Source organism: Bombina bombina, chromosome 5 (genome assembly GCF_027579735.1).
Source record: "Bombina bombina isolate aBomBom1 chromosome 5, aBomBom1.pri, whole genome shotgun sequence".
Lineage (NCBI taxonomy): Eukaryota > Metazoa > Chordata > Amphibia > Anura > Bombinatoridae > Bombina > Bombina bombina.
In genome coordinates, this window is record NC_069503.1 from 968,267,646 (window position 1) to 968,556,003 (window position 288,358).

General features: G+C 39.0%; 2 protein-coding genes and 1 long non-coding RNA gene across 4 annotated transcripts in view; 2 read left to right on the forward strand and 1 right to left on the reverse strand.

Annotated features, from left to right (window-relative positions):
* Window positions 1-25,616: 25,616 nt before the first annotated feature.
* Window positions 25,617-177,222, reverse strand: RMDN1 (regulator of microtubule dynamics 1). 2 transcript variants are annotated; one of them, XM_053715175.1, is made up of 10 exons: window positions 177,033-177,215; window positions 141,333-141,450; window positions 126,811-126,898; window positions 125,111-125,270; window positions 98,759-98,848; window positions 81,897-81,952; window positions 63,324-63,411; window positions 60,605-60,635; window positions 26,232-26,365; window positions 25,617-26,037 (listed from the first exon to the last, which is right to left on the reverse strand). In XM_053715175.1, exons 1-10 carry the CDS (start codon window positions 177,138-177,140, stop codon window positions 25,987-25,989), a joined length of 924 nt encoding a protein of 307 aa, XP_053571150.1. In that variant the 5' UTR covers window positions 177,141-177,215; the 3' UTR covers window positions 25,617-25,986. The 2 variants fall into 2 exon arrangements, with proteins under 2 accessions (XP_053571150.1, XP_053571151.1); XM_053715176.1 differs by lacking the exons at window positions 25,617-26,037; window positions 26,232-26,365 and adding an exon at window positions 26,958-27,601 and having other exon boundaries at window positions 177,033-177,222.
* Window positions 177,223-177,913: 691 nt separating this feature from the next.
* Window positions 177,914-180,886, forward strand: LOC128659584 (uncharacterized). Its single transcript, XR_008402433.1, has 2 exons — window positions 177,914-178,126; window positions 180,542-180,886. It is a non-coding gene; the product is annotated as an uncharacterized LOC128659584 (long non-coding RNA).
* A 65,618-nt stretch (window positions 180,887-246,504) lies between these two features.
* Window positions 246,505-288,358, forward strand: part of CPNE3 (copine 3) — a 258,436-nt gene continuing 216,582 nt past the window's right edge. The window contains exons 1-3 of the mRNA XM_053715177.1: window positions 246,505-246,588; window positions 273,807-273,946; window positions 275,186-275,365. Coding sequence (XP_053571152.1) covers window positions 273,815-273,946; window positions 275,186-275,365 — 312 coding nt within the window. The 5' untranslated portion in view covers window positions 246,505-246,588; window positions 273,807-273,814. The remainder of the gene's footprint in view (window positions 246,589-273,806; window positions 273,947-275,185; window positions 275,366-288,358) is intronic.

A 288,358-nucleotide genomic window follows, 5' to 3' on the forward strand; every position in this document is an offset into this window, starting at 1 on the left:
TTCTACATTTAAAATTTATGCTTGAGATCCTCCACTGGTTGCTCAGGGAGGTTTTAGCTGCTCTGAATGACTGTGTTACAATCACAGTGCCAGAGAAATTGTGTAGACTGAATAAATACTATGCAGTGCCGGTGTGTACTGATGTTTTTCCAATACATAAAGAGATTTACAGAAATTATTAATAAGGAATGGGATAGACCAGGTGTGCCGTTCTCTTCCCCTCCTTTTTCTTTCATGTAATTAGCAAGAGTCCATGAGCTAGTGACGTATGGGATATACATTCCTACCAGGAGGGGCAAAGTTTCCCAAACCTCAAAATGCCTATAAATACACCCCTCACCACACCCACAATTCAGTTTTACAAACTTTGCCTCCGATGGAGGTGGTGAAGTAAGTTTGTGCTAGATTCTACGTTGATATGCGCTCCGCAGCAAGTTGGGGCCCGGTTTTCCTCTCAGCGTGCAGTGAATGTCAGAGGGATGTGAGGAGAGTATTGCCTGTTTGAATTCAATGATCTCCTTCTACGGGGTCTATTTCATAGGTTCTCTGTTATCGGTCGTAGAGATTCATCTCTTACCTCCCTTTTCAGATCGACGATATACTCTTATATATACCATTACCTCTACTGATTCTCGTTTCAGTACTGGTTTGGCTATCTACTATATGTAGATGAGTGTCCTGGGGTAAGTAAGTCTTATTTTTTGTGACACTCCTAGCTATGGTTGGGCACTTTGTTTATAAAGTTCTAAATATATGTATTCAAACATTTATTTGCCTTGACTCAGAATGTTCAACTTTCCTTATTTTTCAGACAGTCAGTTTCATATTTGGGATAATGCATTTTAATTTAACATTTTTTCTTACCTTAAAATTTGACTTTTTCCCTGTGGGCTGTTAGGCTCGCGGGGGCTGAAAATGCTTCATTTTATTGCGTCATTCTTGGCGCGGACTTTTTTGGCGCAAAAATTCTATTTCCGTTTCCGGCGTCATACGTGTCGCCGGAAGTTGCGTCACTTTTTGACGTTATTTTGCGCCAAAAATGTCGGCGTTCCGGATGTGGCGTCATTTTTGGCGCCAAAAAGCATTTAGGCGCCAAATAATGTGGGCGTCTTATTTGGCGCGAAAAAATATGGGCGTCACTCTTGTCTCCACATTATTTAAGTCTCATTTTTTATTGCTTCTGGTTGCTAGAAGCTTGTTCTTTGGCATTTTTTCCCATTCCTGAAACTGTCATTTAAGGAATTTGATCAATTTTGCTTTATATATATGTTGTTTTTTCTCTTACATATTGCAAGATGTCTCACGTTGCATCTGAGTCAGAAGATACTACAGGAAAATCGCTGTCAAGTGCTGAATCTACCAAAGCTAAGTGTATCTGCTGTAAACTTTTGGTAGCTATTCCTCCAGCTGTTGTTTGTATTGATTGTCATGACAAACTTGTTAAAGCAGATAATATTTCCTTTAGTAAAGTACCATTGCCTGTTGCAGTTCCTTCAACATCTAAGGTGCAGAATGTTCCTGATAATATAAGAGATTTTGTTTCTGAATCCATAAAGAAGGCTATGTCTGTTATTTCTCCTTCTAGTAAACATAAAAAATCTTTTAAAACTTCTCTCCCTACAGATGAATTTTTAACTGAACATCATCATTCTGATGATTCCTCTGGTTCAGAGGATTCTGTCTCGGAGGTTGATGCTGATAAATCTTCATATTTATTTAAAATGGAATTTATTCGTTCTTTACTTAAAGAAGTCCTAATTGCTTTAGAAATAGAGGATTCTGGTCCTCTTGATACTAAATCTAAACGTTTAAATAAGGTTTTTAAAACTCCTGTAGTTATTCCAGAAGTTTTTCCTGTCCCTGATGCTATTTCTGCAGTAATTTCCAAAGAATGGGATAATTTGGGTAATTCATTTACTCCTTCTAAACGTTTTAAGCAATTATATCCTGTGCCGCCTGACAGATTAGAATTTTGGGACAAGATCCCTAAAGTTGATGGGGCTATTTCTACCCTTGCTAAACGTACTACTATTCCTACGTCAGATGGTACTTCGTTTAAGGATCCTCTAGATAGGAAAATGGAGTCCTTTCTAAGAAAAGCTTATCTGTGTTCAGGTAATCTTCTTAGACCTGCTGTATCTTTGGCTGATGTTGCTGCAGCTTCAACTTTTTGGTTGGAAACTTTAGCGCAACAAGTAACACATCGTGATTCTCATGATATTATTATTCTTCTTCAACATGCTAATAATTTTATCTGTGATGCCATTTTTGATATTATCAGAGTTGATGTCAGGTTTATGTCTCTAGCTATTTTAGCTAGAAGAGCTTTATGGCTTAAAACTTGGAATGCTGATATGGCTTCTAAATCAACTTTACTTTCCATTTCTTTCCAGGGTAACAATTATTTGGTTCTCAGTTGGATTCCATTATTTCAACTGTTACTGGTGGGAAAGGAACTTTTTTACCACAGGATAAAAAATCTAAAGGTAAAAACAGGGCTAATAATCGTTTTCGTTCCTTTCGTTTCAACAAAGAACAAAAGCCTGATCCTTCATCCTCAGGAGCAGTTTCAGTTTGGAGACCATCTCCAGTCTGGAATAAATCCAAGCCAGCTAGAAAGGCAAAGCCTGCTTCTAAGTCCACATGAAGGTGCGGCCCTCATTCCAGCTCAGCTGGTAGGGGGCAGGTTACGTTTTTTCAAAGAAATTTGGGTCAATTCTGTTCACAATCTTTGGATTCAGAGCATTGTTTCAGAAGGGTACAGAATTTGTTTCAAGTTGAGACCTCCTGCAAAGAGATTTTTTCTTTCCCGTGTCCCAGTAAATCCAGTAAAAGCTCAAGCATTTCTGAAATGTGTTTCAGATCTAGAGTTGACTGGAGTAATTATGCCAGTTCCAGTTTCGGAACAGGGGATGGGGTTTTATTCAAATCTCTTCATTGTACCAAAGAAGGAGAATTCCTTCAGACCAGTTCTGGATCTAAAAATATTGAATCGTTATGTAAGGATACCAACATTCAAGATGGTAACTGTAAGGACTATCTTACCTTTTGTTCAGCAAGGGAATTATATGTCCACAATAGATTTACAGGATGCATATCTGCATATTCCGATTCATCCAGATCACTATCAGTTTCTGAGATTCTCTTTCCTAGACAAGCATTACCAGTTTGTGGCTCTGCCGTTTGGCCTAGCTACAGCTCCAAGAATTTTTACAAAGGTTCTCGGTGCCCTGCTGTCTGTAATCAGAGAACAGGGTATTGTGGTATTTCCTTATTTGGACGATATCTTGGTACTTGCTCAGTCTTTACATTTAGCAGAATCTCATACGAATCGACTTGTGTTGTTTCTTCAAGATCATGGTTGGAGGATCAATTTACCAAAAAGTTCTTTGATTCCTCAGACAAAGGTAACCTTTCTGGGTTTCCAGATGGATTCAGTGTCCATGACTCTGTCTTTAACAGACAAGAGACGTTTAAAATTGATTATAGCTTGTCGAAACCTTCAGTCACAATCATTCCCTTCGGTAGCCTTATGCATGGAAATTCTAGGTCTTATGACTGCTGCATCGGACGCGATCCCCTTTGCTCGTTTTCACATGCGACCTCTTCAGCTCTGTATGCTGAAGCAATGGTGCAAGGATTACACGAAGATATCTCAATTAATATCTTTAAAACCGATTGTTCGACACTCTCTAACATGGTGGACAGATCACCATCGTTTAATTCAGGGGGCTTCTTTTGTTCTTCCGACCTGGACTGTAATTTCAACAGATGCAAGTCTCACAGGTTGGGGAGCTGTGTGGGGATCTCTGACGGCACAAGGAGTTTGGGAATCTCAGGAGGTGAGATTACCGATCAATATTTTGGAACTCCGGGCAATTTTCAGAGCTCTTCAGTTTTGGCCTCTTCTGAAGAGAGAATCGTTCATTTGTTTTCAGACAGACAATGTCACAACTGTGGCATACATCAATCATCAAGGAGGGACTCACAGTCCTCTGGCTATGAAAGAAGTATCTCGAATTTTGGTTTGGGCGGAATCCAGCTCCTGTCTAATCTCTGCGGTTCATATTCCAGGTGTAGACAATTGGGAAGCGGATTATCTCAGTCGCCAAAGGTTGCATCCGGGCGAATGGTCTCTTCACCCAGAGGTATTTCTTCAGATTGTTCAAATGTGGGAACTTCCAGAAATAGATCTGATGGCGTCCCATCTAAACAAGAAACTTCCCAGGTATCTGTCCAGATCCCGGGATCCTCAGGCGGAGGCAGTGGATGCATTATCACTTCCCTGGAAGTATCATCCTGCCTATATCTTTCCGCCTCTAGTTCTTCTTCCAAGAGTAATCTCCAAGATTCTGAAGGAATGCTCGTTTGTTCTCCTGGTAGCTCCGGCATGGCCTCACAGGTTTTGGTATGCGGATCTTGTCCGGATGGCCTCTTGCCAACCGTGGACTCTTCCGTTAAGACCAGACCTTCTGTCACAAGGTCCTTTTTTCCATCAGGATCTGAAATCCTTAAATTTAAAGGTATGGAGATTGAACGCTTGATTCTTGGTCAAAGAGGTTTCTCTGACTCTGTGATTAATACTATGTTACAGGCTCGTAAATCTGTATCTAGAGAGATATATTATAGAGTCTGGAAGACTTATATTTCTTGGTGTCTTTCTCATCATTTTTCCTGGCATTCTTTTAGAATACCGAGAATTTTACAGTTCCTTCAGGATGGTTTAGATAAGGGTTTGTCCGCAAGTTCTTTGAAAGGACAAATCTCTGCTCTTTCTGTTCTTTTTCACAGAAAGATTGCCATTCTTCCTGATATTCATTGTTTTGTACAAGCTTTGGTTCGTATAAAACCTGTCATTAAGTCAATTTCTCCTCCTTGGAGTTTGAATTTGGTTCTGGGAGCTCTTCAAGCTCCTCCGTTTGAACCTATGCATTCATTGGACATTAAATTACTTTCTTGGAAAGTTTTGTTCCTTTTGGCCATCTCTTCTGCCAGAAGAGTTTCTGAATTATCTGCTCTTTCTTGTGAGTCTCCTTTTCTGATTTTTCATCAGGATAAGGCGGTGTTGCGAACTTCTTTTGAATTTTTACCTAAAGTTGTGAATTCCAACAACATTAGTAGAGAAATTGTGGTTCCTTCATTATGTCCTAATCCTAAGAATTCTAAGGAGAAATCGTTGCATTCTTTAGATGTTGTTAGAGCTTTGAAATATTATGTTGAAGCTTCGAAATCTTTTCGTAAGACTTCTAGTCTATTTGTTATCTTTTCCGGTTCTAGAAAAGGCCAGAAAGCTTCTGCCATTTCTTTGGCATCTTGGTTGAAATCTTTAATTCATCTTGCTTATGTTGAGTCGGGTAAGACTCCGCCTCAGAGAATTACAGCTCATTCTACTAGGTCAGTTTCTACTTCCTGGGCGTTTAGGAATGAAGCTTCGGTTGACCAGATCTGCAAAGCAGCTACTTGGTCCTCTTTGCATACTTTTACTAAATTCTACCATTTTGATGTATTTTCTTCTTCTGAAGCAGTCTTTGGTAGAAAAGTACTCCAGGCAGCGGTTTCAGTTTGAATCTTCTGCTTATGTTTTTCGTTAAACTTTATTTTGGGTGTGGATTTTTCAGCAGGAATTGGCTGTCTTTATTTTATCCCTCCCTCTCTAGTGACTCTTGTGTGGAAAGATCCACTTCTTGGGTAGTCATTATCCCATACGTCACTAGCTCATGGACTCTTGCTAATTACATGAAAGAAAACATAATTTATGTAAGAACTTACCTGATAAATTCATTTCTTTCATATTAGCAAGAGTCCATGAGGCCCGCCCTTATTTGGTGGTGGTTATGATTTTGTATAAAGCACAATTATTCCAATTCCTTATTTTATATGCTTTCGCACTTTTTTTCTTATCACCCCACTTCTTGGCTATTCGTTAAACTGAATTGTGGGTGTGGTGAGGGGTGTATTTATAGGCATTTTGAGGTTTGGGAAACTTTGCCCCTCCTGGTAGGAATGTATATCCCATACGTCACTAGCTCATGGACTCTTGCTAATATGAAAGAAATGAATTTATCAGGTAAGTTCTTACATAAATTATGTTTTTTAGAAAAATGTTTCTAACAGATGCCACCACACGGGACTTATGGCAGACAGTCCCTAAGGTGGAAAGAAGAGTTTCTACTCTAGCTAAGCGTACCACTACCTCTGACAAGGACAGTCGTGCTTTTTTAGATCCAATGGATAAAAAATTAGAGGGTTACCTTAGGAAAATGTTTATTCAACAAGGTTTATCCTGCAGCCCCTTGCATGCATTGCTCCTGTCACTGAGATCGCATGGGTGGAAAGTGAACAAGGAAAGAGTTCTCTATCCCCAATCTCAAGGGTTTCCTTCCTAGGGACTCTGATAGATTCTGTAGAAATGAAAAATTTACCTGACGGAGTCCAGGTTGTCAAAGTCTCTAAATTACTGCTGTGTTCTTCATTCCATCCGCGCCCTTCGGTGGCTCGGTACATGAGTGTAATCGGCTCAATGGTAGCGGCAAGGGACATAGTACTGTTTGCACGCCTACATTTCAGACCGCTGCAACTATGCATGCTCAGTCAATGGAACGGGGATTACACAGATTTGTCCCCCTCTTAAATCTGGACCAAGAGGCCAGAGATTCTCTTCTCTGGTGGCTATCTCGGGTCCATCTGTCCAAGGGTATGACCTTCCAGGTCAGATGGGACAGTTGTTACAACAAATGCCAGCCTTTTAGGTTGGGATACAGTCTGGAACTCCCTGAAGACTCAGGGATAGTGGACTCAGGAGGAGACCCTCCTTCTAATAAATATTCTGGAACTGGGAGCGATATTCCATGCTCTTCAGGCTTGGCCTCAGTTAGCAACTCTGAGGTACATCAGATTTCAGTCGGACAATATCACGACTGTGGCTTACATCAGCCATCAAGGGGGAACAGAAGTTCCCTAGCGATGTTAGAAGTCTTAAAATAATTCACTGGACAGAGACTCTCTCTTGTCTATCAGCTATCCATTTCCCAGGTGTTGAGAACTGGGAGGCGGATTTTCTAAGTCGTCAGACTTTTTCATCCGGGGAAGGGGGAGTTCCCTCCGGAGGACTTTGTACAAGATCAAGCAGGAGAGTGCTTTGGTGTTTTTAACAGCGCCTGTGTGGCCACGCAGGACCTGGTATGCAGTTCTGGTGGACATATCATCCTTTCCATCATGGTCTCTGCTTATGAGACAGGACCCTCTACCTCAGGGTCCTTTCAACCATCTAAATTAAACTTCTCTGAGATGGACTGCCTGGAGACTGAACGCTTGATGTTATCACAGCATGGCTTCTCCGAGTCAGTCATTGATACCTTAATACAGGCATGAAAGCCTGTCACTAGGAAAATTTAACATAGTTATGGCATAAATATCTTATTGGTATGAATCCAAGGGTTACTCATGGAGTAAAGTCAGGATTCCCAGGATATTATCTTTTCTCTAAGAGGATTTTGAGAAAAGGGTTGTCAGCTAGTTCCTTAAAAGGACAGATTCTACTCTGTCTATTCTTTTGCACAAGCGTCTGGCAGATACTCCAGACGTTCAGGCATTTTGTCAGGCTTTGGTTAGAACCAAGCCTGTGTTTAAACCTGTTGCTCCGCCATGGAGCTTAAACCTGATTATTAACAACCTTCAAGGAGTTCCGGTTGAACCTCTTCATTCCATAGATATCAAACTTTTTATCTTGGAGAGTTCCTTTTTGGTAGCTATTTCCTCGGCTCATAGAGTCTCCGAGTTATCGGCTTTACAATGTGATTCTCCTTATCTGGTCCTCCGTACGGATAAGGTAGTCCTGCGTATTAAACCTGTTTTTTTTTACCTAAGGTGGTATCTAACAAGAATATCACTCAAGAGAGTGTTGTTCCATTCTTGTATCCTAATCCTTCTTCAAAGAAGGAACGTCTATTACACAATTTGGACGTGGTTCGTGCTTTAAAGTTTTACTTACAAGCTACTTCAGATTTTCATCAAACATTTACTTTGTTTGTTGTCTACTCTGGACAGAGGAGAGGTCAAAAGACTTCAGCAACCTCTCTTTCTTTTTGGTTAAAAAGCATAAGTCGTTTAGCTTATGAGACTGCTGGACAGCAGCCTCCTGAAGGGTTTACAGCTCATTCTACTAGAGCTGTGGCTTTCACTTGGGCCTTTTTAAAATGAGGCTTCTGTTGAACAGATTTACAAGACGGCGTCTTTGTCTGCGCTTCATATTTTGCTTCTTCAGAGGTTATTTTTGGGAGAAAGGGTTTTTTTCAGGCAGTAGTACCTTCTGTTTAAGTGCCTGCCTTGTCCCTCCCTTCATCCGTGTACTTTAGCTTTGGTATTGGTATCCCATAAGTAATGGATGATCCGTGGACTGGATACACTTAACAAGAGAAAACATAATTTATGCTTACTTGATAAATTTATTTCTCTTGTAGTGTATCCAGTCCACGGCCCGCCCTGTCATTTTAAGGCAGGTCATTTTTTCATTTAAACTACAGTCACCACTGCACCCTATGGTTTTTCCTTTCTCTGCATGTTTTCGGTCGAATTACTGGATATGGCAGTTAGGGGAGGAGCTATATAGCAGCTTTGCTGTGGGTGGACTCTTGCAACTTCCTGTTGGGAAGGAGAATATCCCATAAGTAATGGATGATCCGTGGACTGGATACACTACAAGAGAAATAAATTTATCAGGTAAGCATAAATTATGTTTTTTTTATATCATTAGAATTGATGTCAGGTATATGTCTTTAGCTATTTTAGCTAGAAGAGCTTTATGGCTTAAATCTTGGAATGCAGATATGACTTCTAAGTCAACGTTGTTATCTCTTTCTTTCCAAGGTAATAAATTATTTGGTTCTCAGTTAGATTCTATAATTTCAACTGTCACTGGGGGGAAGGGAGCTTTTTTGCCTCAGGATAAAAAATATAAGGGCAAATTTAGGGCTGCTAACCGTTTTCGTTCCTTTTGTCAGAATAAGGAACAGAAGCCTGACCCTTCCCCTAAAGGAACGGCTTCCAATTGGAAGCCTTCTCCAGTCTGGAATAAATCCAAGCCTTTTAGAAAATCAAAACTAGCCCCCAAGTCCGCATGAAGGTGCGGCCCTCATTCCAGCACAGCTGGTAGGGGGCAGATTATGATTTTTCAAAGATGTTTGGATCAATTCAATTCAAAATCATTGGATTCAGAACATTGTTTCTCAAGGGTACAGAATAGGTTTCAAGGTAAGACAAGACCGCCTGTGAGAAGGTTCTTTCTCTCACGCATTCCAGTGAACCCAGTAAGGATGCTGGGGTTATTAAAACTACCCTATACCGTAAGCCCATTGCTACCAATGCTATTCTACATGGAAGGAGCAATCATCCAAGACATATGGGATTTGGAGTTGCTAAGGGCCAGTTTATTCGCATTAAGTGTAACTGTACGGATATTGAGGATTTTGAGAGAGAGAGCCAGACCATGACGAAGAATTTATTGGATAGAGGCTATCACAAGAAAACTGTGAGCAGAGCGCTTTTGGAGGTCAATCGGTTGGATAGAAAGCAATTACTTATTGATCATGGTACACAGCATGACAATAAGAATAAATTTGATGCTTCCAAGCCACTTTTTGTGACCTCTTATAGTGCACAATTTAATGCCATATGTAACATAGTGATAAAGCACCTTCCAATTCTTGCGGCTGAAGACAGTTTCAGAAACATTACTTCAGAAGGCTGCAACTTTGTTTCAAGGAGGGGATGTACACTGGGTAATACCCTATCCCCTAGTCTATTACGTCAACCATCCTTACAGAGAAGCAGTTGGTTGGATGTTAAGGGGCATTACAGATGTCATTTTAGCAACTGTGGTCATACAAGATCTACAAATAACTTCCAGTCAGCAGTGACTCAAAGGGTCTATGATCTTAATTCATATACCAACTGCCGCTCGACCTATGTCATTTACATGGTGGATTGTACCCAATGTAATAAACAATACATAGGATGTACTTCTAGGGAGGCAAGAAGCAGGATTAGGGAACACTTAAATAACATTGAGAACGGCTCTGAATGCTCAGACCTGGCCAGACATTTTATCCTTTTCCATGGCAAGGTTGTCACGACATTCAAATGGCAAGTTATAGATCATATTCGTCCCTCCATAAGAGGGGGAGATCGCTCAGCCAAACTACTCTACAAGGAGGCCTTCTGGATTTTCAAATTGAATACCAGAAGACCCAATGGATTTAATATTGATGGTGACATCATTAATTTCTGGTGCCACCACAAATAACTAGTATGAGATATACTCTATTGTACTATAAGTTATGGGATTCTTTCTTTATATGTATATATGAATAGATGAGTTAGCCCACCTACACACACACAAAAGGTTTTTTGAGGGCAAGAGGGGAATTTGGCTGTTAAGATTATGTTAGTGTATTAAATATACTTAATCACTATAGGCAGGTTTTTTTGTATGATTGCAGTATACAAACATTATTACTATCTAACTTTGATATTTCAAATATTGATCAGGAATGAGTCATATATGAATTCTGTTTGATTTTGACATGCAAGAATCGCTCATAGTGGAGATATGCGATTAACTTATTCCCTAATTATATTTGTGATTAGATTATTTTACTGTGAAGGGTTTTCTTATACTTGCACATTTTATTATTTGCTGCCTCTGTTCCGATAGTTTATAACAATATTACTATCTAGCCAATATCCATTCCCCCTACTCCCTAATTATAATATGTGGATAATATACAATATAATGTTTATGAGTTCTGTTTTCCCTTTCATTCATTCTGTTCCCATTGTCAGTATTGCCCCTATCCATTACGCCACTTTGATATTCCTGTTTCATTGGCCAATCCAGGTACACTACACCTGTGCACTCAGGTGTATTTAAAGGGTGATTTTTACACTTAGCATTAGTGTCCATGACTAAGGCAATGTATTGCCGAAACGCGTAGGACTTGTGTTTTTCTCTGTCCTGGATTGTTATTCGTTCTTTTACTATTTTTTAATTTACTCCATATATCGTTTTCAATAAAGCTATATACGCTTAGAAGGCTTGTGGGACTTTGTTCTATTTTGCTGTCTAATCGTTTTCCCACTAAGCCTCAGCATATCCTGGACCGGAGGAGAAAATTTACCCTGTTTACGTCACTACCCGGAAGTGCTTAGCCGGTAGCGTGGATGTGAGGTGCCGCTACACAACGCTCACCCTGAAGAGGTCGGTGGCCAAAGTGGTTGAGAGGAGGTGGCTGACGCGGGGACCCAGGCTGTTTTGAGGACGGACAGTACCCTGGTGAACGATCCGCTGCCACAGGATTGCCCCAACCACAGGAATGACCAGCAGCGGGTGAGTGCTATATAAGGCTATATTTACAGCTTTAGTGACTTGGGAAATTTACCGTTACCTTGAGCTATTGTGAGGGACTTTTGTATATATTGAACCCAGTAAAGGCTCAGGCTTTCCTGAAATGTGTTTCAGACCTGGAGTCATCTGGGGTAATTGTGCCAGTTCCATATCGGGAACGGGGTCTGGGGTTTTATTCAAATCTGTTCATTGTACCAAAGAAAGAGAATTCTTTCAGACCAGTTCTGGATCTAAAAATTTTGAATCGTTATGTAAGAATACCAACATTCAAAATGGTGACTATAAGGACTATTTTGCCTTTTGTTCTGCAAGGGCATTATATGTCCACAATAGACTTACAGGATGCTTATCTTCATATTCCAATTTATCCAGATCACTATCAGTTCCTGAGATTCTCTTTTCTAGACAAGCATTACCAATTTGTTGCTCTTCCTTTTGGCCTTGCAACAGCTCCAAGGATCTTCTCAAAGGTTCTCGGTGCCCTTCTCTCTGTAATCAGAGAGCGGGGTATTGCGGTGTTTCCTTATTTGGACGATATCTTGGTACTTGCTCAGTCTTTACATTCTGCAGAATCTCACACGAATCAACTTGTGTTGTTTCTTCAAAAACATGGTTGGAGGATCAATTTACTAAAAAGTTCCTTGATTCCTCAGACAAGGGTAGCCTTTTTGGGATTCCAAATAGATTCAGTATCCATGACTTTGTCTCTAACAGACAAAAGACGTCTGAAATTGGTTTCAGCTTGTCGGAAACTTCAGTCTCAATCATTCCCTTCAGTGTGCATGGAAGTTTTAGGTCTCATGACTGCAGCATCGGACGCGATCCCCTTCACTCGTTTTCACATGAGATCTCTTCAGCTTTGTATGCTGAACCTTTGGTGCAGGGATTATACAAAGATATCACAATTGATATCCTTAAATCCCAATACTCGACTATTTCTGACTTGGTGGTTAAATCACCACCGTTTAGTTCAAGGGGCCTCTTTTCTTTGGCCAACCTGTACTGTGATTTCAACAGATGCGAGTCTTTCAGGTTGGGGAGCTGTCTGGGGATCTCTGACAGCGCAGGGGGTTTGGAAATCTCAAGAGGCGAGATTACCAATCAATATTTTGGAACTCTGTGCGATTTTCAGAGCTCTTCAGTTCTGGCCTCTTCTGAAGAGAGAATAGTTTATTTGTTCTCAGACAGACAATGTCACAACCGTGGCGTATGTCAATCATCAAGGTGGGACTCATAGTCCTCAGGCTATGAAAGAAGTATCTCGGATACTTGCATGGGCGGAATCCAGCTCCTGTCTAATCTCTGCGGTTCATATCCCAGGTATAGAAATTGGGAAGCGGATTATCTCAGTCGCCAGACTTTACATCCGGGAGAATGATCTCTTCACCCAGATGGGTTTCTTCAGATTGTTCAGATGTGGGGGCTTCCAGAAATAGATCTGATGGCTTCTCATCTAAACAGGAAACTTCCCAGGTATCTGTCCAGATCCAGGGATCCTCAGGCGGAAGCAGTGGATGCGTTGTCACTTCCTTGGAATTATGAACCTGCTTATATCTTTCCGCCTCTAGTTCTTCTTCCAAGAGTGATTTCCAAAATCATAATGGAACGTTCGTTTGTACTGCTGGTGGCTCCAGCATGGCCACACAGGTTTTGGTATGCGGATCTTGTTCAGATGTCCAGTTGCCAACCTTGGCCACTTCCATTAAGGTCAGACCTTCTATCTCAAGGTCCGCTTTTCCATCAGGATCTCAAATCATTAAATTTGAAGGTATAGAGATTGAACGCTTAGTCATAGAGGTTTCTCTGACTCAGTGATCAATACTATGTTGCAGGCTCGTAAATCTGCGTCTATAAAGATTTATTACCGGGTTTGGAAGACTTACATTTCATGGTGTTCCTCTCATAAGTTCTCTTGGCATTCTTTTAGAATTCCTAGAATTTTACAGTTTCTTCAGGATGGTTTGGATAAGGGTTTGTCTGCAAGTTCCTTGAAAGGACAAATCTCTGCTCTTTCTGTTCTGTTTCACAGAAAAATTGCTAATCTTCCTGATATTCATTGTTTTGTACAGGCTTTGGTTCGTATCAAGCCTGTCATTAAGTCAATCTCTCCTCCTTGGAGTCTTAATTTGGTTTTGAGAGCTTTACAGGCTCCTCCGTTTGAGCCTATGCATCCTTTGGATATTAAGTTACTTTCTTGGAAAGTATTGTTTCTTTTGGCTATCTCTTCTGCTAGAAGAGTTTCTGAATTATCTGCTCTTTCTTGTGAGTCTCCTTTTCTTATTTTTCATCAGGATAAGGCGGTTTTGCGGACTTCATTTACATTTTTACCTAAGGTTGTGAATTCCAACAACATTAGTAGAGAAATTGTTGTCCCTTCTTTGTGTCTTAATCCTAAGAATTCTTTGGAAAAATCTTTGCATTCTTTGGATGTGGTAAGAGCTTTGAAATATTATGTTGAAGCTACTAAAGATTTCAGGAAGACTTCTAGTCTATTTGTTATGTTTTCTGGTCCTAAGAAAGGTCAGAAAGCTTCTGCTATTTCTTTGGCTTCTTGGTTAAAACTTTTGATTCATCATGCTTATGTAGAGTCGGGTAAATCCCTGCCTCAGAGGATTACGTCTCATTCTACTAGGTCAGTTTCTACTTCCTTTTAAGAATGAAGCTTCTGTTGATCAGATTTGCAAAGCAGCAACTTGGTCTTCTTTGCATACTTTTACTAAATTCTACCATTTTGTTGTTTTTTCTTCTTCAGAAGCAGTTTTTGGTAGAAAAGTTCTTCAGGCAGCTGTTTCAGTTTGATTCTTCTGCTTATAATTTCAGTTTTTTCATTATAAGATTAAAACTTTTTGATTTGGTTTGTGGATTCTTTTTTTCAGCGGAATTGGCTTTATTTTTATCCCTCCCTCTCTAGTAACTCTTGCGTGGAGTAACTCTTGCTTGGGTATTTGCTATCCCATACATCACTAGCTCATGGACTCTTGCCAATTACATGAAAGAAAACATAATTTATGTAAGAACTTACCTGATAAATTAATTTCTTTCATATTAGCAAGAGTCCATGAGGCCCACCCTTTTTGTGGTGTTTATGATTTTTTTGTATAAAGCACAATTATTCCAATTCCTTGTTGATGCTTTCGCTCCTTTCTTATCACCCCACTTCTTGGCTATTCGTTAAACTGAATTGTGGGTTTGGTGGGGGGTGTATTTATAGGCATTTTGAGGTTTGGGAAACTTTGCCCCTCCTGGTAGGAATGTATATCCCATACGTCACTAGCTCATGGACTCTTGCCAATATGAAAGAAATGAATTTATCAGGTAAGTTCTTACATAAATTATTTTTTTTTACCTGAGGATAAGAGATCTAAGGGTAAATCTAAAGCTTCTAATCGTTTTCGTTCTTTTTGACGGAATAAGGAACAGAAAGCCAATCCTTCCCCCAAAGAATCTAGTTTCAATTAGAAACCTTCAAGTTGGAATAAATCCAAGCCATTTAAGAAACCAAAGCCAGCCCCCAAGTCTGCATGAAGGTGCGGCTTTCATTCCAGCTCAGCTGGTGGGGGGCAGATTAAAATTTTTCCAAGCCATTTGGGCAGATTCTGTCCAAAATCAATGGATTCAGAGTATTGTCTCTCAAGGGTATCAAATATGATTCAGAGTAATACCTCCTGTGAAGATTTTTTTTTTTATCACATGTCCCAGCAAATCCAGTGAAGGCTCAGACTTTTCTGGAGTGTGTTTCAGATCTAGAGCTTTCAAGGGTAATCATACCAGTTCCGTTTCAGGAACAGGGTCTGGGTTTTTATTCAAATCTGTTCATTGTCCCAAAGAGAGAAAATTTATTCAGGCTAGTTCTGGATCTGAAAATTTTGAATCGTTTTGTAAGAGTGCCAACTTACAAGATGGTGACTATAAGGACTATTCTGCCTTTTGTTCAGCAAGGTCATGTGTATATATATATATATATATCCACGATAGACTTACAGGATGCATATCTTCATATTCATCCAGACCACTATCCGTTTCTGAGATTCTCTTTTCTAGACAAGCATTACCACTTTGTCGCTCTTCCATTTGGCTTAGCGACAGCTCCAAGGATTTTTTCAAAGGTTCTTGGTGCCCTAATCTCTGTAATCAGAGAACAGGGTATTGCGGTGTTTCCTTATTTGGACAATATCTTGGTACTAGCTCAGTCTTTAAATTCTGCTGAATCTCACATGAATCAACTAGTGTTGTTTCTTGAAAGACATGGTTGGAGGATCAATTTATCAAAGAGTTCCTTAATTCCTCAGACAAGGGTCACCTTTTTAGGTTTCCACATAGATTCAGTGTCCATGACTCTGTCTCTAACAGACAAGAGACAAATAAAACTGGTTTCAGCTTGTCGGAACCTTCAGTCTCAATCATTCCCTTCAGTAGCTATGTGAATGGATGTTTTAGGTCTCATGACTGCAGCATCGGACGCAATCCCCTTTGCTCATTTTCATATGAGACCTCTCCAGCTTTGTATGCTGAATCAATGATACAAAGATATCACAATTTATATCATTAAATCACAATGTTCGATTTTCTCTGACTTGGTGGTTAGATCACCATTGTATAGTTCAAGGGGCCTCTTTTGTCCGTTCAACCTGGACTGTGATCACAACAGATGCAAGTCTGTCATGTTGGGGAGCTGTCTGTGGATCTCTGACAGCACAAGGGGTTTGGAAATCTCAAGAGGCGAGGTTACCAATCAATATTTTAGAACTCTGCGCTATTTTCAGGGCTCTTCAGGTTTGGCCTCTGTTGAAGAGAGAACCGTTCATTTGTTTTCAGACAGACAATATCACAACTGTGGTAATGTCAATCATCAGGGTGGGACTCTCAGTCCCCTAGCTATGAAGAAGTATCTTGGATACTTTCTTGGGCAGAATCCAGCTCTTGTCTAATTTCTGCGGTACATATCCCAGGTGTAGACAATTGGGAAGCGGATTATCTCAGCCGTCAGACTTTACATCCAGGGGAGTGGTTGCTCCATCCAGATGTGTTTTTTCAGATGTGGGGTCTTCCAGAAATAGATCTGATGGCTTCACATCTAAACAAGAAACTTCCCAGGTACCTGTCCAGGTCCAGGGATCCTCAGGCGGAGTTGGTGGATGCGTTAGCAGTTCCTTGGTTTTACCAACCTGCTTATATCTTCCCGCCTCTAGTTCTTCTTCAAATAGTGATCTCCAAGATCATCATGGAACGATTGTTTGTGTTTCTGGTAGCACCAGCATGGCCTCACAGGTTCTGGTATGCGGATCTTGTCCGGATGTCCAGTAGCCAACCTTGGCCACTTCCTTTAAGACCAGACCTTCTGTCTCAAGGGCCGTTTTTCCATCAGGATCTCAAATCATTAAATTTGAAGGTATGGAAATTGAACGCTTAGTGCTTCGTCATAGAGGTTTCTCTGACTCATTAATTAATACTATGTTACAGGCTCGTAAATCTGTCTCTAGGAAGATTTATTATCGAGTTTGGAAGACTTGTATTTCATGGTGTTCTTCTCATAAATTCTCCTGGCATTCTTTTAGAATTCCTAGAATTTTACAGTTTCTTCAGGATGGTTTGGATAAAGGTTTGTCTGCAAGTTCCTTGAAGGGACAAATCTCTGCTCTTTCTGTTTTATTTCACAGAAAGATTGCTAAGCTTCCTGATATTCACTGTTTTGTACAGGCTTTGGTTCGTATCAAGCCTGTCATTAAATCAATCTCTCCTCCTTGGAGTCTTAATTTGGTTTTGAAGACATTATAGGCTCCTCCTTTTGAGCCTATGCTTTCTTTGGACATTAAACTACTTTCTTGGAAAGTGTTGTGCTTTTTGGCTATCTCTTCTGCTAGAAGAGTTTCTGAACTTTCTGCTCTTTCTTGTGAGTCTCCTTTTCTGATTTTCCATCAGGATAAGGCAGTTTTGCAGACGTCATTTAAATTTCTACCTAAGGTTGTGAATTCTAACAACATTAATAGGGAAATTGTTGTCCCCTCTTTGTGTCCTAATCCTAAGAATTCTTTGGATAGATCCTTATATTCTCTGGATGTTGTAAGAGCTCTGAAATATTATGTGGAAGCTACTAAAGATTTCAGGAAGACTTCTAGTCTATTTGTTGTCTTTTCTGGTTCTAGGAAAGGTCAGAAAGCTTCTGCCATTTCCTTGGCATCTTGGTTAAAACTTTTGATTCATCAGGCTTATTTGGAGTCAGGTCAGGCCCCGCCTCAGAGAATCACAGCTCATTCTACTAGATCAGTCTCTACTTCATGGGCTTTTAAGAATGATGCTTCAGTTGATCAGATTTGCAAAGCAGCAACTTCGTCTTCTTTGCATACATTTACTAAATTCTACCATTTTGATGTGTTTGCCTCTTCGGAAGCAGTTTTTGGTAGAAAAAATCTTCAGGCAGCTGTTTCAGTTTGATTCCTCTGCTTATGTTTTAAGTTTTTTCTTTGCATTTATGAGAAAAACTTATTCTGTTGGGTGTGGATTTAATTTTTTCAGCGGAAAATTATTTTTATCCCTCTCTTTCTAGTGACTCTTCTGTGGAGTTCCACATCTTGGGTATTACTATCCCATACATCACTAGCTCATGGACTCTTGCCAATTACATGAAAGAAAACATAATTTATGTAAGAACTTACCTGATAAATTAATTTCTTTCATATTGGCAAGAGTCCGTGAGACCCACCCTTTAATGGTGGTTAGGATTTTTTGTATAAAGCACAATTATTTCCATTTCCTTTTTTGATGCTTTTTACTCCTTTTCTATCACCCCACTACTTGGCTATTCATTAAACTGAATTGTGGGTGTGGTGAGGAGTGTATTTATAGGCATTTTGAGGTTTGGGAAACTTTGCCCCCTCCTGGTAGGATTGTATATCCCATACGTCACTAGCTCATACCATACGTCACTAGCTCATGGACTCTTGCCAATATGAAAGAAATGAATTTATCAGGTAAATTCCTACATAAATTATGTTTTTTTTTTAGGTTTTTCCTATTCCAGATGCTGTCTATAAGAGAGTTTCTAGGGAATGGTCTAAGCCAGGTAATTATTTTAATCCTTCTGCTATGTTTAAGAAGTTATATCCTTTATCTGCCTTTAATATTGAACTGTGTGAAACTGCCCCAAAGGTAGACTCTGGCTTAAGCATAATACTATCCTTTTGGAAGACAGCACTTCTTTTAAGGACCCTTTAGATAGAAAGTTATAATCCTTTCTTAGAAGGGCTTTTCTGCAAGCAGGTTATTTGTTTACACCTGCTATCTCTATTGCTGATGTAGCTGCTGCTTCTTCTTATTGGTCATCTAGTCTTTCAGAGCAGTGTTCTAATTATCCTGCTGGTAAAGATCTTGTGGGTTTATTTAAGAGTGCAAATTCCTATATTTGTGATGCTTTATTTGATACTATTAAAATTAATGTCAAAAACATGTCCTTGGCATTCCTTTCTAGAAGAGATTTATGGCTTAAATTCTGGTCTGCTAATATGGTCTCTAAAGCCAGACTTTTGTCTTTCTTTTCAAGGAAAGTAATTGATTGGTTCTGATATGGATTATATAATGTATATTATTACTGTGGAGATAAAAGGGGAGTTTCTTTCTCAAGACAAGACATCTAAGGGGCAATCTAAAGCTTCCAATCATTTTCGTTCCTTTTGTCAGATCAAGGAACAGAAACGTAATTCCTTTTAGAAATGAAGCACATTTTGCCCAGTCTAGAGGCCTAGTGCAAATTTGAACAGGTCTAAGCAAGCCAAAAAAAATCCACTCCTATATCCAAGTCTGAATAAAGGTGCGGCCTCTGATCCAGTGGCTCTGGTAGGGGGGGGCAGGTTACGCATTTTTCAGGAGCTTGGTTTCAGTCTGTTCCAGATCGCTGGATTTTGAATATAGTTTTCCAAGGTTTTTGAATGTTTCAGTACAGTCCCTCCCAGGACCTCTGCAATACCCTTGCTGCCCACTTCCACCACAAGATCCTCGACATCTATGACAGTTACACACCTTATATCTCAACCTCCCCTACACCCCTCCCAAATTTGCCCCCCCACCACACACGGAATATCTGGTGCTCCCTCACCACAGAGGACACCCTCAGAATCATGAAATCCATCCACTCCGGCGCACCCTCGGACCCATGCCCTCATCACATATTCAACAAGCAAAAAAAGCAAGCAACACCATCGCCCCTGAACTCTGCCACACCATCAACTGCTCCATCAAAACCGGCACCTTCCCAGATGTCTGGAAGCACGCAGAACTGAAACCCCTGCTGAAGAAACCCTCGGCAGACTCCACATACCCGAATAACTACCGCCCCACCTCTCTCCTCCCCTTCCCGGCCAAAGTAATAGAGAAGTCCATCAACTCGCAACTAATTGACCACACTGAGGTCAACCACACCCTGGACCACCCCCAATCCGGCTTCAGAAGCAACCACAGCACCGAGACCGCCCTCCTTGCCGCCACAGATGACATCTGCGCCATGGTCGACCGAGGAGAAACTGCCGCCCTGATTCTCCTAGACCTCTCAGCAGCCTTTGACACTGTCGACCACAACACCCTCCACACCCGCCTACACGACGCCAGCAAAGCCCTGGAATGGATCACCTCCTTCCTCACGGGCAGGACCCAGAAAGTCAGACTCCCTCCCTTTTTCCTCCAAACCCACACCAGTCAACTGTGGTGTACCGCAAGGCTCTTCACTGAACCCCACCCTCTTCAACATCTACATGGTCCCTCTCGCAGACATCGTCCGACGCCACAACCTCAACATAGTCTCCTACGCAGACGACACCCAGTTAATCATCTCACTTACCCGAGATCTCACCACAACCAAAAAGAACGTCCACAAAGGCCTGACAGCAGCCGCCGCCGCCGCCACCGCCTGGATGAATGACAACCGGCTCAAACTGAACACAGACAAAACCGAAGTCCTCCTCCTCAGACCCAATAAATCCGCATGGGATGACTCCTGGTGGCCTACATACCTCGGTCACCCTCCAACCCCAACTGACCAAGCACGAAATCTAGGCTTCATCCTGGACTCATCACTCTCCATGAACCAACAAATCAATGCCATCGCCTCAACATGCTTCCACATCCTCCACCTGTTACGAAAAATCTTCAAGTGGATCCTTACAGAAACCAGGAAAACAGTCACCCACGCCCTTGTCAGCAGCCAATGAACTACGGCAACGCACTCTATGCCGGCTCCACCATCAAACTCCAAAAGAGACTCCACCGTATCCAGAACGCCTCAGCCAGTCTTCCTCGACATTCCTCTCCAATGCCACATCACTGAACACCTAAGGAACCTTCACTGGCTCCCCATTAACAAGAGAATCACCTTCAAGCTTCTTACCCACGTGTTCAAGGCCCTTCACAACATCGGACCCGAATACATAAACCACCGCATAAATTTCTACACCCCCGCCAGACAACTACGATCGGCCGACCAAGCACTCGCAGTCATCCCCCCATCAGCAAATCCACAGTGGGTGGAAGATCCTTCTCCCACATAGCAGCAAAGACATGGAACACCCTCCCGCTGCACCTCAGACAATCCACCTCCTTTACAAAGTTCAGAAAGGACCTCAAAACCTGGCTCTTTGACTGAATGCCCATCCTCCTATCTGCTTTCCCTTAACGCCTTGAGACTCTCACGGGTGATTAGTTTGCGCTCGATAAGTACCCAATAGATAGATACAAGGCCTTTCAGAGAGAGGTTTTTTCTGACCATTATTCCAAGGAATCCCTTAAAGGTCCAAGCCTTTTCTTTCATGTAGGTGGCAAGAGTCCATGAGCTATTGATGTATGGGATATACATTCCTACCAGGAGGGGGCAAAGTTTCCCAAACCTCAAAATGCCTATAACTACACCTCCCACCACACACATACCTCAGTTTTACAAACTTTGCCTCCTATGGGGGTGGTGAAGTTAGTTGTGCTTGATTTCTTCTGAGATAGGCGCTTCTAAGCATTCTGAAGCCCAATTGCTCTGAGTACAGAGTTTGTCAGAGGGATGTGAAGGGAGTATTGCCTGTTTATTTAGTGGTTTCACCCATGGGAAATCCTTTGAAAGGCTCTCTGTAATCGGTCGCAGGGATTCATCCCCTGCCTCCCTTTTCAGATTGATGTTATACTCCTATACCATTACACCTGCTGATATTTTTCAGTACTGGTTTGGCTGTCTGCTATATGTGGATGGGTGTCTTCTAGTAAGTATGTATCATTTTTTTAAGACACTCTCAGCTATGTTTGGCGCTTTATGTTATAAAGTTTTAAATATATGTATTTGCAGAAAAGGGAAATATACATAGACCTGACTCTTGGCAAATATAAGCAGACTATAAGTTTCAGTATGGAATTTATGTTTGGGAAGATTTTTTTTTTTTTTTTTTTAATTCTTACCAGGGGTTCCAGTTCTTTCAATTTGACTTTGTTTTCCAAAAATTTTCGCAGGCAAACTAGGCTTGCAAGGACACAGCATGCCGTTTTTTATGGCGTCATTCTTGGCGCGGAAGTTGCCATGAGAGAGGGGACAACTTACCAATGTTAAGTCTGTAATTTAGAGTCACACTGCGTTATTAGACAGGGGATTTAGTAAGCTGGAGGCATGGGAGTCCCAGCGTCTACCAGTATTAAATATTCCAATACTTGATTGAGATTTACATTGTTATATCATCCCAGGCTTTCAAAAAGCCGAATCGATATTTGAAAACTTAAATTTCTTCTACAGAGTACCTCTTTCTGCCAACTCCATGACACGAGGCAAAAAACTACTGAGCCTTTAGGGGAAGTGGGAGAGATATTTAAGCTTTGCTGGGGTGTCTTTGCCTTCTCCTAGTGGCCAGGAAAGGTAATTCCATAGGTTATGAATGTTCTTGTGGACTCACTACCAATAGAAGGAAACATAATTTATGCTTACCTGATAAATGAATTTATTTCATGGTGGCGATAGTCCACGACACCCCACCCTTTTCTTGGGGGTGATTTGTTTTAAGCACATCTTTTTTTCCCCTGCTCCTTGGCTATGCGTTAGACTAAGGTATGTGTGAGGTGGAAGGAGTTTTATATGGCTCTTGGGGTTTGGGAGACTTTGCCTCCTCCTAGTGGTAGGAATGTAATCCCCATATGTAAAGAATTATGAAATAAATTAATTTATCAGGTAAGTATAAATTGTTGGGGGGGTTTTTTTTTTGGGGGGGGGTCTGCATAGGGGCTTGGTGAGAAGGAATTTTTTTGTTCTGCAGCTGTTTTGGGGTTTCATCAATTCTTTGAATGCCAGATATGATTTCATAGTGACTTAAAGGGCCATTATACACTCATTTTTTCTTTGCATAAATGTTTTGTAGATGATCTATTTATAAAGCACATAAAGATTTTTTTTTAAATGTATAATTTTGCTTATATTTAAAGAACATTGCTCTGATTTTCAGACTTTTAACCAAGCCCCAAAGTTTAATTTGAATACCGTCAGCTACCTTCTCCAGCTTGCTCCTGTTTGTGTAAAGGGTCTTTTCATATGCAAAAGAAGGAGGAGGGGGGGGGGGGGGGGGAGGAGTGTCTTATTTCCCACTTGCAGTGGGCTTTCCAACTACCTTTTCAACAGAGCTAAACTGAAAGCTTCTAAGTACGTTTTTAAACCAGTTTATGGATTTTTATATCAGTATCTGTGCATCTTATTCTTTATAGTAGTGTCTATTACAAGCAGTTATATGAAAATGAGTGTATACTGTCCCTTTAATGTTTTACAAAATATATTCAGCCATTGGGGTCTCAACTTGTTTTTTTTTTATGCCATTTGACCTTTTTTGAAAGCATATGAAAGTCTGAGGTTTTATCGTACACGAGGTCCAGAGAGCCCTTTAAAAACAGTGAAGAGCCTTTCAAGTTCAAAAGCGTTCTTATAGTGTCAACAATTTGAAGAAGAATCAGTTGTGGTTTATAAATACACACTACCTCACTCATAAAAACATTAGCCCTCAAAATATATTGGGGGGCTGTTACATCTGCTGTAAAGGATCACAGGACCAAATGCACTGATCTCCCCATATCCCCTTCAAGTTAATTACATGAAATATTATGTGTGTCTGGTTTACTATAACCAACATGTTGGGAGTGGTAATGTCTTTTAAATGAACATTATACTCAATACATTTGTACTGTATATGAGTGTGTATGTGTGTATATATATATATGTGTATATATATATATATATATGTGCATGCCTCTAGTCTGTACTGTGGGGAAGATGCTCATTTGCTAAATAGGAAGATTACCACATATTTAAAAGGGATATTCCAGCCAAAATTGGAAACCCCATGGGTGCATTTCGGTATTGAACAGAAGCATTTTTGTAATATACATGCATTAGCAAAAATGCTTCTAATAAAAGCTATAGCTGTTTCAAAGGAGTATTTAAGTATGCACCGTGCACCATCATTTTAAACACAGCCCTTGCTCAGAGAGCCTAAGGTGCTTGTACCATCTGGTAATTACTTAATTTGTTAATTGCTGACATGATACAAGCCCCAGTGATGATCTGAGCAGCTGCAGTATTTAAAATGTGGGTGCAGTGACAATATCTAGTTATGCTTCACGTGAATAGAAAAATGTTAACACTAAACCAGTGATAACTTTTACTAGAAGCATTTTTGCTAATACATGTGAAACTCGAATAATTAGAATATTGTGCAAAAGTTAATTTGTTTCACTAATGCAACTTAAAAGGTGAAACTAATATATGAGATAGACACATTACATGCATAGCAAGATAGTTCAAGCCGTGATTTGTCATAATTATGATGATTATGGCTTACAGCTCATGAAAACCCCAAATCCACAATCTCAGAAAATTAGAATATTGTGAAAAGGTGCAATATTCTAGGCTCAAAGTGTCCCACTCTAATCAGCTAATTAAGCCATAACACCTGCAAAGGGTTCCTGAGCCTTTAAATGGTCTCTCAGTCTGGTTCAGTAGGAATCACAATCATGGGAAAGACTGCTGACCTGACAGTTGTGCAGAAAACCATCATTGACTCCCTCCATAAGGAGGGAAAGCCTCAAAAGGTAATTGCAAAAGAAGTTGGATGTTCCCAAAGTGCTGTATCAAAGCACATTAATAGAAAGTTATGTGGAAGGGAAAAGTGTGGAAGAAAAATGTGCACAAGCAGCAGGGATGACCGCAGCCTGGAGAAAAGGCCATTCAAAAGTGTTAGGGACTTTCACAAGAGCCACCACACACAGATGGATCCTGGACATGGGCTTCAAATGTCGTATTCCTCTTGTCAAGCCACTCCTGAACAACAAACAACGTCAGAAGCGACTTACCTGGGCTAAAGAAAAACAGACCTGGTCTGTTGCTCAGTGGTCCAAAGTCCTCTTTTCTGATGAGAGCAAATTTTGCATCTCATTTGGAAACCAAGGACCCAGAGTATGGAGGAAGAATTGAGAGGCACACACTGCAAGATGCTTGAAGTCCAGTGTGAAGTTTCCACAGTCTGTGTTGATTTGGGGAGCCATGTCATCTGCTGGTGTTGGTCCACTGTGCTTCATTAAGTCCAGGGTCAACGCAGCCGCCTACCAGGAGATTTTGGAGCACTTCATGCTTCCTTCCGCAGTCTAGCTCTATGGGAATGCTGACTTCATTTTCCAGCATGACTTGGCACAGCAACGTTCCGATGTAGACTAATTGAAATCACGCGATCATGTACACGATTGCGAGATTTCAATTATTAGATCGGGTGTGGGGGCGTCCCTATGATGCTAGGAACGCCCTCCAGACCGCGATCCAATCCAGGAAGCGCGGTTAGCTTCAGGACTGCCGTTGGCTATAACGTTGTATTCCATCATAACAGCGCTAAAGCCCAGCGCCGTTTTGACAGAATACAACGGCATGACAGCGGCAAAAGGTTAAAAGACAATGTTTACAAATATTAGAGCTTTGCATTTTGAATAATGGATGTTCCTGTGCTGAATAAACTATTTTTTTTGTAGGAATTGTCCCTGTCAGCCAGTGAGCAGTAGAGTCCTGGGACTTGATTGCACATAATCATGCACTGTTAGTTTCACTTTAAATTCAAACTGATATTATTTTGTCCCTTTTTATGCATACATTATACATTAGGGAGCAAGTCTGATAGGGTCATGCTTGACTAAAGCTGGAAATTACTTTTTAAGAACTTAATCAGGTAGAGTAAACTTACAGATTTAAAAATTACTTTTATTCATTTAGACATTTCATTGGCTGGTTTTTAACAGAAAGGCTAATTAGCCAACTCACTAGCTTGTTCCTATACATCTCTGTGCCACATTTATAAGATCTGATACAAATCATTACCTCATTTTACAATGATCTCTGCTATTAACACATCATTATTTAAGTGAACCACAATCATTTCATTGCCTAGTTTCAGTACAAAGCAATACTAAGCCATCCTTCTGGCACTTTAAATATTTCTGGCACCCAAATATTTCAGAAACTATGAACCATTATTTAAAAATTACAAAAAGAGTTTCAGTAATTTGCCAAGGCTGAGTTAACAAATATTATGGACTACATTCTCCAGGGCTCAACTTTTATCACCCAGGGACTTCAACATGGATACAGCTTCTTTGTGAACCTGAAACAAACAAATAAAATAAATGGTAACTTGGCATTTGCTAAGCAAATTTTAAGCTTAATTTTATATGTAATTCAACATTTTACAATATGACATCATATTAAAACATAAAAAATGTGTTTTCTATCTTAATAATAGAATGGATGAAGCATTTCTATTAAATTGTTTACCATAAAAATTTGCAGCAAATTTACCTCTTGATCTTCCTCTGATCGTGTGGGGTAATTCTTTGCTTTGGATAACCAGACTAAGGCAACTTCCTTGTTTTTCAACTTCAAATATGTCTTTCCCAAATAGAGAAGATTTTTGCTATAAAAATGTGGGTCTACTATAGTAAGTGAAACAAAACAAGAATTAGGAATTAATCGGGTTTATAACGTTCTCTTAAAACAATACATTTATTTTCATTTATCCAACATTATTCTATAGTATTAAGCAATTAGTTATATCTACCACATTTTATTTATTTATGTTGTCTCTGTGACAAGACAATTAAAGGGAGATTATACACTTTTCTTTGCATGAATGTTTTGTAGATGATCCATTTATATAGCCTATACATGTTGTTTTTTTTTAAATGTATAATTTTGCTTATTTTTAAAATAACATTGCGCTGATTTTCAGATTCCTAATCAAGTCTAAAGTTTTAGGAGAATACTGATGTATACCTACTCCAGTTTGCTCCTGTTTGTGTAAAGAGTTTTCATATGCAGAAAAAACTCTTTACACATACAGATATATAACCACTTGCAGTGGATGTTCCAGCTAACCCTTTCAACAGAGCTAAACTGGGAGTTTCTAAGTAAGTTTTTAAACGGTTTTATACTGGATTTTTATATCAGTTCCTGTGCATATTATTCTTTATAGTTAGTGTCTATTATATGCAATTATATAACAATTGGTGTATACTGTCCCTTTAAAAGCCTTGCCCTTACTTCTGAAAGAAGACAACTACAATTATATTTGTAATGTACCAGCGGGCTCTGCAGTGCTATATAGGGGGTGCAATACATAAGGACAAGACAGGAAAGGCAGACTGGGACAAAAGGGTACGGCTCCCTAGAGAGCTCACCTCTCGATTCACACAAACCTATTTAAGCCTATCTACAAGTGTGACTCTGGTCCTTAGGGAACAATTTATCTACTCTGTGAAACTAGTGCACAAACTGTGTTTAGTGATACCTGGTCTCAATATTACCAAAAGTGCTATGGTTTCACACCACATTTTTGTTCTCCTGAGGGATACTCCAGGCTAACCACTACTCCCTAACCATCCTATTGCGTATGGATGACTTCTTTAATGTATTAATATGAGTTATTTTATCAAACCGACTTCCTAGGATAAAGTGGCCTAATGTTTAAAGCACATTATTTAAGTCGCAGAACGTGGTGCTGCATCCATGTAATGCTCAGACAGGTATTAGCTAGGGCACTATTAAAAAAACGATGTTAACTGTAAAAGTTCCTGTCTCGCAATTTCAGATGTGGTTTTTCTCGCCGACCCGCACAGAGACTTCCCCGGAGGAATTATTGCAAAAAAGTGGCAGTCCCTGCAAGATGTCTCCTATTGAAAGTAATGGAGCAAAGTTAGCAGTGAGCACACTTTAAAAAGTAAATCCTGCAGCCAATATAAATCACATGACACTGCTTTCTGTGTATAGCGTCTAACCCTCGCCTATATTTCCGTATGCCTGTGTTTGTCTATTAGGGCTATAAGTATTTTCAGTGCTTTGAGAAAACCTTTTAGCTTGTGAGAAAAAAAACTGTGCGATCTGCAGGGTAAAATCTTTATAGTATTATGCAGGGATTGGAGAGACAGTTTCACATATGCCCATTGAACACCCATGTTCAGCCCATTTCATGTAAAAACAACAATTACGCTTTGTATTTTGTGTGAATTTCTAAGCGTTTTTTGCACATCCAGTGTACTTAAACTATGATTTATGCTGTGCATATTTAATACAATTTATTTCTGAGTAATTTACATACAAACTTTACATTTTCGATTAATATACGATTTTTAGTGAAGAATGGTTACAATTTTTGATACATCTTAACAAAACAATTTTTTTCAGTGTATTTTTGTGTGAATGGTTCAATTATTCATTTTGTATTATTTTTATGCGCTGCATAGCAACAGACCTGGCAGATGCACTGCATAGCAACAGACCTGGCGGATGCACTGCATAGACCTCCGAACTGTCCCTATTTGAGAGGGACAGTCCCTGATATTGTCCCTAATTGTACAATTTTTCTCAGCCCTACCCATGGAACACCTAGACACGACCATAAACTGCCCAGACATAAAATATTATGCATAACTACAAATATTTGCAATGCATTGTTATTTATTAGTTTCTGCTTTTTATGTACTTTAATTATGAAAATTGTAATGTTTTCCCCTCACCCAGCGACGCTGGAGTGCTTTTTGTGGAATGCAGAACCTGGCACATGTTGTACTGATAGTTTGGTATGTGCAGCAGCTTATTTATATCTTGCCAATGCTCTCCTGTGTCCCAGAGATACTATCCTGGCCTAAGATACAGCCCTGCATTAACATATACATTTAGTTATGCATATTGGGCATATGGGGTGTAATGTGTAAGATTTTTCTCTCCATGTACCTTTTAGGCTAACAGTTCCTGTTTTACTTTATCCTTTGCAATACTTTAAGCAGCTTTATTATGGAGAACATTACAATATGTAAGCAATCCTGCTTTACAGTAGACTAAGGGGTTTGCAAATGTGCTGTATTTTCATACTACAGAAGTGTGGTATTTGGCTTTGCTGCCTAAGGGAATTTGAATTTCATATCTACATTAAAATTACAACTGATCAATTAAACTCCATCTAAAATGTCACTAACATTCCAGATCTGTTTTTATAAAGGGGAGAATTCATCATCACTTTAACCTTCAGGTGCTTGGGACACCAAAGTGATTGTTGTTTAAGGATATTTCGGATATATCTTTTGATAGACTGAACACTGTAATCATTCTCCATAGACTTATCGACAGATTGTCTATATTACATAGAACTCAGCGCAGTAATAACTGATTCGGTGGACCAAACCGCTAAATGCAAAATGAATCAATCTCTCTTTCAATTAGAGCCTGATTATCAAAATCTTGCCGGCATAAAGAGAAATCACAGAAAACCTTTGGGATTTTTGTAGACCTTAGATTGTAATGTTAGAAATCTCTCCTTTGCATAAATAACACTACATAGCAACATAAACATGTTTCAAGATAAAATGTATGTTTAAATTTTTTTTTTTGAGGGGCCTCGTCATATTGATTATACGTCTCAGATCATTTCGTTTGAGCAGAGAGCTTTAGATCATCAGGTCCTTAACAATTGCATAAAAAAGTTATAAGGGCTCAAAGATATTAGGTCTCAGGTATTAGAAAAAAAAGTGACTGCAAAGGGCATCTGACTTCTCTCTGGTTTCCAGCCTTTCACAGCTCCGGGTATACTCAGTGTCACCAACCTGTCTCTCCTGTATCCTGCCTCAGTACCTATCCCTGCAGAGGGTGCCTCCCAAGCACTGGTAGACTGCTTCAGAACTCTAGCCCTGCAGAGGGCATCTGCCAAGCACCAGTATTCTGCTCCAGTATCTAAGTCCTGCAGAGGGAATCTACCAAGCACCTGTATCCAGCTCCAGTACCCAAACCCTGCAGAAGGAATCTACCAAGCACCTGTATCCAGCTCCAGTACCCAAACCCTGCAGAAGGAATCTACCAAGCACCTGTATCCAGCTCCAGTACCCAAACTCTGCAGGAGGGAATCTACCAAGCACCTGTATCCAGCTCCAGTACCCAAACCCTGCAGAAGGAATCTACCAAGCACCTGTATCCAGCTCCAGTACCCAAACTCTGCAGGAGGGAATCTACCAAGTACCTGTATCCAGCTCCAGTACCCAAACCCTGCAGAAGGAATCTACCAAGCACCTGTATCCAGCTCCAGTACCCAAACCCTGCAGAGGGCATCTGCCTAGCATCAGTAGCCAGTTCTAGTCCTTGGCCCTCAAGTGGGCACTTCAGCCCTCGGCCCTCAAGGTGGCACTTCAGCCTTTAAGTGGGAACTACTTCTGACTCTAGCTCTAGTGTGGGCTTTACTGCTGTCTAATACTGTTTCGAGTTTCCTGTACAATAAAACCTGCAATATCTGTGTGTTGTCTCAACCATGCCTAAAAAGGGTAATACCGTAAAGAAGCCCATACCACTTTCTCCTTTGAGTGCTCATGATGGGAAGAGGTCTGTCACCTCAACACATAAGCCTCAAACTCCTGAACCCGCAGCAATTAGCGTGACACCAGGATCCTTTTAGCAGGTACACCACCCGGCTAAAGTTATAATCTATAGTAAGGTAGAATTAGCTAATATTAAAAATGTTCTAATTTTATTGAACAAATTATCATTAAATAAATTTTATGTTAAATTATGCAATTTATTTCTGCTTTGCATAGCAGAAAATAATATAATATATATATTAGAAAATATTATACTGCCCCCACCCAGCTACTTCTATGGAGAACACTGTACATTTTACCCCAAAACCATTATATATATATAAATTTATAAATAAATAGAACATAATCTTCTATGTGAAGAGCATTGGAATTTGAAATATTAATATTTCATGTTGAGTTAGCGCACTTGGAAAACGTGATCGGGTTTGCATGTGTTTTTTTCCCACTTTTCACACTCCACTAAGTCTCTAGGGATCTCACGGTGCTGGAGGATCATTTTAGATCATCTCACCTGAGGCCCTTAATCACCGACCTTCTACAGATGCACTTCCCTTTTAAAGGGACAGTCTACACCAGAATATTTATTGTTTAAAAAGATAGATAATCCCTTTATTACCCATTCCCTAGTTTTGCATAACCAACACAGTTATATTAATACTAGGGCTGTGCGGTTTTGAAAAAAAATAAAATTGCTGTTTTCGACCCAAAAAACTGTGGTTTGCATTTCAACTCGCGATTTTGTTAAAAATGACTAAAACCTTGGAGGCAGATACTCCAACTTAAACATAAATAACTGGCATATCCTGATGCTGCAGTACACCACTTGTGAAACATGGGACACATATTTCTTGTGGATCTGTTTGCCTCTTGTCCAGAGATTTAATTCATTCTCCAAATTCTAGCATTACCTTACCCAGGAATTGGAATAAATCACCATACAGTGGCTTTGGCTGCAAAGAATAGGAATCATTGGAGAGACTATTTGTTTCTTGTTTTCAACACTTGGCAGATATCTGGTGAGAGACTCATATGCCAACCCAGTATCTGCATCAGAAACTTTTATCACAAACATAGCCTTGAATAGTTCTATATTTAAACATGGAAAAGTAGGGGTTGGTTGAAAAATTTCTTGTTTATCATGCTTTATACCGAGCACTTATTAGCGCTATTACAAAAATTATAGCCTAGCAGATTCTATTATCGTTAAAGACATATCTGCATATTATTTTTATGTTTTAATTAACCTGTTTTCTCAGCTTGCAACTTTAAATTTAAGATAGAGGCAATAGGATAAACGTGAATCTTTTTTCCATAAGTTTAACTGTCCACAACTTAAAAAAGGCAATTTTGAAAGTTTATCATTTGTTTCCTGATTCCCACAGTTCTATTATTGACAAAGATTGCTTATATATCTAGTTTTTTGCTTTCTCACAGACAGTGGCGATTTAAAATATTATATTTAATGTGTAAAGCACCATCTTATGCATAAATGAAAAATTGGGAGAGGGGGTAAAATGCCTTTTTATTTATAGATATTTTCTAGAAAAGTTGTCTTCTCTTGAATACTAATTTTTAGTTATGTATAAGCTTATATTACAGTAAGATGTTAATTTCTTTTTCTGGCCACTAGATGGCCATATTGTCAAACCAGAATGTATAATCATATAACTGAAAAAGTGTAGACAATTTTACTATTTGTCTTTCTTCACTTCAGTTGATATAAAAATATCACCCTTCCTTTTATAAGAAGGTTTTCACTGTAACATGCTTTTTATATTTCCCAATACTAGCTGTTTGTTCAGTCCTGGCCTTTAACCTATATTCTTCTTATATCTCTCAGATTATATAGCATTATTCTTGTTTTATTATGCAATTCTGACTACATAGGGTCCTTAAAGGACACTACCCTTATATAATCTGTTTACTTTTTTATTTTTATTTTAATATATTACAATTAACGACCAAGAGTGGTCTAGACTGCTGTTAATAGGGACAAAAAATGAGGACAATTTTCTTGTTTGTACTACTATGATTATTAAGCAATGTCTGTACTCTTTTCACAAGTAAATTTCTCTTTTCTTTTGTTTTATGCTTCAATTGTCAATTAAATAACTAATGTACTATTCTAAATTGATCTAAATTACACTTTTCTCCCTAGAAAATGTTGCAAGCCGTGTTGGGAGGGTATAATACATTTGTACACAGCTTCTGTAATTATTTTAATACAACAATTTTTACAGCGTTATAAAGAGCAGTGTGGAGATGTAGAAATTTCCATAAGGATTGACAAGTTTGTTTGTTTAGAGCTGCAGGACTAGCTAAAGTACACAAAGGTACCGTCCATTAGTTTGGAGTGGGGAGAGTTTGTTTAGTCCCGAGTGGCCCGCCGTCCCTCACGAGGAAAGGATTAAGGCACGGTATGTGATCTTCTTATTTGCCATATCTATTTATCTTGCCCTCACATTGAAGCCGTTTTATAATATAATTTGGAAGCAATAATCTGCTGCTCTTATACAAGCTGACTTGCAACACTGCAAACGTTGTTGGATTTCCTGTCTAAGCAGTGATGCATGTGGATACACAAGGCTAATGCATATATGATATTTTAGTTTCTGGTACCTGCCGCTTTTGAATTGATAAATTATTTGTTACATCCATGGATACAATTTCAGATACAGAAGAATTTTATACACTAAGAGTTACTGAGGTGGATGGTTTAGATCTTTTAGAACTTGAGGGTGTTGAGAAAAGTGGATTTATCTAAGTATCTACCCTTAAAATGATACCAAGAGGATTAAGGGGCATATCTATCAAGTTCTGTATGGAGCTTGAAGACCCGTGTTCGCCAGAAACACCAGTTATGAAGCAGCAGTCTAAAGACCGATGCTCCATAACCTGTCCGCCTGCTAATACGATCGGGTTGATTGACACCCCCCTGCTAGTGGCCGATTGGCCGCAAATTTGCAGGGGGCGGCGTTGCACCAGCAGTTCACAAGAGCTGCTGGTGCAATGCTGAATGCGGAGAGCCTTTCATAAATAGGCCACTAAGACTGAACACATTTCCATTTTATGATATTAAGGATCAGGACTTTATTGATCGCTGGAACCAAGCTTTAACTGAGTGTTCTTTAAAATGTATTTCATTATTGATTGAATATAATGATACCCTATTAAGGGAAATAAAAAATGAAAATCTCTGAATTACAAGCAGAGATAAACAAGCTTAAACAATATGATGAATATGCTCAATTTTGGTATTCTTAAAAAAAAAATTAATTCAGGTTAAACATTCTAAGGCCTAGATTTGGAGTTCGGCGGTAAAAGGTCTGTTAACGCTCCGCTGGCTTTTTTCTGGCCGCACCATAAAATTAACTCTGGTATCGAGAGTTCAAACAAATGCTGCGTTAGGCTCCAAAAAAGGAGCGTAGAGCATTTTTACCGCAAATGCAACTCTCGATACCAGAGTTGCTTACGGACGCGGCCAGCCTCAAAAACGTGCTCGTGCACGATTCTCCCATAGGAAACAATGGGGCTGTTTGAGCTGTAAAAAAACCTAACACCTGCAAAAAAGCAGCGTTCAGCTCCTAACGCAGCCCCATTGTTTCCTATGGGGAAACACTTCCTACGTCTGCACCTAACACTCTAACATGTACCCCGAGTCTAAACACCCCTAACCTTACACTTATTAACCCCTAATCTGCCGCCCCCGCTATCGCTGACCCCTGCATATTTTTTTTAACCCCTAATCTGCCGATCCGTAAACCGCCGCCACCTACGTTATCCCTATGTACCCCTAATCTGCTACCCCTAACACCGCCGACCCCTATATTATATTTATTAACCCCTAACCTGCCCCCCACAACGTCGCCGACACCTGCCTACACTTATTAACCCATAATCTGCCGAGCGGACCTGAGCGCTACTATAATAAAGTTATTAACCCCTAATCCGCCTCACTAACCCTATCATAAATAGTATTAACCCCTAATCTGCCCTCCCTAACATCGCCGACACCTAACTTCAATTATTAACCCCTAATCTTCCGATCGGAGCTCACCGCTATTCTAATAAATGGATTAACCCCTAAAGCTAAGTCTAACCCTAACACTAACACCCCCCTAAGTTAAATATAATATTTATCTAACGAAATAAATGAACTCTTATTAAATAACTTATTCCTATTTAAAGCTAAATACTTACCTGTAAAATAAATCCTAATATAGCTACAATATAAATTATAATTATATTATAGCTATTTTAGGATTAATATTTATTTTACAGGCAACTTTGTAATTATTTTAACCAGGTACAATAGCTATTAAATAGTTAAGAACCATTTAATAGTTACCTAGTTAAAATAATAACAAATTTACCTGTAAAATAAATCCTAACCTAAGTTATAATTAAACCTAACACTACCCTATCAATAAAATAATTAAATAAACTACCTACAATTACCTACAATTAACCTAACACTACACTATCAATAAATTAATTAAACACAATTCCTACAAATAAATACAATTAAATAAACTAGCTAAAGTACAAAAAATAAAAAAGAACTAAGTTACAGAAAATAAAAAAATATTTACAAACATAAGAAAAATATTACAACAATTTTAAACTAATTACACCTACACTAAGCCCCCTAATAAAATAACAAAGCCCCCCAAAATAAAAAATTCCCTACCCTATTCTAAATTAAAAAAGTTACAAGCTCTTTTACCTTACCAGCCCTGAACAGGGCCCTTTGCGGGGCATGCCCCAAGAATTTCAGCTCTTTTGTCTGTAAAAAAAAACATACAATACCCCCCCCCAACATTACAACCCACCACCCACATACCCCTAATCTAACCCAAACCCCCCTTAAATAAACCTAACACTAATCCCCTGAAGATCTTCCTACCTTGTCTTCACCATCCAGGTATCACCGATCCGTCCTGGCTCCAAGATCTTCATCCAACCCAAGCGGGGGTTGGCGATCCATAATCCGGTCCAGAAGAGGCTCCAAAAAGTCTTCCTCCTATCCGGCAAGAAGAGGACATCCGGACCGGCAAACATCTTCTCCAAGCGGCATCTTCGATCTTCTTCCATCCGGAGCGAAGCGGCAGGATCCTGAAGACCTCCAGCGCGGAACATCCATCCGGACCGACGACTGAACGACGAATGACTGTTCCTTTAAGGGACGTCATCCAAGATGGCGTCCCTCGAATTCCGATTGGCTGATAGGATTCTATCAGCCAATCGGAATTAAGGTAGGAATTTTCTGATTGGCTGATGGAATCAGCCAATCAGAATCAAGTTCAATCCGATTGGCTGATCCAATCAGCCAATCAGATTGAGCTCGCATTCTATTGGCTGTTCCGATCAGCCAATAGAATGCGAGCTCAATCTGATTGGCTGATTGGATCGGCCAATAGGATTGAACTTGATTCTGATTGGCTGATTCCATCAGCCAATCAGAAAATTCCTACCTTAATTCCGATTGGCTGATAGAATCCTATCAGCCAATCGGAATTCGAGGGACGCCATCTTGGATGACGTCCCTTAAAGGAACAGTCATTCGTCGTTCAGTCGTCGGTCCGGATGGATGTTCCGCGCTGGAGGTCTTCAGGATCCTGCCGCTTCGCTCCGGATGGAAGAAGATCGAAGATGCCGCTTGAAGAAGATGTTTGCCGGTCCGGATGTCCTCTTCTTGCCGGATAGGAGGAAGACTTTGGAGCCTCTTCTGGACCGGATTATGGATCGCCAACCCCCGCTTGGGTTGGATGAAGATCTTGGAGCCAGGACGGATCGGTGATACCTGGATGGTGAAGACAAGGTAGGAAGATCTTCAGGGGATTAGTGTTAGGTTTATTTAAGGGGGGTTTGGGTTAGATTAGGGGTATGTGGGTGGTGGGTTGTAATGTTGGGGGGGGGGGGTATTGTATGTTTTTTTTTACAGGCAAAAGAGCTGAAATTCTTGGGGCATGCCCCGCAAAGGGCCCTGTTCAGGGCTGGTAAGGTAAAAGAGCTTGTAACTTTTTTAATTTAGAATAGGGTAGGGAATTTTTTATTTTGGGGGGCTTTGTTATTTTATTAGGGGGCTTAGAGTAGGTGTAATTAGTTTAAAATTGTTGTAATATTTTTCTTATGTTTGTAAATATTTTTTTATTTTCTGTAACTTAGTTCTTTTTTATTTTTTGTACTTTAGCTAGTTTATTTAATTGTATTTATTTGTAGGAATTGTGTTTAATTAATTTATTGATAGTGTAGTGTTAGGTTAATTGTAGGTAATTGTAGGTAGTTTATTTAATTATTTTATTGATAGGGTAGTGTTAGGTTTAATTATAACTTAGGTTAGGATTTATTTTACAGGTAAATTTGTTATTATTTTAACTAGGTAACTATTAAATGGTTCTTAACTATTTAATAGCTATTGTACCTGGTTAAAATAATTACAAAGTTGCCTGTAAAATAAATATTAATCCTAAAATAGCTATAATATAATTATAATTTATATTGTAGCTATATTAGGATTTATTTTACAGGTAAGTATTTAGCTTTAAATAGGAATAATTTATTTAATAAGAGTTAATTTATTTCGTTAGATGTAAATTATATTTAATTTAGGGGGGTGTTAGTGTTAGGGTTAGACTTAGCTTTAGGGGTTAATCCATTTATTAGAATAGCGGTGAGCTCCGGTCGGCAGATTAGGGGTTAATAATTGAAGTTAGGTGTCGGCGATGTGAGGGAGGGCAGATTAGGGGTTAATACTATTTATGATAGGGTTAGTGAGGCGGGTTAGGGGTTAATAACTTTATTATAGTAGCGCTCAGGTCCGCTCGGCAGATTAGGAGTTAATAAGTGTAGGCAGGTGTCGGCGACGTAGTGGGGGGCAGATTAGGGGTTAATAAATATAATATAGGGGTCGGCGGTGTTAGGGGTAGCAGATTAGGGGTACATAGGGATAACGTAGGTGGCGGCGCTTTGCGGTCGGAAGATTAGGGGTTAATTATTTTAAGTAGCTGGCGGCGACGTTGTGGGGGGCAGGTTAGGGGTTAATAAATATAATACAGGGGTCGGCGGGGTTAGGGGCAGCAGATTAGGGGTACATAAATATAACGTAGGTGGCGGTCGGCAGATTAGGGGTTAAAAATTTTAATCGAGTGTCGGCGATGTGGGGGGGGCCTCGGTTTAGGGGTACATAGGTAGTTTATGGGTGTTAGTGTACTTTAGGGTACAGTAGTTAAGAGCTTTATGAACCGGCGTTAGCCAGAAAGCTCTTAACTCCTGCTATTTTCAGGCGGCTGGAATTTTGTCGTTAGAGCTCTAACACTCACTTCAGAAACGACTCTAAATACCAGCGTTAGAAAGATCCCATTGAAAAGATAGGCTACGCAAATGGCGTAGGGGGATCTGCGGTATGGAAAAGTCGCGGCTGAAAAGTGAGCGTTAGACCCTTTAATCACTGACTCCAAATACCAGCGGGCGGCCAAAACCAGCGTTAGGAGCCTCTAACGCTGGTTTTGACGGCTACCGCCGAACTCCAAATTTAGGCCTAAGTTTCTAGGTGACCAGAAAGATTACAATAGAGAATATGTGTATATATAGTGGCGGTGCCAACATACCAGGTCCTGGAATAAAAAAGGGTCTATTGGCAAAACAAAAGAGTTTATTACACAGAGAAACCCTAGAAAGCAGGGGTCATGTAGGAACAGACAGAATCAGTCTGAAATTTCTAAAAAGGTTACTTTTTTTGGAGACCGAACTTAATAACACTGAGGAGAGGTTTGCCTCCAGTTTTGAGGAGACCTTGGCCAATGAGTTCTCAAGTTTTGAGAATAATGATACATTTGTAGATTCAACATATACTGAAGGGACTGAGGGTGCAGCAAGTGATATTATAAAAACTTTAGTCGGCACATATAAAATTTATTTTGAAAGATCGTGGTGGATCGGGTGCTAGACCAAAAACTAAGCAAGGTGGTATATTACAATACATTGAAGCATCTTATTCTAATTCTTCAGGTAAACCCCCTAGTAGTTATCATTGAGTGCAACATATGGGCTTTAGACTGAGCAAATTCCCAAAGAACACTAATCATGGTTTTCATAGATAAAAATCCAAAGGGGAGGGGGTAAGTGATAATGAAGACCATAAATACATCAGAAGTAGAGGCATGACCCCCCCCCCCCCAGTATGTCCTGAAGGAGAACAAGAACAGAGTGAGAAACAAATATCATTATCAATATCTCCTCCTACCCCATCTCCGATATAGAACAGAGGGTTCTTAATTATGGCCTGGGTTTTATACCCTTTAGGAATTTTGATTTGTTCCAACCAATCGTAGATGTAAATAAACGTGTTAGGGATTTGACCTTGAAAAAGTTCTTTAGTCATGATGTGAATGTATATGATCAGAGGGATTGCATAGAATGTCAGTTGAGTTTTTCTGATGCCTGTGCCCTGACTGCATTAAAGGATCTGGTGAGGTTCAACTTATGTTCCAATGTCTACTAGTCCAAGTCTACATTTTTCCCGATTAAAAAAAAAAAAAAAAGAGGAAAATATCTTGAGCTATTTCATCAGACAGTTGTAGAATATCTTACTGATCTCTCTATGTCCAGTATCCATGGCAGGTCTAACTTGTACAGGTGTGAAAGAGAAGTCATTATTAGCTTACAGCAGAATACCAATATTGTCATAAAACTAATCTGACAAGGGGAGCAGCGTTGTGGTTCTGGACAGGGAGGGCTATGTAAATTAAGCTTTGAGAGAGCTGGGTGATTTGGACACTTATCTACCTCTGAATTGGGGACCCACCAAATAAATATCGAATGGAATTGAAAGGAATTTGGATGAGGGTGTGGAGATGGGATTTTTTGATAAAGATACATCTGATCTCCTGTTGGTGAAGAATCCTGTTTGTCCCATCTCTCACAATCTACCAAAAGTCCACAAATGCCTAAGCAATGTTAAAGGGAGGCCTATTGTGGCAGACATAGGTTCTATTTTGTAACCTTTATCAAAATTGGTTAACTATTATCTACAACCCCTCGTGAATGGCCACATTTGCTTGAAGTTATAGATGAGGTTGTGTGGAGGTACAGTTGGTTGGTAGCCATTAAATACTTGTTGGATTATTATACCACCTTGACTGATCATTTTAAGATGTATTTGATCAGAGTTGTAAAGTTTCTATTAAAGCATAACTTTTTGCCCCCTAATTTGCAAACCTATTTATGGGCCTATGGGAACGTACTCCCGTCTCTGGTGGTGATAATCTGTTTACATCTCGTGATTAAGTATGTTGGGTATATTGATGACCTGTTATTTGTCTGGGATTCTGATTATAATACAGCAAGTCTTTAAAAATAGTTTAACTTTAGGAAACCTTTTGTCCCCAAGTTATCTGAGAGATACAAAATCAGATAGTTCTTGGTTATACTTTAAAGAACCTTTAAAAGTGTCAAGAAAACATGTAGGTTATGTGATCATGTCCAAGTTAGGGACACATTCAGGTCAACAATTACTAATGAGTCCTTTGAAACGAGAGGTTGCATTAATTGCACAACATCATTTGTGATTTATGTTATTGAAAGTACTTAGTGCCACTGTCAGTATGCTGGTATAACACATGACGTGGGCCCACACATCAAAGAACTTTTGTCATACATTTCAGGGGATAGCAAATGCTCAGTTTTGTCAAGACATTTTATTGAAGTCCATCAACAGAATGTTAATTCTTTAAAGTGGCAAGCTACAGAAGTAATTTCCAAACCCCTGATAGGTGGTGACAGATTTAGATTGCTTTGTCTGGGTTTTCAAACTAGACAGACACTCTAGTCCCCAAAGGTTTAAACTCAGAATATGATAGCATCAACTATTGGGAACAGATCATTGTTTTGACTTAGGTATTGCTATCAATCTTAACATTTATTTAGTGGGATGTAGATGTATAAATCTTAAATATTATACAAGTTACTTTCCCAAATGATTGAGTACTCTGCCTCATGGTTGCCAGTGTAATCCATTAAACTTATTCTGTACTCTTTAACATTTGTATATATATTCTTTGAGTGTTCACATATGCAATATTATTCCTTCCAGAATAGTTGACAGATTGTACAAGAAGTCAAAATTATATTAAAGAAGAATCTTTATCTTAGTATTTCGAATCTCTAACATGTTTCCGTTTTCTGGTTCTAACCCCCCTCATAGTTTTGCCCACAATGGCATAGCTTATGATATAGATTAGACCCTATTAAATATATTGCAAATGTTTTATATATATATATATATATATATATATATATATATACACACACACACACACATACTGTCATGCAAACAAGAGATACACTCACGGGGCTTTTTCAAAAACCAAAATATAATGTAACGTTTTCGGGGTTCACAACCCCTTCATCTGCTGATGAAGGGGTTGTGAACCCCGAAAACGTTACATTAAATTTGGTTTTTGAAAAAGCCCTGTGAGTGCATCTCTTGTTTGCATATATATATATATATATATATATATATATATACATACACACACACACAGTATCTCACAAAAATGAGTACACCCCTCACATTTTTGTAAATATCTTTATTATATCTTTTCATGTGGCAACACTGAAGAAATAACACTTTGCTACAATGTAAAGTAGTGAGTTTACAGCCTGTATTGACAGTGTAAATTTGCTGTCCCCTCAACATAACTCAACACACAGCCATTAAGATCTAAACCGTTGGCAACAAAAGTGAGTATACACCCCTAAGTGGAAATGTCCGAATTGGACCCAAAGTGTCAATATTTTGTGTGGCCACCATTATTTTCCAGCACTGTCTTAACCCTCTTGGGCATGGAGTTCACCAGAGATTCACAGGCTGCCACTGGAGTCCTCTTCCACTCCTCCATGACAACATCACAGAGCTGGTGGATATTAGAGACCTTGCGCTCCCCCACCTTCCAGGATGCCCCACAGATGCTCAATAGGGTTTAGGTCTGGAGACATGCTTGGGCAGTCCATCACCTTTACCCTCAGCTTCTTTAGTGAGGCAGTGATCATCTTGGAGGTGTGTTTGGGGATGTTATCATGTTGGAATACTGCCCTGCGGCCCAGTCTCCGAAGTGAGGGGATCATGCTCTGCTTCAGTATGTCACAGTACATGTTGGCATTCATGGTTCCCTCAATGAACTGTATCTCCCCAGTGCCGGCAGCACTTATGCAGGCCCAGACCATGACACTCCCACCACCATGCTTGACTGTAGGCAAGGCACACTTGTCTTTGTACTCACCTGGTTGCCGCCACACACACTTGACACCATCTGAACCAAATAAGTTTATCTTGGTCTCATCGGACCACTGGACATGGTTCCAGTAATCCATGTCCTTAGTCTGCTTGTCTTCAGCAAACTGTTTGCAGGCTTTATTGTGCATCATCTTTAGAAGAGACTTCCTTCTGGGACGACAGCCATGCAGACCAATTTGATGCAGTGTGCGGTGTATGGTCTGAGCACTGACAGGCTGAACCCCCACCCCTTCAACCTCTGCAGCAATGCTGACAGCACTCATATGTCTATTTCCCAAAGACAACCTCTGTATATGACGCTGAGCATGTGCACTCAACTTCTTTGGTCGACCATGGCGAGGCCTGTTCTGAGTGGAACCTGTCCTGTGAAACCACTGTATGGTCTTTCCCACCATGCTGCAGCTCAGTTTCAGGGTCTTGGCAATCTTCTTATAGCCTAGGCCATCTTTATGTAGAGCAACAATTCTTTTTTTCAGATCCTCACAGAGTGCTTTGCCATGAGGTGCCATGCTGAACTTCCAGTGACCAGTATGAGAGAGTGTGAGAGCGATAACAACAAATGTAACACACCTGCTCCCCATTCACACTGAGACCTTGTAACACTAACGAGTCACATGACACCGGGGAGGGAAAATGGCTAATTGGGCCCAATTTAGACATTTCCACTTAGGGGTGTGCTCACCTTTGTTGCTAATGGTTTAGACATTAATGGCTGTGTGTTGAGTTATTTTGAGGGGACAGAAAATCTACACTGTTATACAGGCTGTACACTCACTACTTTACATTGTAGCAAAGTGTCATTTCTTCAGTGTTGTCACATGAAAAGACATAAAAACAGAATTTATGCTTACCTGATAAATTACTTTCTCCAACGGTGTGTCCGGTCCACGGCGTCATCCTTACTTGTGGGATATCTCTTCCCCAACAGGAAATGGCAAAGAGTCCCAGCAAAGCTGGCCATATAGTCCCTCCTAGGCTCCGCCCACCCAAGTCATTCGACCGACGGACAGGAGGAAATATATATAGGAGAAACCATATGGTACCGTGGTGAAAGTAGTTAGAGAAAATAATTCATCAGACCTGATTAAAAAACCAGGGCGGGCCGTGGACCGGACACACCATTGGAGAAAGTAATTTATCAGGTAAGCATAAATTCTGTTTTCTCCAACATTGGTGTGTCCGGTCCACGGTGTCATCCTTACTTGTGGGAACCAATACCAAAGCTTTAGGACACGGATGAAGGGAGGGAGCAAATCAGGTTACCTAAACGGAAGGCACCACAGCATGCAAAACCTTTCTCCCAAAAATAGCCTCAGAAGAAGCAAAAGTATCAAATTTGTAAAATTTGGCAAAAGTGTGCAGTGAAGACCAAGTCGCTGCCTTACATATCTGGTCAACAGAAGCCTCGTTCTTGAAGGCCCATGTGGAAGCCACAGCCCTAGTGGAGTGAGCTGTGATTCTTTCAGGAGGCTGCCGTCCGGCAGTCTCATAAGCCAATCGGATGATGCTTTTAAGCCAAAAGGAAAGAGAGGTAGAAGTTGCTTTTTGACCTCTCCTTTTACCAGAATAAACAACAAACAAGGAAGATGTTTGTCTGAAATCTTTTGTAGCCTCTAAATAGAATTTTAGAGCACGGACTACGTCCAAATTGTGTAACAAACGTTCCTTCTTTGAAACTGGATTCGGACATAAAGAAGGTACAACTATCTCCTGGTTAATATTTTTGTTAGAAACAACCTTAGGAAGAAAACCAGGCTTAGTACGCAAAACCACCTTATCTGCATGGAACACCAGATAGGGCGGAGAACACTGCAGAGCAGATAACTCTGAAACTCTTCTAGCAGAAGAAATTGCAACCAAAAACAAAACTTTCCAAGATAGTAACTTAATATCTATGGAATGTAAAGGTTCAAACGGAACCCCTTGAAGAACTGAAAAAACTAGATTTAGACTCCAGGGAGGAGTCAAAGGTCTGTAAACAGGCTTGATCCTAACCAGAGCCTGAACAAATGCTTGAACATCTGGCACAGCTGCCAGTCTTTTGTGTAGTAAGACAGATAAAGCAGAGATCTGTCCCTTTAGAGAACTTGCAGATAATCCTTTCTCCAAACCTTCTTGTAGAAAGGAGAGAATCTTAGGAATTTTTATCTTATTCCATGGGAATCCTTTGGATTCACACCAACAGATATATCTTTTCCATATTTTATGGTAAATCTTTCTAGTTACCGGTTTTCTGGCCTGAACCAGAGTATCTATCACAGAATCTGAAAACCCACGCTTCGATAGAATCAAGCGTTCAATCTCCAAGCCGTCAGCTGGAGGGAGACCAGATTTGGATGTTCGAATGGACCCTGAACAAGAAGGTCCTGTCTCAAAGGTAGCTTCCATGGTGGAGCCGATGACATATTCACCAGGTCTGCATACCAAGTCCTGCGTGGCCACGCAGGAGCTATCAAGATCACCGAGGCCCTCTCCTGATTGATCCTGGCTACCAGCCTGGGAATGAGAGGAAACGGTGGAAATACATAAGCTAGGTTGAAGGTCCAAGGTGCTACTAGAGCATCTACTAGAGTCGCCTTGGGATCCCTGGATCTGGACCCGTAGCAAGGAACCTTGAAGTTCTGACGAGACGCCATCAGATCCATGTCTGGAATGCCCCATAATTGAGTTATTTGGGCAAAGATCTCCGGATGGAGTTCCCACTCCCCCGGATGGAATGTCTGACGACTCAGAAAATCCGCCTCCCAGTTTTCCACACCTGGGATGTGGATCGCAGACAGGTGGCAGGAGTGATCCTCCGCCCATTGAATTATTTTGGTCACTTCTTTCATGGCCAGGGAACTCCTTGTTCCCCCCTGATGATTGATATACGCAACGGTCGTCATGTTGTCTGATTGTAACCTTATGAATCTGGCCTTTGCTAGTTGAGGCCAAGCCCTGAGAGCATTGAATATCGCTCTCAGTTCCAGAATGTTTATCGGGAGAAGAGACTCTTCCTGAGACCATAGACCCTGAGCTTTCAGGGATTCCCAGACCGCGCCCCAGCCCACTAGACTGGCTTCGGTCGTGACAATGACCCACTCTGGTCTGCGAAAGCTCATTCCCTGGGACAGATGGTCCAGGGTCAGCCACCAACGGAGTGAATCTCTGGTCTTCTGATCTACTTGAATCATTGGAGACAAGTCTGTATAGTCCCCATTCCACTGTTTGAGCATGCACAGTTGTAATGGTCTTAGATGAATTCGTGCAAAAGGAACTATGTCCATTGCTGCAACCATCAACCCTACTACTTCCATGCACTGCGCTATGGAAGGACGAGGAACAGAATGAAGAACTTGACAAGAGCTTAGAAGTTTTGATTTTCTGACCTCTGTCAGAAAAATCCTCATTTCTAAGGAATCTATTATTGTTCCCAAGAAGGGAACTCTTGTCGACGGAGACAGAGAACTTTTTTCTATGTTCACCTTCCATCCGTGTGATCTGAGAAAGGCCAGAACGATGTCTGTATGAGCCTTTGCTTTTGACAGGGACGACGCTTGTATTAGAATGTCGTCCAAGTAAGGTACTACTGCAATGCCCCTCGGTCTTAGAACCGCTAGAAGGGACCCTAGTACCTTTGTGAAAATCCTTGGAGCAGTGGCTAACCCGAATGGGAGGGCCACAAACTGGTAATGCTTTTCCAGAAAAGCGAACCTTAGGAACTGATGATGTTCTTTGTGGATAGGAATATGTAGGTACGCATCCTTTAGATCCACGGTAGTCATAAATTGACTTTCCTGGATAGTGGGTAGAATCGTTCGAATGGTTTCCATCTTGAACGATGGTACCCTGAGAAATTTGTTTAGGATCTTCAAATCCAAAATTGGTCTGAAAGTTCCCTCTTTTTTGGGAACTACGAACAGATTGGAATAAAATCCCATTCCTTGTTCCTTTATTGGAACTGGGTGTATCACTCCCATCTTTAACAGGTCTTCTACACAATGTAAGAACGCCTGTCTCTTTATTTGGTTTGAGGATAAGTGAGACATGTGGAACCTTCCCCTTGGGGGTAGTTCCCTGAATTCCAGGAGATAACCTTGAGAAACTATTTCTAGCGCCCAGGGATCCTGAACATCTCTTGCCCAAGCCTGAGCAAAGAGAGAGAGTCTGCCCCCTACTAGATCCGGTCCCGGATCGGGGGCTACTCCGTCATGCTGTTTTGTTAGCAGCGGCAGGCTTCTTGGCCTGCTTACCCTTGTTCCAGCCTTGCATCGGTTTCCAGGCTGGTTTGGGTTGTGAGGTATTACCCTCTTGCTTAGAGGATGCAGAATTAGAGGCCGGTCCGTTCCTGAAATTGCGAAAGGAACGAAAATTAGACTTATTTTTGGCCTTGAAAGGCCTATCTTGTGGAAGGGCGTGGCCCTTTCCCCCAGTGATGTCTGAAATAATCTCTTTCAATTCTGGTCCAAATAGAGTTTTACCTTTGAAAGGGATGTTAAGCAATTTTGTCTTGGATGACACATCCGCTGACCAAGACTTTAGCCAAAGCGCTCTGCGCGCCACGATAGCAAACTCTGAATTTTTCGCCGCTAATCTAGCTAATTGCAAAGCGGCATCTAAAATAAAAGAGTTAGCCAACTTAAGTGCGTGAACTCTGTCCATAACCTCCTCATATGGAGTCTCTCTACTGAGCGACTTTTCTAGTTCCTCGAACCAGAACCACGCTGCTGTAGTGACAGGAACAATGCACGAAATGGGTTGTAGAAGGTAACCTTGCTGTACAAAATTCTTTTTAAGCAAACCTTCCAATTTTTTATCCATAGGATCTTTGAAAGCACAACTATCTTCGATAGGAATAGTAGTGCGTTTGTTTAGAGTAGAAACTGCCCCCTCGACCTTAGGGACTGTCTGCCATAAATCCTTTCTGGGGTCGACCATAGGAAATAATATCTTAAATATAGGGGGGGGAACAAAAGGTATGCCGGGCTTTTCCCACTCCTTATTTACTATGTCCGCCACCCGCTTGGGTATAGGAAAAGCGTCGGGGTGCACCGGAACCTCTAGGAACTTGTCCATCTTGCATAATTTCTCTGGAATGACCAAGTTGTCACAATCATCCAGAGTAGATAACACCTCCTTAAGCAGTGCGCGGAGATGTTCTAATTTAAATTTAAATGTCACAACATCAGGTTCAGCTTGTTGAGAAATTTTTCCTGAATCTGAAATTTCTCCATCTGACAAAACCTCCCTCATGGCCCCTTCAGATTGGTGTGAGGGTATGACAGAACAATTATCATCAGCGCCCTCCTGCTCTTCAGTGTTTAAAACAGAGCAATCGCGCTTTCTCTGATAAGTAGGCATTTTGGATAAAATATTTGCTATGGAGTTATCCATTACAGCCGTTAATTGTTGCATGGTAATAAGCATTGGCGCACTAGATGTACTAGGGGCCTCCTGTGTGGGCAAAACTGGTGTAGACACAGTAGGAGATGATGTAGTATCATGTTTACTCCCCTCATCTGAGGAATCATCTTGGGCAATTTCATTATCTGTGGCAGTACTGTCCTTACTTTGTTTGGACGCTATGGCACAATTATCACATAAATTTAAATGGGGAGACACATTGGCTTTCATACATATAGAACATAGCTTATCTGAAGGCACAGACATGTTAAACAGGCTTAAACTTGTCAACAAAGCACAAAAAACGTTTTAAAACAAAACCGTTACTGTCTCTTTAAATTTTAAACAGAAAACACTTTATTACTGAATATGTGAAAAAGTATGAAGGAATTGTTCAAAAATTACCAAAATTTCACCACAGTGTCTTAAAGCATTAAGAGTATTGCACACCAAATTTCAGAGCTTTAACCCTTACAATAACGGAACCGGAGCCGTTTACAAATTTAACCCCTATACAGTCCCAGCTATAGCCTTTGCTGAGACCCAACCAAGCCCAGAGGGGAATACGATACCAATTGACGCCTTCTAGAAGCTTTTCCAGCAAATTTCAGATCCTCACACATGCATCTGCATGCCCTGCTCTCAAAAAACAACTGCGCAGTAATGGCGCGAAAATGAGGCTCAGTCTACAACTAGGAAGGCCCCCTGACTGGAAAAGGTGTCTAACATAGTGCCTGCCGTTTAATAAACGTTAAAAGTTTATAAATGCGAATTGTCAGCATAAATATGAATAAAATGCCCAAATAAAGCAATCGATTTAGCCCATAAAAATGTCTACCAGTTTTTTAGCCCATATCAAGCCCTTTATTCTGTTTGTTTGACTAAGAAAATCGCTTACCGGTCCACATGAGGGGAAATGACAGCCTTCCAGCATTACATGGTCTTGTTAGAAATATGGCTAGTCATACCTTAAGCAGAAAAGTCTGCTAACTGTTTCCCCCAACTGAAGTTACTTCATCTCAACAGTCCTATGTGGAAACAGCAATCGATTTTAGTTACTGTCTGCTAAAATCATCTTCCTCTCACAAACAGAAATCTTCATCCTTTTCTGTTTCAGAGTAAATAGTACATACCAGCACTATTTTAAAATAACAAACACTTGATAGAAGAATAAAAACTACATTTAAACACCAAAAAACTCTTAACCATCTCCGTGGAGATGTTGCCTGTGCAACGGCAAAGAGAATGACTGGGGTGGGCGGAGCCTAGGAGGGACTATATGGCCAGCTTTGCTGGGACTCTTTGCCATTTCCTGTTGGGGAAGAGATATCCCACAAGTAAGGATGACGCCGTGGACCGGACACACCAATGTTGGAGAAATATTTACAAAAATGTGAGGGTGTGGTCCTTACTTTTGTGAGATACTGTACATACATACAGCGGTTTCACAGGACAGGTTCCACTCAGAACAGGCCTCGCCATGGTCGACCAAAGAAGTTGAGTGCACATGCTTAGCGTCATATCCAGAGGTTGTCTTTGGGAAAAAGACGTATGAGTGCTGCCAGCATTGCTGAGGAGGTTGAAGGGGTGGGGGGTCAGCCAGTCAGTGCTAAGACCATAGGTAAAAAGTTCCAAAGATCCAGCACCTGGGATTCACACAGTGTGCAAACTAAGGGTGCACTGCACAATACCCCCAGCAAAGGTAACAGAAGAATGATAGTCCCACCACAAAGTTACCAAAATTAAGTACTTTTATTAAGCCAAATTCCAAAAAATCAGCAACGTTTCGGACAAATGTCCTTAATCATGCATAGTTAAACAGACAATGATTCCATTCTTAAATACCTAAACAAGTCCCACCTTCCAAATTAATTAAATCACCTGTATGCAACATGTACAACACCTTTACATAATACTACCACCTAGTGGTCATATAAAAAATTACAAGCATATATAATCTAAATAAACAAAGAATTTACACATAGTCAAAATATATGTGTATGTAGTACAAACATATATAGAATACATGATATATCTATAGGTCAATACTCCATTATATAATGTACATCACATATTTAAATATCAAAACATGTATTACCAATATTGTCAAAAAGTATTTACAGAAAAACTGACCAGTCTAGTTCTTTGTTCATGCCCCCTGGAAAAACGTACCTAGTTCATAAATCCAAAACGCTTCACTTTTTTTTAATAATTTGACATGATCACCCCCCCTCCTAGGATGTTTAACCTGCTCTAATATTTGGAACCTTAGTTGACTAAGGTTATGGCCTGCTGACAAGAAATGATGGGCTACTGGGGCATCACTTTTCTTAGACCTAATACTACTTTTGTGTTGGACAATGCGTTCACGTACAGAACGTGAGGTCTCCCCCACGTACCCCAGCCCACATGGGCATTTAATTAAATAGACAACGAAGTCAGTATTACAAGTGTAGTACCCTTTGATGAAATATTTTTTGCTTGTGCTTGGATGACTAAAAGTTGGCCCTATTACAGTTTGAACACCCTAAACAGGGAAAACTACCCAAATTCCTCTTACCAATATATGTTTGAGCAGGACCCTTAGACGGACCAATATCCGCCCTTACTAGAACATCTTTTACATTTTTGCCCCTTTTGAAAGCAGGCATAGGGGGAATTTTAAATTCCTGGACACCTGGATTACAAAGGGGATATCCCCTTTGATATCCTGCAAAGGGGATATCCTCGTGAGCTTATTGAAACTGAAATTGGGAATGCATTGAGTACCCCTAGACAAATTGTATTAGAAAAGAAAAAACTTTCAAACCAGAAGCCTTCTAGATTAGTATTTGTGAGTCAATATGCACCTTGGAACCAACAGGTTCTGAGAATCCTTCATAGACATTGGCACATTTTGAGCACCTGTAATCCAAACTGTAATAGTTTAATTAAAGGGCCAACTTTTATTCATCCAAGCACAGGCAAAAAATATTTCATCAAAGGGTACTACACTTGTAATACTGACTTCGTTGTCTAATTAAATGCCCATGTGGGCTGAGGTACGTGGGGGAGACCTCACGTTCTGTACGTGAACGCATTGTCCAAAACAAAAGTAGTATTAGGACTAAGAAAAGTGATGCCCCAGTAGCCCATCATTTCTTGTCAGCAGGCCATAACCTTAGTCAACTAAGGTTCCAAATATTAGAGCAGGTTAAACATCCTAGGAGGCGGGGGGTGATCGTGTCCAATTATTAAAAAAACGTGAAGCGTTTTGGATTTATGAACTAGGTACGTTGTTTCCAGGGGGCATGAACAAAGAACTAGACTGGTCAGTTTTTCTGTAAATACTTTTTGACAATATTGGTAATACATGTTTTGATATTTAAATATGTGATGTAAATTATATAATGGAGTATTGACCTATAGATATATCATGTATTCTATATATGTTTGTACTACATACACATATATTTTGACTATGTGTAAATTATTTGTTTATTTAGATTATATATGCTTGTAATTTTTTGTATGACCACTAGGTGGTAGTATTATATAAAAGAGTTGTACATGTTGCATACAGGTGATTTAATTAATTTGGAAGGTGGGACTTGTTTAGGTATTTAAGAATGGAATCATTGTCTGTTTAACTATGCATGATTAAGGACATTTGTCCGAAACGTTGCTGATTTTTTGGAATTTGGCTTAATAAAAGAACTTAATTTTGGTAACTTGGTGGTGAGACTATCATTCTTCCGTTACCAGTGCTCAGACCATAGGCTGCACACTGCATCAAATTGGTCTGCATGGCTGTCATCCCAGAAGGAAGCCTCTTCTAAAGATGATGCACAAGAAAGCCTGCAAACAGTTTGCCGAAGACAAGCAGACTAAGGACATGGATTACTGGAACAATGTCCTGTGGTCCGATGAGCCCAAGATAAACTTATTTGGTTCAGATGGTGTCAAGCGTGTGTGGCGGCAACCAGACGAGTGTTTAATGCCTACAGTCAGGCATGGTGGTGGGAGTGTCATGGTCTAGGCCTGCATGATTGCTGTTGGCACTGGGGAGCTACAGTTCAATGAGGGAACCATGAATTCCAACATGTACTGTGACATATTGAAGCAGAGCATGATCCCCTCCATTCGGAAACTAGGCCACAGGGCAGTATTCCAACATGATAACGACCCCAAATACACCTCCAAGACGACCACAGCCTTGCTAAAGAAGCTAAGGGTAAAGATGAAGGACTGACCAAGCATGTCTCTAGACCAAAACCCTATTGAGCATCTGTGGGGCATCCTCAAACAGAAGGTGGGGGAGCGCAAGGTCTCTAACATCCACCAGCTCTGTGATGTTATCATGGAGGAGTGGAAGAGGACTCCAGTGGCAACCTGTGGAGCTCTGGTGAACTCTATGCCCAAGAGAGTTAAGGCAGTGCTGGAAAATAATGGTGGCCACACAAAATATTGACACTTTGGGCCCAATTTGGACATTTCCACTTAGGGGTGTACTCACTTTTGTTGCCAACGGTTTAGACATTAATGTCTGTGTTTCAAGTTATTTTGAGGGGACAGCAAATTTACACTGTTATACAGGCTGTACACTCTACTTTACATTGTAGCAAAGTGTAATTTCTTCAGTGTTGTCGCATGAAAAGATATAATAAAATATTTACAAAAATGAGAGGAGTGTACTCAATTTTGTTAAATACTGCATATATATTTGCCATCCCATCATTTCTTTACCTATGTTTCAGTGTTAAACATGTTACAATTTCTACTGACACATCTGTAGTTACTTTTTCTTGTCGGTCAGCTATTTGTGTGTTACCATACTGGAGGATAAAATACTTGCTAGCGTACTGGGCTTTTTTATACAAATTTACAATTCATAAATTTAACACCGGATCTCCACCTAATTGTTTCTTTTAGATGTATTCTGGTTAGGGATGCACCGAAATTTCGGCCGCAGAAAGTTTCAGACGAAAATCGCATTTTTGGCTATTTCGGTTTTCGTTTTTTTGCCTGTTATTTTCGGTAAAATTATTGTGTAGCATGTTTCAAATTTGATGCTAGCCTAGAGCTGCTGTTTAAGTTTATTACTTGACTTACTGTTCTGCATATAATGAGTTTTCTAGGACTATACTTTATTTGGATAATTGGTAAAAAAAACAAAAAAACCTGTTAAATATGATTCTGTTACATAGAACTAAATTAAGAATAATACAGTATATTGATATTTATAATTGTTTTAAGTAGGGATGCACCAAATTTTTTGGTCGCAGAAACATTTTGGCATTTTTTGCCTGTTTTTTTTTTTTTTTTCTCGGTAAAATTATTGTGTAGCATATTATTGTTTTAAGATTTTTGTCCAATTTTAGTGTGTTACTTTCAATAAAAGTGTGGGCTTTTTTATTGGCTCTAATTATGCAAAAGAAAACTAAAAAAAATAATTTGAAACAATACATTTTCGGTATCAGTTTCGGTTTTCGGGCCAAGTGCATCCCGGATTTTCGGATTCGGTTTCGGTCCAGAATTTCCATTTCGGTGCATCACTAATTCTGGTCTGTATAACTATTGTCTGCTCCGTAAATTCTCTTTTGTTTTTTATTTTATGTTTCTTTTCAGTTTCAATAGCGAAATTTATTTTTTCTTAAAGGGACATTATACATTAGATTTTTCTCTGCATAACTGTTTTGTAAATTATACATTTATATAGCCCATACAGTTTTGTTTTGTTTGAAAATCAGAGCAATGTTATTTAAAAAATAAGCAAAACTATTTAAAGACTCCTAAACAAGCCCCAAAGTTATAGGCAAATACCGACGTATACCTACTCCAGCTTGCTTCTGTTTGTGTAAAGGGAATGTTCATATGCAAAGAAAGGGGGAGGGGCTGTGTCTGATATTTCCCACTTGCAGTGGGTGTTCCAGCTACCTTTTTAACAGAACTAAACTGGGAGCTTCTAAGTAATTTTTTAAACTGTTTTATACTGAATTTTTAAATCAGTATCTGTGCATATTATTATTTATAGTAGTGTCTATTACATGCAGTTATTTGAAAATTGGTGTATACTGTCCCTTTAAGTGTAACAGTTATAACCCCTATTTTCTAGACAGTTCCTTAGTTCAATAAATTGTTATAAAATGTCATCATTTTTGTATTCTTTAGGAATTGTCTCTATGGCCACCATGTACTAAATGGCGTGCGGACACTCTTCTTATATTCAAAACAGGATCAGCCGCCCGTATGTATCACTACACACTCAAGCCGGTGTGTAATGCCAGCCCCTTCTCTCACGCAACCAATCAAGCAAGAGAAGGGCCTGTCAATAACCCTGAGCAAGTTTGTGGTGATTTCTCAGCCACCTCTAATGACCCGCAAGGGCTCCGGAGGAGCATACGCTGCTTAGTACATGGAACCCTTTAAGTCAGTTGGAATTTTCTTGGATTGGACACTTCTGGGTAAGAACAGTGCTGGAAACACCAGATTACAAGTGAAATCTAATCATCCTAAACACTTAATAACAGCTATTCCAGAGACAATTTCTAATACAAGAATAAATGTCTCTTAATTATGTATTAACCCTTTGAGTGCTAAGCACTTTCCCACCTGGGTGCTAAGCTATTTTAACGCCTGGGGTCCATGAGTGGCCACTAATGTTTTAATGGGGTACGTGTTCCTTATATTCTAGGGGGGTATTCACTATAGTATTTGAAGTTATAAGACGTGGGCACACAAGGTGTCATGATTCCCTCCGTTCATCGCCGTCTCGCCGCGGCTCCCGGATCTCTTCTGTGTTCTTACGTCACGTTGCCTAGCAACGTGACGCATTCTCAAACACTCCCTCTGACGTAACGGCCCTCTCTCAGCCTTTAAATCTCGGCGGGAGATTTACTCGGGGCCCGTTTGTTCTCTTTTGCTGGACCTTGTCAAAGTGAGTACTTATTTTCTGTTCCTGACCCTAACTTTCCTGACTTAGCTTTGTCTGAACCTCAATGCCGTTTTGGATATACTTGTCCCTTGCCTGTCTGAAGTCCTGCAATATCTGTTACTTAAAGTTTAACCTCTTGCCTACCAGACTTTGTTTGCTTTAATCCTGCTAAAGAGAAACATTATCATTTGTTTGCTGACAACCTGCTTAAAGGGGCATTATCTTTGTTTGCTTTAATCCTGCTAAAAAAAGGACATTATCATTTGTTTGCTGACAACCTGCTTAAAGGGACATTATCTTTGTTTGCTTTAATCCTGCTAAAGAGAAACATTATCATTTGTTTGCTGACAACCTGCTTAAAGGGACATTATCTTTGTTTACTTTAATCCTGCTAAAAAAGGACATTATCATTTGTTTGCTGACAACCTGCTTAAAGGGACATTATCTTTGTTTGCTTTAATCCTGCTAAAGAGGAACATTATCATTTGTTTGCTGGCAACCTGCTTAAAGGGACATTATCTTTGTTTGCTTTAGTCCTGCTAAAAAAAGGACATTATTATTTGTTTGCTGACAACCTGCTTAAAGGGACATTATCTTTGTTTGCTTTAATCCTGCTAAAAAGAGGACATTATCATTTGTTTGCTGACAACCTGCTTAAAGGGACATTATCTTTGTTTGCTTTAATTCTGCTAAAGAGAAAGATTATCATTTGTTTGCTGACAACCTGCTTAAAGGGACATTATCTTTGTTTGCTTTAATCCTGCTAAAAAAGGAACATTATATTTTGTTTATTGACAACCTGCTTAAAGGGACTTATTCTTTGTTTGCTGACAACCTGCTTAAAGGGACATTATCTTTGTTTATTGCAAACCTGCAAAAAAGGAACATTATCATTTGTTTGCTGATAACCTGCTTATTTTGTTTCCTTAGTGGGTCACGTCCTGGATATTTCTCAGTGTGCCAGCGTGTGTTTTAATTTTCACGCTAGCAGTTGGGTTAAATCCTGGACTGACTAAATACGGCTGACATTACAAACGGGCCATAAATGGACTCCACTGAATTATCCATGGCCGTGACCCACCAGGGACAATTACTGGGATCTCATGCTACCCACTTGCAATCCTTGGATTCTAAGCTGGATCAAATCACTACATTATTACAGGGCTTGGTTGCTCCTATCCCTCCCAATCCTAATCCTATTGAGGCATCTCCTCCTCCGATCCCCAACAACCAATCACAAGGACATTTGAGTCCTAGGATTCCTCTTCCAGACAAATATGACGGGAATCCTGAAGACTGTAGGGGCTTTCTGAATCAATGTCGACTTCACTTTCGTAACAGTCCTACCCTTTTTGCTACTCCCTCTTCTCGGATTACATTGCTTATTTCCTTAATGAAAGGAAGAGCTTTGGCCTGGGTATCACCTCTGTTAGAAAAAAATTATCTTATACTTCAAGATGTGGATGCTTTTCTTTCTGTTTTTTCTAACGTGTTTGACAAACCTGGAAGGTCTTCCGCTGCTGAAGCTTCTCTTTTAGACCTACGTCAGGGTGGTCAACCAGTGTCTCAATATGCCATTGAGTTCCGCACTCTTGCATCTGAAACTACTTGGAATCAGGGAGCTCTTAGAGCAGCTTTTCGCAAAGGACTTTCAGAACGTCTCAAAGATGAATTGGTGTATCGGGAACTTCCAGAATCCCTAGAAGCCTTAATAAATCTTTGCATCAGTCTTGATTCTAGATATCGTGAACGCCAACAAGAAAGAGAAAGAAATCAGAGGTCCTCAACTCGAACTCCTTTTCGTCTGGCTCCTCGTTTTTCTAACCCAGTAACGACTGCCTCTCCTTCTCCTGATCAGGCTGAACCTATGGAAGTAGGAACCATAAAATTAACAGAAACAGAGCGTTTGAGAAGACGTTCTCTTGGCCTGTGTCTATACTGTGGCCTTAAAGGGCATTTATTAAGGGATTGTCCTACCAGGCCAGTAAAAGCCAGGGCTTAACTTCTGTCCAGGGAACTGAGTTAAGCCAAAAAAGAATTCATTCCCTCTATAATAAACTCTTTGTTCCTGTAACTCTTCAATTGGGTGATAGCAAGATTCATACCCAAGCTCTTATTGATTCTGGTGCTGGAGGAGTGTTCATTGACTCCAGTTTTGTGTCTTCTCACACTAGTCCCTTACTAAGAAAGAAGTTTTCAGTTTCTGTCTCTACTGTTAGTGGAGATCCTTTGGGTTCCGGATTCATCCAGTTTACTACTATACCCATACTTTTTTCTGTCGGGGTACTTCATTGTGAGAGGATATGTTTTGATGTTATTACTACTCCTCAATTTCCCATAATCTTGGGTCTTCCTTGGCTTCAGTTGCATAATCCTACCTTTTCTTGGACCCATGGTGAACTCACCTCCTGGGGATTATCTTGCCATACTAACTGTCTTCAAGAACTTACTAAAATACCACTCACTATTGCTCTTACTACCGACACTTCTGGTCCTCTACCTATGCCTTATCAAGATTTTGTCGATGTCTTTTCTAAAAAAGAAGCAGAACGCCTTCCTCCTCACCGTTCATTTGATTGCCCTATTGATCTTCTTCCTGGGGCTCCTTATCCTTGAGGCAAGACTTACCCACTTTCAAGGCCTGAAAATGTAGCCTTGGAAGAATATATCAAAGATAATTTGGCCAGAGGATTCATTCGACCCTCCTCTTCTCCTGTAGGGTCTGGATTCTTCTTTGTGGGAAAAAAGGATGGCGGACTGCGACCTTGTATCGATTACAGAGGGTTAAATCAAATTACCATCAAGAACAGTTATCCTTTACCCCTAATTCCTGAATTATTCACATATCTTCAAGGTTCCACCATTTTTACCAAACTAGATCTTCGTGGAGCATACAACCTCATCCGTATGCGCAAGGGTGATGAATGGAAGACGGCCTTTAACACTCGATTTGGGCATTATGAGTATCTGGTCATGCCTTTTGGGCTGTGTAATGCCCCTGCTGTTTTTCAACACTTTGTGAATGAGATTTTTCGGGATTATTTGAACATTTTTGTCATCATTTACCTTAACGATATATTAATTTTTTCTCAAAACTACCAAGATCATATACATCACGTCAGGAAAGTACTTCAACGTTTAAGAGTTAACCATCTATTTGCTAAACTGGAAAAATTTTCTTTTCATCAAAGGTCCATACCCTTCTTGGGATATGTAATCTCCGAATCAGGATTTGAAATGGATCCAACTAAACTCTCTGCCATTTTGGATTGGCCTAGACCTGATTCTCTTAAAGCTCTGCAATGTTTTCTGGGTTTTGCCAGTTATTACCGGAAATTCATCAAAGGTTTTGCTACAATTACGTCACCTCTTTCGTCTCTCACCAGAAAAGGGCAAAACTGTAAAGAGTGGCCTCCTGAGGCTGTTGAAGCTTTTGACTCTCTCAAAGAAGCTTTCTCTTCTGCACCTATCCTGCGTCACCCAAATCCGGATTTTCAATTTATTCTTGAAGTGGATGCTTCTTCTGTTGCTGCTGGGGCTGTTCTTTCCCAACGTATACCTGACACAGGAAAGATTCACCCTGTGGGATTCTTCTCCAAGAAATTTTCTCCTTCTGAATTAAATTATGATGTAGGCAATAAAGAGTTGCTTGCTATTAAAATGGCCCTGGACGAATGGAGGCATTGGTTGGAAGGTACTTCTTTACCATTTACTATACTCACAGATCATAAAAACCTTCTCTATCTACAAACGGCCAAACGACTGAACTCCAGACAAGCACGTTGGTCTTTGTTCTTCTCACGTTTTCATTACAATCTGTCTTATATACCCGGTTCTAAGAACATCAAGGCTGACGCCCTTTCCAGACAATTTCAAGATACCTCAACTCCTGAGTCTGGTACCATTCTTCAACCTCATAAAGTCTTAGCCCAGTTATCAACTTCTTGGTTACATGACTTACAATCTGCTCAGAAGGATCTTCCTTTGTCTTGCAAACCTCCTGATGGCCTACTCTTTGTTCCTAAACGTCTTCGTTCCAAGATTCTATATTGGGCTCATGACAGTCCTCTCTCTGGACATCCTGGCATCAGTAACACCGCTCGGAATCTCAAGCAACATGTCTGGTGGCCTACTCTGTCTCAAGATGTTACAGATTATGTCTCAGTATGTACACAGTGTGCCAGCAATAAGACTCCTCGTCAACTTCCTTCCGGTTTGCTCCAACCGTTACCCATTCCTCATCAGCCTTGGACCCATTTATCCATGGATTTTATTACCGATCTTCCTCTTTCAGCTGGAAACAACACTATTTGGGTGGTTGTTGATAGGTTCACTAAGACAGCACACTTCATTCCTTTACCTGGTTTACCATCTGCCAAAAGACTTTCTGAACTATTTCTCTTACACATTGTGAGATTACATGGCTTCCCTCTGAATATCGTTTCGGATAGAGGGGTACAATTCGTTTCCCGGTTTTGGAGATCACTCTGCAAACACTTTGGAACAACGATCTCTTTATCTACTTCACATCATCCAGAGTCTAATGGCCAAACCGAAAGGGTTAACCAGTGCCTTGAAACGTATTTAAGGCATTATGTGGATCATAACGCACGTTACAACTCCTCTCTTCAAACCTCTCCTTTTCATGCGGCCTATGGATTTCAACCCAGAACGTTTCCTCTACACACTTCTTCCACAGAAAATCCTGCTTCTGATCTATCTGCCAGGAGGTTAACTCGTCATTGGAGGAGGATACGTCTTCTTCTTTCTAAGGCTTCTGAACGTTATAAGTTCTATTCTGATCTTCATCGAAGGAGGGCTCCCAAATATCGGCCTGGCGATAAGGTTTGGATTTCTTCACGTCATCTTCGCCTCAAGCAGCCTTCCACCAAATTGGGACCACGATATGTGGGTCCTTTCCGGATACTGGGTCAAGTATGTCCTACTGCTTACCGAATTGCTCTGCCCAAGACTCTCAAAGCCCATCCTGTATTCCACGTATCTCTTCTAAAACCTATGTTATCTAATAGGTATTCTAAACCTATGCTCAAACCTCCACCTCTTTTGATTCATGGACGACCTGAATTTGAGGTCAGTCACATTCTGGATTCCAAACTTCGTGGCAAGAGACTGTATTATCTCATTCATTGGAAAGGTTATCCTGTTATGGAACGATCCTGGGAACCTGCCCGGCAGGTAAATGCCCCTGCCTTAGTTAAGGCCTTTCACAAGTTTCACCCTACTAAGCCTGGTCCTGTCCCCCGGAGGGGTCCTTGAGGGGGGATGCTGTCATGATTCCCTCCGTTCATCGCCGTCTCGCCGAGGCTCCCGGATCTCTTCTGTGTTCTTACTTCACGTTGCCTAGCAACGTGACGCATTCTCAAACACTCCCTCTGACGTAACAGCCCTCTCTCAGCCTTTAAATCTCGGCGGGAGATTTACTCAGGGCCCGTTTGTTCTCTTTTGCCGGACCTTGTCAAAGTGAGTACTTATTTTCTGTTCCTGACCCTAACTTTCCTGACAGCTTTGTCTGAACCTCAATGCCGTTTTGGATATACTTGTCCCTTGCCTGTCTGAAGTCCTGCAATATCTGTTACTTAAAGTTTAACCTCTTGCCTACCAGACTTTGTTTGCTTTAATCCTGCTAAAGAGAAACATTATCATTTGTTTGCTGACAACCTGCTTAAAGGGACATTATCTTTGTTTGCTTTAATCCTGCTAAAAAAAGGACATTATCATTTGTTTGCTGACAACCTGCTTAAAGGGACATTATCATTGCTTGCTTTAATCCTGCTAAAGAGAAACATTATCATTTGTTTGCTGACAACCTGCTTAAAGGGACATTATCTTTGTTTGCTTTAATCCTGCTAAAAAAAGGACATTATAATTTGTTTGCTGACAACCTGCTTAAAGGGACATTATCTTTGTTTGCTTTAATCCTGCTAAAGAGGAACATTATCATTTGTTTGCTGACAACCTGCTTAAAGGGACATTATCTTTGTTTGCTTTAGTCCTGCTAAAAAAAGGACATTATCATTTGTTTGCTGACAACCTGCTTAAAGGGACACTATCTTTGTTTGCTTTAATCCTGCTAAAAAGAGGACATTATCATTTGTTTGCTGACAACCTGCTTAAAGGGACATTATCTTTGTTTGCTTTAATCCTGCTAAAAAAGGAACATTATATTTTGTTTATTGACAACCTGCTTAAAGGGACATTATCTTTGTTTATTGCAAACCTGCAAAAAAGGAACATTATCATTTGTTTGCTGATAACCTGCTTATTTTGTTTCCTGAGTGGGTCACATCCTGGATATTTCTCAGTGTGCCAGCGTGTGTTTTAATTTTCACGCTAGCAGTTGGGTTAAATCCTGGACTGACTAAATATGGCTGACACAAGGACCTACCTTTTCCTGCTCAGAGTCCTTCTACGAAAACTAGGTCTCAGAATTCACATTTATTAAGATATTTTTGATTTGTCCAAGTTAACATGTTTATACATAAAATGAGGCACCACTCATGGCTTTGTACATATTCCTCCAATGAGGATTTATTGTTGTTTAAGGTTTCTCAGACATGCCTATGTATTAGATGTATGAGTCTGGCTGTATGTCTATAGGCGTCTTGCCATGATTATTATCTGATTTTGTATGTTCTTACTACCTCAATAAAAATCATTTTAAAAAAAATAAAAAAAACGAACGTGTGTTATTTGTATTAATTACCTTCTTCAGCCATCTCGAAGTATATTAGAGCCTAAAAAGAAAAACATAAGTGGTTATTGAAAGTGGTTTTTTTTTAAATAGCAAGAGAGATCCTGATATATCCATATCCCCATATTTCACTGGTTTTCAAACCTGTCCTCAGACCTCCCTAACAGGCCACATTTTGTGGATTTCTGAATTGGAGCACAGGTGAAACAATCAGCTGATTAGTAAACATGGTTATTTTACCTGCTCTCCTCCAAGGTAATCCTGAAAACCTGGCCTGTTGGGGAGGCCTGAGGACAGGCTTGAAAACCAGTCTCATATTTGTATACACACACACACATTCCCACAAATGGGATAAAAGATTAAAGGGACATTGTACACTAGATTTTTCTTTGCATAAATGTTTTGTATATGATCCATTTATATTGCCTATCTGGGAGTGTTTTTGTAACAATGTATAGTTTTGGTTCTTTTTTTAAAACATTGTGCTGATTTTCAGACTCCTAACCAAGCCCCAAAGTGTCAGATGTATACGCTTGTTTACAGATTACTGCTGGCTCCTGTTTGTCTAATCTGTCTTTTCATATGCAGGGAAGGGGGGGGGGGGGTCTGCTCTTCCTGGTTTCCCAGCCCCTTTCGCTAGATGACCCAGACTAACCTCATCAACAGCTCTAAACTGGGAGTTTCTAAGTAAGTATTTAAAAGGTTTTATAATAAATTTTATATCAGTATCTGTGCATATTATTCTTCATAGTAGTGTTTATTACATGCAGTTATATGAAAATTGGTGTATACTGTCCTTTAAAACTTGCTATAGTGCTGGAGAGGATACAACATTTTTCTGGTGCTAAAATTGGCTGTAAAAACATTCTTCTCACTTTCTACAAAACTTTCTACTAAAGGGCATAATATGTTGTAATAAAATTAGCTTCTTTTTTTTTTCCATCGGTGTGCGAACAGTTTAAAACAGTTTTAGTTTTCATAGGGCAAGAAATACTTAGATGTTACATCTATTGATTATATTAACCTAATCCTGCAGTTTTTAGATAAGTATGTGTGCATATTCTTTTTTATAGAAGTGTCTATTATATGCAGTTATATGAAAATTTGTGTATACTGTCCCTTTAAAAGAGGATACATACTACACACATACAGAAGATACTGTCATATACATCATTTCTTGAATCCAGTCCTCACAAGCCATTTATAGGGTAGCTTTTCATAAAAGTACTGCACAGGTGATACAGTTGGCTGTTCAGTAACTAGGGTTAAAGGGCCAGCAAATAAAGTAGATTTGCATAATAAACAAATGCATGATAAAAAAGATAAAGCTATAGCATTTAGACTAAACCTCAAATGAGAAGTAGATTATTTTCTGACAAATTTCAAAATTGTGTATATTTCCACTCCTCCTGTATCATGTGACAGCCATCAGCCAATCACAAATGCATATACATATATTCTGCAAATTCTTCTTTCTCAAAAAGTATAAATATAAAAAGATTGTGCACATTTTGTTAATGGAAATAAATTGAAAAGTTGTTTAACATTGCATGCTCTATCTGAATTATCAAAGTTTAATTTTGACTTGAGTTTCCCTTTAACTAACCTGCTCTCATTCAAGGTGATTAATGTTTTAATGGGAGAGTAAACAACCTGTCCTCTTGCTATAGAACATATCAGCCAACTGCAAACATTCTAAATCAAATTAATCATGTTTGCAACAATTGTTTTTCCAATAGACAAATTGCATCCACTATTTGCTTTATTTAAAGAAGCCAATCCAGACTTGAGTCCGCAGAGAACAAGGCTAATCGCCGTCATTATATTAGTGTAAAGTGCACTGTTGTGCAGTTGTTATTTGTTGAAACCAATTTGGGAAAGATGTGTAGCAGGGTTAGCCTAGATAAGTCAGCAGAGTGCATTTCCAGCCTAAAAAATTAGAAAAGCCACAGTTTTGAGAGCTAAATTACAAAAGGGCAAAATAAAGATAGCATATTTCAATGTTTTTTTTACCACGCATAACTATATATTAAAATCTAGGTGTTCACTGTCCCTTTAATATATACCACCCCCACAGGCAGTGTTCCTTTACACTGAAAGCCTCAGTGTCATGTCCATGACTTGGCCAAGTCCAACAAGGTCTTGTTGAGTAATGATTCATAACCACAGTTTTAGTAAAATAGAAACATTAAAAAGACAGGTACATCAAAATTAAACGTTCATGACTCACACACTGTACTATTTATGTATTTTAAAAATAAAACACAGCACAAATTACAACTTTATATCAGTATCATTTCTTGGCACTCATTCTCATCTAGTATGGTATATCTAAATCTAAAGAGAGTTTAAAGGGCCAGTAAACCTAGAAAATAATGTTATATAATTCTGCACATAGTGCAGAATTATATAACATTATATTAGTGCTAGCTTTATATAACAGAATATTGCCTGTGAATTTTTATTAAAAAAGAGGGGTTTTCAGACCCGCCTTCTGTGCTCTACTGAGCAGGTCTGGTTTTCCCTCTGAGCGCATCTGGGCAGCTGTCTAGTCACAGCCCGGCCTGATCGAGCCATTACACTCAATGTAGCTCGCTCCCGCTGTCAGACAGAGCAGGTGCGAGCTGCACTGAGTGTAATGGCACTCAGTGCAGAATTATATAACATTATTTTCTAGGTTTACTGGCCCTTTAATTGTGACTTCCATGCTCCTTTAAAGCTAAACAATTACCTCCTCAAACGTGGATGATGGTGGTGTTGCAAACAACGCTGAAGCAATTTTAGTTTGATACCAAGGCAAATCGGCAAAACTGTAACACCTGCAACACAAAATAAATGATATTTGGAAATCATAATTAAATGTAAAGCTACTGGGTACTGAAATAAATCTATTGACCCCTAAACCACATTGATAATACTAAATAAAAACTATTACCCCTAAACTGCCGGCCCCCCACATCGCAAAACACTAAATTAAACTATTAACCTCTAAACCTAACCCCCCCCTTAACTTTAAAATTAAAAGTACAATATAACTACCTTAAATAAATAAAAACTTACCTGAGAAATTAAAAAAACTAAGATTAAATTATAAATTAACCTAACATTACTATTTAAAAAAATGAAATAAACTAAAAATAAAAAAACATAAATTACAAATATTAAAAAATCCTAACACTACGAAAAAAAACAAACACTAAGTTACAAAAAAACAAAACACACTAAAATTACGAAAAATAAAAAAACACTAAGATTACAAAAAAAATAATAAACTAAATTATCCAAAATAATAAAAATTAAACCTAATCTTATAGCCATATAAAAAAGGCCCTTTTAAGTGCTAGTGGTAGTTTATTGTTAGTTTAGGGGGTGTTTTTATTTTGGGGTGGTTTTTTTGTTTTTATAGGGCTATTAGTTTATGTTTAATTTTTATTATTTTGGATAATTTTGTTTATTATTTTTGTAATGTTAGTGTTTTTTTATTTTTCGTAATTTTAGTGTTTTTTGTAAGCTGTATTCAGACACTTGGATAGGAATTTCAGCTCGCATGAAGGACTCATTAGTTACTGGTGACACTGGTAAAAACGTTTTTGTTTATTCAGTGAATGATGCAATTATAACTTTTTTTGAAGGGACTAAAGGGGTCATTGTGGCTTGTTTTTGAGTTTTCTAACCCACATGGTTAATTTAGAGACACTCTAGTGTTTGTTTGTTAGGCCTCAAAACATTGAGTGAGGTGGGAGGGGCCTATTTTCGCGCCTCAGTTGTGCAGTTTCTTTTCCTCTGAGACTTCTAACTGCTTCTCCAGAGGTTCCTGCCGTGTTTGAGGGCTGTAAAAGAAGTTTTTTTCCCCACAAATTGTTCTGAAGGGCAGGTAGGAGCCACAGCAGAACTGTGGCAAAATGCTGAAAGTCTTTTTTACTGGTTTTGATGTTTTTTCAATCCGGTTTCGCCATTAAGGGGTTAATTGTTTATTTGCATAGCTGTGCAAAGTTACTAAGGCTATATGATACTACTGTAAAAATTTCGTTATGTTTACTGCTTTTTTACACTGTTTTGCAGAATTTGTGCAACTTTTTTTCTCTTAAAGGCACAGTACCGTTTTATTTCTAAGTGTTATTTACTTTGATTACAGTGTTTTCCAAGCTTGCTTGTTACATTACTAGCCTGTTTAACATGTCTGACACCAAGGAAAATCCTTTTTCAATATGTTTAGAAGCCATTGTGGAACCCCCTCTTAGAATGTGTCCCAATTGTACTGATATGTCTATAAACTATAAAGAACATATATTAGCACTTAAAAATAGAGCAATAAATGATTCTCAGTCAGAAGTAAATGAGGGTTTAGCATCTAGCTCTCCCCAAGTGTCACAACCAGTAACGCCCGCACAAGTGACGCCAAGTACCTCTAGTGCGTCAAATTCATTTATTTTACAAGACATGGCCACAGTTATGAATACAACCCTCACAGAGGTTTTATCCTGACTGCCTGGTTTTCAAGGAAAGCAGGACAGCTCTGGGTTAAGGAAAAATGCTGAGCAGTCTGACGCTTTAGTAGCCGTATCTGATATGCCCTCACAATGCTCTGAGGTAGGGGTGAGGGATTTGTTATCTGAGGGAGAAATTTCTGATTCAGGAAAGACGCTTCCTCATATTCTGATATGACGGCCTTTAAATTTAAGCTTGAACACCTCCGCTTATTGCTCAGGGAGGTATTAGCGGCTCTAGATGATTGTGACCCTATAGCAGTCCCAGAGAAATTGTGTAAGATGGATAAATACTTAGAGGTTCCTGTTTACACTGATGTTTTTTTTCCAGTCCCTAAGAGGATTGTGAATATTATTGCTAAGGAGTGGGATAGACCAGGTATTCCGTTCATTCCCCCTCCTGTTTTTAAGAAAATGTTTCCCATATCTGACACCATGCGGGACTCGTTGCAGACAGTTCCTAAGGTGGAGGGAGCTATTTCTACTCTGTCTAAGCGTACAACTATACCTATTGAAGTCAGTTGTGCTTTCAAAGATCCTGTAGATAAAAAATTAGAGGGTCTCCTGAAGAAATTTTTTGTTCATCAAGGTTTTCTTCTTCAACCTATTGCGTGCATTGTTCCTGCAACTACTGCAGCTGCTTTCTGGTTAGAGGCTCTTCAGATGGAGACTCCATTAGAAGAAATTTTGGACAGAATTAAGGCCCTTAAATTGGCTAATTCTTTTATTACAGATGCCGCTTTTCAACTGGCTAAATTAGCGGCAAAGAATTCAGGTTTTGCCATTTTAGCATGAAGGCATTATGGCTTAAATCATGGTCTGCTGATGTGTCATCTAAAACTAAACTTTTGAACATCCCTTTCAAAGGAAAGACCCTATTCGGGCCTGAATTGAAAGAGATTATTTCAGACATCACTGGAGGGAAAGGTCATGCCCTCCCTCAGGATAGATCAAATAAGATGAGGACCAAACAAAATAATTTTCGTTCCTTTTGGAATTTCAAGAGTGGTCCAGCTTCAGCTTCCTCTGCTGCAAAGCAAGAGGGGAATTTTTCCCAATCCAAGTCAGTCTGGAGACTTAACCAGGCTTGGGTAAACAGGCCAAGAAGCCTGCAGCTGCCTCTAAGACAGCATGAAGGGGTAGCCCCCGATCCAGGACCGGATCTAGTAGGGGGCAGACTCTCTCTCTTCGCTCAGGCTTGAGCAAGAGATGTTCCCGATCCCTGGGTTTTAGAAATTGTGTCCCAGGGATATTTTCTGGAATTCAAAGGCTCTCTTAAAAGGGGGACTTTTCACATTTCTCGATTGTCTGTAAACAGACAAAGAGAGAGGCGTTCTTACGCTGTGTAGAAGACCTACATACCATGGGGGTGATCCGCCCAGTCCCAAAAGAGGAACAGGGGCTAGGTTTTTACTCAAACCTGTTTGTGGTTTCCAAAAAAGAGGGAACTTTCAGTTCAATCTTGGATCTCAACATTCTAAATAAGTTCCTCAAAGTTCCATCATTCAAGATGGAGACTATTCGGTCTATTCTACCTCTGATCCAGGAGGGTCAATATATGACCACCGTGGACTTAATGGATGCGTATCTACACATCCCTATTCACAGAATTTTCACAAGGGTGCTAGGGTCCCTTCTGGCGGTTCTATGACCACGGGGCATAGCAGTGGCGCCTTATCTAGACGACATCTTATTTCAGGCGTCAACTTTCCAGCTATCCAAGTCTCACACGGACATTGTGTTGGCCTTTCTGAGATCTCACGGGTGGAAGGTGAACATAAAAAAAAAAGTTCTGTCTTCCCTCTTATAAGAGTTTCCTTCCTAGGGACTCTGATAGACTCGGTAGAAATGAAAATATTTCTGATGGGGGTCAGAAAATCAAAGCTCTTAACCAGTTGCCGAGCTATTCATTCCATTCCTCGGCCATCAGTGGCTCAGTATATGAAGGTAATCGGACTCATGGTAGCGGCAATGGACATAGTTCCTTTTGCCCGCCTACACCTCAGACCACTACATCTATGCATGCTCAAACAGTGGAATGGGGATTATGCAGATTTGTCTCCTCATCTGTATCTGGACCAGGAGACCAGAGATTCTCTTCTCTGGTGGTTGTCTCATGACCACCTGTCTCAGGGAATGTGTTTCCGCAGGCCAGAGTGGCTCAGTGGCTCATTGTAATGACAGATACCAGCCTTCTAGGCTGGGATGCAGTCTGGAACTCCCTGAAAGCACAGGGCTTATGGTCTCGGGAGGAATCTCTTCTCCCGATAAATATTCTAGAACTAAGAGCAATATTCAATGCGCTTCAGGCGTGGCCTCAGCTTGCTGTGGCCAAATTCATCAGGTTTCAGTCGGACAACATCACAACTGTAGCTTATATCAATCATCAAGGAGGAACAAGGAGTTCTCTAGCGATGATGGAGGTAACCAAAATAATCCGATGGGCAGAGGATCACTCTTGCCATCTCTCAGCAATCCACATCCCAGGAGTAGAGAACTGGGAGGCGGATTTCCTAAGTCGTTAGACTTTTCATCTGGGGGAGTGGGAACTCCATCCGGAGGTATTTGCCCAGCTGATTCAGCTATGGGGCACACCAGAATTGGATCTGATGGCGTCCCGTCAGAATGCCAAACTTTCTCGTTACGGGTCCAGGTCCCGGGATCCCAAAGCGGCACTGATAGATGCTCTAGCAGTGCCTTGGTCCTTCAATCTGCCCTATGTATTTCCTCTCCTTCTACGTCAGGCGAGAGCTTTGGTGATTCTGATAGCACCTGCGTGGCCACGCAGGACTTGGTATGCAGACCTAGTAGACATGTCCTCGGTTCTACCATGGACTCTGCCAATGAGGCAGGACCTTCTAATCTAAGGTCTGTTCACGCATCCAAATCTAATTTCTCTGCGCCTGACTGCTTGGAGATTGAACGCCTGATTCTATCAAAGCGTGGTTTCTCTGAGTCGGTCATTGATACCCTGATTCAGGCTAGAAAGCCTGTCACCAGGAAGATCTATCATAAGATTTGGCTCAAATATCTTTATTGGTGTGAATCCAAAGGTTACTCGTGGAGTAAGATTAGGATTCCTAGAATATTGTCTTTTCTCCAAGAAGGTTTGGAGAAGGGATTATCAGCTAGTTCCTTATAAGGAAAGTTCTTCAAGGGGTTCCGTTTGAACCTATGCATTTCATGGATATTAAGCTTCTATCTTGGAAAGTTTTGTTTTTAGTAGCTATCTCTTCGGCTCGAAGAGTTTCTGAGCTATATGCTTTACAGTGTGATTCCACCAAACCTGGGTTTCTACCTAAGGTTGTTTCTTATAAGAATATCAATCAAGAGATTGTTGTTCCTTCACTGTGTCCTAATCCTTCTTCAAAGAAGGAACGTCTTTTGCATAATCTTGATGTGGTTCGTGCTTTAAAGTTCTACTTACAAGCAACTAAAGATTTCCGTCAAACATCTTCATTGTTTGTTGTTTATTCTGGTAAGCGGAGAGGTCAGAAGGCTACAGCTACCTCTCTTTCCTTTTGGCTGAAAAGCATCATCCGTTTGGCTTATGAGACTGCTGGCCAACAGTCTCCTGAAAGAATTACTGCTCATTCTACTAGAGCTGTGGCTTCCACATGGCTTTTAAAAATGAGGCTTCTGTTAAACAGATTTGTAATGCGGCGACTTGGTCTTCGTTTCATACTTTTTCCAAATTTTACAAATTTGATGCTTTTGCTTCTTCGGAGGCTATTTTTGGGAGAAAGGTTCTACAAGCAGTGGTGCCTTCCGTTTTAGGTCCCTGTCTTGTCCCTCCCTTCATCCGTGTCCTAAAGCTTTGGTATTGGTATCCCACAAGTAAGGATGAATCCATGGACTCGATACCTATTACAAGAGAAAACATAATTTATGCTTACCTGATAAATTTATTTCTCTTGTGATGTATTGAGTCCACGGCCCGCCCTGTTAATTAAGACAGGCATATATATTTTTATTTTTAAACTTTCAGTCACCACTGCACCCTATAGTTTCTCCTTTTTCTTCCTAGCCTTCGGTCGAATGACTGGGGGGTGGAGATAAGGGGGGAGCTATATAGGCAGCTCTGCTGTGGGTGCTCTCTCTGCCACTTCCTGTAGGGGAGGAGAATATCCCACAAGTAAGGATGAATCCGTGGACTCGATACATCACAAGAGAAATAAATTTATCAGGTAAGCATAAATTATGTTTTTAGTAGTAGCGATGTAAGGGGCCGGCGGTTTACAGGTTAATACTTTAGCGTTGGCGATGTGGGGGGTCGGCGGTTTAGAGGTAAATATGTTTATTTAGTGTAGGCGATGTCAGAGGGCGGCGGTTTATGGGGTTAATAACTTTAATTAGTGTCGGCGATGTCTAGGGGTGGCGGATTAGGGGTATTTAGACTAGGGTTTTATGTTAGGATGTTAGATTTCTATATAACTTTCTTTTCCCATAGACATCAATGGGGACTGCGTTATAGCGATCGCCATTCCGCGATCGCAGGTGTTTGTTTTTTTCTAACACTTTCTCTTCATTGATGTCTATGGGGGAGCACAAGCAAGTCAAGTCAGGCCTTGGGTTTTGTGCAGTATTGAGCTTATCGCACCACATCACACAACAAAAGATTTTTCAGTAAATTGTATTGGCAGCGCTAAGGAGAGTGCGATACCGCTATTTTTTTTGCGTTATTTACACACCCGGTTTAGCGCATAACTTGAAATCTTGCTAAATGTCTCTTGTAAATTGAATATAATCTCTTAGTAAATCTCCTTTATGGGTTTTAGAATATGTGCAATTATATTCAATTTATCAATCCTCTGTCAAATAGCAGATACAGAAGTTTTTTTACCTACAAAAGAGTGTGGTACTTTTTGCATCTATCTGAATTCTTAACATTCTGAATAAATCAATTTTTTTTCTATTTAAGATATAAGTTGTTTACTTTATTAGTCACTGAACACTAACATGGTGGCAGCAGCTGTGCAGAGATGAATAACCCATTTTTTTACTACAATCATTTACTTGCATGGATTTTTGCCTGGAATTTTATCTGCTTGATCTGTTTTGGACCTTGGCTTGATCTCAGCCTTTTTATTTTATTACTGTTGATTGTACTATTTCTGCTGGATTGTAATTGACTTCAGCCTGTTCCTGATTATTATCCTGCTCTTGATTTCATTCCTATCTTAACTGTAAGTTGTTGACCCGGATGACTCTGGCTTCTAGATATCCCTTAATTGGTGGTCATGTCTCTGGCCTTGTCCAGAGAGTAAACAGTGTATATACACTCCACTTATGGGTCTATTCCTGGACAGACAATTGCTGCATTTAGGTATGTGACAATAACTTTATCTATTTGTTCTAGTCAAAATTAAACTTTCATGATTCAGAAAGGGCATGCAATTTTTTATTATTTAAAATATTTGTATTGAGGTTATGAACAGTAAATACATACATGAAACGTCCATATGAACTTATAACATAGTTTTAAAATACAAGTAGATATCATGAGAAGCTTCTAAATAAATTTGGACAAACATCCAGGAAACCTCATTTTTTAAGTAATAGGGTATGATCCCCAAATTACACATAGGGCCACTCTTGGGTCCTCAAGTCTTAATCTATATACACAATAGGGAGGGGAGTTGGCTTATTGATGTGGCCACTTTTGGGCCTTAGGATATTAGTGAGCAAATTAAATGCTATGTAAAATTGTAGTAGAATACAGTAAGGTGACTAAATGGTAGCATCTAAATACTGTACAAAATATAGAGTAGGATGATTTAAGTATTTTGGTCTCCCCCGAATATACAGGATAACTCTTGTATCCATAAAAGGCATAAGAAATGTGAGGGGAAGGTGATAATACCTGAACGGAGGAGGTCTACACTGTATTAGGGGAATCTATATAAAGGTAATTTATTTAAAAGCAAGATAGACATAGGCAACTTTTTTTGTGTGAAGCTGGAGCGGTAGGAGACGTCAAGAATGTATATAGGTACAGCATATCTAAGTGCTTATACGTATGTGACTACCTCCATATTGGGCTTGTTAGACTTGGGTAAATAATGGATACACCTATGTGGCAAATTCAACTAGTAAGGCAAATGGATTATAGTGTCACTGGTGGGGTAGAGAATTGATACGTACAGATAAGACATACACATGAAACAGAAACTTTCTGCTCAAGACAATATAAAACCTCTAAACCTAAGTAAACTGTAAATAGAGGATAATGACTTTAAATTATCTGGCATACAAAAAAAAAGCAATAAAAATAATGTACATAACCTCCAGAACATACGACTTATTCAAAGAGTCCCATGTATCAGACTGAACATATCCAGTTACCACTCGCTGCTAGTAGTTACCAGTAGGGAGGCATAGATAAAAGAGCAAGTCTACATACAACTAAGAATAATAATTTTCTATTTATACTTCTCGTCTCTCACAAGCATACCTAAAATCTGGTCATCAGATATTACAACAACGCCATCACATAGAGATCTGCAGCTTACCAGTGACTAAATAATCAATTATAAAATAAGCTCGCTAACACAAATATAGCTACGAGTCCAACAAGCAGTGTAAATAAGCTTTTATAAAAAATATGGAAAGAGTCATTAATAGTTATAAGGGGAAAGGGTATTGTCCCATCTCATAATGTGTACCAGTTTAACCGACTCCTGTTCTTCTAGTAGATATGTCCTCACATTGAATCGGAAGGTCCTCAGTGCTCACTGAGGGGTAATCACCGTCCTTGGGCTGAGAGGTAGTCTGCCCAGCTTGGGCGTTATTAAAACAGTGAGCCGGTCTCACGGCTAATCTAGTTGTGGTCTCCAGTGGCACCGGGCCCCAACAAGCAAGGCAGGACAGTGCCTTTCCTTCATCCAAGACCAGTAGCATGTGCAGGCAATCCGCAGCATCCAGATAGGTAGTATTCGCTACCGGCATCTTCTCACTCACGCAAGGCCATGTGGGGTACAGTGTCCCATTCAACCGCTGGCTCTCCCGGTCCACGCAGTCTTCTCGGACAATATCTCCAATGTGGGTCACCTCCTGTCTGTGTACAAACTCGGCTTCCCAGAGTGAAGGGCCAGCCGCATCCCCACACCCAGAGTCAGCACGTAATAGGTAGAGACCTGCGCAGAACTCCAACAGTGCAAGGTCCGATTGATCCTCCAAGTTTGATTGTCCAGAACATGAGGACAGGGGTGATTGCTGCACTGGTAATATGGCGTCTCCCTCTACTCCCCCTGTAGGAGTATTGCACTGCGTTACCATAGTCTTAGCAAGGCATGAGAGGCTGACAAATTTTGCGAACATTTTTTGCTCAAACTCCTCTAGACACTTTTGTATGGTTAAGTAGACTTCCTCCTGAAAAACAGCCATACTGAGGCTGCACTACCCGGGTTGTTAGGAGCTCTATATACAGGCCGCCGCCTAGAGTCGTAACAGTCCGGATCTAAGCTGGACAGTCATACACACAGCAAATATTGATATTGAACTCCTCAGTGAGAGATAAGGTTTCCGAATATGAGAGATAAGGTTTCCGAATATGTAGTTGGATGACATAGATGCTGCCAAAATCCATAATTAATCGGCGGATTATTATGTTCTCGTCTCCAGTCTTAGATATTGCGACCATGCGTGATCGCTGCCCAGACACGCCCCCAAGGGCATGCAATTTTAAACATTTCAATTTACTTTTATCATCAAATGTGTTTTGTTCTCTTGTTATTCTTAGTTGAAAGCTAAACCTAGGTAGGATCATATGCTAACTTCTAAGTCTTTTAAGGCCGCCTTTTATCTGAATGCATTTTATAGTTTTTTTCACAGCTAGAGGGCATTAGTTATTATGTGACATATAGATAACATTGTGCTCATGCACATGGAGTAACCTAGGATTAAGCACTGATTGGCTAAATTGCAAGTCTGTCAAAAGAACTGAAATAAGGGGGCAGTCTTCAAAGGCTTAGATACAAGGTAATCACAGAGGTAAAAAGTATATTAATATAACCGTCTTGGTTATGCACAACTGAGGAATGGGTACTAAAGGGATTATCTATCTTTTTAAACGATAACAATTCTGGAGTAGACTGTCCCTTTAAACAATTTCCAGTCTTTAGACCACTGCTTCATAACTGGTGTTTCTGGCGCTCGCCAGAAACACGGCCCTTCAGGCTCCGTTCAGAGCTTGATAAATGGGCCCCATAGGGTCAGATGTTAAAAGGATCACAAGATATGCAAGAAATGCCTATTTCAGTCTTGCAATCTATTTGCAGAGCGATAGGTTATAAAAAAATTGAGCTGGGCTGAGCCTCGCTGTACAGGCAAATAGCAATGTGCGTTCTGTAGGAAACAATAGTGATCGCTGTTTATGCAACAATGCACCAACATCACCAGTAAATGTGTATCTTGTGAGTGCGGAGGGGCGTGTTTACATAACATATAATGTTAAATAAATGTAAAAAAAGGCTTCTTTTTAGCAACAGTTCAAATGATGGATATGCAAACTAAGTTTTACAGTGCATTCAGTAGATTTCTTATAATTGCTAATGGCGAGACAGGTATGTGTGAAAAAGTGCAGATGACAGACATTGTTTACAACATTAGAAACTCCTGGCAATGTCTAAAATACTGATTACTCCCATGGAATGACCATGGAACACCTATATATTTGATATGTATGGGATCACAATTGTTAATAAAGAAAAAAAAAACTTTGGTAAGAAACCTATAGGAGCTGGGGGATTATGGGTATATTGTGCATGTGTATATGGTGTGTTATATGTATGCATTGTCCTGTAAAATATGATAAGTTCACTATTCAGTCGCACTATGTGTTCTATTAAAAAAAAAAACATAATTTATGCTTACCTGATAAATTCCTTTTTTCCTGTAGTGTAGTCAGTCCACGGGTCATCCATTACTTATGGGATATTAACTCCTCCCTAACAGGAAGTGCAAGAGGATCACCCAAGCAGAGCTGCTATATAGCTCCTCCCCTCTACGTCATACCCAGTCATTCGACCGAAAACCAAACGAGAAAGGAGAAACTATAGGGTGCAGTGGTGACTGGAGTATAATTTAAAATTTTAGACCTGCCATAAAAAACAGGGTGGGCCGTGGACTGACTACACTACAGGAGAAAGGAATTTATCAGGTAAGCATAAATTATGTTTTCTCCTGTTAAGTGTAGTCAGTCCACGGGTCATCCATTACTTATGGGATACCAATACCAAAGCTAAAAGTACACGGATGACGGGAGGGACAGGCAGGATCTTTACACGGAAGGAACCACTGCCTGAAGAACCTTTCTCCCAAAAACAGCCTCAGAAGAAGCAAAAGTGTCAAATTTGTAAAATTTGGAAAAAGTATGAAGAGAAGACCAAGTTGCAGCCTTGCAAATCTGTTCAACAGAGGCCCACGTGGAAGCCACAGCTCTAGTGGAATGAGCTGTAATTCTTTCAGGAGGCTGCTGTCCAGCAGTCTCATAGGCTAAACGTATTATGCTACGAAGCCAGAAAAAGAGAGAGGTAGCAGAAGCTTTCTGACCTCTCCTCTGACCAGAATAAACGACAAACAGGGAAGAAGTTTGGCGAAAATCTTTAGTTGCTTGTAAATAAAATTTTAGGGCACGGACAACGTCCAGATTGTGTAGAAGTCGTTCCTTCTTCGAAGAAGGGTTAGGACACAATGAAGGAACAACAATCTCTTGATTGATATTCTTGTTAGTGACTACCTTAGGTAAGAACCCAGGTTTAGTACGCAGAACTACCTTGTCTGAATGAAAAATCAGATAAGGAGAATCACAATGTAAGGCCGATAACTCAGAGACTCTTCGAGCCGAGGAAATAGCCATTAAAAACAGAACTTTCCAAGATAACAGCTTGATATCAATGGAATGAAGGGGTTCAAACGGAACACCCTGCAAAACGTTAAGAACTAAGTTTAAGCTCCACGGTGGAGCAACAGTCTTAAACACAGGCTTAATCCTGGCCAAAGCCTGACAAAAGGCCTGAACGTCTGGAACTTCTGACAAACGTTTGTGCAAAAGGATTGACAGAGCTGAGATCTGTCCCTTTAAAGAACTAGCAGATAAACCCTTTTCTAAACCTTCTTGTAGAAAAGACAATATCCTAGGAATCCTAACCTTACTCCATGAGTAACTCTTGGATTCGCACCAATGTAAGTATTTACGCCATATTTTATGGTAAATTTTCCTGGTAACAGGTTTCCTAGCCTGTATTAAGGTATCAATTACTGACTCAGAAAATCCACGCTTTGATAGAATCAAGCGTTCAATCTCCATGCAGTCAGCTTCAGAGAAATTAGATTTTGATGTTTGAAAGGACCCTGAATTAGAAGGTCCTGTCTCAGAGGCAGAGACCATGGAGGACAGGACGACATGTCCACTAGATCTGCATACCAGGTCCTGCGTGGCCACGCAGGCGCTATTAAAATCACTGATGCTCTCTCCTGTTTGATCCTGGCAATCAATCGAGGAAGCATCGGGAAGGGTGGAAACACATAAGCTATCTTGAAGTTCCAAGGTGCTGTCAGAGCATCTATCAGAACCGCTCCCGGGTCCCTGGACCTGGACCCGTAACAAGGAAGCTTGGCGTTCTGGCGAGACGCCATGAGATCCATATCTGGTTTGCCCCAACGCCGAAGTATTTGGGCAAAGACCTCCGGATGAAGTTCCCACTCCCCCGGATGAAAAGTCTGGCGACTTAGGAAATCCGCCTCCCAGTTCTCCACGCCTGGGATGTGGATCGCTGATAGGTGGCAAGAGTGAGACTCTGCCCAGAGAATTATCTTTGAGACTTCCATCATCGCTAGGGAACTCCTTGTCCCTCCTTGATGGTTGATGTAAGCCACAGTCGTGATGTTGTCCGACTGAAACCTGATGAACCTCAGAGATGCTAGCTGAGGCCAAGCTAGAAGGGCATTGAAAACTGCTCTTAATTCCAGAATGTTTATGGGAAGGAGACTCTCCTCCTGAGTCCATGATCCCTGAGACTTCAGGGAATTCCAGACAGCGCCCCAACCTAGCAGGCTGGCGTCTGTTGTTACAATCGTCCAATCTGGTCTGTTGAAGGGCATCCCCTTGGACAGATGTAGCCGAGAGAGACACCATAGAAGAGAATTTCTGGTCTCTTGATCCAGATTCAGCATGGGGGACAAATCTGAGTAATCCCCATTCCACTGACTTAGCATGCACAACTGCAGTGGTCTGAGATGCAGGTGTGCAAAGGGAACTATGTCCATTGCCGCTACCATTAAACCGATTACCTCCATGCATTGAGCCACTGACGGGTGTGGAATGGAATGAAGGACACGGCAAGCATTTAGGAGTTTTGTTAACCTGTCCTCTGTCAGGTAAATTTTCATTTCTACCGAATCTATAAGAGTCCCTAAGAAGGGAACTCTTGTGAGTGGCAATAGCGAACTCTTTCCTTCGTTCACCTTCCCCCCATGTAACCTTAGAAATGCCAGTACTAACTCTGTATGAGACTTGGCAGCTTGGAAACTTGATGCTTGTATCAGAATGTCGTCTAGGTACGGAGCTACCGATATTCCTCGCGGTCTTAGTACCGCCAGAAGAGAACCCAGAACCTTTGTGAAGATTCTTGGAGCAGTAGCTAACCCGAAGGGAAGAGCTACAAACTGGTAATGCCTGTCTAGAAAGGCAAACCTTAGGTACCGGTAATGATCCTTGTGAATCGGTATGTGAAGGTACGCATCCTTTAAATCCACTGTGGTCATGTACTGACCCTTTTGGATCATGGGTAAGATTGTCCTAATAGTTTCCATTTTGAACGATGGAACTCTTAGGAATTTGTTTAGGATCTTTAAGTCCAAGATTGGTCTGAAGGTTCCTTCTTTCTTGGGAACCACAAACAGATTTGAGTAAAACCCTTGTCCGTGTTCTGACCGCGGAACCGGTTGGATCACTCCCATTAGTAAAAGATCTTGTACACAGCGTAGAAACGCCTCTTTCTTTATCTGGTTTGTTGACAACCTTGAAAGATGAAATCTCCCTTTTGGAGGAGAAGCTTTGAAGTCCAGAAGATATCCCTGAGATATGATCTCTAACGCCCAGGGATCCTGGACATCTCTTGCCCAAGCCTGGGCGAAGAGAGAAAGTCTGCCCCCCACTAGATCCGTTTCCGGATCGGGGGCCCTCACTTCATGCTGTCTTAGGGGCAGCAGCAGGTTTTCTGGCCTGCTTGCCCTTGTTCCAGGTCTGGTTAGGTTTCCAGCCCTGTCTGTAGCGAGCAACAGTTCCTTCCTGTTTTGGAGCGGAGGAAGTTGATGCTGCTCCTGCCTTGAAGTTGCGAAAGGCACGAAAATTAGAATGTCTAGCCCTTGGTTTGGCTCTGTCTTGAGGTAGGGCATGTCCCTTACCTCCAGTAATGTCAGCGATAATATCTTTCAAACCGGGCCCGAATAAGGTCTGCCCCTTGAAAGGTATGTTAAGCAATTTAGATTTAGAAGTCACATCAGCTGACCAGGATTTAAGCCACAGCGCTCTGCGCGCCTGAATGGCGAATCCGGAGTTCTTAGCCGTAAGTTTAGTTAAATGTACCACGGCATCAGAAATAAATGAATTAGCTAGCTTAAGGACTCTAAGCTTGTCTGTAATCTCATCCAATGTAGCTGAGCAAATGGTCTCTTCCAGAGACTCAAACCAGAATGCCGCCGCAGCCGTGACAGGTGCAATGCATGCAAGGGGTTGCAATATAAAACCTTGTTGAACAAACATTTTCTTAAGGTAACCCTCTAACTTTTTATCCATTGGATCTGAAAAAGCACAGCTATCCTCCACCGGGATAGTGGTACGCTTAGCTAAAGTAGAAACTGCTCCCTCCACCTTAGGGACCGTCTGCCATAAGTCCCGTGTGGTGGCGTCTATTGGAAACATTTTTCTAAATATAGGAGGGGGTGAGAAGGGCACACCGGGTCTATCCCACTCCTTGTTAACAATTTCTGTAAGCCTTTTAGGTATAGGAAAAACGTCAGTACACGTCGGTACCGCAAAATATTTATCCAGCCTACATATTTTCTCTGGGATTGCAACCGTGTTACAATCATTCAAAGCCGCTAATACCTCATCTAGTAACACACGGAGGTTCTCAAGCTTAAATTTAAAATTTGAAATGTCTGAATCCAGTTTATTTGGATCAGATCCGTCACCCACAGAATGAAGCTCTCCGTCTTCATGTTCTGCAAATTGTGACGCAGTATCAGACATGGCCCTAGTATTTTCAGCGCACTCTGTTCTCACTCCAGAGTGGTCGCGTTTACCCCTAAGTTCTGGCAATTTAGATAAAACTTCAGTCATAACATTAGCCATGTCTTGCAAGGTGATTTGTAATGGCCGCCCTGATGTACTTGGCGTCACAATATCACGCACCTCCTGAGCGGGAGATGCAGGTACTGACACGTGAGGAGAGTTAGTCGGCATAACTTCCCCCTCGTTGTCTGGTGAAATTTTCTTTACATGTACAGATTGGCTTTTACTTAAAGTAGCATCAATGCAATTAGTACACAAATTTCTATTGGGCTCCACATTGGCCTTTGAACATATTGCACAAAGAGATTCCTCTGTGTCAGACATGTTTAAACAAACTAGCAATTAAACCAGCAAGCTTGGAAATACTTTTCAAATAATTTACAAGCAATATAAAAAACGTTACTGTGCCTTTAAGAAGCACACAAAAAAACTGTCACAGTTGAAATAACATGAACCGGATTAGTTATAGAAACCAAATTTTCACATTAAATTTATTAATTTAGCAAAGGATTGCACCCACTAGCAAATGAATGATTAACCCCTTAATACCAAAAAACGGATAACAATAAAATATATACGTTTTTATCACAGTCAAAGCACAGTCTCACAGGTCTGCTGTGAGTGATTACCTCCCTCAAAACTAGTTTTGGAGACCCCTGAGCTCTGTAGAGACGTCCTGGATCATGCAGGGAGAACAGGAAGACTTGTGACTGAATTTTTACTGCGCAGTAAAAGCGCCAAAATAGGCCCCTCCCACTCAAACTACAACAGTGGGGAAGCTCAGTAAACTGATTTTATTCAAAACAAACGACAGCCATGTGGAAAATAAAGCCCAAATAAAATTTTCACCAAGTACCTCATAGAAAAAACGATTAACATGCCAGTAAACGTTTTAAATATAAATATATGAGATGTTAATAAAAAGCCTGTTGCTAGTCGCTTTCACTGCAGAGAGGCTATAAGTTATATATATATATACAGTATTTTCTTAGTGAAGTGCCATTCCCCAGAAATACTTCAGTGCAAGCATACACACATATCAGCCTGATACCAGTTACTACTACTGCATTTAAGGCTGTACTTACATTACACCGGTATTAGCAGTATTTTCTCAGTCAATTCCATTCCTTAGAAAATAATATACTGCAACATACCTCCTTGCAGGTGAACCCTGCCCGCTGTCCCCTGTTCTGAAGTTACCTCGCTCCTCAGAATGGCCGAGAACAGCAAATGGATCTTAGTTACGTCATACACAAACTCAGGTAGATTCTTCTTCTAATGCTGCCTGAGAAAAAACAACACACTCCGGTGCTGTTTAAAATAACAAACTTTTGATTGAAGAAATAAAAAACTAATTTTAATAACCACAGTCCTCTCACACATCCTATCTATTAGTTAGGTGCAAGAGAATGACTGGGTATGACGTAGAGGGGAGGAGCTATATAGCAGCTCTGCTTGGGTGATCCTCTTGCACTTCCTGTTAGGGAGGAGTTAATATCCCATAAGTAATGGATGACCCGTGGACTGACTACACTTAACAGGAGAAAAAAAATTGGTATAGTGTGATTGTAACAGAAATGTATCAAAGTAACTAAATACTTAACGGGTTTCTTTAAAAAACTGCAGCCACATAATAACAAACCTGTTATTATTGTAACATTTAAAAAAACACACTTTTGTGAAATGAAAATGCAGCGGCTAATGTATCCTATGTGATTTTAATATCGTGTCTCGCGCAAAAAAGATAAAAACAAGTTTTTTAAATGAATTACTTTGAATACATAATATAGTACTTTACAACAGAATAAATGCATATAACAAACTATATACACCTACACAATACCCACAATCCTCCAGCTGCTATAGGCTTCTCATACATGTACAAGTTTCATTAATGTTTTGTAACAAGAGGTTGAGTTTCCGTAATTGTATTGCCATTCAATGTGTAAAGGTATCCTTGGCATTATGCCTTCACTGCAGGGGGCAATACTGCTTTTAAAATTCCGCCAGTGTCAGAGAAGCATCACCTTTACAGTGAAGTATAATAAAACGCCTCTTGGCAAGACTGCCTTCAAACACTGCTTTCAGCCCTTTGTAACTTTTACTGGCAATCTCAATCCCGAAGCGGATACCTTTATGACAAAGCGCTATTGTGACAATGCTTACAACTTTGGGGACATAGTAAGAAACAAGCATTTGTTTAATAATAAAATTATCTGAAAATCTTTTTTTTATTATTATTTTTCTAGAATGTCATATAGCAAACTTGTGTTCAGGGAAATATTTAGACAGTGCAAAATAACACATACCACAGACCAATCAGTGCAAAATAACACATACCACAGACCAATCAGTGCAAAATAACACATACCACAGACCAATCAGTGCAAAATAACACATACCACAAACCAATCAGTGCAAAATAACACATACCACAAACCAATCAGTGCAAAATAACACATACCACAAACCCATCAGTGCAAAATAACACATACCACAAACCCATCAGTGCAAAATAACACATACCACAAACCAGTCAGTGCAAAAAATAACACATTCCACAAACCAATCAGTGCAAAATAACACAAACCACAAACCAATCAGTGCAAAATAACACATACCACAAAACAATCATTGCAAAATAACACATTCCACAAACCCATCAGTGCAAAATAACACATACCACAAACCCATCAGTGCAAAATAACACATACCACAAACCAATCAGTGCAAAATAACACATACCACAAACCCATCAGTGCAAAATAACACATACCACAAACCAATCAGTGCAAAATAACACATACCACAAAACAATCATTGCAAAATAACACATACCACAAACCCATCAGTGCAAAATACCACATACCACAAACCCATCAGTGCAAAATAACACATACCACAAACCCATCAGTGCAAAATAACACATACCACAAACCAATCAGTGCAAAATAACACATACCACAAACCCATCAGTGCAAAATAACACATACCACAAACCAATCAGTGCAAAATAACACATACCACAAACCAATCAGTGCAAAATAACACATACCATAAACCAATCAGTGCAAAATAACACATACCACAAAACAATCATTGCAAAATAACACATACCACAAACCCATCAGTGCAAAATAACACATACCACATACCCATCAGTGCAAAATAACACATACCACAAACCAATCAGTGCAAAATAACACATACCACAAACCCATCAGTGCAAAATAACACATACCACAAACCAATCAGTGCAAAATAACACATACCACAAACCAATCAGTGCAAAATAACACATACCACAAACCAATCAGTGCAAAATAACACATACCACAAAACAATCATTGCAAAATAACACATACCACAAACCCATCAGTGCAAAATAACACATACCACAAACCCATCAGTGCAAAATAACACATACCACAAACCAATCAGTGCAAAATAACACATACCACAAACCCATCAGTGCAAAATAACACATACCACAAACCAATCAGTGCAAAATAACACATACCACAAACCAATCAGATGAATGGCAGTTGCATCTTTTGGGTTCAGCTCAATGGCTCTCTAGAAAAAAAAAGACAAATACCATTGATTAATGCGGTTTTCTTTCTGAAAAGTGATTTGAAAATATAAAAGCAATTTGCAACAGTAACATAGGACTATTTTAATAGTGAAAAACATTTTGGTGAAGTATGAATTTAAGTAGCATTCTTAACAAGATGACCTCTACATATTCACTAAAAGGCAACTTATTTGACCCTGGTGAGATGGATTAAAACAATCTTAGAATAAAAAAATAAAAAAAAATTCTAATATTGTTTGAACAATACTTAAACATGTATATTAATTGAGTCAGGTGCAGATGTCAAAAGTGCCAAGCTGCAGACATAAGAGAATTAGATGAGCAAGTAACATTTAAATAGGAACAATTAAAATAAACTCCATCTTTATCTTTGGCACAACTGAAAAATATAAGGTAGGTGAAATTACCTTTACACATATCTTACCAACTTCTTTCTTGGTGAATACAAGTATTTGATTGTGTCCCTAATATACTATTTCTACATTAAAGGTTGTGTTTTGGAAGAAGGATGTTGGCTTAAACTTTGCACTAAAACACTATCGGCCAGATTACAAGTGGAGCGGTATTTAAAGTGATAGTATATTGCGCTGCCAAGCCGGATTTCCCGCACGGCTATTGGCTAAGAGGTGGAAACGTCACCTATCAGTCAAACAGCGTTCTGCCGTGGGCTGCCTTAGCAGCTCAGTGGGACGAACGCTTCAAACAAATAAAGGAGCTTTCAGAATGAAGTATTTTATACTTCATGACTGAAAGTCCCCTTTATTTGGTCCAATCACTTTAACGCTCCAGCTCACACGATAACTAGCTAAAATTGCGCTTGTATTACAAGTTGAAAGTAAAAAGTTTTTGCTCACACGCTAACCCGATGTGCACAAAAAGTTGAACTTTGAATATCGCGATGGCGTTTAAGGGACACTGAACCCAAATTTTTTCTTTCATGATTCAGATAGAGCATGCAATTTTAAGCAACTTTCTAATTTACTCCTACCAAATTTTCTTTATTCTCTTGGTATCTTTATTTGAAAAGCAAGAATGTAAGTTTAGAATGCCGGCCCATTTTTGGTGAACAACCTGGGTTGTCCTTGCTGACTGGACAGCACCAATAAACTAGTGCTGTCCATGGTTCTCAACCAACAATTGGCTGGCTCCTTAGCGTAGATACCTTCTTTTTCAAATAAAGATAGCAAGAGAACGAAGAAAAATTTACAACAGGAGTAAATTAGAAAGTTACTTAAAATTGCATACTCTATATGAATCACGAAAGAAAAAATTTGGCTTCAGTGTCCCTTTAATGTATTCCCCCATAGAAGTCAATAGAGCGAAAAAATTTGAAGAAACCTAACACCCTAATCGCACGCAAACCCAATAACATATTCTCAAGTGCGCTAACCAGACATGAAAATATTAATTTTTTTCATGTAATTGGCAAGAGTCCATGAGCTAGTGACGTATGGGATATACAATCCTACCAGGAGGGGCAAAGTTTCCCAAACCTCAAAATGCCTATAAATACACCCTCTCACCACACCCACAATTCAGTTTTACAAACTTTGCCTCCTATGGAGGTGGTGAAGTAAGTTTGTGCCAAGATTTCTATGTTGATATACGCTTCTCAGCTTTTTTGAAGCCTGTTTCCTCTCAGAGTACAGTGACTGTCAGAGGGATGTGAAGGGAGTATCACCTATTGAATGCAATGGTTTTCCTCACAGGGATCTATTTCATAGGTTCTCTGTTATCTGTCGTAGAGATTCATCTCCTACCTCCCTTTTCAGATCGACGATATACTCTCATATTCCATTACCTCTACTGATAACTGTTTCAGTACTGGTTTGGCTATCTGCTATATGTGGATGGGTGTCTTCAGGTAAGTATGTTTTCATTACTTAAGACACTCTCAGCTATGGTTTGGCACTTTATGTATTTTATAAAGTTCTAAATATATGTATTGTACTTATATTTCTGTTAAAATCTGACAGCGCTCAACCTTGTGTCTGTAGCTCCTAGTATTGTGGGTACCAGCGCCCCCAAAAAGGTGAATGTAGTGCTAAAAATAAATACACAGAGCGCCTCCTAAAAGGCTAAGACACTAGTAGTGACAAGATTATTTAAATAAATAAAAAATATATTGAAATTCTATAGGGGTATATAAAATATTTTATAAGCTACTTATAGCTAAAATATACAAACAAGATACAAAAGTGGATCCACTTGAAATTAACAATAAAATATGCATATATCTATATAAAAAACAATACAATTGTGGTTAAAAACCACAACAATATACAATCTTAATCACAAAATAAATTACAATAAAACAGCTGTTGATGGTTGGATAAAAAATATAAATATATAAAAACATCAATTTACTGAGTAGGTGTCCATAAATATGTAGGTCCCAAACTTTAAATTCTTTCCAGAGAGTGAATGTCCAATATGAAGATTCTATTTTAAAACAGTTATCCTTATATATCCCTCGATAAACGGTGAAATGATGAAGTGTGTAAAAAAGAAAAACGTAGTGGTTTTCAAATCAAATTTCAAAAATTATTGTGAATATCCAAAAAATCCTGAAAAGATGATGTGATGAAGTGGGCGTGAATAATCAAAAATGTGTGTACACAAAAATGAAAAAAGAAAAAGGAAAAAATGTGAAAAAATAATCCAAATGAATATTTAGGATGTGTTAAAGTGAATAACACACTTATAAAGTGACCCTTATGTGAATACAAGATGTGAAGAGATGCTCCTAAAAAGTTATTCCTGTGTGTAAACGATGAAAAAATACAGAAATGGATCCTATGTCTCAGGGATCAATTGATTCAAAGATATACCTGTAATAAAACAAATATAACATAGTGCAAAACTGCTATTCAAACTTAGTCAGTAATTGAAAAGAAGCTTACCATATATGTCAACGCGTTTCGGCCCTAAGAACTGGGCCTTTATCAAGACTATGTATTTTATCTTTATCAAGACTATTTATGGACACCTACTCAGTAAATTGATGTTTTTATATATTTATATTTTTTATCCAACCATCAACAGCTGTTTTATTGTAATTTATTTTGTGATTAAGATTGTATATTGTTGTGGTTTTTAACCACAATTGTATTGTTTTTTATATAGATATATGCATATTTTATTGTTAATTTCAAGTGCATCCACTTTTGTATCTTGTTTGTATATTTTAGCTATAAGTAGCTTATAAAATATTTTATATACCCCTATAGAATTTCAATATATTTTTTATTTATTTAAATAATCTTGTCACTACTAGTGTCTTAGCCTTTTAGGAGGCGCTCTGTGTATTTATTTTTAGCACTATTGTACTTATATTTGCCATGATTCAGGTTTCAGTATATTTCCTTTTGCAGACTGTCAGTTTCATATCTGGGAAATGCATTTTTTAGAAATATATTTTTTACCTGGGGTGTAGTCTTTTTTCAATTGACTGTCTTTTTCTATATTGCGAGCAGAATTAGGCTTGTGAGAGCGCAAAATGCTAACATTTACTGCGTCATTTTTGGCACAAGATTTTTTGGCGCAAAGTTACGTTTGTTGACGCAAATTCGGGCATTTCGGGCGTCTTAGTTGATGTCGGGTCTTTTCACAAGGTTGCGTCATCTGTGACGCGAGTGTCGTTTCCGGACGTTTTTGGCGCCAAAAAATATTTTTCTGTTGTGCGTCATACCAAATATTTTTATTATTTTAGACCCCATTCCTATTTGCCTCTTGCTTTTTTCTATGTCAGAGGGCTATTCTGTTTGCATTTTTTCCCATTCCTGAAACTGCCATATAAGGAAATTGATAATTTTGCTTTATATGTTGTTTTTTTCTCTTACATTTTGCAAGATGTCTCAATCTGTTCCTGTCTCAGAAAACACTGTTGAAATCCTGCTGACTGATAACAGCTCTACCAAAGCTAAGTACATTTGTTGTAATCTTATGGAGATTATATCTCCAGCTGTGGTTTGTTATAAGTTGTCATGATAAACTTTTACATGCAGAGATTGTGTCCATCAGTAATAATACATTGCCTGTTGCTGTTCTTTAACATCTAATGTACAAGATATACCTGTGAATTTATAAGATTTTTTTGTTGATTCTATTCAGAAGGCTTTGTCTGCCATCCCGCCTTCTAATAAATGTAAAGGTCTTTTTAAACTTCTCATAAGTTGATGAAATTTCAAATGACCGACAACATACTGAAATATCCTCCTCTGATGAGGATCTATCTGATTCAGAAGACCCTTCCTCAGATATTGACACTAACAAATCTACTTATTTATTTAAAATTTAGTACATTTGTTCTTTGTTGAAGAAGTGTTGATTATACTGGTATTTCTTTAATTCCTCGTACTTCTTTTATTCCTTCTTTAAGGTTTAAAAAATTGTATCCTTTGCCAGCAATTAGATTGGAGTTTTGGGAAAAGATCCCCAAAATTGATGGGGCTATCTCTCTACTCTTGCTAAATGTACTACTATTCCTACGGAAGATAGTATTTCTTGTTAATATCCTTTAGATAGGAAACTTGAATCTTATCTAAGGGAAGCTTATTTCTTTTCAGGTCTTCTTCTTAGGCCTGCAATTTCTTTGGCTGATGATGCAGCTGCTTCAACTTTTTGGTTGGAAACTTTAGCGCAACAAGTATTGAATCATGATTTGTCTAGCCTTATTAACTTGATTCAACATGCTAATAATTTCATTTGTGATGCCATTTTTTGTTATCATCAAAATTGATGTTAAATCTCTGTGTTTAGCTAAAAGAGCTTTGTGGCTTAAATCTTGGAATGCTGATATGACTTCTAAGTCCAGATTGCTATTTCTTTAGTTCCAAGGTAATACATTATTTGGTTCAGTTGGTTTCAATATTTTCAACTGTCACTGGGGGAAGGGAGTTTTTTTTTGCCTCAAGATAAGTTCTAAGGGTAAATTTAAAGCTTATAACCGTTTTTATTTTTAAATAAGGAACAGAAACCTCAATCTTCACCAAGTAATCGATTTCCAATTGGAAGCCTTCTTCAAATTGGAATAAATCCAAGCCATTTAAGAGTTCAAAGCCAGCCCCTAAATCAATCCGCATGAAGGTGCGGCTCTTATTCCAGCTCAGCTGGTAGGGGGCAGACTAAGATTTTTCTAAGATGTTTGGATCAATTCGGTCCAAAATCATTGGATTCAGAATATTGTCTCTCAGGGGTACAGAATAGGATTCAGAGTAAAACCGCCTGTGAGAAGATTTTTTCTCTCACGCAGTCCAGCAAACTCTGTAAAGGCTCAGGCTTTCATGAAGTGTGTTTCAGACCTGGAGTTATCTGGGGTAATCATGCCAATTCCGTTTCAGTAACATGGTCTGGTGTTTTATTCAAATCTATTCATTGTCCCAAAGAAAGTAATTTCATTCAGACCAGTTTTGGATCTAAAAATTTTGAATCGATATGTAAGACTACCAACTTTCAAAATGGTGACTATAAGGTCTATTCTGCTTTTTGTTCAGTAAGGGCATTATATGCCCACAATAGACTTACAGGATGAATATCTTCATATACTGATTCATCCAGATTGCTTTCAATTTCTGAGATTCTCTTTTTTAGACAAGCATTACCAATTTGTTGCTCTTCCTTTTTGGCCTAGCAACCGCTCTAGGAATCTTTTCAAAGGTTCTTGGTGTCCTACTCTCCGTTATCAGAGAGCAGGGTGTTGCAGTGTTTCCTTATTTGGACAATATATTGGTACTTGCTCAGTCTTTACATTCTGCAGAATCTCACACAAATCAACTACTGTTGTTTCTTCAAAGACATGGTTGGAGGATCAGTTTACCAAAAAGTTCCTTGATTCCTCAGACAAGGGTCACCTTTTTAGGTTTCAAGATAGATTCAATGTCCATGACTCTGTCTCTAACAGACAAGAGACAATTTAAATTACTTTCAGCTTGTCAGAAGCATCAGTCTCTATTATTCCCTTCAGTAGCTATGTGCATGGAAGTTTTAGGTCTTATGACTGCAGCATCAGACGTGATTCTCTTTGATCGTCTTTATATGAGACCTCTCCAGCTTTCTATGCTGAATCAATGGTGCAGGGATTATACAAGGATATCACAATTAATATCCTTAAATCCCAGTGTTTGACTCACCATCATATAGTTCTAGGGGCCTCTTTGGTTCGTCCATCCTGGACTGTGATCACAACAGATGCGAGTCTTTTCAGGTTGGGGAGCTGTTTGGGGATCTCTGACAGCACAAGGGGTTTGGAAATATCAAGAGGCGAGATTGCCAATCAATATTTTGGAACTCTGTGCAATTTTCAGGGCTCTTCAGGCTTGGCCTCTGTTGAAGAGAGAACCGTTCATTTGTTTTGAGACAGTCAATATCACAGCTGTGGCATATGTCAATTATCAGGGTTGGACTCACAGTCCCCTAGCTATGAAAGAAGTATCTCAAATACTTTCTTGGGCGGAATCCAGCTCTTGTCTAATTTCTGTGGTACATATCCCAGGTGTAGACAATTGAGAAGTGGATTATCTCAGCCGTCAGACTTTACATCTGGGGGAGAGGTCTCTCCATTCAGATGTGTTTTGGGTTTTCCAGAAATAGATCTGATGGCTTCTCATCTACACAAGAAACTTCCTAGGTACCTGTCCAGGTCCAGGGATCTTCAGGCGGAAGCAGTGGTTGCATTGACACTTCCTTGGTGCTACCAACCTGCTTATATTTTCTCGCCTCTAGTTCTTCTCCCAAGAGTGATATCCAAAATCATCATGGAACAGTCATTTGTATTGCTTGTAGCTCCAGCATGGCCTCACAGGTTTTGGTATGCGGATCTTGTTCGGATGTCCAGTTGCCAACCTTGGCCTCTTCCATTTAGGTCGTATCTTCTGTTTCAAGGTCCGTTTTTTCCATCAGGATTTAAAATCATTAAATTTGAAGGTATGGGAATTGAAAGCCTAGTGCTTAGTCATAAAGGTTTCTCTGACTCAGTGATTAATACTATGTTACAGGCTTGTAAATCTGTTTTTAGAAAGATTTATTATCGAGTTTGGAAAACTTATTTTCATGGTGTTCTTTTCATAAATTCGCTTGGCATTCTTTCAGAATTCCTAGAATTTTTTCAGTTTCTTCAGAATGGTTTGGATAAGGTTTTGTCTGCAAGTTCCTTGTAGGGACAAATCTTTGCTTTTTCTGTCTTATTTCACAGAAAGATTGCTAAGCTTCCTGATGTTCACTGTTTTTAACAGGCTTTGGTTTGTATCAAGCCTGTCATTAAATCAATCTCTCCTCCTTGGAGTCTTAATTTGGTTTTGTGGGCTTTACAGGCCCCTCCATTTGAGCCTATGCATTCTTTGGATATTAAACTACTTTCTTGGAAAGTGTTCTTCCTTTTGGCCATTTCGTCTGCTAGAAGAGTTTCTGAATTATCTACTCTTTATTGTGAATCTCCTTTCGGATTTTTCATCAGGATAAGGCGGTTTTGAGGACTTTATTTAAATTCCTAAATTCCTTTTTCCTAAATTTCCTAAGGCTGTGATTTCTAACAACATTAATAGAGAATTTGGGGTAGAAGATTTGTTTTCATTTAAAACCAGGGTTAATTCTGGATTCTGGATGAAGGTATTTTGGACCATTCCTCCTTGCAAAACATCTCCAGTTCAGTTAGGTTTGATGGTTGCTGTGCATGGACAGCCCGCTTCAAATCACCCCACAGATTTTCAATGATATTCAGGTCTGGGGACTGGGATGGCTATTCCAGAACATTGTACTTGTTCCTCTGCATAAATGCCAGAGTAGATTTTGAGCAGTGTTTTGGGTCGTTGTCTTGTTGAAATATCCAGCTCCGGCTTAACTTCAACTTTGTGACTGATTCCTCAACATTATTCTCAAGTATCTGCTGATATTGAGTGGAATCCATGCGACCCTCAACTTTAACAAGATTCCCAGTACCGGCACTGGCCACACCACAGCCCCTCAGCATGATGGAACATCCACCAAATTTTACTGTGGCTAGCAAGTGTTTGTATTGGAAAGCTGTGTTCTTTTTCTGCCATGCATAACACCCCTTGTTATGACCAAATAACTCAATCTTTGTTTCATCAGTCCACAGCACCTTCTTCCAAAATGAAGCTGGCTTGTCCAAATGTGCGCTTGCATACCTCAAGCGACTGCTTGTGGCAAGTGTGCAGAAAAGGCTTCTCCTGCATCATTCTCCCATACGCTGAATTGTTGAACGATGCACAGTGAAACCATCTGCAGCAAGATGATGTTGTAGGTCTTTGGAGGTGGTCTGTGGGCTGATTTTGACCGTTCTCACCATCCTTTGCCTCTCCAATATTTTACTTCTGGCATTAACAAGAACTGTGCCTGTGGTCTTCCATTTCCTCACTATGTTCCTCACAGTGGACACTGACAGCTTAAATCTCTGCAATAGCTTTGTGTAGCCTTCCCCTAAACCATAATGTTGAACAATCTTTGTTTTCAGGTCATTTGAGAGTTGTTTTGAGGCCCTCATGTTGCCACTCTTCAGAGGAGAGTCAAAGAGAACAACAACTTGCAATTGGCCACCTTAAATACCTTTTCTCATGATTGGATGCAACTGTCTATGAAGTTCAAGGCTTAATGGGCTCACCAAACCAATTGTGTGTTCCAGTTTATCAGTGCTAGGTATTTACAGGTATTCAAATCAACAAAATGACAAGGGAGCCCACATTTATGCACCTGTCTAATTTTGTTTTGATGCATATTGCACATGCATTAATCCAATAAACCTCATTTCACTACTAGTATTACTGTGTCCTTCAGTTATTTGATAGATCAAAATGAAATTGCTGATCCAAACACCCAATTATTTATAAATGAAAATCATGGAAATTGTCAGGGGTGCCTAAAATTTTGCATACAACTGTCTATGTATATATATATATATCCCACGCTAGGCTGAAACGTACGTCTGGGTTTTTGGCGTTTATCTCGTTCTGAGAGGGATTGTCTGGTATTTCGAGACTGGACTGCACTGCCTAAGACTGATATACTACAGGAGAGTTCTATTCTGTGAAAGGCACATGTTGAGCAAAAAGAGGCTGCTCCTAGGGTGGTAACAATCTATTATGATATTGTTTTTTCCCAGGTTGAGCGCTTCTATTTGTATATATAGAAGTGCCTTAGAGCCCTTTACAGTTAAGTAGATGAAATGTCATACAGAACAAATTATTAGACACCCCAGCCAAAGGCTTAAATATCCCTCCCAGTTCCTCATTACCCCAGTCATTCTGCCGAGGGAACAAGGAAAAGTAGGAGAAACATTAGGGTATAAATGGTGCCAGAAGAATAAAATAAATAATAAGGGACCACCCATAGACAAGAAAAAACGTGCGGGGGGTCGTGGACTCTCCCTATCCGGAAGGAAAGGAATTTATCTGGTAAGCATAAATTATGTTTTCCTTCTAAGATAGGGAGAGTCCACAGCTTCATTCCTTACTGTTGGGAAAACTATACCCAAGCTCCAGAGGACACTGAATGAATAACGGGAGGGAACAAAAAGGAAGAGGTGGACCCTATTCTGAGGGCACCAGAGCCTGCAAAACATTTCTCCCGAAAGCTGCATCAGACGAAGCAAAAACATCAAACTTGTAAAATTTTGAAAAAGTATGTAAGGAGGACCAGGTACCCGCCTTACAAATCTGATCCATAGAGGCCTTGTTCTAAAAGGCCCAAGAGGAAGCCACTGCTCTAGTGGAATGAGCCGTTATCCTCTCAGGAGGATGATGTCCAGCTGTCTTGTAAGCTAAGCAGATGACACTCCTTAACCAGAAAGATAGGGAAGTCGAAGTAGCCTTCTGCCCCTTACGCTTCCCCGAATAGACAACAAAGAAAGAGGAAGATTGTCTAAACTCCTTAGTAGCCTGAAGATAGAACTTCAAGGCGCGAACCACATCCAAATTGTGAAGTAAGCGTTCCTTCAATGAAGAAGGATTAGGACACAAGGAAGGAACCACAATCTCCTGATTGATGTTGCGATCTGACACAACCTTAGGAAGAAACCTAATTTAGTATGTAAAACTGCCTTATCTGCATGAAAAATCAGATAAGGGGGATCAAAATTGAAAAGCAGAGATCTCAGAAACTCTGCGCGCAGAGGCAATAGCCAATAAAAAGAGAACTTTCTCAGATAACAATTTAATGTCAACGGAATGCAGAGGCTCAAACGCAACCTGTTGCACAAACCGAAGAAGAAGATTTAGGCTCCAAAAAGGAGACCCAGATCTAAACACAGGTCTGATCCTAATCAGAGCCTTAACAAAGGACTGCACGTCTGGAAGCTCAGCCAGTCTCTTGCGCAATAAAACCGACAGGGCCAAAATCTGTCCCCTCAGGGAGCTAGCAGAAAGGCCTTTCTCCAGCACATCCTGGAGAAAAGATAAGCTCCTGGCAACCTTAACTCTGTGTCAGGAAAAACCATGCTCTTCACACCAGAATAAGTAGGTCCCCCACACCTTGTGGTAGATACACCAAGTAACTGGTTTACGATCTTGAAACAGAGTATCAATGACACTCTCAGAGAAACCTCTCTTGGCTAAGACTAAGCGTTCAATCTCCATGCAGTCAGCCTCCGTCAGGTCTCTGCAACAAGGTAACTTCCACAGAGGAGATGAGGACATCCCCACTAGATCCATGAACCACGTCCTTTGCAGCCACGATGGAGCAATTAGGATTACCGATACCCGCTCCTGCTTGATGCGGGCCACCACTTGAGGAAGAAGCGGTAATGGAGGAAAAAGATATATGAGTTTGAACCTCCAGAGCACTGCTAGTGCATCTATTAGATCCGCTTGGGGATCCCTCAACCTCGACCCATATGAACCTCGACCCGTACCTGGGTAGCTTGGTATTGAGACGGGACGCCATGAGATCTATCTCCGACGTCCCCCACTTGCTACGTATCTCTGCAAACACCTCGGGATGGAGAGATCATTCCCCTGGAACGAAGGATTGCCTGCTGAGCAAATCTGCCTCCTAGTTGTCCACACCCGGAATGTGGATCGCTGACAGCGAACAGCATGGGCCTCAGCCCACTCCAGAATCTGAGATACTTCCTTCATTGCCAAGGAACTTCTCGTTCCCCCCTGATGGTTGATGTAAGCCACTGAGGTTATATTTTCTGTTTGGAATCTGATAAACTGGGACGAACCCAGAAATAGCCAAGTCTTCAAGGCTTTGAAGACTGCCCGTAGTTCCAAAATATTGATTGGGAGGGAGGACTCCTGAGTCCACAACCCCTGTGCCTTCCTGGCACCCCAAACAGCTACCCATCCAGATAGGCTTGCGTCCGTAGTCACAATCTCCCAGGATGGTCTTAAGAAGCATGTCCCTCGGGACAGATGATCTGGACAGAGCAAAAAGAGAGCGATTCTCTTGACCGGCTGTCTAATACAATCTGTTGAGACAGATCTGAATGATCGCTGTTCCACTGCCTTAGTATGCACAGTTGTAAAGGTCTGAGACGGAACCAGGCAAAAGGAATGATGTCCATGCAGGACACCATGAGACCAATCACCTCCATACACTGAGCCACATAGGGACTTAAGGAGGTCCAGAGGGCAAGACATGCCGAAATTAGCTTGAAACGTCTCTGGTCTGTTAGAAATATCCTCATGGATATGGAGTCTATTATACTACCCAGGAATTCCACCCTGGTACTTAGGAAAAGGTTTGAATAAAATCCCAAACCTCTTTCTTCGATAGGCACCGGGACAACAACTCCTAAGGAGAATAGATCCCGAATGCACCCTAGAACGGCATCCCTTTTTCTGGTCTGGTAGACAGATTCGAGAGAAGGAATCTGCCCCTTGGCGGATGAGATTTGAAGCCTATCTTGTATACCTAAGATATCACCTCCAGGACCCACGGATCCTGTACGTCCTTGAACCAGGCGTCTGAAAAAAAGAGACAGTCTGCCCCCTACACGATCCGATCCCGGATCGGGGGCCGCCCCTTCATGCTGATTTGTTTTCGGTGGGCTTCTTATTCTGCTTGGATTTATTCCAGGACTGAGCTGGCTTCCAAGTACTCTTGGGTTGCTCAGGCTGGGAGGAGGATTTTTTTCGTTTGGATTTGTCAGAACGAAAATTAGAAGATTGTCGTCCCTTAGACTTGTTCTTCTTATCTTGCAGTAGGAAGGCACCCTTGCCACTGGTAACTGTAGAAATAATGGAGTCCAGGCCTGCACCAAAAAAAATCTTGCTCTTCAAGGGAAGAGAAAGGAGTCTGGACTTAGAAGTCATATTTGCAGACCAAGACTTCAACCAGAGCGTCCGGCGGGCTAGGACCGCAAAGCCAGAGGCCTTTGCATTAAGGCGAATAATTTGCATGTTCGCATCACAGATAAAAGAATTAGCAATTCTCAGAACTTTAATTCTATCTTTAATATCCTTGAGGGGAAACTCCACCTCAATGAGTTCTGACAAAGAGTCGCACCAGTAGGTAGGCCAGACGAATGCTTCTGCCTTCGTTAGACCTCGTCAGTGAGGTGCAACCATATCCCAACTAATCACATTGAGCAAGACGACCACATCTGGTTTCCCCATCACCCTTAGGGAGACGTTCCCAGGGTCATAATACAGATACAAACAGAAAGAGAAGTAGTCTGCCTGGACCAAACAACAGTTCCGTGACTTGTTCAATCTCATCATTCATGAGTCAATTTTCCTCTTGCAGCAATGCCCAGGGATGTTTACTACAGTCCCATGTGCTTTAAACTTCTTAATATTGGCAAACGTGCTCACAGGAACACCAAGCTCTTTAGAGATGGTCTTGTACCCTTTACATTGACTATGTTTGGCTATTACCTTCTATCTAACCTCCTCAGACAAGTCTCTGGTTTTCCTTCTTTTTCCATGTTCAGTGTGATACATACAGTAACACACACCAGCAGAGTAAGAACGTATATCTATTTAAACTGGTTGAATGAGTAATAATAAGATTGAAGACTCCTGTGATACTAATTAAAATAGAAAAGTCTGCTTGAAGTATCACTACAAAACAATTATTTGTTGTACCTTCTAAATGGTATCAATAGTATTGTCCAGGTCAATTAAGAATGTCTTTATAGAATAAGCAAGAATTTGCTCAATACATTGTATACAATTTATGAATGTCAAAAGATAGTAAGATATTTTAATTTCAACACTTTTCAGGGAGAATGGTGCATTGTTTGATTAAAATGCAAGGGTAATAATTATATATATATATATATATATATATATATATATATATATATATATATATATATATATATATATATACACACACACACACACACACAGACACACATATATATATATACACACACACACACACACACATACATATTATACACATATATAGTTTTCCAGTACAACGGCTGCACTCTCTGGAGTTCCATAAAAAGTAGGTTTTATTGATTACAATTAAAAACAGGGAAGAAACATGACGTTTCAATGCCCTACTGGCATCTTTATCAAATGTCCCCAAGTGTCAAGCTGGTGAACACCACCGTGGTGATGTCCCAAAGGAAGTCATTTTATAATGCAAACATCCCGAGTTTTATAACCCTACCTGTGTGAGCAATTAGAGGTAGCAGGTGTATGTTTCAGAGAAGCGCTCCTTGTGCAGTCTCGCACAGCTCACACAAGTTGTAGTTAGAAATAACTCTGAACCAGAGTTACTAACAGCACAGCTGGATTCAATGTGCACTAAACTTGAACAGAGAGGTTATGACAGAAAATATATCAGTATTGCAAGGAAGAAATTGGACCACTGCACTCAGGATATTTTACTAACCCCTAGGGTCAAGGAACAGACACCCACAGAGAACCAACTTACTTTTGTGACTACATATACTCCAGTACATTCCACACTATAGAAATTCCTACATGGAAGATGGGACATATTGGGGACTGACAAAAGTCTCTCTACATGGAAAAATAAACCACCAAGGTTGGTATACCGTAGAGCAAGAAATGTATGTGACTTTTTAGTCAAGATAGACCACAAGAAATGTTACCAGAAGGAAACATGGCTGAAAGCCACACGGCTGGGATGCTTTAGTTGTGGAGATTGTGTTATATGTAACAGCATGCATGTGGGGGACTCTTCAACACCCACACAAGAATAAGAGATACTCTATTCGCTATCACCTTACGTGCAGCAGCACCTATGTCATTTACATATTGATCTGTGCATGTTCCCTTTTCTACGTTGGTGTAACGACAACTACCTTCAAAGAAAGAATGGCAAATCATAGGTGCTCTATTACGGAAGCAATAAAGAATGGTGAATCAGATCTCCCAGTGGCACGCCACTTTGCTACGCATAAACATAACCTGTAATATATACTGGAAAACTGCATTAATATTGACTTTTTGCACCCTGGGAGTTGATCATTAAGCTTTATACTGTTCACTTTGGAAATATATATATATATATATATATATATATACACAGTGGATATAAAAAGTCTACACACCACTGTTAAAATGTCAGGTTTCTGTGATGTAAAAAAATGAGACAATGATAAATCATTTCAGAACTTTTTCCACCTTTAATGTGACCTATAAACTGTACAACTTGATTGAAAAACAAACTGAAACTTCTAGGTGGAGGGAAGTAAAAATAATAAAACTAAAATAATATGGTTGCATAAGTGTGGATGTAGCTGTGTTTAGAATTGAGCAATCACATTCAAAATCATGTTAAATAGGAGTCAGTACACACCTGCCATCATTTAAAATGCCTCTGATTAACCCCAAGTAAAGTTCAGCTGTTCTAGTAGGTCTTTCCTGACATTTATTTAGTCGCAACCTACAGCAAAAGCCATGGTTCGCAGAGAGCTTCCAAGGCATCAGAGGGATCTCATTGTTTAAAGGTATCAGTCAGGAGAACGGTACAAAAGAATTTCCAAGGCATTAGATACACCATGGAACACAGTGAAGACAGTCATCATCAAGTGGAGAAAATATGGCACAACAGTGACATTACCAAGAACTGGACATCCCTCCAAAATTGATGAAAAGACAAGAAGAAAACTGGTCTAGGAGGCTGTTAAGAGGCCTACAGCACCATTAAAGGAGCTGCAGGAATATCTGGCAAGTACTGGCGGTGTGGTGCATGTGACAACAATCGCCTGTATTCTTCATATGTCTGGGCTATGGGGTAGAGTGGCAAGATGGAAGCCTTTTCTTACAAAAAAAAAAACATCCAAGCCCAGCTAAATTTTGCAAAAATACATCTGAAGTCTCCCAAAAGCATGTCGCAAAAGATGTTCTGGTTTGATGAAACCAAGATTAAACTTTTTGGACGTAATTCCAAAAGATATGTTCAGCGCAAAAACAACACTGCATATAACCAAAAGAATACCATACCCACAGTGAAGAATTTTGGTGGCAGCATCATGCTTTGGGTCTGTTTTTCTTCAGCTGTAACTGGGGCCTTAGTCAAGGTAGAGGGAATTATGAACAGTTCCAAATACCAGACAATATTGGCACAAAACCTTCAGGCTTCTGCTAGAAAGCTGAACATGAAGAGGAACTTCATATTTCAGCATGGCAACGCCCCAAAGCATACATCCAACTTAACAAAGGAATGGCTTCACCAGAAGAAGATTAAAGTTTTGGAATGGCCCAGTCAGAGACCAGACCTGAATCCAATCGAAAATCTGTGGGGTGATCTTAAAGGAACATTAAACACTAAATACATGCTAGATAGAATGATGCGTTCAAAGAAAAGATTAGTCCATGACTAACATGTAGATGTATTTTTTAAAGTTTCATTAGTTGTTTAAAAAGTGACAAAATAAGTGTAAAGTTTTAGTGTCTATAAAACACTGGAAGCTGCCATGTTGTAACTTGTGTTACCTTCTCTGCTGTGGCCAATTAGGGACAGTTATACATAGGTCATTAGAGTGTGCAGCCAATGGTTGTGCTGGATTTAACAGTGTTCTGCACTTCCATTTCTAACAGGAACTGAAAACCTCACAATTTTAGAATGGAATTACAGGCAAAGAGGACAAAATAAATAATGAAAGTATATTGTAGAGTTGTTTTATATATACAATTTATCATTTTATATTACCATCTCAAAGTGTTTAAATGTCCCTTTAAGTGGGCTGTGCACAAGAGATGGGCAAATCTTGCCAAGTCAAAATGTGCCATGCTGAAAAACGCATACCCAAAAAGACTGAGTGCTGTAATAAAGTTTAGTTTAACCATATTATTTTAGTTTTATATTTCTACTTCCCTCTACCTAAAAGATTTTAGTTTGTTTTGCAATTGAATTGTACAGTTTATAGGTCACATTAAAGGTGGAAAAAGTTCTGAAATGATTTATCTTTGTCTCATTTTTTTACATCACAGAAACATGACATTTTAACAGGGGTGTGTAGACTTTTTATATCCACTGTATACATACATTATATATATATATATATATATATATATATATACACACACACACTTTTTTTTAAGTATGCGTGGTATTCTTTCATGCACTTAATATACATTTGTTTTTGGTTCATATATCATATTAATTAATGCATTTTACATATATAATGCCAGATTATGCGAACCATTTTAACTGGGTCTGGTTGCTCCACAAAAGCCCATTTGTACTAATGTTTGAACCAATGAAAAAGTGCTGCCCAGAGTGTTTTACTTATTTGATTTTCTAAATGCCTCCTTTTTACTGCTCCTGTAAAGTACTGACAGTGGATAAAACCATTTGTATATTGGAAATATCACACAAAAAGGTTATTATGCCTACTATACCTGAAAGTGTTCCCTTATAATATAGGCATTTCCTACTTTCACCTTGATGCCTTCATAATCTCCAACATCGCTAAGGCATATAGCATACCACTGAAAAGAGAACAGTGTTAGAAAATTAGCAAATTACAATACATGCCAACATAAAGTACCTATCTTGTTAGGACACAGCCACAAACAATGGCTATTCCCTCAAGCCTCCAAAAGGAAAAAAAATATTATACACACATACATAATATATATATATATATATATATATATATATATATATATATATATATATATATATATATATATATATATATATACACACACATACACACCCACACATATATATTTCTTTCATGTAAGTGTCAAGTCCATGAGCTAGTGACGTATGGGATATACATTCCTACCAGGAGGGGGCAAAGTTTCCAAAACCTCAAAATGCCTAAAAATACACCTCCCACCTCACTCATACCTCTGTTTTACAAACTTTGCCTGAAGCAAACTTTGGTGAAGCAAGATGTGCTTGATTTCTCTTGTGAAAGGCGCTTCTAAGCATTTTAAAGCCCATTTCCTCTCAAAGTACAGTGTTTGCCTAAAGGAATGTGAAGGGTGTATTGCCTGATGATACCATGTTTTTCGCCTATGGGAAATCTATTCTAGGGCTTTCTGTAAATCGGTCGCAGGAATTCATCTGCTGCCTCCCTTTACAGATGGACATTATACTCCTTTACTATTACCTCTACTGATATGTTTCAGTACTAGTTTGGCTGTCTGCTATATTTGGATGGGTGTCTTCTGGTAAATATATATAATTTTTATATATATATTGCATATTTCCTTTAGAATTTTCAGATGCCCTTTACATTCCTCGCATCCATACCCATATGGATTAATACTCCATATACTGCCCATATCAAAGCATTCTTTCTCTAAAATAGGTCTTCATTTTGACTCTTTTTTTTCTATTCCGGTTTCCTTTGCAGTCTTGATAAATATAATTGGTCGATTTCTCCTGATCACATACAGGTTATTTTTCAGGCCATTTATTAATAGCTTACTGTAGACCCTAGAATCTATATATTTTCATAATGTTAAGTCTTTTTTAACTTGTTAGTATATCCATTTGGTTACTTTTTACCTACAAGTAATATTTAGATATTATCACGATCATTATGCATTTCCTATTTTAAGTTCTCATAATATAGTCTGAAGCGACTTTGACATTCTTTATATGCACCAGTTAGATCTAACAATTTCAACAAGGGTGCCCTTTAGTGCATCAAACATATTGGTATGCTTAAATGACAGTCAAGCAGCAACTTTCTCCTTTAACCTTAAACATATAATATAAGGTGTTTTTTCTATTATATATAATTTGTTATTATATTATTTGGATACACTTTATTTATTTATTGTTGTTTTTGTGTAAATCGGGGTTGCTACTTTTTAGACTGTTATATTGTTATATTATTGGTTCATGCATAACTATTTGTCATTTTTCACATGTCATTTTTTACATAATGTTTATGCCTAAAGAAGTCTGTCTACATATCTATTTACTATTTCATATATTACCTTTAAGGGGTTAAACAGTGGGTGTTTGTCTCCTTTTCTTTTATCACCTCCTTGGGGAGGAGTTAAGAGTTTTAAATAGATTGCACCTGCACAGGTGCAACACGTCTATGACTACAGCCTACTTGGCTGAAACCGGTCAGACCTTTTTCTAACTCCCACTGTTTCATAGGAGTCTGCCTATTTTTGTATATATTTTTAACTGGTCCTAATAAAGTACACTTTTTATCTATCTATACACTCTGGTCGGCTGGAACATTTCTTGGATTTTTTTTGCTATATTACCTCTACTGATATGTTTCAGTACTAGTTTGGCTGTCTGCTATATTTGGATGGGTGTCTTCTGGTAAATATATATAATTTTTTATGACACTCAGCCATGTTTGGCACTTTATATTATAAAGTTTTTAATATATATTGCATATATTTGCCATGAGTCAGGTTTGTGTATATTTCCCTTTGCAGTCTAACAGTTTCAGCATGGAGATTATGTTTATGGAAGAATTTAAGTATTTTTTTCTTACCTGGGGTTCCAGTTAGTTGTAACAAAATTTTCGTGGGCAAACTAGGCTCGCGATGACGCAAAATGCAACTTTTTTTGCGTAATTTTTGGTGCAAAATTTTTTTTGGGGGAAAGATGCGTCTGTCGTGACGTGAGTCACGTCATTTCTTGCGACTTTGTTGACGCCAATTTTTTTGGGCGCGAAGTTCGGGCGCCAAAATTTTTTTCCTCTGCATATGTTATCTTTGTTTGTGTCATTCTTGGCGCCAAAATTTGTTATATTAAGTCTCTCCCTCTTTTCCTCGCTGCTCTCATTTGTTTATATAGCATTTTTTCCCCATTCCTGAAACTACTATTTTAAGGAAATTGGATATTTTGTTTAAATGTTATTTTTTCTTTTTTGTTACATTTTGCAAGATGTCTCAAACTGATCCTGCCTTTGATGTTACTGTAGGAACTAAGCTGCCTGAACACAATTCTACCAAAGCTAAGTGTGTTTGTTGTAAATTAGCTGATTTTATTACTTCAGCTCAAATAAATGGCACTTGTTATGACACATTATTATATGCTTATAATGTTTCTAGAAGTACAAATACATCTACTGTTATTCCTTCACAGTCTAAAGTACATGATATTCCTGCAGACATGAAAAATTATATTGCTGCAGCCATAGAGAAGGCTATGACTGCTATTCCGTCTTTAAATAAATGTAAAAGGTCTTTCCAAACTTCTCATAAATCTGATGAAATATTTATTGACCGACAGCATACCTCTGGCTCAGAGGATCCTGCTTCAGAGACTGAAATTGACAAATCTTCTTTTCTTTTTAAGATTAAATATATTCGTTCTTTATTAAAGGAAGTATTGTTTACTTTGGGTATTGAGGAGTCTAGTCCTCTTGATAATAAAACTAGTAATCATTTGAATTCTGTTTTTAAAACTTCTGAGGTTACTCCTGAAGTTTTTCCTATTCCAGGCACTATCTCCAATATGATTACTAAAGAATGGTCTAAGCCTGGTACTTCTTTTAACCCTTCTTCTAGGTTTAAGAAGCTGTATCCTTTACCTGTGGCCAATTTAGAGTTTTGGGAAAAAGTCCCTATTTCTACTCTTGCCAAACGTACTACTATTCCTATGGAAGATAGTACTTCTTTTAATTGTCCTTTAGATAGGAAGATTGAATCTTATCTTAGAAGAGCATATTTACATACTGGCTATATTCTTAGACCTGCTATTTATATGGTTGATGTTGCTACTACTGCAACTTTTTGGTTGGACAGCTTAGCACAGCAGTTTTCAGATCCTGAACTGTCTAGCATTGTTCTTTTACTTTAACATGCTAATAATTTTAATTGTGATGCTATATTTGATGTAAATAACATTGATATTGAATCTATGTCTTTAGCTATTCTAACTAGAAGAGCTTTATGGCTTAAATCTTGGAATTCTGAATTCTGACCTGGGCCGCGATGCGATATACGGCTCAGGTTTCGGCGCAAATGTAGAAACCTGCGCCGCCCGTAGTTTCAGCTCGCAACTCGAGCTATCACATATACGGCGCAGTCAGATGCTAAAGTGCCGTAAGTCTGACAAACTAGCGATGTCCAGAAATCTGCGTAAGTACAAATTTCTGGAGTCGCCTGTGACTTACGGTACTTTAGAAACTGCCGCCGCATAAAAAACTGACTAAGTTATTAAATCACCCGTTACTGTCTAACACGCCTCCCAAACATAGCCCGACACGTATACCCCTCTATCCGCAATCCCCCTTCTCACTCCTAACAATAAATATATTAACCCCTAAACCGCCGTTCCCGGACCCCGCCGCCAGCTACATTATCTATATTACCCCCTAATCTGACCCCCCTACACCGCCTCTAGCTATATTAAATGTTTTACCCCCTAATGTGAGCCCCCTACACCGCCGCCACCTATTTAAACTATATTAACCCCTAATGTGATCCCCCTACACCGCCGCCACCTATTTAAACTATATTAACCCCTAATGTGAGCCCCCTACACCGCCGCCACCTATTTAAACTATATTAACCCCTAATGTGAGCCCCCTACAACGCCGCCACCTATTTAAACTATATTAACCCCTAATGTGAGCCCCCTACCCTGCCGCCACCTATTTAAACTATATTAACCCCTAATATGATCCCCCTACACCGCCGCCACCTATTTAAACTATATTAACCCCTAATGTGAGCCCCCTACACCGCCGTCACCTATTTAAACTATATTACCCCCTAATCTAATCCCCCTACACCGCCGCCACCTATATTAAATTTATTAACCCCTAAAATACTAAAAGATCCCTATCACTAAACCTAAGTCTAACCCTACAAATAGCCCTGAAAAGGGCCTTTTGCGTGGCATTACCCCAAAGTAAACAGCTCTATTGCCAGCCCTTAAAAGGGCTTTTTGCGGGGCATTGTCACAAAGTAATCAGCTCTTTTGCCTGTAATGTAATCTAATCCCCCTACACCGCTGCCACCTATATTAAAGGGCTATAATACCCAAATGTTTAAACACTTGAAAGTGATGCAGCATAGCTGTAAAAAGCAGACTAGAAAATATCACCTGAACATCTCTATGTAAAAAAGAAAGATATTTTACCTCAAAAGTTCCTCAGTAGCCACCTCCCATTGTAAAGGATTTCTAAGCAGCATTTTAGTATGTCTGTCCTGGGACAGCTGAAAGGATGAGCCTCGTGAACTCTCATATTATTTCACCAATCAGGTAAAGGAAGCTTACTATGAAATCTCATGAGAGTTAAGTCAAATCTCATGAGATCACAGTAAGAGTTCATGACCTCAGCACTGCTGATGCTGATTGGCTGCTGTTCATTTCTTCATTTTTTTTTTTTTTTTTTACCTGCAGCTGGGAGCAGATGAGTATAACTTTTTACACAGAACTTACTCCGCTGAGCTGAGGAAATTGTGAGGTAAAATATCTTCCTTTTTTACATAGAGATGCTCAGGTGATATTTTCCTGTCAGCTTTTTTATACTGCATCAGTTTCAAGTGATTTAGCATATGAGTATTATGTCCCTTTAAATATATTAACCTCTAATATAATACCCCTACACCGCCGCCACCTATAATAAATGTATTAACCCCTAATCTAATCCCCCTAAACCGCCGCCACCTATATTAACCCTAATTATATTAGGGTTAATATAGTTATTATATCATATATATTAACTATATTAACCCTATCTAACTCTAACACCCCTAACTTAATTATTATTAAAATAAATCTAAATAATAATAATATTAACTAAATTATTCCTTTTTAAAACTAAATACTTACCTATAAAATAAACGCTAAAATAGCTACAATATAATTAATAATTACATTGTAGCTATTTTAGGGTTTATATTTATTTTACAGATAACTTGCTATTTATTTTAACTAGGTACAATAGCTATTAAATAGTTAATAACTATTTAATAGCTACCTAGTTAAAATAATTACCAATTTACCTGTAAAATAAATCCTAACCTAAGTTACAAATACACCTACACTATCAAATTAAATAAACTAAAAATATCTAAACTAAAATACAATTAAATACACTAAACTACAAAAAATAAAAAAAGATTACAAGATTTTTAAGCTAATTACACCTATTCTAAGCCCCCTAATAAAATAACAAAGCCCCCCAAAATAAAAACATTTCCCTACCCTAATCTAAATTACAAAAGTAAACCGCTCTATTACCAGCCCTTAAAAGGGCCTTTTGTGGGGCATTTCCCCAAAGTAATCAGCTCTTTTGCCTGTAAAAAAACAACAACAACCCCCCCCATTACAACCCACCACCCACATACCCCTATTCTAACCCACCCAATCCCTCCTTAAAAAAACCTAAGTCTAACCCCCAAGTGCTCCTTACCTGTCCTGAAGACCAGCGGAGAAGGTCCTTTTCCAGGCGGAGAAGTCTTCTTCCAGGCGGCAACCTCTTCTTCTTCCAGGATCCAGCCGGCGCGGAGCAGAGGAGTTGAAGACCGATGACCGTGGAGCTGAAGACCGTCCATCTGGAACTGAAGACTGGCGATGCTGGAACTGAAAAGAGCTGGAACTGAAGACCGGAGCCGGAGAGTGGAGGATCCTCTTCATACGATCGCCGCCGTACACTGAATAGGAATTCAAGGTACGCGATTAAAGATGGCGTCCCTTGATTTCCTATTGGCTGATTTGAGCCTTCAAATTCAAATCAGCCAATCGGATGCAAGCTACTTTAATTCTATTGGCTGATTTGAATAGCCAATAGAATAAGAGCTACTGTAATTCTATTGGCTATTCAAATACCAAGTTAAAATAAATATAAACCCTAAAATAGCTACAATGTAATTATTAATTATATTGTAGCTATCTTAGGGTTTATTTTATAGGTAAGTATTTAGTTTTAAATAGGAATAATTTAGTTAATATTATTAATATTATTTAGATTTATTTTAATAATAATTAAGTTAGGGGTGTTAGAGTTAGATAGGGTTAATATAGTTAATATATATAATATAATAACTATATTAATTATATTAACCCTAATATAATTAGGGTTAATATAGTTAATATAGGTGGCGGCGGTGTAGGGGGATTATATTAGGGGTTAATAATTTTAATACAGGTAGCGGCGGTATAGGGGGATTAGATTAGGGGGTAATATATTTATTATAGGTGGCGGCGGTGTAGGGGGATTTAGATTACAGGCAAAAGAGCTGATTACTTTGTGACAATACCCCACAAAAAGCCCTTTTAAGGGCTGGTAAAAGAGCTGGTTACTTTGTGGCAATGCCACGCAAAAAAAGCCCTTTTCAGGGCTATTTGTAGGGTAAGACTTAAGTTTAGTGGTAGGGAAATTTTAGTATTTTAGGGGTTAATTAATTTAATATAGGTGGCGGCGGTATAGGGGCATTAGATTAGGGGTTAATAATTTTAATATAGGTGGCAGCGGTGTAGGGGGATCATATTAGGGGTTAATATAGTTTAAATAGGTGGCGGCGGTGTAGGGGGCTCACATTAGGGGGTAATATAGTTTAAATAAGTGGCGGCGGTGTAGGGGGCTCACATTAGGGGCTAATATAGTTTAAATAGGTGGCGGCGGTGTAGGGGGCTCACATTAGGGGGTAATATAGTTTAAATAGGTGGCGGCGGTGTAGGGGGCTCACATTAGGGGGTAATATAGTTTAAATAAGTGGCGGCGGTGTAGGGGGCTCACATTAGGGGGTAATAATTTTAATATAGATGGCGGCGGTGTAGGGGCATTACATTAGGGGTTAATAATTTTAATGTAGGTGGCGACGGGGTCCGGGAGCGGCGGTTTAGGGGTTAAACACTTTATTAGGGATTGCGGCGGGGGATCGCGGTTGACAGGTAGATAGACATTGCGCATGCGTTAGGTGTTAGGTTTTATTTTGCAGCTAGTTTAGGGAGTTACGGGGCTCCAATACACAGCGTAAGGCTTACTACGCCTGCAATTTGTGGCAAGGTAAAAAACAGAATTTATGCTTACCTGATATATTACTTTCTCCAACGGTGTGTCCGGTCCACGGCGTCATCCTTACTTGTGGGAAATATCTCTTCCCCAACAGGAAATGGCAAAGAGTCCCAGCAAAGCTGGCCATATAGTCCCTCCTAGGCTCCGCCCACCCCAGTCATTCGACCGACGGACAGGAGGAAAAATATAGGAGAAACCATATGGTACCGTGGTGACTGTAGTTAGAGAAAATAATTCATCAGACCTGATTAGAAAACCAGGGCGGGCCGTGGACCGGACACACCGTTGGAGAAAGTAATTTATCAGGTAAGCATAAATTCTGTTTTCTCCAACATTGGTGTGTCCGGTCCACGGCGTCATCCTTACTTGTGGGAACCAATACCAAAGCTTTAGGACACGGATGAAGGGAGGGAGCAAATCAGGTTACCTAAACGGAAGGCACCACAGCTTGCAAAACCTTTCTCCCAAAAATAGCCTCCGAAGAAGCAAAAGTATCAAATTTGTAAAATTTGGCAAAAGTGTGCAGTGAAGACCAAGTCGCTGCCTTACATATCTGATCAACAGAAGCCTCGTTCTTGAAGGCCCATGTGGAAGCCACAGCCCTAGTGGAGTGAGCTGTGATTCTTTCAGGAGGCTGCCGTCCGGCAGTCTCGTAAGCCAATCGGATGATGCTTTTAAGCCAAAAGGAAAGAGAGGTAGAAGTCGCTTTTTGACCTCTCCTTTTACCAGAATAGACGACAAACCGAGAAGATGTTTGTCTGAAATCTTTTGTAGCTTCCAAATAGAATTTTAGAGCACGGACTACGTCCAAATTGTGTAACAAACGTTCCTTCTTTGAAACTGGATTCGGACACAAAGAAGGTACAACTATCTCCTGGTTAATATTTTTGTTAGAAACAACCTTTGGAAGAAAACCAGGCTTAGTACGCAAAACCACCTTATCTGCATGGAACACCAGATAGGGCAGAGAACACTGCAGAGCAGATAACTCTGAAACTCTTCTAGCAGAAGAAATAGCAACCAAAAACAAAACTTTCCAAGATAACAACTTAATATCTATGGAATGTAGAGGTTCAAACGGAACCCCTTGAAGAACTGAAAGAACTAAATTTAAACTCCAGGGAGGAGTCAAAGGTCTGTAAACAGGCTTGATCCTAACCAGAGCCTGAACAAATGCTTGAACATCTGGCAAAGCTGCCAGACGTTTGTGTAGTAAGACAGATAAAGCAGAAATCTGTCCCTTTAGAGAGCTTGCAGATAATCCTTTATCCAAACCTTCTTGAAGAAAGGAAAGAATCTTAGGAATTTTTATCTTCTTCCAAGGGAATCTCTTGGATTCACACCAGCAGATATATCTTTTCCATATTTTATGGTAAATCTTTCTAGTTACCGGTTTTCTGGCCTGAACCAGAGTATCAATCACAGAATCTGAAAACCCACGCTTTGATAGAATCAAGCGTTCAATCTCCAAGCCGTCAGCTGGAGGGATACCAGATTTGGATGTTCGAATGGACCCTGAACAAGAAGGTCCTGTCTCAAAGGTAGCTTCCATGGTGGAACCGATGACATATTCACCAGGTCTGCATACCAAGTCCTGCGTGGCCACGCAGGGGCTATCAAGATCACCGAGGCCCTCTCCTGTTTGATCCTGGCTACCAGCCTGGGAATGAGAGGAAACGGTGGAAACACATAAGCTAGGTTGAAGGTCCAAGGCGCTACTAGTGCATCCACTAGAGTTGCCTTGGGATCCCTGGATCTGGACCCGTAGCAAGGAACCTTGAAGTTCTGACGAGACGCCATCAGATCCATGTCTGGAATGCCCCATAAATGAGTCAATTGGGCAAAAATCTCCGGGTGAAGTTCCCACTCCCCCGGATGGAATGTCTGACGACTCAGATAATCCGCTTCCCAGTTTTCCACACCTGGGATGTGGATCGCAGATAGATGGCAGGAGTGATTCTCCGCCCATTGTATTATTTTGGTTACTTCTTTCATCGCCAGGGAACTCCTTGTTCCCCCCTGATGATTGATATACGCAACAGTCGTCATGTTGTCTGATTGGAATCTTATGAATCTGGCCTTTGCAAGCTGAGGCCAAGCCCTGAGAGCATTGAATATCGCTCTTAGTTCCAGAATGTTTATCGGGAGAAGAGACTCTTCCCGAGACCATAGTCCCTGAGCTTTCAGGGATTCCCAGACCGCACGCCAGCCCACTAGACTGGCGTCGGTCGTGACAATGACCCACTCTGGTCTGCGGAAGCTCATTCCCTGGGATAGGCGTTACTGTCTCTTTAAATTTTAAACAGAGCACACTTTATTACTGAATATGTGAAAAATATGAAGGAATTGTTCAAAATTTACCAAAATTTCACCACAGTGTCTTAAAGCATTAAAAGTATTGCACACCAATTTTCAGAGCTTTAACCCTTAAAATAACGAAACCGGAGCCGGTTACAGATTTAACCCCTATACAGTCCCAGCTACAGCCTTTGCTGTGACTTTACCAAGCCCAGAGGGGAATACGATACCAAATGACGCCTTTTAGGAACTTTTCCAACTACTTTCAGGTCCTCACACATGCATCTGCACGTCTTGCTCTCAAAAACAACTGCGCAGTAATGGCGCGAAAATGAGGCTCAGCCTACAACTGGGAAGGCCCTTCCTGACTGGAAAAGGTGTCTAACATAGTGCCTGACGTTCAAAAACGTTCCCCAAGTTTATAAGTGTGAATTATCAGCATAAACATGAATAAAATGTCCAAATAAAGCAATCGATTTAGCCCATAAAAGTGTCTACCAGTTTTATAGCCCATATTAAGCCCTTTATTCTGTTTGAGACTAAGAAAATGGCTTACCGGTCCCCATGAGGGGAAATGACAGCCTTCCAGCATTACACAGTCTTGTTAGAAATATGGCTAGTCATACTTTAAGCAGAAAAGTCTGCTAACTGTTTCCCCCAACTGAAGTTACTTCATCTCAACAGTCCTATGTGGAAACAGCAATCGATTTTAGTTACTGTCTGCTAAAATCATCTTCCTCTCACAAACAGAAATCTTCATCCTTTTCTGTTTCAGAGTAAATAGTACATACCAGCACTATTTTAAAATAAACTCTTGATAGTAGAATATAAAAACTACAACTAAACACCACATACTCTTAACCATCTCCGTGGAGATGGTGCCTGTGCAACAGCAAAGAGAATGACTGGGGTGGGCGGAGCCTAGGAGGGACTATATGGCCAGCTTTGCTGGGACTCTTTGCCATTTCCTGTTGGGGAAGAGATATTTCCCACAAGTAAGGATGACGCCGTGGACCGGACACACCAATGTTGGAGAAAAGATTTCTCCATTTTCGCCACGTAAGTCCTTACGCTGTATATTGAATACCAAACTGCGCTGGTTTGGTATACCTGTCTATGGGCCAAAAAACTACGGCCGAAGGCAGAAATATACGAGCGTAACTTCTATGTTACGCCGTATATGTGATACCAAACCAGCGCAATATTTGCAGTCGCCGGCTTTTGCGGGCGACGCTGCATATCGGATCGGGGCCCTGGTGTTTAAATATAGATTACTATCTCTATTATTTCAGGGTAATAATTTATTTGGTTCTCAATTTTATTCTAGGGAGTTTCTCTGCCCCAAGATAAGAAATCTAAGGGCAAGTTTAAAGCTCCCAATCGTTTTCGTTCCTTTCGTCAGAATAGAGAACAAAATAATTCTCCTTCCCCTAAGGCCTCTGGCTCTAATTGGAGACCATCTCCGAATTGGAATAAATCCAAGCCTTATAAGAAACTAGCTCCAGCCCCTAAGGCTGCATGAAGGTGCGGCCCTCAAACCAGTTCAAGTGGTGGGGGGCAGATTGAAATTATTTCAAGACATTTGGACAGATTCTGTTCAAAATCAGTGGATTCAGGATATTGTTTCTCAAGGGTATCGAATAGGTTTCAGAATAAGACCTCCCATGGGAAGATTCTTTCTTTCACATGTTCCAACAAACCCTGTGAAAGCTCAGGCTTTTTGGAAGTGTGTTTCAGACCTAGAGCTTTCAGGAGTGATTGTCCCAGTTACTCAGCAGGAACAGGGTTTGGGTTTTTATTCAAATCTATTAATTATCCCAAAAAAGGAACATTCGTTCAGACCAATCCTGGATCTGAAAATTTTAAATCATTTTGTAGGAGTCCCAACTTTCAAAATGGTGACTATAAGGACTATTCTGCTTTCTGTTCAGCAAGGTCATTTAATGTCCACAGTAGACTTACAGGACGCTTATCTTCACATTCCGATTCATCCAGACCACTATAATTTTCTGAGATTCTCTTTTCTAGACATGCATTACCAATTTGTCGCTCTGCTGTTTGACCTAGCAACAGCTCCAATAATTTTCTCGAAGGATCTCGGTGCCCTTCTATCTGTAATCAGAAAGCAGGGTATTGCAGTATTTCCTTATTTGGACGATATCTTGGTACTAGCTCAATCTTTTCATTTAGGAGAATCTCACACTAAACAACTAGTGTGGTTTCCTCAAAGACATGGTTGGAGGATCAATTTACAAAAGAGTTTCTCGATTCCTCAGACAAGGGTCACCTTTTTAGGTTTCTAGATAGATTCAGTGTCCATGACTCTGTCTCTAACAGGCAAGAGACGAATGAAGTTGGTTTTAGCTTGTCTAAACCTTCAGTCTCTATCATTCCCTTCAGTGGCTATGTGCATGGAAGTTTTAGGTCTTATGGGCTCCATGTACAAAGCAGCGAAAGCTGCTCCGGAGCCTTTGCGGGGCAGGTTCTCATATGCGAGCCTGCTTCCCGCAATGTAAGAAGCAGCGGTCATTAGACTGCTGCTTCCTACACCCTATGCCACCTCTTAGGTGGCGAAGCAAAATCACTGAGAGCACGCTCGCTCTCGGTGATTGAAAGCCCCTTCAGTCGTGCGATTGAAGGGGCGGGCATTACACACTCCGATGAGTGTGTAATGATACATACGGGCAAGCGGATCAACAGATCGGCTGCCCGTGTGTAGCGAAGGCGGGCGGACAGCTTCGCGAGTTAAGAAGCTGTCCGCCCGCCATTTAGTACATGGCGCCTTATGACTGAAGCATCAGACACAATCCTCTTTACATGTTGCACCAATAGTGCAGGGTTTATACTCAGATATCACAGTTGATAAACTTAAATCCCAACACTCAATTCTCTCTGACTTGGTGGTTAAAGGGACATTATACACTAATTTTTTCTTTTCATAAATGTTTTGTAGATGATCTATTTATATAGCCCATAAAGTTGTTGTTTTTTTAAATGTATAGTTTTGCTTATTTTTAAATAACATTGCTCTGAGTTTCAGACTCCTAACCAAGCCCCAAAGTTTTATGAGAATACCGTCAGCTATCTTCTCCAGCTTGCTCCTTTTTGTGTAAAGGGTCTTTTCATATGCAAAAGAAGGGGGAGTGGGGGAGGGTCTTATTTCCCAATTGCAGTGGGCTTTCCAGCTACCTTTTCAACAGAGCTAAAGTGAGAGCTTATAAGTAAGTTTTTAAACAGTTTTATACTTGGTTTATATATCAGTATCTGTGCATCTTATTCTTTATAGTAGTGTCTGTTACATGCAGTTATATGAAAATGAGTGTATACTGTCCCTTTAAACCATCACCTTATTGTTCAAGGGGCCACCTTTGTTTGTCCTTCCTGGACTGTGATCTCAACAGATGCAAGTCTTACAGGTTGGGGAGCTGTCTGGGGGTCTCTGACAGCACAAGGGGATTGGAATCCTCAAGAGGTGAGGTAACCAATCAATATTTTAGAACTCTGTGCGATTTTCCGAGCTCTTCAGGCTTGGCCTCTATTGAAGAGAAAACTTTACATTCGTTTTCAGATAGACAATATTACAACAGTGGCATATGTCAATCATCAAGGAGGGACTCGCAGTCCTTCAGCAAAGAAATTATTATCACCGATACTTTCTTGGGCGAAATCCAACTCTTGTCAAATTTCTGCGATTCATATCCCAGGTGTAGACAATTGGAAAGCGTATTATCTCAGCCGTCAGACTTTAAATCCGGGGAAGTGGTCTCTCCATCCAGATGTGTTTCTTCATCTTGTACAGATGTGGGGTCTTCCAGAAATAGATCTGATGGCCTCTCGTCTAAACAAGAAGCTTCCCAGATACCTTTCCAGGTCCAAGGATCCTCATGCGGAGATGGTGGATTCTTTAGCAGTTCCTTGGTTTCACCAATCTGCTTACATTTTTTCGCCTCAGGTTCTTCTTCCAAGGGTGATCTCCAAGATAATAATGGAACAATCTTATGTGTTTCTGATAGCACCAGCATGGCCTCACAGATTTTGGTATGCAGATCTTGTCCGGATGTCCAGTTGCCAGCCTTGGCCACTTCCTTTAAGGCCAGACCTTCTGTCTCAAGGGCCTTTTTCCATCAGGATCTAAAATCTCTAAATTTGAAGGCATGGAAATTAAACGTTTAGTGCTTAGTCAAAGGTTTCTCTGACTCAGTGATTAGCACTATGATACAGGCTCGCAAGTCTGTTTCAAGGAAGATTTATCATCAGGTTTGGAAAACCTATATTTCATGGTGTTCCATTTATGATTATTCTTGGCATTCTTTACAAATTCCTAGGATTTTACAGTTTCTTCAGTATGGTTTGGATAAAGAGTTGTCTGCAAATACTTTGAAAGGACAAATCTTTGCTCTTTCTGTCTTATTTCATAGAACGATTGCTATGCTTCCTGATATTCACTGTTTTGTTCAGGCTTTGATTCGTATCAAACCTGTTATTAAATCTATTTCTCCTCCTTGGAGTCTCAATTTGGTATTGAAGATTTTACAGGCTCCTCCATTTGAGCCTATGCATTCTCTGGATATTAAATTACTTTCTTGGAAAGTGTTATTTCTTTTGGTTATCTCTTCTGTTAGTAGAGTTTCTGATTTGTCTCTTTCTTGTGAGTCTCCTTATCTGATTTTCCATCAAGATAAAGCTGTTTTGCAGACTTCGTTTATATTTTTGCCTAAAGTTGTGAATTCTTAACAACATTAATAGGGAAATTGTTGTTCCTTCCTTGTGTCCTAATCTTAAGAATACTCTTGAAAGGTCTTTACATTCTTTGGACGTGGTAAGAGCTTTGAACTATTATGTTGAGGCTACTAAAAATTTCAGAAATACTTCAAGTCTATTTGTTATTTTTTCTGGTTCCAGAAAAGGTCAGAAAGCCTCTGCCAATTTCTCTGGCATCTTGGTTGAAACTTTTGATTCACAAATTGTATTTGGAGGCGGGGCAGTCTCCGCCTCAGCGAATTACAGCTCAATTTCCTAGATCAGTTGCCACTTCTTGGGCTTTCAAGAATGAAGCTTCAGTTGATCAAATTTGCAAAGCAGAAACTTGGTATTCTTTGCATATATTTACAAAATGTTACCAATTCGATGTGTTTGCTTCTTCGGAAGCGGCCATTGGTAGAAAGGTTCTTCAGGCAGCTGTCTCAGTTTGATTCCAGTGCCTTTGATTTGAGTTTTGACACTTTTAAGAAAACCTAATTGTTTTTTTTGGATTTAATTTCTAAGCGGATATAGCTATTTTCATTGTATCCCTCCCTCTCTAGTGACTCGTGGACTTCCACATCTTGGGTATTATATCCCTTAAGTTACTATCTCATAGACTCTTGCACTTACATGAAAGAAAACATAATTTATGTAAGAACTTACCTGATAAATTAATTTCTTTCATAGTGGCAAGAGTCCATGAGACCCATCCTATTTTTTGTGGTTATGATTTTTATGTATAAACCACATTTTTCCAGTTCCTCTTTTCGTATGCTTTTTACACCTCACTTTTTGGCTATACGTTGAACTGAAGTATGAGTAAACGTTTAAATTCTGTTATTAAACCTTCTGTGATTACTCCTGAGGTTTTTCCTGTTCCAGATGCGGTTTCTGATGTGATTGCTAAAGAATGGTCTAAGCCTAGTGCTTCTTTTAATCCTTCTTCTAGGTTTAAGAAGTTATATCCTTTACCAGTGGCTAATTTGGAGTTTTGGGATAAAGTACCTAAGATTGATGGGGCTATTTCTACTCTTGCCAAACGTACTACTATTCTTAAGTAAGATAGTACTTCTTTTAAGGTTCCTTTAGATAGGAAGATTGAATCTTATCTAAGGAAAGCTTATTTACATTCTGGCTATATTCTCAGGTCTGCCATTTCTATGGCTGATGTTGCGGCTGCATCAACCTTTTGGTTGGATAGCTTAGCACATCAGGAAACAGATTCTGATTTGTCTAGCATTGTTCGTTTGCTTAAACATGCTACTCATTTTATCGGTGATGCTATTTTTGATATCATCAAGATTAATGTTAAATCTATGTCTTTAGCTATTCTGGCTAGAAGAGCTTTATGGCTTAAATCATGGAATGCTGACATGGTATCTAAATCTAGATTACTATCTATCTTTCCAGGGTAATAATTTATTTGGTTCTCAGTTGGAATCTATTATTTCCGCTATAACTGGGGGGGGAAAGGGAGTTTTTTTGCCCCAAGATAAAAAAAAGTCTAAGGGTAAATCTAAAGCTTCTAATCAGTTTTGTTTCTTTCGTCAGAATAGGGAACAGAAAACCACTCCTTCCCCTAAGGACTCTGGCTCCAATTGGAAGCCATCTTCAAGTTGGAATAAATCCAACCCTTATAAGAAAACAAAGCCAGCCCCCAAGACTGCATGAAGATGTGGCCCTCAATCCAGTTCAACTGGTGGGGGGCAGATTTAAATTATTTCAAAACATTTGGGCAGATTCTGTTCAGAATTAGTGGATTCAGAGCATTGTTTCTCAAGGGTATCAAATAGGTTTCAGAATAAGACCTCCTGTGAGAAGATTCTTTCTCTCTCATGTTCCAACAAATTCTGTGAAAGCTCAGGCTTTTCAGAAGTGTGTTTTAGATCTCGAGCTTTCGGGGGTGATTACACCAGTTCCGCTTCAGGAACAGGGTCTGGGTTTTTATTAAAATCTATTCATTGTCTCAAAGAAAGAAAATTCATTCAGACCAGTTCTGGATCTGAGGTTTTTGAATCATTTTGTAAGAGTCCCAACTTTAAAGATGGTGACTATAAGGACTATTCTGCCTTTTGTTCAGCAAGGTTATTACATGTCCGCAATAGACTTACAGGACGCTTATCTTCACATTCCGATTCATCCAGATCACTATCGGTTTCTGAAATTCTCTTTTCTAGACAAGTATTACCAATTTACTTCCATTTGGCCTAGCGACAGCTCCAATAATGTTTTCTGATTATCTGTAATCAGAGAGCAAGGTATTGTGATGTTTCCTTGTTTGGAAGATATCTTGGTACTGGCTCAATATTTTCATTTAGCAGAATCTCATACAAATCAACTAGTGTTGTTTCTTCAAAGACATGGGTTGGAGGATCAATTTACAAAAGAATTTCTTGATTTCTCAGACAAGGGTCACCTTTTTAGGTTTCCAGATAGATTCAGTGTCCATGACTGTCTTTAACAGACAAGAGACAAATGAAATTGGTTTCAGCCTGTCGAAACCTTCAGTCTCGATCATTCCCTTCAGTGCCTATGTGCATGGAATGTTTAGGTCTCATGACTGCAGCATCGGACGCAATCCCCTTTGCTCTTTTTCAAATGAGACCTCTGCAGCTTTGCATGCTGAATCAATGGTGCAAGGATTATACTCGGATATCACAATTTATATTTTTAAAACCCAGCATTCTACTCTCTCTGACTTGGTGGTTAGACCATCATCGTATTATTCAAGGGGCCTCTTTGTTCGTCCTTCCTGGACTGTAGTCTCAACAGATGCAAGTCTTTCAAGTTGGGGAGCTGTCTGGGGTCTCTGACAGCACAACGGGTTTGGAATCCTCTAGAGGCGAGGTTTCCAATCAATATCTTAGAACTCCATGCTATTTTCAGGGCTCTTCAGGCTTGGCCTCTATTAAAGAGAAAACTTTTCATTCACTTTCAGACAGACAATATCACAACAGTGGCATATGTCAATTATCAGAGAGGGACTCGCAGTCCTTTAGCAATGAAAGAAGTATCACTGATACTTTCTTGGGTGGAATCCAACTCATGTCTAATTTCTGCGATTCATATCCCAGGTGTAGACAATTGGGAAGCGGATTATCTCAGCCGTCAGACTTTACATCCGGGGATTGGTCTCTCCATCCAGATGTGTTTTTCATATTGTTCAGATGTGGGGTCTTCCAGAAATAGATCTGATGGCTTCCCATCTAAACAGGAAACTTCCCAGATACCTTTCCAGGTCCAGGGATCCTCAGGCGGAGATGGTGGATGCGTTAGCAGTTCCTTGGTCTTACCAACTTGCTTATATTTTACCGCCTTTAGTTCTTCTTTCAAGGGTGATCTCCAAGATAGTAATGGAACAATCGCATGTGTTTCTGATAGCATCGGCATGGCCTCACAGGTTTTGGTATGCGGATCTTGTCCGGATGTCCAGTCGCCAAACTTGGTCACTTCCTTTAAGGCCAGACCTTCTGTCTCAAGGGCCGTTTTTCCATCAAGATCTCAAATCACTAAATTTGAAGGTATGGAAATTGAACATTTAGTGCTTAGTCATAGAGTTTTCTCTGACTCCGTGATCAATACTATGTTGCAGGCTCGTAAGTCTGTTTCAAGGAAGATTTATTATTGGGGGTGGAAAACCTATTTTTCATGGTGTTCTTCTCATAAATTCTCTTGGCATTGTTTTAAAATTTAACAGTTTCTTCAGGATGGTTTGGCTAAAGGTTTGTCTGCAAGTACTTTGAAGGGACAAATCTCTGCTCTTTCTGTTTTATTTCATAGAAAGATTGCTAAACTTCCTGATATTCACTATTTTTTATTCAGGCTCTGGTCCGTATCAAGCCTGTTATTAAGTCTACTTCTCCTTTATGGAGTCTCAATTTGGTTTTAAAGATTTTACAGGCTCCTCCTTTTGAGCCTATGCATTCTTTGGATATTAAACTACTTTCTTGGAAAGTGTTGTTCCTTTTGGCTATCTCTTCTGCTAGAAGAGTTTCTGAATTGTCTGCTCTCTCTTGCGAGTCTCCTTTTCTGATTTTCCATCATGATAAAGCTGTTTTGCAGACTTCGTTTAAATTTCTTCCTAAGGTTGTGAATTCTAACATTAGTAGGGAAATTGTTGTTCCTTCTTTGTGTCCGAATCCTAAGAATTTACTTGATAAATCGTTACATTCTTTGGATGTGGTAAGAGCTTTGAAATACTATGTGGAGGCTACTAAGGATTTCAGGAAGACTTCTAGTCTATTTGTTGATTTTTCTGGTTCAAGGAAAGGTCAGAAAGCCTCTGCCATTTCTTTGACATCTTGGTTAAAGCTTTTGATTCACAAGGCTTATTTGGAGGCGGGACAGTCTCCGCCTCAGAGAATTATAGCTTATTCTACTAGATCAGTTGCCACTTTGTGGGCTTTTAAGAATGAAGATTCAGTTGATCAGATTTGCAAAGCAGCAACTTGGACTTCTTTGCATACATTTACTACATTTTACCATTTTGATGTATTTGCTTTTTTCTGAAGCAGTCTTTGGTAGAAAAGTTCTTCAGGCAGCTGTCTCAGTTTGATTCTTCTGTTTATAAGAACTTATTTTGTGGATTTAATTTTTCAGCGGAAAACAGAATTTATGTTTACCTGATAAATTACTTTCTCCAACGGTGTGTCCGGTCCACGGCGTCATCCTTACTTGTGGGATATTCTCCTCCCCAACAGGAAATGGCAAAGAGCCCAGCAAAGCTGGTCACATGATCCCTCCTAGGCTCCGCCTTCCCCAGTCATTCGACCGACGTAAAGGAGGAATATTTGCATAGGAGAAATCATATGATACCGTGGTGACTGTAGTTAAAGAAAATAAATTATCAGACCTGATTAAAAAACCAGGGCGGGCCGTGGACCGGACACACCGTTGGAGAAAGTAATTTATCAGGTAAACATAAATTCTGTTTTCTCCAACATAGGTGTGTCCGGTCCACGGCGTCATCCTTACTTGTGGGAACCAATACCAAAGCTTTAGGACACGGATGAAGGGAGGGAGCAAATCAGGTCACCTAAATGGAAGGCACCACGGCTTGCAAAACCTTTCTCCCAAAAATAGCCTCAGAAGAAGCAAAAGTATCAAACTTGTAAAATTTGGTAAAAGTGTGCAGTGAAGACCAAGTCGCTGCCTTACATATCTGATCAACAGAAGCCTCGTTCTTGAAGGCCCATGTGGAAGCCACAGCCCTAGTGGAATGAGCTGTGATTCTTTCAGGAGGCTGCCGTCCGGCAGTCTCATAAGCCAATCTGATGATGCTTTTAATCCAAAAAGAGAGAGAGGTAGAAGTTGCTTTTTGACCTCTCCTTTTACCAGAATAAACAACAAACAAGGAAGATGTTTGTCTAAAATCCTTTGTAGCATCTAAATAGAATTTTAGAGCGCGAACAACATCCAAATTGTGCAACAAACGTTCCTTCTTTGAAACTGGATTCGGACACAAAGAAGGTACAACTATCTCCTGGTTAATGTTTTTGTTAGAAACAACTTTCGGAAGAAAACCAGGTTTAGTACGTAAAACCACCTTATCTGCATGGAACACCAGATAAGGAGGAGAACACTGCAGAGCAGATAATTCTGAAACTCTTCTAGCAGAAGAAATTGCAACCAAAAACAAAACTTTCCAAGATAATAACTTAATATCAACGGAATGTAAGGGTTCAAACGGAACCCCCTGAAGAACTGAAAGAACTAAATTGAGACTCCAAGGACGAGTCAGAGGTTTGTAAACAGGCGTGATTCTAACCAGAGCCTGAACAAAGGCTTGAACATCTGGCACAGCTGCCAGCTTTTGTGAAGTAACACAGACAAGGCAGAAATCTGTCCCTTCAAGGAACTTGCAGATAATCCTTTCTCCAATCCTTCTTGAAGAAAGGATAGAATCTTAGGAATTTTTACCTTGTCCCAAGGGAATCCTTTAGATTCACACCAACAGATATATTTTTTCCATATTTTGTGGTAAATTTTTCTAGTTACAGGCTTTCTGGCCTGAACAAGAGTATCAATAACAGAATCTGAGAACCCTCGCTTTGATAAGATCAAGCGTTCAATCTCCAAGCAGTCAGTTGGAGTGAAACCAGATTCGGATGTTTGAACGGACCCTGAACAAGAAGGTCTCGTCTCAAAGGTAGCTTCCATGGTGGAGCCGATGACATATTCACCAGGTCTGCATACCAAGTCCTGCGTGGCCACGCAGGAGCTATCAAGATCACCGATGCCCTCTCCTGATTGATCCTGGCTACCAGCCTGGGGATGAGAGGAAACGGCGGGAATACATAAGCTAGTTTGAAGGTCCAAGGTGCTACTAGTGCATCTACTAGAGTCGCCTTGGGATCCCTGGATCTGGACCCGTAGCAAGGAACCTTGAAGTTCTGACGAGAGGCCATCAGATCCATGTCTGGAATGCCCCACAGTTGAGTAATGTGGGCAAAGATTTCCGGATGGAGTTCCCACTCCCCCGGATGTAATGTCTGACGACTCAGAAAATCCGCTTCCCAATTTTCCACTCCTGGGATGTGGATTGCAGACAAGTGGCAGGAGTGAGTCTCCGCCCATTGAATGATTTTGGTCACTTCTTCCATCGCCAGGGAACTCCTTGTTCCCCCCTGATGGTTGATGTACGCAACAGTCGTCATGTTGTCTGATTGAAACCGTATGAACTTGGCCATTGCTAGCTGAGGCCAAGCCTTGAGAGCATTGAGTATCGCTCTCAGTTCCAGAATATTTATCGGTAGAAGAGATTCTTCCCGAGACCAAAGACCCTGAGCTTTCAGGGGTCCCCAGACCGCGCCCCAGCCCATCAGACTGGCGTCGGTCGTGACAATGACCCACTCTGGTCTGCGGAAGCTCATCCCCTGTGACAGATTGTCCAGGGACAGCCACCAACGGAGTGAATCTCTGGTCCTCTGATTTACTTGTATCGTCGGAGACAAGTCTGTATAGTCCCCATTCCACTGACTGAGCATGCACAGTTGTAATGGTCTTAGATGAATGCGCGCAAAAGGAACTATGTCCATTGCCGCTACCATCAAACCTATTACTTCCATGCACTGCGCTATGGAAGGAAGAGGAACGGAATGAAGTATTTGACAAGAGTTTAGAAGTTTTGTTTTTCTGGCCTCTGTCAGAAAAATCCTCATTTCTAAGGAGTCTATTATTGTTCCCAAGAAGGGAACCCTCGTTGACGGAGATAGAGAACTCTTTTCTACGTTCACTTTCCATCCGTGAGATCTGAGAAAGGCCAGGACAATGTCCGTGTGAGCCTTTGCTAGAGGAAGGGACGACGCTTGAATCAGAATGTCGTCCAAGTAAGGTACTACTGCAATGCCCCTTGGTCTTAGCACCGCTAGAAGGGACCCTAGTACCTTTGTGAAAATCCTTGGAGCAGTGGCTAATCCGAACGGAAGTGCCACGAACTGGTAATGCTTGTCCAGGAATGCGAACCTTAGGAACCGATGATGTTCCCTGTGGATAGGAATATGTAGATACGCATCCTTTAAATCCACCGTGGTCATGAATTGACCTTCCTGGATGGAAGGAAGAATTGTTCGAATGGTTTCCATTTTGAACGATGGAACCTTGAGAAACTTGTTTAGGATCTTGAGATCTAAGATTGGTCTGAACGTTCCCTCTTTTTTGGGAACTACGAACAGATTGGAGTAGAACCCCATCCCTTGTTCTCCTAATGGAACAGGATGAATCACTCCCATTTTTAACAGGTCTTCTACACAATGTAAGAATGCCTGTTTTTTTATGTGGTCTGAAGACAATTGAGACCTGTGGAACCTCCCCCTTGGGGGAAGCCCTTTGAATTCCAGAAGATAACCTTGGGAGACTATTTCTAGCGCCCAAGGATCCAGAACATCTCTTGCCCAAGCCTGAGCGAAGAGAGAGAGTCTGCCCCCCACCAGATCCGGTCCCGGATCGGGGGCCAACATCTCATGCTGTCTTGGTAGCAGTGGCAGGTTTCTTGGCCTGCTTTCCCTTGTTCCAGCCTTGCATTGGTCTCCAGGCTGGCTTGGCTTGAGAAGTATTACCCTCTTGCTTAGAGGACGTAGCACTTGGGGCTGGTCCGTTTCTACGAAAGGGACGAAAATTAGGTTTATTTTTGGCCTTGAAAGACCTATCCTGAGGAAGGGCGTGGCCCTTGCCCCCAGTGATATCAGAGATAATCTCTTTCAAGTCAGGGCCAAACAGCGTTTTCCCCTTGAAAGGAATGTTAAGCAATTTGTTCTTGGAAGACGCATCCGCTGACCAAGATTTTAACCAAAGCGCTCTGCGCGCCACAATAGCAAACCCAGAATTTTTCGCCGCTAACCTAGCCAATTGCAAAGTGGCGTCTAGGGTGAAAGAATTAGCCAATTTGAGAGCACGGATTCTGTCCATAATCTCCTCATAAGAAGGAGAATTACTAGTGATCGCCTTTTCTAGCTCATCGAACCAGAAACACGCGGCTGTAGTGACAGGGACAATGCATGAAATTGGTTGTAGAAGGTAACCTTGCTGAACAAACATCTTTTTAAGCAAACCTTCTAATTTTTTATCCATAGGATCTTTGAAAGCACAACTATCTTCTATGGGTATAGTGGTGCGTTTGTTTAGAGTAGAAACCGCCCCCTCGACCTTGGGGACTGTCTGCCATAAGTCCTTTCTGGGGTCGACCATAGGAAACAATTTTTTAAATATGGGGGGAGGGACGAAAGGTATACCGGGCCTTTCCCATTCTTTATTTACAATGTCCGCCACCCGCTTGGGTATAGGAAAAGCTTCGGGGGGCCCCGGGACCTCTAGGAACTTGTCCATTTTACATAGTTTCTCTGGGATGACCAAATTCTCACAATCATCCAGAGTGGATAACACCTCCTTAAGCAGAGCGCGGAGATGTTCCAACTTAAATTTAAATGTAATCACATCAGGTTCAGCTTGTTGAGAAATTTTCCCTGAATCTGAAATTTCTCCCTCAGACAAAACCTCCCTGGCCCCCTCAGACTGGTGTAGGGGCCCTTCAGAAACAATATCATCAGCGTCCTCATGCTCTTCAGTATTTTCTAAAACAGAGCAGTCGCGCTTTCGCTGATAAGTGGGCATTTTGGCTAAAATGTTTTTGATAGAATTATCCATTACAGCCGTTAATTGTTGTATAGTAAGGAGTATTGGCGCGCTAGATGTACTAGGGGCCTCTTGTGTGGGCAAGACTGGTGTAGACGAAGGAGGGGATGATGCAGTACCATGCTTACTCCCCTCACTTGAGGAATCATCTTGGGCATCATTTTCTCTAAATTTTGTGTCACATAAATCACATCTATTTAAATGAGAAGGGACCTTGGCTTCCCCACATTCAGAACACAGTCTATCTGGCAGTTCAGACATGTTAAACAGGCATAAACTTGATAACAAAGTACAAAAAACGTTTTAAAATAAAACCGTTACTGTCACTTTAAATTTTAAACTGAACACACTTTATTACTGCAATTGCGAAAAAGTATGAAGGAATTGTTCAAAATTCACCAAAATTTCACCACAGTGTCTTAAAGCCTTAAAAGTATTGCACACCAAATTTGGAAGCTTTAACCCTTAAAATAACGGAACCGGAGCCGTTTTTATATTTAACCCCTTTACAGTCCCTGGTATCTGCTTTGCTGAGACCCAACCAAGCCCAAAGGGGAATACGATACCAAATGACGCCTTCAGAAAGTCTTTTCTATGTATCAGAGCTCCTCACACATGCATCTGCATGTCATGCTTCTCAAAAACAAGTGCGCAATACAGGCGCGAAAATGAGACTCTGCCTATGATTAGGGAAAGCCCCTAGAGAATAAGGTGTCCAATACAGTGCCTGCCGGTTATTTTACAAAATTCCCAAGATTAAAATAATTCCTCAAGGCTATGGAGTATAAAATATGTTTATATATAAATCGATTTAGCCCAGAAAATGTCTACAGTCTTAAAAAGCCCTTGTGAAGCCCTTATTTACTGTCTGTAATAAAATGGCTTACCGGATCCCATAGGGAAAATGACAGCTTCCAGCATTACATCGTCTTGTTAGAATGTGTCATACCTCAAGCAGCAAAAGTCTGCTCACTGTTCCCCCAACTGAAGTTAATTCCTCTCAACAGTCCTGTGTGGAACAGCCATCGATTTTAGTAACGGTTGCTAAAATCATTTTCCTCTTACAAACAGAAATCTTCATCTCTTTTCTGTTTCAGAGTAAATAGTACATACCAGCACTATTTTAAAATAACAAACTCTTGATTGAATAATAAAAACTACAGTTAAACACTAAAAAACTCTAAGCCATCTCCGTGGAGATGTTGCCTGTACAACGGCAAAGAGAATGACTGGGGAAGGCGGAGCCTAGGAGGGATCATGTGACCAGCTTTGCTGGGCTCTTTGCCATTTCCTGTTGGGGAGGAGAATATCCCACAAGTAAGGATGACGCCGTGGACCGGACACACCTATGTTGGAGAAATAGCCATTTTTATTTTATCCCTCCCTCTCTAGTGACTCTTCTGTGGACTTCCACATCTTGGATATTTTATCCAATACGTCACTAACTCATGGACTCTTGCCATTTACATGAAAAAAAACATAATTTATGTAAGAACTTACCTGATAAATTAATTTATTTCATAATGGCAAGAGTCCATGAGGCCCACCCTGTTTTTGGTGGTTATATTTTTTGTGTATAAAAGCACAATATTATTTTTCAGTTCCTCTTTTTTGTATGTTTTTTTACTCCTTTTTACACCTTACACCGTCACTAGCTCATGGACTCTTGCCATTATGAAAGAAATTAATTTGTTAGGTAAGTTCTTACATAAATTATGTTATATATGTGTGTATAATATATATTTAGTTAGTTACCGCATCTGGCCAAATGGGACAAGACCAGGTACCACGTCAAGGTCTCTTCCAAAACCTGGGTCCCTAATACAGCCATACAAATGCCAGCTCTCAATCAAACAAACTGGGAAAAAGTTAGGGTTCACAGACTTATGTAATCACCCTAGACAAATACAAAACACACAAGGGGACTGCACTCTCAGACTGGACTGGGTGCACATCCCATGACCCTGCGTGTTTCGTATTTGTCTAGGGTGATTACATAAGTCTGTGAACCCTGACTTGTTCCCAGTTTGTTTGATTGAGAGCTGACGTGGTACCTGGGCTTGTCCCATTTTGGTGTGTTATATATATATATATATATATATATATATATACACATACATACATACATACACACATTATATATATATATATATATATATATATATACACACACATTATATATATATATATATATATATACACACAATATATATATATATATATATATATATATATATACTGTATATACATATATATATATATATATATATATACACATACACTTTTTTTTTTCTCCATTTTAAACTATAGCATAATCCATACATTCTAGTTTATCATCCTAGGTACTTAATTATGCTTTGAATTTTGCTGCAAACCCTGTTTTTATATTTTTTCCCCAATGTTGAAAATCTTTCTGTAACTGTTCTTTAATTATGGGAAACTACGTCATCTTAGGCAACAATAGTATTTTGCAATAACCAGGAGGGAAGCACTTGTGTAAGGAGAATAATATGCAACAGCATAAGTAAAGATATGTGTGATGCATGTTTGAAGTTACATTATCCCACATATTGCTCATCATTTTAACACTTTAATAATAAAGTTTTAACAACTGTACCTTATGAGCTGCTGAGTTAGACTCATTTTTTTCCAACGCCTTTTTAACGTACTCAAAGGATTCATAAATGAGCCTTTTTTTCTCATCTGGAGTAATTTTGCTGAGCTGAGACATATCCCGTGCTGCTCTCGCAAATCGCCACAGAAGTTCATCATCTTCACTATGGGGGGGAGCAGTAAGGTACATGTTAGACTCTGCTAGCTTCACTGGTTTATAAAAACACAACCAGAAATGTAATATTCTAGTATTCACTCGTTTACAGTTTACCTAACTCCACAAACAAGTCTTCACTGGTTTACACTTCACAGCCATCAATAAGAGCACTTTTTCAGTGTAGGGATATATACAAACATATGAAATGTATTATTATAGAGATACCATCATTTTGCAATAAATGTTCCAGTGCAGTGCAAGTTACTAGTTGTTTAATCATGTTCTGCCTTGTAGAGCAACAGACCAAGTTCAACAGGCACTTCAAAAATAGTACCTACTAATAACCTTAAAGGGACATTATACTCATATGCTAAATCATTTGAAAGCGATGCAGCATAACTGTAAAAAGCTGACAAGAAAATATCACCTGAGCATCTCTATGTAAAAAAAGGAAGATATTTTACTTCAAAATTTCTTCAGCTCAAAAGTGCTCTGGTAACAGTTATACTTCAGCTGCAAGTTGAAAATAAAATAGCCAATCAGCATCAGCAGTGCAGAGGTAATGCTTTGCCTTTGCTGTGATCTCATGAAGTTTTATAGAACTTAGTTAAACTGAATAGGAGAATAACATGAATGTTCCTGCACATGACAGATGCACATTCCCTTGCAAGTCCTGGGACAAGTATTCTGATTAGCTGCTTAAAGTCTCTTTACAGTAGGGTGTGAATACTAAGGAAATTTGAGGTAAAATATCTTCCTTTTTTACATAGAGATGTTCAGGTGATATTTTCTAGTCGGCTTTTTACAGCTATGCTGCATCACTTTTAAGTACTTCTACATTTGGGTATCATGTCCCTTTAAGTAATTCCACCTTACATTGCAGGTCCTGTAGCTCAACCGGTATACAAGTAATAATGAAAAGAACATTGGTTTTGTTCATATAGATATGGCTGCCAAACTCCCCCCACTATTACGTCTTTAAATTTTCTTAGATTAAATCGTCCAATCTGAAGCGACTCCTTAGTTGGATTGTGAAGATGTGTTCATGCCAAATCGAGCACGCACAATTAAAATGGGAACCAAATATCCAGCACTTGTGTGCAATTGTTGTATCAGAGATTAGTAAGGGCAGGCAAAATCTATAATGAATAGAAAGACACGGCCGAAATACTGGAATATGTGCAGTTAAAAATAAATTAATCGCACTGCCGAGTTCTGCTTCTAAGCGCTCGAAACACACTGCACATGTGCTACTGCAAAACAGTGACGTCACTATTTTTTACATGCACGAGTCTTGAAAGGCATAAAGAAGGGAACGAAGGAGGAGGGGGAGGAGTTTGGCAGCCATATCTAGAAACTAAATAAAGTTACTCATCGTAACCTTACTGGTGTACTGGTCGATCTGCAATGTATGCAAGGGGGTGCAGCCGTATGTTTTTAAGGTGATCTTAGTTATGGCTCATAGTTTAAACGGGTGTAGACTGTCCCTTTAAAAAAAACAGGATTAATAGTATATAGTGAAAGTTGATACAAATATCCTTCTTTACCTGTTTTTGTATTGGCTTAAGAATTCATACAACTTCTCTGTCTCTCCACTCCCATGCAGGTAATCAGCTTGTTCTACAATGTCATCAACTTATACAAAAAAAAAAAAAAAATAGATAAATGGATAAATAGTAAAAAATACATAATACATAATTACTTGGCAAATTCTTCTCAAAGGCACATAACATTTGAAACAGTCTTTAATGCTTATGAAAGTGCACTACTAGAATGTCTTTAGATATCAACTGGTTGTGCAAAAGGGTAAAGCCCATATTAAAGCAAATAACTTGGTGTGTATTTCTGTTGATCTGTGTAATTTTATATTGCACAAGGTGTGTTCTTGCTGATTGGTGGATAAATTCACCCACCAATAAACAAGTGCTGTCCGGGGTTCTGAACCGAAAATTGGCTGGCTCCTTAGCTTAGATGCCTTCTTTTTCAAATAATGATAGTAAGAAAACAAAGAAAAATTGATAACAAAGGTAAATTAGAAAGTTGCTTAAAATTGCATGCTCTATTTGAATCACGAAAGAATAAAAAATTGGGTTCAGTGTCCCTTTAATGAAGGCGAAATGAAGGCAACATTCTAAACACTGCAATTTTCTTGCTGTGACATTTCATACACTGGTGGGATGGTATCTATATGCACTTCTAAACAAGATATTTAAAGGTTCACAGTGTCTGTTTCACCTCATTCCGAAGAGAGTACAAAACAATGATTTGTACATGATTCAAAAAGGGTGTACAATCAAAAAAATATCCACTTTACTTCTACTATCAAATTGACTTTTGTTTATTGGTATCCTTTGTTGAAACTTAACTTAACTTAACTTGAGAGAATACTAAGATGACTAAGGCTTAGGAGCATGTATTCTATTGTCAATTTTGCTTTACTCACTTGGTATCCTTTTGTTCAAAGGGCAGCAATGCACACCTGGAAACTAGCTGAACATATTCAGTGAACCAATGACAAGAGGCATATATATATGCAGCAACCAATCACAAGCTAGCTCCTAGTAGTGAACTGTTGCTCCTGAGTCTACCTAGGTATACTTCTCAACAAAGGATACAAAGAGAAACTAATTAGATAACAGGTGTATGTTGAAAAGGTGTTTAAAAGTGAATGTTCTATCTAAATCATGCAATTTTTATTTTGACTTTATTGTCCCTTTAAGCACTATCATATTCGTGTTTGCATGTTCGTAAAAACATTATACATATAAAGCAACATTTATCAAGCAAGTTATCCTATTTTTGCACCTAAAAATGCACACAGTCTCATCCTCATATTTATCAACCTTAAATGAGGCTAAAAATGTTGTTGCTCAACAGTTAATTTCTACCTGGTGCATGGCATTCGATTAAGTACATTGGTGCGCCCAAAAAAGGGCTTAAATTAGATCTCTTTCGGCACATTTTCAATAGTTCGACTGGTATATTCGTATTTATTATTTTTTTGTGCCCAATACGTTCTTCACATTCTTCATATATGTGCAAGAAAGTTCTCCATAAATATTGTGGAGAACAGCAGTTGAAATCATTTTTCTATAAGCTTGTCTTGTGTGCACATGATGGAATACTTCTGATTTTGGTATTTCTATTTATCTTTGAATGGAAAGGCCCGGGATGGAAGAGGATTAGGCCACATAAGAATTGATAAAATTCTAGGAGCCAGTGGATCCCAGGCTCCTGGGTTTGCCGAGCCCTGACTTATATGACCTATGATTCATTTCATATATATGATCTATGTGTAGCAGATGGTTTTCTCTGACATGAACAACTTTATTAGCCCTATTATTTAGCAACAAGGGAATAAATCCTTTTATTTACCCTCACCCCTGCGATTTAACTCTGCAATAATCAAGTGATTTAATCAAAGTCTCTTGCTTCCGGCTCACTTCCTTGCAACCAGCTCATATCAGGCAGTCTCCAGTCAAGTTATGAAATGAAAAAAGGGCGCATTTTATATCATAAATTAGGTGCAAATACTAATTTTTGTTTTATAAATTGGACCAGGTGCGCTATGACATAGGCAAGCTCAGGCGAACGGAAAGGAGAATGACAAGGCGCCATCAACAGCACTTTGATAAATCAAGCTCTTTATGTCTAATACACGTGCATACTCATAAGTCTATCTAGATATCCTCTAATGAAAAGGATCTAAATTGAAACAAAAGGATACTAAGAAAAATTAACTTGTTATAATAAATGCACATTAGAAAGTTTATTATTTCTCTTGTTAAGTGTGTTCAGTCCACGGGTCATCCATTACTTATGGGATATATTCTCCTTCCCAACAGGAAGTTGCAAGAGGATCACCCAAGCAGAGCTGCTATATAGCTCCTCCCCTCACATGTCATATCCAGTCATTCTCTTGCAACCCTCAACAAAGAAGGAGGTCGCGAGAGGAGTTGGAGTTTTTTACTTAATTATTCTTCAATCAAGAGTTTGTTATTTTAAATGGCACCGGAGTGTGCTGTTTTTCTATCTCAGGCAGTATTTGGAAGAAGAATCTGCATGCGTTTTCTATGATCTTAGCAGACGTAACTAAGATCCACTGGCTGTTCTCGACATTCTGAGGAGTGGGGTAACTTCAGAAAATGGGAATAGCATGCGGGGTCCCCCGCAAATGAGGTATGTGCAGTACAATATTTTCTGGGAATGGAATTGACTAAGAAAACACTGCTGTTACCCATATGATGTAAGTACAGCCTTAAATGCAGTAGTAGCGACTGGTATCAGGCTGATAAATGTATGCGCAGTTGAGTTATTTTCTAGGGACTAGAATTTGACTGAGAAAATGCTGTTAATACTGAAATAATGCTTAAGCCTTATCTGCAGTAGAAGTGACTGGTAGCAGGCTTAGTGATAACTTTGCATGACATTGAAAAAGTTTGTTTTTAAAAACGTTTACTGGCATGTTATTCGTTTTGTGAGGTACTTTGGTGATAAATCTTTTTGGGCATGATTTTTTTCCACATGGCTAACGTATTTTTCTGCATAGAAACCGTTATATCAGGTCTCCCACTGTTGTAATATGAGTGGGAGGGGACTTGTTTTAGCGCCTTGTTGCGCAGTTAAAATTTTAGCACAGTCTTCCTGCTTCTTCCTCCTTGATCCAGGACGTCTCTAGAGAGCTCAGGGGTCTTCAAAATTCGTTTTTGAGGGAGGTAATCAGTCACAGCTGTCAGGGTTTAGGGTGCACTGTTTCCTTAATTAGAGATCAACCAATCATAACCTACTCACTCCCATAAAACACCTGATCACTAAGCACACCTTGCTTAGTATTTTGTTATTCTCCTCAGAGTAACACTGAGCCTCTCAGTTCTCTGTAAGTTTCTAAATTGAATCTTATCTCATCTACAACTGGAGTTATTTCATTCAAGAACATTTTACTACGAATCTCCCAGTGTATTCCAGCCTGTTACAACTTCTTCAATATTGGAAATCTAAGTTTGGGCAAGTACTTACATTTATTCAAGACTGTCTGTTAATTGTGGACTTACGCTACCTGTACCATCTTATGCTCTCATATGTTATTTTAAACAAGCTTGTGGCTCCCATTAAGAATAACCGGTTATTGAAGTTCTAAACAGTTATAACTTATCTGTTCCGTTTCATTAACTTTATCTTGTTTTCGGCTGCACCGGAGAATCGTGACGTCACACGCTGTCAGTTAGCCGGCTTCAGCGTGTCTCAACTCCTGCTGCACTCGCAGCGTACAGAACCCGGAAGTGTTTGCCTCTACCTACCGCACTCACAGTTTGCAAGGTACAATACCTCGTTTGCATTATAACTTTATTTGCAGAATTTCTCCATTATGTGATTCTATCTAAATTACCTTGGATAAGACTTACTTGCTGTGTAATCAATTTCTTCATATTACGCATTCAATTATTAAATACTCCTTACTTATTCATTTGGAAAGTTTCACCTATTCCATAACCTCTTATATTTTACAAGCCTGTTTATTCCAAGAATTACTTTGATATTATTCCTAATATTGCAGATTATACTATAGTGTGTATTTTATGCAGGGAATCATTAATCTTAGATTAACTGCACATATATCTATATGGGTTTACCAAGTCTTAGTACTCTCATTTGATACTGTGCTACAAACCTATATCACATTCATCCATACTAAGCAGGCTTGAATCTTACATAATACTAAGCCATAAAAGAAAATGGAACCTGCTGATATTCCCCAAGTAGTCTATAACCTGAGTCAAAAGGTAGACAAAATGGGACAGGCTATCCTGGACTTACAGCTTGAAAATCAGGTTCTCAGAGAACTTATAAAGGAGGTAAAAGAACAACAAACCCCCAGTTCTGAACCACAGATAAGCTTGCCAGAATTATATAATGGTGATAGGAAAACCTACAGGCAGTTCAAAAATGCTTGCTACTTGCTCTTTAATTTAAAACCAAAAACTTACCCCACTGACAGGGTAAGGGTTTTGTCCACAATATCATTTCTAAGATCCGAACCCAGAATTTGGGCAGATCATTTGTGTGAAACAAATGACCCTCTTCTAGACTCACTAACAAATTTTTTTCAAGCTATGGATGAGCTATATAGAGATACTGATATTCAACTAACGGCTGAACAGAAGATGAGGAGCTTAAAACAAGGAAAAAAGACAGTGGAAGAATATACCACTGAATTTAAGCTATACGCATCAGATTCAGCATGGAGCTTGGTTTCTCTCAGAAACCAATTTAGATTGGGATTGTCTGATCCCGTCAAGGATGAGCTAGCTCGTATAGAGCTTCCAAGTACCTTGGATGCCTTAATGAAAGTCGCAACCCAAATCGACCGTAGGCTCAGGGAACGCAAAGCGGAACGTGGTCATTTTGATCCAACATTTAAAGCCACCACCTCCACCTATGCACATACAAAATCCCCTCCTACGGAGCATGTAACCCCCATGGAAATAGGAGTTATACGTGGACCATTAACTCCTGAAGAAAGGATAAGGAGAAGAACCAATCACCTCTGTATGTATTGTGCGAATCCCAGTCATACAGTTACGGACTGCCCAACACTACGAAAAAATAAAAAGAGTAAGTTTGTTCATATTAACAATACTCAAAGTTTAGATAAACAAATTTCTTACTGCAAACTATCTCTCCTTTTGCAGTGGGACCTTAAGTGATTGTCTACATCTGCCATCGTTGACTCTGGAGCCTTTGGCAACTTTATAGATAAATCTACTGTATTGAAAAATAAAATACCTATTGTGTTGAAGAAAACACCAGTCTCAATCAAAGTTATTGATGGCTCTGTGATTGCAAATAGTCCTATAACACACAACACAATACCTATATTAGTCATTACTGAAGATGGACACACCGAATATATAACATTCGATGTAATTCCATCACCCCATTTTCCTATAGTTTTAGGTTTATACTGGCTACAGACACACAATCCCCATATTGATTGGACTACTTTAACTGTTGCCTTCCAATCAAAATTTTGTGAAAACACTTGCTTTCCACATCATAAAATACTTCACACAGAATTAGAACAGATACAAATACCGGAACCATACCAGGACTTCATAGAGGTCTTTAGCAAAGTTGAGGCAGAAACTCTTCCACCCCATTGAGTATATGATTGCCCAATTGAATTAATTCCAGGTGCAACATTACCGGTTGGTCATTTGTATCCATTGAGTCACCCAGAGTTGATACATCTAAAACAATACTTACAAGATAATCTACGGAAGGGTTTTATCAGACCCTCTTCTTCACCCACAGCAGCCGGAATGTTCTTTGTAACCAACAAAGACACATCCCTTAGGCCGATAATAGATTATCGAGAGCTTAATAAACGTACGGTAAAAAACCGTTATCCGTTACCTCTCATCCCGGAATTAATTGAAAGATTAAGTAATGCTACCATCTTTACTAAGTTGGACTTGCGCGGGGCATACAATCTCATACGTATAAGGGAAGGAGACGAATGGCTCACAGCATTCAGAACTCGGTATGGACTCTATGAGTACCTAGTGATGCCATTCGGTCTTTGTAATGCCCCCGCAACGTTCCAACACTTCATTAATGATATTTTCTGGGATTTATTAGACATATGTCTAGTAGTATACTTAGACGACATCTTAATCTACTCCAACAACTTGTCAGAACATATAAAACATGTCCGTTGGGTATTAGCTCGTTTACAAACGCATAAACTATATGCCAAATTAGAAAAGTGTTCATTCCACAATACCACCATCTCATTCTTAGGCTACACTATATCTCCTGACGGTATCCAAATGCAAACCGAGAAGGTTGATTCAGTGAAAAATTGGCCAACTCCTAAAGACAAAAAGTCTCTCCAAAGGTTTTTAGGGTTTGCCAATTATTACAGAAAATTTATAAAGAATTTTTCTTCAATAGTGAGACCACTCACACAACTTACTGGTTCAACTCAACAATTCCATTGGAATCAAACTCATTCCAAAGTATTTGACTTCCTGAAACAAACTTTCACAGAAGCACCCATACTTAAATTTCCGAATGTTGATTTACAATATGTACTGGAAGTTGATTCCTCAGACTTTGCGATTGGCGCAGTACTTTCACAACAGAAAACATCCAAAGATCCTTTACATCCAATCTCCTATTTCTCAAAAAGTATGACATCAGCAGAGAGGAATTACGCAATAGGAGACAAAGAATTACTCGCCATCCGCAAATCGTTAGAATTCTGGAGACACTTACTAGAAGGTGCAAAAATGCCCTTCATAATTTACACGGACCACAAAAATCTCCAATACCTGCAAAATAACAAAACTCTATCAGCTAGACAGGTACGGTGGAGTCTTTACTTTGCAAGATTCGACTTCCAAATCCTATACCGCCCTGCAAACAAAAATGGAAAAGCGGATGCACTCTCTCGACAATTATCCGAACCTATTCCTAATAAAAATCCTAGATCTATAATTCCTTCTGAACGCTTCATCGGATTAACTTCAGACTTTCTTACTGATATAAAGAACTCTTCGAAAAATTCACCCACTGACACTAAGGTTCCTTTGGAACTGAAAGACGGATTATACTACTACAAGAATATGATCTACATTCCTAAAGATTTGAGACAACAAATCCTACAACACCACCATGATTCACCCTTAGCTGGTCATCCAGGGGAATCGCGCACCATCGAACTTATAACAAGGACATATTGGTGGCCTCAATTGAGGGAAACTGTCTCAAGTTACATAAAGAGTTGTGTTACTTGTCAAGTATGCAAAACAGAGCGGAAATTACCGTACAGGCTTTTAATATCCATTCCAACTTCTGACAGACCCTGGAAACAAGTAGGAGTTGACTTTATTGTGGATCTACCATCAAAAAATTATACCACTATCATGGTAGTTGTTGACAGTTTCACCAAAATGTCGCATTTTATCCCATTTCATAAGCTTCCCACTTCAGCGGAAACAGCTAAACTATTCATACAACATGTGATTCGGCTTCATGGAGTACCAACAGTTCTGATATCTGACAGGGGATCTCAGTTCACATCTAAATTTTGGAAAAGTCTCTGTCAATCTCTTAACATAACTCATCAATACACAACTGCATTCCATCCACAAGCAAACGGACAGGTTGAAAGAATCAACCAATGGTTAGATGAGTACTTACGATGTTTCTGTTCCTATCAGCAAGACAACTGGATAACATACCTACCCTTCGCTGAATTTTCCTACAATAACCTAACCAACTCATCCACAAAATTATCTCCGTTCTTTGCAAATTATGGGTACCATCCAACCATCACTTCAGTTAGTACTACTCCTTCCAATTCTCCTCTGGTTGATGAATGGAATAATGCACTCCTAGACAATTTTCGGGTTATCAAAGAAAACATTTCAAAAGCTCAGAACTCCCAAAAGCACTATTATGATTTGCGGCACAGACAACCACCTTCATACCAAATTGGAGACCAGGTATGGTTGTCAACGAAAAACCTAAAGCTACATCTCCCGAGTAGAAAAATGACGCAAAAATTCTGCGGACCTTTCCCCATTACTAGGGTAATAAATCAGAACGCAGTTACTTTAGATTTACCATCATCTATGAGAATACATCCAACTTTCCATGTTTCCCTCCTCAAACCATACGTTCCTACAAGAAACAATACACCCCAATTACTGCCGACCAGTTCCATCCAAGACTCAGAAGTCTATGAGGTGAAAGAAGTACTCGATTCAAGGTTTTCCAAGGGAATTCTGGAATATTTAATTAGGTGGAAGGGATATTCAGAGGATGATGACACCTGGGAACCCGCATCTAATCTTAATGCACCTCGACTTGTTACCCAATTTCACAGGAGATATCCAGATCGCCCCAGACTTCAAGCTGAGGATCAGCTTGTTTGAGGGGGGAGTCATGTCAGGGTTTAGGGTGCACTGTTTCCTTAATTAGAGATCAACCAATCATAACCTACTCACTCCCATAAAACACCTGATCACTAAGCACACCTTGCTTAGTATTTTGTTATTCTTCTCAGAGTAACACTGAGCCTCTCAGTTCTCTGTAAGTTTCTAAATTGAATCTTATCTCATCTACAACTGGAGTTATTTCATTCAAGAACATTTTACTACGAATCTCCCAGTGTATTCCAGCCTGTTACAACTTCTTCAATATTGGAAATCTAAGTTTGGGCAAGTACTTACATTTATTCAAGACTGTCTGTTAATTGTGGACTTACGCTACCTGTACCATCTTATGCTCTCATATGTTATTTTAAACAAGCTTGTGGCTCCCATTAAGAATAACCGGTTATTGAAGTTCTAAACAGTTATAACTTATCTGTTCCGTTTCATTAACTTTATCTTGTTTTCGGCTGCACCGGAGAATCGTGACGTCACACGCTGTCAGTTAGCCGGCTTCAGCGTGTCTCAACTCCTGCTGCACTCGCAGCATACAGAACCCGGAAGTGTTTGCCTCTACCTACCGCACTCACAGTTTGCAAGGTACAATACCTCGTTTGCATTATAACTTTATTTGCAGAATTTCTCCATTATGTGATTCTATCTAAATTACCTTGGATAAGACTTACTTGCTGTGTAATCAATTTCTTCATATTGCGCATTCAATTATTAAATACTCCTTACTTATTCATTTGGAAAGTTTCACCTATTCCATAACCTCTTATATTTTACAAGCCTGTTTATTCCAAGAATTACTTTGATATTATTCCTAATATTGCAGATTATACTATAGTGTGTATTTTATGCAGGGAATCATTAATCTTAGATTAACTGCACATATATCTATATGGGTTTACCAAGTCTTAGTACTCTCATTTGATACTGTGCTACAAACCTATATCACATTCATCCATACTAAGCAGGCTTGAATCTTACAACAGCAGACCTGTGTTTTTGAAAAGCGCTGCAGCGTTTTTTATATTGCTTGCAAACTTATTGAAAGTATTTTCCAAGCTTGCTAGCTTCATTGCTAGTCTGTTTAAACATGTCTGATACAGAGGAATCTGCTTGTTCATTATGTTTAAAAGCCGATGTGGAGCCCAATAGAAATATGTGTACCAATTGTATTGATATTACTTTAAATAAGAAATTATAACCAGACAACGAGGGGGAAGTTATGCCGTCTAACTCTCCTCACGTGTCAGTACCTTCGCCTCCCGCTCAGGAGGTGCGTGAGATTGTGGCGCCAAGTACATCAAGGCCCTTACAAATCACTTTACATGATATGGCTAATGTTATGAAAGAAGTATTATCCAATCTGCCCGAGTTAAGAGGCAAGCGCGATAGCTCTGGGTTAAGGACAGAGCGCGCCGATGACACGAGAGCCATGTCTGATACTGCGTCACAATTTGCAGAACATGAGGACGGAGAGCTTCATTCTGTGGGTGACGGTTCTGATTCGGGGAGACCGGATTCAGAAATTTGAAATTTTAAATTTAAGCTTGAGAACCTCCGCGTGTTGCTAGGGGAGGTGTTAGCGGCTCTGAATGATTGTGACACGGTGGCAATCCCAGAGAAATTATGTAGGCTGGATAAATACTATGCGGTACCGGTGTGTACTGACGTTTTTCCTATACCGAAAAGGCTTACAGAGATTATTAGCAAGGAGTGGGATAGACCTGGTGTGCCCTTTTCCCCTCCTCCGATATTTAGAAAAATGTTCCCTATAAACGCCGCCACACGAGACTTATGGCAGACGGTCCCTAAGGTGGAGGGAGCAGTTTCTACTTTAGCCAAACGTACCACTATCCCAGGGGAGGATAGTTGTGCTTTCTCAGATCCAATGGATAAAAAGTTAGAGGGTTACCTTAAGAAAATGTTTGTTCAACAAGGTTTTATATTACAGCCCCTTGCATGCATTACGCCTGTCACTGCTGCAGCGGCATTCTGGTTTGAGTCTCTGGAAGAGGCGATTCGCACAGCACCATTGGATGAGACTTTGAGCAAGCTTAGAACGCTTAAGCTAGCTAATGCGTTTGTTTCGGATGCCGTAGTGCATTTAACCAAACTTACGGCTAAGAATTCCGGATTCGCCATACAGGCACGCAGAGCGCTATGGCTTAAATCCTGGTCAGCAGATGTAACTTCTAAATCTAAACTACTGAATATTCCTTTCAAAGGGCAGACCTTATTCGGGCCCGGCTTGAAGGAAATTATTGCTGACATTACTGGAGGTAAGGGCCACACCCTTCCTCAGGACAGGGCCAAATCAAAGGCCAAACAGTCTAATTTTCGTGCCTTTCGTAATTTCAAGGCAGGAGCAGCATCAACTTCCTCCGCTCCAAAACAGGAAGGAACTACTGCTCGTTACAGACAAGGTTGGAAAGGCAACCAGTCATGGAACAAGGGCAAGCAGGCCAGAAAGCCTACTTCCGCCCCTAAGACAGCATGAAGACAGGACCCCCTTTCCGGAGACGGATCTAGTGGGGGGCAGACTTTCTCTCTTCGCCCAGGCTTGGGCAAGAGATGTACAGGATCCTTGGACGTTGGAGATTATATCTCAGGGATACCTTCTGGATTTCAAAACTTCTCCTCCACAAGGGAGGCTTCATCTGTCAAGGTTATCAACAAACCTAATAAAGAAAGAGGCATTTCTACAATGTGTACAAGACCTCTTAGTGATGGGAGTGATCCACCCAGTTCCGCGAACGGAACAAGGGCAAGGGTTTTACTCAAATCTGTTTGTGGTTCCCAAAAAAGAGGGAACCTTCAGACCAATCTTAGACTTAAAAATCTTAAACAAATTCCTAAGGGTTCCATCGTTCAAGATGGAAACCATTCGGACCATCCTACCCATGATCCAAGAGGGTCAGTATATGACCACAGTGGACTTAAAGGATGCCTACCTTCACATACCGATTCACAAAGATCATTATCGGTACCTAAGGTTTGCCTTTCTAGACAGGCATTACCAGTTTGTAGCTCTTCCCTTCGGGTTAGCTACGGCTCCGAGAATTTTTACAAAGGTTCTGGGTTCGCTTCTGGCGGTACTAAGACCGCGAGGCATAGCGGTGGCTCCGTACCTAGACGACATTCTGATACAAGCGTCAAGTTTTCAAAATGCAAAGTCTCATACAGAGATAGTTCTAGCATTTCTGAGGTCGCATGGGTGGAAAGTGAACATGGAAAAGAGTTCTCTGTTTCCACTCACAAGGGTCCCTTTCCTAGGGACTCTTATAGATTCTGTAGAGATGAAGATTTACCTGACGGAGTCCAGGTTATCAAAAATTCTAAATGCTTGCCGTGTCCTTCATTCCATTCCAAGCCCATCAGTAGCTCAGTGCATGGAAGTAATCGGCTTAATGGTCGCGGCAATGGACATAGTGCCATTTGCGTGCCTGCATCTCAGACCGCTGCAATTATGCATGCTAAGTCAGTGGAATGGGGATTACTCAGATCTGTCCCCTTTACTGTATCTGGACCAGGAGACCAGGGATTCTCTTCTCTGGTGGTTGTCTCGGGTTCATCTGTCCAAAGGAATGACCTTTCGCAGACCAGATTGGACGATTGTAACAACAGATGCCAGCCTACTAGGCTGGGGCGCAGTCTGGAACTCCCTAAAGGCTCAGGGATCGTGGACTCAGGAGGAGAAACTCCTTCCAATAAACATTCTGGAATTAAGAGCAATATTCAATGCTCTTCTAGCTTGGCCTCAGTTAGCAACACTGAGGTTCATCAGGTTTCAGTCGGACAACATCACGACTGTAGCTTACATCAATCATCAAGGAGGAACCAGGAGTTCCCTAGCGATGTTAGAAGTCTCAAAGATAATTCGCTGGGCAGAGTCTCACTCTTGCCACCTGTCAGCGATCTACATCCCAGGCGTGGAGAACTGGGAGGCGGACTTTCTAAGTCGCCAGACTTTTCATCCGGGGGAGTGGGAACTTCATCCGGAGATATTTGCTCAACTGATTCTTCGTTGGGGCAAACCGGAACTGGATCTCATGGCATCTCGCCAGAACGCCAAGCTTCCGTGCTACGGATCCAGGTCCAGGGACCCGGGAGCGGTGCTGATAGATGCACTAGCAGCCCCTTGGGTTTTCAACATGGCTTATGTGTTTCCACCTTTTCCGTTACTGCCTCGACTGATTGCCAAGATCAAACAGGAGAGAGCATCGGTGATTCTGATAGCGCCTGCGTGGCCACGCAGGACCTGGCATGCAGACCTAGTGGACATGTCGTCCTGTCCACCATGGTCTCTGCCTCTGAGGCAGGACCTTCTAATTCAGGGTCCTTTCAACCATCCAAACCTAATTTCTCTGAGGCTGACTGCATGGAGATTGATATATTATTCTGTGACCAGAAAAATTTACCATAAGATATGGCGTAAATATTTATATTGGTGTGAATCCAAGAGTTACTCATGGAGTAAGGTTAGGATTCCTAGGATATTGTCTTTTCTACAAGAGGGTTTAGAAAAGGGTTTATCCGCTAGTTCGCTAAAGGGACAGATTTCTGCTCTGTCTATTCTTTTACACAAGCGTCTGGCAGAGAATCCAGACGTCCAGGCTTTTTGTCAGGCTTTGGCTAGGATTAAGCCTGTGTTTAAAGCTGTTGCTCCTCCGTGGAGCTTAAACTTGGTTCTTAAAGTTCTTCAGGGTGTTCCGTTTGAACCCCTTCATTCCATTGATATTAAGCTTTTATCTTGGAAAGTTCTGTTTTTGATGGCTATTTCCTCGGCTCGAAGAGTCTCTGAGTTATCTGCCTTACATTGTGATTCTCCTTATCTGATCTTTCATTCAGACAAGGTAGTCCTGCGTACTAAACCTGGGTTTTTACCTAAGGTTGTTTCTAACAGGAATATCAATCAAGAGATTGTTGTTCCATCATTATGTCCTAATCCTTCTTCAAAGAAGGAACGTCTTTTGCATAATCTAGACGTGGTCTGTGCCCTGAAGTTCTACTTACAGGCAACTAAAGATTTTCGGCAAACTTCTTCTCTGTTTGTCGTTTACTCTGGACAGAGGAGAGGTCAAAAGGCTTCGGCTACCTCTCTCTCTTTTTGGCTTCGTAGCATAATACGTTTAGCCTATGAGACTGCTGGACAGCAGCCTCCTGAAAGAATTACAGCTCATTCCACTAGAGCTGTGGCTTCCACCTGGGCCTTTAAGAATGAGGCCTCTGTTGAACAGATTTGCAAGGCTGCAACTTGGTCTTCACTTCATACTTTTTCCAAATTTTACAAATTTGACACTTTTGCTTCTTCGGAGGCTGTTTTTGGGAGAAAGGTTCTACAGGCAGTGGTTCCTTCTATTTAATGTTCCTGCCTTGTCCCTCCCATCATCCGTGTACTTTAGCTTTGGTATTAGTATCCCATAAGTAATGGATGACCCGTGGACTGAACACACTTAACAAGAGAAAACATAATTTATGCTTACCTGATAAATTTATTTCTCTTGTAGTGTGTTCAGTCCACGGCCCGCCCTGTCTTTTTTTGAGGCAGGTTCTAAATTTTAAATTATAACTCCAGTCACCACTGCACCCTATAGTTTCTCCTTTCTCGTCTTGTTTCGGTCGAATGACTGGATATGACATGTGAGGGGAGGAGCTATATAGCAGCTCTGCTTGGGTGATCCTCTTGCAACTTCCTGTTGGGAAAGAGAATATATCCCATAAGTAATGGATGACCCGTGGACTGAACACACTACAAGAGAAATAAATTTATCAGGTAAGCATAAATTATGTTTTTTTTAATTGCGCATTAAATTTGAATTGTGACAGTTTATTTCCTTTCAAATATTATGGGACCCAGAAATAGTAGTCAGTGTTCTCCCTAGGACCTTTTTAGTGGGTGAACCACCCGGCAGATTTTACATTTTAGCCAATATTAAAAATGTTCAATTTTTATTGTACATAAAACCATTAAATACATTTTTTAAAATTATGCAATTTATTTTTGCTTTGGATAGCAGAATATGATATAATATTACAAAATATTACACTGCCCCCACTCGACTACTTCATAATGCCACCAGGCTGGTAAAATTATCTGTGGAGAACACTGGTAGTTTTACCTTTGATACTGGCATGTACAGTTACACGTTTACTTATCCACCTGTAGGATTCAAAGGCCACATAGGAAAGCGATGACAGGACCAGACCTCTTTCTAACAGGGTGTATCTCTGACATACCTATAGAAGCAAAAATATTAAGTGTTTTATAGCTTCATCTGTAAAATTATTTTTGTTAGAGAAAATGTCATAGTTACAAGTATACCCACATCATAAATATTGATCAAAAAGACTGCACCACCCTCTCTACCAAAAATAAACCAACATATACCTCAAACAATGGGTCACATGACACATATATCATATGGTTGATGGAAAAAACTAAATTTATGCTTACCTGATAAATTACTTTCTTTTACGATATGACGAGTCCATGGATTTCATCCTTACTTGTGGGATATTAACCTCCTGCTAACAGGAAGTGGCAAAGAGCACCACAGCAGAGCTGTATATATAGCCCCTCCCCTCCACCTTCAGTCATTCGGCCGAAGGTATAGAAAGAGAAAAAGGAAAGGCTAAAAGGAGCAGAGGTGACTGAAATGTACAAAAAATATAAAGAAAAACTGTCTTAAAAAGAACAGGGTGGGCCGTGGACTCGTCATATCGTAAAAGAAAGTAACTTATCAGGTAAGCATAAATTTAGTTTTCTTTTACAAAGATATGACGAGTCCACGGATTTCATCCTTACTTGTGGGAAACCAATACCAAAGAATAGGACACGGATGAAAGGGAGGGACAAGACAGGAACCTAAACGGAAGGCACCACTGCTTGAAGAACCTTTCTCCCAAAGATAGCCTCAGAAGAAGCAAAAGTATCAAATTTGGAAAAAGTGTGAAGGGACCAAGTCGCAGCCTTACAAATCTGTTCCACAGATGCATCGTTTTTAAAAGCCCACGTGGAAGCCACAGCCCTAGTAGAATAAGCCGTAATTCTTTCAGGAGGCTGCTGTCCAGCAGTCTTATATGCCAGGCGTATGATACTTCTCAGTCAAAAAGAAAGAGGTAGCCGTAGCTTTCTGACCCCTACGCTTTCCAGAATAAACAATGAATAATTAAGATGATTGACGGAAATCCTTAGCTGCCTGTAAGTAAAACTTTAAGGCACGGACCACGTCCAAGTTATGTAACAGATGCTCCTTCTTAGAAGAAGGATTAGGACTCAAGGAAGGAACAACAATTTCCTGATTAATATTCTTATTCGAAACTACCTTAGGAAGGAACCCAGGTTTAGTACGTAAAACCACCTTATCAGAATGAAATATGAGATAAGGCGAATCACACTGTAATGCTGAAGGCTCAGAAACTCTTTGAGCAGAAGAAATAGCAACCAAAAACAGAACTTTACAAGATAATAGTTTGATATCTATGGAATGCATAGGTTCAAACGGAACCCCTTGCAGAACTCAAAGAACTAAATTCAAACTCCAGGGAGGAGTAATAGGTCTAAATACAGGCTTTATTCTAGATAGAGCCTGACAAAAAGACTGAACATCTGATACATTTGCCAAACGTTTGTGAAACAGAATTGACAAAGCTGAAATTTGTCCCTTTAAGGAACTTGCTGATAACCCTTTCTCCAGTGCTTCTTGGAGAAAAGACAAAATCCTAGGAATTCTAACTTTACTCCATAAGTAACCCTTGGATTCACACCAATAAAGATATTTACGCCATATATTATGATAGATCTTTCTAGTGACAGGCTTTCTCTGATAACTGAATCAGAGAATCCTCGCTTCGATAAAATCAAGCGTTCAATCTCCATGCAGTCAGTTGCAGAGAAATTAGATTTGGATGTTGGAAAGGACCTTGAATGAGAAGGTCCTGTCTCAACGGAAGTTTCCACGGTGGCAGAGAGGACATGTCCACTAGATCCGCATACCAAGTCCTGCGTGGCCACGCAGGCGCTATCAGGATCACTGAAGCTCTCTCCTGTTTGATTCGAGCAATGACGCGTGGGAGGAGAGGAAACGGCGGAAACACATAAGCTAGGCTGAACAACCAAGGTACTGCCAAGGCATCTATCAGTTCGGCCTGAGGATCCCTTGACCGGGATCCTATCTTGGAAGCTTGACATTCTGACGAGATGCCATCAAATCCAATTCCGGTCTGCCCCATCTGAGAATCAATGAGGCAAATACCTCCGGGTGAAGTTCCCACTCCCCCGGATGAAAAAGTCTGTCTACTTAGAAAATCTGCTTCCCAGTTCTCTACCCCTGGGATGTAGATCGCTGACAGATCACAAGAGTGGGCCTCTGCCCAACTGATTATCTTGGATACTTCTATCATCGCTAAGGAACTCCTTATTCCCCCTGATGATTTACATATGCCACAGTCGTTATGTTGTCTGACTGAAGCCAACTGAGGCCACGCCTGAAGCGCATTGAATATTGCTCTCAGTTCCAGAATATTGATTGGAACACCCTGAGCCTTCAGGATGATAGTGACAACAGATGCCAGCCTTCTGGGCTGGGGTGGAAACATCGGAAATAGCTAATAAAGCATCAGCGGATTCAGTATTTACATTAATACTTGACCTACTGCGTTTACCCTGCAACACTGGTAATTTAGAGAATACCTCTGTAAGGGTAGTTGACATAACTGCAGCCATCTCCTGCAGAGTAAAGGAATTAGACGCACTAGAAGTACTAGGCGTCGCTTGTGTGGGCATAAAAGGTTGTGACACTTTGAGAGAATTGGATGGCATATCCTGATTCTCTTCAGACTGAGAATCATCCCTAGTCACACTTACTTTATTTAAAATATGCTTTTTACACTGTAAAGCCCTTTTAGTACAAAAGTTACACAATGTTAGAGGGGGTTGCACAATAGCTTCTAAACACATAGAACAATGAGAAACCTCAATGTCAGACATGTTGAACAGTCTAGCAATACAACAAAAGTAGTTTAAACACTTATATATAGCATAAAATAAACATTAGAAAAAACGTGTACTGTGCCTTTAAAGGGACAGTCTACACCAGAATTGTTATTGTTTTAAAAGATAGATAATCCCTTTTTTACCCATTCCCCAGTTTTGCATAACCAATACAGTTATATTTATATATTTTTTACCTCTGTGGTTAACTTGTATCTAAGCCTCTGCAATCTGCCCCTTTATTTTAGTTCTTTTGACAGACTTGCAGTTTAGCCAATCAGTGATGGCTCACAGGTAACTTCACGTGCATGAGCACAGTGTTATCTATATGAAAAACATGAACTAACACCCTCTAGTGGTGAAAAACCTGTTAAAATGCATTCTTAAGAGGCGGCATTCAAGGTCTAGGAAATTAGCATATGAACCTCCTAGGTTAAGCTTTCAACTAAGAATACCAAGAGAACAAAGAAAAATTGGTGATAAAAGTAAATTGGAAAATTGTTTAAAATGACATGCTCTATCTGATTCATGAAAGTTTTTTTTGGACTAGACTGTCCCTTTAAGAAAAGAAAAAGTGAACAAATTTTCCAAAATGCACAAAAAACGTTAAATTATTCCCAAATTTAACTTAATATTGTTGGTTAATCCAAAAATTACTGCACCCAGAAGCAAGGGCAGAAATAAGGCTTTAGAAGTACTTATATCAACATGTAGTCAAAAGATATATAAAAATACACTCTGCACCTCGCCACAGCTCTGCTGTGGCGCCTACCTGCCCCCAGGGTACTTCAAATCAAGTTTCCAACCCTTCAGACCAGCTACACAGTCCAGAAGCCACCGAGTTACTGTTTGCTGCTGCTAAGCCTGAAGAAATTGCGCCAAAATAGGTCCCGCCCCTTAAGGTCAAAAGTCAGAGTAGGCCCAAACAACACCGCATGGAAATGCAGTTTTGCACTAAAGTAAACATACACACACAATATAACCCTCAAGCATAAAACCAATAAGTTTTAAGTGCCAAAAATAAAAAACATAAAACATCGTTTTTGATATTGTCTCCCATGTCACATAATGCCCAAATATCAACTAATGATAAATATAAAATAGGGACTCCAGTAACACCCCTCTTACTAAAATAGGTTTTACTTCTTACCCCATTCCCATACAGGGAAATAATGCCAGCCAGTTCTGATACACCAAGTCTCCTCAGAAAAAAAGGCTGCGCATACCTTAATGCTGCTTGTAGCATGAAACCGGTCTCCACACTGAAGATGTCTCATGGTTACCTTCAGAAGTCTTGTGGGAACCAGCGTGGATCTTAGTTACAAATGCTAAGATCATCAATCCTCAGGGCAGAAATCTTCTTCCATATCCCCCTGAGGAAAATAGTACGCACCGGTACCATTTAAAATAAAAAACTTCTTGATTAAAGAAACTATAACTAACACCTCACTTTACCATGTCTTCCTAGTATAACACAGGCAAAGAGAATGACTGAGGGTGGAGGGGAAGGGGAGGGACTATATATACAGCTCTGATGTGGTGCTCTTTGCCACTTCCTGGAGGTTAATATCCCACAAGTAAGGATGAAATCCGTGGACTCGTCATATCTTTGTAAAAGAAATATGAAATACTATTGTCATTAGACACTTGCTTTAGAGTTAAAAATAGGTTGGTGCTTAAATTATAAACATATACTATACTTGTTGGTCTACAGTGTTATTATTTTGTTGAGACATTTTACTTTCTAACCCACCTCCCACCAAGAAAATATTGGTGTTTTGGTAAATATTAAAAGGGACATGAAACCCAAATTTTCTCTTTCATGATTCAGCTAGAGCATACAATTTTAAACAACTTTCCAATTTACTCTCATTATCAAATTTGCTTTGTTCTCTAGGTATTCTTTGTTGAATTAGCAGTATTTTTTTTACAGGGAGCTAGCTGAAAACACTGGGTCAGCCAATAACAAGAGGCATATATGTGAAGCAACCAATTAGCAGATATCTCCAGCAGTAGTGCATTGCTGGTCCTGAGTCCACCTAGGTATGATTTTCAGCAAAGGATACCAAGAGAACAAATCTAATTAGATAAATGAAGTAAATTGGAAAGTAGTTTCAAAATGTCAATCTGAATCATAAAGGAAAAAATTAGGTTTCCCATCCCTTTAATTGCCAATAGGCTTATTAGGTATATTATACAGAATATGTTTACCCCAATGAACAATATATTATATAGGATATATATGGGATTATTCACCTGCACAGTATATATTCATTTGATTTGGTACAACAGTTTGTAACAGTTTAAAAATCATTACAATTGGAAATTCTGAATAATATTTATCACCAACATAATAACATGTTGCATAAATGAACAAAATGAAAGTGAGGTTTGTCACATGACCATTCATGGTTATTCAGGGGAGGACTAGCAACTTTTGGCCCTGGGGGAGGGGGAGTATAACCCAGTGGCCCAGGAACAGCAACTCTACCTCTTTTCACATTTTATATTTAAAAATGTAAAGAGCAAAAACACCTAGGAAATGATAAAGTAAGGATTTTTTTTAATGAAACAAACTTTATTAAAGTGATGATAAACAATAAAAGTATTGTTAGTAAATCCCATAGAAAATACAGTGGGATTTAAAACATATTCATTCCTAAAGCATATCTCTGAATATTACTAGCATTCTCTTCCCAAATGTCATTATTTTTGTTATCAAATGGATCACAACACGATTAAAGGGACATGAATGTACAATCCCAGTATACTATTGCAAGGTGCTTTTAAAAAGGCTGTTTTAGGCTTTTTAACATCTAATTGGTGGTGCATACACAAGCACTGGCTGTTAGGTATGCTCCATGCATGGAACCTACTTCACGAGTGTATGTCGTGCTGATCTCAGCTTTAAAAACATAATTTATGCTTACCTGATAAATTCCTTTCTTCTGTAGTGTGATCAGTCCACGGGTCATCATTACTTCTGGGATATTACTCCTCCCCAACAGGAAGTGCAAGAGGATTCACCCAGCAGAGCTGCATATAGCTCCTCCCCTCTACGTCACTCCCAGTCATTCGACCAAGGACCAACGAGAAAGGAAAAGCCAAGGGTGAAGTGGTGACTGGAGTATAAATTAAAAAATATTTACCTGCCTTAAAAACAGGGCGGGCCGTGGACTGATCACACTACAGAAGAAAGGAATTTATCAGGTAAGCATAAATTATGTTTTCTTCTGTTAAGTGTGATCAGTCCACGGGTCATCATTACTTCTGGGATACCAATACCAAAGCAAAAGTACACGGATGACGGGAGGGATAGGCAGGCTCTTTATACAGAAGGAACCACTGCCTGAAGAACCTTTCTCCCAAAAATAGCCTCCGATGAAGCAAAAGTGTCAAATTTGTAAAATTTGGAAAAAGTATGAAGCGAAGACCAAGTTGCAGCCTTGCAAATCTGTTCAACAGAGGCCTCATTCTTGAAGGCCCAAGTGGAAGCCACAGCTCTAGTAGAATGAGCTGTAATTCTTTCAGGAGGCTGCTGTCCAGCAGTCTCATAAGCTAAACGAATTATGCTACGAAGCCAAAAAGAAAGAGAGGTAGCGGAAGCTTTTTGACCTCTCCTCTGCCCAGAGTAAATGACAAACAGAGAAGACGTTTGTCGAAATTCCTTAGTTGCCTGTAAGTAAAATTTTAGAGCACGGACTACATCCAGGTTGTGCAGTAGACGTTCCTTCTTTGAAGAAGGATTTGGGCATAAAGAAGGAACAACAATCTCTTGATTGATATTCCTGTTAGTAACTACCTTAGGTAAGAACCCAGGTTTAGTACGCAGGACTACCTTATCCGAATGAAAAATCAAATAAGGAGAATCACAATGTAAGGCTGATAATTCAGAGACTCTTCGAGCCGAGGAAATAGCCATTAAAAATAGAACTTTCCAAGATAACAACTTTATATCAATGGAATGAAGGGGTTCAAACGGAACGCCCTGTAAAACATTAAGAACAAGGTTTAAACTCCATGGTGGAGCAACAGTTTTAAACACAGGCTTAATTCTGGCCAAAGCCTGACAAAAAGCCTGGACGTCAGGAACTTCTGACAGACGTTTGTGTAACAGAATGGACAGAGCTGAGATCTGTCCCTTTAATGAACTAGCAGATAAACCCTTTTCTAAACCTTCTTGTAGAAAAGACAATATCCTAGGAATCCTAACCTTACTCCAAGAGTAACCTTTGGATTCACACCAATATAGGTATTTACGCCATATCTTATGGTAAATCTTTCTGGTAACAGGTTTCCTAGCCTGTATTAAGGTATCAATAACTGACTCAGAAAATCCACGTCTTGATAAAATCAAGCGTTCAATTTCCAAGCAGTCAGCTTCAGAGAAGTTAGATTTTGATGTTTGAAGGGACCCTGTATCAGAAGGTCCTGTTTCAGAGGTAGAGACCAAGGTGGACAGGATGACATGTCCACCAGGTCTGCATACCAAATCCTGCATGGCCACGCAGGTGCTATTAGAATCACTGATGCTCTCTCTTGTTTGATTCTGGCAATCAATCGAGGAAGCAACGGGAAGGGTGGAAACACGTAAGCCATCCTGAAGTCCCAAGGTGCTGTCAGAGCATCTATCAGGACTGCTCCTGGATCCCTGGATCTGGACCCGTAACGAGGAAGCTTGGCGTTCTGTCGAGACGCCATGAGATCTATCTCTGGTTTGCCCCAACGTCGAAGTATTTGGGCAAAGACCTCCGGATGAAGTCCCCACTCCCCCGGATGAAAAGTCTGACGACTTAAGAAATCCGCCTCCCAGTTCTCCACTCCCGGGATGTGGATTGCTGACAGGTGGCAAGAGTGAGACTCTGCCCAGCAAATTATCTTTGATACTTCCATCATAGCTAGGGAGCTTCTTGTCCCTCCCTGATGGTTGATGTAAGCTACAGTCGTGATGTTGTCCGACTGAAACCTGATGAACCCCCGAGTTGTCAACTGGGGCCAAGCCAGGAGGGCATTGAGAACTGCTCTCAATTCCAGAATGTTTATTGGCAGGAGACTCTCCTCCTGACTCCATTGTCCCTGAGCCTTCAGAGAATTCCAGACGGCACCCCAACCTAGAAGGCTGGCGTCTGTTGTTACAATTGTCCAGTCTGGTCTGCTGAATGGCATCCCCCTGGACAGATGTGGCCGAGAAAGCCACCATAGAAGAGAATTTCTGGTCTCTTGATCCAGATTCAGAGAAGGGGATAAGTCTGAGTAATCCCCATTCCACTGACTTAGCATGCACAGTTGCAGTGGTCTGAGGTGTAAGCGTGCAAAGGGTACTATGTCCATTGCCGCTACCATTAAGCCGATTACCTCCATGCATTGAGCCACTGACGGGTGTTGAATGGAATGAAGGGTGCGGCAAGCACTTTGAAGTCTTGTTAGCCTGTCCTCTGTCAGGTAAATCTTCATTTCTACAGAATCTATAAGAGTCCCCAGGAAGGGAACTTTTGTGAGTGGAACGAGTGAACTTTTCTTTTCGTTCACCTTCCATCCATGTGACCTTAGAAATGCCAGCACTAACTCTGTATGAGACTTGGCAGTTTGAAAGCTTGAAGCTTGTATCAGAATGTCGTCTAGGTATGGAGCTACCGAGATTCCCCGCGGTCTTAGTACCGCCAGAAGAGCACCCAGAACCTTTGTGAAGATTCTTGGAGCTGTAGCCAATCCGAATGGAAGAGCCACAAACTGGTAATGCCTGTCTAGGAAGGCAAACCTTAGGTACCGATAATGATCTTTGTGAATCGGTAAGTGAAGGTAAGCATCTTTTAAATCTACAGTGGTCATGTATTGACCCTCTTGGATCATAGGTAAAATTGTCCGAATAGTCTCCATCTTGAACGATGGAACTCTTAGGAATTTGTTTAGGATCTTTAAGTCCAGGATTGGTCTGAAAGTTCCCTCTTTTTTGGGAACCACAAACAGATTTGAGTAAAACCCCTGTCCCTGTTCCGATCGTGGAACTGGATGGATTACTCCCATTAACAAGAGCTCTTGTACGCAGCGTAGAAATGCCTCTTTCTTTGTCAGGATTGTTGACAATCTTGACAGATGAAATCTCTCTCTTGGAGGAGAGTATTTGAAGTCCAGAAGGTATCCCTGAGATATTATCTCTAGCGCCCAGGGATCCTGAACATCTCTTGCCCAAGCCTGGGCAAAGAGAGAAAGTCTGCCCCCCACTAGATCCGATCCCGGATCGGGGGCCCTCAATTCATGCTGTTTTAGGGGCAGCAGCAGGTTTCCTAGTCTGCTTGCCCTTGTTCCAGGACTGGTTAGGTTTCCAGCCTTGTCTGTAGCGAGCAACAGCTCCTTCCTGTTTTGGTGCAGAGGAAGTTGATGCTGCTCCTGCTTTGAAATTACGAAAGGAACGAAAATTAGACTGTCTAGTCTTGGCTTTGGCTTTGTCCTGAGGCAGGGCATGGCCTTTACCTCCTGTAATGTCAGCGATAATCTCTTTCAACCCGGGCCCGAATAAGGTCTGCCCTTTGAAAGGTATATTAAGCAATTTAGACTTAGAAGTAACATCAGCTGACCAGGATTTTAGCCACAGCGCCCTGCGTGCCTGAATGGCGAATCCTGAATTCTTCGCCGTAAGTTTAGTAAGATGTACTACGGCCTCCGAAATGAATGAATTAGCTAGTTTAAGGACTCTAAGCCTGTCCGTAATGTCGTCCAGAGTAGCTGAACCAATGTTCTCTTCCAGAGACTCAATCCAGAATGCCGCTGCAGCCGTGATCGGCGCAATGCATGCAAGGGGTTGCAATATAAAACCTTGTTGAACAAACATTTTCTTAAGGTAACCCTCTAACTTTTTATCCATTGGATCTGAAAAAGCACAGCTATCCTCCACCGGGATAGTAGTACGCTTAGCTAAGGTAGAAACTGCTCCCTCCACCTTAGGGACCGTTTGCCATAAGTCCCTTGTGGTGGCGTCTATTGGAAACATTTTTCTAAATATCGGAGGGGGTGAGAACGGCACACCGGGTCTATCCCACTCCTTAGTAACAATTTCAGTAAGTCTCTTAGGTATAGGAAAAACCTCAGTACTCGTCGGTACCGCAAAATATTTATCCAACCTACACATTTTCTCTGGTATTGCAACTGTGTTACAATCATTCAGAGCCGCTAACACCTCCCCTAGTAATACACGGAGGTTTTCCAGTTTAAATTTAAAATTTGAAATATCTGAATCCAGTCTGTTTGGATCAGAACCGTCACCCACAGAATGAAGTTCTCCGTCCTCATGTTCTGCCACCTGTGACGCAGTGTCTGACATGGCCCTAATATTATCAGCGCACTCTGTTCTCACCCCAGAGTGATCACGCTTACCTCTTAGTTCTGGTAATTTAGCCAAAACCTCAGTCATAACAGTAGCCATATCCTGTAATGTGATTTGTAATGGCCGCCCAGATGTACTCGGCGCTACAATATCACGCACCTCCCTCTGAGCGGGAGATGTAGGTACTGAGACGTGAGGCGAGTTAGTCGGCATAACTCTCCCCTCGTTGTTTGGTGAAATTTGTTCAATTTGTACAGATTGACTTTTATTTAAAGTAGCATCAATACAGTTAGTACATAAATTTCTATTGGGCTCCACTTTGGCATTGCAACAAATGACACAGGTATCATCCTCTGAATCAGACATGTTTAACACACTAGCAAATAAACTTGCAACTTGGAAATACAATTCAATTAGAATAATATTAAAATGTACTGTGCCTTTAAGAAGCACAGAAGATCTATGACAGTTGAAAATTAATAAATTGAAACAGTTATAGCCTCAATCCTTGTAAACAACACAACTTTAGCAAAGGTTTAATCCCATTAGCAAAGATAACAAATTCTGAAAGCAGGAAACAAATTACAGAATAAACGTTTTTTATCTCAGTCAAACTATAATTCTCACAGCTCTGCTGAGAGAAATTACCTCCCTCAAAATAAGTTTTGAAGACCCCTGAGCTCTGTAGAGATGAACCGGATCATGCAGGGAATACAATGAGTTGCTGACTGAAATATTTGATGCATAGAAAAAGCGCCAAAAAACGGCCCCTCCCCCTCACACACAGCAGTGAGGGAGAACAGAAACTGTCAGAAAAACAGATTAAGCAACTGCCAAGTGGAAAAATAGTGCCCAAACATTTATTCACACAGTACCTCAGCAAATGAAAACGATTTTACATTCCAGCAAAAACGTTAAACATAATCTCTAGTTATTAAACAGCTTTATGTATTTCTTACAGTGTAATTCTAGTGAAGTACCATTCCCCAGAATACTGAAGTGTAAAGTATACATACATGACATTATATCGGTATGGCAGGATTTTCTCATCAATTCCATTGTCAGAAAATAAAAACTGCTACATACCTCTATGCAGATTCATCTGCCCGCTGTCCCCTGATCTGAAGTTTACCTCACTCCTCAGATGGCCGAGAACAGCAATATGATCTTAACTACTCCGGCTAAAATCATAGCAAAACTCTGGTAGATTCTTCTTCAAACTCTGCCAGAGAGGTAATAACACACTCCGGTGCTATTTTAAAATAACAAACTTTTGATTGAAGATATAAAACTAAGTATAATCACCATAGTCCTCTCACACATCCTATCTAGTCGTTGGGTGCAAGAGAATGACTGGGAGTGACGTAGAGGGGAGGAGCTATATGCAGCTCTGCTGGGTGAATCCTCTTGCACTTCCTGTTGGGGAGGAGTAATATCCCAGAAGTAATGATGACCCGTGGACTGATCACACTTAACAGAAGAAACAAGGTTTAAAAAAATATATTTTAATGCTCCATTAAAAGGAGATAAAAGCCAAACATTTTCTTTCATGACTTAGAGGGAGCGTACAATTTTAAACAACTAATCAATTTACTTCTATTATCGATTTTGCTTCATTCTCTTGCTATCCTTTATTGAAGGAGCAGCAATGCACTACTGGAAATTAGCTTAACAGAACAGTAAGCCAATTATAAGAGGCATATATGTACAACCATAATGACTGTAATATCAGACTAACTTGCCAATATGATAAAGATGAAATATCGTTCCTTGACATAAAAATCATTAGACAAAGACTCTTTAGTTACTGAAAATGATTGTAAACCATCTACTACTATAATAGCTTTCTAAATGCGACAAGTTATCATCCTGACACTTTAATCAGAGGTGTCCCTGTTGGACAGTTCCTCCGTATTAGGAGGAATTGTTCCACTAGAGCTACTTTTGAGAAACATGCAGAGACCATGAAATCATGTTTTTTGGCACGTGGATGTTCAAAAAATACAGTAGAGAAGGCATACAAAAGGGCTAAGAAAACTAAAAGAGATTAACTACTTTATAGTAAAAGAAAAAGCCAGATTAAGGAACTGCGCCTTGTCACCAAATACAATTGTCATTGGAATAAGATCAGGAACATTGACAAAAAAATGGCATATTCTTACTGCAGATGAGCATGTACTTGGTGAAATAGGTAATAGACCTTTACTGAATGCTAAAAGGGCTTTGAATTTGAGAGACAAATTGACACATAGTAATTATGTAGTAAAACCAACTGACTGGCTTTCAAAGATTCAAATCAAGGGGAGTTTTCCATGTGGGAAGTGTGTAACTTGTGAATACATGACTAGAGCCAAAAAGTTTACTACTAATGGAAAAAAATGTTATGACATCAGGGTGTTTTGCAATTGTAACACTGAAGGGGTAGTTTACCTGCTATCTTGCTCGCGTCCTAGATTCTATGTAGGGAAAACTAAAAGATAGTTAGAATAAGAGAGCACAGAGATTACATTTTTAATAAAAATACGGATAGTAGTGTTGCAAGGCATTTTATGGAGATACATGAAGCAAACACACATTCTCTGAGTTTTATAGGGATAGATTCAGGTATTTCAAATGGAAGAGGATAAATGTCTTCTCCAAAAGGAATCAAGATGGATCTATAGATTAAAAACGCTAACTCCATCAGGTCTGAATGAAAAACTTGATTTTTCTTGTTTTTTTAGGTTGAGATTAACAATTGTGATCTAAGTAGTTCATGTTGCAATAGATATGCACTATGACTGATAGTAATTCATCAGTGTAAATATTTTCTAATGGTTTAGATGGATACTAGAGCAGACACGTAACAAGCATGACTTGAAGTACTTTAATTTTGCTGCATAAATCACTATCTGTATATATCTATTGTTGATGTGAAGGACTACTAAGAAGTGTTTTTCCGATGAGGTGAGCGCCGTAGCGATCGACACATGTGCTCATGTCAAAGTTTGTTTTTAATAAAGAGCATTGGCTAGTGTCACTGCTATGTTGAAGGGTGAATGACCAATTACGAGATGTTAAAACCATGATCCAATAATATTTCACCTTTTCGCTTAGGGCTAGGCGTTATGACGCCTATTTAAGGTGCGGGACTATCCAATGTAAACACGCCCTGACGAAGCCCCAGGAACTATAGTAAATGGCACTACCGTCTTGCTCCTTTCCCACTTTCTGCCTATTGTCAAGTCTATTCTGGACTGTATTGTTAAGCCCCTACTAACTTCTGTCGCTTCACAGCTTGATCAACATTTGCCGACAGCAATCTATTGGCTTCTTTTTAGCACTAATTCTTCTGGCGACTTTATTGTCTTGCTGCATACCACCTGTAGCTTGCTTGCAGGATTTATGGATACCCGTTTACTCTGGTGCCAGTATATGTACATAGATCCCACTTAGTAACCTGCCCAGACGTGTCCTGCTCCTCAGGGTCTGGTGCAGCAGTGTGTTGTACATATATCAAGTATGAGTGTTACTACATCGTGGCATTGCTTTTACATTTTACTATTGTTATGTTGTTTTTCTATTTTGTAGAAATGTTGTTTTTTGCACTATTGTATGCACTTTGTACATTGTATTGTGTGGGTTCATGTGTGGGGGACTCTGTTGCTAACCCGTGATGAGCATCTATATACCATGATTCAAATTAAAATGAATTTGGAATTTTTAAAAAACAGTGCTGAATCCCCTTTCTTTTATACAGTGTAGATTTTAATGCTGTCTCTCACTTTTGTAGTATGAAACATATGTTTTAAATGGTCTGCACCATATGACTTTGATATATTGAAATTTCTAAATGGTATTCATTTTGATGAATGCTGCTATTTGTGTGATAATTATATATGTACAGCTACCAATCAGCAGCTAACTCCCAGCTCCTGAGCCTACCTAGGTATGTGTTTCAACGAGGGACACCAAGAGAACAAAGCAAATTAGATAAAATAACTAAATTGGGAAGTTGTTTAAATTGTATGCTGTATCTGAATCATTAAAGAATTTTTGGGGGTTTCAAACAGCTATTTCATGGAATTATGATGGGGCTGCACATCTGCTGCATAATAATGCTATTTATGTTCCTTTAACTAAAAACAAATGTGGGACAATCAAGAACAGATCTTTTAATCTAGCTTTGTTTAGTGTTGTGCTGCTATAGCAATATGTATCACTGTATATACAGTATCTCACAAAAGTGAGTACACCCCTCGCATTTTTGTAAATATTTTATTATATCTTTTCATGTGACAACACAGAAGAAATTATACTTTGCTACAATGTAAAGCAGTGAGTGTACAGCCTGTATAACAGTGTAAATTTGCTGTCCCTTCAAAATAACTCAACACAGCCATTAATGTCTAAACTGTTGGCAACAAAAGTGAGTATACCCCTAAGGGGAAATGTCCAAATTGGGCCCAATTAGCCATTTTCCCTCCCCGGTGTCATGTGACTCATTAGTGTGGGGGCAGGTGTGTTAAATTTGGTGTGATTGCTCTCACACTCTCTCATACTGGTCACTGAAGGTTCAACATGGCACCTCATGGCAAAGAACTCTCTGAGGATCTGAAAAAAGAATTGTTGCTCTACATAAAGATGGCCTTCGCTATAAGAAGATTGCCAAGACCCTGAGACTGAGCTGCAGCACGGTGGGCAAGACCATACAGCGGTTTTTACAGGACAGGTTCCACTCAGAACAGGTCTCGCCATGATCAACCAAAGAAGTTTAGTGCACGTGCTCAGCGTCATATCCAGAGTTATGTCTTTGGGAAATAGACATATGAGTGCTGCCAGTATTGCTGCAGAGCTTGAAGGAGTGGGGGTCAGCCTATCAGTGCTCAGACCATACGCCATATACTGCATCAAATTGGTCTGCATGGTGTCCCAGAAGGAAGCCTCTTCTAAAGATGATGCACAAGAAAGCCCGCAAACAGTTTGCTGAAGACAAGCAGACTAAGGACATGGATTACTGGAACCATGTCCTGTGGTCCGATGAGACCAAGATAAACTTATTTGGTTCCGATGGTGTCAAGCGCGTGTGGCAGCAACCAGGTGAGGAGTACAAAGACAAGTGTGTCTTGCCTACAGTCAAGCATGGTGGTGGGAGTGTCATTGTCTGGGCCTGCACGAGTGACATACTGAAGCAGAGCATGATCCCCTACCTTCAGAGACTGGGCCGCAGGGCAGTATTCCAACATGGTAACGACCCCAAACACACCTCCAAGACAACCACTACCTTGCTAAAGAAGCTGAGGTTAAAGGTGATGGACTGGCCAAGCATGTCTCCAGACCTAAACCCTATTGAGCATCTGTGGGGCATCCTCAAACAGAAGGTGGGGGAGTGCAAGGTCTATAACATCCACCAGCTCTGTGATGTTGTCATGGAGGAGTGGAAGAGGACTCCAGTGGCAACCTGTGAAGCTCTGGTGAACTCCATGCCCAAGAGGGTTAAGGCAGTGCTGGAAAATAATGGTGGCCACACAAAATATTGACACTTTGGGCCCAATTTGGACTTAGGGGTGTACTCACTTTTGTTGCCAACGGTTTAGACATTAATGGCTGTGTGTTGAGTTATTTTGAGGGGACAGCAAATTTACACTATTTTACAGGCTGTAAAATCACTACTTTACATTGTAACAAAGTGTAATATCTTCAGTGTTGTCACATAATAAAAGATATAATAAAATAGTTACAAAAATGTGAGGGGTGTACTCACTTTTGTGAGATACTGTAAATATGCCATGGTGGTGACTGCATGTGTATGCAGCCAGAGCCCAGATCAGCTGCCACTGGTCTTAGGTGCAGCGTATGTAGACTGCAATTAGTACTGGCCATTAGCTACCATATGTAGAGTGATGTGTAAGAAAATGTCATCAGCGTAGGAAATATAAGAAAAAAATGCAATGGAAGAGTTATGTCACCTTTGCGGCCTCAGAGACCTGGATTGTGCCCATCATCCCTCTAACAAAAAGAGCTATGAATCAGCATGCCCCCCCCGGCTAAACTTTAAGCCAGCATTAAACTAAAATTAAAAATGTTTAATGCACAAATTATCATTGAATAAAATGTATGATAAATTATGCTATTATTTTGAGCTTTGTATAGCAGAAAATGTTATAATATTTGAAAGTATCATACTGCCTCTACCCAGGTACTTCATAATGCCACCCAGCTGGCAAACTTTTCTATAGAGAACACTGTGTGTGTGTGTGGTGTGTGTGGTGTGTGTGGTGTGTGTGGTGTGTGTGGTGTGTGTGGTGTGTGTGGTGTGTGTGGTGTGTGTGGTGTGTGTGTGTCCGCGCGCGTATATATATATATATATATATATATATATATATATGATACTGGAGTATGTGTTTTACTTACATACATATATATTTATATCATTTAAGAGAGAGACCGATGTAAGGAGAGACCGAAAATAAGGAGCATCACTTGTTAGGGAGAGGATTGATATAATCGTTTGTAATTCTGCTGCTGTTTGGTGACCACCCACAGACTGGTTTATATCGGCTCTGGTGTTGCCATTATAATGATAATAACTGCTAACTAAATAAGATTTACCCTGGTACTTTATACAAGCACCAGACCTAAACGAACCATTATTGACCAAGGGGATTCTTAAACATGCAGGAACTACATGCAGTTGTCTTTTGACACTGCACTTTTTCCATGTTACAGGGTGTTGTTTAACAGTCCTGGTCATACCTGAAGAGTGTGCAGAAAATGGTAGGTTCAGGGAGGGGTAAGTGGGTGGCGAGGTGTCTGGAGAAAGTGACATGAGTCTGTTCCATGCAAGTAGCAAAGGTGGCATGGCTGTAACACCCAGGTGCTGAAGTTTAAACAGCCAGCAGTGCTGGTGAATGGGACACAAACCAGCACAAGTTAGATAATGTGGGATCAAATTTTTTAAAAAAAAGTCAAATTAAATATTAACTGCATAACTTTTCTATCCCTGGCCCTGATTTATTCATCAATGGCAGCCTGAGGGGCCACCCTGCCCCCCCCCCCCAACCCAGTCCACCCTGTAGTTATGTAGCATATATTATGGTATAAAGTGCCTTTTCCCTAGATTACAGTATTTATCACATAGCAAGATCTGCCCTACCATTGACTGCTTGTAATCGCTTTACATTATCTCCCCTCATCAAATATGTCAGTCAAAAACAAGGTTATGTTTACTGCCCTTTGAATTCTGAACAGCTAATGTGATTAGAAGCTAGAGCAAATGTTAGTGTGATATATCTAAACTAATGCAAATATTGCAGAGTGTGCACTTAAACTTTATCTGAAAGCATATTTACAGAAGCGACACAAAAAAGTACATTTACTTGTGATGATGTATTCTTTAAACGTTTGGCTAGCACTGGTACATGCATTTCTTTCCTCCACGTATTTTAGATCTATTGAGCAAAACTACTCAATGCTCAAGATACTTTTAGCTTTATTTTCTTATGAGACTATAAAATGAGTTGAAATGTTTAGTATACTGATAAAAACAATGATGTTTGCAGGGAATTTGTATCAATATGTGTTACAATTTAATACATATATGAAATAGCTCTCTAGGTATGTTCAGCTAGCTCCCAGTAGTGCATGCTCTGGAGTTTAAAGTGGCATTAAATCCAAAAGTGTTTATTTCATTATTTAGAGAGAGCATATAGTTTTAACCTCTTTGTTCCTGGGAATTTCAAAGAAAAAATTGCCCAAAGTACCAGAGAATTTTGAGCATTGTTGCTATCACTCTGTTTAAACAGAAAATATATTATTCTAGGCCCATTTTGGTATATTTGATGCCACTATTTGGCCGCCAGATACAATCATAAAAAAAAATAATAATCATTAACTATTTCGCAAAAACTACTGCATTCATCTGAAAATTGGTTGTAAAGGCTTCTCTGGGATCCCCTTTGTTCAGAAATAGTAGACATAAGTTGCTTTTCCATTGCTTTTTGGCAATTGGAATGCCGCTAATTGCTGCTGTGTACCTTACTTGAAATTCCTGCAAGTGGAGGGGTTAATCAGTTAGCTTGTAAGGCTACTTTTTGATGCAGAGTAGAGATTACCCTCCCACCTGACACCTCCCACTCCATGATCCCTACCGGATCCCTTCCTAATCGCTCTCTTCCCTCCCTCACCCCCACTAGTCACCACCATCTTAGGTACTGGCAGAAAGTCTGCCAGTATGCAGTTTAGGACTTTTTTTACTCTCTGACAGTACCCAGTTTATATGTATTTTTATTTATTTATTAAAGGGACAGTATACACTCATTTTCATATAACTGCATGTAATAGACACTACTATAAAGAATAAGATGCACAGATACTGATATAAAAATCCAGTATAAAACTGTTTAAAAACTTACTTAGAAGCTCTCAGCATAGCTCTGTTGAAAAGGTAGCTGGAAATGCCACTGCAAGTGGGAAAATAAGACACTCCCCCCTCCCCCTTCTTTTACACAAACAGGAGCAAGCTGGAGTAGGTAGCTGACGGTATTCTCATAAAACTTTGGGGCTTGGTTAGGAGTCTGAAAATCAGAGCAATGTTATTTAAAAATAAGCAAAACTATACATTTTTTTTAAAATAAAAACTGTATGGGCTATATAAATAGATCATCTACAAAACATTTATGCAAAGAAAAAATGAGTGTATAATGTCCCTTTAAAGTGAATGTAAATTTAGATGATAAGGTGCCCGGTTTTTAAAAATCCGATTAAAAACAGGGGCACTTTAATTCATCAAAATTTACATTTCACTCGTGTTGTGAAAATACTTATCTTTTAATCTTGACAGCCGCTGCATCACTTCCCCTGCCCATCGCAAAGCCTCTTCCTGGGTCTAAAATGAGGAATTTGGCTTCCTCCAATCACGGCGTTGAATCAGACACTGATTCCCCCGTGGGGGAAGTCGTGATTGGAGGATGACCGATCCGTCATTTCTGACATATGAAGAGGGTTGCGATGACCGGGAGAATCACTGGAGCGGCTGTCAAGATTAAAAGGTAAGTATTTTCACATGAGTGAAATGTAAATTTTGATGAATTAAAGTGCCCCTGTTTTTAATCGGATTTTTAAAAACCGGGCACTTTATTATCTAAATTTAAATTGACTTTAAAGGAATACTGAACCCAATTTTTTTCTTTCATGATTCAGATAGAGCATGCTATTTTAAGCAACTTTCTAATTTACTTCTATTAATACATTTTTCTTCGTTCTCTTGCTATATTTATTTGAAAAAGAAGGCATCTAAGCTAAGGAGCCAGCAAAATTTTGTTCAGAACCATGGACAACACTTGTTTATTGGTGCTGTCCAATCAGCAAGGACAACCCAGGTTGTTCACCAAAAATGGGACGGCATCTAAACTTACATTCTTGCTTTTCAAATAAAGATACCAAGAGAATGAAGAAAATTTGATAATAGGAATAAATTAGAAAGTTGCTTAAAATTGCATGCTCTTTCTGAATCACGAAAGAAAAAAAATTGGGTTCAGTGTCCCTTTAATTAGTTTTTTTCTGTAGTCAAGTGGTGTCCCCTACCTCCCCCCACCTCTCAGCAGTCATTAGTTAGGGTGCCCACCTCCTTCCAATTCACCTTTTGCAATACTGTAGTTTCTCATCCCTCCCTTGAAAACTTTCTTTTTAGCATAGGGCCCCTCCGACTATGCATCTGTGCTGCCCACCTGCCTCCTGCAGGCACAAGCAATTGATCGTTACAGACGGTAACACACACAGTGTCACTGTCTGTAACGATCTGGCACCAATCATGCTCCATTACCTTATGAGGACAGATGTCTGCAGCTCAGGACGACAATTTGAGTTGAGTAGTTAAACAACTTTCCATTTAGTGCTATTATCAAATTTGCTTCATTCTTTTGGTATCATTTGTTGAAGGAGCAGCAATGCACTACTGGGACCTAACTAAACAGATTGGGTGAGCCAATGAAAAGAGACATATATATGCAGTCCAGTAGTCCATTTATGCTCTCAGTAGTGCATTGCTGCTTCTGGGCCTTCCTAGGCACTTCAACAAAGGATACCAAAAGAAAGAAGCAAATTGGATAACTGAAATAAATTGGAAAGTTGTTTAAAATCACATTCTCTATCTGATTCATGAACGTTTAATTTTTACTTTACTGATCCTTTAACCCTTTTGCAAGTGTTAAAGGGACAGTCAACACCAGCATTTTTGTTGTTTAAAAAGACAGATAATCCCTTTATTACCCATTCCCCAGTTTTGCAAAACCAACACTGTTATATTAATACACTTTTTATCTCTGTAATTACCTTGTATCTAAGCCTCTGCAGACTGCCACCTTATTTCAGTTCTTTTGACAGACTTGCATTTTAGCCAATCAGTGCTTACTCCTAGGTAAAGTCATGTGCTTGAGCAGAATGTTGTTATCTATATGACACACCTGAACTAATGCCCTCTAGTGGTGAAAAACTGTCAAAATGCAATCACATAAGAGGCGGCCTTCAAGGTCTAAGAAATTAGCATATGAGCCTACCTAGGTTTAGCTTTCAACTAAGAATACCAAGAGAACAAAGCAAAATTGGTGATAAAAGTAAATTGGAAAGTTGTTTAAAATTACCTGCTCTATCTGAATCATCATGAAAGTTTATTTTGGACTTGACTGTCCCTTTAAAGATAAAGTTAGGGGGCGGAGCCTGAGGAAGCCAAGAAATGGCTGCTTAACTGTGGAGCTCCAGGCAATACACGGTACATTGAGACTGCAATGAAGATATAGGGACAACAGAGAAGGTCCCCAGTCTCCACACTGTTAACCGGAACATATGAGGGGCAACTTGAGACCAAAAAAAAAGTAAACTGCGAGCGGTTACGCCAGTATATAGGGAAGAACAGAAGAAGCAGCACGGAGAGGGGAGCGCAAGATAATGGCGGAAACCCACGTGGCGCGAGTGAGACCGCGGACTGCCCGATTGCCAGCTCTGAGCAACTAACAGATGAAAGGGGCAGATAGCGGGTAAGACCGGACTAACGATGTCTAATAGAAGCCATTAGGAGAGGCATGACAGTGGAGTACAAAGGTTATAAGGTCACATAGCTGCGCCTAGATGTGAAATAGAGTGAGACTTCAGCAAGAGCCCTGAGATATCAGTCCCTCTCCGGAGGGCAAGAAAAGAATTAGCACTTACCCACAAAATAAAGCTTGGGCTCAGTGAAGTAGGCAGGAGAAAGGTACAACATATTTGAGAGCACCTAGCACAATATAAACTTCTCTACGGGAGTCAAGGCCCTTTGGATCTATAATATAGTAAAACGGCAAGCTGTGAATAGGCCCTTTTCTCCTCCCTTTATTTTTTCTTATCAGTCAGTCAGAGTGAAAGTGCACACAAACCAAGAGGGAAGTCAATCTTACAGAAGAGGGATATTGACTTTTGCAAGTTATACAGAACGATTTAAAACATATTAAAAAGTCTGACATCAGGGAGATTTCAGCATGACATCCAAACGAAGCTCAAAAACTACATTAGGAGGAAAGCAGACAACTGCTCCCATTTTCTTCAAAACTAGCAGAGGAGACAAATCCCCAGAGCAGCAGTCATCTAGAGCAGATGAAGAGCAGGAATCCTCTGCAGGATACTCAAAAGAAACAGACAGGCTGACACCACTGACAAAAGCAGACTTAGATAACCTGGTGTCAAAACAGGACATTTCCACAAATTTTGAAAAGCTTCTTGAAAAAATGGAGATGTTGCAGAACACTGTTGCTAGCAGTCTGACAGAACTCAAACAAGAAATGGGAGAACTAGGAAACAGAGTGAACTCACTTGAAGAAAGCGGGGAGGCCTTAGCAGAAGGGTTAAATGAGATTTCAAATCACACAAGTGCCCACCAACATGATATAGATGACATCTATGACAAATTGGAAGATTTGGAAAATCGGAGTCGCAGGTGTAATATACGGCTGAAAGGAGTTCCAGAGTCGGTGGCCCCGAAAGAACTAAACTCATATTTGCTATCTTTGTTCCAAGGCATAACGGGCACCGAGGAGGCGCAGAGATTTCAAATGGAACGGGCACACAGGGCCCTACGACCCAAACCTAAGGGGGATGATCCTCCACGTGATATCATCATCAAGATGCTTAGATATCAGGAAAAAGAAGAGATCTTGGCTGCAGCACGAAGAAATCCTACCTTTAAACATCAAGGAAATGTGGTGCAGTTCTATCAAGATTTATGTACGAGGACTCTACAAAGAAGGGGTGCACTTAGACCCCTCACCACACAGCTACGGAAGGCTCAGATACCGTATAGATGGGGCTTCCCGTTTGCGCTGCAAATTACATGGGAAAACCGAATGCTAATCATCAAAGATCCGGACGAGATACCTGAAATATGCAGAAAGCTGAAGTTGGACTTACCAGCTCAACAACAGCAGCGACATTCACCCACAAGAAAGGAGGAACAGAATAGACCACCTCTTCAGAAAAGATGGGATAAAGTACCTGAGAAAAGAAGGAAGACTTGAAGCACTGAGAGTATGTTCAGAGAGGAAAACAATGAATTGAAGAAATAATGGAGTGAATAGACCTTTGGGTCTGAATTGAGCCATTTGGCGGAACTGGGGCCGCCATGGCCTGGAAGAAGACAGGTTATGAAAACAGAGACATACGCAGATCATTAGACAGATGAGTATGGTTTCTTGTTATCTAAAATGTTTTGTTTCTTGTTTACGTATTTTTTCTATACTGTGTTAGATTTGCCTTTTCTTTTTGTTGTAAAGTGATAAGTACAGACTATATGAAGGACACAACAAAGACTCTAACAACTTCATGATAATGGTCAAAAGACAATTTTGAACAAGTATAAGGGAAACAGGACACAGTCACATTGAGGCAAACAAACGGTTCAATAGGAGAAGTGTCCTGTTACAAAAATGTCTGGGGTTCCTGTATTTAAATATTTATCACAGTCTTAAATGTTATTAAGAATATATGACGAGTTAACTATATTGCCTGTTTGGTTACTATGAGGCAAATTTTGGCTGAAAATGTGAAATGTACAGTTTATTTGTTTTGTTATTGTTGGTTGCTTAATGTTTTTAACCAGGAGGTGCCAGTTACGTTTAGAAAAGGAGGGAATGATATAAAATGGGAGGAAGATAGGGTTGGGAAAACAGACTATAGCGAGAAGCGTGATCTCTACTATTTAGCAGACACTGAGCTGAGAAGGGAAGAAATAGAATTAGGAGGAAGCTGGGGAAAGTATATTAATGCCACATAATTTGATTCTCCTCTCGCACAACGCGAGAGGCCTTAATACAGACATCAAAAGAAAGACCGCAATGTCTCAATACCTGAAAACAAACGCTAAGATTATATTTCTGCAAGAGACACATTTTGTGAAAGACAATATTCCAGGGTTCTGGTCACATTATTTCCCATTACATTATCATGCCACAACAGAGTCTAAGAAAAGAGGAGTATCAATCTTGATACATAGATCACTAGATTTTGTGCTGGAGAGGGTAACAAGAGATAAGAATGGGAGGTACGTAATAGTCCAGGGTACGTTGCAAGGCACGAAAGTCACACTGTGTAATGTATACGCCCCCAACGAGTCTCAGAACTTATTCTTTAAGGAATTGTCTACACTACTCACTCATTGGGAAAAAAACAGACTAATTGTAGCCGGGGACTTTAATGTTAATATGACCTCTTTTAATGGCTCTGAGACTTTGAAAATAACAAGTAAACAACATAGACACAACAGCATAGTTAAATCAGTTCGCAGTTCGTTGGAGGAACATGGGTTAGTGGATTCATGGGAGGCTTTGGGTAACACAGAGCGGGAATATACCTATTACTCACCAGCACACAAGACCTACACAATTCTCGACTACATTTACATCAGCCAAATTCTAGCACCAAACTTAGTGACTACGAACACGCAGACTTGTGTCTGGTCAGACCACTCACTTATCTTTCTAGAACTTACGGGCCTCATAAATTTTGCTAGACAGCGATCTTGGACATACAACCCGACTTTAATGAAAAACCCTGAAATACATGGTAGGATTCAAAAGGCATTGAAGGAATATTGGGAAGTAAATTTAGGTTCCGTAGATAATCCGCTGACGATATGGGCAGCCCATAAATCAGTATTAAGAGGGTTGCTAATAAAGGAAAAATCACTGAGAAATAAACAAACAACAGCACAAGCTAGAGCACTACAAGGGGAGGTGGAACAACTCGAGAGAGAACACCAGCGCACGCTATCAGGGAAAACATATAAAACTTTAGTAGACAAGAGAAAGGAGTTAGCTAAATTACTGAACGATACATCAATTAGAGCTGCTTTGAGGCTGAAGGCCCACTATTTTGTGTATGCTAATAAGCCAGACAGATATCTGGCGAGTAAGTTAAGGGAAAACAATAAGTTTTTTTCCATCCCCAAGTTAGTAACATCAAAAGGAGAAATCACCTCGAACCCACAGGAGATATCAGATAGCTTTGCCCGCTACTATGCACAATTATACGATGGGAAGAAAGTAAGAACAGGAAACATAGATAACCAAATTTCTAAATTTTTAGATAGAGCGAATTTGAGAACGCTATCGAGTGAGGACTTGGAAAGCCTTAACTCAAAAATAACAAATAACGAAGTACTGGGGGTAATTAAAGACTTAAAAATAGGTAAGGCGGCAGGCCCCGACGGGTTAACGGGTGAATATTACAAACTTTTTAAGAAGGAACTGATACCCCACATAACCAATCTCTGCAATGGGATTATGGAGGGGTGGGATATACCTAGAGAAATGCTTCAGGCAAAAATTATTGTGATACCAAAGAGCGGGAAGAATACAAAACTTTGCCAAAACTATAGACCCATATCCCTAATTAATCATGATATAAAAATTTTTGCTAAAGTTAAGGCAAACAGATTAAAGCGAATTTTACCCTCCCTGGTCCATCAGGACCAGGTGGGGTTCGTACAAGACAGAGAGGCGCCAGATAATGTTAGGAGAACGCTTTCTTTGCTAGACTATGTGAAGGTAAAGGGGATTCCAGCTCTATTCCTGTCGCTCGACGCAGAAAAGGCGTTCGACAGGGTGGACTGGAATTTCATGTTTAAGGTGTTATCGGCCATGGGTTTCAGTGGAGCTATTATGCAGGCGCTAGGTAGCATATATTCAAAACCGACGGCAGTGGTGGGGGCGGCGGGATACTTATCAAAGCAAATAGACATTCTGAATGGAACAAGGCAGGGATGCCCGCTGTCGCCACTGATATTCGCGATATGTATTGAGCCTTTGGCTGCGTGTATAAGGAACTCGGGAGATATTGCGGGGGTAAAAATAGGGACTTCTGAATATAAGACTATGCTATTTGCGGATGATGTACTGTTGACAATCACTAGGCCACTGAGTTCGCTGCCACACCTCTATCAAACTTTACATGAATACTCAGAGATTTCTGGCTACAAATTAAATTCGGATAAATGTGAGGCACTAGCAGTTAACTTACCTCCTCATACTAAAAAAATGATCGAGCTGAATTTTGAATTCACTTGGGCTAAGAGCTCTATCACTTACCTAGGAATAAAGATAGGCGAAAACTTGTCAGATTTGTATAAGTTAAATTATGTCCCGGTTTATAAAGCTATTAGAGCGGATCTCAGGAAATGGAGAAAAAGTAACTTCTCATGGTATGGGAGATTAATGTCTATTAAAATGAATGTCCTACCCAGATTAATGTACTTGTTCAGAGCGGTTCCGACCAGTATCCCCTTACCGGAACTGGAGGCACTACAAACGGATCTTTTGAAATATTTGAGAGGAGCAGGGAGACCTAGAATAGCATCCCAACTACTACAATTGCACAGACAGGCAGGAGGTGTGGGGGTTCCAAATTTAGTGGAATATTATCAGGCCGCGAGGCTGGCACAGACGGTTGTATTAAGCAAACAGGATAGTGGATTGATATGGTCACAAATAGAATCAGAGATAACAAGTAGTTCGAGAGCAGCGGACATTATCTGGGATTCAGAGGTAATAATTAACCGGGAGACCTATAGGTCGCCAATAACAATAGAGGCATTCAAGTTATGGAATAGGACCGCGAAAAGACTGCGATTATGCAACCCAGAATCAACGGCGAGACCTGTCAGGTTTCTATTGCCACAAGATATAAGAAAAATAGTAGACAAATGGGCGAATAAAGGGTTATACAGGGTGGCTGACTTCTTGCTGGGGTCCGCGGTGATTACGTTCAACCAAATTAGAGATCAAATAGAACCGGAACGGTTACATTGGTTTGTGTATTTACAGGTTAGGTCAGCAATAGTAACATACATGTCGCACAAACAGGAACAACGCCCTACAGAACTTGAAAGAATGATAATAAAGGCAGATAGAGGGAAAAAGCTGATATCTCGAATCTACGTCTTAATTCAAAAGACTAAACACGGGTCCAAATTAGAAGTGACTGAGAGATGGGAAAGGGACACACTAGAAACTTGGGAGACAGAGGACTGGAACGAGTTGTCGTTGAATTCATACAGGGGTCTGATAAGTGCAGACATGAGAGAAAATTGTATAAAAGTAATGTACAGATGGTACCTGACACCAGTAAGGACGGCCCATTATTCTATAACGCACAACGACAACTGCTATAGAGGTTGCCAAGAAAAGGGCACATTTAAACATATGTGGTGGGAATGTCAGGAAGTCCAAACACTATGGGGTAGACTCTCAGAACTGATAAGTACACTGCTAGAAGAGAGAGTGACCCTAACAATGTCACAAGCGTTACTTCATAAAAAAGTGACACCCTTTAACACAACAATTAATAAATTCATCAAAATTCTTTGCACATGTCTGAGAATCTGTATAGCACGCCACTGGAAATTAGGGGTACCCTCATGGCAAGAGGTGATGGGGAAAATTACAGAGACGTACACTCTGTCAGAACTAGCCGCTTGGTCACAGGGACAGCCAGAGCAGTTTAATAAGATTTGGTTTTACTGGATATTGAGGTCGGAGCACCATCAGAGACAAGCAGAAATAAGTTAGCAGCAGAAATGTTAAGAATAGGAGAAGTCTATTTAGGTCGGATAGTGGTAACTAACCCAGGATGAAACTAACACGGAAAAAGTAGAAGATAGGTACATACTGAGATATAATTTGAAGGTATTTAGCTTTTAGTTCAGAAAACATGGCACCTCTTGGAGGGGGGGAGGGGGCGGGTAATAGTTGGGGGAAAAGGATTACAGGGTTAGGCATCACTTGAATACAATATGAGTACAAAATGTTATGGTTTAAGAAAAGGCTAAAGAACATATTAGTGTATAATGTTAGGAGGTAACATCATATGTAAACTTTAATATGTTTGATGTGGAATGCTAACTCTCAGAAGACACTTGTACAATTATAAAATTGTAAATGATGCTGTTTATGTTTACCTATATAAAAATTAATAAAAATTATTTCAACATAAAGATAAAGTTATATGCAAGTAACAGTGCAATAATAAGATGCTTTAACACAGTGTATTTCATTTTAAATTTGTATGTTCCTTTCAGTAAGTGTTATGCAGATTAGGGCGATTAAACAAAATGTTCTATTATGCATATTAAAGACCAGCAGCATTTAATTTAGTAAGAAAGCTGTTATATAACATACACAAACTACCTGTCATATAACAGTATCTGTAGCAGAGGTGCCATAAGTGCTCTCTACATTATCAGTGTGGCGCCATTACTTGCTGCCCGCTGCATCAGCTTTGGTAGGAAAAGTAAAAGCTTGGGACTAACCACATAAGATCCTGCAAATTTTACTATGATTCGTATTTAATAGTACATTCTTTATGAAACAAAACACGCCATTTAGCTACACATTTTACATGAGCTGTGCATTCTTTCTCCCAACCCCTAGGAGGCTGATTAATTCTGCTGCCTCTTGTTTACACAGATTTTCTATAGCCAATACTTCAATATCGAAAGTTTCAGTATATGTGGCAGATTTGACATGCAAAAGCAGCTGTTACAAATGACAAAATAAAGATAAAAGAACTCAGTAAATAATGTAATAAACTACAACAGTTAAAATGAAACACATGGGAACACATTAAAAGGAGACATTTTTTACTGTAAAATATACCTTTAAACTCCATACATTTTTTGGCTTTGAATTTCCTGGGGTTCTTTTTGGTGAGGGGGGGGGGGTATAATTGTAAAAAATGTGTGTGCGTTCGAGGGCACACACGCTCATGTATGTAAATATATTGTGTATAGAAAATTATATATATATTTTATAGGTCCAATGTACAAGAAGTCACTCAACAGGGTCTTTCCAATAAATACAAAAAATATTTAATCTTGACGTTTCGGGTATTACCCTGTTTTCAAAACATCAGCATAATAACAAACAGTGTACTCACCCACTTTACATACCCCTGCACAGTGAACTTTGGTGCAGCGCTCACTCCACCACCCGGAAGTTACCCGACGTCACGTGACTATGCGTCACGTAAGTAGTCATGGTAACCAGACGCTCAAAGTTGAGCGCCGTATGTGTAAAAATAAAAACAAAGCAAAAAAACATATCATCAGGAGCCTTTGTCAATATAACTAGCGTTGTCATACAGATGTCAAAATGTAAAACATATACAAACCAGCTAATATATTCATAAATAATACATTGTTGTTAATAACATCATAGTAGTCCCCAAAACCGCAGTTCTTATACATGAGAATCTAAGCCCTGACATTATCCATAATTGCAAGTAAACAATAATACCATATAATAATACTATATAGTAATCATCCCACCATATTCAAATCTAAATGAAGTGTATCACTAGAGTACAAGCTCCTGCACCCAATATTCGCTACCTATTACCCCTTCAAGATCATAAAGTACCTAGCAGTAGCATATAGGGGACTCAGTAAATGGCTGTAATTCAACTAAGGGGTGAAAAAAGAAGGAAAAAGGGGGGTTATATGGCAAAATTACAGGAGACAACATGATACAGGATCCACATAATATTAGGCTCCTGTCTAGTATCTAAAGCACTTATCCCAAACATATCAGGAGTATGCTGTAGGAAACCTCAAAAGACCAATCTACAGACAGCAGTGTCAGTCCAAGTGGACATTGAGCCCCCTAGGGGTCATAGTCCCTACGTTAAAAATCCAACGAGTCTCCCTCTGCAAAAGGATTTTTGCCCTATCACCCACCTAGACAGCGGGGGGATGTGGTCAATAATAATATACTTCAGGTCGGTTACTCTATGTCCGGCTTCAACAAAATGCGGGGCCACTGGCTGGTCAGATGTTCCTTTATTAATTGCTGCACTTATTGCAGACCGATGGTTCGCCATCCTTGTTCTCAAGTCATCCACCGTCTTGCCCACATAAAACAGGAGCAGTTCCTCCTCGGTTCCTATCCATAGGAGGAACAGATCGTCAATGTATTTCTTGAAAAGCTGTATTCTGTGATCTTTAAACAATTGAGTTCCTCCATTGTCTAATTCTGCCATAAACAGGTTGGCATATAATGGGGCCATATTAGACCCCATTGCCATTCCTGCAACCTGTTGGTAGAAAGATCTTTCAAAACGGAAATAATTAAGCTCCAGGCACATTCTTAACATTTCACAAATGGCTTTAACTGGGGGTCCTATTTAAGGATATTTTGTCAATTGTCTCTTAGTAGCCGCTATCCCCTCTTGGTGGGGGATGACCGTATACAGGCTGGTCACATCCAATGTGACCAGCCAGACATCATCAGCTAATGGTGGTAATTCCAGTAGGAGTTTGATCATGGATGCAGAGTCCAGGAGAAAAGATGGTATATTGCGTACAACAGGTTGTAATATGTGATCTATGTATGTCGCTATTGTTTGGAGCAGGGAGCCAACAGCGGACACAATTGGTCTCCCAGGCGGGGCATCTAAGCTCTTGTGCACCTTGGTGGACAAATATGAAAATGAATTAATAGCATTTAAAAATCGAAAGCTTGAAGATGTTACACAAGATTATAAAAATAAAAAAGTGTCTACCGGTGGCAGTTGAGCCCAGGTGAAAGATTACAGTACCGAACAAACAGACCCTGGAGGCAGAGGTATAACCGCATGAGACCCCTTGGGACTGTGGGCAGCTCAGGTAATAGCTCAAACTCCGATAACACCAACAGACCAATGACAACTAGCATGGATACCCAACCAGGCATGCAAACATGGTCAAAAAACGATGGAGGCAGAGGACACATACCCGGAGGGGGGCTACAAGTCGCCCACCAAGACCACCCAGGAGGGGGAGGTCCATGAAGAGCTGATTATTAACCTAAGCAGCCATATCCTTAGAGAAGATGAGAGGAGTGTCCTAAACAAGGGCCTCTCATTTGTCCCTACATCAAGACCTGATAACTTTGATTTATATGTGGACGTACAAAGATTCACTAGAACCTTAAGACTTAAGGAACATTTTGGCACCACCAGTGGTGAAGACACTGGCTCAAGATTTAGAGGAAAAAGTACTTATGACCCTAATAGCCATAGTGCATCAATCAAAACATTCTCAAGAATCTAATGGCAGGAGAGTGAAGATAATTTCAATAATTTAAAGGAATACAGACAAAACTTGACCACCAAGGAAAGGCGGGCACTTAGAACATTAAAAGAGGACAATACTATCGTCCTGAGGGAGGCTGACAAGGGGGGTGCAGTGGTCCTACAGGACTATGCTGATTATAAACAGGAGGTGATGCGGCAACTGGGGGATAAGGACACCTATTGTAAAATGAGAGGTGATCCAAGCAAGCAATTTAAAAAGATACTGGATGAGATGATACAACTACTTCTGAAAAACAACTACATTGACAAAAGTACCAGTGAATTTATGACGGTGGAGTTTACGAGAACACCGGTTCTCTACATGCTACTCAAGTTGCACAAGAGCTTAGATGCCCCGCCTGGGAGACCAATTGTGTCCGCTGTTGGCTCCCTTCTCCAACCAATAGCGACATACATAGATCACATATTACAACCTGTTGTACGCAATATACCATCTTTTCTCCTGGTCTCTGCATCCATGATCAAACTCCTACTGGAATTACCACCATTGGCTGATGATGTCTGGCTGGTCACATTGGATGTGACCAGCCTGTATATGGTCATCCCCCACCAAGAGGGGATAGTGGCTACTAAGAGACAATTGACAAAATATCCTTACATAGGACCCCCTGTTGAAGCCATTTGTGAAATGTTAAGAATGTGCCTGGAGCTTAATTATTTCCGTTTTGAAAGATCTTTCTACCAACAGGTTGCAGGAACGGCAATGGGGTCTAATATGGCCCCATCATATGCCAACCTGTTTATGGCAGAATTAGAGAATGGAGGAACTCAGTTGTTTAAAGATCACAGAATACAGCTTTTCAAGAGATACATTGACGATCTGTTCCTCCTATGGATAGGAACCGAGGAGGAACTGTTCAACTGGTTTGAAGAATTGAATAAAGTACATCCTACTGTGAAGTTCAAAATAACATATGATAAAAACACAGTAGACTTTCTGGACATTAGAATTTTCAAACAAGGGGGTGTTTTAAATACTACCCTCTATAGTAAACCAACGGACAAGAATTCTATGTTGCATGCTTCCAGTTGCCATCCGCCAATCCTGAAGAAGGTATTTCCAACCTCCCAGTTTAAGACGGTGGTTAGGAACAATACTTTGAAGGAATTTAGGGACCTACAGATGACGGATATGGAGAGAAAATTCAGACAGAGGGGATACCATCAGAAGGTTCTGAAGGCAAGCAAAGAAATGGCTGTGGAATCGACACAACAAGATCTGTTGTATGGTGCCAGAAACAGACCAGTGGAGGAGAAACTTACATTTAGGACAACCTATACTAAGGGTAAGGAAGGGATTGCGGATACCCTAAAGAAGAATTGGAACCTGTTAACCACGAACAAAGATCTACCGTTTAAATCAATGCTTCCGCCCAGGATTGGATATCGAAGAGCGGTCTCTTTGAGAGACCAACTGATCAAAACAGACCCACATGGCTGTTATAGTAATGATACCTGGCTAAAAACCAAACCTGGATGCTTTCGGTGCTTGGGATGCACCACCTGTGGGGGTCTTTTGACTGGAAGTTTCTTTTGCCATCCATATTCGACTAGGAAGTACAAAATCAGACACAGAGTAACCTGCACCACAAACTATATAGTCTATTTATTGCACTGTGTGTGTGTGTAATGTTTTATGTGGGCAAGACAGTGGATGACTAACCATCGGTCTGCAATACCTGCAGCAATTAATAAAGGAACATCTGACCAGCCAGTGGCCCGGCATTTTGTTGAAGCCGGACATAGAGTTACCGACCTGAAGTATATTATTATTGACCACATCCCCCCGCTGTCTAGGGGGGGTGATAGGGAAAAAATCCTTTTGCATTTGGAGACTCAGATTTTTAACCTAGGTACTATGACCCCTAGGGGGCTCAATGTCCACTTGGACTGGCACTGCTGTCTGTAGATTGGTCTTTTGGAGGTTTCCTACAGCATACTCCTGATATGGTTGGGATAAGTGCTTTAGATACTAGACAGAAGCCTAATATTATGTGGATCCTGTATCATGTTGTCTTCTGTAATTTTGCCATATAAGCCCCCCTTTTCCTCCCCTTAGTTGAATTACAGCCATTTACTGAGTCTCCTATATGCTACCGCTAAGAACTTTATGAATTTGAAGGGATAATAGGTAGCGAATATTGGGTGCAGGAGCTTGTAATATAATTGTGATTTAGACAGGCTGGACTATTTTCTTTAGAGATGTAGTAGTAACCCCTGTACTATTCAATTTTTTTACTCTAGTGATACACTTCATTTGGATTTGAATATGGTGGGATGATGGTGGACACTGTATTATTATATGGTATTATTGTTTACTTGCAATTATGGATAATGTCAGGTCTTAGACTCTCATGTATAAGAACTGTGGTTTTGGGGACTACTATGCTGTTGATAACATTTATGTATTATTTATGAATATATTAGTTGGTTTGTATGTTTTACATTTTGACATCTGTATGACAACGCTAGTTATATTGACAAAGGCTCCTGATATGTTTTTTGCTTTGTTTTTATTTTTACAAATACGGCGCTCAACTTTGAGCGTCTGGTTACCATGACTACTTACGTGATGCATAGTCACGTGACGTCGGGTAACTTCCGGGTGGCGGAGTGAGCGCCACACAAAAGTTCGTTGTACAGGGGTATGTAAAGTGGGTGAGTACACTGTTTGTTATTATGCTGATCTTTTGAAAACGGGGTTTTTCTACCACGAGCATCAGGTGTGTGCTGTCTGTCACTTGGGAACTGTTTGACTCTACCACGAGCATCAGGTGTGTGCTGTCTGTCACTTGGGAACTGTTTAAAAACGGGGTAATACCCGAAACGTCAAGATTAAATATTTTTTGTATTTATTGGAAAGACCCTGTTGAGTGACTTATTTTACATTGGACTTACTTATCTTTGAAGTGCACCCAGGGCAGGGAGAGTGGAACTAGTTGCTGTGGGCTGGAGTGCTTCTACACCTTCCACTGCAGTATATATATATATATATATATATATATATATATATATACACATACACACACACATATACATACATACATACATACATACTCAATTCCAAGCTACAGTATCATGAAGACCAATATTTAAAACTACAACCCCCAAACCCCTGCTGTTTAACTGCTATTCAGATATCTCCGATTTTTTTTTTTTTTTGTCATTGCAACTGAGCATGTTGGAAGCACATTAAAATATAGCAACTCTGTACCTTTTTTATCCCTGCAACCACTACTTGTTTTTTCCTCAAAGAAAAGCACCTATTAAAAAGAAATAACTGATATACATGCCAAATTTTTTATAAATTTGACATTGGTTAGGTTAAACATTTCTCTACCTTTTAATACTGAAAAGCACCTTTTTCATCAATAACTCCAAAAATATGTTTGCAGTCACTGAGGATGACCACAAAATTGCTAATTTTCAAAGAAATTCATTCATCCAAACTGTACTACTGTATTTGTGTATGTGTGTATATATACTCCGCATATATTTTCAGTGCCTGGTAAATCCAAGGCCTATTCTATCTTTGCATACATACCACTTGAGACCTTTGGTATGCAAACACAGAAAAAAAGATTAAAAAAAGGAGCACCCTTGGGTTCAAAGCTTAGATCTATAACTAAGATATTAAAAAGAAAAAGTTTGCCACCTTTACAGCATCTATTTAATGAATATTTTTAAGAATCGTGCAATATCGAATCCAGAGGTGTGTTACTTCTATTGTTACAGTGATACATTTACTCTTAGTTGAAATATTAATTTAATGTTGGGAGAAAATCAATGTTTAAAACAAATTACTATTAAAAAAAGAAAATAATCAAACTATAAAAATAAAAACAATCTTCCAATATCTTACTGTCAGAATCTTATTAGCAAAACTGAGCTTTTACTTTTTAAAAATATAAGGAAAACCATTTCATACTAAAATATTATGTTTTATTTCTGTACATTTTTTAATTAATTTAAGATTGAACATTTTATTGAAAATATTTCAAACAATAGTTACAAACTGTCAGCAGAAAAACACTTATTTGGAACAGTCAAATTTAAAGGGGCATTCTGGTCAAAATTTAAATACACATAGATAAATTACATGTTTGAATAGAAACAGATTTGCAACATACATGTTTTGGCAAAAATACTTCTAGTAAAAGTTATAATTTCTCTAGTTTTAACATTTTTCTGTGCATGTGGAGCATAGCTAGATACTCTCAGTGCACCAGCATTTTAAATACTGCAGCTGCTCAGAACACCAGTGGTGCTTGTATCATGTCAGCAATTAACAAATTGAGTCATTACCAGATGGTACAAGAGTCTTATAGGCTCTCTGAGCAAGTGCTGTGTTTAACATGATGGTGCATGATGCATACTTAATACACTTTTGAAACACTTTTATTAGAATCATTTTAGCTAATAAGTGTATTTTACAAATATGTTTCTATTTAAACTTAAATGCATCCATGTGGATTCGAATTTTGTCTGGAATGTACTTTTAAAAATACTTTGCTTGGTTACTAAGAATATTGGCGTCTCAGGAACTCATTCATATAAATGTAGAATTTGCAGTTTTATGTTTGCATAGACTGAAATTGCAACACAAGGTAAATTGAGTTGATGTTCCGATCTATAAAGATCTTTTATATACAAATTGGGAACTTCTCATTCTACTAAGAATCTGATTATTTAAATGACTGTGTTCTAACACAAACTTTCCTTTTATGTTGTGTTTCTTGTTCATACTGTATCATATAATTTACAAACATTTTGAGTTGAATTGTAGTGCATCCTTGCTAGGACTGCAAAGTATGCGAATGAATGAAACACTGAAACAAGTTTGTATCTAACCTACACTTTTAATATAACCAAACTTACCTTAGCACTTAATACAACGGGAATGTTGCTGGCTGCAGTCCGGGCACTGCTAGCTCCATGCTGAGGGTGCAAGCTAGAAGCAAAACGATGCACTACGCGCCGAAACATTATAGTGTATCTGTCACTTACTAGTTACTGTAATGCTTCTCTGTCAACACAGGGCAGCATCACAGGCTTCCCACAAAGCAATCACTTCCGCCCATTCTGTCAGACATTGAAGCATCTTCCGCCACCCATGGGTATTGGTACGCATACTTCCGCCACACCCGGAAGATGTCACGCATACTTCCAAAGTAGTCTAGCTGCAGACTGGAGCTCCACTCTATACAGGAAACATGTGACCTACACTCAAAGCTTTTTTTTTTTTAATCAACTTTAATGTAACAAACAACTTATAGACAATCATTCTGAAAACGAAACATTTTGCAGCTTTCTTGTTCTTCTTAATGTGCACTCACAGTGGTTTATGCTGATTGTCATTTATAAGGTAACCACTGTGAGTGCACATTAAGAAGAACAAGAAAGCTGCAAAATGTTTCGTTTTCAGAATGATTGTCTATAGGTTGTTTGTTACATTAAAGTTGATTTAAAAGAAAAAAAAGCTTTGAGTGGAGGTCACATGTTTCCTGTCTACAGTGGAGCTCCAGTCCGGTCTTACTTCCGCAACCGATGGGTAATGTCAGCATACTTCTGCAAAGTAGTCTATCTGCAGAGTGGAGCTCCACTCTAGACAGGAAACATGTGACCTCCACTGCAATTTTTTTTTTTTTCAATAAAACTTTAATGTAGCACACAACCAATATGCACAATCATTCAGAAAACGTTTTTTGTTTTTTTTTTAAATAAACTTTATGCACAATCATTTAGAAAACGTTCTATTATTGTGTTCTATATGGCAAAGTATGAGCAAATGTAATGATTATTCTAAGTTATAAATAGATCATCTCAGGAAATCACAGGAGTAATTCTTTAGTTTTCATGTATTATCTACTGTTTTAAATTAACAATATTGAACTATTTAAAGCTCCACTCTACACAACAAAAATGTGACATCCACAACCTCCATGGGGAAGTTCTCTTTAAACAAGAAGAAGGTTTGCTGCTTTCTTTTTTTTTACCGTATTTAACCCCGTAGAGACCTTTAGCGTTAGCGACCAAGGCTGTTTTTACATTGCTGCAGTGTTTGTGTTTATCTGTAATTTCCCTCTTAATTTTTTTTTACCATATTTAACCCCTTAGTGACCTGACTGTTGTACCAATTTTTTAGCGTTAGCGACCAAGGCTGTTTTTACATTGCTGCAGTGTTTGTGTTTAGCTGTATTTTTCCTCTTACTCCTTTACTGTACTCACACATATTATATACTCAGTACTGTACCCACATATATTATATACTCATTACTGTACTCACACATATTATATACTCAGTACTGTACCCACATATATTATATACTCAGTACTGTACCCACATATATTATATACTCATTACTGTACCCACACATATTATATACTCATTACTGTACTCACACATATTATATACTCATTACTGTACCCACACATATTATATACTCATTTACTGTACTCACACATATTATATACTCATTACTCTACTCACACATATTATATACTCATTTACTGTACCCACACATATTATATACTCATTACTGTACTCACACATATTATATACTCATTACTGTACCCACACATATTATATACTCATTACTGTACTCACACATATTATATACTCATTACTGTACCCACACATATTATATACTCATTACTGTACTCACACATATTATATACTCATTTACTGTACTCACACATATTATATACTCATTACTGTACTCACACATATTATATACTCATTACTGTACCCACACATATTATATACCGTTTTTCTCGCCATAAGATTGACTTTCTACAGATACCATTATTTTCATCATATCATATAATTTTTACTAAATATTTTTATAAATTATGATTAAAAATATTAAAAACCACACTTTTTTTTTACTTTTACCCCCAAAATCTGTTACGCATCTACAACCCCCGAGAAAACAACATGGCTAAACAGTTTCTTCATTTTGTCCTGAGTTTTGAAATACCCAATTTTCAATTTTTACGATTTAACCTTTTTCTCCTTCAGTGATCTTTTAACCCCAACCCTAGATCTAACCCTCCCCCTAGATCTACCACTAAGCCTAGATCTAACCCTAACCCTACATAACTATTTATTTTTAAGATTTTTACTATTTAATTTTTTTTCATCTGTTACAGCTGCGGTCCTTAAGGAGATAAAGGGATAGTAAATTCAAAATTTAACTTGCATGATTCAGATAGAACCTGTCATTTTAAGACACTTATAAATTCACATCTATTTTTAAATGTGCTTTGTTCTCTTGTTATCCCTTGCTGAAAGAGAATAAGCACATATTCAACACTAGTGGGAGCTAGCTGCTGATTTTTGCCTGCACACATTTGTCTTTTGCGATTGGATGACTATGGCTCCGTTCGGGCAGCGCTCCAAGCAAACTGGGACTCGCTTGTAGCGTTTTCCTCACATTTGCAAGTGAGATGCCTGGCGTTTTTTGAGTGCTCTGATGACGTAAGTCCCAGCGCTTCCATCGTGCTGGAAAAGCTGTCACTTTTCAGAGCAAGCTCAGACGCTTGGCAACATGGCAGCCTCCACACACGTTTTGCTGTGGAGGCTGCCTTGTTTGTATAAGCAGCAGAGGAGGGACAGGTGAGGCAGATAAGTCTGACAGCAGCATTTAGTACAGGGAAAATTGGAGATAGGTTAAGTAACCTATCTCCAATTTGCCCTGTACTAAATGCTGCTGTCATGCTTATCTGGTGTTATGCTGAGAATTGTTTCCCCAGTGTCTCTGGTTTCCCCTGCCTCTCGGCAAACATCGGAACTCTGACCCACCTCCATTCAGCTGCTCTCAGCTCAGCACCCGTACTATTATTAGCTTAATGTGGCAGGATAAGCTACAGGGGCTGAGCTAAGAACAGCTGAATGAAGGTGGGTCAGAGTTCCGATGTTTGCCGAGAGGCAGGGGAAACCATTCTCGAACAACGGTGTTGTGTAAACAGCTTAAATAAAAATAATCCTCCACTAATAAAGAGAGACACAATTTAAACATTTTTACAGTCAGCTACAAGGGAGCTTATTTAAAAACGTTCGTTTTCTCTAAGCTCCCTTGCTTGTGACGTCACCTAGCGCCACGTCATCGCTGGAAGTGAAGCGCCTCCACTAGCTCCTGAGCGCTGCCCGAACGTGGCCTATATGTGTTCATCTTGCTGCCAGTAGTGCAATGTTGTTCCTTCAGCAAAGGATAATAAGAGAACGAAGCAGAATTTATAATGAAAGTAAATTGGAAACTGCATGTTCTTTCTGATTTATAAAAGTCTGTTTTTGACTTGAGTGTCCCTTAAATGATTTTTTATTTATTATGAAAATAACAGTTTTGATTCTGACTATGACTAAGTTTCCCATGTGCTTGACACAGGAGCCAGCAATCATTAAAGATCTACACATTGCTATACAATGGGTTGTCAAGAATGAGGCACTGTTCTGTGGGCGCATAACCATGCCAAGTTATGGGTCAATGAATGAAGATGACCGCCAGAAGGCCATAGATAACGTGATGTAAAGAGAAGAACCAGAAGCAAGGGAGCCATTCCTCTTTGTATTTCAGCACAGAGAAGATATGGAGTTGTTTTTGCAGGCATGTCTTGACCAACAGGGCCTCCAAGTTAATGCCATGTTCAACAAATGACTGATGGACAAGGGGCGGTGGTGTGTTTCTGTTTAAATTATTGATAATAATAAAAAAATAAGATAATTAACACCATTTCTGAGTCATTGCTTTAATAACACATTACCACAAGTATGAAGGTACAAGATAATTATAGTTAACAGTATATATATATATATATATATATATATATATAGCAGTAGCCTATTGTTGCTTCTGCTTTCATAGTATAAGGTTAGGGTTATAAGTTCAAATGGTTTCTGACCTTGATTGAACACGATTCTCCAGAGCTCCGGGGAACAGCAAGAAAGCACACAAGCACAGAGAGTGTTTCTCACTAGTTCCGTTTACTGTAAGTATACACAGCAGTTATATAGCAGTCTCGCATCATGAGGCTACAGGAAATGCAGTTAGAGGAGTAACATAAAATATCCATATATGTCTATCTAAGAAACATGTTAAAGGAAGTTGTGGGTGTTGTTTGCTGTATTACAGACAATCATATGAGTTTCAAAATGCCCTCATGTGTCGGTTACAAGTCACCCACTAACATAATATACCCATCAACACACAGACACATAAAACACACAAAGACATAGAGACACACACACCCCCTCACCGAGACATCCAGAGAAAACAGAGACATACACTCTCAGAGAGACACCCACAGAAACTGCACATACATACACACACCCTCACAGAGACAACCAAAGAAAACACACAGACATACTCGCACACCCTCAGAGAGACATCCACAGAAAACGCATACATACATACATACACACACCCACCCTCAAAGAGACATCCACATTTAAAAAAAAGTCATACACATCCACCCTCACAGAGGCATCAAGAGGAAATACACAAAGACATACATACACACATCCTCACAGGGACACAAATAGAAAAAGCACAAAGACATACGCACACACCCTCACAGACATACACAGAAAATGCACAAAGACATATACACCCACTCTCACAGAGAGACCAACAAAAACAACAACAACAAAACAGTGTGTGACATGCATGATAAAAAAATTGCACAAATTAAGAGATCACTTTTTAAACAATCAGATTTGCAAATGTGCAAACAAAAAATAAACTATGAATTCAAAATTGTAGATTAATGTTATCGGTAGATGGCTAGATGAAGAAAAGTACTTTTAAAAGGTTAACATATGTTTGTGTTTTGTCCCCCAAACAAGAGCAACACTTCAATTATGGTGTAAACATGTTCCCATCTGTCAGCTGTACTTATAGATTTTGAAAATGCTGTACTCTATATGGTCTTGGTGGAACCATAAGCCGTGGCACTAGGTCTCATACCATTAGATCTGGTTAAATGCATGATTTAGGCTCGTTTGTATGTATTTCAAAATTAAGTCAGCTGTAGTGTAAACTGAACAGTGTTAAGTTAACCTGTATCATTTGAAACACTGAGAAATCTTAGTTTGAAAGTATAACTTTTTATGCATATGTAAAAATCATAGATAAAATGCATCCTTGCATCTGTAAAGTCCTTACATAAAGGGGCAGTAAACTGAAATGTAGTTAAAATGTATATATTACTAAAAAAAAATCTTTCAAAAGGGCAACTACCATTTGTGTATTAAGGAGGAAACCTTTATGCATGGCTTTAAATATAGAATTTCTACAGCATTGTCAAATAATCATAAATACACTGCTGCAGATTGCTAAAAAAAAAGTTTTTTTATGGACCCCTGTCCCCACCATACTACTACCACACTGAAGTTACAATCCAAAATTCCACAAAGAAATAAAAAAAAAATTACTATGTAAGTCCTACCTCCTCTGCAAATGAAAGTGCTCTGCCATCTGACTCAGACACACACTGTCTGGTTAAATGCATGATTTAGGCTCGTTTGTATGTATTTCAAAATTAAGTCAGCTGTAGTGTAAACTGAACAGTGTTAAGTTAACCTGTATCATTTGAAACACTGAGAAATCTTAGTTTGAAAGTATAACTTTTTATGCATATGTAAAAATCATAGATAAAATGCCTCCTTGCATCTGTAAAGTCCTTGCATAAAGGGGCAGTAAACTGAAATGTAGTTGAAATGTATATGTTACAAAAAAAAAATCTTTCAAAAGGGCAACTACCATTTGTGTATTAAGGAGGAAACCTTTATGCATGGCTTTAAATATAGAATTTCTACAGCATTGTCAAATAATCATAAATACACTGCTGCAGATTGCTAAAAAAAAAATGTTTTTTTTATGGACCCCTGGCCCCACCATACTACTACCACACTGAAGTTACAATCCAAAATTGCACAAAGAAATAAAAAAAATTACTATGTAAGTTCTACCTCCTCTGCAAATGAAAGTGCTCTGCCATCTGACTCAGACAAACACTGTACAAACTTAAAGGGCTACTGGACCCACATTTTTTCTTTCATGATTCAGATAGAGCATGCAATTTTAGGCAGCTTTATAATTTATTCTTATTATAATTTTTTATTCGTTCTCTTGCTATCTTTATTTGAAAAGTTAGGAATGAAAGCTTTGGAGCATGACTATTTTTTGTTCAGTACCCTGGATAGAGCTTGCTAATAGGTGCCTGCATTTAGCCATCCAATAAGCAAGCGTAACCCAGGTTCTCAAACTAACATGGGCCGGCTCAAACGCTTTTATTTCTTCTTTTTCAGATAAATATAGGAAGAGAACGAAGAAAATTTGATAATAGAAGTAAATTAAAAAGCTGCTTAAAATTGCATGCTCTATCTGATTCTAGAATGAAAAAAATTGTGTTTAGTATCCGTTTAAGTGCCAAGTCTGTCTCATTACGCATAGTGGTTTAGTGCACACTCAAAAATCCTCTCAAATGCTAATGCTTTACTCATTTTAATACAATTGACCACACTCAGTAGCACTCTGCTGTAGTACCCTCTGGTAGCTGCCAAAATTGTTTAAAGAAAATAATAGTTGTTCTTGCCTCATGGGGCACCCTGGCCCATTTGGCCCCTGACAGGAGTCACCCCTGTAACCCCCTGATGGCAGCCAGGTGTGATTTATGGAGATGATGTATTTATAACTTACAATAATCATTAGTTTTGCTTATACTTTTGCCCTAACAGAACATACGTTAATGTAAAGAATGTGCTTATTTAACCTTATTAATAACAATCAGCATAAACCACTGTGAATGAACATTAAGAACAGGAAAGCAAAATATTTAGTTTTCTGAATTATTGTGTCTATTTATTGTTACGTTAAAGTCCATTTAAAAAAAAAAAAATATTGAGTGGAGGTCAAATGTTTCCTATCTTGAGTGGAGCTCCAGTTTGGCACAAGTTTGTTTGCCATATAAAGCGTTGGTTCAGGCTTAGAACATATATCTACACAGAAATGAGTGTCGCAAATAATTTTAAACCTTTTTAAATACAAGTTACTTTTAAAAAAGGTAAAATATATTCAGTGGCAAGGTTGGCACAAGTTTGTTTGCCATATAAAGCATTGGGTCAGGCTTAGAACTTAAAGGGACAGTCTAGGCCAAAATAAACTTTCATGATTCAGATAGAGCATGTAATTTTAAACAATTTTCCAATTTACTTTTATCACCAATTTTGCTTTGTTCTCAATTTCTTAGACCTTGAAGCCCACCTCTTTCAGATTGCATTTTAACAGTTTTTCACCACTAGAGGGTGTTAGTTCATGTATTTCATATAGATAACACTGTGCTCGTGCACGAGAAGTTATCTGGGAGCAGGCACTGATTTGCTAGACTGCAAGTCTGTCAAAAGAACTGAAAAAGGGGCAGTTTGCAGAGGCTTAGATACAAGATAATCACAGAGGTTAAAAGTATATTATTATAAATGTGTTAGTTATGCAAAACTGGGGAAATGGGTAATAAAGGGATTATCTATCTTTTAAAACAATAAAAATTATGGTGTAGACTGTCCCTTTAAAAATATGAAGTGGTTCATGCCCTGTATATATGCACACAGAAATGAGTGACTCATCGGATTTCAACCCTTTTTAAATACCAGTTTAAATACCAGTTACTTATTCAGAAAAGGTAAAATATATGAAGTGGCCAGGTTGGCACAAAAAAATTGCTATAATAAGCATTGGGCACGGCTGAAAATATGTATATTCTATGAAGATGTTCATGCCGAGTATATATCATCACAGAAATAAGTGACCAAAAGGATTTTAACACTTAAAATACCAGTTACTTATTCAGAAAAGGTAAAATATATGAAGTGGCAAGGTTGGCACCAGATTGTTTGATATAAAAAGCATTGTGACAGGCTGAAAACATGTATATCCTATAGAGAGGCTTATGCCATGTATATAAGCACACATTAATGAGCGTCCCAAAGGATTTTAAAAGTTTTTAAATACCAATTACTTATTTAGAAAAGGTAAAATATATGACATGGCAAGGTTGCCTGCAATTTTTTGGCTATAAAAAGCGTTGGGCCAGGTTGATAACATGTCTATTTTATAATGGGGTTCATGCCCTCTATATATCCACACATAAATTAGTGGCCCAAATGATTTTAACCCTTTTTAAATACTTTTAATTTATAAGATAAGATAAAATATATGAAGTGGCAAAGTTGGCCCCAGATTGTTTGCCTTAAAAAGCATTGGGCCATGCTGAAAATATTTGTCTATTCTATAATGAAGTTCATGCCGTGTATTTATCATCACGGAAATGAGTGACCCAAAAGGATTTTAACCCTTTTAAAATAAGTTCATTATTCATAAAAGGTAAAATATATGAAGTAGCAAGGTTGTCACCAATTTGTTTTCCATAAAGAGCGTTGGGCAAGGCTGATAACATGTCTGTCCTATGATGGGGTTCATGCCGTGTATATATCCACAAATAAATAAGTGGCTCAAAGGATTTTAACTCTTTTTAAAATAACAGTTACTTTTTGAAAACATAACCAAATTTGTTACACATTTGCTATCTGTTTATTGCAATACTAGTGTTAAAGTCCGTGTAGACGGTCCAAAATGTGTCCAACTTACTAACCACTCCCTTATTTACCCACCTCTCCCACCGAGAACATTTGCCTACCATCTGACCCCCCCCATCCACTCAGATCTCCTCTCTCTTATCCCCCCTCCCTCCTTCACCCTCCCTGCCACTTTCAACATCTAATTTTCTGCAGCGCAGAGGTACCACCCGCTCCCGTCTATATCTATCAACAATCCCTCTATCTCTATCACTACCCATATATCCCTCTATCCCTCTATTGCTGTGTCCATCTATCCCTCTATCTCTATTCCTCTATCTCTATCCCTATCTCCTTATACCTATATCCATTTATCTCTACCCATCTATCACTATCCCTCTATCCCTATCTTAACATATTTTTTTTTTATGCAGCGCAGTGGTCCCGGCCTCTCCAGCCCCTCCAGCGATGGGGCTCCCACCTGCCTCCCTTCTTACCCTCCCACGCCACCGATTGGCACCACCGCTGCACAATACAGAAAGGGACACAGATTGCAGCAATGCCTCAATATTGAGGCATAGTGCATTAAGATTTTCTAAGCAACCGTTGCAGAGAGGGCCAGTGATGGTGCCGATCGTTGGTGGCGTGCGAAGAATAGGAGGGAGGCAGGTGGGTGGCCCATCATTGGAGGGAGGAGGAAGAAGGCGGTAGGGTGTGTTAGAGGGGCAGGAGCGGGTGGGAATGCTTATACTACGGAAAAAGTTGGAAGCTGGAAGGAGGGAGAGGGGGATAATAGATTAGTAAAATAAACTGGGAGAGGGTAGAGTGGTAGGGGAATGAGGGTGGGCAAATACACTACAGATTTTATTTTATATATCTACTGTATATAAAAAAAATAAAAGCAAATAAATATAGTAAAATGGCTACTGGCAGACAGCTGAAAGTACATAACATGTACGCTAAAAGGTAGAAGGGGGGGGTTAGAGAGCTGTTTGGGGGGGGGTCTGAACAAAGGAGATCCCAGAGAAGCATTTACAACCATTTGTGCTATAATTGCACAAGCTGTTTGTAAATAATTTCAGTGATAAACCCAAAGTTTGTGAAAAAGTAAAAAAAAAGTTTTTATTTGATCGCATTTGGCGGTGAAATTGTAGCATGAAATATAGCAAAATGGGCCTAGATCAATACTTTGGGTTGTCTACTACACTAAAGCGAAAATTAAACGTACAAGCTCCCTACAAGCTAATTAATTAACACCTTCACTGCTGGGCATAATAGAAGTGTGGTACGCAGCAGCATTTAGCGGCCTTCTAATTACCAAAAAGCAATCCCAAAGCCATAAATGTCTGCTATTTCTGAACAAAGGGGATCCCAGAGAAGCATTTACAACCATTTGTGCCATAATTGCACAAGCTGTTTGTAAATAATTGCAGTGAGAAACCTAAGAAATAGAAATATACCAAGATGGGCCTAGATCAATACTTTGGGTTGTCTACTACACTAAATCTAAAATTAACCCTTCAAACTCACTATAAGCTACTGAATTAATTCCGTCAATACTGGGCATAATACAAGTGTGGTGCACAGCAGCATTTACCGGATTTCTAATTACAAAAAAGCAATGCCAAAACAATATATGTCTGCTATTTCTGAACAAAGGGGATCCCAGAGAAGCATTTACAACAATTTGTGCCATAATTACACAAGCTGTTTGTAAATAATTTCAGTGAGAAACCTAAAGTTTGTGAAAAAATAAACATTTTTTTTTTATTTGATCGCATTTGGCGGTGAAATGGTGGCATGAAATATACCAAAATGGGCCTAGTTCAATACTTTGGGATGTCTTATAAAATAAAATATATATATGTCAAGGGATATTCAGGGATTCCTGACAGATATCAGTGTTCCAATGTAACTAGCGCTGATTTTGAAAAAAATGGTTAGGAAATAGCAAAGTGCTTCTTGTATTTATTTCCCTGTAACTTGCAAAAAAGCAAAGAACATGTAAACATTAGGTATTTCTAAACTCAGGACAAAATTTATAAACTATTTAGCATGGGTGTTTTTTGGTGGTTGTAGATGTGTAACAGATTTTGGGGGTCAAAGTTAGAAAAAGTGTGTTTTTTTTATTTTTTTCATCATATTTTATAATTGCTTTATAGTAAATAAAAAGATATTATGTAAATAATGGTATCTTTAGAAAGTCCATTTAATGGCGAGAAAAATGGTATATAATATGTGTGGGTACAGTAATGAGTATATAAACGGTATATAATATGTGTGTGTACAGTAATGAGTATATAAACAGTATATAATATATGTGGGTACAGTAATGAGTATATAAACAGTATATAATATGTGTGTGTACAGTAATGAGTATATAAACAGTATATAATATGTGTGGGTACAGTAATGAGTATATAAACGGTATATAATATGTGTGTGTACAGTAATGAGTATATAAACAGTATATAATATGTGTGGGTACAGTAATGAGTATATAAACAGTATATAATATGTGTGGGTACAGTAATGAGTATATAAACGGTATATAATATGTGTGGGTACAGTAATGAGTATATAAACAGTATATAATATGTGTGGGTACAGTAATGAGTATATAAACAGTATATAATATGTGTGGGTACAGTAATGAGTATATAAACGGTATATAATATGTGTGGGTACAGTAATGAGTATATAAACAGTATATAATATGTGTGTGTACAGTAATGAGTATATAAACAGTATATAATATATGTGGGTACAGTAATGAGTATATAAACAGTATATAATATGTGTGTGTACAGTAATGAGTATATAAACAGTATATAATATGTGGGGGTACAGTAATGAGTATATAAACGGTATATAATATGTGTGTGTACAGTAATGAGTATATAAACAGTATATAATATGTGTGGGTACAGTAATGAGTATATAAACGGTATATAATATGTGTGGGTACAGTAATGAGTATATAAACGGTATATAATATGTGTGGGTACAGTAATGAGTATATAAACGGTATATAATATGTGTGTGTACAGTAATGAGTATATAAACGGTATATAATATGTGTGGGTACAGTAATGAGTATATAAACGGTATATAATATGTGTGGGTACAGTAAATGAGTATATAAATGGTATATAATATGTGTGGGTACAGTAATGAGTATATAAACAGTATATAATATGTGTGGGTACAGTAATGAGTATATAAACGGTATATAATATGTGTGTGTACAGTAAATGAGTATATAAACAGTATATAATATGTGTGGGTACAGTAATGAGTATATAAACGGTATATAATATGTGTGGGTACAGTAATGAGTATATAAACGGTATATAATATGTGTGGGTACAGTAAATGAGTATATAATATGTGTGGGTACAGTAAATGAATAAGAGGGAAATTACAGCTAAACACAAACACTGCAGAAATGTAAAAATAGCCTTGGTCCCAAACGGACAGAAAATGAAAAAGTGCTGTGGTCCTTAAGGGGTTAATGAAGAACTGAGTTTAAAAATGTCACTAAGCTTTTTAACAGCAAAACAAACTTTCTAGGGACATTTAACCCCTTAAGGACCAGCGACGTACCCTGTATGTCGCTGGCCTTTTTTGGGGACTTGATTGTTTTATAGCACGGTCTTGCAACCAGCGTTGAGACTGCTCTATTCCACAAAGCCTGCTGGAGGGAGTGCATTAATAGCATGTTCTTGCTAGACTTGTGCTATTATGTCCTGAAAAACCCCTTAACAACCAGTGACATACAGGGTACATTGTGGTCATTAAGGGGTTAAATAGAGCTCTGCAGATTTGGGAGCACATAAACAATAAATGTTGTTTATCAGCGCTGGTGCACATATAAGATACATGTCCCATGTTGATGTATGACAATAATATCAAGCTAATGACAAAGACATTTCACTCTCTCCCTAGCAAGGTAGTTATCACAGAAAAAATGCAAAAGATATTCCTAATGCTGCTCTCTGCATTGTTGTCACCACTCATTGTCACAGTGTAATCTCAGTTTCTGTCCTCTATAGCGTCACCAGTATATAAAAGTAAAAACTGCAGGAGAAAAGCTTCAATATTTAATCTAGGATTAGAATTGTCAGCATTTGTTTTCTGTGAGTGCTCAGCCTCTGCATTATTCAACAACTTGCAGAAATGTAAAAATAGCCCTGGTCCTTAAGGGTAAGAAAATGTAACAATGGTCGGGTCACTAAGGGGTTAATGTTCATTCACAGTGGTTGCCTTATAAATCACAATCTGCATAAAACACTGTGAATGAACATAAGAGCAAGAAAGTTACAAAATGTTTCGTTTTCATAATCATTGTCTATAGCTTGTTTATTACATTAAAGTTGATTTAAAAAAAAAAAAAGCTTTGAGTGGAGGTCACATGTTTCCTGTCTAGAGTGGAGCTCCACTCTGCAGTTGAGAAGGGTCCAACTGCAGAGTGGAGCTCCACTCTAGACAGGAAACATGTGACCTCCACTCAAAGCTTTTTTTTTTTTTTTTTTTAAATCAACTTTAATGTAACAAACAAGCTATAGACTCACTGTGACAATGATTATGAAAACGAAACATTTTGTAGCTTTCTTGCTCTTAATGTTCATTCACAGTGTTTTATGCAGATTGTGATTTATAAGGTAACCACTGTGAATGAACATTAACCCCTTAGTGACCAGACCATTGTTACATTTTCTTAGACATAGAACAAATCAACTTATTTAACCTTATAAATGTCACTCGCCATAAACCAAAAGAAAGCAATTTCGTTTTCAGAATTGTGCCTATTGGTTGTTTGATACATTAAAGTTTATTTAAAAAAAAAAAAAAAACGTTTTCTGAATGATTTGCATAAAGTTTATTTAAAAAAACAAAACAAAAAAAAAAAACGTTTTCTGAATGATTGTGCATATTGGTTGCTTGATACATTAAAGTTTTATTGAAAAAGAAAAAATTGCAGTGGAGGTCACATGTTTCCTGTCTAGAGTGGAGCTCCAGTCTGCAGATAGACTACTTTGCTGCAGTTGGACCCTTCTCTACTTCTGCCACACCAGTGTTACGTCATGCATACTTCCGCTCTTCCTGTTAATGTGCTGTAAACGTCACGAATATCAACTTCCTCCGCCCAGGCTGACAGCTTCCGTCCTCTATAAGATAATTAAATATACATGACTTTTTGTAAACTGCACTTCTCTATATATTATTTATAAAGTGCTTTCAAAAACGATTTAAATAATATGGTTCTGATACCGCTTTTATAATGTGAGATTGCTGTTTCAGTATTTCATGTATCGCAATACATTGCATCTACTCTTTATAAGGATTAGAAGAGCGTTCAGTCTAAAGCAAAATTGGGGTTTTAAAATAAATATACTGTATTTTTTAGCAGGTGGATCACGTGTGTTAGATGTTTCCTTTGTCGGTTTGGGAAAATGCTTGTTCATTTTAAAGATATCAAGCGCTGTGTAAACACTAAAAAAGTAGTACACACTTGTCTAAAGAGTCTATTGCTGGCACGTGACATTTATGTAAAAAAAAAGTGCACTGCAAGGAGTCTATCCTGGGTTGCTGCAACTGTATTCTCCAAACAGGCAGTGATCACTTGTATTAGAGGGCCAGTTTACTGTGATTCCCCCCTTCCCTCTCCCCTCTAATGCGTTGCCAATGATCCACTTTATCTGCTGGAGTATATTACATTGTCTACAGATATCACCTTTACATTGCTTGTTGTACCCTAGCTATACTGAAAACATGGTAATAAAAAGCTGTGTAAACAAGAATGTTTAGAAAAAAAACGCACTCATAGTGGGAAGTCGTGCAGAAAGGTATTAAAGTATTAATTTTCTCTCTTAGTATTGGTCTCACTGTTTATATTGAGATAAGGAGCATTTTTTGTAAATATAAAGCACTGGTTTTCAAAACTGTCCTCGGGCCTCCCCAACAGGCCAGGTTTTCAGTATTACCTTGAATGAGAGCAGGTAAAATAACCATGTTTATTAAGCAACTGATTATTTCATCTTTGCTCCAGTTCAGAAATCCACAAAATGTGGCCTGTTAAGGAGTCCATAGGACAGGTTTGAAAACCAGTGATAGAGATAACGATAAGCTAATGAGGTCTGCTCCCCCTGCAAGATTGGCACATTTCACTGGATTCTGGTTTCAATTAACAGAAACAGCTGTTTCATATACAAAAAATAAACCTAAAAAGGCAATTCCCCATACAAATTAAACTCTGCCGCTGGTATAACAAGAGTTTGGAAACACATTAAATGGAAACCATTTTTACAGTAAACTGTCCCTTTTAGTAATGTCAGATAATGACAACAGGGGTGTAACTAAAGTGGTCTCAGATGTCTCAACAGCCTGAACCCTCACCTCTAGGGCGCCCATCTGTCCCTGCAATCATTACCAGGGGGGGGGGGGGCCCAGCTTTCACCTGCTTGATGTCTCTGTGTGCCCCCTGCGAAAAAGGTCTCAGAGTTTAAGAAAAGTGTATCAGTTTGCCTCTATAATATGATAGCAATGTTTCCAAAATGGCCATCACAGTATTGCTGTACAGAAAAACCTGTCACTATATTTGTACAGCAGACCTTCCAACTGTCCCTTTTTGAGATGGACGGTCCCTATTTCTAACCTTTGTCCCACCGTCCCTGTTTTCAGCTACATAACAATGACAGCCCCTCTCAACCTCCTAAATGTTGGGAGGTACAGAACAGGAAAGCTACGCAAGTCCCTGAATGACAGCTCATACTTTCTTTTTGCTCTTGTATGTCCCTTTAAATACATATTTATGATTAAATATTTGGGGGTTAAATTATCATGTAACATATCAGATCTCTACAGTCTAAATTATATCCCCTTATACAAAACAATCCGAATAGACATCAATAAATGGAAAAAAGGAGGATTTTCCTGGTATGGCCGATTGTCGGCAATAAAAATGAATATTCTTCCCAGAATATTATATCTCTTCAGAGCCCTCCCAATTAAAGTACCCTTAACAGACTTAAAAAAAATGCAAATGGATCTGATTGGCTTTTTAAGGGGCAATAAGAAAGCCAGAATCCCTTCTCAGGTCCTCCGACAACATAGACAATTAGGAGGAGTAGGAGCACCAAATTTAAATCACTACTATCAAGCAGCGAGGCTGGCGCAGACCACCTTAATGGGTATGAAATCGGGGGACTTGGTGTGGGTGAGGGTGGAGACACTGATGGCAGGTTGCAGGCGACCAGATGACATACTGTGGGGACGGTTGAAACAGCCTCTTGGGAACAACTACACTTCGAGGCTTACCACAGAGATGATGCAGACTTGGACTTCGTTGTCCGGCTCTCTTCATCTAATTCCTAGGGACTCGGTGGTCAGACCTCTGAGGACCCTTTTGAGCGTAGATTTCCACCTGCAGCTGGGAAAATGGGAAAATAAAGGACTCTACAGAGTCGCAGATTTTCTATATAACAATAAAGTAGCTACATTCCAACAAATTCAGGATAAAATTCACCCAGAAAAGCTGCAATGGTTCTTATATTTACAAGTGGCATCAGCGGTAACTAGATTTAGATCACTTAGCTCCACTACAAGATTAACAACCTTTGAACACTTCTGTAACACATTGCAGCGACTCAAAAAAGTAATCTCTGCAATATACTTAACACTACAGAGGGCCGGACTCTCTTCTAAATCATCTGTGATGAAGAAGTGGGAAGAGGAGATAAATACAGCCCATAGTCTAGAAGACTGGGAAACAATCTTATACACATCCAGCAAAGGGCTAATTAGCGCAGATTTCAGAGAAAACAGCATTAAAACATCCTTCCGATGGTATCTTACCCCTGTCATCACCTCACATTATACACAAAGAGGTAACAAATTTTGTTATAGAGGTTGTGCTGAAACAGGAACATACATCCACATGTGGTGGGATTGCCCACAGGTTAAACAGATTTGGTCCCAACTATCTAAATTACTTAGTGAGGTACTTTCTGAAAATATTTCCCTATCTGCACCACAAGCACTATTAAATGATAGGATCAGACAATTCAACGCAGCTACTAACACGTTTATTCGCATTCTATGCACGGCTACCAGAATATGCGTAGCAAGACACTGGAAAACAGGGGCACCCTCATGGGGGGAAGTTAAAGATAAGATCCAGGTCACTTAAAAAATGTCTGAGACGATAGCCTTCATACAGAATAGCCATGATCAATTTTTGAAGGTGTGGAATTACTGGATCTTGGCTGGCCACTAATAACTTAGGAAACGAGAGGAGACCAACACACTAACAGGGAGAGCAGGTGGGGGAGGAGGTTCAAAAAACGACATATGTAGTCCATTGATTTAGAGATTTGGGTTGTGCCAAACAATGGGGGTGATCCCTCTCCTGGATTCGGTGGCGGAGGAGTGACGCGGCGGACAGGTTCGATGAAGTTTTGAGGTAATGTTATTGTTTGTTGATGGGGTGTTAGAGGGGGAGGAATAAAATATACACAAAATAGAAATCGGGGGTGGGGAGAGGAGAAGGGGAGGAATTGTTCTTGTATGTCTTTTTTCTCTGATGTTCCCTTTGTCTTAATCCCAGAGTGTATTGGATTGACAAGCGACACTGCAGACCTTACAGTCTGGACTGAAGTATTATCATTTAATGGTTTTGTCGAATCAACAGACTTTTCGAAATCATCTCCACATTAGAATAAAGAACGTTGGACTTCTGATCTTGGTTAGAGATCAAGGGGGGAGATGTGTTATGTATGAAGGGATACTGTGGCTTGTAATTTCTATGTGTATGACAATAAAAAACTATTTCAACTAAATACATATTTATATTTTAGGGTGTTTTTTTAATCTAAACTTCTGAATGCAATGTCTGACTGGGCTGAAATTTCTCAGTTTTGCAATTTTTCAAATTAAATGAGTGAGCAGTTTTTGAATATTGGATTTGTTAGTTTAAAAAGAAAAAGTGAATTTTTTAAAATAAAGTGTAGTGATTTATCCACTTCTAGAGCCAAAATGGCTAAGAAGCATGCTTGCTGATATTTTTTTAGTCAGAAATATTATAGGAAGATGTTCATAGGTGATGTCATTAGTGATTCAGTTGATGATGTCATTGATTATATCATCAAAAATGTCATGTGTGATGCCATCAGTGGTGTCATGCACAGCTTCCAAGAGGAGGGGCACAAATTTAGTTAACAAATGAACTTGCTTTTAACATTTGAATATAAACTTAATAAAAATTGAAACAGAAAATAATTTAAAATCTTTAATTTTTTTATAATTATTTACATAAAAATATTTTTTAAACAATATTAACTATTTTATTTAACTTTTCTTTATAACCAACAATAAATTCATAATGTAAATTACATGACATCACTACACAGGGTAGTAGTACATTTTTAAATAGTTGAAGAGTCCAAGATACCTTCTGCCTTTAACCATAAAAGTATACCTACCTAAACTGCATATCCACACTGTTGGGGTTATATTATTTTAATAGCTATGTGTATTGTATGCAAACTAAACGCAGGAACATTCATTTTAAACCAGTGCACCTACTAAAAATGGCTAAGGTGGTAGATAAGCACACTTTCAAAAGTCTAGGTTCCTAATAAAAGGAGTAAGTGCTGTATTCAAATTTGAATCTCAGAAATGTCATTAAATATAATACTTAGATCCACTAATGATTGGAACACAGAACAACACAACCAAATATGCAAATCCAGTTTTCCAATTCATGTATTCTTATTTTTTCCATGGTCAAAAATAAAGTACTTAAAAAGTTCCAGCTTCCAAAAGTGTTGGATACTAGGTGTCTTTTATTTCATCAAAGGTTAGTTTCTAATGAAATACATTCTCTAGGGCCTTACTTTGTGACATATTTGTAAATAAAGTTTACTTGCGCTGTTAAAAAAAAAAATAAAGTTCTCTTTGTATGAGTTTGTTTTGTTACATTGTTATTTTATATTTCAATGCCCGTATTATTATAATTGGTAGTATCTTGTTTTGTGATACAGATTATAGCCAATATGGCTAATCCTATATAATAAAAGTCCAGGTATGTTTGGCAGATGCAGTCATGCGCAGTAGAAACTGCACGAGGACAAACATACCTGGCCTTGAGCAGCAGAGGAGTGTGCACTGTGGAAGCTGCCTGGTGGAGGCGTGACCGGGCGTGCCGTGATGGGGACGTGGTTGGCGGGCGTGGCTAGGGGTGTGGCTGGACGGGGGCATGTGTGAAGGGGCGTGGCCGACTGGAGCAGCCGTGGTGGTAGGGGCATGGTCAAGTGAGAGTGAAAAACAGAGGGGAGAGAGGAGGGGGAAAGAGAGAGACCAAAAGAGAGGGGGGAGAGACCAAAAGAGAGGAGGGAAAGAGCAAAAGAGAGGGGGGAAAGAGAGAGAAAGAGCAAAAGATAGGGGAGAGAGAGCAAAAGAGGGGAGAGATAGCAAAAGAGGAGGGTGGAGCAAAAGATAGGGAGAAATAGACGAGAGAGCAAAAGAGGGGAGAGAGAGCAAAAGAGAGGAGAGGGAGAGAGAGCAAAAGAGAGGGGGAGAGAGAGCAAAAGAGAGGAGAGAGAGAGCAAAAAAGGGGGAGAAAGAGAGCTCAAAAGAGAGGGGAGAGAGAGAGCTCAAAAGAGAGGGGGGAGAGAGAAGGAGCAAGGGTTGGAACCGCAGTATTTAGCTAACTTCTCTTTCTAGTAATTTCTAGAATCACAGCTTCACTTACACACAATTCCCTCCTCCTTTTGGAATTTGTGTTAGTACCAGGCTGCGTTTACACCAACCACATCGTCACTGCTTTAATGTTGTATGTCACAAAATGTATGTTTTGTTAAACACACCTACTTTATTTTACACAAACAACTTATTTTCACTGTAGAATGTAAAATAATATTCTAGAACCTTGTTAGTAATTGGTACAGAATAACTCTTTCCTTCAGACATCATTTTACTATCTCTAGATGCCTCACCACCTGCTGTATTTGAATCTGCTATTTACTGTATCCTGTTATTTGCCATTCAAGGAAGAAATATAATGAAAGTATTTACTTATATCTTTGTGTCTGGGAAGTTCCTGTAACATTTTGTTTGTACTCATCAGTTTTTTTTGTATAATATACTGTGTCTCTATTTACGTATGTAAATAAACAAAACAAGATCACTTTGTATTAACTATGAACTTGAAAGGCAAAATATAAACTTCAATTGTCCGAATATATATTTTATCCAAAAACCAAATGAATAGGTAATGCACTCACGTGTCTTAGTAATCAGATGATACAATGCTTTCTTCAATCCTCCAGACCTTGCCTTCAGTGGTCCGCTTAAGAAACCTTTAGTTTCTAGATACAAAAATATACAAAACTGTAGAGAAACATTGGCTACATACTGGGCATTCCTGTCTACTGGGCTGCACACCATCATATGAGTACATTTCCATCATATGTCACAAAAATATTTATTAAAGGGATACTAAACAAAAAATTTAAACCACATGATTATAAACCTTCATATAAAAGAATAATATTGCAATGAAAACTGCAGCCTTATTTTGTCAAATTAGTATATTGTTTCCACTGATTTCCCTGTCCCCCAGACAAAAAAAACCCTTGCTAACCAATCACAAACTAATATTCAGATATAGCACAAACTCTGTTTGCACATGTGCAGACTGGGGTAGCCTGCACTCTTGTATTCCCTTAGGGAGGTTTAGCACTGATTCAACTTGGTTACTAGTGCTAAGAATAATTTGCCTATCATGATTGTTGATGCAAAACTTATAATTCACATTTTAAAATCATGTAGCACCATAGAAGTTTAGGGAGGGAGGGAAAAGTAAACAAAAGCTCTCATAAATTGCCTTAAAGTATTAACCAAAGCCTCCCTGGAAGAAAGTGAAACAAACACAACAAAGGGGGCAAAATAAATAATGAATGTATATTGCAATAATGCAATAATGTTTTACTTGCAATAATGAAACATTTTATGCATTGTTAAAATGTCAAGTTTAATGGTCCATTAATACATTATTAAAAACACTGCTAATACCTTTGTATCTTATCCACTAAGTAAACTGACGCATTTCGCTCTTTAGGTCACACTTTATCAGAGATAGTGAATAACTTATAACGATCATCTGGGAGCAACGTTTAGCTTTATTTTGTTTTGTTGTCTGTGATTACAGATTCTACTTTATGTGAGGTAATACAAATTTTCACAATGTAAATAAATGTGAGAACTGTGTGAGTGTAACAATAGATGTAATTGGTGAGAATCTATATACCATTGCTTTGGTGGAAGTATTTTATGTTTGATCTTTTATATTATGTTTTAACTATTCTTTTTATTGAGTTTTAAATATGCACTTGGTCATAAATGTAACAAATTAGTACTCAATCATGTATCAAATACTGTATGTACATCATAGATTTCTCAAGAAAAAGTACAATTTGTGGCTCATTAAAGAGATTACCGTCTAAACATACATGAACCAGAATGTGCAAAAATTAAATTAACAAATCACTATTTGAATCTCACATTTTCCATAATCTAGCAACTACCTTGAGCCTACCCTCAATGATAAAAATAGTGACCACTCTTGGATTCAGCATCTGAAATCTCAAATGAACCACATATTTGAGGCCACATTCAATTTAAATATTGGTTCTCACATATTTACATTGAAGTCTATGAGAATCAACATACAATTGTTTATATGCCAACATATTACATCTGATATTTAAAAGCTATATTTTTTAGAGAGAAATTAAAAGATTTATTTGTAAAAAAAAAAAAGTAAATGTTGAATGCTCAGCTCACATTGTACATTTTGTAATTAAAAAATTACAGGTCACATTTGTTATTATTAGCTAAATTCATGCTTGTGGAAGTTTTTTTGTTGCAAATTAGTCTTTTGTCTTTCTGTTACAGAAGGTACAGCCATGGGCTCCAATGTGGCCCCCTCATACGCCAATATTTTAGTCAGTTAGTTTGAAAAGAAATGTGTTTACACTAATTTAAAGTACCACAAGCATTGTAAAGTTTGGCTTCGATTTATAGATGGCATATTTGGTGTATGGGGGGGACACATTGGAGTCTTTACAAGAATTTGTGGAAGAGCTTAATATATCAACCAACTGTTTGAGATTTACCTTAGATTTTTCAATGGAAAGGATCAGCTTTTTAGATACATCTGTGTACAAACATAATTCTAGACTTATTACTGATATATACAGTAAGCCGACTGATTTTCAGAGCTCTCATCCACCTAGAGTATTTAATTCTATCCCCAAAAGTCTATTTGTTAGAACACTATGGAATGTAGAGGAAAAGGGTTTACATGAAATAAGATTAAAAGAAATGGCTGGGAAATTCCAGGCAAGAGAATATCCTAATGAGATTTTGAACCAGGTGTGAAATGGAAGCTAAGAACAAATTATGCAATGACATTGAAGGAAGGAAGAAAGAAAGATAATAGATTGATGTTTGCTACAGAGTATAGTGAACATAGTTTTAGGATTGCATCTATTCTAACAAAGAATTGGTATATCCTCAATAAATCATATCCCACCATAGAAGAATTTAAAAAACTTCCCATTCAATCATTTAAAAGGGTTAAAAATCTGAAGGATAAATTAGTTAGAGCCAATGTAGACAGCAGAAAGACAGGTCACATTAATTACCTTACTACCCCCAACAAGTGGGGTAAACACATAGCTCAAATAAATGATAATAAGAAAAGGGAGATCAGTGGATATTACACCTGTGACACGGAATTTGTAGTCTATTTGTTGAAATGTCCTTGTGGGCGGGGCTACATGGGGAGACCATACGCCCCCTAAAGGTCAGACTTAGCTCCCACAAGTCGAGTATTAGAAATAGGAACATGACTCTCTCTGTATCAGCCCACTTTGTAAAAGCAGGACACACAGTGAGCCAACTCCGCTTCCAAGTTATAGGCCATATCCCCAAATTAAGACGAGGGGGGGATAGAGAATTAATGCTAAAAAAGAGGGAAGTTTGGTGGATTAAAAAATTAGGGACACTACATCCAGTAGGTTTAAATAAGGATTATGATTTACATTTATTTCTTTAAACCAATTTTGTTTTTAACTAGTTAGGTTCGATTGTGCATTGGATGAATAAATTATGAAATTGTTTATTTGTATCTATGATGATTTTAACTTTAGTAAATATAATCTGATAGGTGTATGAGAAATTTAAAGAGATTTTGTTACTGTGGCCACTAGGTAGTGCTCTTTTTTCACTAATGGTGATATAAAATGATCTAAGGAGTTAACTAATTAGCTACACATGTGCTATATAATGATACTGTTACCTGTACACCTTAGCATGAGTAAGGGCTACATAAGCCCGAAACGTCACTGCTGTTTTTTGGCTTCTTTTTAAACCTAATAAAGAAGAAATTTTGATAAAACAGTGCTGGGATCCCTTTTGTGTTTTTGGTTCTATATGCAGGGGGAGTTGCAGGACCCCATTGATTCTAATGCACTTTGAAAAGGTTTGTCTGGACATATACTATGCTGTGCCTTTGAAATATATATATATATATATATATATATATATATATATATATATATATATATATACAGTCATGACCAAAAATATTGGCACCCCTGCATTTCTGTCAGATAATGCACCACTTCGCCCAGAAAATTGTTGCAATTACAAATGTTTAGGCATTCTCATGTTTATTTATTTTGTTTGTATTGGTATGATACAAAAAGTGGAGAAAAAAAAGCCAAATCTTACACATTCTACGCAAAACTCCAAAAATGGACTGGACAAAATTATTGGCACCTTCTCAAAATTGTAAGAAATAATTGCATTCCAAGTTTGTGATGCTCCTGTAATTTGTAATTAAACTCACCTGTATCAATTAACAGGTGCTGACAATATAGAAATCACACCAGCAACCAGTTAAAATGGTGAAAAATTTACTCAACCTTTCTGTTGTGTAGCTCTGTGTGGCACACTGAGCATGGAGTAGAAAAAAAGCAGCAAAAAATTGTCTGAGGATTTGAGAACAAAAATGATGGAAAAGCATGAACAATCTCAAGGTCCATCTCCAGAGATCTTAATGTTCCTGTGTCCACTGTGCGCAACAATGTCAATAAGTTTACAGCCCATGGCAGTGTAGCTGATCTTACTGGACGTGGACGAAAGAGAAAAATTTATCAAATATTGCAATGAAGGATTGTTCGAATGGTGGATACAGAACCTCAATCAACTTCCAGACAAATTCAAGCTGACCTTCAGACACAGGGTACAAATGTGTCAGCTTGCACCATCTAAATGAAAAGGGATGCTATGGTAGGAGACTCAGGACAAACCCAGTGCTGACACAGAACCATAAAAATGCCAAATTAGAGTTTGCCAAAACTTATCTGAGGAAACAAAAATCCTTTTGGGAGAATGTGCTGTGGACGGACAAAACAAAATTACAGCTTTTTGGTAAAGCCCATCATTCTAATGTTTTCAGAAAAAGAAATGAGGCTTTTAAAGAAAATACGATTGATACATCTCAGGAGTGTCCTCCAGTAATGTTGGTGTATTTATCAGCAGCAGTTGCCACCAACGTGTTACGTATTGTAATTATAAATATTAATAATTAATAGCTGTATACAATTATTGTCAGCAATATCTACAAATAATATAGTAGAATAGTGTACCCCAAAATATTACTAGTGACAAAAATATTATTATTAAAAATTAATGTTTAATCTCAATATAAAATATTCCTAAATTCTGATCAGTTACTCTGTATATACACCTTGATTATATTTATGTAGTAGCTGAATATTACCTATGACCAGTTATATCTATCAATTTATCAATACAATATTAAAAAATTTATCAATACAATATTAAAAAATAAAGCAGGCTTTAGAGATATTAAGATTTATTACTATTCAATAAATATTGCCTATTATCCCATGTATGGACACAATATTTCTGTAAATTAACTCAATTAACTCAAAATGAATCACTTAACAAATATCCCACATGAATTTAACAAATTTTTCAACACAAATCTTACCAAATCTCAATAAATCTAATAGAACTTCCAGAAAAATATAATTAAACTATTTGGCCCAAAATAGTCTTATAATGCTTCAAATAATCAACCAGATATTGTTATACAATTATCAATTCAACACAATAGCCAATTTATGTGCAATTCTTAAGAGAGTTCACAGTAAATAAAAATAAATTTATCAATATGGAATATTATAATAATATAAATTGCTTGATGCTAGATATGATTATTTATAGACTACACAGGCCTATGGAACACCTACCGGTAACTACAAATTTCACTTACAAATCACAGCTACAATTTAACTAGAGCTATAAAATACCTTTGATTTAAAAATATAAAAAATATAAAACAACAGCTAATACGTTACCAGTAACCAATATGAGAGTTCAGCTTTTTCAATCAGAGTTTTCCAAAGTCATACGTGAAGGTATTTTTGCAAACAGGGTATCACAAACACAGAGAGTTATTCCAAACCAGGCCCCAAACCAAAGTGTGCTTTTTTTTTCTTCCCTTCTTTGCATAGTCTTTTTGTCTGTGACCGACTCCTCCTTCAAGTCTAAATCACCCAATGGAAAAATCTCTGATTATGCCCGTAGCTTTCATTGGCTAATCCACTGGTTAAGGTTATTCAGTTTCCCAATTGAATACCTGTGGCTGCAATTCTTATATTGGACACTGGAGGCGGCAACATGCAACTGGAGTGTAGTTCTATTTTCCAGCTACAGGGAAAATATATTCCCTTATATATTTTTAAAACGTATACTTAATATACTTATTATATCCTAGAATTAATAATCTATCTGGTCAACATATATGGGCTTTTTAGTTTATATATATATATATATTATATATATATATATATATATATATATATATATATATATATATATTATATACATATATATATATATATATATATATATATACTTACTTTTGGATTATATCATATATATAATCTGTAAGTAGCATTCTGTGGTGATTAAATCCTGACAGATAGATATAGGAGCATTATTATTATTTAATATATATATATATATATATATATATATATATATATATATATATATATATATTATTTTATCATATCATATGTCTTAATACATTTTGAGTGCATGGACCCATGTCTATGACAAATATTCATAGGACAGCTGTGTTTTGTATGTATCAGTCATCTCAGAGGTTTATTAGATTCCTGTAATAATAAAAAAAAACAATTACGAGTTATGCGCACTATAGGGAAATTAACGAACGCAAGAAAAGTTTAATTATTTAACCCCCTATAGCGCAGCCATTACAAGTTTTTCAAAACCCAGCTTGTGCATGCGATATGGTGTTTTTAAGCTCCATACCGCACACAAAACAAGCACTGTTTTGACGTGCTCGTGCACACTTTCCCCATAGACATCAATGAGAGAACGGGTCAGAAAAAGGTCTAACACCTGCGATCGTGGAAAGAAAAGCTCCGTAACGCAGCCCCATTGAAGTCTATGGGGAAAAGAAAAGTTATATTTAAACCTAACACCCTAACATAAACCCTGAGTCTAAACACCCCTAATCTGTAGCCCCCGACATCGCTGACACCTAAATAAAGTTATTAACCCATAATCTGCCACTCCCGATATCGCCGCCACTATACTAAAGTTATTAACCCCTATTCCGCCGCACCCCAACATCGCTGCCACTATATTAAAGTTATTAACCCCTATTCCGCCACTCCCCGACATTGCTGCCACTAAATAAAGGTATTAACCCCTAAACCTCTGGCCTCCAAGATCACTGCCACTAAATAAACCTATTAACCCCTAAACCCCCAGCCCCCCACATCGCAACATCCTAAATTAAACTATTAACCCCTACCCCTAAACCTAACCCTAACATAACACTAAACCTAACACCCCCTAACTTTAACATAATTAAAATAGATCTAAATTAAATTTACATTTATTAACAAAATAATATGTATATAAACCTAAATACATACTTACCTGTAAAATAAAACCTAAGCTAGCTACAATATAACTAATAGTTACATTGTAGCTAGCTTAGGTTTTATTTTTATTTCACAGGTAAGTTTGTATTTATTTTAACTAGGTAGACTAGTTAGTAAATAGTTAATAACCATTTACTAACTACCTATTTAAAATAAATACACACTTACCTGTGAAATAAAACCTAAGCTACATTACACTAAAGCCTAACATTACAAAACATAAAAAACACTAAAATCACAAAAAATAAAAAAACTACCATTACAAAAAAAACAAAAAACAAAATTATCCAAAAAAAATAAAAATAATTCCTATTCTAATGCCGTTGAAAAAAAAAAAAACACCCCAAAATAAAAAAGCCTTATTTAGAATAAACTACCAAGGGCCCTTAAAAGGTCATTGCCCTAGGTTAAAATGATCATTTGCTACAAAAAACAAACAAACACCCCCTAACAGTATACAAACCCCCACCCCCCAAACTACCAAGGGCCCTTAAAAGGGCCTTTCGGGAGGCCCTTAAAATGACCTTTTGTAGGGCATTGCCCTAAGTTAAACAGCTCTTTTGCTACAAAAAAAACAAACACCCCCTAACAGTATACAAACCCCCACCCATTCATCCAATAGAATGAAAGCTGCTTAAATCATTTTGGCTGATTTGAACAGCCAATAGGATTTTAGCATCTCTAATATCTATTGGCTGATTAAAAATTTTCTGCCAATAGGAATGCAAGGGACGCCATCTTGGATCGCGTACCTTGCATTGAAGATTCAGTGTATGGCTGCGACCGTATGAAGAGGATGCTCCGAACCAGATGTCTTCAGGATGGACCTGCTCCGTGCAGCCGGGATCAAGATAGAAGATGCTGCCTGGATGAAGATTGAAGAGGCCGCCTGGAGGAAGACTTCTTGCTGCTTGGATGAGGACTTCGCTGCCGGGATGAAGATTGAAGAGGCCGTCTGGATGAAGACGTCTCACCGCCTGAATGAAGATCGTTCAAGCAGGACTTCAAAAAATGTAAGTGGATCCTCGGGGGTTAGTGATAGGTTTTTTTTAAGGGTTTTTTTAAATGTTTTTTTTTATAGTTAAGGGTTTTGGCATGTAAAAGAGCTAAATGCCCTTTTAAGGGCAATGCCCATTCAAATACCCTTTTCAGCGCAATGGATAGCTTAGGTTTTTATAAGAGTTAGGTTTTTTATTTTGGGGGGTTGGTTGGGTGGTGGGTTTTACTGTTGGGGGTCTTTGTATTTTGTTTTACAGGTAAAAGAGCTGTTTAACTTAGGGCAATGCCCTACAAAAGGCCCTTTTAAGGGCTATTGGTAGTTTATTGTAGGCTAGGTTTTTTTTTATTTTGGGTGGGCTTTTTATTTTGATAGGGCTATTAGATTAGGTGTAATTATTTTTTATGTTTGATAATTTAGTTTGTTATTTTTCGTACTTTAGTGTTTGTTATTTTTTGTAATTTAGTCTTTTTTTATTTTTGTAATAATTTTTAAAGTAGTGTTTGGATTTTTTTAATGTGTAGTTTAGTTTAATTTAATTGGTAGTTAGTTTAATTTTAGTTTAATAATTATATTAGTTTAATTGTTAGTTTAAACTTAGTTTTTTTTATTTCACAGGTAAGTTTTAATTTAATTTAAGCTAGGGAAATTGTAATTTTAATATAAAGTTAAGGTTATGGTTAGGTTTAGGGGTTACTAGTTTAATTTAGTTTATTGCGATGTGGGGGGATTTCGGTTAAGGGGTTAATAGTTTACTTTAGTATATTTCGTTGTGGGGATATTTCGGTTTAGGGGTTAATAGGTTTATTATAGTGGCGGCGGTGTAGGGCTTAATAACTTTAGTATAGTGGGGACGATGTGGGCGGATGGCAAATTAAGGGTTAATAATATTTAAATAGTGTTTGCGATGCAGGAGGGTGGCGGTTTAGGGGTTAATAAGTTTATTATAGTGCTGATGATGTCGAGGAGCATCGGAATAAGGTTAATAAAAAAAAAATTGTGGCGGCGATGTCGGGAGCGGCAGATTAGGGGTTTATAAATTTAATATAGTGTTTGCAATGCGGGAGGGCCTTGGTTTAGGGGTTAATAGGTAGTTTATGGGTGCTTAGTGTACTTTGTAGCAGTTTAGTTATGAGTTTTATGTTACAGATTTGTAGCATAAAACTCATAACTACTGCTTTTAGATGGCGTTACGAATCTTGTCGTTTTAGGTTGTAACGCCGTTTTTTTAGCCAGAACGCAAAACTCGTAATACCAGTGCTATGGAAATCCCATTAAAAAACATCATTGCGGTACCTATACCGACAAGACTTGTAATGGCTGCAGTGCTGTTTTAACGCTGAAATTACCATATTTTTAACGTTAAAAGACGAACGTACAGACTTGTAATCTAGCTGAAAGTTATTTATTTTGAAATACAGTCAAACATTTTAAAATTTAATGCAGATACATATTCACTTCACTTCATATTTAATATATTATATAAGCATTAGACACATCCCCCAGATCCATACATATATATTATTTATACAATCTGAGGTACAAATTAAATATTTGAAAATGTATAAAATCCCAATCTGTATAAATGTCTCCTTCTATATTAAGATTTAAACTGCCATCCAGTCTGGGAATCTGTGTATTGGGACTTGAAAGGACTTCTTTGTCCCATCATTTGCCTGTGTTAAATCAATTACCCTCCTGAGATTTCTGATAGTCAGCAGACTTTCATCCTTCTCATTGCAGGAGGTCGTTATGTTGGTAATTTTATTACCAACTTATTCAGGCAGTGATCAAAAGTTTCTAACTAATAGTTACATTGTAGCTAGCTTAGGTTTTATTTTTATTTCACAGGTAAGTTTGTATTTATTTTAACTAGGTAGACTAGTTAGTAAATAGTTAATAACCATTTACTAACTACCTATTTAAAATAAATACACACTTACCTGTGAAATAAAACCTAAGCTACATTACACTAAAACCTAACTCGTAACTCGTAATACCAGTGCTATGGGAATCCCATTAAAAAACGTCATTTGGGGGGGCGGAGCAAGCCGGGCGTCTGAGCGGTCGCACACAGAGAGAGCTCTGCTCATAAAATACATATATTTCTATCCTTGACCGCTCAGTACTGCCCAAAATTATATAAACTGGTAGCCAAAACTCTCAAGACCTCTGTTAGAGGACATGTGGAGGGGGAAAAGAACGGAGAGGACAGCCCAATGTGCAGCTCTCGTTTGCAGCTCTCATAGTATTGGCTAGAGGAGCAGCCATGTTTTAACCCACGTGGAGTTCCGTGCAAATGCCGAGGTGAATGGAATTGATAGCTATACCCTGAGGTAGTCTGTGAACATAGTGCCGTTGTCATTCTACAACTCCCTGAGGCTTATCAGAACTAAGAGGTCTAACTGAACAGCGCCGAGGTAAACCCGCTAAGAGACACGATACTCGATTGAAATACCCCCTGTACAGTGTCTGTTAAGACTAATATGGAGGCGCAGATTGTGAATGCCCTCCACGCACTAATTGACAAACTTGACTTGTATCATAATATTCTAATGCAGGAAATAAGCCCCATTACCTCCCCTATGCAGGGATCACTAGCGGAAACTTTAGAGATTTGCTGTGACAGCCTGTATACCTTAGCCATTACTAAGCAGCCGGGCGTTGTGACTAAACGTCTGGGAGATGCGGCTTTGAATGTTATTATTGAAGACCCTAATGAGATGTACTGCGCTCCTGTGCCTATGGGTCTTGGGAAGGATTTAGAAGTACATCTTGAAGGCAGACAACAATCTGAGCTCCCCTGTCCCTCTGTTGACTGTACATCGATCCAGGAACAACTTACACATCCTACAGACTCCATGATGCCAGTAGTAAAAACTTGGGGTGCAGGGGATGCCCTACAGACCGGAGCCACCTTCCATAAACTGCAGCGCCCTCTCCTAAAGCTCGTCATGCAGGAACTTGATGCTCAACAACACATCAGCGACGGACCTAGGTCGCAACAGCCCTACCTGCACTTTGGTGACTCTCGATGGCTCTCCAATCGTGGGTTTTCCCTAGACCTTTTACAACATTCCTTAGCATTGAGGACCGGAATCGGGTGATTACCTAACGAACTTTATATAGTGTCTGGCCCACTTCCCCGCAACTCACAACAGGTTGCCGCCAGACTTCCACCATAGAGACTTTAGTCAAATTGAGAGCTCACATCTAGCCTCCAGCTACTAAAGGATTACTATATTAAATGACGGCTTTAGAGTCTGAAGCATACAACCTTGCTCCTTTAGTCAGTTTACATTTTTTTCTTGTAACACCAGTTATTTAGCATTTGTTTTTAGAGTTAGATACCTTCAGTTACACTCTTTCCAGCCTGGTGAATAGATGTGGGATAAAATTAAATTAACAGCACTGTTGTGCCCTTGGCTTGACTCTCCTATCTGTATGTTGGAATATGTGAACTCAGCGGACATAGAAGAGAACATTCTCTATTCAATATTTCCATAATCAATGTATGTATGTTAGTAGGTTTTCTTATGCAAGGGTCTATATCGCTATATAGTTATTCTCCATGGAAGTATTGCAGTCATGGACTTTGATAGGAAGTCCTATATTGCTGTGAGTAGCCACCTCCACAGGTTCCCTATAGTAGTTAACCATTTAATCCCTAGTTTTATTTCTCAGGAAAACAGTTAAGTTAACCTGGTCTCTACACATTTGTTTATACAAATTGGATTGCCAAATGGAGGAGAAGCTCCTTAACCTCTACACTATTGGCTCTATGTTATATATAAGATTTGATGCACTATGATTAATCTGCAGGGCCCTACTGCTGCTCTTCTCATGCTGTAGGAGTTGGTTAAAACAGCAGGACAACTGACCCCATATTTAAGTTACAAAGCTCCCCCATTCTATATGATATAAAAATCGACCAATTTTGTTTTGATGTGTACCCCCACGGAGAACTGTCCCTTCCTCTTGTAACAGAATGCCCTCAACAGTTCAGTTCACCCTTAATACTAATCTGGCTACCGCAGACAGCTCCCCCCCCCTTCCCTTCCCCTCTTTTCTAATAAGAGCGGCTCTTGCCCGCTGTGCTCTTTTTCCCCTTCTTCTCACTTTAACCCAAGACTGACCAACCTATAAGCTCCCCCCCCTGATTTTACCCTCACTAGATTCCCTAGGTCCAAGAGGGACCCTTCACATACTAGGGGGAGAATTTTTATATGTTTACATTTAACTTACGAAATAAAATAAAAAAAAGAAGTCACGTTTACTTTTGCCCAGTCCAGCTCAACAGACAGTAGTGGAACTCGTTGGACGATTTTACTTCTTCATATATACCCCTATTGGTAGACTCCAATCACAGAAAGTCGCAACTCTAGATACTACCCCCTAAACTACTGTGGTAGCCTTAGAGCTCACCCAACTTAATCTGTTCTCACTAATGCAGGGGGTTACAGATATGTAAATGCATATAATTTCCTTGATCTGTTAATATATGTTTTATGTTTGTATTACTCTGGTACATGGGCAAACCCTTCCTGCTTGTAATATTGATTTGAGACTTCAATAAAAATTGGTTTAAAAAAAAAAAAAACGTCATTTGCGGTACCTATACCGACAAGACTTGTAATGGCTGCAGTGCTGTTTTAACGCTGAAATTACCATATTTTTAACGTTAAAAGACGAACGTACAGACTTGTAATCTAGCTGAAAGTTATTTATTTTGAAATACAGTCAAACATTTTAAAATTTAATGCAGATACATATTCACTTCACTTCATATTTAATATATTATATAAGCATTAGACACACACCCTAGATCCATACATATATATTATTTATACAATCTGAGGTACAAATTATTAAATATTTGAAAATGTATAAAATCATTTGCCTGTGTTAAATCAATTACCCTCCTGAGATTTCTGATAGTCAGCAGACTTTCATCCTTCTCATTGCAGGAGGTCGTTATGTTGGTAATTTTATTACCAACTTATTCAGGCAGTGATCAAAAGTTTCTTTGAAGTAACCTCATTTCATTTGAGACAACTGTCTTCTCTTTGATTGTGTTTTTCAGATAACCTATGTGTATTCAACTGGCAACTGATCTGTATTAATTTCTGATTTCAGAATTTAATGCAACTTACATTAGCCAGATTTTCACATACAATTCAATTATTTCTCTACATCATATATGTATGTATGTAAATATATATATTACATAATGTCACTCACATATTCCCTGACATAAATCCCCCTTTCCATTTTCATATATGTGGGACACATGCATTGGAATGGACTGAAATCCAGTGGTAATTGGTGAGGGTATTTACGGTACATGCGTAGTAGACATTCTTACTAGAAGAGAGTCCGTTAATTTTGAATCCTCATATTTATGCTCTTTTAACTAGATCTTAGTCATACTTTAGACATTTAATTCTCCCTCTATGATTTGGAGTTGGGACCTAGGATTGCACGCTCGCAGCTGATTAATATGGACCCATTTATCCATAAAAGTATCATTTTAAGGGATGCTTATTTTAAAGGCAACTGGAGATATTTTGTCAGTAATGACAAAAGGACTCTTCCATGATGGAAGAAATTTCTTCTCCTTTACCTGATCCCTTTCAAAGTTATAAAGATAAACTTTATCATTGACTTTATATTCCCTTTTGGAAGTCTTGAGGTCATAATAAGTTTTAGCAGCAGTTGCAGCCTTCTCTATATTCCTTTGTGCAGATGCAAAAGCATATTGAAGATGCTTCCTTAAGTTTTCCACATATTGATGTGTAGTAGCAGCACAGTACAGTAAATGTTGAGGTAGAAACATTCTTCTACCAGCCATCAATTCAAAAGGTGACATCTTAGTAGCACTACTTGGTGTTGCTCTTAATGCCATTAGGATTAGAGGTATTTTTACATCCCAGCCCTGAACCTGTTTCACTCACAAACTTTTTGAGGCTTTTCACAATGGACTGGTTGTACCACCAATAGAGGCAGCTCTATATGCTATATTGAGCTTTCTTTTAACCCTAGTATTTTCCAAATTTTTGTCATCACTTCGCTAGTGAAGTGGGTCCCCAGATGGATTTCGATTCACTGGGGTAAACCAAATCACGTGGTTGATGAGCAATGCTGCACATGTTTCAGCACTATTGTTAGGTGCACTGATGCACTCTACCCATTTAGTGAACAGGCATGTTACTGTCAACATGTATCTAATACCTCTTGATGACCTAGTTACTGGACCAGAACAATCAATTTGTATATCTGACCATGGCATTACCATCCACCTTCTCTGCAATGGTGCTCTATGCCTTGGCGCAATAGATTGGAACTGTGGACCGATTAAACAACCTTGACAGTAGGTTTGAACATCCTTCAACATATGCGGCCAAAAGGCGTAGTCACGCAATATTTCATATGTTAATTTGTCACCATGATGGCCAGATGTGGGAGCATCATGGGTGTGTTGAAGCCTGAGACCCCTGAACTGGGTAGGTACAACCCATTGTTGGGTACCTGTTTTGGAGGTTCTAATTAACAAACCATCCTGTAACTTGAATTGTGATTTAGACTTCATTAAGATCCTAAGATCTTCCTTACCAATACAGTCCTCTTTTGAGATGGGGTTGTTTTCAGGACTTTCTATATGTTTATAGAAAATACCTATAATGGGGTCTTGTCTTTGACTAGTGATCAGGTCCTCACTAGGAGAATCCTGACTCCATTGTACAAGGTTAGGCTCATTTTGTTGTTTAGCATGATTTCTGGTAATGGCCTCTACCTGAATTGGACCCATTAAAGTGGTCAATAATAAGGAGCGCTCCAGTTATGGCTTCTTGTTTGGTTAATGAATTTGTAAGATTATTGCTTTCCTTATCAGTACCTTGAATTCTGGAATTACCTTTGGTCTTTTTCCAGTGTATGGTTAACCCTTTGGAAACCACTAATTTATCAATCTCGCAGAACAACTTACCATGCTTGACTGGTTTGTTGTTAGTTTTCTGCATGCCATTTCTTTTCCAAGTTGGCAGGTATTCAACAAAACTATCATGCACATAATTTGAGTCAGTAATGATCACAAATTCATGAATACCTTGTTCACTAGCCATTTCAATGGTTTTTAAAATAGCAGTAAGTTCTGCTACATGACTGGATCTTGGTCCAGTGTTGAATCCTACAGAAATATTTGGGAATCTGGTTGCCCAAGCTATACCAATGCCAGCGACTAATCTGTGCTCATTATCAATGGTGGCATGGTAAGAACAACCATCAACATATACCCAAGGTAATGTTTGGCAATGGTCATCATTGTATATTTTATATGGGGAAAGCAATTGTTCCTACATGAAATCATCTTCTATTAAATCTTCCCCATGATCTTTAGCAGTACAGTCATGGAGCTCGGCAAGCCCCTGTGTGACTGGATTCTTTTTGTCTTGCTTATAGCGAATTTCTAAAGGCCAGTCTTGTAGGGAAAGAGTCCAAGCTTTTATGCGGTTATTGGACAGGTTCCCATCTCTGATTTTCTCACTTTGCAAATATAACAAAGGCTGGTGGGCCATTTCTACAATAATTTTCTTGTCCTGTATATAGCAATCACTAAATTTTATTTCTACTGGGCATAAAGTTTTGCTCGCATAAGCAATAACTTTGCTTAAATATCATGTTTTTGGTATAAAACAGCACTCATGCTTACATCTGTGTAACCTGTCTCTAAGTAGAAAGGTTTACCACCTTCAGCGTAAGCTAAGCAAGGTGCTTGAGTGAGTTTTCTCTTCAGTTCTCTTATGGCTGTCTCTTGAGCTTCACTCCAGTGCCATATCACATCATTCTTTAGAAGATGTATCCGTGGTTTAGCTAATTCTGCATAATTATCAACAAAATTCCGAGAATAATTTGTCATACCCCGGAATGATCTTAATTCCTTTAAGTTAGTTGGGTTCTTAGAATTTATTATGGCTTCAACCTTTTTCTTCTGAGGATTAAACCCTTCAGAAGTAACTTCATGTCCCAGGAAGTTGACACGGGTACGGCACCATTGAGTTTTTTGTAGGGATAATTTGACACCTGCCCTTTTAAGTTGGCTGATGACATGTTTAAGTTCTGTGATGTGTTTTTTTCAAAAGACAAGGTTCCCCTTTCTAGTGCATCAGGCATAGCCTTATGCATGAATACAGCAAATTCATGTCCTGAATTTATGTATCCAAATGGGAGCCGAGTGAATGCATAATGAACCTTTTGGAAGGAGAATGCAAGTTCATACTGGTCTTCCTCATGTACATTTATGGTCCAGTATCCCTGCGCACAATCAATGGCAGTGAATATTTTAGATCCCTGCATCTGCGCTAGGCACTGTTCAATATATGGTCAGCCAGACATGTACACTTGTTTGTTAAGCTGTCTTAAGTCAGCACACAAATGCCCTTGTCCATTGGGCTTAAGAATACCTAGAATAGGATATTATAAGAGCTATGCACCTGTCTTGTAATACCCCTTTCTTCCAAGTTCTTTATGATTTCTGCAAGAGAATCATATGAGGCTAAAGGATGTCTGTATTGTTTAACAAATACAGGCGGTGCATTGGGATCTGTTTGGATTCTTGCAATTTGCAGGTCTGTAGTCCCAGTCATAAGAATCCCTAGCAACAATATCCTTGTACTCCATCAGGAGTTTTCATAGCTGTTGGCGTTCATCATCACTGGAACAGCCATAAGCTAAGGAGATTTGCTCTTCGACTATTTGCTGAAATCCAGGAAAGATTTCAGGCTGTCCTATCTCATAGGCTTCTTCAAGCCTAGATGTGAGGTCCCCTTGATTATAATTTACATTACTCCCATGACTCTGGATCTTGGGGTATTCTTGCTTTATGATCGGTTGATCAAATGCTAGGGAGGCTTCTTCAATTTTACAGTTGCCTTCCTCTGAGCTGAAAGGATAAATAGACTGAATTGTGAATAATCCTTCTGGCATGGATGCAAAGGATTGTTCTATTAACTGTTCTTCAATTAATTAAATTTCAGGTATTAGCCCAATTACATTATTCTGGAAACCGAAAGTATAATAACTGGATTCTAGAGCATATCCTATGGTAGTTCCCTTGGATAAGGTGATATCCTGTGGGGTCATGTTATGCACAATAACATGTATTGGAATAGTTCTGATATTTACCATAGGAGTATGGCACATTGTTATACCCATATTTTGCATTCTCTGGGAGATGCAAATTAGAGCTTCAGAAGTTTTGTAACTTCTGACCCCTTTTTACCTGTAAGGGTAAGAGACATTTATCAGCCCCAGCAGGGATTACAATATCATAAGTCAGGGGCTTGTTGTGTGAATATATAAGCTAAGGTTGATCATATACAGTTTATAACAGCCCCATACTTGTATGAGTAAATAAGTATTCTACCTTGGGAATACTGAGGGAGAGAAAATGGCTTTGGATAGCTATGTGTTTCAATCCTTTGAGGAAACGTATGAAGATTGTGAGGATTTTGATGATGATAAATTAGAACAAGAAGAATATGGGAATTTGGACTCTTTATTTTTTAAGATGGACAAATTGCTTAAACAAGATAGCAGACTTGAAATTGATGTTAAGACCTTCAATATTTATAAAAAGTTTCTACGTATACCAAGGGGCTTACGAATCAAAAAATTCCCCTCATATGAGGTCACTGATACAGAGTTCATTAAAAAGTGGGACAAGCAGACTTGAAATTGATGTTAAGACCTTCAATATTTATAAAAAGTTTCTACGTATAGCAAGGGGCTTACGAATCAAAATTTCCCCTCATTTGAGGTCACTGTTACAGAGTTCATTAATAAGTGGAACGAGTTTTTAACAAAATGTTCCCTGGCCCTTATCTTCTGATTGAATATAAAAAACAACAGAGGGCCGCTTTGATTATAGAGATTAAGAAAACACAGGATTATATACGTCCTTTGTCTGTCAAACCATAATTTAAGGGGTATGATGATAAAATTAAAAAGGTAATGGATGAGTTTAAAGAAAATTTATGGTATTTCAAAAAGATAAAGATATCTAGGGATAAGGAGGACTATGTGAAAGGCAATGTATATAGATGGATACACACAGAAGGGAGGAAGAGATTTAGGGGTGCTCCAGGTAGACAGGGCAATAAGAAAGTAAGGTTTAAAGACACGGATACAGAGTACGACTATGATTCATCCGATGGACATTTGTCTGTCAGATTATTATCTGTCGCACACGCATTCTGTCCGAGAACCTTTAAAAGCACGTTGTGGGGGGCGGGACCCATGGTTAGGTTCCCAGAGGCAGTTGCATGAACTGATTGGTCCGTGTTTCCGTGAGGTCACTGGATGCAAAGGGTTTGCCCCTAGCGCCTCATGCATTTAGAAGCACAAGCCACTCCTGTTTTTATGAGTCACTGAACAGGAACTTCATATTAAGGGAACAATCAGACTGTGCTGAAACAGCACTGGAAATGACAGTAAAGCAGATGTGCCACAATTGGTACAGCTGCAAGCTGAAATTTCTGGCTCCTAGTACCTTAGAGGGTATAGGGACAGTCAAGTAAAAAAAAAATTATGATTCAGATAGAGCACGCAATTTTACGCAGTTTTCACAGCTAGATAGTACTAGTTCATGTGTGCCATGTAGATAACATTGTGCTCACTCTTGTGGAGTTATCTAAGAGTCATCACTGATTGGCTAAATTGCAAGTCTGTTAAGAGAACTGAGATAAGGGGCAGTCTGTAGAGGCTTAGATACAAGGTAATCACAGAGGTACAATTTTTTTATTAATATAACAGTGTTGGTTATGAAAAACTGGTAAATTAGTAATAAAGGGATTGTCGATCGTTTTAAACAGTATTAATTTTGTCGACTAAAATGAGAATAAAACTAAAGAAATTCTGATGACTTAAATACGACAAAAACTAAAATGGCATTTTAGTCAAACGACTATGACTAAAACTAAATCAAAATGATATTGTAGCCAAAAGACTGTGACTAAAACTAAATAAAAATTTGCTGTCAAAATTAACACTTTATGCAAGGAGTTATAATCAATCCATATCTAATTACTGTTCTTTTGTAAGAAAAAAAAAAAAAGGCAAGGCTATCTTCTTGTTTATTTACGAAACTTGGTTTTATTTAATTTTAAGATAAATAAAGTCATGTTATATACCACAACAGTTAAATCTGTTAAATCCGTATTGCATGTTCAAAGTACCTTAAAGTGAATGTAAATTTTGATGCTAAAGTGCCCGGTTTTTCAAACTTCGATTAAAAACACGGGCACTTTAATTCATCAAAATTTACATTTCACTCCTTAACAGCAGCTCCAGCTTCCTCCACCCGTTTCAAAGCCTCTTCCTGGGTCTAAAATGAGGCATCCGGCTTCCTCCAATCACAGCGCTGAATCAGACACTGATTCCCCCGGGGGGGGGGGGGGGGGAAGCTGTGATTGGAGGATGACCTATCAATAATTTCTGACATCAGAAATGGCTTGTGAGACCAGAGGAAGCTGAAGCTGCTGTGAAGTTTAAAAGGTAAGTATTTTTTCACAACAGGAGTGAAATGTAAATTTTGATGAATTAAAGTGCCTCTGTTTTTAACCGAAGTTTTAAAAACCGGGCACTTTAGCATCAAAATTTACATTCACTTTAATACCATAAATAAAAACAGGTTAATAAACCTTTACTCCAGGAGAATATAATGAGTTTGGAAGTTCTAGAGCAGTGTTAATTTCGTTGCCGAAAATTTTTAGAATCTGTGAACAATCAATTGATTCTTCCTATAGAATTAAGAATAACCCACGAGTATTGGTTTAACTTATGCTGTGCCTGTGCTAACTGCAGAAACTTTTTGTTGTGTTGCGTTAGTTGATACTTCAGCCAAACACTAACCATGAGTCAAATAAAAGTTTTTGTGTTATCAATTTGTGTTATCATTCATATTCTCTGAACAATGGCCAAGAAATCATAAATTCTACCAGGGTATATAAACTTATGAGCACAACTGTATATAAGTGCATTATATCCCTTTGCCATTTAGGAGATAAAAACATGATAAAACATATTTATGCAATATTCATATTTAATAAAGATTTTAACTATGTATTTACTGTAAATATTTCACATTTTCTTATGTGAATATACTATGTTGTATGCTCTATAGATGATTGTTTTTTATTCTCCATTAACATCTACGGGGAATGCGAAAAGGCGATGGCGTTTGCGTGATCTCGGGTGTTTTATTTCCATTTTTTTCTCTCCATTGATCTCTATGGTGGAATAAATGTGCATGCGAAGACTTTTGTTAGATTTTTCACACTATTCGGTTTAAGGCTAGCGCAAAATAATTTTTTTTAGAGCTTGTAATACCAGAGCAACCCGAATAGCGCAAAAAGCTTAAAGCTATCTGTGTTTTCGCTTTCGCAAAAAAAATAAAAATACTGCACCACTTGGAATCTAGGCCAAAGTACCTTTTGTCTCAAAAGCGAAGACTACCCTCTGTGGCAAGCCTCTGGATACTGGTATTGTGTAATTTGAGACCACTCCAGTCACTCTTCAAGTTGGTTGTTCTTCATGTGAAACAGATAGTCGTTCTTCCTTTCATCACAACACCTTGTAGCCCAGTTGTCCTTGGTTATAATATAACAGCACAATGCTTCTTTTAATTGGGCAATAGAAAATTCTGGGAAGATTCTTGTCTACAAACTTGTGACCTTCATCCTGTTGTTTTATGTCCTTAGCTTGTAGACACCATTGAGTCTTAACCTATATTACCCTAGGAGTATATAGAGTATGTCGATGTATTTTTTAAACAGAAGGCTGTTTTTTTTTCAGAAGGCAAGGCTATCTTCTTGTTAATTTACGAAACTTGGTTTTATTTCATTTTAAGATAAATAAAGACATGTTATATACCACAACAGTTAAATCTGTTAAATCTGTATTGCATGTTCAAAGTACCTTAATACCATAAATAAAAACAGGTTAATAAACCTTTACTCTAGGAGTATATAATGAATTTGGAAGTTCTAGAGCAGTGTTAATTTTGTTGCCGAAATTTTTTAGAATCTGTGAACAATCAATTGATTCTTCCTATAGAAATAAGAATAACCCACAAGTATGGGTTGTAGTTATGCTGTGCTAGCTGCAGAAACTTTTTGTTGTGTTGAGTTACTTGATACTTGTTTTAATTGTTAACAGAGAACTGTTAAAGTTTTTATATTCAGTAATATGTGCAATGGCGTTACAGCCAATACAGTTTACAGGTTTTTTTTTTATATTTTAAAGTTGCACTTTTGTTTGTTTATGAAACTTGGTTTTATTTAATTTTAAGTTTAATAAAGATGTTATAGATCACAACGGCTAAATCTGTGTCTGTATTGCATGTTTAAACCTTAATGCCATAAATAATAACAGGTGTTATGTTTACTCCAGGGGTATATAATGAGTTTGGAAATATAGAGAAATGCTTAAAGGGACAGTCTAGTCCAAAACTTTCATTATTCAGATAGGGCATGTAACTTTAAACAATTTTCAAATTTACATCTATCATCAATTTTGCTTTGTTCTCTTGGTATTCTTAGTTGAAAGCTATACCTAGGAGGTTCATATGCTAATTTCTAAGCCATTGAAGGCCGCCTCTCATCTCAGGGCATTTTGACAGTTTTTCACCACTAGAGGATGTTTTTCACCACTAGAGGGTGTTAGTTCATGTGTTTCATATAGATAACACTGTGCTCACGCACGTGGAGTTCCTAGGAGCCAGCACTGATTGGCTAAAATGCAAGTCTGTCAAAAGAACTGAAATAAGGGGCAGTTTGCAGAGGCTTATATACAAGATAATCACAGAGGTAAAAAGTGTATTAATATAACTGTGTTGGTTTTGCAAAACTAGGGAATGGGTAATAAAGGGATTATCTATCTTTTAAAACAATAAATATTATAGTGTAGACTGTCCCTTTAAACAATGCATTACACTTTAACTAAACCCCTTAGATTTTAGTAGACTAAAATCTACTGGAGATTTAGTCGACTAAAACTAGACTAAAACTAAAACAATTCAGATTACTAAAATACAACTAAAACTTAAATGGCATTTTAGTCAAAAGACCAAAACTAAGACTAAATTGAAATTTGCTGTCAAAATTTACACTGGTTTTAAACAATAAAAATTCTTTACTAGATTGTCCCTTTAACTTATCAGATATCCCGAACTTGGGTCTGAGGTGTCCTGATTTTGGGTCTGGGAAATCCGGTCACCTTACACACACAACACTTCTAATTTGAAATAGGTGAGTTTCCTCTTCCTAAGGGTTCTATTTCACATCTAGTTAACATGTGATTGCTATAGTGACTTTTATATTGCTCTGGGCAGGTATGTGTTTTTGCATAAGCCTAATAGGCCCGTGTCTATGACAGCAGACAGTTTGGTGGGGTAGCACATTGTGAAGAGCAGCTTGGTTTCAAGATGCCTTGTAGCTCTTGTGCTCTCTATGGAGATGTAAATGGTAGAACTGGTCTAACGGTAGCTGACAGAAAGAGGTAATCACCGTTTCATGCTTTTCTGTGTGTCTAGCAGGGATGAATACATAATTAACTGCTCAGTATATTTGTAAGAAACATATATGAGGCAGATACAAGCTAAAATGGGTAGATGCAGATTTATCAGTGCCCAAGGATGCGCTAAACCTAATGATGCCCCTGAATCTGGGTTTTGAAATGAACCCTAGCTTCTCATCTCTATTCCACAATACTCTTTCCACTGACTGGTAAAAACACAGGTACTAACAATCAGGTTGTTAGTTTGGTAACCTTAACCCTTTAAGTGCAAATAATGTCATGTGGTCGTCATGCACAGAATGTGTTAATTGTGGATAACAACCATGTGTCATCATTTGGTGGGAAGGGGCACTCATTGGAGCTAAGTGTGGACCCCTGCATTTTCCCTCACAACTTTGGTGGCCAAGCGGACCTGCAGCAACGTCACCAACCCGGAAGGGAGCTGGATAGGAGGTAAGTATTTAAACCCCTCAATCTCATTTCCCTTAAAGGCACATGAAACCCCAAAAAATTGTTTCATGATTCAGATAGAGCAAGCTTTTTCTAACCTTTTCACTACCGGGACTTTCAGACAAAAACTTGCCCAAAATATCAGAGAATTTTTAGCATTTTTGCTATCACTCCATTTAAACAGAAATAGAGCCTTGATTTTTTTTTATTTACCTATCAAAACTATATATATTTTTTTAAGTAGACAACCCAAAGTATTGATCTAGGCCCATTTTGGTATATTTCATGCCACCACTTCACCGCCAAATCCAATCAAATAAAAAAAAATTGGGTTTCTTTGGGTTTCTCACAGAAATTATTTACATACTGTTGTGCAATCATGGCACAAATGTTTGTAAAAGTTTCTCTAGGATCCCCTTTGTTTAGAAATAGCAGACATATATGGCTTTGCCATTGCTTTTTGGTAATTAGAAGGCCACTAATTGCAGCTTCGCACCACACTTCTATTATTCCCGGCAGTGAATAGGGTTAATTAGGTAGCTTAAAAGGTTAATTTTAGCTTTAGTGTAGAGCTTAGCCTCTATCTGAGACTTCCCACCCCCTGATCCCTACCTGATCCCTCCCAAACAGCTCTCTTCCCTCCCTCACCCCTCACTGGTAACCCCCAGTCTGCCAGTATGAAAATATAAGCCTTTTTTTTTAAATTAAATATTTTGTATTATTTTTATATTTTCTGCAGTGTAGGACCCCCCCTTATCCCCCAACCTCCCTGATCCCCCCCAAACAGCTCTCTAAACCTCCCCCCACTAACTATTACCCGCCATATTAGGTACTGGCAGCTGACTGCCAGTATCGATAATCTACATGAATACTGATACATCATAATATTTATTCATTCCCAAAGGCTTCATGGAATTTAGTGATATCCAAAATAATTATTTTCTTTTTAACAATAATTCCCTATTGCCCCCTCTTCTAGGCAACTTAATTTGATCGATAACCTGCCATCTTAATTGACTGATAGAGTGCCCACCTTCCAGGAAGTGAGATGAAACAGGAGCATCTTTGTTATTGCACCTGATATTCGATTTGTGTTCGGTGATACGATCTCGTACCCTCCTTGTAGTCTTTCCTAAATAAATCCTGGAGCATGGGCACTTTATCAGATAGATCACATAACATGAGTGAAGAAATCTCTTATATTGAATAGTTTACCTGTTCGGGGATGTGTAAACATATTTCCCTTGATTAGGGAGTTACAATCCGAGGCAGGGATAGCAACCCACGTTTTTCTTGGTTATATAGCCTGTTTCAGTTCTAGACTGGCTACCTATATCAGTTTTTATAAGAATGTCTTTAATATTTTGATTTCTCTTATATGCCATCATGGTGGGGGGGGGTCTTTAAAATACAGTAAATATTTGTTGCAGTCTCTAAGTATGTGCCAATGTTTCTGTATTATTCTACTCAATTTCTTACTATGGTTACCATACTTAGAGACAAACACCAAACGATGATCTTTATCTTGGACTTTTGCCCGTAAAAGCAGCTCAGATATCTCCATTTTATCAACTTAAAAAATTTCCTGATTTATCAGATCCCCAGGGTATCCTCTATCCAATTTTTTTTTACCCATTTCATGCAGTCTGTCTGTAGTGTTCCCTCCACATTAACAATCCTTTTTACCCTTATTAGCTGACTCCGGGGTAAGGAGTTCAAAAGTTTAGGAGGGTATAAACTGCTATAATGTAGAAGGTTGTTGTTATCAGTAGACTTAATATGGATATCACATTCCAGACAATTTTTAGCAGTATTCTTGACCACCCTAGTGTCTAAAAAGACTACTGAAACATCATGCCATTTTAAAGTAAATTTAATGCCATTTACTGCCTGATTTAAATCTGCTACAAACTGCAACAGGGTATCTAAGATGTCCCCCCCCATACGCCAAACACATATGCCAGCCTGTGGCTCCATATTGTAAAAACAATTCATGTTCATATACAAACTTTTTTCAGTTTCCCCTGAATATATTGGCGTATGTGGGGGCAATATTCAATCACATGGCCGTACCCTGGGTCTGGAGATACCAAGTATCTCCAAACAAGAAATAATTACAAAATAGTACCAATCTTAATAACTTTTTTAAAAATTGTATCTGTTGGATACTGTAAATGTTCGTATTCATCAGAACTTTCTTAACACACCCAATACCACTCTCATGTTTTATAGAACACTAGGGTGGTCAAGAATACTGCTATAAATTGTCTGGAATGTGATATCCATATTAAACCCTTAACGACACACGTCGTACAGGGTACGTCTTACACAAACTGGAGAAGGTAGCTGATGGTATTCTCATAAAACTTTGGGGCTTGGTTAGGAGTCTGAAAATCAGAGCAATGTTATTTAAAAATAAGCAAAACTATACATTTAAAAAAAAAAACTTTCTGGGCTATATAAATAGATCATCTACAAAACATTTATGCAAAGAAAAAATGAGTGTTTAATGTCCCTTTAAAGGGACACTAAACCCAAATTTTTTTCTTTCATGATTCAGATTAAGAATACAATTTTAAACAACTTTCCAATTTACTTCTATTATCTAATTTGCTTCATTTTTTAGATATCCTTTGTTGAAGAAAGAGCAATGCACATGGGAGAGCCAATCACAGGAGGCATCTATGTGCAGCAACCAATCAGCAGCTACTGAGCCTATCTAGATATGCTTTTCAGCTAAGAATATCAAGAGAATGAAGCAAATTAGATAATAGAAGTAAATTAGAAAGTTGTTTAAAACTGCTTGCTTTTTCTAAATCATGAAATAAAAAATTTGGGTTTCATGTCCCTTTAAGAGAAAGAAATTGAAAAATGGCCTTGTCCTTAAGGGGTTAAGTCTACTGATAAAAACAACCTTCTACATTATAGCAGTTTTAACCCTCCTACACTTTTGAACTCCTTACCCTGGAGTCAGCTAATACGGGTAAAAAGGATTGTTTATGTGGAGCGGAACACTACAGACAGACTGCATGATATGGGTAAAAAATTTTTGGATAGAGGATACTCTGGGGATCTGATAAATCAGGAAATTATTAAAGTTGACAAAATGGAGAGATCTGAGCTGCTTTCACGAGCAAAAGTCCAAGATAAAGATGATAGTTTGGTGTTTGTCTCTAAGTATGGTAACCATAGTAAGAAATTGAGTAGAATAATACAGAAACATTGGCAGATACTTAGAGACTGCAACAAAGATTTACCCTGTTTTAAGGACCCCCCCCCCCCATGATGGCATATAAGGGAAATCGAAATATTAAAGACATTCTTATAAAAACTGATATAGGTAGCCATTCTAGAACTGAAACAGGCTATATAACCAAGCAAAACGTGGCTTGCCTGGGGTATTCTAATTGTAACTCCCTTATCAAGGGAAATAAGTTTACACATCTCCGAACAGGTAAACTGTACAATATAAGAGATTTCTTCACTTGTACCTCATGTTATGTGATCTATCTGATAAAGTGCCCATGCTCCAGGGTTTATTTAGGAGAGACTACAAGGAGGGTACGAGATCGTATCACCGAACACAAATCGAATATCAGGTGCAATAACAAAGATGCTCCTGTTTCATCTCACTTCCTGGAAGCTGCACTCTATCAGTCAATTAAAGGGACACTGTAACCAAAATTTTTCTTTCGTGATTCAGATTGAGCATGACATTTTAAGCAACTTTCTAATTTACTCCTATTATCAAATTTTCTTCATTCTCTTGGTATCTTTATTTGAAATGCAAAAATGTAAGTTTAGATGCCGGCCCATTTTTGGTGAACAACCTGGGTTGTCCTTGCTGATTGGTGGATAAATTCATCCACCAATAAAAAAGTGCTGTCCAGAGTACTGGAACCAAAAAAAAGCTTAGATGCCTTCTTTTTCAAATAATGATAGCAAGAGAACGAAGAAAAATTGAAAATAGGAGTAAATTAGAAAGTTGCTTAAAATTTCATGCTCAATCTGAATCACGAAAGAAAATTTTTAGTTACAGTGTCCCTTTAAGATGGCAGGCTATCGATCAAATTAAGTTGCCTAGAAGAGGGGGCAATAGGGAATTATTGTTAAAAAGAAAATAATTATTTTGGATATCTACACTAAATTTTATGAAGCCTTTGGGAATGAATAAAGATTATGATGTATCAGTATTCATGTAGATTATCTAGCCCAGCACAGTGTATAAAGTATTTTCAAATGTTTTTAAATGTCTTTTGTATATATTGTTTATATGATAGAACAAATATGTAGAACTTAGGATTTACCACTAGATGGGGCAGATGAGTTGTTACCTGGTTTTAACATGGATTTGAATCAATTACACACTAACAGGTGTATGTAAATTATGTAACCTGGGTTGCTATAAACTGAGAGTTTGTGAACAGTATTACATTGTATGACTAAGGGTTTACAACCCGAAATGTTACTGCTGTCTTTTGTACCCTAAAATCATCCCCAAATAAAGAAGACATTTTGAAGCAAGTGCTGTGGACACTATGTTTATTGGATGTACCTAGGAGCTAGCAGTGAGCTCCTGTCTGCGTTAGCATTTGCATTGCTTTGGTGATACTGTTGGTATCTTTACATCGGATCTGTAACGATCAGGCATCTAACCTCATATGGAGGCAGAGCACCGATCGCGCTCTGGCTCCGTATGCAGCAGATGCCTGAAGCTTCAGGAGCTCCAGCTCTCGGTTGTAATGTAACAGCCGAGAGCTGGAACTCCTGAATCTTCAGGCATCTGCCGCATATCTTTTGTTGAAAAGCACGGAAATAAGCCTAGGAGCCGGCTCATTTCTAGAGCACTATATGGCAGCAGTTTTGCAAAAACGTTATCCATTTCAAGTGCACTAGATGGCAGCACTATTTCCTGCTATGTAGTGCTCAATATGCCTACCTAGGTATCTCTTCAACGCAGAATATCATAGGAACCATGCACATTTGATAATAGAAGTAAATTGGAAACCTTTTTAAAATGGTATTCTATGTCTGAATCACAAAAGAAACTGTTTGGGTTTCATATCCCTTTAAGTCTTAGAAACCCCAAGACCCACCATTTGAAAGGCAATTGGGTGTATAATGTATAAGAACATAATATTTAAAAAAATAAAAAATAAACCCCTCTTAAAAATAAAGCCCCTATAAAAGTTTTTATAGTCAGGTGACCACTGTGATTTTAATGATCATGTGGAATATACAAAATGTGCATTTATTTTGAGTAGAGGCTCATGGTTTATTAAATAGTTTATAAAGAAATAGACATTTTGTTGTAGAGTTCTCATGTGTCATGATATATAAACATAAAATAATGATCTAGTTTGAATCTACTGGGTCTGCTGAATAAAGCATTATATAATATGTGCGAGTTTCTCACAGAAAATTACCTACAGTGGGGCTTAATGTGAGCAGCATCTAAACACTTCGAAATAGTTCAGGACAGGGGTGCAGATGGCTCAGCGGCAAAAAGGGTTAATCACCTCTTAACCCCCGTAATGACCAGCGACATATGCTGTATGTTGCGGGTCTTTCTATGGGGGTGACTTTTTCAATAGCATGCTTGCTGGAGGGAGGGTCTAATAGTGGTGGCAAGACCCAATCTATTCTAAACAGACAATGGTATCTTGTGGCCGTTAAGGGGTTAAAGAAACAGTAAAGTCAAAATTAAGTTTATGATTTAGAGAGAGCGTGCAATTTTAACCCCTTAATTACCAGCAACGTACCCTGTACGTCGCAGGTCTTTCTATGGAGGTGACTTTTTCAATAGTGCAGTGTCCTCACCAGCAGTGAGACCACGCTATTTTAGCAAGCCTGCAGCAGGGAGAGAGTGTCTAATAGCGTGGTCTTCCTGCTCACGGCAAGACCTGTGCTATTATACCCAGACAATACGTTAACGACCAGCGACGTACATGGTACGTTGTGGTTGTTAAGGGGTTACATAACTTTCTAATTTACTTCTATTATCAAGTATGTTCTCTTGGCATTTATTTTGAAGAGAAAACCAAGGTAGGCTGAGAAACAGCAGAACATTACTGGGACCTAGTTGAAATTGTATGCACTGAATTGTTAGTTTACTTTCGACTTTACTGTCCTTTTAAGCATATAGAACAAATTGTGCAATAGCCTCTCTCAGGACTCACAGGACATAGAAGGATGCGAGACCCTTTCATTTAAAAAAATTATCTGTATCCTTCAGCTAAAACCTCTTGTCAGCGGAGAAAGTCATTTATTTGTGCTAATACACAGCTGTGGGGTTATTTATTAAGTGTATGAGTGTAAAGATGTAACATTACTAGGGAGAGTGTGTGTTTATGTAAAGATGTAACATTACTAGGGAGAGTGGGTGTTTATGTAAAGATGTAACATTACTAGGGAGAGTGTGTGTTTATGTAAAGATGTCACATTACTAGGGAGAGTGTGTGTTTATGTAAAGATTTCACATTACTAGGGAGAGTGTGTGTTTATGTAAAGATGTAACATTACTAGGGAGAGTGTGTGTTTATGTAAAGATGTCACATTACTAGGGAGAGTGTGTGTTTATGTAAAGATGTAACATTACTAGGGAGAGTGTGTGTTTATGTAAAGATGTCACATTACTAGGGAGAGTGTGTGTTTATGTAAAGATTTCACATTACTAGGGAGAGTGTGTGTTTATGTAAAGATGTAACATTACTAGGGAGAGTGTGTGTTTATGTAAAGATGTAACATTACTAGGGAGAGTGTGTGTTTATGTAAAGATGTAACATTACTAGGGAGAGTGTGTGTTTATGTAAAGATGTCACATTACTAGGGAGAGTGTGTGTTTATGTAAAGATTTCACATTACTAGGGAGAGTGTGTGTTTATGTAAAGATGTAACATTACTAGGGAGAGTGTGTGTTTATGTAAAGATGTAACATTACTAGGGAGAGTGTGTGTTTATGTAAAGATGTAACATTACTAGGGAGAGTGTGTGTTTATGTAAAGATGTCACATTACTAGGGAGAGTGTGTGTTTATGTAAAGATTTCACATTACTAGGGAGAGTGTGTGTTTATGTAAAGATGTAACATTACTAGGGAGAGTGTGTGTTTATGTAAAGATGTAACATTACTAGGGAGAGTGTGTGTTTATGTAAAGATGTAACATTACTAGGGAGAGTGTGTGTTTATGTAAAGATGTCACATTACTAGGGAGAGTGTGTGTTTATGTAAAGATGTAACATTACTAGGGAGAGTGTGTGTTTATGTAAAGATGTAACATTACTAGGGAGAGTGTGTGTTTATGTAAAGATGTCACATTACTAGGGAGAGTGTGTGTTTATGTAAAGATGTCACATTACTAGGGAGAGTGTGTGTTTATGTAAAGATGTCACATTACTAGGGAGAGTGTGTGTTTATGTAAAGATGTAACATTACTAGGGAGAGTGTGTGTTTATGTAAAGATGTAACATTACTAGGGAGAGTGTGTGTTTATGTAAAGATGTAACATTACTAGGGAGAGTGTGTGTTTATGTAAAGATGTAACATTACTAGGGAGAGTGTGTGTTTATGTAAAGATGTCACATTACTAGGGAGAGTGTGTGTTTATGTAAAGATGTAACATTACTAGGGAGAGTGTGTGTTTATGTAAAGATTTCACATTACTAGGGAGAGTGTGTGTTTATGTAAAGATGTCACATTACTAGGGAGAGTGTGTGTTTATGTAAAGATGTAACATTACTAGGGAGAGTGTGTGTTTATGTAAAGATGTAACATTACTAGGGAGAGTGTGTGTTTATGTAAAGATGTCACATTACTAGGGAGAGTGTGTGTTTATGTAAAGATGTCACATTACTAGGGAGAGTGTGTGTTTATGTAAAGATTTCACATTACTAGGGAGAGTGTGTGTTTATGTAAAGATGTAACATTACTAGGGAGAGTGTGTGTTTATGTAAAGATGTAACATTACTAGGGAGAGTGTGTGTTTATGTAAAGATGTAACATTACTAGTGAGAGTGTGTGTTTATGTAAAGATGTCACATTACTAGGGAGAGTGTGTGTTTATGTAAAGATGTAACATTACTAGGGAGAGTGTGTGTTTATGTAAAGATGTAACATTACTAGGGAGAGTGTGTGTTTATGTAAAGATGTCACATTACTAGGGAGAGTGTGTGTTTATGTAAAGATGTAACATTACTAGGGAGAGTGTGTGTAAAGATGTCACATTAGAGAGTGCATGTGTGTATAAAGATGTAACATTACTAGTGAGAGTGTGTGTTTATGTAAATATGTAACATTACTAGGGAGAGTGTGTGTTTATGTAAAGATGTCACATTACTAGGGAGAGTGTGTGTTTATGTAAAGATGTAACATTACTAGGGAGAGTGTGTGTTTATGTAAAGATGTCACATTACTAGGGAGAGTGTGTGTTTATGTAAAGATGTCACATTACTAGGGGAGAGTGTGTGTTTATGTAAAGATGTAACATTACTAGGGAGAGTGTGTGTTTATGTAAAGATGTAACATTACTAGGGAGAGTGTGTGTTTATATAAAGATGTCACATTACTAGGGAGAGTGTGTGTTTATGTAAAGATGTAACATTACTAGGGAGAGTGTGTGTTTATGTAAAGATGTCACATTACTAGGGAGAGTGTGTGTTTATGTAAAGATGTAACATTACTAGGGAGAGTGTGTGTTTATGTAAAGATGTAACATTACTAGGGAGAGTGTGTGTTTATGTAAAGATGTAACATTACTAGGGAGAGTGTGTGTTTATGTAAAGATGTCACATTACTAGGGAGAGTGTGTGTTTATGTAAAGATGTCACATTACTAGGGAGAGTGTGTGTTTATGTAAAGATGTAACATTACTAGGGAGAGTGTGTGTTTATGTAAAGATGTAACATTACTAGGGAGAGTGTGTGTTTATGTAAAGATGTAACATTACTAGGGAGAGTGTGTGTTTATGTAAAGATGTCACATTACTAGGGAGAGTGTGTGTTTATGTAAAGATGTAACATTACTAGGGAGAGTGTGTGTTTATGTAAAGATGTCACATTACTAGGGAGAGTGTGTGTTTATGTAAAGATGTAACATTACTAGGGAGAGTGTGTGTTTATGTAAAGATGTAACATTACTAGGGAGAGTGTGTGTTTATGTAAAGATGTAACATTACTAGGGAGAGTGTGTGTTTATGTAAAGATGTAACATTACTAGGGAGAGTGTGTGTTTATGTAAAGATGTCACATTACTAGGGAGAGTGTGTGTTTATGTAAAGATGTAACATTACTAGGGAGAGTGTGTGTTTATGTAAAGATTTCACATTACTAGGGAGAGTGTGTGTTTATGTAAAGATGTCACATTACTAGGGAGAGTGTGTGTTTATGTAAAGATGTAACATTACTAGGGAGAGTGTGTGTTTATGTAAAGATGTAACATTACTAGGGAGAGTGTGTGTTTATGTAAAGATGTCACATTACTAGGGAGAGTGTGTGTTTATGTAAAGATGTCACATTACTAGGGAGAGTGTGTGTTTATGTAAAGATTTCACATTACTAGGGAGAGTGTGTGTTTATGTAAAGATGTAACATTACTAGGGAGAGTGTGTGTTTATGTAAAGATGTAACATTACTAGTGAGAGTGTGTGTTTATGTAAAGATGTAACATTACTAGTGAGAGTGTGTGTTTATGTAAAGATGTCACATTACTAGGGAGAGTGTGTGTTTATGTAAAGATGTAACATTACTAGGGAGAGTGTGTGTTTATGTAAAGATGTAACATTACTAGGGAGAGTGTGTGTTTATGTAAAGATGTCACATTACTAGGGAGAGTGTGTGTTTATGTAAAGATGTAACATTACTAGGGAGAGTGTGTGTAAAGATGTCACATTAGAGAGTGCATGTGTGTATAAAGATGTAACATTACTAGTGAGAGTGTGTGTTTATGTAAATATGTAACATTACTAGGGAGAGTGTGTGTTTATGTAAAGATGTCACATTACTAGGGAGAGTGTGTGTTTATGTAAAGATGTAACATTACTAGGGAGAGTGTGTGTTTATGTAAAGATGTCACATTACTAGGGAGAGTGTGTGTTTATGTAAAGATGTCACATTACTAGGGAGAGTTTGTGTTTATGTAAAGATGTAACATTACTAGGGAGAGTGTGTGTTTATGTAAAGATGTAACATTACTAGGGAGAGTGTGTGTTTATATAAAGATGTCACATTACTAGGGAGAGTGTGTGTTTATGTAAAGATGTAACATTACTAGGGAGAGTGTGTGTTTATGTAAAGATGTCACATTACTAGGGAGAGTGTGTGTTTATGTAAAGATGTAACATTACTAGGGAGAGTGTGTGTTTATGTAAAGATGTAACATTACTAGGGAGAGTGTGTGTTTATGTAAAGATGTAACATTACTAGGGAGAGTGTGTGTTTATGTAAAGATGTCACATTACTAGGGAGAGTGTGTGTTTATGTAAAGATTTCACATTACTAGGGAGAGTGTGTGTTTATGTAAAGATTTCACATTACTAGGGAGAGTGTGTGTTTATGTAAAGATGTCACATTACTAGGGAGAGTGTGTGTTTATGTAAAGATGTAACATTACTAGGGAGAGTGTGTGTTTATGTAAAGATGTAACATTACTAGGGAGAGTGTGTGTAAAGATGTCACATTAGAGAGTGCATGTGTGTATAAAGATGTAACATTACTAGTGAGAGTGTGTGTTTATGTAAATATGTAACATTACTAGGGAGAGTGTGTGTTTATGTAAAGATGTCACATTACTAGGGAGAGTGTGTGTTTATGTAAAGATGTAACATTACTAGGGAGAGTGTGTGTTTATGTAAAGATGTCACATTACTAGGGAGAGTGTGTGTTTATGTAAAGATGTCACATTACTAGGGAGAGTGTGTGTTTATGTAAAGATGTAACATTACTAGGGAGAGTGTGTGTTTATGTAAAGATGTAACATTACTAGGGAGAGTGTGTGTTTATATAAAGATGTCACATTACTAGGGAGAGTGTGTGTTTATGTAAAGATGTAACATTACTAGGGAGAGTGTGTGTTTATGTAAAGATGTCACATTACTAGGGAGAGTGTGTGTTTATGTAAAGATGTAACATTACTAGGGAGAGTGTGTGTTTATGTAAAGATGTAACATTACTAGGGAGAGTGTGTGTTTATGTAAAGATGTAACATTACTAGGGAGAGTGTGTGTTTATGTAAAGATGTCACATTACTAGGGAGAGTGTGTGTTTATGTAAAGATTTCACATTACTAGGGAGAGTGTGTGTTTATGTAAAGATTTCACATTACTAGGGAGAGTGTGTGTTTATGTAAAGATGTCACATTACTAGGGAGAGTGTGTGTTTATGTAAAGATGTAACATTACTAGGGAGAGTGTGTGTTTATGTAAAGATGTAACATTACTAGGGAGAGTGTGTGTTTATGTAAAGATTTCACATTACTAGGGAGAGTGTGTGTTTATGTAAAGATTTCACATTACTAGGGAGAGTGTGTGTTTATGTAAAGATGTCACATTACTAGGGAGAGTGTGTGTTTATATAAAGATGTCACATTACTAGGGACAGTGTGTGTTTATGTAAAGATGTCACATTACTAGGGAGAGTGTGTGTTTATGTAAAGATGTAACATTACTAGGGAGAGTGTGTGTTTATGTAAAGATGTAACATTACTAGGGAGAGTGTGTGTGTGTGTAAAGATGTCACATTAGAGAGTGCATGTGTGTATAAATATGTCACATTAGAGAGTGCATGTGTGTATAAAGATGTCACATTAGAGAGTGCATGTGTGTATAAATATGTCACATTAGAGAGTGCATGTGTGTATAAATATGTCACATTAGAGAGTGCATGTGTGTATAAATATGTCACATTAGAGAGTGTATGTGTGTATAAATATGTCACATTAGAGAGTGCATGTGTGTATAAAGATATCACATTAGAGAGTGCATGTGTGTATAAAGATGTCACATTAGAGAGTGCATGTGTGTATAAATATGTCACATTAGAGAGTGCATGTGTGTATAAAGATGTCACATTAGAGAGTGCATGTGTGTGTAAAGATATCACATTCGAGAGTGCATGTGTGTAAATATGTCACATTAGAGAGTGCATGTGTGTGTAGAGATATCACATTAGAGAGTGCATGTGTGTAAATATGTCACATTAGAGAGTGCATGTGTGTATAAATATGTCACATTAGAGAGTGCATGTGTGTATAAATATGTCACATTAGAGAGTGCATGTGTGTATAAAGATATCACATTAGAGAGTGCATGTGTGTAAAGATGTCACATTAGAGAGTGCATGTGTGTATAAATATGTCACATTAGAGAGTGCATGTGTGTGTAAAGATGTCACATTAGAGAGTGCATGTGTGTATAAAGATATCACATTAGAGAGTGAATGTGTGTATAAAGATATCACATTAGAGAGTGCATGTGTGTAAAGATGTCACATTAGAGAGTGCATGTGTGTGTAAAGATATCACATTAGAGAGTGCATGTGTGTATAAAGATATCACATTAGAGAGTGCATGTGTGTATAAAGATGTCACATTAGAGAGTGCATGTGTGTGTAAAGATGTCACATTAGAGAGTGCATGTGTGTATAAAGATATCACATTAGAGAGTGCATGTGTGTATAAAGATATCACATTAGAGAGTGCATGTGTGTAAAGATGTCACATTAGAGAGTGCATGTGTGTATAAAGATATCACATTAGAGAGTGCATGTGTGTAAATATGTCACATTAGAGAGTGCATGTGTGTATAAATATGTCACATTAGAGAGTGCATGTGTGTATAAATATGTCACATTAGAGAGTGCATGTGTGTATAAATATGTCACATTAGAGAGTGCATGTGTGTATAAAGATATCACATTAGAGAGTGCATGTGTGTAAAGATGTCACATTAGAGAGTGCATGTGTGTAAAGATGTCACATTAGAGAGTGCATGTGTGTATAAATATGTCACATTAGAGAGTGCATGTGTGTGTAAAGATGTCACATTAGAGAGTGCATGTGTGTATAAATACTCACATTAGAGAGTGAATGTGTGTATAAAGATATCACATTAGAGAGTGCATGTGTGTAAAGATGTCACATTAGAGAGTGCATGTGTGTGTAAAGATATCACATTAGAGAGTGCATGTGTGTATAAAGATATCACATTAGAGAGTGCATGTGTGTATAAAGATGTCACATTAGAGAGTGCATGTGTGTGTAAAGATGTCACATTAGAGAGTGCATGTGTGTATAAAGATATCACATTAGAGTGCATGTGTGTATAAAGATATCACATTAGAGAGTGCATGTGTGTATAAATATGTCACATTAGAGAGTGCATGTGTGTATAAAGATATCACATTAGAGAGTGCATGTGTGTATAAAGATGTCACATTAGAGAGTGCATGTGTGTAAAGATGTCACATTAGAGAGTGCATGTGTGTAAAGATGTCACATTAGAGAGTGCATGTGTGTATAAAGATATCACATTAGAGAGTGCATGTGTGTAAAGATGTCACATTAGAGAGTGCATGTGTGTATAAAGATATCACATTAGAGAGTGCATGTGTGTATAAAGATATCACATTAGAGAGTGCATGTGTGTATAAAGATATCACATTAGAGAGTGCATGTGTGTATAAAGATATCACATTAGAGTGTGCATGTGTGTATAAATATGTCACATTAGAGAGTGCATGTGTGTATAAAGATGTCACATTAGAGAGTGCATGTGTGTATAAAGATGTCACATTAGAGAGTGCATGTGTGTATAAATATGTCACATTAGAGAGTGCATGTGTGTATAAATATGTCACATTAGAGAGTGCATGTGTGTATAAATATGTCACATTAGAGAGTGCATGTGTGTATAAAGATGTCACATTAGAGAGTGCATGTGTGTATAAAGATGTCACATTAGAGAGTGCATGTGTGTATAAATATGTCACATTAGAGAGTCCATGTGTGTATAAAGATATCACATTAGAGAGTGCATGTGTGTATAAATATGTCACATTAGAGAGTGTATGTGTGTATAAAGATGTCACATTAGAGAGTGCATGTGTGTATAAAGATGTCACATTAGAGAGTGTATGTGTGTATAAAGATGTCACATTAGAGAGTGTATGTGTGTATAAATATGTCACATTAGAGAGTGCATGTGTGTATAAATATGTCACATTAGAGAGTGCATGTGTGTATAAATATGTCACATTAGAGAGTGCATGTGTGTATAAAGATGTCACATTAGAGAGTGTATGTGTGTATAAAGATGTCACATTAGAGAGTGCATGTGTGTATAAAGATGTCACATTAGAGAGTGCATGTGTGTATAAAGATGTCACATTAGAGAGTGCATGTGTGTATAAAGATGTCACATTAGAGAGTGTATGTGTGTATAAAGATGTCACATTAGAGAGTGCATGTGTGTATAAAGATGTCACATTAGAGAGTGCATGTGTGTATAAAGATATCACATTAGAGAGTGCATGTGTGTATAAATATGTCACATTAGAGAGTGTATGTGTGTATAAATATGTCACATTAGAGAGTGTATGTGTGTGTAAAGATGTCACATTAGAGAGTGCATGTGTGTATAAATACTCACATTAGAGAGTGCATGTGTGTATAAATATGTCACATTAGAGAGTGTATGTGTGTATAAAGATGTCACATTAGAGAGTGCATGTGTGTATAAATATGTCACATTAGAGAGTGCATGTGTGTATAAATATGTCACATTAGAGAGTGTATGTGTGTATAAATATGTCACATTAGAGAGTGCATGTGTGTATAAATATGTCACATTAGAGAGTGTATGTGTGTATAAATATGTCACATTAGAGAGTGTATGTGTGTATAAATATGTCACATTAGTGAGTATATGTGTGTATAAATATGTCACATTAGAGAGTGCATGTGTGTAAAGATGTCACATTAGAGAGTGCATGTGTGTATAAAGATGTCACATTAGAGAGTGTATGTGTGTATAAATATGTCACATTAGAGAGTGTATGTGTGTGTAAAGATGTCACATTAGAGAGTGCATGTGTGTATAAATATGTCACATTAGAGAGTGTATGTGTGTATAAAGATATCACATTAGAGAGTGCATGTGTGTATAAATATATCACATTAGTGAGTGCATGTGTATAAAGATGTCACATTAGAGAGTGCATGTGTGTATAAAGATATCACATTAGAGAGTGCATGTGTGTAAATATGTCACATTAGAGAGTGCATGTGTGTATAAATATGTCACATTAGAGAGTGCATGTTTGTATAAATATGTCACATTAGAGAGTGCATGTGTGTATAAATATGTCACATTAGAGAGTGTATGTGTGTATAAAGATGTCACATTAGAGAGTGCATGTGTGTATAAAGATGTCACATTAGAGAGTGCATGTGTGTATAAAGATATCACATTAGAGAGTGCATGTGTGTATAAAGATGTCACATTAGAGAGTGTATGTGTGTATAAAGATGTCACATTAGAGAGTGCATGTGTGTATAAAGATGTCACATTAGAGAGTGCATGTGTGTATAAATATGTCACATTAGAGAGTGTATGTGTGTATAAAGATGTCACATTAGAGAGTGCATGTGTGTATAAATATGTCACATTAGAGAGTGCATGTGTGTATAAATATGTCACATTAGAGAGTGTATGTGTGTATAAATATGTCACATTAGTGAGTGTATGTGTGTATAAATATGTCACATTAGAGAGTGTATGTGTGTATAAATATGTCACATTAGAGAGTGTATGTGTGTATAAATATGTCACATTAGAGAGTGTATGTGTGTATAAATATGTCACATTAGAGAGTGTATGTGTGTATAAATATGTCACATTAGAGAGTGTATGTGTGTATAAATATGTCACATTAGAGAGTGTATGTGTGTATAAATATGTCACATTAGAGAGTGTATGTGTGTATAAATATGTCACATTAGAGAGTGTATGTGTGTATAAATATGTCACATTAGTGAGTATATGTGTGTATAAATATGTCACATTAGAGAGTGCATGTGTGTAAAGATGTCACATTAGAGAGTGCATGTGTGTATAAAGATGTCACATTAGAGAGTGTATGTGTGTATAAATATGTCACATTAGAGAGTGTATGTGTGTGTAAAGATGTCACATTAGAGAGTGCATGTGTGTATAAATATGTCACATTAGAGAGTGTATGTGTGTATAAAGATATCACATTAGAGAGTGTATGTGTGTATAAATATGTCACATTAGAGAGTGTATGTGTGTATAAATATATCACATTAGTGAGTGCATGTGTATAAAGATGTCACATTAGAGAGTGCATGTGTGTATAAAGATATCACATTAGAGAGTGCATGTGTGTATAAATATGTCACATTAGAGAGTGCATGTGTGTATAAATATGTCACATTAGAGAGTGCATGTTTGTATAAATATGTCACATTAGAGAGTGCATGTGTGTATAAATATGTCACATTAGAGAGTGCATGTGTGTATAAAGATATCACATTAGAGAGTGCATGTGTGTAAAGATGTCACATTAGAGAGTGCATGTGTGTAAAGATGTCACATTAGAGAGTGCATGTGTGTATAAATATGTCACATTAGAGAGTGCATGTGTGTGTAAAGATGTCACATTAGAGAGTGCATGTGTGTATAAAGATATCACATTAGAGAGTGAATGTGTGTATAAAGATATCACATTAGAGAGTGCATGTGTGTAAAGATGTCACATTAGAGAGTGCATGTGTGTGTAAAGATATCACATTAGAGAGTGCATGTGTGTATAAAGATATCACATTAGAGAGTGCATGTGTGTATAAAGATGTCACATTAGAGAGTGCATGTGTGTGTAAAGATGTCACATTAGAGAGTGCATGTGTGTATAAAGATATCACATTAGAGTGCATGTGTGTATAAAGATATCACATTAGAGAGTGCATGTGTGTATAAATATGTCACATTAGAGAGTGCATGTGTGTATAAAGATATCACATTAGAGAGTGCATGTGTGTATAAAGATGTCACATTAGAGAGTGCATGTGTGTAAAGATGTCACATTAGAGAGTGCATGTGTGTAAAGATGTCACATTAGAGAGTGCATGTGTGTATAAATATGTCACATTAGAGAGTGCATGTGTGTATAAAGATGTCACATTAGAGAGTGCATGTGTGTATAAAGATGTCACATTAGAGAGTGTATGTGTGTATAAAGATGTCACATTAGAGAGTGTATGTGTGTATAAAGATGTCACATTAGAGAGTGCATGTGTGTATAAAGATGTCACATTAGAGAGTGTATGTGTGTATAAAGATGTCACATTAGAGAGTGCATGTGTGTATAAATATATCACATTAGAGAGTGCATGTGTGTATAAAGATGTCACATTAGAGAGTGCATGTGTGTATAAAGATGTCACATTAGAGAGTGCATGTGTGTATAAAGATGTCACATTAGAGAGTGCATGTGTGTATAAAGATGTCACATTAGAGTGTGTATGTGTGTATAAAGATGTCACATTAGAGAGTGCATGTGTGTATAAAGATGTCACATTAGAGAGTGCATGTGTGTATAAAGATATCACATTAGAGAGTGCATGTGTGTATAAATATGTCACATTAGAGAGTGTATGTGTGTATAAATATGTCACATTAGAGAGTGTATGTGTGTGTAAAGATGTCACATTAGAGAGTGCATGTGTGTATAAATACTCACATTAGAGAGTGCATGTGTGTATAAATATGTCACATTAGAGAGTGTATGTGTATATAAAGATGTCACATTAGAGAGTGCATGTGTGTATAAATATGTCACATTAGAGAGTGCATGTGTGTATAAATATGTCACATTAGAGAGTGTATGTGTGTATAAATATGTCACATTAGAGAGTGCATGTGTGTATAAATATGTCACATTAGAGAGTGTATGTGTGTATAAATATGTCACATTAGAGAGTGTATGTGTGTATAAATATGTCACATTAGTGAGTATATGTGTGTATAAATATGTCACATTAGAGAGTGCATGTGTGTAAAGATGTCACATTAGAGAGTGCATGTGTGTATAAAGATGTCACATTAGAGAGTGTATGTGTGTATAAATATGTCACATTAGAGAGTGTATGTGTGTGTAAAGATGTCACATTAGAGAGTGCATGTGTGTATAAATATGTCACATTAGAGAGTGTATGTGTGTATAAATATGTCACATTAGAGAGTGTATGTGTGTATAAAGATATCACATTATAGAGTGAATGTGTGTATAAATATATCACATTAGTGAGTGCATGTGTATAAAGATGTCACATTAGAGAGTGCATGTGTGTATAAAGATATCACATTAGAGAGTGCATGCGTGTATAAAGATGTCACATTAGAGAGTGCATGTGTGTATAAATATGTCACATTAGAGAGTGCATGTGTGTATAAAGATATCACATTAGAGAGTGCATGTGTGTATAAATATGTCACATTAGAGAGTGCATGTGTGTATAAATATGTCACATTAGAGAGTGCATGTGTGTATAAAGATGTCACATTAGAGAGTGCATGTGTGTATAAAGATGTCACATTAGAGAGTGCATGTGTGTATAAAGATGTCACATTAGAGAGTGCATGTGTGTGTAAAGATATCACATTCGAGAGTGCATGTGTGTATAAATATGTCACATTAGAGAGTGCATGTGTGTGTAGAGATATCACATTAGAGAGTGCATGTGTGTAAATATGTCACATTAGAGAGTGCATGTGTGTGTAAAGATGTCACATTAGAGAGTGCATGTGTGTATAAAGATGTCACATTAGAGAGTGTATGTGTGTATAAAGATGTCACATTAGAGAGTGTATGTGTGTATAAAGATGTCACATTAGAGAGTGTATGTGTGTATAAAGATGTCACATTAGAGAGTGTATGTGTGTATAAATATGTCACATTAGAGAGTGCATGTGTGTATAAATATGTCACATTAGAGAGTGCATGTGTGTATAAATATGTCACATTAGAGAGTGCATGTGTGTATAAATATGTCACATTAGAGAGTGCATGTGTATAAATATGTCACATTAGAGAGTGCATGTGTGTATAAAGATATCACATTAGAGAGTGCATGTGTGTATAAATATGTCACATTAGAGAGTGCATGTGTGTATAAATATGTCACATTAGAGAGTGCATGTGTGTATAAAGATATCACATTAGAGAGTGCATGTGTGTATAAATATGTCACATTAGAGAGTGCATGTGTGTATAAATACTCACATTAGAGAGTGCATGTGTGTATAAAGATGTCACATTAGAGAGTGCATGTGTGTATGAATATGTCACATTAGAGAGTGTATGTGTGTGTAAAGATGTCACATTAGAGAGTGCATGTGTGTGTAAAGATGTCACATTAGAGAGTGCATGTGTGTATAAAGATATCACATTAGAGAGTGCATGTGTGACTGTGTATAAAGATGACACATTAGAGAGTGCATGTGTGTATAAAGATATCACATTAGAGAGTGCATGTGTGTATAAAGATATCACATTAGAGAGTGCATGTGTGTAAAGATGTCACATTAGAGAGTGCATGTGTGTATAAAGATATCACATTAGAGAGTGCATGTGTGTATAAATATGTCACATTAGAGAGTGCATGTGTGTATAAAGATGTCACATTAGAGAGTGCATGTTTGTATAAAGATGTCACATTAGAGAGTGCATTTGTGTATAAAGATGTCACATTAGAGAGTGCATGTGTGTATAAATATGTCACATTAGAGAGTGCATGTGTGTATAAAGATATCACATTAGAGAGTGCATGTGTGTGTAAATATATCACATTAGAGAGTGCATGTTTGTGTAAAGATGTCACATTAGAGAGTGCATGTGTGTATAAATATATCACATTAGAGAGTGCATGTTTGTGTAAAGATGTCACATTAGAGAGTGCATGTGTGTATAAAGATGTCACATTAGAGAGTGCATGTGTGTATAAATATGTCACATTAGTGAGTGTATGTGTGTATAAATATATCACATTAGAGAGTGCATGTGTATAAATATGTCACATTAGAGAGTGCATGTGTGTATAAATATGTCACATTAGAGAGTGCATGTGTATAAATATGTCACATTAGAGAGTGCATGTGTGTATAAAGATGTCACATTAGAGAGTGCATGTGTGTATAAATATGTCACATTAGAGAGTGCATGTGTGTATAAAGATGTCACATTAGAGAGTGCATGTGTGTATAAATATGTCACATTAGAGAGTGCATGTGTGTATAAATATGTCACATTAGAGAGTGTATGTGTGTATAAATATGTCACATTAGAGAGTGTATGTGTGTGTAAATATGTCACATTAGTGAGTGTATGTGTGTATAAATATGTCACATTAGAGAGTGTATGTGTGTATAAATATGTCACATTAGAGAGTGCATGTGTGTATAAATATGTCACATTAGAGAGTGTATGTGTGTATAAATATGTCACATTAGAGAGTGTATGTGTGTGTAAATATGTCACATTAGTGAGTGTATAAAAATGTCACATTAGTGAGTATATGTGTGTATAAATATGTCACATTAGAGAGTGCATGTGTGTATAAAGATGTCACATTAGAGAGTGCATGTGTGTATAAATATGTCACATTAGTGAGTATATGTGTGTATAAATATGTCACATTAGAGAGTGCATGTGTGTATAAATATGTCACATTAGAGAGTGCATGTGTGTATAAATATGTCACATTAGAGAGTGCATGTGTGTATAAATACTCACATTAGAGAGTGCATGTGTGTATAAAGATATCACATTAGAGAGTGCATGTGTGTATAAAGATATCACATTAGAGAGTGCATGTGTGTATAAAGATGTCACATTAGAGTGCATGTGTGTATAAATATGTCACATTAGAGAGTGCATGTGTGTATAAATATGTCACATTAGAGAGTGCATGTGTGTGTAAAGATGTCACATTAGAGAGTGCATGTGTGTATAAAGATATCACATTAGAGAGTGCATGTTTGTGTAAAGATGTCACATTAGAGAGTGCATGTGTGTGTAAAGATGTCACATTAGAGAGTACATGTGTGTATAAATATGTCACATTAGAGAGTGCATGTGTGTGTAAAGATGTCACATTAGAGAGTGCATGTGTGTATAAATATGTCACATTAGAGAGTGCATGTGTGTATAAATATGTCACATTAGAGAGTGCATGTGTGTATAAAGATGTCACATTAGAGAGTGCATGTTTGTGTAAAGATGTCACATTAGAGAGTGCATGTGTGTATAAAGATGTCACATTAGAGAGTGCATGTGTGTATAAATATGTCACATTAGAGAGTGTATGTGTGTATAAAGATGTCACATTAGAGAGTGCATTTGTGTATAAATATGTCACATTAGAGAGTGCATGTGTGTATAAATACTCACATTAGAGAGTGCATGTGTGTATAAAGATGTCACATTAGAGAGTGCATGTGTGTATAAATACTCACATTAGAGAGTGCATGTGTGTATAAAGATGTCACATTAGAGAGTGCATGTGTGTATAAATACTCACATTAGAGAGTGCATGTGTGTATAAAGATGTCACATTAGAGAGTGCATGTGTGTGTAAAGATGTCACATTAGAGAGTGCATGTGTGTGTAAAGATGTCACATTAGAGAGTGCATGTGTGTGTACAGATGTCACATTAGAGAGTGCATGTGTGTGTACAGATGTCACATTAGAGAGTGCATGTGTGTATAAAGATGTCACATTAGAGAGTGCATGTGTGTGTAAAGATATCACATTAGAGAGTGCATGTGTGTATAAATATATCACATTAGAGAGTGCATGTGTGTATAAATATGTCACATTAGAGAGTGCATGTGTATAAATATGTCACATTAGAGAGTGCATGTGTGTATAAATATGTCGCATTATGTCACATTAGAGAGTGCATGTGTGTGTAAAGATGTCACATTAGAGTGCATGTGTGTATAAATATGTCACATTAGAGTGCATGTGTGTATAAATATGTCACATTAGAGAGTGCATGTGTGTATAAATATATCACATTAGAGAGTGCATGTGTGTGTAAAGATGTCACATTAGAGAGTGCATGTGTGTATAAATATGTCACATTAGAGAGTGCATGTGTGTATAAATATGTCACATTAGAGAGTGCATGTGTGTATAAATACTCACATTAGAGAGTGCATGTGTGTATAAATATGTCACATTAGAGAGTGCATGTATGTATAAATACTCACATTAGAGAGTGCATGTGTGTATAAATACTCACATTAGAGAGTGCATGTGTGTATACATATGTCACATTAGAGAGTGCATGTGTATATAAATATGTCACATTAGAGAGTGCATGTGTGTATAAATACTCACATTAGAGAGTGCATGTGTGTATAAATATGTCACATTAGAGAGTGCATGTGTGTATAAATATGTCACATTAGAGAGTGCATGTGTGTATAAAGATGTCACATTAGAGAGTGCATGTGTGTGTAAAGATGTCACATTAGAGAGTGCATGTGTGTGTAAAGATATCACATTAGAGAGTGCATGTGTGTGTAAAGATGTCACATTAGAGAGTGCATGTGTATAAATATGTCACATTAGAGAGTGCATGTGTGTATAAATATGTCACATTAGAGAGTGCATGTGTATAAATATGTCACATTAGAGAGTGCATGTGTGTGTAAAGATGTCACATTAGAGAGTGCATGTGTGTATAAATATGTCACATTAGAGTGCATGTGTGTATAAATATGTCACATTAGAGAGTGCATGTGTGTATAAATATATCACATTAGAGAGTGCATGTGTGTGTAAAGATGTCACATTAGAGAGTGCATGTGTGTATAAATATGTCACATTAGAGAGTGCATGTGTGTATAAATATGTCACATTAGAGAGTGCATTTGTGTATAAAGATGTCACATTAGAGAGTGCATGTGTGTATAAATATGTCACATTAGAGAGTGCATGTGTGTATAAATATGTCACATTAGAGAGTGCATGTGTGTATAAATAATCACATTAGAGAGTGCATGTGTGTGTAAAGATGTCACATTAGAGAGTGCATGTGTGTATAAAGATGTCACATTAGAGAGTGCATGTTTGTATAAAGATGTCACATTAGAGAGTGCATTTGTGTATAAAGATGTCACATTAGAGAGTGCATGTGTGTATAAATATGTCACATTAGAGAGTGCATGTGTGTATAAAGATATCACATTAGAGAGTGCATGTGTGTGTAAATATATCACATTAGAGAGTGCATGTTTGTGTAAAGATGTCACATTAGAGAGTGCATGTGTGTATAAATATATCACATTAGAGAGTGCATGTTTGTGTAAAGATGTCACATTAGAGAGTGCATGTGTGTATAAAGATGTCACATTAGAGAGTGCATGTGTGTATAAATATGTCGACATTAGTGAGTGTATGTGTGTATAAATATATCACATTAGAGAGTGCATGTGTATAAATATGTCACATTAGAGAGTGCATGTGTGTATAAATATGTCACATTAGAGAGTGCATGTGTATAAATATGTCACATTAGAGAGTGCATGTGTGTATAAAGATGTCACATTAGAGAGTGCATGTGTGTATAAATATGTCACATTAGAGAGTGCATGTGTGTATAAAGATGTCACATTAGAGAGTGCATGTGTGTATAAATATGTCACATTAGAGAGTGCATGTGTGTATAAATATGTCACATTAGAGAGTGTATGTGTGTATAAATATGTCACATTAGAGAGTGTATGTGTGTGTAAATATGTCACATTAGTGAGTGTATGTGTGTATAAATATGTCACATTAGAGAGTGTATGTGTGTATAAATATGTCACATTAGAGAGTGCATGTGTGTATAAATATGTCACATTAGAGAGTGTATGTGTGTATAAATATGTCACATTAGAGAGTGTATGTGTGTGTAAATATGTCACATTAGTGAGTGTATGTGTGTATAAATATGTCACATTAGAGAGTGCATGTGTGTATAAAGATGTCACATTAGAGAGTGCATGTGTGTATAAATATGTCACATTAGTGAGTATATGTGTGTATAAATATGTCACATTAGAGAGTGCATGTGGTGTATAAATATGTCACATTAGAGGAGTGCATGTGTGTATAAATATGTCACATTAGAGAGTGCATGTGTGTATAAATACTCACATTAGAGAGTGCATGTGTGTATAAAGATATCACATTAGAGAGTGCATGTGTGTATAAAGATATCACATTAGAGAGTGCATGTGTGTATAAAGATGTCACATTAGAGTGCATGTGTGTATAAATATGTCACATTAGAGAGTGCATGTGTGTATAAATATGTCACATTAGAGAGTGCATGTGTGTGTAAAGATGTCACATTAGAGAGTGCATGTGTGTATAAAGATATCACATTAGAGAGTGCATGTTTGTGTAAAGATGTCACATTAGAGAGTGCATGTGTGTGTAAAGATGTCACATTAGAGAGTGCATGTGTGTATAAATATGTCACATTAGAGAGTGCATGTGTGTGTAAAGATGTCACATTAGAGAGTGCATGTGTGTATAAATATGTCACATTAGAGAGTGCATGTGTGTATAAATATGTCACATTAGAGAGTGCATGTGTGTATAAAGATGTCACATTAGAGAGTGCATGTGTGTATAAAGATGTCACATTAGAGAGTGCATGTGTGTATAAAGATGTCACATTAGAGAGTGCATGTGTGTATAAATATGTCACATTAGAGAGTGCATGTGTGTATAAATATGTCACATTAGAGAGTGCATGTGTGTATAAATATGTCACATTAGAGAGTGCATGTGTGTATAAATACTCACATTAGAGAGTGCATGTGTGTATAAAGATGTCACATTAGAGAGTGCATGTGTGTATAAATATGTCACATTAGAGAGTGCATGTGTGTATAAAGATGTCACATTAGAGAGTGCATGTGTGTATAAATATGTCACATTAGAGAGTGCATGTGTGTATAAAGATGTCACATATAGAGAGTGCAAGTGTGTGTAAAAGATTTCACATTAGAGAGTGCATGTGTGTGTACAAGATGTCACATTAGAGAGTGCATGTGTGTGTAAAGATGTCACCATTAGAGAGTGCATGTGTGTGTACAGATGTCACATTAGAGAGTGCAGTGTGTTGTATAAAGATGTCACATTAGAGAGTGCATGTGTGTATAAATATATCACATTAGAGAGTGCATGTGTGTATAAATTTGTCACATTAGAGAGTGCATGTGTGTATAAATATGTCACATTAGAGAGTGCATGTGTGTATAAATATGTCACATTAGAGAGTGCATGTGTGTAAATATGTCACATTAGAGAGTGCATGTGTGTGTAAATATGTCACATTAGGAGTGCATGTGTGTATAAATATGTCACATTAGAGTGCATGTGTGTATAAATATGTCACATTAGAGAGTGCATGTGTGTATAAATATGTCACATTAGAGAGTGCATGTGTGTGTAAAGATGTCACATTAGAGAGTGCATGTGTGTATAAATATGTCACATTAGAGAGTGCATGTGTGTATAAATATGTCACATTAGAGAGTGCATGTGTGTATAAATACTCACATTAGAGAGTGCATGTGTGTATAAATATGTCACATTAGAGAGTGCATGTGTGTATAAATACTCACATTAGAGAGTGCATGTGTGTATAAATATGTCACATTAGAGAGTGCATGTGTGTGTAAAGATGTCACATTAGAGAGTGCATGTGTGTATAAATATGTCACATTAGAGAGTGCATGTGTGTGTAAAGATGTCACATTAGAGAGTGCATGTGTGTATAAATATGTCACATTAGAGAGTGCATGTGTGTATAAATATGTCACATTAGAGAGTGCATGTGTGTGTAAAGATGTCACATTAGAGAGTGCATGTGTGTATAAATATGTCACATTAGAGAGTGCATGTGTGTATAAATATGTCACATTAGAGAGTGCATGTGTGTATAAATACTCACATTAGAGAGTGCATGTGTGTATAAATATGTCACATTAGAGAGTGCATGTGTGTATAAATATGTCACATTAGAGAGTGCATGTGTGTATAAATACTCACATTAGAGAGTGCATGTGTGTATAAATATGTCACATTAGAGAGTGCATGTGTGTGTAAAGATGTCACATTAGAGAGTGCATGTGTGTATAAATATGTCACATTAGAGAGTGCATGTGTGTATAAATATGTCACATTAGAGAGTGCATGTGTGTATAAATACTCACATTAGAGAGTGCATGTGTGTATAAATATGTCACATTAGAGAGTGCATGTGTGTATAAATATGTCACATTAGAGAGTGCATGTGTGTATAAATACTCACATTAGAGAGTGCATGTGTGACTGTGTATAAAGATGACACATTTGGGAGAGTGTGTGCAAATGTCACACCAGGCAGAGAGACAAGTGTGTGTATGCAGAGTTTCTGTCAAAGATGATTTTGAAACCGATGATAATTTCAGTCGTTTTTGTAAATTGTGGATTCATTATTGTGCATTTCGCAGGATATTGCTAATTGTAGTTGAGCAGAAATAGATTCCTCTACAATCTTTACAGTAAAAAGGACTAGGAAGTCATGAAAGGAATGTGGGAGGGGCAGTTTGTAAAGAAGGTTGGGCAAGTCACTGAGCCACAGTTACAGTTCCGCGAACAGGCAGGAGGAGACCAGTCAGTCAGTTCTACACATCGTGTGCCCTAGAGGTAGGTTGTTTAAGTTGTGGGTGAGCGCTCTTGGGAAACTGTGGTGGGTTGGAGTGGCACAACCATGCTTGTAAAATGCATACTAGGTAATCACAGCTAATCACTGTGCATGTCAGGGGCCCAGGCTGATACCTTGCAGCATGGAAAACACCCAGAAGCTTGGAATTGTGGGCAGATTGTAACCCTTTAGTAACCAGTTTGGGCTGTTGTGTACTGTGTTGCTACCCTACGGCAGGCTGATAGTCAAATGGTTAAATGATTAGACCTTTAGTGTGTGCGAGCTGCAAGTCACATGGCTCATACACTAGTGCTTGTTATTTACATTAGACTGTCTTATCTAGTTTACTGTATTTTTACCCTGCCCATATACACACACTATCTACTTTCCAGTATTTGCTATTACCCACTTATATCTTGCTGTCTCCACATCTATTTGCCATGTGTCTTCTTCAGATTCCCTGCAAATATCCAGAATTCGTTACCAGCACACAGCAGCCTTATTTGCTCTCTTTCAATTTTTCTATGTTTACTGTTGACAACCAGAATGTTTCTGTCATTTCAGCCCACCATCACTTGCCTCATTTCCTTATGTAATTATACTGTTTGCTTCCACGGAAAACTAACGTGCTTTCCCTTTCATTAGCCAAGTCTCACTCTTGCTTTCTATTTTATAACATTTCCAATTACTGATGGCTAAATCAGTTATTTCCACATAGTTTATACCTATCTCCATAGTTCATAAGTAAGTTTGTAAATATATGCTTTAGAGTGTGTGGCATTGTACCATACAGACTAACAGGCTGTTGTATAAGGTTGCTTTTAGATCATTTATTTTAGTGAGTCTAATAAAATGATATTCTTATAATCTTCAGTTTTCTGCAAAATATGCCTAGAAGATGGTGATGGATTTCAAATGGAAAGGCATGTGCTTATGTTAATTTTTTATAGCAAGTGTGGTGTGGTGTTATCACCTTGATGTAAATGGAAAGAGAAGTGACACAGTGACTCACTTTGGCTATCTGTGTGCACTTTCACTGTAAATAAATATATTACCAATATTTTATTGTAGTTGGAAAAAATGTGTAATGTTCTTTGAGGGGATTACCTTACATCTGTTCTGACTCAACTGACACAAGTGTGTGACACCATAGTGTGATGAAATACAGGTCATCTTGGTGACACTACTATCTCTTAAAGGGACACTAAACCCAATTTTTTTCTTTCATGATTCAGATAGATCATGCCATTTTAACCAACTTTCTATTTTACTCCTATCTTTAAATTTTCTTTGTTCTTGTGCTATCTTTATTTAAAAAGCAGGGATATAAAGCTTAGGAGCTGGCCCATTTTAGGTTCAGGACCCTGGATAGCACTTATTGGTGACTACATTCAGCCAACCAATAAGCAGGCGTAACCTAGGTTCTGAACCAAAAATGGGCCGGTTCCTTAGCTTTGCATTCCTGCTTTTTAAATAAAGATAGTAAGAGAATTAAGAAAAAAATTGATAATAGGAGTAAATTAGAAAGTTGCTTAAAATTTTATGCTCTATCTGAATCATTAAAGAAAATGTTTGGATTTAGTATCCCTTTAAGTGAATACATATCATTGCTACTAACTTTGTATAGATTTTTGCAATAGTCTTAAAGGTATAATTTCCCTTTGTTAAATCCATATTATGATTCGACTCAGTAGCGTAAAACATCCATCTTCTACAAACTTTACTTGTAGTTTGAACAGGTGAAGCTGTTTCTGTTTCATTGTAATTCAAAAACAACATCACTTTAATTACGCTGTGTGGGAGAAAGTAAAAACAACAGGTTTTTCTAAACCAAATGTCTGAAAGCAAACAAACAAGCTTAGTAACAAGTAATGCAGACAGTAATCAGAAACACCATTTAGGTAATGTTGCTAATGGAACACTAATGTAAATTTGTATATATTCAGTGTATGTATCCGTACTTAAGCAGTGTATTGTAAATAATTAAAATCCTGCAAAGCTGGCTATCCCATTATCAGCTGTGGCCAATCAGGGCCAGATATACATTAGCTTGGGGTTTTATATAAAATGTTTAGGGGCAGGACCTTGTAATCCTTCTGTCTCAGTATGCATTGCCTGTCTAGTCTATTTATTTAACCCCCGCCCCCCATGTAAGCTCTACCAAATGTGCCACATTGCAAATACAGATACTAATAATCTAAGCACCTGCTGTGTTGCTTGTTGCACAATCATAGCCTGCAAGGGGCACTTCAGCCTCTCTTGGGTGGGCAGTGAAAATGTACTATTATGTATCATTAAGTTTATCTCCCCAAAAGTAATTTTTTTCCTGCATTCTTTTTATTTATTTGTTTTTGTTGGTATATAGATCCGGTTTCTAGTAAATGCCCCATGCACAATTTTTAAATGAACTATATTTTCTGGTATTAAAATTGGTAAATATTAGTGTGTTCAGCAATTCATGGAGATCTTGATTTAAAAAAAAATGTAATTTTTCTATATCTAAACTTCCCAGAGTGACTAGAATTGTACTTCTGTTTCCTAATTTTGATTATTTAGCATTTACACATTTACCTTTGTCTTGCTCCAAAACAGTGTATAGGGTTCCCAAGTGAGGAATAAATGTGTGAATCCCTGATTTACATGACCCTACTCTGGCTTTTAACATTGATATAATATTACCAGTTTCTGAGTTATTTAGTATTCTGAAAATATTTATTAAAGGGAAACAAAAGTAAAAAAATAAACGTTCATGATACAGGTAAATGTAGACGAGGCAGCAGCAGAAATCAACCACCAAAGGGAATAGGAGAGTGATCCCAGCCCATTTAAACATTTGTTTCTCCAGGAAATTTTAATGCAACAAACTCTTCTGAGTGCATTTTCATACAGTTAGAATTAAGTGCATTGGCACTGAGCTAAACATATAAAAACATAATAAGTCTCAACATTGCATCTAAACCTCTTCTGTTTTGACAAAATGCTTAGCAAACTTGAAAACCAGGACTTGCCAAATACAGGTCACCAGTATGCTATGGGGCCAAAACATAAGCTTTGGTACACTGTAAACGCCCTTATACCCTGGCATGGTGACTGAGGAAAGGTGTGGGGGATATAGCCAGTCCCATCTATTTTTAATCATGCACCATCACACCCTAGTTGTCCTGTCTTGCTGTACATTAATTAACAGTTAAAGGGACAGTCAACACCAGAATTTTTGTTGTTTAAAAAGATAGATAATCCCTTAATTACTCATTCCCCAGTTTTGCATAACCAACACAATTATAATAATACACTTTTTACCTCTGTTGTTATCTTGTATCTATGCCTCTGCAAACTGCCCCCTTATTTTAGTTCTTTTGATAGACTTGCATTTTAGCCAATCAGTGCTTACTCCTAGGTAATGTCACGTGCATGAGCTCAATGTTATCTATATGACACACATGAACTAACGGCCTCTAGTGGTGAAAAGCTGTCAAAATGCATTCACATAAGAGGTGGCCTTCAGGGTCTAAGAAATTAGCATATGAGCCTACCTAGGTTTAGCTTTCAACTAAGAATACCAAGAGAACAAAGCAAAATTGGTGATAAAAGTAAATTGTATAAAATTGCATGCCCTATTTAAATCATGAAAGTTTTTTTGGACTTGACTGTCCCTTGAGTACTATTTTATTCTCTTTGGTTTATTCTCTTTGGTTCCTAACTGGTGAGTCTACAATTGTAGCTGTGTATAAGTTACCTAGTTCATACACATAAGTTTGTTGGCTTCTAAATAGCTGGGCTTGATGCTACTAGTATAAATTAAAAGGGACATAGACATCAGAATTAAAGTTTAATGATTCAGAGATGAGACCTCCAGCTTTAGAAAAGTTTCCTATTTCGTTACATTTTCAAATGATTATTTTTTTCTCTCTCTTGGTTCTCTTTGTTGAAAACGTTACATAAGAGAATACCTAGGTAACTGAGGAGTGTGCACGTGGCTTGAAAGCACCGCTTCTATACAGGGCTTAACAATATATATTGTTACAAACATTGCTTCAAAAACTGCTGTCATTTAGTGCTCAAGTCATGGGCATGCTCTTGAGCCTACCTAGGTTTGTTCTCATAGAAAAGAGCTGTTTCTACAAGGATACTAAGATAAACAAGTGAATTTGATGATAGAACTAAAATGGAAAGTCATATTTTACTGCATATTTTTTCTGAATTGTAAAACTTTAATTTTGACTTTGACATCCTTTTTAAAGAGACCAATTTTTTTTTCATGATTCAGATAGAACATATAGTTTTAAGCAGCTTTTCAAATTACTTCTATCATCTAATTTTATTCATTTTCTTGTTATCTATTGTTGAAAAGCAAGAAGGTAAGTTTTATACTTCATGACTAAAAGTCCCCTTTATTTATTGCACTGGTAAATCCTAGTGTTTCACAAACGCTAGGATCCACTATCACTTTAAAGAGTAATCCTAGGTGAGCTCAGGAGCGTGCACATTTCCATAACCATCTGACATGACAGCAGTGTTTGCAACATTGTTTATTGCAGTGTTCTACAATGTTACAAATACTGCTGCCATAGACTGCTAAAGACATGTTAATGCTCCTAAACTCATATTAGCGTACTTAGGTTTATGTTTCAACAAAGGATACCAAGGGAACCAAGTAAATTTGATAATAAATTAGTTTAATGTGCTGTCTGATAATGTTAATTTATATAGATCCAAAAAGTTTTATAAGTCTTTAAAGTTTATAATTTATCAGACCCAAAAGTGGGCCATTTGATCTTCTTTGCTACACCTACTGGTGGTTTGTATATCAAATATTGATTAGGAAGTCCATGAGTGGCCTCCTATGAGGAACAGAAAGTCCTGTTAGAATCTTTAAAGGGACATTCAACACTGCCCACAACATTAATCTATGTTTCAAACTAAATAAAAAGATCAAGCTCCAAGGTGCCCCCTTTCTCTTACCTACCGCCTTCACTGTTGAATCGTCATTGTTATCTTCCAAATTGGTGTCCTAACATGTCTTCCTAACTCCCCCCACCGTGACGTCTTCGCCTTCTTTCTCAAACTAGCAGCCAATGAGAGCCCATTCCCCGGACTGAAATCCAAGCGCGTTCACGGCCGTTAGCGCATGCGCAATATACTAGGAACACTAAAAGCGGAACCAAAATAATCCAAGTTGTTTCCGTTCCGCTTATATTACGTAATGGAGTACTATAAGTAAGATAATCGGAACGGAAACAACTTGGGTTATTATGGTTCCGCTTTTAATGTTCCTATTGTATCGCACATGCGCTAACGCCCGTGAACGCGCTGGGATTGAAGTAGGAGAAATGAGATATAACTGCCGGCTAGTTTGAAGAAGACAAGCTATACGTCACAGTGGGGGGAGTTAAGCAGCCATATTAGGAGACAAATTTTGAAGTTATCGATGAGGATTGAACAGTGAAGGCAGTAAGTAAGAGAAAGGGGGAACATTGAAGCTTGCTCTTTATACTTAGTTTAGAAACATAGATTATTGTTGTGGGCAGTGTTGAATGTCCCTTTAATGGTTAAGTGAGTTTTTTTAGTGTCTTATAACTGCTATTTAAATGCAAAATATTAGGTTTCTTTCTCTAATGTCTTATAGCAGGTCTTAGAACACCTGTTACAAAATTATATACTGAGATATAATGTATTGTTATATAGAGGTATTTATTTGTGGAAATTCAATGTCCTGCTGTCAATTCCCAATAGACATACATAACTGTCTCATGTTCTCTCAAAGTTGAAGTATTGTTACGTCATATGTATCTTTGGAAATGTTACAACATATTGTTTATGACTTGGTTAAACCTCAATAAAAGTTAGGTGAAAAACAAAAAATTCAAAAGACATTTTTAAAAACTTAAAATATATATTTTTTATTATCTGCAGCTAAATTGCAATGCAATTTTCACCTGCTGTAATATATTATAAAACGGTTAAAATTGCTTTATTCTCCAGTTAATCAACACGTTGCAATTGATTTAATTGGGCTCGACAAACCCAGGAGCCTGGTAGCCACTGGCTTCTAGAATTTTACTCCTGGCTCCTAACTTTTTAGGTTATTCACCATAGATGTATATACAGATACCACTCTTGGGCTCCTAAAAGTATGTCTGGCTACTAAATATTCTCACTGGCTCCTAAATTTTAAACAGATTTGTCAACCTCTGAATTTAATGCTTTAGTGCGGGGCTATGCAAACTTTTTTTCCCCCCAAGACCCAGTGCCATGTTACCACATACCTTTGCAACCTATTTTTTATGCTTGGTCTGAAAATTATACAATAGGATAGCTGCAATTGTTGGCAAAGTGACTTTGCACACATATACACACACTCTCATACAACACACATAGACACACTCTCATACAACACACATAGACACACTCTCATACAACACACATAGACACCCTCTCATACAACACACATAGACACCCTCTCATACAACACACATAGACACCCTCTCATACAACACACATAGACACCCTCTCATACAACACACATAGACACCCTCTCATACAACACACATAGACACCCTCTCATACAACACACATAGACACCCTCTCATACAACACACATAGACACCCTCTCATACAACACACATAGACACCCTCTCATACAACACACATAGACACCCTCTCATACAACACACATAGACACCCTCTCATACAACACACATAGACACCCTCTTATACAACACACATACACACACTCTCATACAACACACATACACACACTCTCATACAACACACATACACACACTCTCGTACAACACACCACACACACTCTCATACAACACGCATACATACACACACTCTCATACAACACACATACACACACTCTCATACAACACACATACACACACTCTCATACAACACACACACACACACTCTCATACAACACACACACACACACACACACACACTCTCATACAACACACCACACAACACACATACATACACACACACTCTCATACAACACACATACACACACTCTCATACAACACACATACACATACACACACTCTCATACAACACACATACACACACACACTCTCATACAACACACATACACACACTCTCATACAACACACCACACAACACACATACATACACACACACTCTCATACAACACACATAAACACACTCTCATACAACACACATAAACACACTCTCATACAACACACATACACACACTCTCATACAACACACATACACACATACCAACACACTCTCATACAACACGCACACCACACACACTCTCATACAACACATACACACACTCATACAACACGCACACAAGTCGCGACCCAGTAAACATGGTGTTGCGCCCCAGTAATGGGTCCTGTCTCGTGGTTTGAAGAACAATGATTTAGTGTAGCTGCCTAATTTAAAACTGAAGTTCATTTCAAAATTATCTGCAGCAACATTCCCCCCCCCCCCCCCAAAAAAAAAAAAAAAGTTATTGTAGAAAGTGAAAATAAGTTTTGTCTCTGGACTTACGGACAGTATACAGTATTTTTTTTTTTTTTCTTTTAATGTGTTGCACAAATCCCAATACTTATGGCCCAATGATCTCCTTGCAAGTTCAGGCGTGGTTTTTCTCGCCGATCCTCGCAGGGCATGCCCTGTGGAATTATTGTAAAAATGGGGCAGTCCCTGTGAGTGGCGAGATGTCGCCTATTGAAAGTAATGGAGCTTGCTGAAAAGGAGCACTTCGCTCCGTAGAGTGAAGTTCGCAATAAGCAGGGGGCGCAGCTAGGGTTGCCACCTCGGCCATGTTTTCCTGGACACTTATGAGTTACACATACTGCAGGGTATGCAAGCAGGAACATGAATAGTGCTGTCCAGGGCCACTATTTGTGTGCTGTTTATGTGCACAATGCATGTTCCTCCCTGCAGCATCTGTAACTCATAAGTGTCCAGGAAAACATGGCCGAAGTGGCAACCCTAGGTGCAGCCAATATATATCACATTACACCCATTATGCGGCTTTCTGTGTATAGCATCTTACAATCGCCTATATTTTCGTATGCCTGTGTTTTTATTTATCTCTCCTCCTTCCCACTGGAAGTGTAATTGCTTCAGTTGGTTATATATATACACAGCTTTTTTTCCTATAGCCATTACTTGAATATAGAAACTTTCAGTAGAGGTAAGGGATACCACAGGCAAAATCAGCTATTTCAGCTAAAATTAAGAGTAAACTGTCCCTTTAATGGAAAATCTTTTCAATATACTTTCATTATTTATTTTGCCAACTTTTAATCTAAATCCCCAAGGCAGAACATGTCATCACAGAAAATGCAGCATGTCTGCAGAAAGATCGCGCCCTGACATTACAGAGGCAGAGCATAGAGCTGAAACGTTCTTCTTTGCGCTATCCAATTCCTTTACAACTACAAGTCAGTTCCTCCTCACCCCTGATCACAGTGGCTGCACTGCTTGCCTTTTAACATCTTACCCTGAGGTTTCTTTCAATTCTCATCAGAATAGACAGTTTTGTTCCTGGTAGGTGGAGGAGTGTTTACGCTGGTTCTAGGAGTCTGCGGGACACAAGCTTCCTCTGAGGTTTATGGCTCAGTTTGAATGCAGTGACTTCTTTTGGGTCTCTGACATAGGATCCTATGGTTCTGATTGTTGGGCGGTTGCTTGGTTCTGCTAACATTCTTGTTCCTTTTATTTTTGCTTCTCTCCAGGAAGCCTTCGGGAGTTGGTTTTCTTGCAGGCTGTGGTGCTCTCAGGTTGGGCCTCCTCTTATTTGTTCCCTTCCGTTAGCATTCAGTGTCCTCTGTAGCTTGGGTATTATTTCCCAAAAGTAATGAATGCAACTGTGGACTCTCCTCCATCCTATGGCTAACAAAGATTGCTGCAATGTATTTCTGCGCAATACACCGCAGCTATTTTTGGAAGCCATGGGGTTAACATCATCTGATTTTATTAAGTAGCTATTTAGAAGGGCCGCTGCTCACGTGGTACTGCTGAGCCTTTCCAGTGTGGATATCAGAGCGAGTGGCTACTTCCTGCAAGCCTGCCGGAGACTCCATTTATAGCAGTTTAATACAACAGCCCTCACTTCAAATAAACAGTGTCGGTGGAACGGTAAGGCTCTTAACAAATCGAGGCCCATTTATCAAGCTCCGTTATGGAGCTTGTGGGCCCGTGTTTCTGGCGAGTCTTCAGACTCGCCAGAAACAGCAGTTATAAAGCAGTGGTCTAAAGACCGCTGCTCAATAACCCTATCCGCCTGCTCTGATGAGGCGGACAGGAATCGCCACAATTCAACCCGATCGAGTATGATCGGGTTGATTGACACCCCCTTGCTGGCGGCCGACTGGCCACGAGTTTGCAGGGGGCGGCGTTGCACCAGCAGCTCTCCGCATTCAGCGAGGTCTTGCGGACCTGATCCGCACTGTCGGATCAGGTCCGCAAGACCTTTGATAAATGGGCCTCATAGGATTATGTTGAGATTTTACCATATGTAGAGGTTTTTTGTATGCTGCTATATTAGTCTGATTTAAGGCTACAAATGTTTAACATGACCAAAAGCAAAGAAAAACAATGTATTTGAGACTTTTAAAAACATAACATAATTTTATTATTTTAGTTTTCTTTGAAGATAATTTGCAGTGTAGTTTATTATAAAACTTAAAAAAATGGCTTTACTCTCCAGTTAATCAACACATTGCAATTTAGTTGGTGCTTTAGTGTAAATGCCTCATTTAAAATCAAATTTCATTTCAAAATGACCTCCAGAAAAATGTTCTTAAAAAAAATAAAAATAAAATAAAAAATAGCAGAAAGTGAAACTTAAAATACACCCTGCTGACCTCTCCAGGCTAACCCTGCTACTTATCTTTTCCTAATTGGCTTTCTCCGCTAACAACTGCAAAACAATGTACTTTTTCTAACGTTATGGCCTCGCCTGCACACTAAAGCCCAGAATGGCTTCTCCCAATAAGGCAAATGATGGGTGGAGTTGGACTGTTGGAAAAGAATTGCTGTTAAAGGACGATAAAGAGACACTGAACCCAAATTTTTTCTTTAGTGATTCAGATAGATCATGCAATTTTAACTTTTTAAGCAACTTTCTAATTTACTCGTATTATCAATTTTTCTTCGTTCTCTTGATATCTTTATTTGAAATAGAAAGTCCAGACCTTTGACAGCACTTGTTTATTGGTGGATGAATTTATCCACCAATCGGCAAGAACAACCCAGGTTGTTGACCAAAATGGGCCGGCATCTAAACTTACATTCTTGATTTTAAAATAAAGATACCAAGAGAATGAAGAACATTTGATAATAGGAGTAAATTAGAAAGTTGCTTAAAATCGCATGCTCTATCTGAATCACAAAAGAAAACATTTGGGTTCAGTGTCCCTTTAAACAAAAATATCTTTATAAGCATAGTTTTGATGTTGGCAACCTGCCTCCCTCTAGTCATGTGTGCCGCCATGTTGAAATCGGACTTTCACTTCATTCCAGTGCTAACCTGTTTGCGCATGTGCAGCAACTCTCCTTCAGATACCTGCAGTATAACCTAGGTTAAAAAATGGCGGCACTTGTGATTAGATGGAAGTGCATGAAATGTATTTAGTTTTTAATATCCCTTTCATTTGTTTCTAAAACGTTTTGACTTGGCTGATGTGCTGCTGTAGAATAGCATAACAGAAATGTCTTGCAATAACAAGGTGTTTACAGTCCCTTTAAAGGGACACTGAACCCACATTTTTTCTTTCATGATTCAGATAGAGCATGAAATAAAAAATGAGACAGCTCCTATGCATCACATTCCTGCTTTTTAAATAAAGATAGCAAGAGAACGAAGAGAAATTGATAATAGGAGTAAATTAGAAAGTTGCTTTAAATTGCATGCTTTATCTGAATCATGAAAGAAAAAAATTGGGTTTAGTGTCCCTTTAAGGCTTTTATTATGAAACTGCTCCTGATAATAGGTATTGGTTGCAGATGCTGTGATGTTTTGGCAGAGCTAGCAAGGGTGTGATATTTCTGTTTTGCATTGTTTGCTGTTTTGAGAGCCCCTTGCATTTTAGAAGAGCTGCCAACATAGACGAGAATTTTGTAACCTCACATAACCACTGCAAAAATTCAATCCTTAAAATTCCTGTAATACGGATCAGGTGCAGGGTTCTTTGGCAGTAATTTTGAATTAACTCTTCCTACCAAAGGGCATGTGATGGCAGTTCTGCAGCAGCAGGATGTGTGCACAGTATAATCCAATTCAGTCAATATGTGATGCAGAAGGATTACTGCCCAGGAGTAGTGTGTATGTATATTTGTATGTAGCATATGAAAGACAAGCAAACAAGTATGCTCATTTTTTTTTTAACTAAAAAGTTTCAGAAAAGACGTTTAAGCTGTAGTATACATTGTGTTCAGATGCATAGGGACAACCCATCTCCATCAGCTGTATTGTTAGACATAGGCAAGCATGCCCTTGTATAATAACACTTCATTAGGAGTAATTTTGCAAAAAAGGTTTCTGTTACAAGTAAGAGGAAGAGACGATTATACATTGTATATGAGGGGATCATACAACATGTGATTATATTGTAAAGTTCAAACTTCTGTAAATATGCTAAGGAAGAGGAGGGGCCTCTATATCCTTCTCACCTATCCTCTTGAGAATTAGGTATCAGTGCATCTTACAGAGATGATGCAGAACCCATATATATATATAAATTCCAAGCAGAGGCCAGCACACACTTGCATCCAAATTCGGCTGCCGGGGTGCACATCAAAACATATTCAAGTCTGCACAGCTGAATGCACACTCTCCGGTCTTGTAAATACAACATACCTTTAATGTGGTACAAGTGAACGTTTTCGGGTGTTACCCCGTCATCAGTCCTTTACACAAATGGCTAAAACTTACCCTCTTATATTCATAACATCCCCAAGTGACTGCCAGCTCTGCCGACATAGATTGGAAACTGGGGCATCCATCTTACGCAACTGCGCATGCGCGAAGGGCGCTATGGCAATCCATGAGGGCCAACTGAAGATAAAAAGCAAAATAATTACAATAGAGCATACACGGCAAAGAGTACTGAGCTAAAGGTACAGCAGCATGCAATCAGTTTCTCATATTTACATGTATTAACACGGATACCAGAGTCATGTAAAATGATTAGCCTTTAACCCTTCTCTACTTTAAATAGTATCATTCAATCAAAATATAAGACATGACATAGAGCTAAAATCATAATGTTGTCTACATCCGCTAGACTAAGGGTGGCCATATTAACACATAGAGACCTGGGCAATACATTAGAAATGACACCTTTATAGACTTGATCTATATATAAGAAATGACACCTTTATAGATAGCATTGGAGATCTAGATTAGTGTTAAGACCTTTTGGTACTAAGGTTTCTAGGATATATATCCACTTTCTCTTTGAAGGAATAATTTACCCCTGTCACCTCCACTCTTTAAGGGTGGTATATGGTCTATAATAATGTAGCGTAGGTCTGCAATATTGTTTTTATGCTGTACAAAATGTCTATCCAGCGGTTGCTCCGAACTGACAGAATTAATAGCAGCTCGGATAGCAGACCGGTGGTTAGCCATCCTGGTTCTTAGATCATCTTGGGTTTTCCCAATGTAAAAGTTGCCACAGGGACAGTGTAACATATTCACAATATACTTGGTGTGGAGTGTACTATTTTATATTCTTTCATTTTCTGCTGTTCAAATCACAAATTAAATGCATAATTTAACATAATTGTATTTAATGATAATTTGTGCATTAAAAATGTAACAGTTTTAAAGGCAAACTAAACCCAATTTCTCCTACATTGGTGTATCCGGTCCACGGCTTCATCCTTACTTGTGGGATATTCTCAATCCCTACAGGAAGTAGCAAAGAGAGCACACAGCAGAGCTGTCCATATAGCTCCCCTCAGGCTCCGCCCCCCCAGTCATTCTCTTTGCCGCTCTAAACAAGTAGCATCTCCACGGGAGGGTAAAGAGTTTGTGGAGTTAGATTTGTAGTTTTTATTTCTTCTATCAAAAGTTTGTTATTTTAAAATAGTGCCGGCTTGTACTATTTACTCTGAAGCAGAAAGTGATGAAGATTTCTGCTGAGATGAATATGATTTTAGCACCAGTTACTAAAATCCATTGCTGTTCCCACGCAGGACTGTTGAATACCAGGGAACTTCAGTTGGGGGGAACAGTTTGCAGGCTTTACTGCTTCAGGTATGATCAGTCATTTTTCTAACAAGACCCAGTAATGCTAGAAGACTGTCAGAAATCCCCTCAGGGATAGGTAAGCCATTTTTCTCAGACTCTGTATAAAATGATGGCTTAAATTAAGGGCTCAAAGCTGGTTGACACTATTGTGGGCTTAATCGATTGCTTTATTAGCATGATTCAGTATGAATAGGGTGTTTTTGAGACTTTTAAAACACTTGTGGGGTTTATTTTGGCGCCTGGCACTTATTTAGACACCTAACCTTGTCAAAAAGGCCCCACCACTCTGGAATCAAGAGGGAGGGGGCCTCCTTTTCGCGCCTCAGTTGCGCAGTTGTTTTTGCTAGACAGTTCATGCAGCTTCACGTGGGGAGTCCAGAGACTTCAGAAAGGACTTCAAAGAGGCTTATTTCTTACTCAAATAATCCCTAAGGAGGTAAAAGCCACAGTAGAGGCTGTGGCATTGTGCTGTAGTGTTTTTAACCGGTTAACTTCAGTTCTTAGCTCTGGTTTGGGCATTAAGGGGTTAATTGGTCTTTTCAAAGCATTAAGACAATGTGGTGAAAATTTCATTAAAATCGGATGTTTATTTGATGTTTTAGTAATAAAGTGTGCACTTTTATTATTTAAAGACACAGTAACGTTTTTTTTCAAAAATTATTTTTTATGCATTGTAGTGCTGTCTAAGTCTGTCAAACATGTCTGACCCTTCAGATAGCCTTTGTTCTGTATTTTTAAAGGCCAAGGCAGTGCCCCCATTAAATTTATATGTGAAGTGTGCTATAGCGTCCAAACAGCTTAAGGACCGTACAGTCACTCTTAGAGATGTAGCCCAAGATGATTCTTTAGCTGAAGGTAGTGAGGATAGTCCGCTATCCTTTCCTTCTGTGTCAACACCAGCTATGCCCGCGCAAGCGATGCCCAGTACATCTAGCGCACCAATTCCTATTACTTTGCAACAATTAGCAGCAGTAATGGATAATTCTCTCGCAGCATTTTTATCCAAACTGCCAGCCTTTCCAAGAAAGCGTGATAGCTCAGTTTTAAATACAGAAAATGAGCAAACGGATGCAGCGGATAATTTATCTGTAGTACCCTCACATCAATCTGACTTGGCGGTGAGGGAGGGCCTGTCTGAGGGAGAAATTTCTGATACAGGAAAGGTTTCTCAGCAGGCAGAGCCAGATACCATAGCATTTAAATTTAAGTTAGAACACCTTCGCGCCCTGCTTAAGGAGGTCTTAGCTACACTTGATGATTGTGACCCTTTGGTGGTCCCAGAAAAATTGTGTAAAATGGACAAATTCTTAGAGGTCCCAGTACACACTGATGCGTTTCCGATACCTAAGAGGGTGGCGGATATCGTGACTAGGGAGTGGGAGAGACCAGGTGTACTTTTTGTTCCCCCCCCCCTATATTTAAGAAAATGTTCCCCATTGTTGACCCAAGGAGGGACGCGTGGCAGACGGTCCCTAAGGTAGAGGGGGCAGTTTCAACACTAGCTAAGCGCATGACTATACCAATAGAAGACAGTTGCGCTTTCAAAGATCCTATGGATAAAAAATTAGAATGTTTACTTAAGAAAATGTTTGTTCAACAAGGTTTTCTTCTTCAACCAATTTCTTGCATTATTCCTGTAACCACTGCAGCGGCTTTTTGGTTTGAGGAACTAGAAAACTCGCTCCAGAAGGAGACTTCTTATGATGAAGTCATGGACAGAATTCACGCCCTGAAGTTGGCTAATTCTTTCATTACAGATGCCGCTTTTCAGGTAGCTAAATTAGCGGCGAAAAATTCTGGTTTTGCAATCGTGGCGCGCAGAGCGCTTTGGCTAAAATCTTGGTCGGCGGATGTGTCGTCCAAAACAAAATTGCTTAATATTCTTTTCAAGGGTAAGACCCTATTCGGGCCAGAGTTGAAAGAAATTATTTCAGATATCACTGGGGGAAAGGGCCATGCCCTTCCACAAGATAGACCTTTCAAAGCTAAAAATAAGTCTAATTTTCGTTCCTTTCGCAATTTCAGGAACGGACCTGCTTCTACCTCTACAGCCACTAGGCAAGAGGGTAACGCATCCCAGCCCAAACCAGCATGGAAACCATTGCAAGGCTGGAACCAGGGTAAACAGGCCAAGAAGCCTGCTGCTGCTACCAAGACAGCATGAAAGGATAGCACCTGATCCGGGACCGGATCTAGTAGGGGGCTGACTTTCTCTCTTTGCTCAGGCTTGGGCAAGAGATGTTCCGGACCCCTGGGCGTTAGAGATTGTCTCTCAGGGGTATCTTCTGGAATTCAAGGACCTTCCTCCAAGGGGAAGGTTCCACATGTCTCGCTTATCTTTAGACCAGATAAAGAGACAGGCATTCTTATGTTGCGTAGAAGACCTTCTAAAAATGGGAGTGATACACCCAGTTCCAACAGCAGAACAAGGACTGGGTTTTTACTCAAACCTGTTTGTAGTTCCCAAAAAGGAAGGAACTTTCAGGCCAATCCTGGATTTAAAAATCCTGAACAAATTCCTCAGAGTTCCATCATTCAAAATGGAAACCATTTGGACAATTTTACCAATGATTCAGGAGGGTCAATATATGACTACCGTGGACTTAAAGGATGCGTACCTGCATATTCCTATCCACAAAGATCACCATCAGTTCCTGAGGTTCGCCTTTCTGGACAAGCATTACCAATTCGTAGCCCTTCCTTTGGGATTGGCCACTGCTCCCAGAATTTTCACAAAGGTGCTAGGGTCCCTTCTAGCGGTGCTAAGACCAAGGGGCATTGCAGTAGCACCTTACCTAGACGACATCTTAATACAAGCGTCGTCCTTTCACAAAGCAAAGGCTCATACGGACATGGTTCTAGCCTTTCTAAGGTCTCACAGGTGGAAGGTGAACATAGAAAAGAGTTCTCTGTCCCCGTTCACAAGGGTTCCCTTCCTGGGAACAGTAATAGACTCGGTAGAAATGAAGAGCTTTCTGACGGAGGTCAGGAAGTTAAAACTTTTGAACACTTGTCAAGTTCTTCATGCCATTCCTCAACCCTCCGTAGCTCAGTGCATGGAGGTAATAGGACTAATTGTTGCGGCAATGGACGTGGTTCCTTTTGCTCAAATTCATTTAAGACCACTGCAATTGTGCATGCTCAAACAGTGGAATGGGGATTATGCAGATTTGTCTCCCCAGATACAAATGGACCAGAAAACCAGAGACTCACTCCTCTGGTGGTTGTCTCAGGGAATGAGTTTCCGAAGACCGGAGTGGATCATTGTCACGACCGACGCCAGCCTCTTAGGCTGGGTGCGGTCTGGGAGTCCCTGAAAGCTCAGGGTCTATGGTCTCGGGAAGAATCTCTTCTCCCGATAAACATTTTGGAATTGAGAGTGATATTCAATGCGCTCCAGGCCTGGCCTCAACTAGCGGAGGCCAAATTCATCAGATTTCAGTCGGACAACATGACGACTGTAGCGTACATCAATCATCAGGGAGGAACAAAGAGTTCCCTGGCGATGAGGGAGGTATCCAAGATAATCAAATGGGCAGAGGATCACTCCTGCCATCTATCAGCAATTCACATCCCAGGAGTGGACAACTGGGAAACGGATTATCTGAGTCGTCAGCCTTTCCATCCGGGGGAGTGGGAACTTCACCCGGAGGTTTTTGCCCAGTTAACTCAACTATGGGGTCTTCCAGATCTGGATCTGATGGCGTCACGTCAGAACTCAAAAGTTCCACGTTACGGGTCCAGGTCCAGGGATCCCAAGGCGACATTGGTAGATGCCTTAGTGGTGCCTTGGTCGTTCAATCTAGCTTATGTCTTTCCACCGTTTCCTCTTCTCCCCCGGCTAGTAGCCAGGATCAAGCAGGAGAAGGCTTCAGTAATTCTGATAGCTCCTGCGTGGCCACGCAGGACTTGGTATGCAGACCTGGTGAATATGTCATCGGTTCCACCATGGAAGCTACCTTTGAGGCAGGACCTTCTAATCCAAGGTCCATTCAAACATCCAAACCTAGTTTCTCTGCAACTGACTGCTTGGAGATTGAATGCTTGATTCTAGCTAAGCGTGGGTTTTCGGAATCAGTTATAGATACTCTGATCCAGGCTAGAAAGCCTGTCACCAGGAAAATTTACCATAAGATATGGCGGAAATATCTTTGCTGGTGCGAATCCAAGGGTTACTCATGGAGTAAGATTAGGATTCCAAGGTTGCTATCTTTTCTCCAAGAAGGATTGGAGAAAGGTTTGTCAGCTAGTTCCTTAAAAGGACAGATATCTGCTCTGTCTATTTTGTTACACAAGCGTCTGCCAGATGTTCAGGCGTTTGTACAGGCTTTAGTCAGAATCAAGCCTGTCTACAGACCTGTGGCTCCTCCATGTAGTCTAAATTTAGTTCTTTCAGTTCTTCAAGGGGTTCCGTTTGAACCTCTACATTCCATAGATATCAAGTTACTATCTTGGAAAGTTTTGTTTTTGGTAGCTATTTCTTCTGCTAGAAGAGTTTCTGAATTGTCTGCTTTGCAGCGTAATTCACCCTATCTGGTGTTCCATACAGATAAGGTCGTTTTACGTACCAAACCTGGTTTTCTTCCAAAAGTGGTTTCCAATAAGAATATTAACCAGGAAATAGTTGTTCCTTCTCTGTGTCCTAATCCAGTTTCTAACAAGGAACGTCTGTTACACAACCTTGATGTGGTTCGTGCTTTGAAGTTTTATCTAAAAGCAACTAAAGACTTCAGACAAACATCGTCCTTGTTTGTCGTCTATTCTGGCAAGAGGAGAGGTCAAAAAGCGACTGCGACCTCTCTGTCTTTCTGGCTGAAAAGCATCATCCGATTGACTTATGAGACTGCTGGAAGACAGCCTCCTGAACGAATTACAGCTCACTCTACTAGAGCTGTGGCTTCCACATGGGCTTTCAAGAATTAGGCTTCTGTTGAACATATCTGTAAGGCAGTGACTTGGTCTTCACTGCATACATTTACCAAATTTTACAAATTCGATACTTTTGCTTCTTCGGAGGCTATTTTTGGGAGAAAGGTTTTGCAAGCAGTGGTGCCTTCCGTTTAGGTTACCTGACTTGTTCCCTCCCTTCATTCGTGTCCTAAAGCTTTGGTATTGGTTCCCACAAGTAAGGATGAAGCCGTGGACCGGATACACCAATGTAGGAGAAAACAGAATTTATGTTTACCTGATAAATTTCTTTCTCCTACGGTGTATGCCGTCCACGGCCCACCCTGGCATTTTGGTCAGGTTTAAATTTATTTTTGTAAACTACAGTCACCACTGCACCCTATGGTTCTCCTTTTTCTCCTAACCGTCGGTCGAATGACTGGGGGGCGGAGCCTGAGGGGAGCTATATGGACAGCTCTGCTGTGTGCTCTCTTTGCCACTTCCTGTAGGGATTGAGAATATCCCACAAGTAAGGATGAAGCAAGGAACCGGATACACCGTAGGAGAAAGAAATTTATCAGGTAAACATAAATTCTGTTTTTTTATTTAATGATTCAGATAGAGCAGGCAATTTTAAGTGACTTTCTAATTTACTCCTATGATGAATTTCTCTTCATTCTCTTGCTATCGTTATTTAAAAAGCAGGAATGTAAAGCTTAAAAGCCGGCCCATTTTTGGTTCAGACCTGGGTTATGCTTGCTTATTGGTGGCTAAATGTCAGCCACCAATAAGCAAGCGCTATCCAGGGTGCTGAACCTAAAATGGGCTGGCTCCTAAGCTTTAAATTCCTGCTTTTTAAATAAAGATAGCAAGAGAATGAAGAAAAATTCATAATAGGAGTAAAGAGAAAGTTGCTTAAAGGGACACCGAACCCAATTTTTTTCTTTCGTGATTCAGATAGAGCATGCAATTTTAAGCAACTTTCTAATTTTACTCCTTTTATCAAATTTTCTTCATTCTCTTGGTATGTTTATTTGAAAAGCAAGAATTTAAGTTTAGATGCCGGCCCATTTTTGGTGAACAACCTGGGTTGTCCTTGCTGATTTTACAGCACCAATAAACAAATGCTGTCCATGGTTCTGAACCACAAATTTGATGGCTCCTTAGCTTAGATGCCTTCTTTTTCAAATAAAGATATCAAGAGAACGAAGAAAAAATTATAATAGAAGTAAATTATAAAGTTGCTTAAAATTGCATGCTCTATCTGAATCTTGAAAGAAAAAAATTTGGATTCAGTATCCCTTTAAAGTGAAGGTCCATGTTGATGAATTAGTGCCGCTTTTTAATAAACCTATTAAAAACAAGGGCACTTTAATTTATCAAAATTGACATTTCACTGTTTTCTTCAAAAACGTACCTTTTAATCCTGGCAGCCGCTTCAGCACTTCCTCCGCCTGTCGCAAGTCCAAAATGATGAATCCGGCTTCCTCCAATCACAGTGTTGCATCAGGCCAAGATTCCCCGGGGGGGGGGGGAAGCTGTGATTGGAGGAAGCCTGATTCGTAATTTCTGACGTCTGCAGAGGCTTCCGACGGCCGGGGGAATGGCAGGAGCGGCTGCCAGGATTAAAAGGTAAGTTTTTGAAGAAAACAGTGAAATGTCAATTTTGATTAATTAAAGTGCCCTTGTTTTTAGTTGAAATAAATCTTTATTAAAGGCAACAATCATCTAAAGACAGTACATCAAGGTATTAACCAAATTTGACATCCATAAGGCACAAAAGTACAATTTTTAGAAGCTTACATTCCTTTAGGTGCCCACCGCCCTGAGACAGCCAGGTAAAAGTGAGATAGTCCTTGTGACTGACCATACATAGTATATCACTGTATATATACTTTGCCCTTTTTATACATACTCATAAAACCATAATAGTGAATTCACCATAACATAAACAAAGAAAAAGAACAAAAATCATAACTGTGGTACTAGTAATGAGCATCTTTTGCTCTGATCAATTTTTGTCTAGACTCTGATAGGTCCTGTACAGGAGTAAAATCTAACAGTTGGGTCTAGTCTACCCGAGAAGGTGTGGTCCCCAGCTCCCTCCTGATTCTTACTTGAGGTTTCCCGTGTCAGCCGTATGTATAGTCCTACTCCTTCTCATTCATAATCCAGTAAAACCATATTTTAGTGAACTGCTCCCTGGCATCTTGTATTGAGGCCGAGATTTCTGACATAGTGTATATATATATATATATCTTACCCAATATATCTTGCCAATCAGGGGCCCCTACTTTCCAGTGTCTGGCTATACAGCCTCTGGTCGCCGTACATAGAATCTTAATAAATGTATTTATGGCCTTGTTATATTGTGTACATTTATAATTCAGGAGTGCATGTGCAGGAGTCAGGATGATATGTTCCTGCAGTAACCTATCTATAAGTTTCTGGAGTTTTTCCCAGATTGTTCTAATTTGAGGGCATGTCCACCACATGTGGAGGTACGTACCCCTTTCCCTACATCCTCTATAACATTGGTTTGAACCGTTCTGTGAGAAGTGGCATGTTTTCTCTGGTGTGAGATACCATCTAAAAGCCGTCTTTATACAATTTTCTCTTAGGTCGGCATTAATCAGTCCCCTACTAGTTTCAAACATCACCTGATCCCAGTGTTCCCTTGACAGATTCAGTCCAGTGTCAAGCCCCCATTTTGCCAACAATGCCGAACTACTCGGCTCCGCAGCTTCCTGCAGGGCCATGTATAGTTTTGATATCAACTGTTTCTGTCTGTCCGAAGTGGTACAAATCCGCTCCAGGGGGGTCATTGTCTGAGCCGTCCAGGGATAGCAATATCCGTGTATAGCGGAGGAGAGCTGAAGGTATAGAAACCAATGTAATTTCAGTGGTTGGATTTTGTCCTGTAGTTGAGAATACGTCTGTATATGACTGCCCTCTAGAAAGTCTGCTACCCTGTAGAGACCTTTATTGAACCACTTCCCCACCCGTGTACGAACATCGGGTGAGAGCAGAGTTAACACCGGTTTAATTCTGGAATTTGCAGATAGTAGTTTCAGAGTGCCTGTGAGGGATCTCCAAATCTTGATGGTGTCAGTCATGGCCAGTGGTCTAAAGCTTCGGTTATCTAATGAGTGCCTGATTTCCCATAAAGCATCAGCGGGGCATTCATATCCCCCAAGATCTGCCTCCAACTTTGTCCAAAGGATCTTGTGATTGTTTTGGCTCAGTAAAGAAGTTTGGGCAAGTCTGGCTGCATGGAAATAATCTAGTAGGTTCGGTATGCCCACCCCCCCAGTTGTCTATGTCTAGATAAAGTATGGGAGGCAATTCTTGCTTTTCTATAATTTCTTAGGAAGCCGTTAAGGGACGATTGTAATTTGAGCAAATCTGACTTAGGTACCATTATGGGGAGGGCTCTAAAGAGATGCAGAATCCTGGGAAGGATGTTCATTTTAATGGCTGAGAGTCTCCCATACCAGGAGAAGTTGTAAGCTCTCCATTTCTTAAGATCTCTGTCTATGGTCTTGTATAGTGGAGCATAATTTAAGTCATGTAAGGTATGATAAGAATCTGAAATTTTGATGCCCAGGTAAGTAATCGATTTTTTTGGCCTACGTAAGTAAATTCAAAAATCCTCTCTTGGATTGACTCTAACTCTAATTGTTGTGAGGCTACCTGTTGAGATAGCGTAGAGACCTCTTCAAGTGTAGAGTTTTCATTGTCTTCTAATGTCGCTACCCGGTTGCCCAGGTCCTGAACCTCCTGTTTGATATCAGCTAGACTGCTGGTGACTGTTGCACAGTGTCCTTTTTTTCCAAGAGCTTTTCAAAATTAGTAGATATGTCTTGCTTGGATACCAGATGTTTAATATCTGCTTTGGTAACAGGTGTCAAATCTTCCATATTGGAGGTGCTGTTAGTATCTGAATCTGCCTCTTCCTCCGGGTCTCTGATTTGAGTTTCTGTTTGCTTATCTCCTTTAGCTGGTGTAAAAAAAAAAGATTTGCAGTGGCTATTTTACCTCCTGTGGCGGACTTAGGTGGTTTTCTTTGAGACATTTTAGAGGTTTATAGAGATATTGTTTTGGCAAGGGTGAGGCTATCCCTCAGATATTAGTAAGAGATGTCCTCTACCAATATTAGTGTTATTCTGAAGCGAACTAAGAGACAGCCTATCCCTCTTTTAGTCTGGGTTAAGTCCCCAGTCTGCTTTCTTTCTTCCAGCTCTGTGACTTTTAATGTTAGCTAGGGGGTCGTTGATAATATATTCAGAGGGGTAATAATTTCTTCAGATGTCCTATACCCATCTAAATTGTGGCTATCAACCTCTTATTTCAGAATGGCCAATAGCCTCATATAATTATAGCCTTGCTAGGCCTGTAGCTCTTGTATTTAGGTTTACTGCATTCACTCTCAATAGTGAAAATAGGCTTGCCTAGGCCGGGTGTTTGCTGTCTGATGATCAGGCCCTGTTTGTTTCCTGAACCCCTGCTCTGGGTCTTAAACAGTATATGGCTGCTACATGTCCCCTTGGACCTTCACTTTGACCTCCCTCATCAGTACAGTCCTAGAATGATTGGCCGGGTCCTGCATCCCTTCTCACCTCTGCATAGGGCTACTTGCGGTAACCGGGAGCTCAGGGCCGCCTCAGCTGTTTGACCTCTCAAGTTTTAGGCTGCCCGCTGTCCCTTCTCCTGCACCCTGCCCTTCAATATGGACTCACCCGGTCCGGAATATGTTTCACAGCGTGTACGCTGTCACAGGGGGCTGATTGTAAGGTCCGGTGCTCAGATCTGATAGTCCGGTCCTCCTCGTGGCTGCTAAGGATGGCGGCTGATTTTCCTGCCCGGCCCTGCACCGGGAGCGCATATCACTTACAGCTGCCGCCTAAGAGTGTTCTAAGCAGCGGGATCCAGTGTGGGGAACACAGTACTCAATCCCCTCTCTAATCCACCGCTCTGTAGGGCAGTATTGTCCCTTTTAAGTCATTTGGACACACTATGTGCACGGAGCTGTTAGCCTGCACGTCTTACATTGTTCTCCCTCAGGCTCCGCCCCGTGCCCTTGTTTTTAATAGGTTTATTAAAGTAAAGTCAAAATTACCCTTTCATGATTATGATACAGCATGTCATTTTAAACAACTTTCCAACTTCTATTATCAAATTAGTTTTGTTCTCTTGGTATACTTTGTTGAACAGTAAACAGAGGTGCGCCCATAGAACTTCAGAAGAGAGCACGTGTCTTTAGCAGTCTATGGCAGCAATATTTGTAACATTTTTAAAAGTATTGTTACAAACACTACTTCCATAGACTGCTAAACACACATGCTCTCTCTTGGAGTCCTACTACCTCACCTAGGTTTACTCTTCAACAAATAATACCAAGAGAACAAAGCAAATTTGATTACAGAAGTAAATTGGAAAGTTGTTTAAAATTGCATGCTCCATCTAGACCATTAACGTTTAATTTTGACTTTACTGTCCATTTAATATAACAGTGTTGGTTATGCTAAACTGGGGAATGAGTAATAAAGGGATTTTCTATCTTTTAAGGACCACAGCACTTTTCCATTTTCTGACTGTTTGTGTTTAGCTGTAATTTTCCTCTTACTCATTTACTGTACCACACATATTATATACGTTTTTTCTCGCCATTAAATGGACTTTCTAAAGATACCATTATTTTCATCATATCTTATAATTTACTATAAATTCTTTTTTTAAATATGAGGAAAAAATGGAAAAAAACACACACTTTCTAACTTTGACCCCCAAAATATGGAACACTGATATCTTTCAGGAATCCCTGAATATCCCTTGACATGTATATATTTTTTTTAGAAGACATCCCAAAGTATTGATCTAGGCCCATTTTGGTATATATTCATGCCACCATTTCACCACCAAATGCGATCAAATAAAAAAAATTGTTCACTTTTTCACAAATTTTTTCACAAACTTTAGATTTCTCACTGAAATTATTTATTAACTTGTGCAATTATGGCACAAATGGTTGTAAATGCTTCTCTGGGATCCCCTTTGTTTAGAAATAGCAGACTTATATGGCTTTGGCGTGGCTTTTTGGTAATTAGAAGGCCGCTAAATGCTGCTGCGCACCACATTTGTATTATGCCCAGCAGTGAAGGGGTTAATTTGGGAGCTTGTAGGGTTAATTTTAGCTTTAGTGTAGTGTAGTAGACAACACAAAGTATTGATCTAGGCTCATTTTGTTATATTTTATGCCACCATTTCACCGCCAAAAGAGCTGATTATCTTGGGGCAATGCCCTGCAAAAAGCCCTTTTAAGGGCTACTAGTAGTTTATTAGATTAGGGAGTGTTTTTATTTTGGATGGCTTTTTTATTTTCATAGGGATTAGGTATAATTTTTTTTTGTAAAATTTGGTAATTTTCTTTATTATTTTCTGTAATCTAAGATTTTTTTATTTTCTGTAATTGTATCTTAAAGGGACAGTCTACTCCAGAATTTTGATTTGACTGTCCCTTTAATTTATACTTAGTTTATTTGTATTTTTAAAGTAGTGTTTTTTTTAAATTTAATAGTAACTTAAGTATTTTGTAAATTGGGTAATTTGGGTTCATTTAGGGGGTGTTAGGTTAGGGGGGTTAGGTTTATTGTGTTGTGGGCTTTGGCTGTTTAGGGGTTAATAGTTTTAATAGGTTTATTGCGTTGTGGGTTAATAGTTTTAATGGGTTTATTGCGTTGTGGGTTAATGGCGGATTAAGGGTTAATAGTTTTAATAGCTAGTTTGCGATGTTGGGGTTGGAGGATTTAGGGGTTAATAATTTAGTTATTACTTGCGGTGTGGGTTTGATGGCGGATATAGGGGTTAATAGTTTACTTAGGCTTATTGCGTTGTGGGGGGTTGTCGGTCTAGGGGTTAATAAATGTATTATTAGTAATGAGAGGGGGGATTGCGGATATAGGGGTTTTTACGTGATGGGCTTATTTTTGGGAGGCGTGTTAGACTTTTACGGGAGATTTGTTATTTTCTTTACTTTTCTTAGGCGCCGGCAGTTTCTAAAGTCACTGGCGACTCCAGAAATTTGTATTTACGCTCATTTCTCATCGCTAGTTTATCCGACTTACGGCACTTTATGAACTGCCGGCTCCGTTTATCGCCCGATGTGCGAGGTGAAATTATGGGCGGCGCGGCGCTGAAGCCTGCGCCGTATATGTAATCGCACCCCTGGTGATGAACCAAAAATGGGCCGGCTTCTTAGCTTACATTCCAGCTTTTTAAAATAAAGATAGCAAGAGAATGAAGAAACATTAATAATAGGAGGAGTAAATTACAAAGTTGCTTAAAACTGCCTGCACTATCTGAATCATAAAAGTTTAATTTTGATTATACTATCCCTTTTAAAAGGAGTGATAGCAAAAATGCTAAAAATTCTCTGGTACTTTTTGTAAGTTTTTCTCTGAAATTCCTGGTTGTGAAGAGGTTAAATAAAACAAACACAGAAACAAACAAAAGGGATATTGTTAGCATTTGTTATAAAGTATATGAATCATTAATGAACTCTGCAGTTATCTTTTGTTAATCTCAGAAAAGCAGGTGCAATCTACTGGATTTGTGTTGATAAATCATTATTGATGTTCAGTTCCATCCCATGAAATCAATATATTATAACCACTGGTATGTTGTTTTGCCTAAACTGCAGCTCCCAAACAATAAAGCTGAGTATTTTAGCACTGTCAGGCTTCCTTTAAAGGACATAAAACTGTCTTAAAGGGATAGGCTAGTCAAAATGAAATTTTCATTATTCAGATAATGATTGGTTAAAATGCAAGTCCGTCAAAAAAATTTAAATAAGGGGGCAGTCTACAGAGGTTTAGATATAAGGTAATCACAGAGGTAAAAAGTGTTTTAATATAACTGTTGTTTAAAAAGATAGATAATCCCTTTATTACCCATTCCCTAGATTTGCATAACCAATACAAATTATGGAGTAGACTGTCCCTTTAAGTGCAGTTTTAATTCTTAGAATTTGAGAACCGCACTATTAGTTTAAATTATAGTACAAAATAAATAATAAAAGCATATTGTAATTATTTTTTATATTGTACAGTAAAACATGTTCTATTATCAAAGTGTTTTGATGTCTCTAACTTGCTACTTTACTTAATAAATTGCTCTCATTGTTTGAAATTCACTAAGATTTTGGAGAACTTATTCACTCTTGTTCAAAAGAAATTGATTTCTAACAGGCATGCTTAAAGGGACAGCAAAGTCAAAATTAAACTTTCATGATTTGGATAGAGCATGCAATTTGAAACAGCTTTCCAATTCATTTCTGTTATCAAATTTGCTTTGTTCACGTGCACACTACGTCCATAGCTCTTATGAGCCTACCTAGTTTTACTCTTCATCAAAAAATAGCATGAGAGCGAAGCAAATTTGATAACAAAAGTAAATTGGAAAGTTGTTAAACTTTCATGCTTTAGATAGAGCATGCAATTTTAAAGTTTGACTTTACTGACCCTTTAAAGGAACAGTAAAGTAAAAGTTAGACTTTCATGATTCCGAGCATGCAATTTTTAACAACTTTCCAAATTACTTCTATTATCTAATTTGCTTAGTTCTCTTGGTATTCTTTGTTGAAAAGCATACCTAGGTAGGCTTAAGAGCAGTAATGCACTACTGGGAGCTAGCTGCTGATTGGAGGATGCAGATATATTGTATGACTGTTGTCATTGGCTCACATAATGTGTTCAACTAGCTCCCAGCATTGCATTGGTTCTGCTTCAACAAAAGATGCCAAAAGAATTAAAGCAAATTTGATAATAGCCTTCTGCTCTGGAATATACAACTGGTGTTGGGAGGGATAGGCGTATGATTCTAGGGTTGCCCTCCCCAATTTACACGTAACTTCAGCGCACTCCATTTTGTATAATTGTGCACCCACTAGAGCTAACTAGAACACATTGCCAAACAGTTGTTTTGTGGTAAGTTTATGGTGTCCTTGCCAACTTCTGTGACCCTTCTATACACAAAGCTGTGGCATGTTTGATCATTCATCTTGACTACAGATTTTTATGTTATTTATTTTAGATTAGCAGATGGCAGCGCAATGCGTGACCAAGGTGGAGCTGAGCGTCTCCTGTGACAATCTCCTTGATAAAGATGTTGGCTCCAAATCGGATCCTTTGTGTATGCTCTTAATGAATTCTAGTGGTCAGCAGTGGTTTGAGGTAAGGTAACTGACGACTGTGACATATGTTTATATTTATCACAAAGCTTTCTGTGTTAGAGGAACACTATCATATTGTAAACTGTTGCTTATGTTTTTATGTAATTATATGGTTTTAATGTCACAAAAGTTAAAGGGACAGTCAACACCAGAATTTGTGTTGTTTAAAAAGATAAATAATCCCTTAATTATCCATTCCCCAGTTTTGCATAAACAACAGTTATAATAATATACCTTTTACCTCTGTGATTATCTTGTATCTAAGCCTCTGCAAATTGCCCCTTATTTCAGTTATTTTGACAGACTTGCATTTTAGGCAATCAGTTCTCACTCCTCTGTAAATTTACGTGCATGAGCTCAATGTTATCTATATAAAACACATGAACTAATGCCCTCTAGTGGTAAAAAAACGGTCAAAATGAATTTAGATTAGATGCGGCCTTCAAGGTCTAAGAAATTAGCATATGAAACTCCTAGGTTTATGATGATTATTATTATACTTTATTTATAAAGTGCCAACATATTCTGCAGCGCTGTCCATGGGTACAATTCATTTAAATAAAACAATGATATAAAACTTGTAAGAGACAAGACAAAACTTTTAACTAAGAATACCAGCAAAATTAGTGATAAAAGTAAAATGGAAAGTTATTTAAAATTACATGCCCTATTTGAATCACTTGACTGTCCCTTTAATGCAGAAACGTCTGGCAGGAACAGCATATCAGCAGAAATTAGTGATTGCACTAAAATATAATATGAGCCGGCCAGTATTTTCATTTTTTGGTAGACACTTTAGCTTCCTATCTTTGTGTAACTTATGTACCTTTGATCCTCACAATACAAAAAGAAATAGTGAAAGTAAATTTTTGTATTGCATTTAATTAAAGGGACATCAAACCCCAATATTTTTTCTTTCATGATTCAGATAGAGAATACAATTTTAAACAACTTTCCAATTTACTTCTGTTATTTAATTTGCTCCATTCTCTTGGTATCCTTTGAAGAAGCAGGAATGCATTACTGGGAGCTAGCTGAACACATGGGGTGTGCCAGTAATATGAGGCAAATATGTGAAGCCACATATCGGCAGTTCCTGCTCCTACCTAGATATGCTTTTAAACAAAGGATATAAAGAGAACAAAACAAGTGAAATAATAGAAAGTAAATTGGAAAGTTGTTTAAAATCATTATTTGCTAGTGAATTATACACACTCACTTTCCTATATTTGTTTTGCAGATTGATCGGACAGAAAGAATCAAAAACTGCTTGAGTCCCAAGTTCTGCAAAAAGTTTGTTATTGACTATTATTTTGAGGTGGTCCAAAAGCTAAAGTTTTGTATATATGACATTGACAACAAAACGGTTGACCTAAGTGATGATGATTTCCTGGGAGAGTTTGAATGCACGCTGGGGCAAGTAAGTAAAATGCAGATACACGTCAAATTCATTATACAGATACTGGTAGGGAAGTGCGGTGAAGTCTTCAATAAAGTGAGAGAGGTATCAGTAACAGTGCAGCTGAAAGAATTATGTCTAAGTCAGCAGCGGAATAGTGATTACTTATGCTAAATATCTATATATCATACCTAACATGAAACACTGGGCTTAAAGATGGCATGGTTTAAAGAAGCGTTATACTAGAATATTTTCCTATCCTTAATATGCTCCCATTGATCCATTTTACCAGATGGAGTGTTCAAAATTATTTATAAATAGCCCCTTTACTTTATTTTGTCGGGTGTTGCTACAGCAGCTTTGAATACTATCAGAGTACATTAGCCCTTAAAGTTCAAATTGAGGAGACTTGAGAGAGCAATAATATATATATATATATATATATATATATATATATATACATATATATATATGTATATATATATATACATGTATATATTTTTTTATTTTATTATTCTTTTATTAAGCCAGTTCACAGAACATAAGGGAGAAAATTACATACACTTCATGCCTTTAAAACAGGTGACATGTTTATACATGAACAATAGATAAATACATAAACCACAGAAAAATAAGTGTAGACCACATGTCTTTCAAGAATTTGGCCATAATGAAATTCACAGAGATTACCCTGATTTCAGAGTTTCTCAAACCAATACAGGGTAATTCCTGTTTATCATATCCCTATATCTATTGACACTTATAAAAAGAAAAAACTATCATACCTATGAACCATACAAATTTCTTTTGCAAGATACGATGAGTCCACGGATTTAATCCTTAATTATGGGATATCGCCTCCTGGTCAGCAGGAGGAGGCAAAGAGCACCACAGCAGAGCTGTATATATAGCTCCTCCCTTCCCTCCCACTCCAGTCATTCTCTTTGCCTGTGTTAGTCATAGGAAAAGGTAAAGTGAGGTGTTAGTTTAGATTCTTCAATCAAGAGTTTATTATTTTTTAAAGTGGTGCCGCTGTGTGCTACTTTGTGCTAGGGTGTAGCCTAGACCAGATCAGTCTCTTCAGTAAAAAGAGAAGCAATGGGAACTTGTGGGAAATAGTTCTCACTGTGCCTCCCATACTGTGATGCTGCCCTTCTGTGATGGCCTAAGCTGCATTTAACTCAGGCTTCATCTTTTACAGGACTACAGGAGGGACCCAATGGACCTCTGAACCCTGTTGTGGCTGTCCTACTGTCGGGCGCATAGAAGGTAAGTGCAGACTTTATTTCTCTACGGGTCAGTGGATTTGTTCTGCACTTTTAGGGGAATCAGGGGCTCTGTCTGTGAAGAGCTTTTTTCCCTGGCGACATTTAGTTGATGGGACATGCTGGTATGGGGGGACTCCTCACAAGGCCGTCAGTGACCGCAATTTCTCCTGTTAAGTGTAGTCAGTCCACGGGTCATCCATTACTTATGGGATTATATCTCCTCCCTAACAGGAAGTGCAAGAGGATCACCCAAGCAGAGCTGCTATATAGCTCCTCCCCTCTACGTCATACCCAGTCATTCTCTTGCACCTAACTAATAGATAGGACGTGTGAGAGGACTGTGGTTGTTAAACTTAGTTTTTATTTCTTCAATCAAAAGTTTGTTATTTTAAACAGCACCGGAGTGTGTTGTTTTTTCTCAGGCAGCATTACAAGAAGAATCTACCTGAGTTTGTGTATGATCTTAGCGGTCATAACTAAGATCCATTTGCTGTTCTCGGCCATTCTGAGGAGCGAGGTAACTTCAGAACAGGGGACAGCGGGCAGGGTTCACCTGCAAGGAGGTATGTTGCAGTATATTATTTTCTAAGGAATGGAATTGACTGAGAAAATACTGCTGATACCGATGTAATGTAAGTGCAGCCTTAAATGCAGTAGTAGTGACTGGTATCAGGCTGATATGTATGTATGTTTACACTGAGGTATTTCTAGGGAATGGCACTTCACTAAGAAAATACTGTATACATATAACTTATAGCCTCTACTGCAGTGAAAGCGACTAGCAGCAGGCTTTTTAATAACATTTCATAATTTTATATTTAAAACGTTTACTGGCATGTTAATCGTTTTTCTCTGAGGTACTTGGTGATAAAACTTTATGGGCATTATTTTTCCACATGGCTGTCGTTTGTTTATGAATAAAATCAGTTTACTGAGCTTCCCCACTGTTGTATTATGAGTGGGAGGGGCCTATTTTAGCGCTTTATTGCGCTGTAATTATTCAGTCACAGTCTTCCTATTTCTTCCTCCATGATCCAGGATGTCTCTACAGAGCCCAGGGGTCTCCAAAACTAGTTTTGAGGGAGGTAATCACTCACAGCAGACCTGTGAGACTGTGTTTTGACTGTGATAAAAACGCTTATATTAAATTGTTATCCGTTTTTGGGTACTAAGGGGTTAATCATCCATTTGCTGGTGGGTGCAATCCTTTGCTAACTTACTGCATTTACTGTGAAAATTTGTTTGCTATAACTAATTTGATTCACTGTTATTTCAACTGTGACAGTTTTGTGTGCTTCTTAAAGGCACAGTAACGTTTTTTATATTGCTTGTAAATTTATTTGAAAAGTATTTTCCAAGCTTGCTAGTCTAATTGCTAGTTTGTTTAAACATGTCTGACACAGAGGAATCTCTTTGTGCAATATGTTTAAAGGCCAATGTGGAGCCCAATAGAAATTTGTGTACTAATTGCATTGATGCTACTTTAAATAAAAGCCAATCTGTACATGTAAAGAAAATTTCACCAGACAACGAGGGGGAAGTTATGCCGACTAACTCTCCTCACGTGTCAGTACCTGCATCTCCCGCTCAGGAGGTGCGTGATATTGTGGCGCCAAGTACATCAGGGCGGCCCTTACAAATCACTTTGCAGGACATGGCTAATGTTATGACTGAAGTATTATCTAAATTGCCAGAATTTAGGGGTAAACGCGACCACTCTGGGGTGAGAACAGAGTGTGCTGATAATAATAGAGCCATGTCTGATACTGCGTCACAATTTGCAGAACATGAGGACGGAGAGCTTCATTCTGTGGGTGACGGATCTGATCCAAATAAACTGGATTCAGACATTTCAAATTTTAAATTTAAGCTTGAGAACCTCCGTGTGTTACTAGGGGAGGTATTAGCGGCTCTGAATGATTGTAACATGGTTGCAATTCCAGAGAAAATATGTAGGCTGGATAAATATTTTGCGGTACCGACGTGTACTGACGTTTTTCCTATACCTAAAAGGCTTACAGAAATTGTTAACAAGGAGTGGGATAGACCCGGTGTGCCTTTTTCACCCCCTCCTATATTTAGGAAAATTTTTCCAATAGACGCTACCACACGGGATTTATGGCAGACGGTCCCTAAGGTGGAGGGAGCAGTTTCTACTCTGGCTAAGCGCACCACTATCCCGGTGGAGGATAGCTGTGCTTTTTCAGATCCAATGGATAAAAAGTTAGAGGGTTACCTTAAGAAAATGTTTGTTCAACAAGGTTTTATATTGCAACCCCTTGCATGCATTTCGCCTGTCACGGCTGCGGCGGCATTCTGGTTTGAGTCTCTGGAAGAGACCATTAGCTCAGCTCCGTTGGATGAGATTATAGACAAGCTTAGAGTCCTTAAGCTAGCTAATTCATTTATTTCTGATGCCGTAGTACACTTAACTAAACTTACGGCTAAGAACTCCGGATTCGCCATTCAAGCGCGCAGAGCGCTGTGGCTTAAATCCTGGTCAGCCGATGTGACTTCTAAATCTAAATTGCTTAACATACCTTTCAAAGGGAAGACATTATTCGGGCCCGGTTTGAAAGAAATTATCGCTGACATTACTGGAGGTAAGGGCCATGCCCTGCCTCAAGACAGAGCCAAACCAAGGGCTAGACAGTCTAATTTTCGTGCCTTTCGTAACTTCAAGGCAGGAGCAGCATCAACTTCCTCCGCTCCAAAACAGGAAGGAACTGTTGCTCGCTACAGACAGGGCTGGAAACCTAACCAGTCCTGGAACAAGGGCAAGCAGGCCAGAAAACCTGCTGCTGCCCCTAAGACAGCATGAAGTGAGGGCCCCCGATCCAGAAACTGATCTAGTGGGGGGCAGACTTTCTCTCTTCGCCCAGGCTTGGGCAAGAGATGTCCAGGATCCCTGGGCGTTAGAAATCATATCTCAGGGATATCTTCTGGACTTCAAAGCTTCTCCTCCAAAAGGGAGATTTCATCTTTCAAGGTTGTCAGCAAACCAGATAAAGAAAGAGGCGTTTCTACGCTGTGTACAAGACCTTTTACTAATGGGAGTGATCCACCCGGTTCCGCGGTCGGAACACGGACAAGGGTTTTACTCAAATCTGTTTGTGGTTCCCAAAAAAGAGGGAACCTTCAGACCAATCTTGGACTTAAAGATCCTAAACAAATTCCTAAGAGTTCCATCGTTCAAAATGGAAACTATTCGGACAATCTTACCTATGATCCAAAAGGGTCAGTACATGACCACAGTGGATTTAAAGGATGCCTACCTTCACATACCGATTCACAAAGATCATTACCGGTACCTAAGGTTTGCCTTCCTAGACAGGCATTACCAGTTTGTAGCTCTTCCCTTCGGGTTAGCTACAGCTCCAAGAATCTTTACAAAGGTTCTGGGTTCTCTTCTGGCGGTACTAAGACCGCGAGGAATATCGGTAGCCCCGTACCTAGACGACATTCTAATACAAGCGTTAAGTTTCCAAGCTGCCAAGTCTCATACAGAGTTAGTTCTGGCATTTCTAAGGTCACATGGGTGGAAGGTGAACGAAGAAAAGAGTTCTCTATTGCCACTCACAAGAGTTCCCTTCTTAGGGACTCTTATAGATTCTGTAGAAATTAAAATTTACCTGACAGAGAGAGGACAGGTTAAGAAAACTCCTAAATGCTTGCCGTGTCCTTCATTCCATTCCACACCCGTCAGTGGCTCAATGCATGGAGGTAATCGGCTTAATGGTAGCGGCAATGGACATAGTACCCTTTGCACGCCTGCATCTCAGACCACTGCAATTGTGCATGCTAAGTCAGTGGAATGGGGATTACTCAGATTTGTCCCCTATGCTGAATCTGGATCAAGAGACCAGAAATTCTCTTCTATGGTGGCTCTCTCGGCCACATCTGTCCAGGGGGGATGCCCTTCAGCAGACCAGATTGGACGATTGTAACAACAGACGCCAGCCTGCTAGGTTGGGGCGCTGTCTGGAATTCCCTGAAGACTCAGGGATCATGGACTCAGGAGGAGAGACTCCTTCCAATAAACATTCTGGAATTAAGAGCAGTTTTCAATGCCCTTCTGGCTTGGCCTCAGTTAGCAACTCTGAGGTTCATCAGGTTTCAGTCGGACAACATCACGACTGTGGCTTACATCAACCATCAGGGAGGGACAAGGAGTTCCCTAGTGATGATGGAAGTCTCAAAGATAATTCACTGGGCAGAGTCTCACTCTTGCCACCTATCAGCGATCCACATCACAGGCGTGGAGAACTGGGAGGCGGATTTCCTAAGTCGCCAGACTTTTCATCCGGGGGAGTGGGAACTTCATCCGGAGGTGTTTGCCCAAATACTTTGGCGTTGGGGCAAACCAGATCTGGATCTCATGGCATCTCGCCAGAACGCCAAGCTTCCTTGTTACGGATCCAGGTCCAGGGACCCGGGAGCAATACTGATAGATGCTCTGACAGCACCTTGGGTCTTCAACATGGCTTATGTGTTTCCACCCTTCCCGATGCTTCCTCGATTGATTGCCAGGATCAAACAGGAGAGAGCATCGGTGATTCTAATAGCGCCTGCGTGGCCACACAGGACCTGGTATGCAGATCTAGTGGACATGTCATCCTGTCCACCTTGGTCTCTGCCTCTGAGACAGGACCTTCTGATTCAGGGTCCTTTCAAACATCAAAATCTAATTTCTCTGAGGCTGACTGCATGGAGATTGAACGCTTGATTTTATCAAAGCGTGGATTTTCGGAGTCAGTAATTGATACCTTAATACAGGCTAAGAAACCTGTTACCAGGAAAATTTACCATAAAATATGGCGTAAATACTTGCATTGGTGCGAATCCAAGAGTTACTTATGGAGTAAGGTTAGGATTCCTAGGATATTGTCTTTTCTACAAGAAGGTTTAGAAAAGGGTTTATCTGCTAGTTCGTTAAAGGGACAGATCTCAGCTCTGTCCATCCTTTTACACAAACGTCTGTCAGAAGTTCCAGACGTTCAGGCTTTTTGTCAGGCTTTGGCCAGGATTAAGCCTGTGTTTAAGACTGTTGCTCCGCCGTGGAGCTTAAACTTAGTTCTTAACGTTTTACAGGGTGTTCCGTTTGAACCCCTTCATTCCATTGATATCAAGCTGTTATCTTGGAAAGTTCTGTTTTTAGTGGCTATTTCCTCGGCTCGAAGAGTCTGAATTATCGGCCTTACATTGTGATTCTCCTTATCTGATTTTTCATTCAGACAAGGTAGTTCTGCGCACTAAACCTGGGTTCTTACCTAAGGTAGTCACTAACAGGAATATCAATCAAGAGATTGTTGTTCCATCATTGTGCCCTAACCCTTCTTCAAAGAAGGAACGACTTCTGCACAATCTGGACGTCGTCTGTGCCCTAAAATTTTATTTACAGGCAACTAAAGATTTTCGCCAAACTTCTTCCCTGTTTGTCCTTTATTCTGGACAGAGGAGAGGTCAAAAAGCTTCAGCTACCTCTCTCTCTTTCTGGCTTCGTAGCATAATACGTTTAGCCTATGAGACTGCTGGACAGCAGCCTCCTGAAAGAATTACAGCTCATTCTACTAGAGCTGTGGCTTCCACTTGGGCCTTTAAAAATGAGGCCTCTGTTGAACAGATTTGCAAGGCTGCAACTTGGTCTTCACTTCACACCTTTTCAAAATTTTACAAATTTGACACTTTTGCTTCTTCGGAGGCTGTTTTTGGGAGAAAGGTTCTACAGGCAGTGGTTCCTTCCGTGTAAAGATCCTGCCTGTCCCTCCCGTCATCCGTGTACTTTTAGCTTTGGTATTGGTATCCCATAAGTAATGGATGACCCGTGGACTGACTACACTTAACAGGAGAAAACATAATTTATGCTTACCTGATAAATTCCTTTCTCCTGTAGTGTAGTCAGTCCACGGCCCGCCCTGTTTTACGGCAGGTCTAAATTTTAAATTAAACTCCAGTCACCACTGCACCCTATAATTTCTCCTTTCTCGTTTGGTTTCGGTCGAATGACTGGGTATGACGTAGAGGGGAGGAGCTATATAGCAGCTCTGCTTGGGTGATCCTCTTGCACTTCCTGTTAGGGAGGAGATATAATCCCATAAGTAATGGATGACCCGTGGACTGACTACACTACAGGAGAAAGGAATTTATCAGGTAAGCATAAATTATGTTTTTATTACAAGGGGTTAATACGGCTGTTGCATAAATTGTAATGTGACCCAATGGAATTACAAAACTGCAGTGTGTTTCTTTCTCACAATGGTGAGAACTTATGGCTGGCATACTCGGCTTATAGTTTAAATAGCTTGATTTATTTCTCCCGGTGTCAATGAGTGTTGTTTTCCCGCCGTTGGCTGGGCTCTTTCCCCCTTACAAGGCACATTCAATACGGAATGCCGGGGGATGAAGTGCAGGTACGCCCACGAAGGGCGGAGCTCTAAAGTTGCGCTCTCCCTCCATTCCGGCACGCAATTAAAGACTATATGTGCGTAGTGTATTTGTACCGGAGGGAGAGTTTGTGCTGCAATTGTCCAAGAAAGGGTTGTACTTCCACACAATTAAAAACTTTTTGTTCAGACAGGAGGGTCAATTAAAGTTCTTTTGAATCTGTATGTTGTACTTTTCCTCCAGACGATTGAGGAGGGTAAAGTGTGTACTGCTGCGCTTTCTTAATAAAAGCTCCGGTCTTCCAAACAAAATTTGGATGCTTAGTCACCTCAGTATAATAGCTGAGGTCCAGTTGACCAGGAAAGTAGTTGCTCTGCTATGTCAATCAGTGCATACATATTGATAAGGGGACAGTTAGCAACTTAGGAGACAGCACGCAAATAAAAAATTATGTTGCTTTTACCATTTAAAGGGACAGTAGACATAGTTTTTGTTTTATGAAGCTAATCTATGTTATGTTTATCATAATATTTTCAGCTCTCTTGATTTAGCTCATCCTTTGTGTCTTAGGATGCTATATAGGGTACTTTAATATTTAAAGAAACAGTACCATTTTTTATGTGTCAATTTATTCCCCTTTTAAGGCTTTTGCTCTTCGGGGTCTATTGACTCCGGTTAATCCATGCCACTTTTTATTGTGAGTCTAGGATTTTTATGGCCACATGCAGTGCTCTGTGGTTCCTTTCAGATTTTATATTGAATTGTGGCACATGACATCGCTTATTTCATGTTTTTAGTGATGTGTATTAACAGCAATGTTAACAATGTTTTCTAAGGCCCTCTCCTCTTAAAGATATTACTATTGGGGAGTATGTTGCCGATGGTATTTTTACCACATTCCTACAGTGCCCACAACATATTGGGGTCCACGTGGTGTACCTTTGCGGTCTAGTTTGGGGACTTGCAAACTGGAGTGTTTGCATGTTCAATCCCACATGCTACTGCAGTGTCATTTTCTCCTGTTCCTCCTGCATCCTGTGTTTTGTTTTATTACAAGTGGAAGGCTCCGACTTTTTTCTAGTATACTATTTCTCCAACATTGGTGTGTCCGGTCCACGGCGTCATCCTTACTTGTGGGATATTCTCTTCCCCAACAGGAAATGGCAAAGAGCACAGCAAAAGCTGCCCATATAGCCCCCCTCTGTCTCCGCCCCCCGGTCATTCTTTGCCGCTCTGAACAAGTAGCATCTCCACGGAGATGGTGAAGAGTATGTGGTGTTAGTTTATCTGTTTTGTTACACAAACGCCTGGCAGCTGTGCTAGATGTACAAGCTTTTGTACAGGCTTTGGTCAGAATCAAGCCTGTTTACAGACCCATGACTCCTCCTTGGAGTCTAAATTTAGTTCTTTCAGTTCTTCAAGGGGTTCCGTTTGAACCTTTACATTCCATAGATACTAAGTTACTATCTTGGAAAGTTCTGTTTTTGGTTGCTATTTCTTCTGCTAGAAGAGTTTCTGAATTATCTGCTTTGCAGTGTGATCCACCCTATCTGGTTTTCCATTCAGATATGGTCGTTTTGCGTACCAAGCCTGGTTTTCTTCCAAAAGTAGTTTCCAACAAGAATATTAACCAGGAAATAGTTGTTCCTTCTCTGTGTCCGAATCCAGTTTCAAAGAAGGAACGTTTGTTACACAATTTAGATGTGGTCCGTGCTTTAAAGTTCTATTTAGACACAACAAAGGATTTCAGACAAACTTCATCTTTGTTTGTCGTTTACTCTGGTAAGAGGAGAGGACAAAAAGCTACTGCTACCTCTCTTTCTTTCTGGCTGAAAAGCATCATCCGATTGGCTTATGAGACTGCTGGACGGCAGCCTCCTGAACGAATCACAGCTCACTCTACTAGGGCTGTGGCTTCCACATGGGCCTTCAAGAACGAGGCTTCTGTTGATCAGATATGTAAGGCAGCGACTTGGTCTTCTCTGCACACTTTTGCCAAATTGTACAAATTCGATACTTATGCTTCTTCGGAGGCTATTTTTGGGAGAAAGGTTTTGCAAGCCGTGGTGCCTTCCGTTTAGGTAACCTGATTTGCTCCCTCCCTTCATCCGTGTCCTAAAGCTTTGGTATTGGTTCCCACAAGTAAGGATGACGCTGTGGACCGGTCACACCAATGTTGGAGAAAACAGAATTTATGCTTACCTGATAAATTTCTTTCTCCAACGGTGTGTCCGGTCCACGGCCCGCCCTGGTTTTTTTAATCAGGTTTGAAAAATTTCTTTCTCTATACACTATAGTCACCACGGCATCCTATAGTTTCTCCTTTTTTCTCCTAACCGTCGGTCGAATGACTGGGGGGCGGAGCCAGAGGGGGGCAATATGGGCAGCTTTTGCTGTGCTCTTTGCAATTTCCTGTTGGGGAAGAGAATATCCCACAAGTAAGGATGACGCCGTGGACCAGACAAACCGTTGGAGAAAGAAATTTATCAGGTAAGCATAAATTCTGTTTTTTCATAAGATATACCCTTCTCAGCTAAGGAGGCTGGATAGCCATTCCTGGGGTTAGAATGGCTTCAGCTGGGCTACGAGACTTGCTACTCCCTAAGAGGGTAGTTGCTTCTTTCAAAGATTCAGAAAGGGTTGTACTCTAGGGCTTCCAACCACTTTCAGCTGTGTCACCGTCACTAGAGCGACAGCAATTTGACTGCTGTACTTTTTCAGTTAGAAGGTCCTATGGATATATCCAGGATATGATTAAAGTTTATAAGTTTGCTAAATTCGACTTTCTACAGATCACTAAATTTTGCTGCCTTTCGAATTTTAAGGGAACCACCCCTTCCTCTTATTCTAAACTGGAAGATATCCTGGAGACCTAACCAGTCTTGGCACAAGAGTAAACAATCCAAGAGACCCGCTGTTGTTCCCAAGTCAGCATGACGGGTTGGCCCCCGATCCGGGACCGGATCAAGTAGGGGGCAGACTGTATTTCTTCATTCGGACTTGGATGAGAGATGTTCCGGATCCCTGGGAATTAGAGATAGTGTCTCAGGGATACTGGCTGGATTTCGGAAATTCTTCCCCTAGAGGGAGGTTTCTTCTTTCTCGTTTGTCTGTAGTCCAGATACAGAGAGAGGCGTTCTTACGCTGTGTAAGAGTCCTATCCTTCATGGGAGTAATTTGTCCCTTTCCAATTCAGGGACAGGAGGTTTATTCAAATCTGTTCGTAGCTCCCAAAGAAGGAGGGAATTTTCAGTCCTATCTCAGATCTCAGGAGTCTAAACAAGTATCTCAGAGTTCCATCTTTCAAGAGGGAAACTATTCATACCATTCTTCCATTGATCCAGGAGGGTCAATTTATGACTACCGTGAAATCAAGGGATGCATATCTTCATGTTCCTATCCACAGAGATCATCACAAGTTCCTGAGGTTTGTCTTTCTGGACAGACGTTTTCAGTCCGTGGCTCTACCTTTCGGTCTGGCCACAGCGCCCGGAATTTTCCCAAGGGTTCTGGGGCCTCTGCTATCGGTTCTAAGACCGCGGGGCTTTGCAGGGGCGCCTTATTTGGACGATATTCTGATCCAGGCGTCGTCTTATCAGCTGGCAAAGTCTCTTACCGACATTTTTCAATTCTTTCTGAGGACTCATGGGTGGAAGGTGAATCTGGAAAAGGGTTCACTAGTTCCACTGACAAGGGTTCCTTTCTTGGGAACTTGATTCGACTCTCTATCCATGAATATTAAAGATTCTGAACACATGCCGAGCCCTTCAGACCAATCCTCGGCCGTCAGTGGCTCAGTGCATGGAGGTCATTGGGTTGATGGTAGTGGCAATGGACATCATTCAGTTTGCTCGGTTTTGTCTCGGATCTCTGCAACTGACCATGCTAAGTCAGTGGAATGGAGATTATACAACTTTGTCTCCTCAATTAATTCCAGATTAATGCTAGGGTGAGGTACAGTCTGGATCTCCCTGAGGGTCCAGGGTGTATGGACTCGAACAAAGTCTCTCCTTCCCATCAATATCCTGGAGTTGAGAGTAATATTCAATGCACTTCAGGCTTGGCCTCGTTTGGTTTCAGCTAAATACATCATCTTCCAGTCGAACACCATTATGACTGTATCTTGCATCAATCATCAGGGAGGAACGAGGAGTTCCTTGGTGATGACTAAAGTAGCCAAGATAATTCAGTGGGCGGAATCTCACTTTTGTTATCTTTCGGCGATCCGTATCCCAGCTGTGGTAAACTGGGAAGCGGACCTTCTGAACTGACAGACTTTTCATCCGGGAGAATGGGAACTCCATACGGAGGTCTTTGCCAACCTGATTTTCAGATGGGGCAGGCCGGAGTTGAATCTTGTGGCGTCTCGTCAGACTGCCAAGATTCCGAGATCCAGGTCCAGGGATCCCCGGGTCGTGCTGATAGATGCCTTGGCAGTACCTTGGTCTTTCAGCCTAGCTTCTGTGTTCTCTCCATTTGATCTTCTTCCCAGAGTGATTGCTCAAGTCAAACAGGAGAGGGCTTCGGTGATCCTCATCGCTCCTGTGTGGCCTTGCAGGATTTAGTATGTCGACCTGGTGGACATGTCATCTCAGACACCATGGGAGCTTCCATTGAGGAACGACCTTCTCATTCAGGGACCCTTCCTTCATCCGAATCTAGTTTCTCTACAGCTACCTGCTTGGAGATTTCACGCTTGATTTTATCTAAGCGAGGGTTTTCTAATTCGGTCATGGATACCTTGATTCAGACACGTAAGCCTGTTACTTGAAAAATTTACCATAAGCTATGGCGTAAATATCTTTATTGGGGCGAATCCAAGGGCTACTCATGGAGTAGGGTTAGGATTCCCAGGATTTTGTCTTTTCTCCAAGACGGATTGGAGAAAGGGTTGTCGGCAAGTTCCTTAAAGGGACAGATTTCTGCTTTATCTATTTTGTTGCTCAAGCATCTGGCAGATGTTCCAGATGTTCAATCTTTTGTCAGGCTCCGACTAGAATCAGGCCTGTGTTTAGACCAAATGCTCCTCTTTAGTGTTTAAATTTATTTCTTACAGTTCTTCAAGGGGTTCCGTTTGAACCTATGCATTCCATAGATATTAAGTTACTATCTTGGAAAGTTTTATTTTTGTTTGCTATTTCTTCTGCTCGCAGAGTATCTGAGCTTTCAGCATTACTATGTGATTCTCCTTACCTTATTTTTCATTCGGATAAGGTGGTGTTACGTACCAAACTTGGTTTTCTTCCTAAGGTTGTTTCAACTAAAAATATTCAGGAAATTGTTGTTCCTTCCTTGTGTCCTAATCCTTCTTCTAAGAAGGAGCGGCTGTTACATAATTTGGACGTGGTCCGTGCCTTGAAGT

Excerpts from the sequence above, each read along its gene's own strand:
- RMDN1 (XM_053715175.1), bottom strand. The coding sequence starts at position 177,140 with ATGTTTCGGCGCGTAGTGCATCGTTTTGCTTCTAGCTTGCACCCTCAG. Across the intron at positions 141,451-177,032 it reads CCGTTGTATTAAGTGCTAAG|GTATGTCAGAGATACACCCT; the intron begins GTAAGTTTGGTT and ends TTGCTTCTATAG. Across the intron at positions 26,366-60,604 it reads CTTCGAGATGGCTGAAGAAG|TAGACCCACATTTTTATAGC; the intron begins GTAATTAATACA and ends CACTTACTATAG.